General features: G+C 39.7%; 7 protein-coding genes across 30 annotated transcripts in view; 4 read left to right on the top strand and 3 right to left on the bottom strand.

Annotated features, from left to right (window-relative positions):
* Nucleotides 1-769: 769 nt before the first annotated feature.
* On the top strand, nucleotides 770-43179 carry smarcd3b (SWI/SNF related, matrix associated, actin dependent regulator of chromatin, subfamily d, member 3b). Of its 7 annotated transcripts, none has more exons than XM_035613799.2 (14): nucleotides 770-929; nucleotides 24605-24807; nucleotides 27427-27516; nucleotides 30852-30894; nucleotides 33354-33476; nucleotides 34017-34142; nucleotides 34903-34998; nucleotides 36668-36769; nucleotides 37066-37227; nucleotides 37914-38011; nucleotides 38695-38830; nucleotides 39709-39831; nucleotides 40189-40290; nucleotides 40417-43179. In XM_035613799.2, exons 1-14 carry the CDS (start codon nucleotides 918-920, stop codon nucleotides 40468-40470), a joined length of 1470 nt encoding a protein of 489 aa, XP_035469692.1. In that variant the 5' UTR covers nucleotides 770-917; the 3' UTR covers nucleotides 40471-43179. The 7 variants fall into 7 exon arrangements, with proteins under 7 accessions (XP_035469692.1, XP_035469691.1, XP_035469697.1 ...); XM_035613798.2 differs by lacking the exon at nucleotides 770-929 and adding an exon at nucleotides 16602-17001 and having other exon boundaries at nucleotides 34020-34142; XM_035613797.2 differs by lacking the exon at nucleotides 770-929 and adding an exon at nucleotides 16611-17001.
* LOC118288041 (E3 SUMO-protein ligase ZBED1-like) lies at nucleotides 4549-6144 on the bottom strand. The gene is made up of 2 exons (XM_035613805.2): nucleotides 5936-6144; nucleotides 4549-5728 (listed from the first exon to the last, which is right to left on the bottom strand). Exons 1-2 carry the CDS (start codon nucleotides 6061-6063, stop codon nucleotides 5350-5352), a joined length of 507 nt encoding a protein of 168 aa, XP_035469698.2. The 5' UTR covers nucleotides 6064-6144; the 3' UTR covers nucleotides 4549-5349.
* Nucleotides 43180-44456: 1277 nt separating the features above from the next.
* chpf2 (chondroitin polymerizing factor 2) lies at nucleotides 44457-49909 on the bottom strand. 3 transcript variants are annotated; one of them, XM_035613792.2, is made up of 6 exons: nucleotides 49024-49909; nucleotides 48398-48464; nucleotides 47987-48292; nucleotides 47056-47620; nucleotides 46723-46905; nucleotides 44457-46307 (listed from the first exon to the last, which is right to left on the bottom strand). In XM_035613792.2, exons 3-6 carry the CDS (start codon nucleotides 48256-48258, stop codon nucleotides 45033-45035), a joined length of 2295 nt encoding a protein of 764 aa, XP_035469685.1. In that variant the 5' UTR covers nucleotides 48259-48292; nucleotides 48398-48464; nucleotides 49024-49909; the 3' UTR covers nucleotides 44457-45032. The 3 variants fall into 3 exon arrangements, with proteins under 3 accessions (XP_035469685.1, XP_035469686.1, XP_035469684.2); XM_035613793.2 differs by lacking the exon at nucleotides 48398-48464 and having other exon boundaries at nucleotides 47987-48287; XM_035613791.2 differs by lacking the exon at nucleotides 48398-48464.
* A 4165-nt stretch (nucleotides 49910-54074) lies between these two features.
* LOC118288038 (ATP-binding cassette sub-family F member 2) lies at nucleotides 54075-60464 on the top strand. 2 transcript variants are annotated; one of them, XM_035613796.2, is made up of 16 exons: nucleotides 54147-54232; nucleotides 54587-54661; nucleotides 55052-55202; nucleotides 55348-55560; nucleotides 55772-55954; nucleotides 56172-56343; nucleotides 56640-56735; nucleotides 57814-57916; nucleotides 58118-58213; nucleotides 58540-58659; nucleotides 58812-58901; nucleotides 58993-59103; nucleotides 59182-59244; nucleotides 59335-59463; nucleotides 59555-59758; nucleotides 59894-60464. In XM_035613796.2, the coding sequence occupies exons 3-16, from the start codon at nucleotides 55064-55066 to the stop codon at nucleotides 60011-60013; spliced, it is 1839 nt and encodes a 612-aa protein (XP_035469689.1). In that variant the 5' UTR covers nucleotides 54147-54232; nucleotides 54587-54661; nucleotides 55052-55063; the 3' UTR covers nucleotides 60014-60464. The 2 variants fall into 2 exon arrangements, with proteins under 2 accessions (XP_035469688.1, XP_035469689.1); XM_035613795.2 differs by lacking the exon at nucleotides 54587-54661 and having other exon boundaries at nucleotides 54075-54232.
* Nucleotides 60462-69104, bottom strand: si:ch73-173p19.1. 5 transcript variants are annotated; one of them, XM_035613785.2, is made up of 17 exons: nucleotides 68935-69104; nucleotides 68118-68224; nucleotides 67855-67994; nucleotides 67502-67659; nucleotides 67199-67357; nucleotides 66653-67103; nucleotides 65909-66031; nucleotides 65009-65099; nucleotides 64551-64774; nucleotides 63732-63974; nucleotides 63521-63619; nucleotides 63240-63433; nucleotides 62939-63113; nucleotides 62675-62831; nucleotides 62400-62553; nucleotides 61950-62061; nucleotides 60462-61838 (listed from the first exon to the last, which is right to left on the bottom strand). In XM_035613785.2, exons 1-17 carry the CDS (start codon nucleotides 68953-68955, stop codon nucleotides 61663-61665), a joined length of 2784 nt encoding a protein of 927 aa, XP_035469678.1. In that variant the 5' UTR covers nucleotides 68956-69104; the 3' UTR covers nucleotides 60462-61662. The 5 variants fall into 5 exon arrangements, with proteins under 5 accessions (XP_035469678.1, XP_035469680.1, XP_035469679.1 ...); XM_035613787.2 differs by having other exon boundaries at nucleotides 67502-67611; nucleotides 68935-69103; XM_035613786.2 differs by having other exon boundaries at nucleotides 65930-66031; nucleotides 68935-69103.
* Nucleotides 69105-72082: 2978 nt separating this feature from the next.
* slc4a2b (solute carrier family 4 member 2b) lies at nucleotides 72083-123929 on the top strand. 9 transcript variants are annotated; one of them, XM_035612095.2, is made up of 23 exons: nucleotides 79179-79426; nucleotides 84688-84859; nucleotides 92210-92378; nucleotides 92506-92732; nucleotides 95113-95237; nucleotides 96097-96317; nucleotides 98207-98343; nucleotides 99795-99975; nucleotides 100061-100196; nucleotides 101854-102055; nucleotides 102143-102251; nucleotides 102358-102542; nucleotides 102929-103145; nucleotides 103273-103479; nucleotides 104242-104390; nucleotides 104918-105112; nucleotides 105536-105754; nucleotides 119068-119157; nucleotides 119268-119434; nucleotides 119776-120029; nucleotides 120179-120348; nucleotides 120761-120934; nucleotides 121763-123929. In XM_035612095.2, the coding sequence occupies exons 2-23, from the start codon at nucleotides 84800-84802 to the stop codon at nucleotides 121841-121843; spliced, it is 3675 nt and encodes a 1224-aa protein (XP_035467988.1). In that variant the 5' UTR covers nucleotides 79179-79426; nucleotides 84688-84799; the 3' UTR covers nucleotides 121844-123929. The 9 variants fall into 9 exon arrangements, with proteins under 9 accessions (XP_035467983.1, XP_035467984.1, XP_035467988.1 ...); XM_035612096.2 differs by having other exon boundaries at nucleotides 101854-102049; XM_035612090.2 differs by lacking the exon at nucleotides 79179-79426 and adding an exon at nucleotides 72083-72149 and having other exon boundaries at nucleotides 101854-102251.
* A 91566-nt stretch (nucleotides 123930-215495) lies between these two features.
* Nucleotides 215496-288358, top strand: part of rbfox3a (RNA binding fox-1 homolog 3a) — a 529247-nt gene continuing 456384 nt past the window's right edge. For all 3 annotated transcript variants that reach the window (XM_035612518.2, XM_035612516.2, XM_035612519.2), the window contains exon 1: nucleotides 215496-215623. The gene's annotated coding sequence lies outside the window, so the exon portion shown is untranslated. The remainder of the gene's footprint in view (nucleotides 215624-288358) is intronic.

Raw genomic sequence — 288358 nt, forward strand, 5'->3', positions numbered from 1 at the left:
CATCAGAACGCCATTTTCAATTAGATATCGCAACACAAACATGTTAGCTTGACAAATGTGCCCACCGACAATAGCCACGTTCACTGTTTACGTGTATATTATGATAATGTCCGGTGTTTTCTTACTTGTGAATGAGCCACGAGCAGTCAGTTAGCATGTTGTGCTCCGCTTGTGTCTTCCTCCTCCGATGCAGTAAGACTCCGACTGAGGCAACGGTGCGCGTTTATGTGTTGAGGGGGGAGGGGCTTGGGACGGAGGTCTGAAGGAAGCGAGTCGGATTTTGCGGCGATTTTCGAAATCACCAACTCATCCTCTAATGTCTTATAACTTATCTTTAGTATGTTATCAATTCAATTATTAACAGTTGGTGCCTATAAAAACCGCATTAAGGGTGCCTTGTCATAAAGTATTTATTTTGTTTAGGGAGCTGAAGGTAAGCAGGTTTTGTTCTATGCATCATTTTAGCATAATATATAAAAACGTTGTTATTGTTATTAGCTAATGATTCTAAGTTATGTTAAACGACGAATAGCATGTAGTCTAAATTTTAAATCTTTCTGACAGTAGCCCCCCAAAAATCCGCTCCTGTGGATAATTTGATGACACTCCCTGCCTGTGGTAATTTGTCATTTTATCGACTCTCCGGCGGAGACCGCGCCTGCGCCGAGGCTCCCTTCCGAACAAGGCTTCGCCAATCCAGGCTCTGGCTCCATCCCCGGCTCGCCGTCTCACAGGCCAGCCCTAATAAGACGCCTAGCTGCCCAGTAATGGGGAAGTGATAGGGAGACGCTGCTTTCTGAGAAGCCGTGAGGAAGTTGAGGAGTGAAAGGGAAGCTCCGCGCCGCGCCGGACCGGACATCTCGAGAGAGACACATCGCACAGTTGCTGTTATTGAGTAGCCCAAAAAGCGTATAGTGATGGAGAGAAAGGTATGGATGCTTATGCTACCTTGTGATACATTAGCACATTTTTTCCTACACCACTTTGTCTCGTTGAGTCTACGCTGCTCAGTAGACCATCCGTATCCACCATTATAACTATTCTTTATATATTTTTATGCTGCAGGCGTGTGGCCAGCTGGATTGGTAGCCGCCGGAGTTTTTTTTCTCATCCGTCTGTAATTTATTTTGCATCTAAAGAAAGATGCTAGGATTAATTTTCACCTCGTGTGGTATTTTGTCTATTCTGAGGGGAAGGCTACAGTGGCGTTGTTCACATTGTACTGATTGAGCATAAAATGGGGATGTGTTTGGGAATATTTAAGGGGAATCTAGGCTACAGTAGCTCTCTCTCTCTCTCTCTCTCTCTCTCTCTCTCCCCCTCTCTCTCCTCTCAGCCTGTCTGCATCATCACACAGCACACTGTATAGTTGCACCACCTCACCCCGCCACCTCCACCTACCACCCCTCCCCTCCCCGTTTTTCCAGCCGACGCAGACTCCAGCGCGGCTTGTTAACCTTGACTGGTGTGGGAAACAGACAGATTGGTAACAGAGGGGATGCACGGTGAAGCCCTGTCGAGATGAGCGAACCGTCATCTTGCTTCTTCTGTGCGCATGCATTAAACCCCCCCCCCCTCTCTGTCTCTCTCTCTCTCTCTCTCTCTCTCAAACACACACCAATTTTCTATATCCTGTCTTTAGCTTGCATATTCACTATGTTACTGTTTATATTGATAAAGCCCATGTAAATTAAACTCGGTATTATCGAAAAGTCTGACAGTTTGTGAAACAGGCTTTTTTTTTTTTTTTTTTTACTTTTTTTCCTGAAAGTTAGATGAGTAGATGGATACGGCGCCCCGGAAGGGGTATTTTTGCGAGGTATCTTAAACTACATCTCTCTTTTTTTTTTCTCCATTCCCTCTCCAGGGCTCCGTATATTATTACCACCCTGCCCTTTTATTTAAAAAATCTAATCTGGATTCCAATGATACAGACTTCGAAATGCTGTGCTTTGCTATCCACGATCACGTAATTCATTTTACTTTTGTCCCGGTTTTTCAATGTAACACTTGATTGGAACACCCTCATCCAGATACAAATATTTCATTATTAAATCTGGATTACCAGTGGTTTCAATGAAACGACATACTGTATCACACTTAAGGCTACTACAGTAGGTATGTTAACAACAACAGGTAGAATAGCAAGTGGAGTCACTCAAAGTGTATCTATTTAAAACAACAGAAAACAATACAAACAGCCCCTTCCATTTAAATGTCATGACCCCTCATCTGGCCCACAACAAATAAATAAAAAATAAATATACATTATTCAAATACACTGGATGTTTCAAATCCAAATTTTAAATGTCCAGTAGTATTGAAAAATAAAGAATATTTAGAGTTCTTCCCTAGTGCAGAACCTGTGCTCTAAGTTGGATCTGAATTCTTGTTTATTTATTTTTTTGCTGTAGTTGGGTGAGAGTGATTTCTTTTTCTGCCAGATGAATTTGTCTTTCTGTTTATCATTTAAGAAGTTCAGAACGAGGGACTGACTGGACATACAATAGGGGATGAAATTGTTATAAACTATTTTAAAGTGTGCGATTGTAATTCAAATTAAATATTTTTTGTTTGATATTGACAGCTGTTTTGATGATCATTTCAGGGGGACAAAATCCTACCATTTCAAAACGTCCAAAACATTTTGAACAACTCAGATTTAAAACCATTTAAATCCAGAGTCCGTTTTTAGTTATGAACAACCCATTTTCAAGATTAAATCCAATCCATTATCCAAAATCCAGTCAGATAACTTCTGAACAATTGGGCCCTGGTGTCTGTATGCTAAAAATGAAGCTACAGCCAGCAGCCATTTAGCCTAGTTAAGCGTTAAGAAGCGATGGGTAGTTAGCAAGTTCAAAAACAGAGGTGTTAAAAAAATATGTTATGTCATTAAGGGGTAACATGTTGGACTAGTCAGTTCATCTAATAGGCTTGACTATGAAATCAAAGATGCAGAACAACCTGTCCAAGTTTGATAGGCTGGCTTTATGTTTCTGTGCAATTACACCACGGGCGACTGTGGCTCAGGAGGTAGAGTTGTTCGTCCGCCAACCTTCAGTCCTTGGGCAAGAAACTTAACCCTAAATTGCCTCTGACAGCTCTTCAGACAGTGTATGAATGTGACAGAAAAATGTGCTGTAAATAGCAGCGCTGTATGTATTTGTGTGAATGGGTGATTGTGACTTTCCTGTAAAGCTCTTTGAGTGGTCTATATGACTAGAAAAGTGCTATATAAATACAGTCCATTTACCACAAATATACTGTCAACATCAATGATGTATGAAAGGATCTTTACTTGTTAACATTTGCTTGCTAGAAAGAAATAATTTTATTTACTGTGCCGCCCAAAGGCTACTGTTAGACATCAGCAGGTTCTGGCATTGTTTGCCAGTGCGTGAGCTGATATTGTGAGTCCTTCAATACACGTTAAAACCTCTAGTTAAATGTACGGAACTGTTCAGTTATGGAGGACATGGTGACTCATCTGCTTGTTGATTTCAAAGAGCACCATCATGCACTTCAGTTAGATGATCTGTATGAAAAAGAAACAGACATTTGTGTGCAATTAGTCAGCAAAAAATATGGCATAACCCATCTTATTTCAGAAAATTGCTGCTTGTGTGTTGGTTTCCTTGGATTCTGTCAGGAGTGTTTTCAATCCTATTTTTGTGTTTAAAGACGTTTTCCAGAAAGATCCTATATCACATTTCCCTACATTGTTGCAAGATTGTCCCACCGTGTATCCCTTTATCTCTCATCAGTTTTGCTTTGCATTTTAGGCTGTATAGATAGCTCTGAATTTGAGGTAATTTGTAATTTTCATTTAAACTAAATGTTTGCTAAAGAAGTGGTTGATCCTTGTCAGTGATATAGGCTCACTCTCCCTGTAAAGAAATAGGACTAAAGGGGGGCTACATTTCAAACTCCAGTCTTCCCTGACCCAGCTGCTGGCACAAAAGTAATACAGACTCATTAGTATGCAAAGGTGCTGTCACAGCTCCTTAGGTCTGATAGAGGATCAGAGGATCAGCTCAGCTCCTTTTACAGTCTTCTGAATGCTTGACCTGGCTTTTTAAGGAAAGCCACAGTCGATTAGCTACCCTTCACACACACACACACACACACACACACACACACACACACACACACACACACACACACACACACACACACAAACACAAACACGCAAAGTCATGTTTGAAATCTAGTTTGGGAGACCCATTAAGGTCGATCAAAACTTTATTTTTACCAGTAGTAAGATTTGATTGGACAGGAAGCTGCATATTTGGTTTTGTTTCCTAAATAGCAGGTCGCCCAATTAAATGTGCCCAGCTTTGTGTTTTGTGTTATTTGCAGGGATAAACAGACAATGGAGCACTTCCTTTTTTTGATGGTGAGGAATGTGCACGCTCAGTGGCTGTTTGTTATCCTGGAAACAAATGAGCTTAAAGTAAAGGTTTTGAAAACTATCGATTGCACCAAATGTGTTGACCATTGTCAACAGAAGGGTTTGGATAATCAAATCATTGTTTCAATTTAAAAAAAAATGCAGAACAGTTGCTGGGTTCAGCTTCTGAAAGGTGAAGATTTGTCTTAAAGGATATTGAACTGAACATCTTTTAATTGTGGATTGTTTTTCAGACAGAGCAAACAATCTGAAGACATTAATTGGTTCTTATTGTAATTTTTCACAGTTGCTGACCTTTCATAGACCTCATTGATTAATTGGGAAAATAATCTGCAAATTAATTGATAATGATAATAACTAGTGCAGTCAAACGATTAAAATATTTAATCGCGATTAATCGCATTAATGTCATAGATAACTCGCAATTAATCGCACATTTTTATCTATTCTAAATGTCCCTTGATTTCTTTTTGTCCCATTATTTTTTCTCATTTTAATGCTCTTATCATGGAAAAGTGGATTGGCTTGCTTTGTGAAAATGTGTTCAATTTCACACTAATATTCACACTTGGAGCAAATAATCTCACAATGTAACACTGTCCATCAATAAAAGGATGAAAAAAATACTTTGTCACACAAACAGCCCCTTCAACAGCCCTTTCTAAGGGATCGAAACTGGGCGATACAAAATAAAATTACAAAGTGCACATGTAGGTAAACTAAGACTCAGCCTATAGTGCAGTTAAACCATGGCTTAATATTTGTTTTTCTCAAGTTTGCTTTGAACATAGCAGTCAGGCTACTGCTCTTTATTCACCAGAGGCTCATCAACACAGCCTCTTATTTCTCTCCAGAAAGAATGAACAGTAACGGTTACCAATAAAAGGTAAGCTTACTACTTCTTTGCTTTGAGCCAGTTACTCAAACAGACAAGCCTATACAACATGCCCAGACAATGAAAACAGCCTTTCAGGAGGTACTGATGTGGCCGGTGTTGCTAAGTACTTGCGTGCAAGGCGGGCCATTTCACTGTGTGCCCCTTCATGTGTGGACCACCATTCCTGGGGACAGTCATCTATGCCAGTAAGAGGCTCTGCCTTGTAGCGCTCCAGACATTGCTCAGTACTGTCCTCCTCTTTATCAGACGAAGACTCGTGTGCAAGCATGAGATTTGGTTTCTTCGTAGGAGGCGCAGACGTGACTTGGTTATCCGGCTGTGCAGGCCTCTCCATCTCCCTCTCCCGGAGCAAGGCACGGACCGTACCCCACACCTCAGCCCTGTCAGGTTTGCTCAGACACTTGAGGTCCTTAAACCTTGAAATTAAATGAAATGCAACTTTAATACAAGTACAGGTGCAGGTATAACAAAATTGCGATCCCTATCTCTAGAGTGCTAAATTCAAAAATACAAAGTAAAAAAGGAAGTAAAAAGAAGCAAGCAACCTAACAAAACAAACAAACTGAGAGAAACACAATGCTGAGAATGAGGATGAGTGTAAGAATGAAGCATGGCAATCTGACCTTGGGTCAAGTGCTGTCGCAACTCTCAGCCATGTGATGTTGGTCTTCTCCTTGCGACCCTCCATGTCTGCTGCTAAGGTTCCCTTGAACTTGATCATGTAAGCTGGGTCGTCCTCAGTGACCTCCATCACTTGCAACAGATGACACAACGCTGGCAGCACCACTGAGCAAGACACAAACTTCTCTCCTCCCAGAAGTTCAGACACATACCTGCATTAATATAGAGAAGCACTTCAGTGGGGAACTAGTTAGGCCTACTGTAATTCACACAGAGTTCTCTCACTCACTTACTCACTCACTCACTCACCACACTCATACGCACACACACACACTCCAATCTTTCACACATGCATAGCCTACCCGCACGCACATAAACACACACTCAATCGTTAACGTTACTGTTCTGACACAGACCTACTTTGATTATTAAACAAACAGACGACACGGATACACAATAAATTACCTGCAGTGCTCCAGCACAGCCTCGAGCTTCTTCAGTTTCTCCAGCTCAGTAGTTGTTGGCATGGCGACGTTGGTTGTTATTGCAGGGCCAGTGCACAACTTTTTAAAAGTAAACTTTCCATTCAGAATCTTATTGGCATTCAATTTGGTGTCTCGCGCTCGCCTACCCTTTGGCTGCCTCGCAAGCTCAAACAAGTGTGTGCGGCGTGCCTGTTGTTTTGTTTCCGGTCTAGCTAGATACGGTGTGGTGTTGTAGTTTTTCTAACGTTACTAGTTGTTGCAACAGCATGTGAAAAAACTACAAAGTTTGCTAGGCCAAAAAGAACGTTAATCTCGCGATAAAAAAATTTACGCCGTTAAAATGGGTTTGCGTTAACGCCTTTAATAACGCGTTTAACTGACAGCACTAATAATAACCTTTCGTTGCAACCGGAATAAAAATTCAGGCCTTCTGTCAACCATTACTGTTTTGTCTTTATCTGCAATACTGCTGTACAAACAATATAAACTGACCAATATTTGGGGGGCTGATGCCAATATCAATTAGGGAATAAAAAATATCTGCTAACAGCTATCAGAAAAAATACTTTTTAAAAAAGAAATGCAATTGAGGCTTAATATTTTACAGTTTAACCTTGAACTTTATTATAAATAACAATAAATAAGAAAATACAAATACAACCAAATACATATAACTTAAATCAAAAAGTTTATTTTATGTAAATTGTAAACTTAAATGCACACCTTTTTTTTTGCATTGTAAACATCTTTGTTAACATTGTATTGATCATTGAAAACATCTAAAAAATAAATAACAACAACAATAACAATAATACAACCAACTAATCGATTAAGCTCTTATGCAGTGTTAGACTGGTCACAGTGCATCACATGGCAAATCTGAGTTGCAGCTTTGATGATTTTACACATACAGTCCATACAGTATATTTACAGTTTCAGTATTGAGGATGAATTTAATCACTTTTTCACACTTTGTCATTCTCCCAGTAACATTATGAATTTTTATGGTTTTAAGTAGAGTTTCTTTGCAACACAGAGTCCCCTCCAACAGATCATAATTTTTTTTCTTAAATCTCTGCTGTCTTACCTAAAACACTATCTGTGTTTTTGTTTTTTGCAGTTGCATATTACTCCCATGTATAATGTAGAGATAGTTAATAATGAGAGTGTGGACTTGCCTTAGAGACAAACTGTCTGGGTCCCAATGGTGCTACAGTTCACTCAGCGGCTGGTTGACCCATTTTAATGTTAACACGCGATACTGCACCATACTCTGATGTGTGGTGTACACTTTGTCCAATTCATGTCACTATCTATCCTTTTAGTTATTCAGAAAAGGGGATGAAAGCTAAATAATTTCAAAGAGATTAAATATTTCTTTAAACTTTTAATCTATTTTCACGATAAGCTAATTTGCTGATTATTTTTCAATCTATCCCGTTGCCAAAATAGTGAATTGCCTGTTAATTATGGAGAGAAATTATTCTCAAAATGGTCACAATTGTGTATCACAGATCTACAAGTAAAAAATAAAAATTACAAATGCATACAATGATTTGTGCGTAACTTTTGGCACTCACAAATTGTATTTATTTACAGATTGTTAAATGCGTGTCCTCATCTTACATGTGCGTGTGGATTTTTGAGACTCTTTCCGCTGTCCGCTTTGCAAAGATGCACAAATGTAGGCTGCGTTGAAGTGCTGGTGAAAAACTGGGACATCTGGACTTTCGGTGAATTTGTGTTTATGGGAAGGGGGGAAAAATGCTTTTCTAAATAGAAAGAATAACTCATCACCCCGTGATTAGAACACATACAATATAAAAGAAATGTAAATATATATATATATTAATATTTACTCATTCACATTTGTATAAATGTTTTACATGTGCACGAATGGCTTTGTATTTATGTGTGAATTTGAACACACATTTGCCAAAGTAACACACAAATCATTGTAGACATTGTCTTATTTTTTACTTGTAGATCATGCAATACACATTTGTGACATTTTGAGACTAGTTTCTCTCTACAGTTAATCAACAGATTGGTTAACCAGTTTTTTTGTTTTTTGTTTTTTTTAGTACATGGAAATTGTTACAATGAGGTGACATACTGCATCTAGTGTCATGAACATATAAGCATCCAGCTCATATGGAGTTTAGACACATAATTTGGGAAAATGTTGACATTGGTGATAAGAGAATATAACATCACATTGCAAAAAAAAGGTTACCTTACTAAAAATACGGCTCGTGCTTTTATGTAATAATCCGTCACCGGAGGGATTGTGGTCATTTCATTAGATCTAGGCCCATATGTTCTGGACCCTCGGGTGAAGAGAGGTGCAGAGCTGTCAACTGATCTCCACTTGGTGATGAGCTGGATGAGATGACGGGGAAGGCTGCCGGATAGACGTGGCAAATTGGGAACGTCTGGCAGAGGACGCTGTCTGTGAGGTCTTCAACTCACACCTGCAGAAGAATTTCTCGCACATCCTGAGGGAGGCACGGGACAAGGATGAAGAGTTGATCTTGTTCAGGGCCTCCATTGTGTAGGCGGTGAGTGGGAGCTGTGGTCAGAAGGCCTGTTCAATGTCATGTGGAAGAGAGGTGCAGAGCTGTCAACTGATCTCCACTTGGTGATGAGCTGGATGAGATGACGGAGAAGGCTGCCTGACAGACGTGGGAAATTGGGAACGTCTGGCAGAGGACGCTGTCTGTGAGGTCTTCAACTCACACCTACAGAAGAATTTCTTGCACATCCTGAGGGAGGCACGGGACAAGGATGAAGAGTTGATCTTGTTCAGGGCCTCCATTGTGTAGGCGGTGAGTGGGAGCCGATGTTCTGTTTTTACGTGTATCGGCATCGGCCGATGCGCGGCTGCTACGTTCGCCGATAGTTTTTTTTGGAGGCCGGCTTACCGCTGTTTTCCACTGGATGCGAAACGGCGACGGAGCCGATAGGTGTCAATTAAAGTCAATATGTGTATTTCCACTGACTCCGCACGGCTCCGTCACAGATCCGACGCTCCGCAGCCCTCCGGAGCAGATATGCAGGGCTTCTATTTTTGCCAGACGCCGGAGCACACACGCTGCAATTCAGCGCAAAACAGGTCGTGCGGGACAGGAAGTCGAGCACAGAAACAAAAATAAAACATACTTTAACTGTCAAAATAAAATACACCGTGCTCACGGCGGATCATATTTCCCTGTGCTACACCTTGAAAACGTCATAATGGGCGGAGACAGCCCTGAAGTCAACAGGTCAGAGGTTTTCAGCGACCAGTTCACCCCGTTGACACCATGGATGAGAAGATGCTGATTATTCAAGTCCAAAATCACCAAATCATTTATGATGGAAATAACTTGTTGGTTTGTGATTCTCTTTATAGAAACTACACCCTGTTATATTGCGCGATCACACGTGAATTCGCGAGATCTCGTGGGTCCTTGTGACGTCATGGCCGCACAGCAGCGCACCACTGTGGCGGAGGCGGTGGGGATTGGCGGACGGCGAAACCCGACACACTGCGCCGCAGCTCCGCCGCCGTTCCGCATCTAGTGAAAATCCAGCGCCCCCTGTCGGCCCCGCACCGAATCAGGCACGGCAGGTAGAGGGAGACGAGGCTCACGTCGCTCTGGAGCATCTTGAGAGTTCCCACCGCACCGGGACTCGTCCGCCCGCGAACAGGATCCCCTGCGCAAAGCCTGCTGCGCGGTCAGCGCAGAGACTAAAAAAGTCCACCGGCAGTCGCGCCCGATTTGGTGCGTTGCCCGACGGGGGGTGCCGCCAGTCCCAGCCTGCCGAAGCAGAGAGGGGAAAGGCGGGGAAGAGTAGGAGGGTATGGGGGGAGAAGAGCCAGCCGACGAGCAGATAGAGCGCGAGGACGTGGAGGATGCGTAAAACAGCAACCACGAGCCTCGCACCCGTCTGTCGGCGGCGACCGAGATTAAAAAGTCAATTTCCACGAGGCAAAGGGTTTGGAGAAAAAGGAGAAACACACAAACCCACCGGGCGCTCCGTCCACCGCGACCCACGACTAAGCCGGCCAGCGAGAAGTCATCAGAGGAGCGGCAGCAGAGCGGGGTGGGAGACATTGAATCCCCCTCCCACTCTCCGGAGGAGAAAGGAGAGTTGGTACCCGGCGGCCGTGCAGCGTGGCAGCCTAGGGCAGAGGCACCGCGACGGCGCTGGGTAAGTGGTTCCGGAGAGAGCGGGCCGGGCCGGAATTTAATTCTATTTGAGGGAGCAAAAGTAGTATCGGCTCCAAATATCGGCTCAAGAAAATCGGCAGTCCGTATCGGTCATCGGCTAAGCCTGATGGAAAAAAAATCTGTATCGGCATCGGCCCTAAAAAATCTGTATCGGTCGATCCCTACTACAGACCATCCGGTCCTTGTAGGACCAAAGTGAGAGCTGTGTCCGCATTCTTGGCAGAAAGTTGAATTTGTTCCCTGTGGGTGTTGGACTTCGCCAGGGGTGCCCCTTGTCTCCAATCCTGTTTGTAATCTTCATGGAGAGTATTTCAAGGCACAGCAGTGGGGTGGAGAGTGTCCCATTCGGGAATCGCATCACTGCTTTTTGCTGATGATGTGGTTCCGTGGCATCATTGGACTGTGACCTCCAGTGCGCACTGGGGCGGTTTGCAGTGTGAAGTGGTGGGGATGAGGATCAGCACCTCTTAGTCCAAGGCCGTGGTTCTTTTCCAGAAAACTTCGGGTTGGGGGTGAGATCTGCTGCTCCTTTGCTTTGAAAGGGGTCAGTTGAGGTGGTTCCGGCATCTGGTTAGGATGCCTCCTGGGCGCATTCCTGTGGAGGTTTACAGGGAACTTCCAACGGGGAGGAGACCTGGAGATAGACCCAGAATTCGCTGGAGGGACTACATATCCCATTTGGCCTGGGAACGCCCAGGGTGAGCTGGAAAGCGTGGCCAGGGAGAGGGATGTCTGGAACGCCCTGCTTAGCCAGCTGCCTCCGCGACCCAATCCTGGATAAGCGGAAGAAGATAGAGATGGATGAATGGATGGATTATTACATAAAATGGGGTAGTGGAGGAGTTATTCTGAGTTTCATGCCAGTTTTATTTTTTTGGGTTTTGGGTTTGTTCATTGCAAGTGACTGTTTTTCAGTTTATATTTGTGTCAGAGCCGACTCTGGTGAACTTGTTGTTGACAGCCATTTCTGTCTCTTTGATATGAGTTTCTTCTTGGTTTTACGGTTTAAGATCTTGAGTTAGTTCCTCATTCAGTTCATCGTTTTACCAGCTACTGCTCCAGTTTTGAAGTCACTGCAGTCAGCGTTGCTCTCACCCAATTGGTTAAAGGGCCCATATTATGCCCCCTTTTACACAAGTTACATTGGTTTTCAGGTGTGTGAACTACATGTCTTTGCCATTCCATGTCAAAACACCTCAAGGATCTAGCCACACAGCACCCTCCCCTTTCTGTATAAACAGCCCTGTGAGACTACGGTCGATTTCCAGCGCTTTCCTGCTCACTCCTCGCCCCCCTCCCTTCGTGTTCCGCAAAGCTCCGCCTCGCTCCTCCTCGCTCCTCCCCGGGTCTGCTGCCATGACAACAGTCGCACGTGACAAGGCACATACACGACGTAGAGACCCGGGAGGCCCAGAACACGTTCTCCATAATTACACACAGAGCACAAGGGGCTGGGCGATAGAACGTTAACGGCGGGAGGTAGCCGGCCGGTAGCCGCGAGCTCCGCCGCAAGCCCACAGCCGCGACCTCCGCCGCAAGCCGGGAGCCGCGACCGCCGGCAGCCGCGACCGAAAGCCGGGAGCCGCGACCGAACGCCGCAAGCCGGGAGCCGCGACCGAACGCCGGCAGCCGCGACCGAACGCCGCAAGCCGGGAGCCGCGACCGAATGCCGCAAGCCGGGAGCCGCGACCAACCACCGGCAGCCACGAGGTCCGCCGCAAGCCGCGACCGACCGCCGGCAGCCACGACCGACCGCCGGCAGCCGCGAGGTCCGCCGGCAGCAAGCCGGCAGCCGCGACCGGCCGCCGGCAGACGTGACCTCCGCCTCAAGCCGGGAGCCGCGACCGACCGCCGGCAGACGCGATCTGTTTTTCCGCACTTCAATGGGGGAGGTGCTGCTCAGGTTGGGGGCGTGGTCGCCCCAGTAGCAGAGTCAACTTACGTCACTTGATGCCCGGGCTGTGAATGGCTCGTTTACAGACCGTCTGCACGATCAACCCAAACCACGAATCAACGACTCATTGTTTTCTTTTCATTCTCCGTGGGCTGGCAGACACCCCAGATAACCAAATATACGTGGAGGCAGGCTGAAAAGGTGCCTGGAGCATAATATGGCCCCTTTAAAACATAGGGCAGATTATCCCATTGTCATGGCTACAGCAAACAGGATATGCCCCAAAGCAGGTAAGGCTTCAGGCTTTTTGGTGTGACGTCAATGCTTGTGGGTAAACTTGACTCACTACTGTTGCACCGTCTTTCAATCTGCTCCCACAATGCCTCCCTTTTTTAGAGCAATGTGAGCAGCCAAGGAGCTTAACCATAAACGCTGTCTGGATAAAGATGCTTTGTCCCAAACAAGCCTTAAAATCCAAGGTTGACCCTAAACTCTTAATCTGCAGCTTCTTAGGTTAGGCGCTTAACATATATTTGGAATAAAAAACTAAATCCTCAGTAGCACTGTTGCTTTGTGCATTTTTCACGATGTATTGTACCAAATCACTTTGATTACAAAATAACAGCAGATGCCCTATTATTTTCAGCCATCCTGGGAGACTTTTTCTCTCTTTCTATGCAGTTTTCTCTTCATTACATATGCCAAGCTGCCTGAAATTGGCCCTGAATCTCCCCTCTTTAATCCCTATGATAAAGGTGAATGTCTGTGGGGTTTTGTACAGTGCCTTTGATTTTAGCTGATGGCCATTGAGCAGCTTGCTGTGAGCTATGGCCTTCAAGCAGCTTGAGTTGGGTATTGTGTGCAGCTCATAAACTGAAGAAAGAGAAGAAAGGGTGCCCAGCAGTGGGATGGAATCAGACCTTCACTTCCATGCCCTCAGTACAGTCCATATCCACCCCTAGTGCACCTCGTCTTCTGTTATGTTAATGTTGCCACCGGGGAACTGTACGTTACACATCAGCACTGGTTGAAATTTGAATTTTTTGTATAGCTTTTCCCACTCGATTTTCCTTTTCCTCCTGATTAGAAAAGCAGACAATGAGTATGGATTTCTCTTCCTGTTTTTCAGTCCACTGAGCTTATTGCTGGTCAGTTCTGAGTGAACCATGCCCACACAGACCTGATGAAGCAGATTATGAAGTTTTGAGTCTTTAAATCTTTATAAATAACACATATGATTTTTTTCTGAAGTTTAACATAGCTGTTTGTTTATTTAGCCAGGAATATTTAATATTATAAAGAAATATTTTTAAAAGAAAAAGAGTTTCAGGGCCTTTAAAATGCAGCAAAGTCCACATGTGGGCCCTCATTACAGTTTGTGACTGCGGTGTATTTATTATTTCAAATGATGAGTTTATGTTCACAGTAGAGTGGTAGCTATTAGCCAATAAATTGATCAACAGGAAAATAAATAATAATAGAAAAAATACTTTTACTATCAAATAATCATTTAGATCACTTTTATAGCAAAAATGCCAAATATTGCCAAATTATAATATATAATCTGTGAGCATTTTAATGTCATTCTAAAATGAATATCTTTGGGATTTGGACTGTTGGCCAGAAAATAACTAAAGATGTCACTAAAGGTTTCTGTACTGTGATAGGATTTTTTTTTAGTTTTCTGACATTATATTGTGAAGGTGGATTAGTTTATTGATCAAAAAAGAATCAGCAGAAAAATCAATGATGAAACTACCCTTTACACAGGCAGTGATGCAGCCAATATTGCAGCCTAGAAACCCAGCCAGACAGTTTGCATATCATATTGTATGACTTCTAGTGTCCGCTCTGTGTATCCCTCCTGTGGCCAAATAAGGAATTGAAGAAATCTCAGGATAAAAAAAAGAAGATGTTTAGAAAAATCAAATAGGTAATTGGAATTTGGCTCCAAGTAAATTATCCAATCTCCAAATAATATTTTAAGATGCCTCATGCATCTTGTATATTGATCTTGAATGCAGCCTCACTCCATTCAAACAGTTAGCACCTCCCTGCCGAGCTGTATGCTCCCTCTCTTGGTCATTAATAATACTACTGCTGCTCCCTTACCCCCTGTCAGTCCCCCTCCACCCCCTTGTCTGCTACACACTGGGACATTACCATTTGGTGAGACTGACTGGCTTCAGTGAGGAGACGGTGGGGCTCCGGCAGGGGGTACTCCTGAACTTAAGGTTCTCTTTTGCATCATCTGAGCTGCTGGATTTCTTTGTTATCATTGAATGCCCACGTGCCCTTGCTGGAGACATGGGGGATTGGCGCAATCTCTGAATCTGTGTGGACAGGATCAGCTGGTTGAGACCTTTTGACCTTGTGGGAAATTGAGATAGATACCTTGTCTTCCCGTGTGTACTTCAAACCTGTGTCATGTGTTATGTAATGGATGGTTAATCTCATGCATTATGTCAATTTGGACTGATATACATTTTTTGACTGCAGAGAGGACATAAAGAGATTGAGGCAGTAGTAACAAATTTAACAGTTAAGATTCAGGTTCCTTATGTTCTTCAAAACCTCCCAAACAGACTAAATTATGGCAGTAGTACACCCATCTCAACAGTAGGTGTCACCACCAAGCAAACTAATGCTGAAAGTTGTCAGCAGCGCATGGGAGGGTCTATCAATAAGTCGATTTCAATAATCAGGGATGTAAAGAATTTTCTTGCCAGTGCTGGACTTAAGCAACATACCATTTTCTAACAAATATTCCTTGTGCCATTTTGTTGGAACAAGTTTGTCAAAATGTGGCGATAACTGAAGGAAAGATTTAGTCTTTGCCTTTGAAGATCTTTATTAACTGTTAAAACTGTTGAGGGTTAATTGTGTTCTACTTTGACACCTGGTTCAACACTTCCCTGCCGTTTTCCATCCAGGAGAGCAGAGGAAGAGGAAACAATAACAGTGTAAATTTGCCATCATGTCACTAGCCAAGCCCCCTCTGAATCTGCCCCACTTCAATTCCTTTGTCATTTAAATAACCTCATGAATATTTCACTACCCAGATCTGACAACTGGAAGAGGGGAGGTACAGAAGGACTGGCTGGGGAAGAAGGGGCAGAAAGAGTCATCAACTTCAACGTGGCATGCTTGTAGTCATTGTAACGACCTATGTGGCGACAAGCAAAGCTCTGACTTATGTGTAATTGGAGTGTGAGACAGCATGTCACGTCAGAACCTAAAAATCTGAGCCTGAACACAGTGAAATAGCCAGTATGTCTAATTCAATATCTCTTTATTTATTGCATCAAATTCTTCTGTCCTTGTATTTTTTGTATTTGTTTTCACTTTTTGGGGGGTTTTCATTTTCCCGCATTTTGTGGAGATAGCTTTAAGAACGCAGCTTGCAAGAAATGACAACAGAACGTAATTACACGTTTCAATTGACACAGTCACCTTTGCTGTGCAAACCAGCCTGTTTGTTTGCCATTATCGACTAGTGGGTGAAAGGTAAAGCTAATGAGGCAAGGGGAGGAAATACTTGTAACCTATGAATGCACTCTGACAAAGGCCAACACAGAATCATAGGAAATGAAGGTGCTCTTGATGCGTCCTTCTCCTTTTGTGAAGTAGCTTTAGAGCACATTAGCTCGCCTATTGTGAGACATGCTTTGTGGCAAACCGTCAAACATAATTCCCCTGATTCGAGTGACTTTGCTTTCACTTGAAGAGAATAACATCACCCTCCTCCTCATCATCAACACCATGTCATTACTTGATCATATATGGCAGTTTATATGTCTACACATACGTTAATGATATGCAGCATGGCCCCTTTAAGAGCCCAATGTCCTTTTTTGAGAATGAGTCCAAACTCTGAGCTCTGTGTGTGCTGACCGTGGCCTCTGGGTTGGTCATCAGGGGGAAGCTGCAGAAAAGGAATGGCTTACTGATTCTAACCTCCCCAGCCCCCATTCAGACCAAACAGCAGCCTCTCTCCCGCTGCATGCCCTTATCTACCAATGGAATGCAACAGCTGTGCGGGGGAGCAGAAGGGTGGGCTGGTCTGAAACCCCCCTGCCAGACCCCCGCACAGCTCCCCCACCACCTCCACCTCCAAGGGGACGTGCTGGGCTCCTGAAAGGCAGCTCAACTAAAAAGTGAGCTAGACACAGTGAGAGACTCGATATGGCTGCTGCACATTCAAAATAGAGGGAGAGGGAGGGAAGAGAGAGAGAGAGAGAAAAGGAGAGTCAGGGACAGGCAGTGCTGAAAAGGAGAGCACAAAGAGAAGGAAAGTGGAGCAGGGGAGGGGAACAGGAGGCTGGGTGAAGGGAGAGGGAAAGACAAAAGAAGGAGAGGGGAGAATTAGCAGGGTGAACGGAGGGGCTGAGCAAATGGCTACGGAGGAGACTGCGGGGGGAGCCAGGAAAGCCACCAAGAGCAAACTGTTTGAGTTCCTGGTCCATGGAGTGGTGAGTGGTGCTGTCTGTCATTCCTATGAAAGGAGCTGAGCTCTGGCATGCATCTGTTCAGTGTGTGTGTGTGTGTGTGTGTGTGTGTGTGTGTGTGCATGAGTCGGCGCAGCAGCAGCGGTCTGTGTGCAAGACATAGCTGGGTAAGGCTGGCCATGTGAAGGTTATTTCCAGCCCCCTGGATCCCAGCCTGTTAGGAGATGACTTGAGAGAACAAGAAGTGGAGCAGCATGGATGGATGGAGCTGGACGGGAGAAGGATGGGGAGCAGAGGATTTCTAGCACACAAACACACACACTCACACACAAAAATGGATAATATGAGGAAATAGAAGCTAAGCGGCAGCAGCAGCAGCAACAAAAAACAGCCAGCTCCCCCTTTGGCTAACAGAGGAGCTCACTGAGCATGCTTCCCTGAGAGTCATAGACAGAGGGGGGAAATGACGAGTCCACTCATAACGACATAGTCAGAGTAGCCTTCCAGGCAGCGTGTTGTGAGGTGGGGGAAGGATTTGAACCTGTAAGGTCAGGAGACAAACGGATGTAGTATCGTAGACGGAGCCGAGGCAGACTGCCAATCCTGGAAATCTTCCAGAACAATCAGGCTATTCATGTGAAGCTAGCATGAGATGTCAAGTCAAGTGTTGCTCATGGTTAGGGGTTAGGCAACTATTACCATAAGGCCCATACTGCACATGACAAACAGAACATGGAACACAGAAGTGGTTTGTTTTGAGTGTTGAAATGGATGTTTAAGTCTTTGTACGTGACACTGTTTGTTGCGGTGTCAAAAAAACTCAAAAGACACAACTTCACAAAGCTCAATGGGACATTGTCAAATATCTACTTTTTTATCAGCAGAAACATAAAATCCAAAGATATTAATTGAAAATGAATGATACTTGACAATGGATCACAACAAATCCTGAAACTAGAGAAACTGGAAAAGAACGATATGCTTTTAATGTATCATCAGTTGTTGCTGGAAAAATGTCTGGAATAATCAGTTGTTTAGCTAAATCATTAGTGATTGTTGTTCTTTCAGATGGCTTAGGGTTTCAGCTTGACTTATTAAGTTTCTTGTGGGTGGTTTTTAGCCTTTGTTAGAGAACTTATAATAGAGGAATGACCGGAAATGACAGGGGAAAGAGAGATGGGGACTAACATGCAACAAAAGTCAAGGCCAGAGTCGAACTGAGAACATTGCAGTTCATGGCCGAAACGGACACGATAATTTGATGATTTTCAGCATGACACAAAACTATACAGCATGACACATTTCACCATAAATATTATTAAGTCCATCTGACTCCATAACATATACCATGTGGCCTCTAAATTCTAATTAAAAGGAATTTCACCTTTTCACACCTTTCCTGAAACCTGGTGTCGCTTCTTAAACCCTGAAGTATTTGGAGAAGGTATTTGGGGGCATTCTATGCCTTTAATAGAAAAATTGAATGTGAGACAGATAAAAAATGAATGAACTAAATTCGGTAATGTTGCGGTCCATGATCTGTATCTTAAACCTTAGGACACAACGGTCCACCTGATTTTAGTGATTTTTTATTGGTCTGAAGATAGAGAACTGTAAAATCTCAAAAATGACCAAAAGAAATCAACAGAATTTTATGGAACAGAATTGTGTTTTTATGTTTTTTAAATTTATTTTTAACCTAAAAATCATCTTATAACCCTTAGATTAATCTAGTGATGGCCTTTGGGGTTGTGACACCTGGGTAAGAAAAGTATTTCAAGATAAACTTTTAGAGCTAAACCAGTTTGTCAAATTGTTTTGATAGTCTATTTAATGTTTAAGTTATGTTTTTGAATTTAAAGGGTTAAATCTCCCACACAGTTTTTTATATATTGATGCAAATCAACTCAAATTAAAGCTGGGACTTGGCAATTGAATGTAAAACCCATTTTTTATATTTGCAATAGCATGTGCTAAAGCTCAGAGCCTGAAGATCAAGAAACTATGTGTGACTATCCAAATACTCATGGCCTTGACTGTAACTCTTTAGTCATAAATGTTAATTTCATGCTGTTGTTTTTACTTTCTCCAGAACTGAATTTCACCTCTGTACTGATTCTGAAACTTGGCATCACTTCATTCATCCTCAAGTACATTGAAATAGTCCAAAATACTTGGTATTAGCTTGTTAAATCTTTACATGTCTTAAAGTCCCAGAACTTGCTTGACTGAGCCCTGGTTTTAGACATAACTCTATTTTAAGCAGTGCTGATGTTGGGCGTAGTTATATCAGGTAGATTTATACACTGAAACAAGATGAGGTATTGTTTCTCTGACAGGAGCAGTCATTTCCTTTGCACAGAGACAGACTTCAGGATACAACAGACCAGATGATTGATGAGATGGATGAGTATGTCCTCTCAACAGACCAATTAACCTTGATGAGGCTTTGGCTGCTCCAAGCAAAATATTTCCCTCTGCTTATTTTCTCTCATGTGCACCTCTACTCTTTCCTCTGTCGCCCCCCCCACATTTTAAGATGGAAAAGTCTTGTTATGATAGTTGTGGCAGGTTCCCTTACTGTGTATTCTGCAGAATGGAGAAATATTTATAGTATGGGATATGGCGAAGATTTGGCGCAGTTTGTTAGCTTGTGGCGAGGGATGACGTTTCCTTTCCTCTCATTGCTGACTGAAGTTTGCTTCAGTAAGCTTTTCGACATACACAAACCCACATGTAGATGTATTTACACAGACCAACATATATGCAAATTAGGGGTGTTGAAATTAATCGTTTCTACGATGCATCGCGATGCGGGAGTGGACGATGCTGCATCGATGCAGTGACGGACACTAATCGATTATAGATTACTGCCGTTACTTGTTGATTTTCTGACCGCGGATGGACAAAGTTTTACAGTTCAAAATTACTTCCTGGTAGTAGTAGCGCCTGTCAAGGAAATAGCGGACCCAGCTCTGCCAAGAATTGATGCTGTAACCGAGCTTTTATTGTTACGCCTGTACTGTATCATTCATACAAAATAATGACACGGAGACCGTCGTATGAACCAGCGTGATCCAAGAAGGGGCAACAACAACTTTATTTATCACCGTCAAACACTACAGCGCATCCACTCCCTTTTTCCGTTCTGCCCTTGACAATAAAACCTCAACTTAAAATCACTCAGCATTTTGCTGAGACAACCCAAAAACAGATTCCAATTAAAATGTAATGTTACATAAATAAATTAGCTTACACTACGTTGCTGTTTGCTAAGTGTCCTTTTGTAGGTTAGAATAATAAAATAAAAAAGGGAGTTCATTTATATCTGACAGCTTTGATTCATTGATGAAAACGTAGCCATGATGTGCAGTAATATCAAAAATGGAAGATGCTTCGCATTGTGATGCATCCTGATGCATTGTGAAATCGAATTGAATCGTATCGTTGCCAGGAAAATCGTAATCAAATCGAATTGTGAGACCAGTGAAGATTCACACCCCTATTTAAAGCTACCTGTACTTTTGTGTTCCAGATTCATTGTGATGTCAGTCACGATCAGGAAGTGCTCTTGTCCTGTGATGTTTTGTAGAATACAGGTTACAGCAGTACTGTAATTTATTGCACCTTTCCAAAACATAAGGATTTATGCATTATTTTGATGACCATTTTCACACTCATAATGTAGATGGTAAGCTTAGCCTCTATTTATTTTGATTTATAATTAAATTTAATGTTAAGACATTTATTTTAACATTTTCTTTTATGAATAAGTGCACTATATAAACTAACAGGTTGATGCCATTTTAGTATTTACTGTTGTAAATACTCCTGTTGTCTGCTGTGTTCAGACTTAAGTATTGTTGTGGGGTTTTTTCCACATTCAATAAGTGTCCTTTCTTGGCTAAAATAAAAGAAGAGAGGGAGTGCTTAGAGTCTGACTGCTTGTATTAACTGATGAAAATGTAGCCATGTTCAGTAAAATAGAAAATTGAGAGGGCAACGCATTGTTATGCATCGCGATGCATCGGGATATCGAATCGTTGACAGGATAATCGTAATCGAATCGAATCGTGAGACCAGTGAAGATTCACACCCCTAATGCAAATACTGTACATGCAGGCATTGTTGTGGTGGCTACCAAAGGTCGTAGTGTTCCCGCTTCAAAGCAACCAGTGAGACTGTGTGTTGTGTGTGTGTGTGTGTGTGTGTGTGTGTGTGTGTGTGAAACATATAGTCTCTCTTATCTATGATGATGTCTAGCAATGTAGGGATAATCCACAGACCTTGCCATGGTCAGTTATCATTTATTACTTTCCACAAATAAATAGTCCTGATATAAACATGTTCACAGTGAGGTCTCTGCATTAACTAGACATTTTTGAGAGTTCTTCACCTAATAGTTATACTGGGTAGAGGGCAACAACTTTGACATGGATACCTGGTATATTCAGCCCATAAATCCAACACTGTTTGTGTGGTTAGATACCACTCGAGGTTAATGAGAAAAATATGTCCAATATATCCATTAATGACTCATGCTCATTGATTTGCTTTAGAGATAATAATATATAAAGGGATAGATAAATGGTATGAACAAGATTGCATGATTTCTGACAGTGGAAAAATTCATATCGTCACATGGAATATTGTATATATTCTTATGTCCCGGCCTCGGTACATACTACACAGCGACAGTGTTATCTAACAGCTCTACAGTGAAGCAACAGCACAAAACACTGATAAAGAGATCTCTTATGTTGTGTAAAAATTTGTATGTATCATTATGAAACTCTGGCAGGACAAATATAGTATATACAGTATAGTTATATAGTAGCATACTACACTCACAGAATCTCAATTAATTGAGTCATTATTTGGTAAAAACTGAGAAAAAGCATGTGAAACCAGAGAATGATGGGAAGTCAAACGATTATCAAAATAATTCAATTTCAAATTTCGAATTTGAACAAAAGTGTCTGCCAGATGAATAAATGTAAATATAGGCATGAGAAGTATTGGTAGACATTTGCAAAATGAATTGTATAATAATCAAAGATGGCACACCGTGTTCTATTTCTAAACATGTTTTAACAGCCTACAACTATGTTCATTAGTTGCTTGGAAAGTTTGTTAAAACAATTGCACAATATTAACAAATCATCATGGTAAACCTCCACTAAAGGTTAAAAGATTCGATTGCTGGCTGGCAGTGCTCCAGGCTGAGCGTTGGAGTGGAGTACCACTCATTGTGTGCGTGGATTTAGGGGAAATTCATCTTACACATTATCCAGCTATGGCTCTCTGTATCTGTTATGTGAAGAGTTTAAATTCTCTAGACAGCCGGTTGTAACTGTAGCGAAGTCTGTCTGGGTGAGTCTGGCTACTGAAAGTCTATTCTGATCTTTGTTTGGGGGTTGCTGTCCAGCTTAGGCAGGAAGTAGACATAAAAAGAAGGGGTTCTCTTAAGACTCCATAAGGTGACAACAATCAAGCACGAGGCCCCAACCATATGTTGTTTTGTCCTCTCTCATTTGGAGACCCATCTCAGTTGCGTTGGCACTCCCAGCCCCCCACCCCCACCCACCAATGAACTCCCAGCCAGAGTGACAGCACCGCCTGCTCTTATCACAGGATCTGTGCTCAGTCACCATTTCAAAAGGCACAGAATATGTCGGCCTCAGCTTGTCAAATGCTGTCATAATGTGTTCTGAGTTATTAAATCTCCCTGTGAACATTTTTACACAATTCAATATGTAGGTTTTTTTATTGTGTATTATTTGGTTGTTTTTATTATTACCTCGTTCTTTGTTTGTTCTCTGGGCTTTTTTGTGTGTTGTGTGTGTATGTACTGTCAGTATATATCATCAGATACTCTGTGTGTGCAGTATGTTGGTGCAGTAATCCACATTTAGAGGTTACAAACATTATGAGATGTTGGAGAAATGTGAGCGTACACAATGAGCTTTCAGCTGCCCTCCATCATTTACCCATTCTGACACCAAATGTAGCGGGCAGTTTCTGTGCCAGTTTGGAAAGAGACCTATTCTATTTTTGCATGGTGATGGATAAAATTATGTATGGACTTATATTTGTGCCGCATTTTGTGCACACAGAAATTATTTTTTGTAACAGCTATATTTTGTTGATAACAAAAAATATTTTGTGTTCACAATATGTATTTACATGTTTCCTACTGTCCACAAAAGTGCACAGTGTTGATCCCTTACAATCCGTTGTATTGCTCAAAATGCCCCGTCACACTCTCAAGAAAGTCACACAAATATAACACTATTATAGTTTCTCTTTTGAATAAGAAAGGTCATGGAAAAATAGAATCTCATCATATTTATGGTTTCAAATGTCCAATATTGCACAATGTCTGTTCTTTGTAAAACAGTGATATCAATATTTTTTAACAAATTTGTCCACATAATGCATTTTATTGGTACATAAACATAGGTACATCTAATGTACTTAAGTACACTCTTGAGGAGCTTGCTCTCTACTTCAGTACATGCATTTACTTCATATTTCAACTCCACTACATATCAGATTTTTACTCCACTACAGTTATCAGACAGTTGGAGTTTTCAGCTACTTTTCAACGATTTTTAATTAAAAAAAAAAAAAAAATATGAAAAACTAATACAATGTAAAACAAAACCTTTTAAGTTGGAGTTCTTTGTTCTGGATCAATTGAAAAGATGTTTTTCTATCAAACAAACCCCTTCCTGCTTCTCTGACAATAAACTGAGGCGGGAGGCAGCTGTTGCCATGGGAGTGACAAGCACAGGTGAGAGTGTTCTCAGTTGTTCCCAGGCGTCAAGACGAGAGTGTGGGACTGTGGCTTCTGACACTGTTTGCATTGTTTAGGAGGTGTGTGTGTGTGTGTGTGTGTGTGTGTGTGTGTGTTTTTAGACATGGGGAGAGAGGGTTTGCACTTTGCGCAACGACTCAATTTGGTGACAAAATTTTAGTCTATTTTCCAGCCATCAAATCTGATTTTTGTGTAAAGGAGATTTGAAAATACAGAAACACGTTAGTTATGCTTGCTCTTGGCACGGTTACTCTTGTTTTTGTATTTTCTGTGAATTACTGTCGGTATCTTTAAACCAGACAAAATAGGGCTAAATCTCTGCTCTAACACTATCTCTCCTCCTAAATCACATGTTGCATATTCCATGTGCTCTCTAATGTGTCTTAGAGTGACATATGTTGAATTTCGCTCCATTTGAAGCTGTACATTGACGTCACTGAATTGCACAAAGTATATTGCTCTTCAACAACCCAGCTGTTGTTTGATTGCTACATGGTGACCAAAGGTTTCCAAAGGTGGGATATATGTAAAGTGGTTAGTTTTGCCCTTTGTATTTTGGTCCCAAGTTTTAGATTGGCTTGAAATCTAACCAGTTGTAACCTGAATTTTATTTTTAAGAGGAACTATCTGTGAGGTTGGGATAAGGAGCTGATTTGACATTCTTTGTTGAATCTCTTCTTCATGATTTTTAATGTTTCTTTTGTTTTAGTTTTAGAACAGTTTTATGTGATTATAATTTCATCAGAAGATTCAATAGAGAATGTTTACTACAAACGTGATCCCCTCCCCTTTTTGGTGTCTTCCCAGCGTCCTGGCATGCCGTCTGGAGCGAGAATGCCCCACCAGGGAGCTCCCATGGGCCCCCCCGGCCCACCATATGGAGGAAGCCCAGCAGTGCGGCCCGGCCTGCCCTCCCCGGTGATGGAGCCCAGTCGCAAGAGGCCTGCCCCCTCCCAGCAGGTCCAGCAGCAACAGCAGCAGCAGCAGGCAGTCCAGAACCGGGCCAGAAAGTGAGTCTGAATCCAGCTGACCTCCATCCGGCACCCAAATACTGTATGACTTAAATACAGCAGCTCCTCATGTATCTGCTTTTGTGTGATCCCTGATATCACTGAGACAACCAAACTCTCAACTGAATTGAAAGTCTGCATGAACAACAAATCTGACTTTGCCCATTTTTTATTGAAATATGGAATTGGCCTTGAATCATGTGCAAGCAGTGTAAAAAGGTCAGGGAACCAAATCTCAATATTTAATTTTCATAAAAACTGGAACATGTTCAATTTAGCTGATCTGTATCACTTTTGTTTAATCGTTGATTACACATATCCTGATCCTTTAACTCACAATGGGAATACATTTAGAGAAAGCAAAAGTTTTTATTTGGCAGTTTGTGATGAGACAACATCAAACACAAAGCATTTGAGAAGTTTGGCCTATCCTGGATCAGCCCCTTCATTCGAATCCGCACCAAAATTGAATGGCCGAGGACCCGCCCTCCACCAAGTTTGGTCAAAATCAGTGTATACGTTTTTTTGTAAACCTGCTAAAATTATATCAATAAACAAAGGAACAAATCAAAGGTGAAAACATTCTTTTGGACGGAGGTCACAATACACACATGTAGGTTATTTTGCAATAGTGCTAAAGTGATTAATAGGTTCATCAATGAGCCAGGGGACATAACGTTGATTAACAACAGTTTTGATAAATACTCTAATTGATAATCCATCATAAAAGTGATTTCTCAATTACCATGACCAAGAGTCCATGTGTTCTTCGGTACAGCGGTTCTATGAGCTAAATGCTAATGACAGCATGCTATCATGCTCACAGTGACAATGTTAACATGCTGCTTAGTATGTTCACCATCTTCACCATTTCGTAGTTTGTTAGGAGGCTAACATTAGCTAAGTAGAAGTAAATACTACAAAATAAAGAAAAGATTGATCAGAATGTCATTAATTTTACAGGTAGTGGACATAATATTGATCTGATGATGGTGCTAGATGAAACGTTAAGGGATCACCGTTAATTAAAATTCATCCGGAGGAGACCAGCAATCTATTCAGCAGTTGTTGAGCTAAGTGGTGGACATACAGACAGACTGAGATTTCCATCCACCAGCATAACTATTCAAAGGAGTAAAGTATTTGTTGTTTCCAGCTTCTCAGATCTGAGAATTAGCTGCTTTACTCTGCAACTGTAATTGGAACATTTTCTGGTTTTGTACGGGTTTTTGACTATCAGACAAGTCAAGCCATTTAAAGACTTTTCTAAATTGTTTTCACAAATTCTTAAAACAAAAGAATAAATCAAAATAAGTCAATCATAAAATTATTAATTGTTTGGACAGTATGTATCTATGTACAACAACAGTTTCATACTCCATTCCATACTTTCCTAAAATGTCATTTGGAAAATCCAATTAGAAAAGTTTACACTGATGAGAAGTGAAATCATAACTGCTGTGTCTCCTTTCAGTTTTCAGGCTCTCTCACATTGCTCCACTATTTGCTGATGATTCCAGTCACCACAATGACTCACTCTTCACTATACGTGTCCTTAGAGTCTGGTCATCTGTCTTATCTATGTGGTATCCACACAGCTGTCTAAAGACATTCAGAATCTCGTTGTGCTTGGGCGTACTGTTACATAGTCTAGTCAGCTGTACAACTACTCTAAGCCTAAGATCTGAGCATCAGTATACAGGCACACACATGCACATGCAGAGTGGATAGATGTCTTCTGTATAAGGAGACAAGTGCGTGGCAGGTGTGGTCATTAAAAATATGATGGTGTTGAATGCTCTTATGCTTTCTTCTTGAGAAACCAAATTCATCCATCGATCATATCTTTTGGTTTTCAAAACAGGGACTTTCAATTTACTATTTTAACTCCCTGTTAAAACCACATTACTGTTGAAGCTCTGATCTTTTGTCCTGCCCTGTGTAAGTCCTTGAAGTCAAACCTAAAACCTTCTCTCACTGCTCACACATTGTTACTAAGGGCACTAAGGTTTTTTAAGAAAAATTGTGAGATTTATGCAGAAATTAACCAGGTTTATCTGGGTGATAAGCCGGCAGTTGCTGATCAGAGTTGAATGTTCTGGTCTAGAGCTGGTTATGGGAAGTAGAAATGCTCAGAATAATGTGAATAAAAAAAAGGTTGTGAGTCTTCACCTGCACCTGAGAACCCATTGCACATTACTACATCAAAGCAACATCCACATTTGCAATTACCCATCCTGAGCTGAACAAAAAAGCAAAACTGTCACACTGCTTGTTTGCTCCCTTCCCTGTGATCTACAAGTTCACAGTTTGTTCATTATCAATGTATTGTCTGTCTGTGTGTGTGAAGCATGACTGTTTTGGTTCACTGAGAAACTTTGTTGAATGAGCGTGTCCCTCAGATGAGTAGGGCGCCTCCCAGATCCTCGTCTGCTGCACTTTGTGTGTGCATTGACACAGTCACACACCCATCCCGTCTGAGTTTACAGTTTTTCACCTTCTAATAGACTCTTGAACTTAACACACATGCAGACATACAAACAGCCAGAACCTCCAGGTGTTGCTCCTATACTTTCTGCCACTGACCCTCGCAACCTTCAAATCCTCACCAATTCTTAGGAAGCCAGTCGGATTCCCCGGAGCCAATGAGATGCCGGCGAGGCAGATGGACATGAGAGAGCCCCAATCAGATCCCACGCTCGGATCAAAGTAGGAGTTTATTCTGCTGCATGTCCGTTTTCTTACTTTTGATGACTCTGGTCTAGTAAGGCTTTCACCTGAGCCCAGCACCCCCTGAATGAGTTGTTTTGGCCAAATATAGACACAGGCCCAAGAAGATGACTCCTTAATATGTACTGTAGTGGTGCATGCTTTGGACTGGAGCATGGCATGATGGGGAAAGTTTTTTGCAACAAAAAAGTAGAATCCAGCAAAAGAATCTAATCTGAAACACTTTTAAATTAAATGGAGGATTGTTGTGATGCAGGTTTGTGTTTTCCTTTGCACTGCACCCCCTGGATCTTTCAATTCTCCATGCAGCAGGTTTGTTTCAGTATTTGGCATGCTGATATAACATACTGCTTAACAGATCATTACAGTGCTCTGTGATGGACAATTTCTCTTCATTGCCAAAAATCCCCTTTAACAAACAAGCAAAAATATTTCTGGAAATCTAGAAAAATATTGCTACTATTAAAGACATTTGTATGATAACATCTTTTTTTTTACAGTGAGACGATGGAAATGTAGGAAAAAAACTAGAAGGGCACTCAGTAGGGCGCATATTTCTAAGGCTTTCAACAACTAGGATGATGTGATTTAAATTGTATAAAGATAAATGGATCTCAACACAATAAATATGTATGATTTTTTAACATTGAGATTCCAATTATTTTCTGCAAAATTGCAGAAAATGTCAAAAGCCTTGCAACATTGAGGAAAGTAATTAACAATTCCTGGCTCTGCATCAATATTTAATTCCCTGGTTCACAGGTTAACCCTCCACCATGTGTAGTGCAAATTAGTTGAGTACTTTTTTGTTATCCTGCTGACAAATGTAAAACACACCAACAGACTTGAGTGAAACATGACCTCCTTGGTGGAGGTAAAAAATATTTAATTGTCAACCATCAGAGACTTCCGTTGTAAGTTTTTAAAGTGGTAATTATTCTTGTTGTAGCTCTGGTTGTCGTCAGTGTTAATCAGAAAGCTTGTTGATTTTTCAGGGATTGAATTAATTGGATTATCAATAAACTGAAACTTCCATCTGGTCAATTTATCTAGGCATGAGTAAGGATTATTGCTTGCATTATTGTTTCGGCAACTCCCATTTTTGGTCTAGTCTGGCTGTATCCATATTTATCACTCACTTGTTGTAATCAGGGACTTGTTCTGATCCAAGAGTTAAAATTTGGGGTGTGGTTCCTGACATATTTAAAGCTATAATGACATCCAAAAAAGTGAAGACGACAATACAGTATGCCACAGCTATCAATTTTGCAGTTCACATACAGTATCATGAACGCAGGTGGAGATTGTCCGCGTCAGACGCGTTCACAACACCAGGCTAATCTGTGCTGTCTGGGTAGAGCAGCAGGAGGCCGGACATGACGACAATTCCGCTGCGGAAAGCATTGTTTTGTTTTTTACAGTCATCAACACGCCCACTTGCTTGATTTGAATCCGGGGGATTCTCCTGCTCTATTCTCCTAATGGGCTCACTCTGACATTCTCCGGACATTTTACAACGTGTAGAGAAACTCAAGATAATGTCCAGACAGATGAGGAGTGGGATAGGATCCCAAAGGCAAGAATTGCCTGCTCTATTGCTTGTTATGTTGCACATGGAGAGAACATGCGATATTAGTATTGCCAAATCATCAGAAGACAGCGTCCCCCCCACGCGATGGACTGTAAATTATACAGTGACTGATAACCCTAGTGATATGAAACATACACACATGTTCAGTTCAATGTTTGTTGTTTTTTGTTTCAAATTTTTGGTTGTAGTTCAAATAATAAATTACATTTCAGGATCGAAACTGTGCATTTTAATGCCACAGAATGTGATGGAAGATTTTGTCCTTGTCGTCCACCCCTAGTATCAAACAAGATAAGCAACAGTGACAAGAAAGTCTAGCTAGTCCAACCTTGAAATCATCAGTTTGACATTGTGAGTAACTTGCTTGCTAAAGATGATACCACTCTCATGTCTGTATGGTAAATATTAAGTTACATCAGCTACCAGTCAGTTAATTTAGCTTAAAAAACAGGGGAACGCGTAGCTTGGCTGTGTCGAAAAAAATAACTAAATCTGTAAACCATCACCTGTAAAGCTTTATCTTGGTTTGTTTGTTTTTTGTATAAACTGAAGGTAAAAAAAATCATTGAGTTCTGCTCCAAGCCAGCAATTTATTTTTGGATTAAACAAACAAAGTGTAACATGTTAGTGAGTTTTAGAGGTGCTGGTAGGAATTTTTGTTACTTTTGGACAGAGGAAGGCTAATTGTTTCCTTCTGTTTTCATTGTTTAGTTAAGCGACATCCCCCGCTCGCAGCAACCTCCTACTGAGCATAGACATGACAGTGGTATCCATCTTCTCATCTAACTCCTGACAAGAAAGTAAATCGTAATATTTCCAAAATGTATAACGGTTGCTTGGAATCAGTCAAAATAAACTAAACAAAAGCAAGCAACATTTAGAAAATCTAAAAAAAAAATTAATTTAGTGAATTAACATTACTGTGTAGATTTAGTTATCTTAAAACTGAAGTACAGCAAAAGGGCTAAAAACCATGAGATATGAATTCCTTCGCCTATTTACACCTTTCAAAGCTTCATCAGTAGGATGTAACACAAGGCAAGATTATTTCTCTTTGATGCGAAAAACAAGATTGAATTCTATGCCATTTAGGTATTTTTAGTAAGTGTCCTTCTGCAGGCACCACCAACAGCACATTTGCATGAATTAACATGGGTGCTCCACGTACCACAGGTGTCCAAAAATAAACTTTTAAGAAACATGGTCTCAAATGGTAAACAAATGGTCTCACTCAGGGGGAATTCCCCAAGATCCGTGAATGAAAACACACAGATACACGTACGCACACGCACACACACACACACACACACACACACACACACACACACACACACACACACACACACACACACACTACATTCTCCTGTAATACTCTTGAAGACTGTACATACCTAAAAACTCCTCAACATACCTGTCACCATCCAAGTCCTGCTGCAGCGGCCCTATTGAATCTGCAGTGTGTTTTCATGTATGTGTGAAGCAGTGAATACATGTCAGACAAGAGATGTGTGTTGTGACACTTTTTTGGCTGTCAGAGGCTCTCACTCTCCATGTGAACTGCTGAATTTCAGAGAACACATGAAAACACACACACACACACACACACACAGAGCTGTATATGGCCCAGCATTTTAGCAGATGGCCCGGGTGCTACGCTATCAGTCACCATAGTAACATGCTCTCTTTTTCCTTTTTCTCTCTGTCTTTCTCTCCCTGTCTCTAGTGCTAAGAGAAGGAAAATGGCAGACAAGATTCTTCCGCAAAGGGTGAGACTGCATATTTTTTACCTTTGTAGCTGTGTGTCTGTGTGTGTTTGTGTTTTTTAAATCTTTTCTGTGCAGAACAGAGGAATCCTTTTCAGTTTTTGATTTGACGGGTTCTTGGAAGGTGCATAGGGCCAAATGATTATATGCTATTTCAAACTGAAACAAGAATGGATGAGGGGAGTGTTCAAGAGGTTTGGGGGTTTCTTTTTTATGGTTTCATTCTGTGATTTAGATGATGGCTTAATTATTTAAATTGGAATAGTCAGAGGGATACGGCAGTGATGACACCACAAGTAGAACCGTTTGAGGCGGCAGAATCACCATGTTGCCACAGGTGAGTCTGTGCCGACTGAGGTTTGATTTTCAGACCATGCTCTCAGTCTGCTGCCCTGTACCATGCAATAACTTCACCAGATCCTGGCCAGCATATATAGGGCTGAAACTATGGAGGTCTGGAGGCCATGAGCATCTGGGCTCAGGTCTTATCCCCTAACATAACCCAGACAGGGAGCAGTAAGCATGGCTAGGGTGCCACTCCACAGTAATGAGTCAGGGCCAGGGAATGTCTGCCACACTCCTCTGTCTGCTCGGCACCTCAGCCCAGTGAAAGGCATTGAGATTCAGATAGAGGAGGAATGAGAGGCAACAATGAAAGCAGCCATTTAGAAAGGAACATGAAAGGAGTAAGAAGAGGGAGGAGTAGGAGCGAACTGAGTGTGTGTGCACAGTTTGGTAAGCAGCCGCCCTTGAAGCTGTGAGGACTTTCATCTGCATGGTAATGTATGTGTCCTGGTTTGTTGGCTGCACACAACCTCATTTTTATCCCAGTGTCCCCAGGATGATGTGAAACACCATATTAATTATGGACTGGGCAGCAGCAAAGGGATATTTCTACTAATGCGTATTTTCTACTTAGCATAAGAATAACAAGATTTTGGAAATGAATACAGGGCAGAGAAAATATCTGTTAAAGTGAATTTGACCCTACTAAAATAATTACAAAATTGTTATCTCATGAGTTTTTTTTATAAAGATGACATGGTGTAAAACTCTCCTCCTTGGTGCCTTAAATTTAAATGACTGTATTGATATAGCGTTTCTTTAGTCTTATTGACCACCCCAAAGCACTTTACTGTTCAGGTCACATTTGGACTAGGCCAAGAAGGCATCAGACCAACAACTTTCTGGTTGCTGGACAACCCTCCCAACCTTCATAGCTAAACGATTCTAAAGCAAAACACGTTTTGTAAAACAAAAAAATCATGCGGACCACACCACACAACAATGCGAGTGCACACAAACATCACTCGCCGACACTTTAAGAGACGTGCTAGCGAATGGTGTTGTAGAGTATGTCCGTGGTTTTGGCCCGGGGTTCACGGCACGGCCAGAGCAGGAAAATCACAACAACAACTAAGAAAAAAACAAGCTTTCTCCAAAATCACTTAAGCTGATGATGTGCAGCTAAAACTTTGTTTAAACCCTCTGAAATGTATTGCAAAATCTAAACAAGATCCCAAACTTCCAAAAAAAAACCCACAACTTAATCTGCTCTTCCGATGCCTGAATTACATTATCAATGTCATCTGGCTGGCCACAAACAAAAATGATTACTTCATTGCTTCCAGTTCCTTCAATACAACTGACTGTTTTGTCAAACTTATCACTTGGAATGACTGCAGCCTCTACTTTGGCCTCATTAATCATTTGCTTCCCTATTCCCTCTTCTAAGGCATCATTTGCAATTTCTATTGATCCATCCATTTCCTCTTGGGTGACTGCAGCACAGGTCTCTGTCTCAGGCATATTTTTATTTATTTTTAAGTCTACAGTGTGTTTACAATTATTTTTTTAAAGTGTATAAGATGATGCACACAACATCAACATTTCACATTTTAGCTCCAAATCAACATGATTCATAACATTTACTAATGTCAGTTGAACTGTCAGTTTACCTATAAGCCAAATAAGTCAGTGGGTTATTTAGTTATTTTCACATGTTCACCATGTTGGCAGTTGGTTGATTAGGTGGAAAAGCTAATGTAACAAAGTTCATATTGTTTGCTAATGTAATTACTCAACTATTTTAACTTATTGCTCCAAACCAACTGGATCCTTAATCTTAGATGATGTGAGCACTGTCTTCATCTACAATTCAGCCATATCATTCGATAATGTGAGCTACATTAGCTTTATCTCTTTACCATCAAGGCCAATTCTTATCTTTTCCATTGGCTGTGCTACTTTAATTGCAACCTTAAAGCTGCTTAGAGGGAAAATTGCAGGAAACTGGAGCTAAAATTTCCTTGAAACAGAACAGTGGACTCCTTACCAGCACTAAGGCTAATCTGTTTAAGCCCTTTAGAGATATTCAGATTTCTTCTCAATCCCCTGAGAGTAATATTGCAGTTGACCATCTAAAGGTTTTCATATCAGTTTGTCTTCTCCCCCCTGAGCAGATCCGTGAGCTGGTCCCTGAGTCCCAGGCCTATATGGACCTGCTGGCCTTTGAGCGCAAACTGGACCAGACCATCATGCGCAAACGTGTGGACATCCAGGAGGCACTGAAAAGACCAATGAAGGTAAGGAAAAAAAATCATGACCCACATGGAGTCACTGCTGACCTCCAGGTCCAAAATTGCATTTACCCATTTTAGAAAAAAATATTATTGACATTTTTAGTCATTAAAGGGTCAGACATTTTTACCTTTTAGAGCAGGGTTATGTGAAAACACAAAATAAGTCATTTTCAATTCAATTCAATTTTATTTGCATCTCAGGCACTGAGCATTGTATAGCGGGGACATTATAATATTACAGAGAAACCCAACAGTTCCCACAATGAGCAGCACTTGACGACTGTGAAGAAAAAAACTCACTTTTAACAGGAAGACATTTCTAGCAGAACCAGACTCAGTTATGGGCGAAACATCTGCTGCTACCGGTTGGGGTGAGAGGAGAAAAATGGGGGATAGAGGAGAGAGACCAAGAACAGTTGTGTAACCGTTGCTTTACGTAGCTCTTACTATAAGCTTTATCAAAGAGGAAAGATTACCCTTAAATGTAGGGAGTGAATTTCAACTTAAGATTGACGATGGACTTTTGATATGCCCCTGTGTCAGCAGCAAAAGCGTAAACTGAGGCTTTACATATCCAACACCTTTAACCCTGCCAGACCCGACGCTGATGACTCTGATGGCAGCATTGCATCATGGGAGCTGCGTGTAGAGGGGAAGTTGCTCGATGATGTGAGTTTTGTTACACAGTGCACATTTCATTTGTTATTTCACACCTGTATTTGGAAAAAGTATAAATGCACAGTGTGTTACATAGACTTTTTGAACATGAAATAAAAACCCAGTTTCTGTGACACTGATCTGCTGCAGGACACTGGGATATTGTGTCATATCTGACAGATAAATTCAGTGTAAGGCAAATAGCTGCTTACTGAAATAACTGACACCATTATCTTCCCATTTAGTAAAAAAGTCTTACTCTTTAGTTCTCTCTTTGATCCCGAAGCTGCTCTGAGTTGTTTTATGGCCTGGGGTCATGCACAATGATGTGCTCAAGTAACTTCGAGCCAGAAATTGTTGGCTGGCTCTGAATTCCAAATAATTGATCGATGACGTGAGAAGTGTGTGTAGAGAGTGAAGATGCAGCATGAAAAACAGAATTATCTTAAATTTTGTTCTGCGCTGTAAGATTTACTTCAAAAAGCTCTGATGTTCTAAGCAGTCCGGGGCATGGCCATCATTTCACAGCGGTAGGAAGCGTTTAGGTTTCACAAACCACAAATATTTCTGGTGGGAGGAAGTGGACCCTGAGAATGTCTAGTGTCTCACGTTCTGTCGGATCTCATACAGTCTCTTGTGGGTTTTTGATTAGTTATGTTGCCGTAAGCGAATACATGAAGACAAGTGTTTGCATTTGTGAATATAAATATGTCTGTTTGTATCTCATTTTAGGCAATAAATGACCACATCTATCTGTCTCTCTGTTCTGCAGCCGGGGAAGCAGAAGAAGAAGTTCTCTTCATTTTTTAAGAGCCTGGTGATCGAGCTGGACAAAGACCTTTATGGTCCTGACAACCACTTGGTTGAGGTCAGTTCCAACTTGGCTGCTGCCCACTGTGCATTAAGGAAGAGGCTCGTTTTAGAAGTCACACATCCACCATCTGATTAACCTTAAACCTGCTCTTACCACGCGACTGTAGACATTTCAGCTGTCATGATAATCATTGTTTTTGTACAAACTATGGATAATCACTCTCTTTAAATTTCATCAGAGGAGTATCTTTACATGCCATGGCTCTTGTTGCTTTGAATCTAATTTGATACTTTTGGCCTTAATTTAATAGAAATTGCGAAGAGGCAGACAGGAAATAAAGAGAGAGAGAGAAGCGTAACGACATGCAGCTAAGGTCCACAGCTGGACTGAAACCATGGATGCTGCAGTTATATGGCCACCAGAGCATTCCCTAATTTCATATTTAAAGTCACAAGTGACAAAACACATTATTTGGCTAACACAGTTGATATGACATGACGCTATGAGACTAAAATGCTCATAATCACCTGTCCAAAAACGAAACCTTAAACTATATCCTTTGAGTATCAAATACTTGAGCGTGTAAGCTTGTTCAATGACTAAAATAGTTTGTGGTTTGCAGAGGACAGCAGCCACAGTCAGTGGTGGAAGAAGTTTTCAGATCCTTTGCTAAGGGGAGTATGAATATAACTGTAAAAATACTCCATTACAGGTAAATGTTTACAAGTATTCCCTGCAAAATGTAATAAGCCCTTTTGGACAACACTCAATCTGAACAACTTGCTTGTTGGCCACTTGGTACGTCAGTGCTTTCATTTGAAATCACATCCATTAGTAATAAAGAGCTTTTGTATGCTGCAGAAATCAGAGAATCGACCATTCAGCCATGCACTCAGGGTCATTGACAACCTCTTCTTCATGCACCGGAGAGACCTTCACTTTAATATATTGTTTTGGGATGTCTGGTTCAATCTTGATCTACAAATCCAAACTAACATGCTCACTTTTGCATCCCTGTCGGATAAAATCAAATAATAATGAAATAGAAAAAGAGAGAGTGGACTGCCCTCTCTCTTTTTTTAATAAATTGATTTTTCCGTTTAAAAAACAGAAAGGAGAGTTTTTATTTCAGCATTTTAAGGTTGTATTAACATGCAACTGGAGAAAACAAGTGCTTCCTTATTACAAACAACCATAAACTGCCCTTGACTTTGTATCTTCTAACAAAATGTTTTGACTTAAAAAAAAAACCTCACTTAAGCTGTTTCGGAGTGAAAATGATGAATTCTCAAGGTTCCGCCTTCTAAGAGCATATTTGAGTGAGGCACTCAGGTGCTTCACTTTGAATGATTTTCCATCAAAATACATTTTTACTCTGCCTTGTGGTACAATAAGTATTTTATCTGTTATGAGTCAGCTGAAGAGTTGAAGGAAAACAGTGTTCTGTATTGTATGCCAAGTTGCTGCAGTCCACTATACTAATATGGTGTTAAAGTGCTTTGCTTTTCAGTTTAAGAGCAGTTAAGCTTAAATGGAGATGTAAATAAGATCTGTGGTTAGATAGATAGGAGGACCTTAATACAAAGATTCTCAGACTCTTATGGAACTTGTGTTTTGCCAGGCTGTTATTTCAAGTCTTTGACTGTGTTATTCTAATTGTGATAAAAAGTTTGAAAAAAAAACAGTTCAGCTTGAGGTGTGTTGTGTTTGTGTGCTTTTTCAGTGGCACCGCACGGCCACCACCCAGGAGACAGACGGCTTCCAGGTGAAGAGGCCAGGAGACGTGAGTGTGCGCTGCACTCTGCTACTGATGCTGGACTACCAGGTGAGGGCGCCACACTGTATCACAACACTGTCCAGCAATAAACTCCCCTCTGTCACAATTGTGTGACTCATCAATGCACTGAAATCAGCTCTTGTAGTGACAACCTGCAGCCCTCACGTCACTGATAATCACTGCTCTACAGAAACACTGTAGTGCATTTAAGAATCCATTTAGAACCTCAAATTCATTTCCAAGCTGGGGAAATGTAATAAGGATGTCGGATGTGATGGAGTTGATGTGGCTCTGAAGTGGGCAATTGTGAAAAGTGTTGTAATGCAATTATATCATCTCCGCAGCCTCCCCAATTTAAGCTAGACCCTCGTCTGGCGCGGCTGCTTGGCATTCACACTCAGACTCGCTCCTGCATCATCCAGGCCCTCTGGCAGTACGTCAAGACCAACAAGCTGCAGGACTCCCATGACAAGGAGTACATCAACTGTGACAAGTACTTCCAGCAGGTATGGGACTCTCAGTGTCAAATCACACCGTAGTCACATAAATATTAGTGTCAGTGTTGTCGGAAATGCGATTGCGATGGGCAATTTGAAAAATATCTGTCAAATGATATGATATATCTCAACTATATAAACATATTAGACCTCGTCAGATTTCAGCTACATGCAAACAAATGTGCATTAGATTCCTGGATCAGACACATTTTGATTTTATTTTGATATATAATTTTTAGCCTATGTGGTGGAAATCTGAAATAAAAATTGTAGATGCAATTCTTTGTAAGTATTTTAAGTAAGTATTTTATTATAAGTGAACAAACCTTTCAAAGGGATCAGATCATCGAGACAGAGTCTGCAAGTCTGATGGAGAAGCTATGTCCGAGTACGTTCTTATAGTATTACTTATAGTAACAGTGTTAAAAGCAAAACAAAGCCCAAAGATAAACGATGGGAAAGGGCATTTTTCCCTCCTAGGAAGGAAAGGTACTGGTGAGATATGAATGCAGCGGTCCCCCAAATCCCAAGGTTCGCATATGCCACAAAGGTCAGGTCATATATTTGCAGTGAAACACATCTTACAAAGAACAGAGTATATCATGTGTCAGAACATTTAGCAGTCAGAACATTGCATAATAAAATTACCATTACACTTATTTACTCACAGTTTTTATTTCGTAATGTTTCTACAGATTTTTGATTGCCCACGGCTGAAGTTCTCTGAAATCCCTCAACGTCTCACCAACCTCCTCCTGCCCCCAGACCCCATCGTCATCAACCATGTTATCAGGTATATTCCCGTTTTAGCGTATTTTAACCTTATTTTACCAGGAAAGTCATTTGGGATTGAAAATGTCCTTTTCAAGAGTGGTCTTGCTAAGATGAGCAATAATGAGAAAGAGTTATAGACAAATAACATAAGACAGATGACCCAAGTTCTCCAGGGCTGCCCCCAGGATGTGGAACTCCCTCCCTCAGGAGATCCGCGACTCGGACTCCCTCACCATCTTTCAGTCATGTCTTAAAACCCATCTGCCTTTATCATTTTAAGCCTAAAATAAACTTTTATGAGAACAAATATTTCAATATTCTGCCACAAATTGGGTCGTTTGAAATCAAAAACAGTCTGTGCCAGCAGATTACTTTACTGATCAAACCTAGTTGAGTTTTTTGTGAGTTTGTGATAGAAACTTCATATTCAGGACTGTAAATATTTACTACGAAATTGTTTACACTGCAAGAAAAAAACGAAAAAAAAACATCTATAAATAATAAAAAAAAGAATAAAAGGTGTAAGGGTTTCATGGATCAGTAATTCTACAGAGATCAACAGGTGGTACTTTCAAGAACAACTAAAATGTTTCTTTTTCAGCTTCTGTTCAGATTTTCTTTACAGTTCATCTATATGATGTGATCTATTCATCTAATTTTCTTGTTTCCTTTGCATTCTTTTTCATCCTTGCTTTCTGCCAGTGTGGATCCTAATGACCAGAAGAAGACAGCATGCTACGACATTGACGTGGAAGTGGAAGACCCCCTGAAGAGCCAGATGAGCAGCTTCCTCCTTTCCACCGCCAACCAGCAGGAAATCGCCTCACTTGACAACAAGGTGAGATAAGCAGCATCAAAAGATACACACCTCTGAATAGATTTTCTCTTACTTGAATGCTATAAATTACGCTGAGGGTGAAAAGCAGGCTGCCCCATGGGAACAGGCAATTTTATTGCATATATTTTTAACAAGAATCCTAATGTTATTGCAGTAGTTTACTCATAATGAATTCCACACCCTGTTGTTGTAAATGTAGGAGCTATGAACGTTTAACCAAGACACATTTGAACTTTTCAGTTTAAATTTTTCTCTACAGCAGATTGTTGTGGATGAGCAGAAAGGAAGGCCAGGACAAAATTATCGGTTCAGAAATACATTTCCTTAAGATAGAAATTGACCAAACCCATGACACCGTGCTGAGGTGCAAGATACAATAAAAATCAATAATGGAGAAAAGCAGGCCTCGCAGCCTAAGTTCCAATGTGTGTGTTTCATGATAAAGGCAAGCTTTGGGTTAGTAGGGCTTAATCAGGGTTACTGTAGTTTGCATGTGAAATTCAGTGAAAATTTACTCAGGCATTCGAAAAAGTACATGAATGATGTATTTAAAAAAAAAACATTTCTCAAGTTAAGGACTTCCTCCTCAGTCAGTCCTCAGAAAGGTTAGAAGAATCTACATTCACCAGTTTAGTCACCTTTCCTACTTTGGCACAAGTCATGTTTACTTGTAAATGTGCAGGGTTTAAGATTCTGAGAGTTACACAAAAACAGTTTTACTAGATTTTGTCTCATTTGTATATTTTCATCAGGATATATATGATTACACATACAGTTTACATACAAAGGCTTCAGTTGTTCCGATTGTGCCTTTTTTTCTTTTCTTTTTACATCTATCAAAATAAAGGATGTTCAGTATATTACGGTTCCTCTTTCAGATCCATGAGACCATCGAGTCCATTAACCAACTGAAGATCCAGAGGGACTTTATGCTCAGTTTCTCCAGAGATCCTAAGGGTTACATCCAGGACTGGCTCAAATCCCAGAGCAGAGACCTTAAGGTTCGTTGCTACTTTTTCTATTTACATGCACACACACAAACACACACTGTCACTCCTCTCTAAACTTAAATTCCTGTAGAAACAACCCATTGCTGCCATTATTTGAAATATATTCTAGATGTCAGGGTGGGAACTAAAAGGCAAACTGATGATGGGAGGGTTTTTATTCACACCTACCAGGTAAAGAATGACATTATCAATGAAGATACACATAAGAGATGATAGTGCTCCTGAAAAAACTGTATGCACCTGCATTACTGTACAGAGTCAATGTACTCCATGTTTGTCATATACAATATTAATGATGGATATGACTTGGTCTTAACATTAATGCTCGTACCTTCTCACTGGCTGTAGTTAATGACAGACGTAGTGGGGAACCCTGAAGAGGAGAGGAGGGCAGCATTTTACCACGAGCCTTGGTCCCAGGAGGCTGTTAGCCGCTATTTCTACTGCAAGGTGAGGAAACAGCATTCTCAGCATCTTTGGCACTCTCTCTAAATCTAAAGCATACTCTAGTTATACCTGTAGATGCTCAAGACAGGTGTTATAGTCATGTTTTTCTTTCCCCTCTTTCCCCGACAGATCCAGCAGAGGAGACAGGAGCTGGAACAGGCATTAGCTGTTCGCAACACCTAAACCGTGAATCTCTGCATCTGATATCAGAGCTTTGTGTGTGTTTGGATGAGGCCATCAGTATAGTCTGCTGAAACCTAATACCTCTAAAAATGTCAGTAACTTAAAAAACAGTCTTTGTCTTTGTGAAAGCAATGACACAAATGAGGTTTCCACAAGCCGGGAGCAATATTGTGCAGGACTGTGAGGAAACCATCGCTAATCACATGTATTCAGCTGCATGGTCAGCCCTCAGAAGTCACCTTGGACCACTAACATCCTCTGACTCACAGTCTGATAAACAAGTTTTGCTCCTCTTCATCAATCTCTGCTTCGTAAATACATCACTAGCTAACCCCTTTTCTCCTTTTCAAAACAAACTCAACTGACTGCTCACACGGTTTTTGGATACTCGTCTCAAAAGAGTTTGCTGCTTTGTCCGACAAAAATGGACGTGACGTAACCCTGTGTCTTAGTCAGTCCTCACAGTCTTTATACTTCATGTTGTCAAGTGATTTTTTGGATTGGATTTTTTTGGGGAGGTGTGATTGTAAGTGTGACTGTGTGTTTTCAATTGTTCTCATTAGTTTTTGAAAACACTGATTAATTACACCAGCAAAGTCAAGGTTGTGACACATTTAGTGGTTGCAGGGAATCAATGCTATCTATAAACCTGAGATGTTTCATTCATTTTCAGGTTTGAGTAAATCAATTTGACTGCTACCAATGTGTCTCACTTAAGTCTTATTCGCCAGTAAACTGATTTGTTTTCTTTTTACAGTGATACCTACATCAGTATTAGCTGAGTTAACTGTAAGTATTATCACATTAATGGATCCATGTCTGTTTATAGGAAAAATTGTGTTGATCATGGTATTGATCATGATAATAAGAGCTTGTCTTTCATTAATCATAGAAGAATTACAAATGTTCTTATACATGTTGAGACTTGTTGACTGATTTGTTTCGTCAAAGTCAGTCAATGCCTTTTCCTTGTGTAGTATTTTTGCCTGTTATTGGTTTGAAAGTTTTACCAAAGGTTGCAACAAGAAGAAGAGAATATGATCACTGAAAGAAATCACGAAGAAATTTATCAAAAATTAAGATCTGGCTTTAGTAGAAATTGCAAACATTTTCTTTTTGTGTTGGTTGGTCTAGAAATATCCAAACACTTTGAGTCTCAAGTTAAACAAACTCTAAAACTATTATTGCAATTAACAGTTAACAGGGCTTTGTACATTTCTACACTTTAATTTTATTTTTAAATTTCTTTGTTTTGTTTTCTAGAGATGTGAATGTAAATATGTTTTTCGCCTTAAGAGGGCCAACTGTACAGTACTCTATAGATATTTTGTGTGTGTTTGATTTGGGGGATTTGGTGCATGAAGGGGGCTCCATGAGTTTTGAATTAGTAGAGCAGGAATGTTAGTGTTCCTCTGTGTCCTATCTGGGGTTGGGTATTTTATTTTAGGTCCATCTCTTGTGTATCGTGGGGGCTAGAAGCGGCAACAAGAAAAGTGCTCCCTCACTTTCAATCCCATTAGCTGTAACACACGATATAACCTGCACCACCTGATCTTGCTTTACACTACTTTGAAATGACATCTAACTCATATGTATATGATGTAATGTCAGGTGGAGGATTTCTTCTCAGCAGTTTCTAGCTGGAACCTTTCTGGGTTTCTTTGCACTGTGCCGTAACTTTTTGTTGGGACTCCCTTCGTCATGGGTGAAACCCTCCTTTATTATCCCAGCATACACAAAAAGTGATTGGATTATTTCCCAAAGACCTATGCATGCTCCATGGAAATCAATTAATACATCTAATGAGACAGTATGTGTAAATGTATAAAAAGATGGCATAGCATTGTGTGAAGAGCAAAATAATCACATGCATTGAAATGCCTTCTGGAAACTTCTTTGCCAAAAATGATGTGCCCTACCAGTAACTAACTGTAGGTGTGATTTTTCTTGACTGTGTTTTTGTTACTAGGTCTAAGTTATATTAACTGCACTCTTTAGAGGAGAAACAGTAGTCAGTGGTAGTATCTTAGTCCTGTGTCTAATCAAGAGTGTTTTTTCTTTGTAAAGCCAGGGCATTCACATTGTTGTCACTGAATCACAAGCACCCTCTCGTGGAGGAAACTAGAAGCTGTGGCTCATGTGACCTCAGCAGTGAGCAGCACTGTACCATGTTAACAGAATGCTGTCTCCAGTTTCTAAACCCAGGCATACTGTTCACATGTTCGTCCCACCTTGCATGTGTTTCTGAAGAGTAGAGACTGCTTTTTCTCTCAGTTTACACTGTTGTCAGAGGGTCACCGACAGTAAGATAATGGTATACACAATACTGTATATCTGTAAAGAGCAAAACTAGTTTGGTGATGACATTCTATGAAAAGATGAAAAAGGGGAAAACAGCTGTGACATTGCGGGACAGCCTGGATGTAAATAAAGAAGCGCTTGCCAAAGTTTGTAAATGCCATGACATCTGATAGGTGTCTTTGTGTCCTCATCGCCTCTGTGGTAACATGATGTTAAAGCTGCATACAGTGTCAGTAAAATGTTGCTCAACTCAACAGCTCAACTAAGAGTTAGGATGATGTGTGATAAATTTGGGAGAAACTAAAATGGAAATCCTCTCTTAAACTGAATAAATATTCCCACAATGTAACTGGGATGTAAAAGGTGCCATTATCTCACAGTAAAATAATGGGAGTGACATTTTTTCAATCAGCGATTTTTGTTATAAAGTGGTGATTCTGTAAAAAAGTTTGAAATGAGACAAGACACTTCCTTCATACCTATTTTATAATTTCGTAAATAATGATGTGTGTACTTCTGTAACACAAACAGATTTAAATTTGATGAATAATTATCCAAGGAAAATCATTGTTTTCATATTTGTGGTTAAACGTTAGATCCCAAGAGCTGTTATGCCCTATTATGAAAAAAAAACAACCCTTATCATTAAATGGTTTGCCCTAACATGCACCTGTGATTAGGGGAATCCAAGCTACCTGGACTCCTTTCAATATGGGTAAAGCATAATGCTGAAATAGATGATGTCTTCATTAAGTAATACTTTAAAATGACAGTTTTACAACTGCACTATCCAGTTATTCAAATAATTGTGTACTCTGCTATATTACCAATCTTTGAAAGAGCATTCCTACCTTGCCTCAGCAAAGTGCTAATATTGCTGACTGGTGGGTTAAACTTTCTGCATGAGCGCAGTGTTTGTCAGAGGCAGACAGGCATTTTATTCTTCCCTGACCTCACCACAAGGAAGCAGATGGAGGCCTTTCCACTGAGAATTTGCAGCGGTGCTGTAAAACTGACTGCAGTAATGCTCCGCCACAGAAAGAGCCTCATTCACTCGGCTGCTCCACTATTCTCCTGAGCTGACAACCCCTTACCCGGAGAAGTCTGGTGGGTGGGGGAAGTTAAGGGCCCTTAGTGCAATCGCCTTACCCCTTTGGTGAACAGGAGGAGAAGGCTGTGTGAAGTGAGCCATTCAGCCTGTTCAACCATCTCACTGTTAAGGTTAACCAGCCACTCCACAGCAGGGCTTGGCTAGGTAGACCTGACCCTCCCTCTGGGCACTGAGTTCACATCTCTCCCCAAAGACTGTAATGTGTACAGAATACACACCAAAACCCAGGGAGGCCCAGGCAGGGGTGGAGAGTTACTGACTTACTGTGAGAAGAGGTAGAGCAGGCTGCTTCGGAAACAACCACTTCGCTAATTTTGGGCGCCACACTAAAGCTTTTAAGAAAACTGGGAAGAATAATTCTAAAGAAAATACTTAGGAACATGAGCACGCATCACTAGTAATCGCAACATTTTTCTGCCTTTTTCCAGCACTGCCAAGCAAATAAACTTACCTCCAGGACTAACTGTTTAAGTATGCTGCATGCAGATCCTATTAACAGCTGTCTTTTTGTCTAATGACCTTCTTTTATTTTTTTACTAACTTTCTGCAGTATGAATGAAGAAAAAGGAACAACTCACAGCAACAATAACACTTTAATACTTCTTATAAAAAGAACATATGTTAAAGAAAAGGCAGCTAACGGCTTCAGCTTGTTCCCATATTATTTTAAATATCTTCCCAAAGAAATATTTATTGCTCTATTTTTTCTCTCAATTATTTTAACAACTAAAGTCTTTTATCAATGTATTATTTCATGATAGAAGTTCATTTTTTATTTTATTTATTTTTAAATGGCAAGAGCAGGAATACTACTAACAGCTCCTTTGTATTCTTTGAATGTCCACATTTAAGGAGGTGTGAGGAGAAACTTTGATGACTCATAATTTGTCTAGACATGACAGATTCATAGATCTAGACTCAAGAGTCAGAAGAAATTGTAGGTAGTGAGCAGAGAGATTTTCAGTTGGAGGATACACCATTTGCACTGTCAAAGCACCCATGCACATGGCGGCTGTTTTTATCCAATCCTCAGCTCTTTCTGGCAAATACAAGAATTTCAGTGTGTTGATCACTTAAGTACCCTATTACAATTCATTTAGTTCTGTGTGGATATCCTTTAGTCCAGGTGTGTAAGAGGTTCAGGTGGCCTCTAGGTGCTGTTAGCCTGCTCTTGTTCAAAAAGAGCCATGGCTAGATGAGAGCGTGAGCCCAGACCCTCCAGGTTGCTGATTACACAGCGGTGGTAGATGTCCTCACTGAACCGTGGGTTGCACGCTCGCCGAACATATTTCTGGATAAGTGCCGGCTCTACAGCTCTGAACACATGTAAGCCTGAGTAGCGAACAAATATATCGTACACATCCATGCTTTCTAGCAGCTCCTCATTGTCTAAGATGTCAGCAGCCATCTTGGTCCGTGCGCTCATGTAATCCGCATTGTAAAAGCAAGCCTCATCAAAGACATGGCGATCAAAGTGGCCGTCTCTCAGCGACTCAGAGGCAAAGGAAGAGGAGGCAGCAGAGGGCTGTTGGTCGCGGTAGATGACAGCAGGACTGTACTCCTGGAAGTGGATGGGGAAGAAGACTTGCCAGTTGCTGATGGCGTTCATTCTGCAGCGGTTCAGAAAGTCAGCGTTGACTTCTGTCCACACGCTGGCAAGGAAAAACAGCGTGTCCACAGGATGCTTCTTAGAGATGATGTCCATCAGCTTGACCTGTGAAGGCACCTCCGTCTTCACACTTATCCAAGGAATCTTCACGTCTCCGTAGCGTTTCTCCACCTCCCCGATCATGGCTTTGATGCCAGCAAACACGTCTGTCTGGCTGACTCGCTGTGCATCAAATGGATCATATATGAACAAGAACGTGAGCAAAACATTATCATGAGTGTCAAGAGTGTTCATCACATACATGTCGAGGAAGTTGCTAACATAATCCTGATCCTGGGCAGTAACAGGCAGGATGACCTGAACCCGTGTTGCCTCTGTCACATAAGGCATGGGGATAATCTCAACTGCACTGAGAGGTCGCAACAGGTTGACCCTTTTTACAATCACTTGACTGTGGCCTTTCTGGGTAAAGGCCTCCAGAGCGAGGTCCAGCATGTACTCCATACCACGCGTAGGATCAAAGCGCCGGTACCCATTAAGTAGATGCCGTTTACGGAAGCGAAGCTGTGGCTGGTAACGTTCATTTAGACGTTCCACTGCAATCTCCAGAACTGCAGTTACATCTGCACGGTCCGCCCCCCTCATCTCACACTTCGGAGAGCTGTCAATGCATGAGTAAATATGCTCCTCTGTAAAGTACTCCCAGTTTATCACCTCAAAACGGGTTCTTGGTTTGAAGGGAGGGTTGATTCCTATAGGCCATGTGACTCCAGCCCTACCCTCTGGCGTCAAGTCACTCAGGTTGTTGATCTGCATCTGATGAGTACACAAAAACATGTCATATGCATTGTAAAAGCTGAAAAAGATTAAATGAGAAATGCTGTCTATGCTGTGTAAACATTTGCCTTCATGACTTTGTGGTGAAAAGGCATATTTAAAGTCAAGCTAAAACAGCAGCTTCTTAGATTTTGCTTCTTAGGCATATCATATACATGAAAAGATGACACAGGAATTTAACATTTCATGTTTCAGCAAAACACAGTATACTTTGTTTTGGCTTTCTGACACATAAATATGATATCAGTCAGGAATTTCAGCACTGGTTCACAATGGGTGTGGTGGAGAGAAGAAAAAAACATTATACTGTAACTTTTTAGCAGCTCACTGGATGTTGTCACATGACATACGTTGTTTGTAGATGTGAAAAAAGCATGATTGGGAATTAACAAACCTGGAGCTGTTCAATCTGTAGGTAAGTCCATTCCAGCTCGATCTGGCTGAAGCGTTTGTGCAGGCGGTACATGAGATTAGGTTCTGAAACAGGATGCACTGTGAAGGCATTTTTAAACTCAGTGCTGTCTTCACGTTCTGGATCTGCATTTTTCCTGAGTTCAAAGTAGCGATAGGTCATCTCCTGTGAGCCACACAAACATTGAAAATGAAAAAGAAGTGTGAGAATATTCTGTCAATAAATCTGTCAGAGACTGATAATACTACTCTTTTTTTTTATAATTCGCATTCACATTTCTATTGATACCCATGCATTAGTCTGTGTTTTCTTTACCTGGTGCACCTCCAGACAACTGAGACCCAGGTAGTCAATAATGCAGCGGCCCAGCCACTCATCAGGTCTCACGCTGAGGATGTCATTACGGCACGTGTCAAGATGGGGCTGCAGACGGGCCAGCAGACTGCGAGACAGTAGATAGCCATAGCCCCCGTGGCAGTAGCGTGCTTTCTCCTCCCCACCAATGAACTCCTCCGCCCTACCCATATACAGGTCCTGACCTGCACTGAGGTGGCCCACAAGCTCAGACAGACGGTCTGCCTGCATGTAAGTGTCATCCTGGGCTAAGAGGAACCAGTCATAGTCTGAGCCGTAGTGCTGGTGGAGGTGACGCACTGTCTCGTACATCAGCCACACTGGGCGGTCATCACCGTGTGCGACCACAGTCATACCATGAGGCACCTTGGGGCTGCGCAAACCAGTGAAGAAAAAAGTGCGGTGGAAGTGGTGGGCAACTGTGCGGTTCACTGCCACAGCAAGCGTGTTCAGGGTAGCCCGAGAGGTCAGTACACCCACAAGCAGTCGCTCCCTGATGCCGAGTTCTGTGTGGATATATCGGGTTCTGGAGATATGGACAAAGAACCATGGAATGGAAAAAATGAAAATGAAAAGCAAAAAGATGACATGATACCTCCCACCTTGTTTCCATTACTTTTGGACATTTGCAAAAACATGTATTACTAATGTAGCCTCTAATCTATAGGGCAGCTATGCTCTATATCGCAGTCTGTGTATTTAGATTATCGCAGAAGATATTTCAATATAACCCTATTAAAAGTAGAATTGACAAATAAGAATATTGAATCAAATCTCTAGTTCCTTAAAACAAATACAGTAAGATATAAAGTAGTGACAGCCTTTTCACACTTTTTTATCATGGAGAATAAGTACCTGCAAACGAGGACTAGAACATGACTTTCTTACTCACCTGAGAACTTTCTTATGTGGCTTGTTTGGGTCTTTGTGATAGGGCACGATACGTGGATGGAAGTCTTCATCGCCAGCTTCATCCCTTGAGACTCTCTGGGCATCCCCTCTGCCCAGGAAAAGCCTACCATTGCCCAGCTCATCCCTACAGGACTCATCGGTGTCCCCTTGCCTCCAGGACACCATCAAAAGACTCAGACTGCATCCCAGAGAGAGCCCCAGGATAAGGGGTAAGGCAGGCCTGAACAGGGCCAAAAACGAGGAGAGACGCATATCTGGCTGTCTTGAGCTCGGTAGTGACGCTGCTCTGGAAAAAAAATACAGCCTAGAATGTACCGAGCATTTGAAGAAGTTTCAACTTTTCTGCCCGAGCTTAACACGATTAAGACACAAGATGACTTATCTTAGTTACCTTGAATTTACATTGTGTTTCTTTCTTCAGTCAGACTTGGCGAGTCGTTGTGAAGTTTTTAATCAGCCTATCGAGTAGAGTATATTTAAATATGAATTCCCAGGGCACGGAATTAAAAGACGTGCCGTTTTATCTTTAGCTTCATATTTGAAAATACAAAATTGTAAACGTGATGCTAACTTACTGGTATAAACTAGTTTTCCCTTTGAAAAAAACTATTGATTGCAAATCGCTCAACACTATTAGCGGTTAATGCGACTTCTCTGCTGTTTGACAAACCAAACTGGTTATGTTAGTCATCGTTATGTAAACTATGTACCGGTACACTGGACATAACAGGGATTTTTGAGCTAACGCTATGTTAATTGGCTTAACCAAATTTTGCCTAGCATTAATAGCTACTTCTAAAGTGAGCTAACTGATGTAGCTAGAAGCGATATGTCATCTGGTAAGGTTGCCCGTTAGAGTTGATTGTTCTCTACTAAATCAGTAAAAACAAATAGAAAGCGAGATGACTCAAAGGCTTTTGGTCACCTCTTCTGAAATTAAAATCTAGGCAGTACAACAATAACATTACGTTTCGGAGAAAACATCCACAAGCAAGCTAGTATCCTAGCACCGCGTACGTTGTTTCAGTACAGATACGTCGCTTCTCAATCCATGTCCAAAAACATCTCCAAAAACACCGACTTGAAGCCATCGATCTGATTTTTCATTGTTGATAAGCAACCAAGCGGAGCCATACAGAAGTCGTCCATTTTCTTCAGTTTCTTTACTTCCTCAAATACCGAGTTCCACATGCACAGATTAGAAATAGCGTCCCTCTCGACGTGTTCACCCTCCTCACCACAGACTGAGCCTCTGCTGCTGCAGCATCACATCAGAGGAGTGTGGCTGCGCGATTAGAACCTCTTAAAAAAAGACTGTATGACTATAACGGCAAAATACTATATTTATATGAACGTGTATGATGATGATATAAGTGTAGGCCTAAGCCAAAATATGGATATCAATGATCATGGCCCCTGGGGCAGAGAATTACAGTTTCATCATATCCCCAGGCACTCAGAAACCTATTGAAACCCGTTTCCGCAAGTATGATGAAAAAAAAATCATGTAAGTCATTATAATGAGTTAGTATCTCAAAATAATGACTTACTATACCAAAATAATGACTATAAATGATATATTGAGAGCAGTGTGTGTGTGTGTGTGTGTGAGTGAGTGAGCGCGTGTGACAGTGAGAGAATGTGTGTGTGAATGCTTGTGTGGGTGTGTGAGTGTGAGAGAATGTGTGTGTGTGTGTGTGTGTGTGTGTGAGAATGGGTGTGTGAATGCTTGTGTGGGTGTGTAGGAGCGGCTCATCATCTGGACCTAGCTAAGCAGGCAAGGCTGTGCTCAACTCCCCTGGCAGTAAATAGATGTCGGCTCCCCAGGCAGACTGCGCTGGATTGTTGTTGTAGTCCAACTACTAGTAGAATACGGCCGCTTAGATCCTTGTATTTAGTAATTTTTGTGATAGTTTTGGATCAACAAAATGTTGCCCCCATTTTGTACAGACCCTGGATCGGTTCCTGATCACACGCATGTTAACTAGGCGCTCATATGCGTTTGTGTTGCCAGTGTTGTATGAGTGGCGTAACTCCTGTTGTGAATGGGGCAGTGCGTGGAGAATGTGCGTAGTGTGTAGGGGTGTTGAAATTAATCGTTTCTACGATGCATCGCGATGCGGAAGTGGACGATGCTGCATCGATGCAGTGACGGACAATAATCGATTATAGATTACTGCCGTTACTTGTTGATTTTCTGACCGCGGCTGGACAATAAAGTTTCAGAGTTCAAAATTACTTCCTGGTAGTAGAAGCGCCTGTCAAGGAAATAGCGGACAGAGCTCAGCCAAGAATTGATGCTGTAACCAAGCTTTTATTGTTACGCCTGTACTGTATCATTTATACAAAATAATGACACGGAGACCGTCGTATTTACCAACGTAATCCAAGAAGGAGCAACAACAACTGTATTTATCACCGTCAAACACTACAGCGCATCCACTCCCTTCTTCCGTTCTGCCCTTCACAATAAAACCTCAACTTAAAATCACTCAACATTTTGCTGAGGCAACCCAAAAACAGATTCCAATTAAAATGTAATATATTACATAAATAAATTAGCTTACACTACGTTGCTGTTTGCTAAGTGTCCCTTTTTAAGTTAAAATAAAAAAGGGAGTTCATATATATCTGACAGCTTTGATTCATTGATGAAAACGTAGCTATGATGTGCAGTAATATAAAAAATGGAAGATGCTTCGCATTGTGATGCATCCTGATGCATCGTGAAATCGAATTGAATTGTATCGTTCACAGGAAAATCGTAATCGAATCGAATCGTGAGACCAGTGAAGATTCACACCCCTATTCAATGCTACCTGTACTTTTGTGTTCCAGATTCATTGTGATGTTAGTAACAATCAGGCAGTGCTCTTGTCCTGTGATGTTTTGTAGAATACAGGTTACAGCAGTACTGTAATTTATTGCACCTTTCCAAAACATAAAGATTTATGTTTTGTTTTGATGACCATTTCGCGATGCTTAGCGATGCATAACAACGCGTTGTGTAGTGTGTATGTGCGTGGAGCGAGAGAGTGACACAAGAGAGAGAGAGCTAAGGAGCGGAGCAGCTAGAAGTCCGGTGTGCATGAGTGTAGGAGATGTGTATGGTACGGTGGCCCTGTGCAAACCACAACAGCAACTCACACAACATGACAGCAATTCACCACAACACAACAGCAACTCACACAACACGAAAGCAACTCACACAACAAGACAACAATTCATACAATACAACCAATCAGGAAGAGTATCGGTGTCCAATACGTACCTACCCATTCCGTTTCAGTCTCACCAGTGCTGTTGTGTTGTGTGAGTTGCTGTTGTGGCTATTTGCTGTTGTGTTGTGTGATTTGATGTTGTGTTATAGTGATTTGCTGTTGTGTTGTGGCGACTTGCTGTTTTGTTGTAGTGATTTGCTGTTGTGTTTTGGTGATGTGCTGTTGTGTTTTGGTGATTTGCTGTTGTGTTGTGGCGATTTGCTGTTGTGTTTTGGGATTTGCTGTTGTGTTGTGGCCATTTGCTGTCGTGTTGTGTGATTTGCTGTTGTGGTTTGCACTTCATGGCCACCTTAGTATGGAGTTAGAATTGGTTAAATTAATCCAGCGCACAAAAAAATTGACGTGCAGATGTAAATCCCTCGAGGCTCAAGAGGATCTGCTCTTGCTTGCGGGAGAGGCAGCGTCGCTGCTCGAGGTTTATTTCTGCCCTCGCGGTGCACATTATACACTCACACCAGAGGCAGCTTCCACTTGCTCGTGGAGTGCTTTTTACGCTCCTGGGGAAAGTTTTTGACACTTTGTGGCCGCATCAGCAGGACGAGAGTCAACGACCGGTAATGTTGTCCATAGAAAAATTTTAATATTCGCTATTCATACATTTTCAAGTTGGCTGTAGCTGTCAAAAACGTCCAGTGGCCCCGCCCCCAAAGTGTCAAAAACTTTCCCCAGGAGAGTAGAAAGCAATCCACGAGCAAGTGGAAGTTGCCTCTGGTGTGAGTGTTTAATGTGCACTGCGAATGCAGAAATAACCCTCGAGCAGCGACGCTGCCTCTCCCGCAAAAAAGAGCAGGGTTGAGGTCGAATTGTCAAATTGGCTTAGGAAGTTTCCTAAATCTTGACGTGACCCGAAAGTATTTAATCAGCAGCAATAATAAGGGCTGTTCGGATATGACCCAGAAGAGACGCACGTCATCATGTCAATTACTGTTACATATGAATCATTTACATCTGATGTCACACGGTGGTTAAACACACTGAAACATGCTGATGGAGCCGCTGCGTTTTTCATCTTCTGAAATTTGTAGTTTCACCATGGCAGACGCACGTCAATAACACTCGCGTCGCGTGATGACGTTGTATAGTGAAAGTAGAGTCGGATTCTCTAAGCAGCGCTGACGGCTTTTCTTATTTCCTATCAGTCCTCCTTTACACCTTTCGTTGACCTCATGAAGTTTTCCACTGAGGTCAAGGAATAGTAGATAGGAATAGTACATGGGGAAGGACAATTAAACCTCACCCTACATCCTCTTGAGCCTCAAGGGATTTAAATCTTTGCGCTATGGTTAATATCTGTGTATGTGAAATCACATACATCGCTCGTGAGTCATTTTTTTGTGCGCTGGATTAATGAACCAATTCTAACTCCATAAACCTGTTTCTTCTTATCTACCTACGTCTGTGTCTGCACTGCTTGGTACAAACTAAACACCCAGTCGTAACATCAAGTCCATAATCATAGGATTTCGCTTTTGATTGTTTGAAAGGTGTAAGTGTTTATGAAAAGACAGGAAATCACCATGTTCCATAATGAATTCATTACTACCTGAAGAATGAAGTGATTAAATGGAAAACCGTTTACAAAGCCGTGCACATGGATTACTAAACTGTGGGTACGGCTTACACATGGCTCTTTTTTTTCTTCTCACCTGAGCTTAGAAGGGCTCGTACTTTGCAAACGCTGTTGTTTAACATTAATTAATATAAACTATAATAAACAATACATCTATAGGTGAGATACAATATTGCTAAAATAGCATCGATCCAAAATAAATATATAAACAGCTTCACCAAATCAATTTCTTTATATATATTTGTATTCTATCGTTATTAGGCTATGGTAGAGTAGTATACTTATAAATTAATACACCATACCTTTAACACACATTTATGCTTAGCTTGGTGTGTAGAGCGTAATCTACAAGTATAAATGGGCTTCCATACAGCCTGATGTGTTTTGTTAGTTGCAGCATTAGTACTGCCTGATGTGTGCAGTGAACTTTATGCGGGGAAATGTATATAAATATTTTAACATGGGTTACTTCTACATAGGGTTACCTCTACAAAGCCAAGGCCTCAAGATGGACATGAATAAATTACTGATAAGACAGGCCCAAGGGCCCATAATATCAAGGGGCTCCTGGACCTAACCTTTTTAATTGATTGACACACATTCATTGTCATCCTATACTCACCTGGTGTAAATATTTTTTATTTTTTCATATTTGTAACCATGTCCTGCCACTTAACAGTTGTTCATTTCAATTGAATTTGTGGGCACTAACTCCTTTGCACATCTGGTTATCACCTTTGATTTTTTTAATGTTTTAGATATGCTTGGTAAATCGTGTATCGTGTACTGTATTTTTATGTATGGGCCCTTTATGGATCTGTGTACAGCACTTGAACTTATGATGCATTTTAAGATGGGGGGGGGGGGAGTCTGTCTTAGACTTAATATGACCAGGGGCCCATTGTCTCAAAAGGTTCTTGTGAAGATGGATAATTGAAGATGGCCACGCCATAGTTGATCATATACTTCAGTGGTACAAATGTCTAACAAATTAGAGATTTGTTAAATTTGTAGTCATAAATGATGTGGAGTAAACCCTAGCCTTTTTAACAGTGATCTGAAAAAGGTGAATTTAGGAAAGTATGGCTCAGACGACTGTCTATCATTTTATTTTCAGGATTATTAGCTGACAATTTATTTAGTCCCAGACAATCATTACATTGTGTTTCCCCCTTTCATGAATTCGATCTTGTTCTAGTTGTGGAGGAGATATACATTTTACTGCAGCCTCGCGAGAAGGGGAGGGTCCCTATATTTTCTCCGCCCTCCCAGGCCATATATGGCCCGACTGGCGGTTTGGCGTGCGGCCACATCCACCCGGCGAAAAGTGGACACGAGACGCTGGTGTGTTGCGGAGACTAATAACTCAATCCAGGTAAGAGATATATATATATACATATATATATACACACACAGCGTCTGGCTGCTACGGCACACGTACGTAACATACACATGTTGCTGTGGAAAGAAATACAGGCTTGGAAATTATGAAGTATACGCCGAATTAGCTTGTCGGCGCTAGTTGGGCCTTGCTTCAAGATAGCTTTAGCGGCTCGGGCCTAATAATTGTAGTTAGCCGCAGACGTTAGTCTTGCCAGAAGGCTAACTCAGTCAACGGGCAGTTTATCAAAATTGATGTGATTTGCCTCTCGTGTGACACTTATAATCGATGCGTTGACCATGTTGTATTGTCATTGACCAAACTCAAATTATTTCTCGTTAATGTTAGCGGCATCAGCTCCCTGTAGCCGCTAACAGCCGGGCCACCGGGCTTTTCAACGTGACGAGCCCAACGTGCATGCAGGTGGGACTGAAAGGATCTAACACTTAGTTGGCATTACCACTGCCATTATCACATCTCTAAAGACTGTACCATTAACAGTGTTAGGCCTTTAGCTTATGATGTTAGAACTTTTTAAAAATCAGCTCTAAGTTAACACGGCACATTTTTGGACGCTGCTGTACCGTCTAAAACGTTTTCCTTAACACCGGTCTGTCGGCGATTGATCATTTTAATCGTAAATCATATTCTGATAATATTTGACTAGTATAATTAAAGTAATTTAATTACTGTGAAATCATCGAGCACTTGAGAATCTGGGTACAGTATTGTTTTCTATAATTTCTTCATTACAAAAAATGAAGAAAGACACAGACACACAACAACCCCCGTTTATGTTTAACTCTTGAATAGCCTTGAACAACCATGCCATCCGACTTGGCCAAGAAGAAAGCAGCAAAGAAGAAGGAGGCTGCCAAAGCCCGTGGGCGTACCAAGAAATCTGATGAGGGAAATGAGGAGAGTGAAGAACCAGAGACCCAGGGCAACAGAGCAGAGAGCAATGGTGAGAGGACTGATATTTAATTAAGTATTGCCATTATAGGTTTGTCTTAGTTTTTCATCTTTGGAGTTGTAATTGGACTGTACACAATATTTGAACGTGTCATCCTTTCCAGAAGTACAAATGTTATCAAGGTTTTGTTTGTCAGGTATTGCCAGTTTGACCAAGGAGCTAGATGAATTTGAGCTACTGAAGACTGAAGCAAGGGCAGTGACAGGTGTTCTAGCCTCACACCCCAACAGCACTGATGTCCACATTAGCAGTCTCTCACTTACCTTCCATGGGCAAGAGCTGCTAGCAGACACCAGCTTGGAGCTCAACTCAGGCAGACGCTATGGCCTCATTGGACTTAACGGCACAGGTAACTGTTTCCTTATGGCACAGGATGTTTCGATTTGGTGGTATGTCTACTCGGAGATGTGTTTTAGGTACCAAGTCTTCCCTCACAAGCTGGAACCTTTACACTCGCTATGAGACATTATGCACTGCTCATTTTTAATGGACCCCAAAGACATTGGGGTTTTTGATGTCACTAACCACGATGAGCAATATTGATTTTGTTTTTCTTTCAGGAAAATCCATGCTGTTGTCAGCCATCGGGCATCGTGAGATTCCCATTCCAGAGCACATAGATATTTACCACTTGACTCGAGAGATGGCCCCCAGTGACAAATCTGCTCTGCAATGTGTTATGGAGGTTGATGAAGCAAGGATTATGCTGGAGAAGGAGGCAGAGAGACTTGCCCATGAGGACTGTGAGTTACGTGTGATATACCATCAGTTGATAAATGCAAAACAACGACCCAAATTTCACGGTAGCATGGCCGATGCAAACATGCAGCAAAGAAATATCTGCTGTTTGTTTTTTGCTTTAAAAAAAAAAAGTTCCAATGTCAAAGAAACTTGTATTGCATATACTTTATGTAGTTGATTGAAATCAATAGTTTATTTATTTTTTCTTTACCTTCATAGCTGAATGTGAAAAGCTGATGGAGCTGTATGAGCGTCTGGAGGAGCTGGATGCAGACAAGGCAGAGATGCGAGCCTCGCGGATCCTCCACGGTTTGGGTTTCAGCGCTGCTATGCAGCAGAAGAAACTTAAGGACTTCAGTGGAGGATGGAGGATGCGTGTTGCTCTGGCCAGGTAAAGACAAAGACCGTAATTAATCAACTTTGTTCCAAGTGCTGCTATATGTGCTTATGAAAGAGCTGCTTCTTCCACAAACGGAATCTAATTCAGAATGTTCATGTTTTGCTGTCAAAGGTGTCAGTCACATTCATGGTAACATTAATGGAAGAGAAGTAGCCCATATCTGTTCAATTTAGAAATGCAAGGGGACAAATGAGTATGAAATTAAGGAGCTGTTACATATACAGATAGTTATACAATGACAGATTTTCTATGATTGAAACTTCAATAAGTATCCATTGTTTTTGCAGAGCCCTGTTCATCAAACCCTTCATGCTGTTGCTGGATGAGCCCACTAACCACTTGGACCTGGATGCCTGTGTGTGGTTGGAAGAGGAGCTCAAGTCGTATGTTCACATCCGCATTATTTGCTTAAGTAGTTCAAACACCTACATCCTCCCCCTCGGTCAGATACTCCGCCACTTCAAATTGGACTTCCACTGCTATGCCGATGACACCCAGATCTACCTCAGCACCAACCCCCCCCCCCCCCCCCCCCCCCATGTCGACTCCTGCCTGTCAGCAATTAAGACCTGGATGCAAACAACTTCCTGAAACTAAACAGTGACAAAACAGAATTCCTCCTCATCGGTTCCAAATCCACACTCAGCAAAATCAACAACCCCACACTCACCATCGATGGCGCCACTGTCTCCCCATCTCCCCAGTCCCGCAACCTTGGCGTAATCTTCGACTCCACCCTCTCCCTCGAACCCCATATCCGCCACATAGTCAAAACCTCCTTCTTTCAACCCCGTAACATCGCCAAGATCAGACCCTCACTCACACCCCCTGCCGCAGAATGACTCATTCACACCATCTCCTCACGTTTAGATTATTGTAACTCTCTTCTCCTTGGCATCAGCCCCAGCTCCATCAAAAAACACCAACTGGTCCAGAACGCAGCCGCCCGTCTCATCCTGGCACCACGTCACCCCAGTCCTAAAACAACTACACTGGCTCCCTGTCTCCCACCGAATTACCTTCAAGGTCCTGGTCCTCACCTTCAAAGCCCTCCACCATCTTGCTCCCCAATACCTCACTGATCTCCTCTCCCCCTACCAACCCACACGGTCCCTCAGATCCACCTCTGCCGGTCTCCTCTCCACCCCCAAAACCAATTTCCGCAGCTTGGGAGACAGAGCTTTCTCCAGGGCTGCTCCCAGGCTGTGGAACTCCCTCCCCCAAGAGATCCGTGATTCCGACTCCCTCACCACCTTTCAGTCACGCCTAAAAAACCCACCTCTTTTCCTCTGCATACCCCTAGCTCCTCCACGTTCCACTTTTATTTTATTTCCCTTTTTTTTGTACCAGCGCTTTGGGTGCATGAAAAGCGCTTTATAAATCAAATATATTATTATTATAGTTATGTACATATATCATGTATGTGAGATGGGAATTAAACAACTTGATGGTTTTTCCTAGGTTCAAGCGAATCCTTGTGCTCATCTCACACTCTCAAGACTTCCTGAACGGTGTGTGCACCAACATCATTCACCTACACCAGAGAAAACTGAAATACTACACGGTAAGAACACTTGGCTGAAACCACTGCTTGTCTTAAAGCAAATTGTACCGGAAATCAGCCTCAGCATTCCTTGGAAGGTCTTTTGGAAGTATCTTAAATTCAATGCCATGTATGAGCTCATAACATTAAATAAGAAAGCTTGGAATACTAGAGTCTGTGGGAAGGCCTGTTTGATGACCATGCAAATATGTTTATTTTAAGGGTAATTTTGACCAGTATGTGAAGACCAGAGAGGAGCTCGAAGAAAATCAGATGAAGCGCTTCAACTGGGAACAGGACCAGATATCACACATGAAGGTAAAAATATTCCACTACCATGTGGTGGACTGAAATTATAAATGAATCTTCAGAGAGAAAAAAGGACTGGGGTGCTATTTAAAACTACAATAGTTATTTTATCTAGTATGGCCAATGTTTAGGCAGTAATTTACAAACTACATTGATCTCCCAACTACAGGGCTACAGCAACCCCCACCCCTTCAAAAAAAATTGGCTGGGTTGAACCCTAAATGTGATTAATCTTGTCTTCTAAGCAGTCACATGCTTTAAAGTGTATTCAAACAATCATTATGCTGTTAAAGATAATCAAGACATGTTCTCATGTTCTTACATTTCTCCTCCAGAATTACATAGCCAGGTTTGGTCACGGATCTGCAAAACTGGCACGACAGGCACAGAGCAAAGAGAAGACACTGCAGAAGATGGTGGCATCAGGCTTGACTGAAAAAGTAGTGAATGACAAGGTATTGTGATGTCCGTGTTACTGACAGGCTTGTAATGGTGGCTAGGAAACTGACTTCATTTAAGTCAAACAGTGGTTTTGACCCTGTGACACGTACTGGGTGGGGCACTTAAATTTACTTTTGATACCAATTCCTCCCTCCATCTCCCACAGACTCTGTCATTTTATTTTCCTCCCTGTGGGAAGATTCCTCCTCCTGTTATCATGGTTCAGAATGTCAGCTTCAAGTACAGTGATAACACAGTGAGTATACTTTAATGTTGAAGCATTGAAAGAGCCTTTCTTCACTGAAGTACGGGTTTATTTCTCAGTCATCTGTTCATGTTTCCTGTAGCCGCACATATATAAAGACCTGGAGTTTGGTATTGACTTGGATACACGAGTGGCTCTGGTGGGGCCCAATGGAGCAGGGAAGTCTACGCTTCTGAAGCTGCTGATGGGAGAGGTTGGTAGAGTAAATTTCCCTAGGGTCCTGCAACAACCTGCCGTTTTCAGAGTAACTTAAATATTTTTGTCTTTGTAGCTCCTACCCACCGATGGTATGATACGGAAACATTCTCACGTCAAGATTGGCAGATATCACCAGGTAAAACACTGAGCCCAATGATGGAATATAAAAAAACAAAACAAATTTTTGTAAAAAAAAAATTGTCTTTCATGTATCTGTATATTACAGCATCTGACAGAGCAGCTGGAGCTGGACCTGTCTCCTCTGGAGTTCATGATGAAGTGTTTCCCTGAGATCAAAGAAAAGGAAGAGATGAGGAAGATCATTGGTCGCTACGGTCTGACGGGAAAACAGCAGGTGTGAATAAGATTTTCCAGAGAATACTAAATGGAAAAGTGCAAAATTTGTCTCCATCTTTCTCTAAATTGACTCCTGAAATGTCTTCCAGGTCAGTCCAATCAGGAACCTCTCAGATGGTCAGAAGTGTCGGGTGTGTTTTGCCTGGTTGGCCTCACAGACCCCTCACATGTTGTTCCTTGATGAGCCCACCAATCACTTGGATATCGAGACTATTGACGCATTAGCAGAAGCAGTCAATGAGTTTGAGGGCGGCGTGATGCTAGTTAGCCACGACTTCAGGCTAATTCAACAGGTATGTATTTTCATACTATATTCATGTTATATTTAGTTTGAAAAAGCTCTAAAACAAAGGTTTAAGTTAAGCAGTTGTGACTAACGGCAAGTATTCTTATACTTTTTTTTTTTTTTTTTAAATTTCTTCTTTCAGGTGGCTCAGGAGATCTGGGTATGTGAGAGCCAAACCATCACAAAGTGGAATAGGGACATCCTCGCATATAAGGAGCACTTGAAATTAAAGATTGAAAAGCAGCAAACACATGACATCTAAAGGAACATTAACTCTTGAGTCACTCTATTATCTTGCATCATGCATTTGACTGGTAAGCTCTTGAAGGGATGAACAAGGTTTGCATTACAGGAAATGTCCAAATAACTGAAAAGATTTATTATGCATTTTATTGGACACGTCTCTTGAACCTGTTTTAAGTATTTCCATCGGTTTGAAACTGCTACATTGTGCTGAACCCAACACCAATCCCCCCCTCCCCTCCGGTTGCACTCTGATTAGCTGATTCACCTGAAGCATCTCGGTTCCTTTTGGAATGCATTCCATTTTGCTGTGTTCATAGAAGTTTTATTTTTCCAAATGTTTTATCCCAACATGTATGCAGCAGCTTAGGTCATATTTTATGATATTCAAATCTGTGTAAAACCAGTTCTGACTTTAACAATGTAATGCAATAAAGGGTTTGTCTGAATAAATGGAACTTAAACAGTTAGGTTGAGAATTTTTATTCATTTTAAACTTTGTTAATACAGGGCTAATCAAAGGCTTTTAGGGAAAATAAACTCAAATCTCTATATAAGACAAACTTGAAGTGATAAGTGATGTAAGCCCATGGCTGCATAGATTCTTTCATAATACAGCCAGTTTTATTTTCTCACCCAATCCAGGTAACAGAAATTTGCTCAGCTGCCCAAAAAATTGGCATTTCTTGGCAAACTTAACATTAATAAAAAACAATTGGAGGCCAATGCATCTCTAGGATGCAACCATCTCCAAGGAATTCACCTAACATCCACAGCCTTGCCTTATAGGTGTGATTCCAAAAGTTATAAAATTATAATCTTTTTCCTGTTTTCAGCTAAAACTGGTATAGAAATGTGACAATGGGCGTTCATGAGGGAGGTGAATGTAAAGCCACTGACTTAAATGTATCAGACATGCCTTTTTTCAGCAGAACTCATTAACTGAACGTGAAGATTTATCAGTAGACAAACGTTCTTTAGCTGGTAACGTTTTGTAACTCAAACGTCAATATAGGTTTGAACAGCTGACACCAGTGGGTTTGCTGCATGTACCAACATAATCAAGCAAACACAGGAAGAATTAATTGTTATCAACATCAGGTGGATATTTGTTTTCCCTGCTGGCAATTCATTCTGGTAAGTCCAATATGACAACGATTCAAACTCATTAAAACCAAATTTGTTATGTTACGATTTATAACTAGTCTCAGCAATCTATTGATCATTAGTCAGAAAATACATACTGTTATACATTACATTTAAAAGTATATTTCTGCCAGTTCTGTTTGAGTGCAAACCAATCGAAACTCTTATCTCTAACAAATGTGGCTGCACATAAAGCTATAAAGTTTGTCGGGTGGGTGGTCTTATCAAGAGAGTAAGGGCTGCAGTGTATGCAAGTAAATATAGATGGATTCTATGTAGAGCATGTAAATGTTATATTAATGGCCTAATTGTTAAACACAAGGCTCCCAATTTAAGGTTTCAATGTAGCGTGCATGATTGACAGATTAATGGTACTAGCTGCAGTTGAAACAGTGCAAGCTGGAGGAGTGTTTTGGTCATGCTGTTTCCAAGCGATTCTGGAGGCAGCAGAGCTAAAGGATGGTAGCAGCAGTCAGGTGCGCTCAGGTACAATATGCTACGACAGTAGGAAGGCAGTGATGCTCACTGGGCTTCCCACTCCTCCTCTGAAACCTCATCAGGGGGAATGGCGCGAGTGTTGCTGGCCCGAATGCTGCTGATGTTGGTGAAAGAAAGGAGGTTTGCAATACCAATCAGACTCACACCGGTGCCGTCCAAGTTCACTTGAGTCAGGTGCATGCGTTTCAGAAACTTGAGACCTGAGGAAAATACCAAAAACATACAATTACATTTGTCCAAGTGAACAAAGGATGACTTTGTCTAGAGTTTGAGTCGGGTTCAAAGCCAGGGGGTGCAGAGTGTGACTTTACCGTTGTCTGTGATGCGTGTGCGGCTGAGATTTAGCTTAACAAGCTGATTGCAACGGATCACACCTCTCCTCACTACTGTGTCTCCCACCTGAGTGCTGGCTAAACCCAATACCTGAAAAAAACAGAACACCAAATACTGAATATCAACACAATAGCATGCAGAAAAAATTGGATTTGTAGTCACAATGAGAATCGAAAAGACACAGCTTTGAGCCAAGGTTCAACCTTTGATTTTAAGAGCTGATGGTAGGGGGATCTCTAAGCTGTTAGCTCTATACTGACCATTGACCCTATTCAAATCCTGAAGATTAAATGACCAGGGTAACCCAGGGATAAAATAAAACCATTGCCAATGTAATACACGGTGGGTTAACTCGAGGGATATCATCACATACGGTAAAAATGAAGCTCATGCTCTGTCAATTAGACAGAAACCAGCAGTGACATCACCTGAAGGTGTGGGAGACAGACGATGAGTTCAGCCACTCCTCGGCTAGTGACCCCTGTTCGGTCTAAACACAGCTCCTGCAGCTCCTGCAGGCCGCGCAGAGAGGGAAGCCCTGCATCTGTCACCTGAGTGTTGCTGAGTGACAGTCTTTTCAACCTACATACAATATTCTTGTCAACATCCTTGCGGTAATAGTACTTAAAAAAACGAATTTGTCTGTAATATATAAGGCAGAATGGTATAGTACAGTCTAACAGTTCTAAATTATGGGAATCACCTTATCATGGTGGAGAGATGTTTGACTCCCTCGTCTGTGACTTGTGTATAGTCTGTCAGGTCCAGCTCTGAGAGCAGGGACAGATCAGATAGGTATGCCAAACCACTGTCTTTCACAGAATGGCGCCCAGGGAGGGTGAGGTGAGTCAACTTTAGACCTGGGAGCAAAGTAGAAACCTCACTCAAAGTTTGATTTGAAACAGACTTGAAATATTGTGTTTCACATCGTCTGCTCATTATTCAGCGTTCCTTCCCAGTTACAAACCGGAGATGATCTGCAGGGTGTGATTGCCATCAGCAACAGGAATTCCCGCCAAACTGAGGGAAAACAGGGCAGGGTGGGTGGCAAGGAACTTCAGTGACACCTCCGTTACACCTGTCCCATCCAGGTTGAGGGTCTGAAGGCAAGAGAGCTCTGCTAGACCTGAGACATCCTCAACCTGGGAAAATAAGACAAACCACAGAAGGAAACTTTAGGAAAGCACAGTACACTGATAGTCAATAACAAGCTGTAAGTTAGCTAAACACAACACTGTGCATGGACTGTGCCAGTACAGCTGAAGAACCTTTGTCTGCTTGATGCTTAGAAGTCGTAGCTGTGGTACACAGGTAGGAAGGACTACCAGTGTAGCTTCTGTCACTGCCGTCTGGTTCAGGCTGAGTTGAGAGAGGCAGGACGGAGCTGAATGGAGATATAGCACCATCCCTGCATCAGTCACTTTGGTCTGGTCCAGCGACAGGAAACACAGACTCTTCAAACCTTGAGACACAGGAAGAAGAAAAATATATTGATAAGCAAGAAAAATTGTCTGAGCTTTGTTTATATGACTGTTGTTGAAAGCCGGACCTTTGATATGCTGCAGACAGGAGTCAGTCAGTTTGGTGCATGAAGCGAGGTTGAGGTACTGGAGTTTGACCAGGCTGGAAAGGATTGATAGACCAGAGTCTAGACAAAAAAAGTTCATGAGATAAATATGAACCATCACAGACACTGACCAAACCTGTTGCAAAGTTTACAAAAGCAACTCTAGATCTTCATCAAGGGTAAAGCTGTATACCAGTGATAAGAGGTGAGTTGATAAGACTCAGATGCTTGAGAGCTGTAAAGGCCCTTAACTGCCGCAGGAGCTCATTGGTGGAGTAAGGATAGCAGTTAAGAACAAACTTCTGCAATGGGCAGCCGAAGAAGAGCTCCAGGGTGCGTGGACGAAGGAGTCTTTCACGGGACATATGGTTGAGCAAAAGCTCTGCTAGCTCTGGGGTCAGGCATGCCAGACTGCTGCTGTACTGCATACTGGGAGCTGAGAGTAGAGACAGAGCCAAGAATGACCATAGTAAGTAAACAGAGCAACGAGACACAATTTCTTAAAAATCAGCTGTCTTACAGCGGTAGAGAGCTCCAGTGACCATCCACTTTTTGAACGCCTCCGGTTCCAGAAGTGAATTTTCCATTCATTCACTTCATTGACGTTTCATAAAATTGTTATGTCAAAGAGTTTTTAAGCCTGGAACCAAGCCACTAAACCACGAGATGAATCATTACCATAAAACATTTTAGGCTTGAGAGTGAGCAGTAGCAGTAACTCACAAGCCGAAATGAAGCTCCACCAATCACAGACGTCGCTGTTACACTCTAGAATTGTGGGTAGTGTGGTTCCTCTCAATGACATTGCAAATATAACATGTCTTTCTTAAAACAAGGTTGATATCATACAGACTTGTGGCTTCTTCAGGTGCATATACCATCGTTTCACAATCTCATAGCTTGTGGTAAATCTAGCTTGGATGGATGACAATATCAGAATGCTTTATTCAGAATATGAATGGGATTTTCACTTCCAGAACCCTACTGTTGAGCTCTATACATGATCTCTCACCAGTCATGAGGTGCACAGTTGCGCGGGTTGCCAAGGCACATAAAGATGGTACACTAGGTGTCCTGAAGGGTCTTTTAGGTGGTGATGGCTGTCCCTGGGAGGAAGAAGGGTCTTCTTGCTGTGCAGCTCGTTGAAGACGCTCCACTGCAGCCAGACCTGCAGCTACAGGTGCCACCCGACCTCCTGCATCCTCAGGATCTGCATGGTACTCTGCTGGAGCCTCCCTGAAACACAGCTGACTTAAATTACAACTAGCTGTGTCACACTTGAGAATCTCTCCTATGGTAATAATAAAAACATTTAAAAAAATTAAAATTTGACACAGGGATGAACAGTTTTTAGAAGAACCCTTTAAAAAGTAATATGTACTTTTTTTTAAACTGTAATCCGTATAATGTAGTATCACTTAATGGACATTGCAGTTCTTACATGATATAAATGTCTGTCTAGAGACCTACCTGAGACGATTGCCTTGTTCTGGCCAGTGATGCCTGGGCTCAAATCCTCCTCGAATCCTGTTCTCTGGAAAGAAAGGAAGCCTTGGCATTCCTGTGAAAATTACAGTGACAAAAGTAGTCCATAAGGATATTCTAACACCATTTAGTTGAAACACAAAAGAAGTCACTGAAATCCTCAAACCTTTAACTGTCTTACAGTGAAAAACCTCACCTCTAATCAGCATCTTTTGTTCTGGATATTTGATTCTCCAATGGCTTGTTACAACTGTGAATATACTACTTACACCCTTTGTCCTGGCTCACATACTGAATCAAAACATTATTTTCTGAATGCCTTAATGTGATTTGCTGACCAGCTGTAAGCAATTAAAGTACACAGTTCTCATTGGTGGGGCTTGGCACTGTATGTTTGACTGAAAGGGGCATTCATGTACATATATCCTAATCCTAATCTGTTTTACATATGAAATACATTACTTGGGCAGCCAGTCTAAGGGTATGAAGACTGAAAAACGTATGTAATGTACAGTACAAGAGTTATCATGAGATGACAAATCCCACCTGCACACACAAAACATCCTGCACACACTAAACTCACATGAAACCCAAACCAAAACCCAAAAGGCTCCACATTTTTCATGAAAAGATTCCAAATGGTTTTCAAGTCCTGCTCTGGAAACCAAATGATTACAGACGGATATACTGTTGGGAGATAATAATAAAACTGAATGAAACAGCTGGAAGTGAGGGGCCAGGGCCATCTGTTTCTGACATGAGAGAACAAAAAATTGTATGTGACTGAAAACAAGTGTAAACTTAGAAACAGGAAGAGGGGTAAGAGAAAGGGTGGGGGGGAAAGCAAAATGGAGGTAAAGGGAGGAATTAAGTGTCTGTAACAACCTCCGACAAAGGGAGCAGTACCGTCAGGCATGTTAGGTGGTTCTTCATCTCCTTCTTGTTCCTCTTCAACCTCTATGCCAGCAGCTTCCTCACCATTATTAGCAGCCAACTTCTGGCCTCGCCCTGTAGGGCACCAGAAATGCCACCCAATGACAAAACATCCATTTAAATCAGGTGTAAATATTATACAACATTCTAGTTTGTTGTCTAATTAAGCATATAGTTACACACTGGGAAGAGCTATAATGTTCCAGAAGTTAAAAAAGCACTTCAGTGGGCTGGAGGGTGAACAGAAGCTTCAGAAAATGTGTTTTTGATAAAAAAAATTTTTTAAATCAAGCCTGTGTGCATGAAATGTATGAGGTGTTAACAACTCCCAAAGTGCATTTTGGCAAGACATGTCACATCACGAAGCTTAACATTTGATAATTACTTATGAGGGCATTGACACAATTTGCATTGCACCGTGTTATGTTCACAGCTGCAACAATGAAGGGTTTTATATGTCACTCATTATCATTGTGGTATTTAGAGACATCTGCCAAGTTAAACTGATGAACAAAACATTTAAAAAATATATATAATAATTACAATGAGTGATCATAACTTAAACCTAAAGAATATAGAAGAAAAATACTTCCAGAACCAGCAGCTCATCCCATTTTGTAACACAGCAGAAACAACTCAAAATTTGCTTGTAAATTTTGCAAGGTTTTTTGTTCTTCATAAAAATCAAATAATTACCCCAGAAGTGCGATGGTCCAGACAGTAAAGGACCAACTCCAGGGATCCCCGCATAATTCACTGCTTCTTCCCACAGCTGGTTGGGAAGTGGAGGGGGTAGAGCAAGGTCTTGGCCTCCAGCTCCTTCAAGGACAGGGATACAAGGCTGAGGAGGCACAGCACACGGAGATGGGTCATTCTGTCCTCCTAATCTAGGATCTGCAGGACTCAGTGGATCCTGAGGTGTTTCTGGAGGGGTGGTCTGAATACATAGTGCAGCATTGGGAGTAAGACCAAGAGATTCCAGCGAACATGCAAGTTCTGCTTCCCCAAAACGTTTCCGAGGGAAACCCTGAAGGAGGGAAAAGGAATGAAGGGAGCGGTGACGTTCGGAGATGTGCTCCACAACACTGCGCAGGGGGGCATCAGCTGGGAACCGTTCACGGATTGACTCACCAGATGGAAGCCGAATCTGCAAAAGAACACAAAAACTACTATTCCGCAAATTGTCTGCTTATAATTCTCAAACATGTAATCAGAAAAAAGAAAGATTCGTCATAGACTCACCATAAGGATGCAGTTGTTATCAACATTAATCTGAATGTTTCCTCCAAGCTTCTGCCCCTGACCACTGGGTTGAGATGTCTCTGTGACGCCACTGGTCTGGATCTTCTCCTGCAAGCTCCTACGATCCTCAGCTATCCGCTTCAATACCAATTCTCGCTCCTGGCAATACATAACACATTTGATTTTCTCTTCTCCCATCAAGAATTAGACACTGGGCGTGAAAGATTTTTTCTTTATTGCCAGTTTGGCAGAGTTAGTACTGTTTAAAAGAAGTCAGAAGTCCTTCTTTTCTCTACTGCTGACCTGTTTTTTCTGTCTTCTCTCTGCTCTGGCTTCCTGAGCAACACGTTGTCTTTCTTGCTCTTCGAAGTCACTTTTGTCTTGTTTGATGCGTGACTCAACAGGTAGTGGTTCTGCGGACAGGTTGCATGATTGTGACGGTCTCAGCAATGAAGGGCACGCTGTTAAAGCCAATGACTGACTAATGAAATTATTTTCATTTTAAGATTATTTTCAACAGTCCACATTATTCATATTTGTGGGATATTACAATTAAAAAATACAAATGACACTATACCTGAATTCGACATATGGTCTAACTGTTGCACAAAAGTAAGCAAACAACTTTAATAAAAATAACTTCTAGGGTGCCATACCTCTACGTCCAGTGGGGGATGTATTTGACTTTGAAGTGTTTGCTGCTTCTTTGGGTGGGTTGAAAGCAGAAAATGCTGTTTCAGCTGGCTGTGATGACTGCTTGACCAACCTGTGCCGTGGATACTGACCCTGTAAGAGCCTATTATCATATGAGAGAGGGACACAGCATTTACTAAAGGATGTTTTCTTTTAGAAATGGAAGAGGCATAACTGAATGGTGGTAGCCACATAGAATTGAGGAAAAAGTGCAGGGTCAACTCACCACTCAGCTGCCTCTGGCACAGAGAAATGTCCCGCCTGCACAGCTGCCTGGATCTGTTCTTCAGAGAAACCCATCTCACTGAGGATGAGGAATAACTCCCCAATAGTCTGCAAAACAAAATCAAAACACATTCCACTGAACAGCTGTCTACAAACAAGTTAAAAAAAGGCATGTAAGCATGAGTTGATTGTTGGAGTTATCCCTAATCACTGATTGCAGAAAAAAAGGCTACTACAGTACAGTTTGTGGTTCATACGGTCTTCATAACTTCAGTAACATTCAAATGTTAAACATCATGGTTCTGCTTTTAGGCTACTCTAAGCTCTAACCATGTTCAAGTAGTATGTTTTCTGATGAGACCATCAAGTTGCTGTCTTTAATATGTACTTATATTAATATTATCTACCAATGCAGTTAGCTATTTTGGTGAGGACAACAACTTGACACGTAATTTATCATTGTTTGTCTTGTAGCCATGCAATATGACTCAGGATGACAAATGGTTTCGCCTTTAAACACTCCATTTTTAAGTTGGCGTGGGTTCAAGTTTTCAGTAGTTTTCAGGGTGAAAGCATCAAGACAGAGTAAAGTCAGCGAATTCACAGTCTGCCAAAATAACATACTTGCCCACGGCTAACGCCGGGCATGTTGTAATGTCGTTAGTACGCTGTAGGCTGTCAACAAGCAACCGTAGCGTGACGGCTAACAGTTAGCTGTGAGAGAACGAAGGCGAGGATAAAGCTAAAGCAGCTAGCAAGCTAATATGTATGTGCAGTACAGTGTCATATCAAAGGCAGGTAGGTAATTTTCAGCTTACCGAAGAGGCAGCAGAACTCATACCGTTATTCCAACTTTCCAGTCGAAAAAAGCCAAAGTGAAACTGATGTTAATTTGCAACTTTGTTGACTTCCTGGACGGTTCTGCGGCGCAGCCTGCTATGCTAGCCACACTGACCTCTCCCCCACAGAGATTGACAGGATATCAACAACTAACCAGCCTATCAACACTACGGAAAGCCCAGACTTTCTACACTGACGCAGCAGCGTACGAATAGAATCTTCTTGTCAATGACTGACAGGTCCAAACCCCAACTGCAGCCCTGACAATAACCTTAATTATCAATGACCAAGTACATCCAAGTAATCTGTGAATCACTTTTGTTGTAACACACTTTAGCAGAAAATATTGTCTGATGGATGCATTTCCAGACACTAGGGAGATTATTTCAAATTAAATCACTGAAAAAGACAGACAGGCTGCTGTAAATATCATATTAAAAAGATTATAATTTCTTGCTTCAGTTGCAGTAAACAACGGACAGGGGTCAATCTTACTCTATATAGTGTTTTTACCTTTTTTATAATAAAACATGTAAAACTTTATTGGCCTTACCAACTTTGTCAATGTATAGCACAATGCAAAATGTCACATGTTCCGTAATTAGTATTAAAAATCCATTATCATAATATATGAGATTTTAGCACCAACAACTAACTTGGAGAACTTGTGGATATAGTCTGTCTCAGTGTTCTGTCTCTTCATGTAGGCTACTCACAGTGCTTACTACATGAAATATGTAAATAATCTCCACATGTAAAAAGGAAATATTCTATTTGTATCATTATGATTCCATCTGACATTAAAAATAAATCTTTGAAAATATTTGTCAAAATGGAAATGGTTTAATCCACTTTCAGTTTGCCACTGAAATCTTGTGGTCAATCATTTGCAGTGTTGCTTTATAGCAAGCATAGTAGGTGACACCATGAGAAATGGAAATAAAAAACACATTAATAAAATAAATGAAAATAAGTGAAATATGTTGGTGAACAAAGTATGAAAGGTTTCACAAAAGAACAGCTAAATAAGCCATATATTTGTGTAACAGTATTCTCTAATTGGCGATTATTATAGTTGATATCAACCACTATTTCCTGTATTCATACTGTATCGCCAACTAAGCTATATAAGATATATAAATCAGCGAGGGGGGGGGTTATTAAATTGTGAAATTAATCAAATTCACTGTGTTGACTGAGCATGCACCTTAATTAAAGGAGTTGAATTTTTGGATTTATTATTATGTTAAATAATATTACTTTTGTGCACTTGTTACTATCACAGCATGAACATCACAAGTGTTCTTAGTAACATACATGACATCTAAAGTTGGGGACTATTAAGGTAATGATAGGGTTAGAGATGGCATGAATAATGTGAAATAAGAGAAAATAGGAACCCATGACAGTGTGATAATTTGATAACACATATTACTCACAAATATGCAACATATATACCATTTCCACACCCTGTTGCATTTTCAAGATTTGGTAATAAAGCAGGACCCTAACACCAGGGGATGTTGATATTCTAAAACAAATTATTAAACTTTTTTTTTTTTTTAAAGCTGGGGTGTGGTGCCCTGAGACAGCTGCCTGTGGTTAGTAATAAAGGGTCTAAGGCAGAGGTTGTCATATGCCCTTTGATTAAAATCTGTTTAATTTAAATTTGATTTAATCCATCCTTGTTGATTGGTGAATAATTCAAATATACAATGGTGATAAAATGAGTGCAATTTTTAAAAGATCCATATCCCACTTATCTTATTTCCACATTTCATAAGTTTTATGATGATTATGATAATGATGACAAGTAGAGCAACGAATTATTATTTTTATTGTCAGTTTATTAAATGGTTGATTATTTTTTTAGGCTATAACATATAATAAAAACAGTGAAAATTTTTATTTTTAAAGATATTCAATTTACAATCACAAAAATAAAATATCTTTAATATTCAATACAATTGAATATTAAAGATATTCAATTTACAATCACATTAGATTGAAATCAGCACATTCTCACATTAGAAAATGTCAAAACAGGGAATCTTTGTTTTTTTATGAGAATTAATTGTTAGTGGTTAATTTTCTGCTAGTGACTAATAATTTAACCAACACATTATATTTTTAAAAGCTCTAATAAAATTACAATAACAATATGCCTTCTTTAGCTACTGATGTCAATTTGAACAGTAAATTAATCCTAATTTTGCATTTAAATCACTTGTTTTTGAGGTCATGGACATCATAACGGAACGTCGCCTTCCCTCAGGCTTTCATCAGAAATATGAATCATGCTTTACGCAGGCGCAGCAACTTACATCTGAGGAAGACAGCGACAAGCAAAAGAAATGATCAGAGCAATACCGGATTTAGATTAAGTTTACCTTCAAAATAAAGGCACACAATCCACGTCCATATAAATCTGTTGATATACGTGTACTTTAATTGTATTATATTGTATTATAATGTATACATTCATCTGACAGCTGCAGTTGCTTTTCAGATTTACTTTAAGTAAGATTTTGAATAGAAATATAGACAAGAAGTTCCATCCCAAAAAATAATTAATCATTTCAGTAACTTAAATTAATCTTATACTTCACACAAAAAAAATATTGTGAAAAGTGCAAAAACAGAGAGAAGAACAGAAATGTGTGTATCAGTATGTTATTGACTTTTATCCCATTAATCATCTCACAAACCCTCAGGTATCTGGTTACGCTTTGCAGTGGGCAAACTCCTGATTGGTAAACACTGGGCTAAGCTACCTAGCTTTATGTAATGTAGTTAAAACTACATTAAAACTCTATAGCAGTTACATCAGTACAACTCTGCTTACACATCGAGGCAGCAATATTAACAATTCAATAATGTAAGATAGAATCAGATATCAGTCACAGGACATGCTACATTTTACCACAGTACTTTTACTACTTGCTAAGTACTGATAATACTTCTGTACTGTTAAGAAGGATATTAAATCCAAGGCTTTTACTTATACTGAAACAATCTGAAAATGTGGTATTGGTAGTTTTAATTATGTGAAGGATCTTGGTACTTCCTTCACCACCGCCCATGGCTTCTGCTGGTAAGGCTTTTAACTTGATTTTTTTTTTACCGGATGTGAAAACCCTGTTATTTTAGTGCAATGACAACGGTTCAGCAAGTCATTCAGAGAGATTTTGAGGTGAGTACCAGGCACCGGTGTGTAAATAAACCATAATCTGTTTATTGTTGTGAGCCTCATCAGGATTTTGTTCTGAACCCCCCGCGTTGAAGTCCGTTAACTGGCCTTGGCTGGTTGATTTATTTGTCTTTGAGGAGAGGCGGCGGTGACAACCACGTTGACTGCCACACATGCATGGATGTGTCCACTGCTGTCGCTTCTGGACGACGTCGCGGTGTCTTTCGGTTTGTGAACAAAGTTAACAACAGGAACTTGGCTGGATTTGTGATTATACGTTTAATTTAGCTCCTCTGACTCAATGTGCGAGGTTCTCAACCTAGCAGCCTGACGGTTACTGCTTCTGACAGCAGCCACGGTGTAATAAATTGATGGTCATGGATGAGCTCGTCTACATCAAAACATAGTGTGTCGGGGTTTTCCCGTCTTATGTCTTCAGTAAGTAAACGAGGCATTCAGCAAGGCAGTGTGGAGCCTGGGGGTGTGTTCAGCTTAACTTATTCATCCATCACTCATTCATTGCTCCGTGCAATGAATGAGCAGAAAGAAAATGACTGAGGTTTATTGATTTCATTATTGATTTACCTGATGACAATACAAAATGGTTTCAGTAGTAGGTGAAAGCTTCCTTTAAATTCACAGATTCAAAAGTTTCTCAACAAAAATACCAACATGTAGCCATATAATAAATGAATTGCTTCACATAATCATTCTGAGTTATTATTTTTAAACAATATATCTATATATATATATGTATCTTTCTTCAGCTTCCAAAATGTTTGTGTTCTGGTTTTCTTGGTCTCCTTTTGCTGTAAACCGAATGTGTTCTGAATCTGGGTATTTGAAGATTTCTCCTTGGGCACTGGGAATTTGTGAAAATGGACTCAGAACTAATCAATAAAACAATCAACAGATAACCCAATAATCAATAGTTACAGCACCAGGTATTTGTTGTGTACATATATTTTACTGCAGATTTGGTAACATGAGACACTAATGAAGACTAAAAAAGAAATGCAACTTTATCTCATTTATAAAGTTGTGACGAGCAACTTCAGTTGTTCCCAAACTGGGGGGAACACATGCAGTGAAGAATAGTGAACCAAGCTTTTTCAAAGGGGATATTTTGACATAAGTGTAATTATTATGCTCTTGATTGCTGCATAGGAGTAACTGGAAGTGAGCTGCCATTAATGCTTGTAGTTGCACATGTGTTTTTCCTGTTCTGACAAGTCAAATTATCTGCTGTAAAAAAAACGATTATTCAGGTTAGCAGGGGTTTATTCAGACAGCAAATCAACAGATTTGTAAACAGTGATACTCATTCAAGTTATTAAAATCCAAGTTTGGAGAAGTTATTCTCTCAAATAAATTGTCCATATATATATATATAGCAGTACAATCTTGAATAATCTGGGCAAAAGTTGACTTGTATTTTTCCTCTGCACAACAGAAACAAAGGCAAATTCATCTTGGCTCCCTCTTGTTATTGGTTCTCACAAATTTTGCCAAACCACACATTAATCTATCATAAATATTGGATTCATTAATCAACATTAAATCAAGTAATCATTGGATTACTTAAAATGTAGTTGTGGTTTATAGATGTAAGAACATGCCCTCTGGCAGGATGGATGTGTCTCCTCTGCTGACTCACGAAAATCATCTCCAAGTGCAATCCAGGTTATTATAATTTAGAGATAAATAGAAAAGCCGAGATATGGAAAAAATCTATTACCTTTTCCTCAAGAATATCAAATATGAAACAAACCACTGCAATGTTTTTTTTTCACCTCTCAAACCTGAGCTCTGATCTTAAATTTCGGAGCTGTGCTTGAACAAATAGATCAGTCTTTTCTTTGTGATCACACTCTCAGCTTTTATTTGTTTTCCTTCGCCTCAGTGGAATTTGACAGACTTTTGTTAACTAAGAAAAAAAAATGTCAGTTGACCAGAGCGTCTCCACATTCCTGTTGTGAATTGCTTTGTCATGCAGAAGAGCAGGAAGTAAAAGAGGTAGATATTAAGCTTTTTTTTTATCATGGACCCTTGGTCCTTTATGTTTATTTCTACCTTCCCCTCTGCAGATAAACCGACCCACAATTTTGTTTTTAAACACATCAAGCCTAAAAAAATCCATCTTAACTTTAACACCATGATTTTAGGCCTGTTTACTTTTAGAGATTGTGGAGTCACATCATTACCTACAATTTTGTTTCCTTGCTTTGCTGTTGCTAATTTGCATTTAAATACCATTAAGTGCTTCGGCAACATACCCTGCATGGAACATGAATAGTTTGGGCTACTGTTGAGATCTTTTCTACTCCCTCACCTCAGCCTCAGCCCCTTTCACACTGGCCAAAACCCTGTTGAAACCCGCTAACAGCTGGCGTTTTCTGCAGTGTGAAAACGTTTAATTGGCATTCAGCGGCGGGTCAAATGACTCTGCAATAGACCCGGGTAATAATCGGCTTCACCTCCGATCAGCATTGATGTGAACGTCAGACCCGGTTGAACGCGCTAATTTGTGCGATGACGGAGGCAATGAAAGCTCGACTCCTCCGTCGGTAACTGCTGTTACCTCACCAACTGTAGTAAAGAGACCTCTCGCATGTAGCTAGCTCGATTAGCCTAGCTTTGGCTCGTTGGTGGTAACACCTAACACAATCCAGATCATCGATGAGGTTTAGAACGGGGCACTTTATTTCAACCCTTCGGCGGACATACACGGCCTCATCAGGCGATCTCTCACTTCTCACAGTGGCCATAAACTGTCGGTAACATGGATGATGTGCGGAGCCCTTTCTCACTGTGGCTGCAGCTACGTACACAACCACAGCGCCAACCTTCTTCTTCTCTCATACACACACTTCAAAACCCATATGGCCACCTGCTTAAAGGGCCAGGCTTGGCTCGTAACACTGCGCTGAGTTTGTAAACTTTGAAAGACAGACAAGTACAAGATATAAGGTAGCGTTGACCACCGGCTCACTGGCTACCATGGTTTCTGTTGTTTACTACACTGTTCTTCTTCTTTGTTTTATGGCGTGCACCACTCTGCCCGCCAACTGTCACTACACGGCACTTTAACACACGACCCTGGTCTGCTCGCAGTGTTAAAGTGCCGGTGAAAATTGCCGGTTAAACGCTGGTCGACCCGCATTTAAAAAACCTGGGTCAACACGCATTTACAAAACCCGTGTCTACACGGTAATTTGTGTGAAAGAGGTACTACATACACTTTCTTTGTTGTTATCCATTCCCACAGGAGTATGAGGTTCATACATTCTCATGCCTTTTTTCTTATTCTTTACTTGCAGTGGTTGTGTGATCTCTCACACAAATGCACTATATTCACATTATGTTCTTTCCGTGGAAATTGATCAACGTCTTTTTTGTACTTGACCGCAGTGTGAGATGTTAGACCTTCCTTGGGTTCTGAGAGCTCTGGGGTTATTTTATTCCTGTCCCAGTCTGAGTGTTATGAGAGTAAACACAATTATTATAAGCATTTTTAAGCTTCACAATTATCAAGTTTCTGTGAGAATGTGCTTTTAGCTTTTGTGTAGCTCTTGCAACCTGAGCAGCACTGGATGTAGTTTTGAGCAGTGCCACACTTTAAAAACAGCTGGAGCAGTGGGGGTATCAAAAACAAGCCATTACCTTCATGTCTATTTTATACTGTTACATTAATATATAATAAATAACAAGAGGGCCTTGGCCAACTGAAGATTATCAGTCATCCAAGTCATGATTACCCAAGACAAATTGAAACAAGGGCCACTGGACTTGGTCATCAGTACTTGACACAGGTATTTCACTTCTGTGGGGTCATTGTCGAGACCACTGATGTCTAGAGCCCAACTGATAAGGATTTTTGGGGGGCCAATGCTGATACCGATATTATGGAGTAAGAAAGTTTTTGTTATATCCACAATATATACATGCAATGATTCCTAAGATGTCGTTCTGAAACCCCTATGACAAAGAAATGTAATTGAGGCTTGATATTTTACAGTTTAACAATGAACTTTATTATATAAAACAAAAGTAAAGCCAAATTTAAAAGCCCAAAAAGCAGAATTTTTTTGTTGTTGTGAAAATTAAACATAAATGCACATCTTTTCTGCATTGTTTATTGTGTAAAATAAAATGAGTGATGTTTACAAGCTGCACTCGCATTGTTGTTTGGTGCAGTCTGCACCATTTTATTGTTTTCGATTTAAAGAGCCTGGGCTGCGCCGAAAACCCAGATTTTCACAGACGGTGGTGAAATATTCGCTGAATTTTACAAAATGTATCTTGCTTTAGGGCTGCACGGTGATGTAGTGGTTAGTACTGTCGCCTCACAGCAAGAAGGTTTTTAGTTCAAATCCCAGGGCCTTTCTGTGTGGAGTTTGCATGTTCTCCCTGTATATGCGTTAAGTTGATCGAAGACTCTAAATTGACTGAAGGTGTGAGTGTAATTGTCTATCTTTGTATGTTGCCCTGTGATAGGCTGGCAACCTGTTCAGGTTGACATAGGGCGAGAGTGTACCCCGCCTTTCCCGCGACCCTTAAATGGATAAAGCGGTAGATGATGGATGGATGGTGTATTGCTTTAGAATTGCTTACTGCCCCTTTAACTGTACTCTGACAGAGATCTGCTCTTGAGAAGTTAACCAACAAAAGTTTCAGATTTGTTTCTACTTCAAAATGTGTGTTGGCCTGCTTCTCCATACACCGTATCCCTCTTCAAGATATAAAAATACTTACTACTTTTTTTTTCTTTTCTGGAGGAGAGGACAATGGGCAAGCATTATGTTAGCTGCCTGTTGAATCCCTCTTCACCCCATAGACAGGTGCTATATTTGCCCACAGCCCAGTCACTGCTGCCTGAAGCCTGTGACAGAATACAGAGTGAGATAAAGATGGGCGTACATTGACCCGAGTGCAGCTGTTTGCTCTAGTGACTGCATGCACACAGAGTAACAGTCGTGCTTAAGTTCTTGGACCCCCTCAGTGAAGGTTGTGTGGTCACTGGACTGTGAAGATCAGAGCAGGGAGGTTGAGATATCTGCATGTTTAAAGGCTGAGGACGCGGCTGGGTGACTTTTAAACTGCTGAGCTATTTCAGGCTAAAACACTCAGAGGCAACAGAGGCACAGCTATCACGGCCAAATCCCAATAGAGATTCACAAATAGGGCGGTTGTCAGAGGTATACAGCTACTCGAAGTCAGTGTTTGCATTAGCAGCTACACAGGAGGCTTGACTTGGTGAGAGCACCAACCTCGGTTCTGGTGAGTTTGTCTCAATTCAGCTTTTGGAAAATTGATTGCTATATCGCTTTCGCCCCATTCTTATTTCTAGGAATATGGCCTAGTCTTAGACTTAAATGAAGAGAAGAATAATGGGAAGCTGGAGAGTCAATTTTCGAGTTGTGTTAACATTTAAGATAAAAGCTTGAAAATTGAAGGCAGTGTGTTTTTTAAATTTAAAATATCAAAAATCAACCAGAATGAAGACGGTGTCTCTATTCTGTGTCAGTTAAGTGTTGTGAAATAAGCATATTGTCTGTTGGTCAATGTAAAGAGAAGGTTGTCAATCATCCTTGCATGCATGAAGTCACACCTCCTAATAGTTGACCATAGTATATAATGCTATTATCAGAACACAGCTGGGATTGGGGAAAGCCCCAGACTTTGAAGTGGACTTCAATTTTAGCTACTTGTTTCCTTGACTTGTGGCCTTGTGGCCTTGAATTTTCCCTGCAAGAGAGGCATGTGACTTCAGTGAGCCCTCATCCCTGGGGACAAAAAGTAGTCTCGCACACATATCACACACACAGACACACACACACACACACACTTGAACACTCATCCGGGGTTTGGGTATTTCTTTAGCCCTAAGGCTCATGTAAGCTGATGTGGAATGCAGCACTTATTTGGTGAACGGGTAAGCATGTTGTTTAGATCTCTGGACTGTTCTTTGTTCGCTGCAAAACACAATTATTCTGGTGGCTTCCATGAATTTAGGTGGGATTAATTGATTGTTTTTTTGGTGTTGATGATTTCATTACATTACAAGTTTTTTTTCGATCGCTAAATGCCGAACCTGCGGAATCCCTTTGTGTATATTTTCCTAGATTTACACATATATAATATTTTACCAGAACAAGCAGATAATCAGGTGAACTGCAACAGAAAATGTTCAATCTGATGGACATACAATAATTCTGATGTCCAAAAACATGGATCCAAAGTTAGTGTTTTGAGATACATGCAACCCCAGTAACCGCTGGCACTGCTCATTTCATAATATTGATTACGTAGTAAAGATGGTTAAAAGCTTGCTGGCGGCAGGTTGCAATGCCCTTCATGAGAGTTGCCCAATGTTCTGAAGAAGCAAGTTCATAATGACTCGCCCTCTTGTCCTCATTTGATCATTTGCCCTTGTGGTGGTAAACCAGCCTTTTGTGTCAGTCCTTTTCAAATCCTTTTCTTTACCAGGTGTTCACTTATTGTCTGTGTCACAACAGGAATTTATGTCACTTTTGTAGATTGTAATAGGCTGTTTTAGAATAGATACAGTATTTCCACATGGGGAATGCAGTGTGTAATCCTCACGTGATTTAATGGACCATACAGCATTTTTGCATGTTTTAACCAGCAAGAAAAGAATGTATTTTTATCCATTACAACCACATGCCAATTCTACTCTGTAGGCCAAGTAGACACTGATGAGAGAGAGAGAGAGAGAGAGAGATTTGATTTTTAAAACACAATGTTTATTAAGATTTACCAGAGAACATCACGGTCCTCTACAAATGAAATGAAAAAAAAACACACAAAATAACTGAAAAAACAGAATAAATCAGGTCATAAACACAGAGTGAAAGATGAGCTCTCCCTCCTTCACTGAGAGAGAGAGAGAGAGAGAGAGAGAGAGACTGAGTGACTGAGTGACTGAGCAACAGCCTCTGACTCAGTGTTGAATGGTCCTGGAGTCACATGGTTACGTGTCAGCAGGCTGGAGGAGGAAACATAATCCTGAGGAGGAAGGCTGCTGTTATCAGTTGGTGCATGTTGGTCTGAGAGAGCACTCAGGCTGGAGGGCACATGATCGGCCGGAGCGCACACTCCGCATCTCTAACTCTTGCTTCTTTTGTCACCCTATCTCTCTTTCCTCCCTCTATTTGTTTTTGTCCTGCACTCTGACCAGCCCCAAGTCGGTCTTTACAGCAGAATTCAGAATTGTACTAAAATGTCTGCGGTGGCTTCTCTGCAGTAAGCACACAAAGGTAATGTACGATCATGAACATATTTTTTATTCCTTGAACAGTTACCATGTTTCACATTCTTTTTAGTCACTTTGTACTGCTTGTTGATTGTCTGTTAATTTGTGGTCTATTTAATTCATTGTTTATCTTGTTGTTAGGCCTTAATTACAAGACCAGAAAAGCAGTTTGTCTTGTCTAATCAAACTTAACTTAAGACTCTTCTGTTCGTGTTGCACTTGACTGGCTTGGACCGTAATGACCTGTAGCGATAGCAAGGACAGCTGTGAGAAGGTCCTGCATTTTCATAGGTTACAAAGCAGAAAAAATAATTTGAACATGCCACTTGACTTTTTGTAGATGAAACTTGTTTGTCCACTGTTATGAATCCAAAAATAGTTCCTTTAAAGGTCATGTTTAAGCAAGTGATGGCATTCTAAATGCTGTGGTAAATTCTGGTGAGATTGACTGTTTATCATTACATGAAAAAAAACATGTGATAATCAAGTCACTTCTGGGAATATACAACAGTGTTCAGAATGTTCCAGTATGTTGCTGTGCTAGATAAAAAGGCCAGAAATTATCTCCAGGTCACTTGGGACTTTCACAACGACAAGTGATGGTGTCGTTTGTCTGTTTAGGAATACATTGACTGCTAAACAGAAGCAAATTAATCAATTGCTGTCTCATTATTAAACCAAGTTTTCTAATGAAACTTTAAACTGCTCCTTTCCCCTCTGTCATGGTCCTGCTTTTTTTTTAATCTTTTTTTTTAAGTACAGGCTTGTCTTGAGGTTTGGACATGATCAACCTTCCATTTCTGGACAGACATTTTTACTTTCAGTTTATGTTTTTTATCAAACAGTATTTAATAATGCCTTTTTGATAGAATTTGTAGATAAGCATTCCATCTGTGGTCAAACATTCAGATGCCAAGCTGCTGTTTGAAGCAGGGCCCAGCCGAGTGTCCTGGCAGATCACTGGTTTTAGACGCAAACTCTGTCCAGTCGTCTGACTGTCTCACTTTCCATTAATGTCATCATGTGGATTTTTAACCTTTTTTCTATATTCTACCCAAAAGGCCACATGAGATGACAGTAAACAACAGTTAAGAACATAATTTATTTCGTTTATTTTTAATTTTCATGCATACAAGTCTTTTTTAGATAACTGTATCATACTTTTTAATAATTTTTTTTGTAATTCTATCCTCTTACCCCCATTGTGTGTCTTTAATGTGGCTTACATTCTTAGTAAAAGGAGGAAATTGCTATTCTCTGAGACTTTGTCTAGTATAGTTTTTGTGTATATCAAATCTACAATAACGACAAAAAAGCCAAACCCATGTAACAAACGTGTAACAGTATTTGGTGACCTTTGCAATGTTACTTCAGAAGCTATAAACAGCATGTTACACACTGTCAGCTATCTACGCAGTCAAATAGGAAAAGCGATGAATATAAACAGAGTAGCTTTTTCTTAATATCATTATTTCTGGCTTTAGGAGAGTTCGTTTTTTTCCTTATTAGTTATAAATAGAATATGTGACTGACATATCCTCCTGTCTTCTCTGTCTGTAGGAGGGACACATGATGATGGCATCTCAACTCGTTATGCTGTGACAAATTGAGTAAACTTATAAAGTCACAGGGTAGACATACATTTTGTATTAACCCAGATTAGCTCTGAAATAAAGGTCCAGGTCAATGTATATGTATGACTTTCAGTGAACCCTTTCAAATTACATTATAGATACTAGAAAGACCCCCATGTTTTCATTTTTATAAATTTATAGCTGCTTCTTACAAGCGTCGGTCTGTAGCAGTTACCTGCTTCCTGTTTTCATTTTTACTTCCTCCCAGAAGGATAGTTTTCCCAAAGCTTTGTGTGTGCACATTTGAGACTGTGACTAAATCTTAAATGGAAAACTTTTGAAGTTTGGGGAAAATACATTTCACACTTTTAAAAAGAGTTTGCGAGGTGCTGGACTTGGATGACTGCATGACTCTGGGCAGGCATGATGAACTTCTTCCAGGAGAAATACAAAGCATGTTGTCCTGACTTCCTCCTGCAGTTTCAGCACTCAAACATGTCCTTTTGGGCATTTCAGTTATTACTCAAGGAACAATCAGTTCCTCTTTATTCAGTCCTCTGACAAACTGAATGTTCCTGACTCCAGACAAAGCTTTTGGATCATTTGGGTTTTAAATCTGCGTGCCAAGTTGGGTAATTGCAGTTGGTATTATTGTTTTCTTCTGATCATTATTGTTATCCTAACGGTATTATTAGAGGTAGATAAGCTGGTTCCCATGGTTTTTGCCCAGGATCACAGGGTTCTGTAACTTTAGCACTGTGTAGCCAGCCTCTTCCACAGTGATGGTTTACTGAGAAAGTAATCTTAAATCACACCAAACTAATGCCAGTACCTTTATCAAAATGAATGCAGATTTGTATGTCCTCAACCAGTTTAAGTTGCAGTAAAACAGCTGATATAACAATTAGTGCATTTATAGGCAGTGTTGCCAAAACGGTGCAGTCTCGCAACTTCAGGTCTCTTTGGTAATGACTTTGTTTAATCCACATCTGAATACAAGTTCATTCTGTCCAGCTCCTACATTTTTGTCATTGATTGTACTTTGATGAAACATACCTAGAAGCTCCTTGCCGTCATCAAGGTCATTGATATGATTGCGCTTAGGCTTCAGGGAGGCTTATCGTTTCTTTGATAGCTGCTGCCAGGGACTCAGAGAGAATGATTTCTAACTATGACTCTGAAAAGTGGATCAAAAGAGGGCCTTGCTTGTAGACGCTTGTAGAAGGAAAATCATTATTCTATTGTTAATGTTGCTAGTGAGACAATTTGAGTAAGATTTCAGGGCATTTTTACAGGATTAAATATCACAAAAACGGTAAAACTATGGATTTTGTTGTTTTCTTTAATTAGTTTAAATATTTCAAAAATAGCATTGACTGATTGATCTTAGCAGCCTAACAATATACAACTTCATTAGTTCTGTACTTGTTGCCTTGTAGTACATCCTCATTAACATTTCAAACAGTCTCTGTTTTTGTTTTTTGCTTCTCTTTCTGCCTAAATCATGATTATGCATTGCTTCTATCAGTTGTGACGTATAACCGAGATTCAGGAATGACTAAGGTGGAGGTTAGTTGAGGCACGTGCTGCCCTGCTTATCAAAGGGTCCTCTACACAGTAGCATTGTGTTATCTGGCTCTTATCTGACTAATGGTTAATGACCTTGAATGGCGGTGAGGAAGTGCTGTAGGGGTTTTAATCATGAATCATACAAATGAAATAGATGTGTGTGTGTCAGTGTTTCTAAAAGCCTTTTGTTAAGTATGTCCTCTGCTATTATTCTCATTATGTCAATTGTAATTTTTCCACAGCATTACAAATTTGACATTCAGTTAAAGCCATTACTTTTTCTGTAGTGGTCTCCAGGTCTTAAAGGTACTTTGGGGGCTTCCAGGAACCCGGAAACTGTTGAATACTCCTTAAATGACTACATGTCACAATACAGACAGTAAAGTGGGTGGAGAGTGAAACCTGTTGCTTTATGTTTTGTGATAAACTTTGCTCTCCAGCACACTGGCGTTGACATGTAAAAATATGTTAGGGTTTCTACATCCACGTCAAATTAACTGTGTAGGAATCATAACCCTTTTTTAACCATGCCAAAAGTGGAGAAAGCTCTCGGGACACCAATGTTTTGTCATCCACTTTGCTCAAGACATCCATGTTTCTTTGCAGATGAACTTTAATAATGTTGTTCATCCCTTAGTTTTTCTATAGTGCCACCATGGTGTCATTTTTTTAATTTACTGATATAACCCCTTATCTTCTAGTGTACTTTGTGTTTTGTGCAAATTTGCAAATGTTAGCTTTTAGCTCAGTCTTATGGCTGAAAACCCATAATCTTGTTATAATAATAGGGTACAAAAAAATTAGGCAACACAACATAATTAGGGCCCGAGCGCCAACAGCCCTATTGGATCTGCTATGATTATTATTTTCCAAAATGAATCGCGATTTTGAGGGGCTAAACGTGCTCCGATTTGGATGAAATGTTCACCCAAAGTTCTCCCCCGACAAAAATTTACGTCTTTTAAGAGATTGGGCGGGGCAAAATGGCTCGACAGCGCCTCCAAACGTGAGATCTGGAAATGCGATTATCCCACATGTACAGAATTTGGGAGTCAGATGTTTCATGTCCAGACATTAAAAAAAGTCTATTGGAGCCATTCCCTATAACCAACAGGAAGTCGGCTATTAGTATTATTCTTGGCATTTTTGGCCATTTCAATCGTTTAATACTTTAACAAACTCCTCCTTCAGATTTGGCATGAGCAACTTCAAATTTGGTATGTGTCATATAAAGACCTATGGGATGAAAAGTTGCTAAAAGCTTGAGTTTTCGGCAGAGGGTGAGGCCGTGACGGTGCGTAAAAATTTTTGATGTTTCGCCATGAAAAAGGAAGTTGCTCGTAATCAAAGGTTCATAGTCTGATCTGACCCAAACTTCCCATATTTTATACTTTTACGTCCTCTGGCTTGCAGGTTGACCAGGTCCAACTCAAAATTGCTCAGAAAAGCTAAAACACTTCGATGATGTGGTGTAGAGGAATCTGTGACTTTTAGTCAGACACCCTTCTCTGTGGGTTGGTGTGAATGGTTGTTAGTCTCTGTATGTTGGCCCTGTGATGGGTTGGCATCCTGTCCAGGATGAACCCCACCCATCAACTAATGTCAGCAGGGGATGGCTCCTGCCCACCCATTACCCTCCATGGATAAAGCAGTATTGATAATGGAGGGATGGATGTTGATAATTGTTTTTATATCCATTTGCAATCTGATGTCTATGACACATCAACATTAATATACTTTACAGATGATGCTCTAACCTGAACCGCAACGTTTTTGCCTTAAGTCTGACCTCTAACTGTCTAAACAGTCCACTGTCATAAAAACGTATTCATTGGTCTACTTGTAAGTTCATGGTCATACTCTTGCTGCAATGTCCTATAATTGAAGGGTATTGTGAAGTTTTAGACTGTTCAATAAACATGATTGTCCTGAAAATAAGTACATAAACATCATCAACATTTTTTTATTTCAATCCAGTGTGCTGGAATATATCATACTCCTTTTACTTTCTGGTTATACATAATATTCAGAGATTACTTGCCCACAGCTCATTCACTCTGCCTTTTAGTTATATATCTCCAGCTTCATGTGAACTAACTCCTGGATCTGTATCTGTCTCCAGGTTATGCTGCCAAAAAGCTGCCTGAGTCCCAGTGAGAAAGAGAAGGGCTAAAGTCGAACTGATCCAAACCAGCTTTCCAGTTCCTCTCCAGCAGCAACACCACTGCGGAGCCATGAGCAACCCCAATGCTCCCAACCAGATTACAGATGCCATGGCAGCAGTTATTCACAGTGTAAGTCCACAAAGAAAGACCTCGATCTGTCTAGGTAGTTCACCGTCGTCAGCCACGTGATAAAACACATGAGCATGAGTTGGTGACCCTGGTGACAAACCAGGTTAAATGCTGTTCAGGAGGTGATGACACTCACAGTTAAAAGATTATGGTCTTTTCATGAATGAGACGGTAGCAATTCAGCTCCAAACATAGCGCCTTTACTTTAGTTCACTTTCTCCCACATTTATGCTGCATCAGCTCTCTCCGTCCTCTCTGGCATCAGAATGTGTACTTTGGAAGTACTGGTCCTGCCAGAGCTATGTATGTACAAATCTAGTCACAATTTAGAGCCAATGCCCTGATGTACTTAGGACAGCATGAATTAAAAATGTTAGCTCAAAACATTTCAAATCTGCACAGAGAGCAACTCCAGTGTTGGAAACACTTAAGTAACACTGGCACATGATAATGAAAGACATGAATGCAAACATGACTGGCAAAGCCGGTAGATCAGCTGGTCGGCAGCCAAAAAAAGCAGCATTCCTCAACTCAAGAGCTTGTCAACAAGTTCATCTTGGGATCATAATGGGAAAATCCACAAATGAAGAGTTTCATATTGCTAGATATCATCATTTGGCAATGTTAAATGAATTCCAAGAATTATTGTGCTCATTTTATTCCAGGAATCCCACCTTTCTGAACCTCAACATCTCATTTTCTTTGTTAAGCATTTCCTACCTTTCACTACACTGTCAACAATCTTTCTTGATGATCAATGTGCTGTTGGCTAAATGTGAAGGTGAGTGGCAGTAGTGATGTTGGAACCATGGCCAGAGTTAAAAAGAAGAGATTCTACTTAGTAAGAAGTGATGGATGCAACCAGGAGAGACATCTAATCACGTTTGCCTTTTATTGTACTGTTGCGGGATAAAGAGGGGGGGGGGGGTATATTCTTATTAAAGAATACTCCTGCTCATGGTGTTTACATGGCAGCATTAGTGTTGTTCTTTTCTTTACTGTGACACCAATCTATCTGGGAAATGTCAGCTTTCCCTTTGCTTAGCACATTTGTCAGTGTTCTGTCAGCTACTTTGTCGCTGGACACCATACGTGTTTTTAAAAGTTTTAAATCTAATCCTAGAGAGTATTTTGGCGGTGGAAGTGGATCCATGACTCCTGATAGAGGAAGGATACATAATAACAGCCTCTTGTTGCTAAATGTCTCAAAATTATTAATGTGTTTTTGTTCATGGCCATTAGAAATAAAAATAAGAGTTTACATTTCTTACTTAGCTTAACACCATTGACAATTAGATTTATAGAATGCAAATCACTGTTATGTTAACATCTAGATTGGCCTGAATGGATAGCTAAAGCAAACAATTTATAGCTAAAGCAACAAATGTGTCTGATTTAGTAACTTGAGGTATATGTTAGAAAAATATTTTCTTTAAACAAGATGAAAACAGGTGTTCGATGCTTTAAAGATTACCATGCCTATCCTTGTGTAGAATATGGTGCAAAGGCCAACAGTAGGACTCTTTTAAAATTTGAAAACCTTGAACTTTCATTTACATGGTGAAGGTGTTGAATTACGTCCTAAGGTATCTTCTATCAAGCCAGTTCAGAATCTGCATGTCTTCATTGCTAATTATAGCCCGAAAGACAAACAACTGCCATTAAACTTGCAGAGATGTAGTCAACTTGAATATGGCTTTGCTTAATAAGGCATGCCAGCAGGAAGCCTGGTGATCAAGAAGCACAGTAAAGATAAAAATATTTGTTGTAGGAAAGTGGCTTTGCTGTTATTGGCTGTCCTCTTGCCTCCAACTCAACCAAGTTAATAATTATCTCATAAACAATGTGTGTTTTGTGTGTGCGTGCTCAGGGAGAGTTCAAATAACCCTGTCTAGATTTTTAAAGGCTAACATTGTGAAACTGATGACTAATGTCTTCTTCATACCCTGAAGATCTGCCCAGGTCATGTGACGCAGTATAACTGAAATGGGAAAGTTTCCATAAAAGAAACCAGCACTTCTAGCTTTTACTCTTGACACTAGAAAAGCAAATACAGTATAGCTATTTATCTATCTATATTATAAGCTGCAGCAATATTTCTGTGTGTAACTAGATGGATTATCTTCACGCATTTAAGGTGAGTTTAGTTCCAGTATAGAGGACTCAACGTAACATGTGAGTCTAAAGAATGGTTTGCTTTCTGTTTGTGTTCCTGAAATTTATTCTTGCTCTTATCATCCCCAGTCAGTCATTATAAAATAATCCTAAATAGTGCAAAGAAAGATTTTCTTAGCTTATATGTAGCCCAACATTGCTTCTTTGGGAATATTTGACCTCAAACCGAACTCTCTAGCTGGTTAATGTTCAATCTGGTTCTTGAACTTTTGAGATGCACTTTTACTTTGTCAACAGCTGAATGACTTGTCCCAGTTATTAGAAATTCAATGTGATAATTGCAAACAAATGTTAACATTGTGTCACTATTTAGTCACCCCTTTTTGATTGCAAAAGATCTCCGGACAGTGGAGCACAGATCACTTACAGATAAACTTGCATATTTCTTTTTGCATATATAAAAAGACAAAAGCTGCCACTAGTGCTTCAGTTATTGTATGTTTTTACAAACATGAGATAAGATAAAACAAGTCAATTAGTGAGATTTAGTCAGCTTGTGGGCACATTTTACCTTTGGACTGAGCCAGACTTTAGATGGTTCCACCTTTTTCCAGTCTTTATGCTTAGCTAAGATTACCAGCTGCTGGCAGTAGCTTCATCTTTTGTGTAGAGACCTATTCCTTTACAACATGTCTACAGTTGACCCATCATAACAGGTTTAATGTCATGCAGATCGGAGCAGTGTAATCAAAGTCGTTTTCTGTATTCAGATTGTTGAATTAGATTTTTTTTCAGGCCTATCGCAATAGGTTTTTAATTCTGCTTAGTACTGTAGAAGTAACGAGAGAATTAATCTCGTTACTTCTCATTTTCGTTCCCAAGCTGGGAGTGGGAACAGCTGGTCCTGATCATGTTGTGCACCCAAAATACATCATCATCATGTCTCCATCCATAGATAGAACAACTGTATCAGTGACTCAATGAGACAGTTGTTGTCTGAATGTGAGCTTCAGACATCAGATAGGACGATCAGTATAGTACAGTTTACACCACGTCGTCCCTATCACTTCATATACTGTACTACCTATGATGTGCATCTGGCTGCTTCTGCAGAACCTTTCTTATCCAATAAACTCAGCATTTACCAGTTGGGCATTTTAAATTTATATAAAACTAAGGAGAGAAAACACTATCTGAGGCAAATAATAAGTCTTTGTTTGGCTACTAAAAACTGTTTGCTTATCATAAAATGTAACTAGTAATACAACTATAATCAAAGGGTATTACTAGACATTTTTCCTTGTCTCAGATTGAGAAGGTCATGAAATATACTGATAGTTTATGATGTGTAAAATCCTATTTTAATTTATTTTTAGCTAAGCAAACAGTGGAAAGCTTTCCTATTTAAATCATGATGTAATAGGAAGGTTGTGTAAATCTTTGTTTGCGTAATACAAAATGCACATTGCAGAGGTCAGACCTGGAATCCAACTCCCTTCCATAATCATAATCAGAAACCCTGAGCATTTTGTGCACCTGGATATCCTTGCAGACTCATGTTAAGTTATGCAGGAATGGAGTGGCTCATCAGTCACACAGTCCAACATCGTGATCACTACAACATTTCCAGCCTTTCTTACCCTTTCCCCTCCAATGCTGACTGTGTGGGATTTGAGCCTACCTCACAACACAGATAATCTCCCTCTGCAGTCTCTGCTTCCTGTCAAGTGTCCACCCCACGAAACAACACTGCCTCTGCACATGCACGCTACTTTGGTTGCTGTTGTTTGGTTGCTGACTGTATTCCGTGGCTTGAAATTTCAAACGCATGGTGGTAAACTAATGCTAGACATAGCGCTCTTGGGATGCCAATGTCAGTCTGTCAGTCCACCACTTTGGTCCAGATTGAAACACCTCAACCCCGGGAGGTCAGTATGGCGTTCATGATCTTCAGAGGACTGTCTACAGACTCTGTCTTGATCATTGGTATTTCCCTATTTCGCAATTATTTAATTTCAATATATTTAAGCAAAAGGGAAAAACCGTCATTAATTTTGCTCCTTTTTTTCAGCACATTCTGAAGGATTAAAGTTTCAAATGCATGGTGCAATGTAGCCCAATGCTTTTTTTGTTTGTTTTTTATTTATCTTTTGCATCTATTGAATTAGTGTGGTGAATTAGCCTCCTGGCTTGATAAGTGAGCATAAATTAAAAAATGGGAGGTCATGTTACCATCACGCCTGCAATAATTCACTTCAGAATACAGAGTGCATTTGTCTGGCTGAGGATTTAGAAATTTAAAATTTTTGCTCAGCATTCAACTCTATCAACTTCAAATATTTGTTTTAGTCATTTGTCATGTAGAAATTAGTTGTCTCTGGTTTTACCTAACTTAGGCACACAACATTTTAATATGTCTTTGGTCAATATTAGCCAAAAAATGCACCATTTGAAAAGTGTGAATGTTTATATCGTATGCATTTACAGTGCCCTTCAAGGCGTATTGACAAAAAGCACCTCAGTCAATATTAAGGCTTTCATGTGGCAAAGTTGAAACGTGGAGATGAATGTCAATGTTAGGTTTTGTTCATGGCCGTTCAAACATGGCTTGTCCTTTCAGGCAGCATTTGTCCTCAAAGCGAGAATGTCATATTTATTCTGCCCTGGCACAATAAGCAGACTGGTGAAGGTGGTAGGTTGGCCGATAGGGCTCTGATTAAGGTATCACGTGGCTTTGATAAGCAGGGGGATAGGGATATCTCCCCCCTGCAGTTTTTAATAGAGGTGTTGAGTGTCAGAGCTCCATTGTTGTCATGGTGGAGGGCTCCCAAGCTTGTTGCCAGCAAAATCCACTGACGCTGATTAGGTTCTGTTGCCATGAGCGAGGTAAGTCTCTAAAATTCCTTGCTGAAGTCAGAAAATATTACTCAATTACTCTACTATCTCTACTTTTAAAAAGGTTTCTTCATTGCCTGGTCAGTTTTGTTTTCACTAGGATTTCCTCGACTTTTTTTTGCAGATGGTTTTGGTTGTGGAAAATTCACCTCCTTGATAATCCCTCAGACATCTCTCCCACCTCGAGGGATTGACTGTGAAACCATAATATGAATGAGAGCGCTGTAAAAATAAACTGCCGGATTGTGTAGTAGTGCTCAGCGGGCGAGAATGTGTAATTCAGGTTTTTGAATCAATTACCTAATATTGAGATGTAGATGCAGATATTGGGTGATGCCTAATTACAGAAATTAATACAAAAATAAACAGAAAACCTTTTATTTGCAAGTCTGGAATGTCAGTGTTATCCGTGCTATACAGTGCTGCATTGTCTTTGTGGTTGGCTTTGTAGGTCAGTGAGGTATATGTTGGTAGAATTTGCTCACTTCTCTTTTTGAGTATCCTTGTTGGTCTGTCAGAAAGAGGATATATAAGGAATTGAACCTTGGGTCATTATTTAACTAACAGACTGACCTGTCTCTCCTTTTACTCATGAGTGTCTGTGATTCTGCAGCTCAGCGCAGGGTTTTCTACTTCTGTCACCTGTGTGGCATGTAAACACAGGTCAGAGTGAAAAACCATGTGGTTGCATGGGTCATGGGATTCAGTTTTTCACACATTCTTTTTGACATTACCTGATTCAACAACATCTGTTAAGTATTCAGTATTATGAAATATTAGTTTAATGTTGTAAAAGTGGAATATGCAGAACCTTACATGACACAGTAGGAGTTAAAGCATAGAGAATGTGGTGTGAACAACACAAAGCTGGTTTTACAATGTGTGTATGTAGATACCAGTTGTTGTTGGTGGTGTGATTTAAGTGAACGGAAAGAGTTCATTTGAATTCATACAATATAAGCTTGTTATATTACTTTATGTAAAATTAACATTAACCAGCAGTGAAACAAAGTGGGCTAAGAGAACTTGTTCCTATTGAAATGTTGTGGAGTAGAATTATATGAATATATGCTATCTCAAAATTGTAATCAGGAAGGTACTTGAGTGTACAGAATGTATTTAATTACTTTCTGGGTTTGTGAGTACATTCTATTTTATTTGTTTACTTTTGTAGTGGTCTACTCTTCATTAACTGAAGTGTGAGTTTGACACCTAAGCAGGAGCTGCAGGTGGGGGAAGAGTCATCACATTTCATCACATGCTTTTTGTGGCTCCCTGCAGCACAGAAGAAAACCTAATCTGACTGATATGTTGTGTGGTCTGAGAACCAGTATCGGTTGGTGGGTAATTTCACTGAGAAGGCAGACTTTGCAACGTGCTGCAAGCACTCACAAACATCTTCTAGGTTTTAGAAGTGCATCACACTACAATCGAGCTGCAGAGTTTGCTAACCATTCCACTCGCGAGTATGCATCCATTTTGAGGCAGCATGATCTGCCTGCCGACTTCTGAATTATATTTATTGTCAGAATTGGTCTTCTATTCTTATTTTTTATTTGCAGCTGGTGTTGGAATGTTAATCTGCAACATTTATTGACAAGTAGATAATAGTAAATCCCCCTGGCCCTCCATTGCTGGCATTTCTCTTAACTATCTTTAACATTAGCAGACTATACAACATATCATGTCACTATCAGCAGCTATGTGATTGGTCAAAAAGTCAGACTCGACTAGTCTCCCTCCTACATCACATATAACTTTTTTTTTCTTCTACCCTCAAGTTTCTGAGGAGACTGCTGAGAACCATTTGGGGGCGCATCAAATGACTTGTGGCCCCTCAGTTTTGCCACTGGAAGGGTTCACTGCAGAATCTGAGGCATCTGCGCAGTTGCCATTGGAACATTTACTCTACCATGAGGTGTCTACAGTACAATCCTGTTAGCCAGAGTAGATCCACTTGTTGTATCACTCCAGACAAACCTTATCATAACATTCCACCATCAGAGCAAGGCACAGTGGGGCTCTGTGTCCTGCTGCAAGAAAACAGATCTCATCACTCACATGATCCCTGTCACACCACAGCATGGAAAAAAGAGGAACTGATTATCACAACCAAGGGGTTTTGTTTCTGATTTGAAGTTTATTTTCAAGAATACATGCATTCAATGACTCCTCAAATTATGCACTGACTGTGTTGTATTCACAGCACCACAACTCCCTCTAGTGTTGGTTCAAGTGAAAGTCAAACAGGGTGTTCCCCAGATCCATACTGTATACTTATATGCAGATTGGAGTAAGTAGAGTATTTATTTGTTTGTCCTGTCGTTGTTCGTGTTGCAGCCAGAGGCCCTTGCTGCCTCATCACTACATGGGACTCCACAGTCAGAGGAAGAGGATGATGGGGACCTGAACAAAGCTTTGGGTGTCCAGCGCTTCCAGCAGATCCTCAGCCCTGCTGCTGTCGTACCTGATGAGCAGCACCACAACTACCATGAAGAAGACATTGAATGTAAGCACACTGAAGCCTCGTAGTTGGTGTAAACATTTCCAACAACCAGCCATAAGAATATGTCGAGTGGAAAAACAAAAGATTTGAATTAAATTACGTAACTCTAATAATTCTATTTCCTCTGCAGACCACCGTCACTCCTCTCACCACATCCACAGACCTCTGTCCAAACTGCCCTCAGAGGGACGCAAGAAGAAGTGCAGCAAGAAAAGGAAGAAGGACAAAGATCACAAAAGCAGCCACGTTCCCAGTAGTGGGCCCATTGAGGAAGGAGAGGATGAAGAGGAAGAGGAGGAGGAGGGGATGGGGGCAACTTCTGCTCCATCTGACTCAGAGAGAGTCAGAGATGTGGAGGTAATAATTTGGCTACGTATGACTTTAACAGTGACTGTTGTAGTCATTTGACACTGTATTTACCCTCTATTTTATAGTATAGCAAAAATATATTATATAACATAGATACATTGGAAATTATAATTTTCTCATTTTCCTTGATTCATATGTTTTTCTTTTTTGATCAACAATCAATAACCTAAAGCTATCTAGTTTACTTTAATGTGTATAACAAGAAAAGCTGCAAATCCTCACATTCTGTCAGATGACTAATTGACTCAAAGTTACAGCTCAAACAAAAACATTAAATTTTAACTAGGATAATTTATTCTTTTTCAAGGTGTTATGACTGAAATACATACTGTATGTCTATATACCTAATATATGTCTGTATAACAAAACAATCTCAACCATTTTTGTTGCATTATGTGCAGTCATTCTGTTCAGTTGCATTGTAATTAGAGGATAAAGAGGATATTAATCACTCTAGTCTTTCTTGTGTTAATATCTTGGATTTACGTATTCTTATTCTGTCTTATTCTGTCAAGTCAAAATGTTAATCATAACAATTATAAACTTTATAAACAAGAACTAAAAGGACAGATCCACATTAGAGATAAAACAGTAAAAATGAATAAAACTTAATTGAAGCTACTAGAAATCAGAGAGGAAGTGTGTCGGAGTTCAGTAGGCAGAGAGTTTCTGAGTGTGGGAGCTCTGGTAGCAAAGGCTCGATCTCCCTTTGTCAAAGACTGCAAGCAGCAGTTTGTATTTAGGGGCTAAGCCATTTGAGACCTTAATATCAATTTGAAAGTTAATCCGTTGTTAATGGTAGCGAGATGAGCAGCAGCATTTTGGACCAACTGGAGATGGTGGATGGAGCCCTGACTGATACCCGAGTGCATTGCAGTAACCAAGCGAGAATAGTATGAGCAACTTTTTAAAGGTCAGAGACTGATAAAGCTGACCTGATTTTAGAATTGAAATCATCTTTAGCTGGAAGAAGCAGGAGTGTAAAAAAAAAGGCCTGAGCAAAAATGTTGTGTCCTGATCAGACTCCCTAAAGCGATTGTTGCCACACCTATTATTTCACAATGCACACTATCACACATGACTGAACAACATTTTTGACTTTGTCATCAAAGGATAGACTGGTATTGAATATCATTCTTAGATTCCTAGCAGTCGGCTCAACATTCGTAGACAGATCACCAAAATTACTACCATTAATATCGGAGAGGCAAGATGTGAGATTGGTTAGACAGCTAAAATCTGTAGGTTTCATATGTACAACTGGGTGTCATCACCGGGCCAAGAGGCAGCATGTAAATGGAAATTAAAGAGGGCCAAGAACAAAGCCTTGAGGGGGCACCACAATGCAACTGAGCTGATGAGCAAGTCAAACAAGGGTAACAGAAAAAAGTTCTGTTACAAAGCCTTGAGGGGGCACCACAATGCAACTGAGCTGATGAGCAAGTCAAACAAGGGTAACAGAAAAAAGTTCTGTTTGAGAGGTAGGAGTGTGGTAGGCTGAGTGTCCAGACTACCAGACTGTTTCTAGACCACTATGAATATTTGAGTATAGTCTTAATTATTCATCAGTGGGTTTCATGTTTGCCTGTTATTATGAAACATCACAAAATGGAACCAAATTTAACCAGATCGAAGTGCAGCTAAATAATATTGACTGTTGCAGGATTTATAGGATCATATTTTAGATCCGTCCACCAACCCTTGGGCAAGACACTTACCTCTGGCGGCTCTTCCGGCAGTGTATGAATGTGTATGAATGTGATAGAAAAAAGCCATATGACAAGAAAAGCGCAATATAAATACAGTCCATTTACGAACACTATGATAATATGTAGGTCTTAAGGTCAGTCTTTAAATTACATTAAGAAATTTGGACGGTGATTTTGTGGCTACAGGGTTGATACATTCTCAAATTGTTTAATGATAATTATAACATTTAATGTGATGTGTGATTAAAAAAAAAAGTTACTTTTTACAACCAAATTGCCTCCTTTCCTCGAATTTGTAGGTGTGTGTTGTGTTACCCACATAGAATCGTCCTTTGAAATTTCTTGGACTGTAATTCGCATTTTAGTGATATATACAAAACTGCTTTCTTTTTGTATCTGTAACGCCTGATACTGTCCCAAAATTATCCTTGAATTTGTCTCTTTATACACATTGACCAGTGCATAAGTCACTGGAGCGCTCATCAGATGGATATTTTTTTTCAATATCAAATTCTCCAGTTTATAAAATCTGATCCTCCTAAAATCTGTACTTTAGATTAATGTTCATAGGGCTGCTAAACATTTGTTTGTCCACTGTTTGATATCATATTTTGTTCTGACTGTAAGCAGTGCTCTCACAGTCTGTGTTCCTTCCACAGTTCTTTGTTTCGGATGAAGACCATGTGGCCAAATGTGGCAAAGAGAGCCCTCACTCAGCCCGAGAGCTTGATATTGTCCCACAGTCAGGGGTAGGAGCAGATGCTGACGATGTAACTTCCACAGAGTAAGTCAAGCCCGGTTCTTGGAATCAATAAATAAACCAAAATGATGTGTGAGGGACTTTGAGTTTTATAATCATGCTTTACCTGCTGCAATGCTTGCATTATGTACACCATGTTGCTTAAATATTCTCACAGCTGTTCTGATTGGGTTAGACCGCTCAGGCGCATATTGTCTAATTGGTCAGCAAAGTACACACTGTACGTTACCATGTCTCAGGCATCCAGAGGGCCTGCTGGGCATGATCTGATGGCCCTGATTAATCCTCTCTTTAGAGACCCATATATCAACCCGCCTTAGAAGAAGCAACACACCTCAGCTACCCCAGGCTCCACCTATGACATTTACTTTTCCACTTCATGAGGGTTTAATCTGGGGTAAAGCTGCATTTACACAGGCATGCTACTTGTTTTCAGTCTATCAGAGAGTGACATACTCAGAGGATTTGTATTTTTTTTAAAGAGGAGGAAATTTGGAGGAAAGAGCATTTTGAAAGATAATTGATACTGAAAGGACGGTGAGTTCATTATGTTTATTTTAAAAGTGCGTTGAAGGACTTTTTTTGAGTATTTGAATTGATGTATTCTAGAAGCAGCATCAATAGAAGGGTCAAATACCTGAATGGAATTGCAGTAATTAGCCAATTAGTGTAAATAAAACTGCTCACTTCCAATTTGTGTCACATTAAAATGATTAGAAAAAAATGATATGCAAAGAATAGTGGTAAAGGGTGTGTTTGCGGTTTATAAGCCATGTATTACTTTGTTAAAAGTCATATTTTGCCTGTAAAATCAACTACACCAAACAAACATGAAAATGAACTCTGAGCTACAGCTTAGCCTTGTTTCTCTGCTTTTATCTAGTAAGCTGGACATATCTGTCACTTCCAGCCCCTCTCCTCAGCCAGTGCCACCCGAACACATACCACTGACCCGGGTGTCGTCCGCCAGTCGCAGCTACGATCTGCAAGAACGCCGGCGTACGGGCAATATGACGGGTGCTGAGCAGGCCAAGTACCAGCGTATCCCTACTGATGAGAGTGAGGCTCAAACACTGGCCTCTGCTGATCTGGACGGCATCAAGAGTGAGTATAAATGTCACTTGGCAGATTATTATTATTTGATTAAATGAACTACATTGTTGGTAGGGCATTTGATAAATTGCCTCCATTCAAAATTGACAGCCAATTGCATTATTAGGCCAGTGTTTACTCTTGGGGGATAATTATTGTTATTACGTTGTATTATGTTTTATGACCCACAACTTTACTGTATACTCACTGCTAGCTGCCAAAAATGCAGTAGTGTTTTGGATGTGTTTGGATGAATTTTTAATGTATTTTACAATATTGTTGTGATGTGATGAGACAGCAACACTTATGAAGTCTCGGCTTTCTTGATGCCTGTATTTCTCCAGAAACATCAGTGTGAGTGCGGGGGCCACCTCAAGTCCCTTCTACATTGCAGTCTGCTCCCCACAGCACTGTGGTGTTCCTGGGCCCCCGGCCCAGCATGGTGTTGTGTTCAGGGCTGGGGAGATTTACGTCAGGCAGGTGACCCCTCAGCAGAGAGCAGCAGCTTATCAGAGAGTGTGGCAAACAGGATTGCATAATTAAATTAGCCGTTCCTGCTGTCAGCTGAGGGGCCCTGGACTCAGTCCCGAGCCATCATGGTAGCGAATTGTGAAACCTGGATTTAAGTTCAAAAACTTTAATTATTATTGGAGTAAATCAAGCAGTTAAACTCCATCAGAAGTAGAATACAGAGGCTGTGGTTTGAGCTATTGGCTTGATATTGTCCTGATACAGGTCATTATGAGGCTTGGTGACAAAGAGTCAAGCAGGTTCATCATTAATTATTTTCTGTCTTCTTTTATCTGCTTCCCGCCACCGTAAATCATCCTGGGAAAGTCTGTATCTCTGGCTGCTGCTCAACAATAGGAATTATTTGATCACTGTCCCTCCCCTTTTGTTCGACCTGTGAATTAACACCTTTGCTCACTGATGTATTCTGATAGTTTTAGTCCCTACGGGGTCAGATGCCGGTCAAGAAATTGCAGCTTTTTTCATCTAGTCAAAACTTAAGCGCAAGTCACACAGTCCAGTTTGAGTAGCGAGGGGGTCACGTATTCAGATGGCCCTGCCAGCACTTACCCAACGCCCACCACAAACCCTCCTCCCCTCCTTCAAGAGCTACATGCCAGTCAGGTCCCATTTTACTCCAGAGGCTGCACCATACTTGACTAATACACCAGTGAACACATCATGGAGTAACTTGAGAATGCACCTTCTCAGTGAGAGTTGAAGAGATTGTGCATGTAAAGCGAGAATGAAGAGAGGATAGCAGCTGAAAGGATCATCTGGGTTTCAGATAATGAGTTACATTGATGAAGACCCTCAAAAGCTTCACTGTTTGTTACATAGACTTTCCAAGCTGTGATAAAGGTAAGACAATTGGTATTTATGACGAGATTTTCTCTTACTCTGCGCTTGACTCTAAGCTTTGGATCCTTTTGATATTGTAAAATAATATTTGTATAATCATTTACAGCATACAGACATAATCTTTTTCAGGTTAATGATCAGTGCCACTGGGTTCATTGATGTTTGAAACTATGACACCTGATTGAAAGCATTGGTGCTCACACTGTTGCCTCGTATCTGTGTCACCCAGTGTCTCTCAGCATCTTTTTCGATGTCTGCTGCGCTGCCAACATGAGTAACCCAACTCTCTGCTTTGGGACCATGGAAACAAAAGCAAAGTGGCCTCACCATCTGTGACTTGGTCGGATGAGATTTTAACTCAGGGTGAAAGGTCAACATGTTGCATGCTGCAGAAGAAAACTAACAAAACTATGCAAAATATCTGCAGTATTTAAGCTTTTGTTTGTTAGGGGGTTAAAAGTAATATCTCCTCGAAAACTGTTCTTCAACACATCTCATCCCTTTTTTTCTTCTCTTCTGTGCTCCACCAGGCCATCGTTTTGAAGATGTGCCCGGCATGCGCAGGCACCTGGTCAGAAAGAGCACCAAGGGGCAAGTGGTACACATTGGTAAAGACCACAAAGAGCCGACCACTCGCAGCCGCAAACAGGACCGAACCCCACATGAGGTGAAACTTGTCATTCTCTAGCATTTAAGATATGCATTACTTAATGTAAGCCGATGTTGACAGCATTGTCAAAAAAATCGTACCGTTTTCGTGCACCAGAGGTGAGATCAATTAAACTCTTCTATAAGTGTAACTGTTCAAAATCCAATTTACAATGAAATAAACCGGACAAATTTGAATTTATTTTATTGATCAAACATTAAAAAACATATTAAGTAAGATATTTTTATCTCTAAAAAACAAGATAAAACAAAAAAAAATAAAATAAATTACTTAACATTACTTAAAATATTTGGGGATAAAATTTCGTTGGATAGAATTCATAAAACTGACGAAGCTTGGTAGAAAAATATACTATATTTGAAACTCTCTAATTCATACATTTATCATTTCTTCAAACTGGAAGAAAAATCATGGTTAGTCCTTGGGAATGTTTCCCCTCTTTTCCTCTGTCAAATTTAGTGCAGCCCCCTCCCTTTTCTGGATGGGAAAAGCAGGGAAGGAGACGATTAAAAATTAATGAAGGAGTTCTTTTCTTTCACACATGGAAAGGCAAAAACAGAGAGAGGTAACGGGACACTGAGAGCACCTGAGAGAGGGAGAGCCATGTTTTATTAACACACATACACACTTCGCTCTGAGCCCCCAGCAGCCTGGGTAAGCAGGTACCTGTCTGGTGTGTGTGATGTGGAACAATTACCTATGGTTATATGTGTAAACCTTAGGGTCCCTTCTTTTGTGCCGCTGCCTATTGTGTCAGTGTTTGAATCCTCTCCTGCTCCTCCAGTCGTTACCTGTGATTCTGTTCCGCTCTGCCTCACGGCCAGAAGGCTTCCTGCCGGACATACACTCCATTCAAATGGCTCGGTACCAGAAGGTGAGGCTGGGTGACCGGCCAGAGTCAGGTCTGACTCGTGTGAGCGTGATTTCACAGGCATGCAGCAGGTGTATTATGGAACATAATGGCAAATTAGGGGATTTTCCAGCCTTTTTTGGACTCTCATTTCACACAGGACTGTGACTGACCTGCATGGTGTTCAATTACTAACCTTGTTAACAAACATTTGATGCTGTGAGACCTGTTAGATGTACAGCAGATCTCATCTGCATTTTTCAGTCCTAACTTTTTAAGATGTTATTGGTTTTATGGAAGTTTTTCTAAGTTGAACATCAAGTGGAATAACCTGGAGAATATCTGTTTTATGTTTTGTGAATTTAAATAAATCACTTGGTAAGCCCAGTAAGCATGAGTTCTGTTTTCTGATGTTGACATGCAAAATGCTTCTCTGAAGTAATTTGCGCTAAAGTTTAATTGTATTCACTGGTAAAGGTGATTTCGTGATTATGTGGAATATTAGGCGCCGACTGATGCATTTTGTTTGATATGGATAGAGAATAGATGTTCTCTGCCGTATCTTACCCAGACCTATGTTCCTGCGTGATGTTTCTAGGTGTTTGTGGAGCTGAACGAACTAACAATGGACAAGAACCAGGAGATGCAGTGGAAGGAAACGGCTCGTTGGATCAAGTTTGAGGAAGATGTGGAGGAGGAGACGGACCGCTGGGGGAAACCTCATGTGGCCTCTCTGTCTTTCCGCAGTTTACTGGAGCTAAGAAAGACCATCTCACATGGTAAGAAAGATAAACTGAGATAAGTGTCTACTCTGCACATATAATTGCATAGAGTCCAGTGCTCAGTGTGTGTGTCTGCTTGCAGGGGCAGTGCTGCTGGACCTGGACCAAAAGACCCTGCCTGGCATCGCACACCAGGTGGTGGAACAGATGATCATCTCGGATCAGATCAAAGCTGAAGACCGAGCAAATGTCCTGAGGGCCCTGCTGCTTAAACACAGGTGACCTGATTTTTCTATCAGTCTGCAGCTGAATCGATCAGCTAATTAAGTGATTAGTAAAAAAAAAAATAGAATCTGCATTTATTTTGGTAACTGATTAAGTGGTCAAAAATGTGGTTTAAAAAACGAATCCATTAACCAAAAGATTGAATCGGTAGATTAGTCAATAATAAAAAAAAATAATCTTAAAGGGCCCATATTATGCCCCCTTTTACACGTTACATTGGTTTTCAGGTGTGTGAACTACATGTCTTTGCCATTCCATGTCAAAACACCTCAAGGATCAAGCCACACAGCACCCTCCCCTTTCTGTATAAACAGCCCTGTGAGACTACGGTCGATTCCAGCGCTTTCCTGCTCACTCCTCGCCCCCTCCCTTCGTGTTCCGCAAAGCTCCGCCTCGCTCCTCCTCGCTCCTCCCCGGGTCTGCTGCCATGACAACAGTCGCACGTGACAAGGCACATACACGACGTAGAGACCCGGGAGGCCCAGAACACGTTCTCCATAATTACACACAGAGTACAAGGGGCTGGGCGATAGAACGTTAACGGCGGGAGTCTAGGTAGCCGGCCGGCAGCCGCGACCTCCGCCGCAAGCCGGGAGCCGCGACCGAACGCCGGGAGCCGGCAGCCGCGACCTCCGCCGCAAGCCGACAGCCGCGACCTCCGCCGACAGCCGCGACCTCCGCCGCAAGCCGGGAGCCGCGACCGACCGCCGGCAGCGGCGACCGAACGCCGCAAGTCGGGAGCCGCGACCGAACGCCGCAAGCCGACAGCCGCGACCGAACGCCGCAAGCCGACAGCCGCGACCGCCAGCCGCGACCGCCGGCAGCCGCGACCTCCGCCGCAAGCCGGGAGCCGCGACCGAACGGCGGGAGCCGGGAGCCGCGACCGAACGCCGGGAGCCGCGACCGAACGCCGCAAGCCGGGAGCCGCGACCGGCGACCGAACGCCGCAAGCCGGGAGCCGCGACCGAACGCCGCAAGCCGGGAGCCGCGACCGAACGCCGCAAGCCGGGAGCCGCGACCGACCGCCGGCAACAAGCCGGCAGCCGCGACCGACCGCCAGCAGACGCGATCTGTTTTTCCGCACTTCAAGGGGGGAGGTGCTGCTCAGGTTGGGGCCGTGGTCGCCCCAGTAGCAGAGTCAACTTATGTCACTTGACGCCCGGGCTGTGAATGGCTCGTTTACAGACCGTCTGCACGATCAACCCAAACCACGAATCAACGACTCATTGTTTTCTTTTCATTCTCCTTGGGCTGGCAGACACCCCAGATAACCAAATATACGTGGAGGCAGGCTGAAAGGTGCCTGGAGCATAATATGGCCCCTTTAAGTTTCATTTGAAATTATTGATATAATATAGACAGTGTTATTTCAAAGGCAGACAGGAAATGTGGGAGGTGGGATTACATGCAACTGAAGTGGGTGGATTCAAACCAGGGGGTTGGTTGTTAATGTGGTATGTGTCTTGTGCCCTTGGCCACTATTATGCCCCATTTAATAAGAACAGTGTGCAAACTACCTCATACTACTGATTACTACCAATTAAATGTTAACAGCTGCTGCACACTTCTTGCTACTAGGTGGCTTCATGTCTGGTCACTGCCTCTCTTCCTCCTGCTCACCCTCTCTCTGCCTCTCCCTGCCTCCCCTAGTCACCCAAGCGATGAGAAAGAGCACACTACCCCTTTCCCCAGGAACATCTCTGCAGCCAGCCTTGGCAGTTTGATAACACACCATCACAGTGCCAACCACAGCCATCAGCCAGAGCCGTCGGTCACCGACCCGCTCATGAGCACCGTCCACACTGCAGGGGACACAGACACACGCATTGACATGGAGAAGAATGAGGCACAAGCAAGTCTAGTGCTCAAGTGTTATACAAAAATCTTAATTACAGGTATTTTTCCTTATGATTTCACTTCCTGTGTTACTTGCTTTCAGCAAAAGGAGCCAACCTTGGTGCCCAATATGCATCGGTCCAAGTCAAAACATGAGCTGAAGCTGCTGGAGAAAATTCCTGAAAATGCAGAGGCCACAGTTGTCCTTGTGGGTGAGTGCCTTAAAATCCATTAAACACCAGGTTGGACACCTGCACAACTTACAATCTCTTGCATTCTATCACCTTTCGCTGACTATTATGGCTCACTGTCTTCTAGGAAGTGTGGACTTCCTTGAGCAGCCCACCATGGCATTTGTGCGGCTGCAAGAGGCAGTTGAGCTTGAATCCGTCCTAGAGGTCCCTGTGCCTGTCAGGTTCCTCTTTGTTCTGCTGGGACCCTCCACCACTAGCATGGACTACCACCAGATTGGACGCTCCATCTCCACGCTAATGTCTGACAAGGTGAATGAGAGATACTTTATTTGTGTTTTAAAATGTATAGTTCAAATACAATCACAGTAACTTAGACTATATAGATTGATTGAATTAAATGTGTTTCTTTCAGAAGTAAAATTATTCCTTATTCCTTTATCATTTTAATAGAATTATCTTATATGATGTCAGTATAATTAACAAATGTTACCAGTTTTCAACCAGTTGCCATAACTGGACTCTTTCATTATGTTAGAAATGTCACACAACAAGACAACTAATATATTGCCTTAATTTGTACATTAGATAAATCACACAATACACTTTCCGAACCTTCTTATAAGAGGCAACAATAGTTCAGAAGAGAAATATATAGGAAGTTCATTACTTTCATTTGTGGTTAAATTTCCATCCAGCAATTCCACGAGGCAGCCTATCTGGCAGACGATAGGCAGGACCTGCTGAATGCCATCAACAGCTTCCTAGATTGCAGCATTGTGTTGCCACCATCAGAGATGGGAGGCGATGAGCTGCTACGCTCTGTTGCACGCTTCCAGCGGGAGATGCTGCGCAAGAGGGAGGAGCAGGGAGTCAAACTGTTAGCCAAAGAGCCTAAAAGCCTTGAAGAAAAGGGTAAATATCTCTTCATTGATCTGTGGTCTTATCAAAGGAAATTTTAACTTTTGTTACATGACTGTCTGTCCTTTTTGATGTAATGTATGTTTTGATATAATTAATAATGGTCTTTCCTGTCACCTAGAGGCCCTCCTCACACCTTTGAAAAAGACAGACGACCCTTTAGAGCGCACAGGAAGGCCGTTTGGTGGAATGATACGTGATGTGCGCCGACGTTACCCAAAGTATGTCAGCGACTTTAAGGATGCCCTCAACAGTCAGTGCATGGCTGCTGTGATCTTTATCTACTTTGCTGCCCTCTCTCCAGCCATAACATTCGGAGGCCTGCTGGGTGAGTTGCACAGGGGAAACTAAAGGCCGAGACACACCAAACCAAAGGTCGGCTGTCTGAACTCGTCTGAATGTCGATGAGTGTCCATTTTCCAAGTTGTGGCGGTTTGTTCAACACCATCGAAATTGTTGGCCATCTATAATCATTGATACGTTACATGTTGAATTGGCGTCAGAGTCAGTTGATGAAAGACATCACTCTGATTGGCTGTTCAGATTTAGGGAATCAGAGCATGAGAAGACGAGACAAAGTATGAAAGAAAGCAAACAAGGAAAATCAAGATGGTGTGTACCCTCTTGATCCTCCTAATCTTCGTCAATCTGTCAATCTGGGTTGGCTGTGTGGAACAAAGACGTGGAGGATCAACTGATAAACATGATCCAAGACAGGTTGCCTCTGAACGACTTTACAGAGAAAAATGATTTTTTGGTTTCCCTTTCTGAATTACGTATACAAACCACCGTCGCCTGCTGGAATGGAGTCATTTCCTCTCACACAGGGGCAGAATGTACAAGCTAGTTGGCCATCTTGGCTGTGTGTTCCGGGTACAATTTGTTTGCCTGACGCAGCCAGATGTATGAGACAAGAGCAGACACAGCAGGGGGTCTTAGTCGATGTGAGTAGTTTGACATCATGTTGGTGTTTCCCTACCTGTAAGAGTTGAAACACTATGTAAACTTTTAGTTAAAAGCATATCAGTGAAACTTAAAACCCTGTTTGTGTTTATTATGGTGTTAATAAGTTGTGTGTGTCTGTTGCTAGGTGAGAAGACGGATGGTTTGATTGGTGTATCTGAGCTGATCGTGTCAACAGCTGTGCAGGGTGTGATCTTCTGCTTGCTTGGAGCTCAGCCACTGCTGGTTGTGGGCTTCTCCGGACCCCTGCTAGTTTTTGAGGAAGCCTTTTACAGTGTAAGTTGATAAATAGTAAATCAATTTACAGGCAATGAGGTTCTCTAGGTAACAACAATAATCTGCAGTTAAAAAAATTTGGTTGAGATACTATCACGGTTTTGTGTAAATTTTCTTTAAATATATATATAAAGATATAGATATATATCTATATCTATATAGATATATTTATAGGGGAATATATATTTATATATTTTTGCCTAAACAAGTTAAAAACATGAGTAAATAAGCAACTATCAATACAGTTACATTTTAGGAAAAAAAACATTCATATCTTTACAAACTACAGTAAAAAACATTAGCTTAGCATTAGGACTGGAAACAGTGGGAAAACAACTAGCCTGGCTACTAAAATGGTCAATCTGTAAGTATGTCTCTTTAGTCCAGCTTCTGGCTGTATGTTCCCATTCAGTATACAGATATTACAATTCAATTAGTGTTTTCATCTCACTGCTACTAACTATTCCCCTGAAATCTCAAAAACCTAAATAATGCATAAATAATGTTTAATGGCTCCGTGTTTACAGTTCTGCAAAGCGAATGAGATAGAGTACCTAACTGGTCGTGTCTGGATCGGGTTTTGGCTCATCATCATCGTGATTGTGACAGTGGCATTCGAAGGCAGTTTTCTGGTCCGCTTCATCTCCCGGTTTACCCAAGAGATCTTCTCCTTCCTCATCTCCCTCATCTTCATCTGCGAGACCTTCATAAAGCTCGGCAGGGTACACTTTAGACTTGAAATAACAACTCTTGAATAAAAAACTTTTTGTTGGCACGCTGGGGGATTATGTCACTGATACTAAAATGAACAGACATATCTTTGGAAGATATTCAAAACTTGGGGTCGAAATTAGTATGTTTTTCTAACAAGTACACCTGTAATCATCTGTGATTTATTGGCCTTGAAAGTTATACGGATTTAGAGTTTAACTATTATCTGAGCTTTGGGTTTTGGAAGGTGCACTTAATGGTAGTTTTATGGCAGACTTGAAAGCTGTTTGGCTATGGGCTTCTTTTATTTTCCAGAAAATGTGGTTGTTATACCTTTAAGTGTGATTCATGATAATCACAGTAGATTTACATAAATATAAGTATTCTGTAGTAAAATATGTTCACTGATTTCAACTCTCTGTGTGATTGGCCAGATTTTCAAGGAGCACCCACTCAAACGCTGCTCCCTTGACAACAGCACAGAAGCTGGCAACTCAACAGAAAATATCACCCTCAACAGCACCCTGCCTGTGACAGTGAAGGTCCTAGGCGAGCCCAACACTGCACTGCTCTCTCTGGTCCTCATGGCTGGGACATTTTTCATTGCTTTCTACCTGCGCAAGTTCAAGAACAGTGCATTCTTCCCTGGAAGGGTAAGGAGTTTAAATCAATTCAAAACATTGGTCCTGCAATATTAGTTGAAATATAAAATTTTCACTTAAATTTTTGTTGTATAGCGCCTAATGACAACATACATCGTTTCAAGGCACTTTACATAGTAAGGTTGGGACCTCACAATATTACAGTGAAAACCCAACAGTTCCCACAATGAGCAAGCAGTTGGTGACTGTGGAGGAGAAAAAAAATCCCTTTTAACAGGAAGAGATCTCTAGTAGAAATGGACTCAGTTGTGGGCGGCTGTCTGCCGCAACCGGTTGGGGTGAGAGGAGAAAATGGGGTAGAGAGGAGAGGTTGGCAGGAAGAGGGGGAGAGAAGAGGAAGGGGGAGAGAGAACAGTTGTAAATAATACTGACACTTTTGTGACATAAATGATGTAAACCTGCCATGCGCAGGACTCAAAAGTATCATTTGGGTGAACCTGCCATGCACAGGACTTAAAAGTGTAAAGCGTACTACTTCCTGTTTCCAGCAGGTGGCGTTGTGACGTGTGGTCAATATTGACATGTAGCTGTGTTGAGGCCGGGCCTATTATGATGCTTGAGAATTTTGGGACAGATCGGACCTAGTAGTGTAGAGCATGCCACTTCCTGTTTCCAGCAGGTGGCGCTGTGACGTGTGGTCAATATTGACATGTAGCTGTGTTAAGGCCGGGCCTATTATGATGCTTGAGAAATTTGGGAGGGATCGCACCATGCATGTGTAATTACGAGCAACTTCCTGTTGGCAGCAGGTGGCGCTGTGGCTTGTGGTCAATATTGACATGTAGCTGTGTTGAGGCTGGGCCTATTATGATGCTTGAGAATTTTGGGACAGATCGGACCTAGTAGTGTAGAGCGTGCCACTTCCTGTTTCCAGCAGGTGGCGCTGTGGCGTGTGGTCAATATTGACATGTAGCTCTGTTGAGGCCGGGCCTATTATGATGCTTGAGAATTTTGGGACAGATCGGACATAGTATTGTACAGCATGCTACTTCCTGTTGCCAGCAGGTGGCGCTGTGACGTGTGGTCAATAATGAAATGTAGATGGGGTGAGGGCGACATGCTACTTCCTATTGGTAGCAGGTGTTGCTGGAGTAATTCGTTATAGTAAAATGTGAAAAAATACCCCAAAGTGGTACTCGCTGGATCCAAAATGGCCGCTTTGCCTCAAAGAGCACTACATTTGTAGAAACTGGATCCAAAATGTCGCCCGTCGGTCGTCAGAGATGAACGTGGAAGTTTGCGGCGAGCCCACGGCCACACCGTTGCAGTGAATGAAATTCTTTTGATATCGTTTGATCACCAAAGTCTGTAGATGATACTGAGCAAATATGGAGTTACTGCGATTAATCGTCTAGGAGGAGTTCGATCAAATAGGACGTCTGAAAATGGCCCGTAAAGCAAGAATTTGGCCCACGTAATTGCAAATGGTAGACTTCCTGTTGGTTTGACGTCATGGTGCCCGTGGGGTATTTTGTAGGTCCCGGGAGGATACACGTCCACAAATATTTTCCTAATTTTGGATCAAAGTGAAAGGTGGTGAAATTGACATTGAAGGCACTTTGAAGGTCTGTAGGTGGCGCTATCGAGCCATTTTGACACAGAGCGGCCTAAAAAAATATGACACAGACGGGCTCCCGGCTCTGGACATGGTAGCCAAGTTTCGTGAGATTCCGAGCATCCCAAGTCCTTCAAACACACCATTTTTAGGTAAAAGTTCAGAAAGCGTCGCTACGGCAACGACCTTTGCTCAAGAGGTCAAATTTGGCACATTCAATGCCAATTTCCCGTGTTTGTGTACGTCTGAGGTCATGGCTCCAAGAGGCTTTTTTGTAGGTCCTCCCATGCTGCAGGTGCTCACCAAATTTGGTTCAGGTAACTCAATGTTTAAAGTGGGGGCTTTTAGTTTTAAGGGTTTTAGGGGGCGTTATGGCGCCCTGTGGAGCCATTTTGACACAATTACGCCTAAAAAACATTTCTGATCCCAGAATTGGGCCCTGTCAACGTGTGTGTGAATTTTCAAGAAGCTCCAAGAATTTTGAGTCCCTCAACCATCTATTCGTATTTTCGTGGCGATTACAGAGCCGCCACAGGAACAGCGTTTGAGATGTGGTGCCGAGGCCCTAAACCTGACAAGACCAATTTGTCAGAAGCACGCTGACCGAATTTGAGGCCGGTGTGGTCATCCTGGCACGTACGGGACTCAAAAGTGTAGAGCGTGCTACTTCTTTTTCCCAGCAGGTGGCGCTGTAGCGTGTGGTCAATATTGACATGAGGATGTGTTGAGCGTCCCCCCAGTATCATGCTTGAGAATTTTGGGGCAATTCAGACCAATGCATGTGAAATGAAGAGCCACTTCCTGTTTACTTCCTGGGAAGGGTTCGGCGGAGGTTAAAACTTTATCAAGGAATAACGTCCAGGCCCTCTGGTGAAAAGTCAGGATTTTCTCTTGATTTGATCCCACGGATGTGGAGATGACGCGCACCAACTTTGAAGTCGCTGGTGTGAAATGTTTCCGAGCCGTTGGCCAAAGAATGATGACGGAAAAGGTGGGGAAATGGCAAGATTTTGGTGATGGAATCCAAAATGGCGGAGGTCCTGTAGGTCAGAGGTCATGGGTGCAAATGTGTTTTTTGTAGGTCCTGGGATGATACACGTGCTCCCCAATTTTCGTACATTTTGGTGAAAGTGATTGTTGACGAGGTTTGTTTGAAACTTGTAGGTGAGTCATTTTGCGGCGCTTATTTCCGGGACCCCTAAAATACGAAAATTTTCACCAGTCCTGATGTGTGTGCAAATTTATACAACTTTTTGAGTATGTTAAGGCCCTCTAATTAGCGATTCACTGGAGAATATAATAATAATTAAAGCTGCAAGCAGCAGTGGACGGGCCCGAGTACTCGCAGGGCGCTCGGGAAGGCGGGGCATGTCTCGGTCAAAGCGGCGCATCATTTGGGTAAACCTGCCATACACAGGACTCAAAAGTATCATTTGGGTGAACCTGCCATGCACAGGACTTAAAAGTTCAGAGCGGGGTGTGTCGCGGTCGAAGCAGCGCATCATTTGGGTGAACCTGCCATGCACAGGACTTAAAAGTTTAGAGCGTACTACTTCCTGTTGCCAGCAGGTGGCGCTGTGACGTGTGTCAATATTGATACTTAGCTGTGTTTAGGCTGGGCTTATTATGATGCTTGAGAAATTTGGGACAGATCGGACCATGCATGTGTAATTACGAGCAACTTCCTGTTGGCAGCAGGTGGTGCTGTGGTTTGTGGTCAATATTGACATGTAGCTGTGTTGAGGCTGGGCCTATTATTATGCTTGAGAATTTTGGGACAGAAATCGGACCTAGTACTGTAGAGCATGCCACTTCCTGTTTCCAGCAGGTGGCGCTGTGACGTGTGGTCAATATTGACATGTAGCTGTGTTGAGGCTGGGCCTATTATGATGCTTGAGAAATTTGGGACAGATCGGACCATGCATGTGTAATTACGAGCCACTTCCTGTTGGCAGCAGGTGGCGCTGTGACGTGTGGTCAATATTGATATGTAGCTGTGTTGACACAGGGCCTATTACGATGCTTGAGAATTTTGGGACAGATCGGACCATGCATGTGTGATTACGAACCACTTCCTGTTGGCAGCAGGTGGCGCTGTGACGTGTGGTCAATAATGAAATGTAGGTGGGGTGAGGGCAACATGCTACTTCCTGTTGTTACCAGGTGTTGCTGGAGTAATTGGTTATAGTAAGATGTGAAAAAATGCCCCAAAGTCCTACTCGCTGGATCCAAAATGGCGGCTTTTCCTCAAAGAGCACTACATTTGTGGACACTGGACCCAAAATGTCGCCCGTCGGTCGTTGGAGATGAACGTGGAAGTTTGCGGCGAGCCCACGGCCACACCGTTGCAGTGACTGAAATTCTTTTGATATCGTTTGATCACCAAAGTCTGTAGATGATACTGAGCGAATATGGAGTTACTGCGTTTAATCGTCTAGGAGGAGTTCGATCAAATAGGACGTCTGAAAATGGCCCGTAAAGCAAGAATTTGGCACATGTAATTGCAAATGGTGGACTTCCGTTTGGTTTGACGTCCTGGTCCCCCGGGGTTTTTTGTAGGTCCTGGGAGGATACATGTCCACAAATATTTTCATAATTTTGGATCAAAGTGAAAGGTGGTGAAGTGGTCTTTGAAGGGACTGTGAAGGTCTGTAGGGGGTGCTATGGAGCCTTTTTGACACAGAGCGACTTAAAAAAAATATGATACAGAAGGGCTCCCCGCTCTGCACATGGTATTCAAGTTTCGTGAGATTCCGAGCATCGAGTCCTTCAAACACATAATTTTTAGGTAAAAGTTCAGAAAGCGTCGCTACGGCAACGACCTTTGCTCAAGAGGTCAAATTTGGCACATTCAGCCAATTTCCCGTGTTTGTGTACGTCTGAGGCAATGGCTCCAAGAGGCTTTTTTGTAGGTCCTCCCATGCTGCATGTGCTCACCAAATTTTACGCCTAAAAACCATTTCTGATCCCAGAATTGGGCCCTGTCAACGTGTGTGAATTTTCAAGAAGCTCCAAGAATTTTGAGTCCCTCAACCATCTATTCGTATTTTCGTGGCGATTACAGAGCCGCCACAGGAACAGCGTTTAAGATGTGGCCCCGAGGCCCTAAACGTGACAAGACCAATTCGTCAGAAGCACGCTGACCGAATTTGAGGCCGGTGTGGTCATCCTGGCATGTACGGGACTCAAAAGTGTAGAGCATGCTACTTGTTTTTCCCAGCAGGTGGCGCTGTAGGCGCTGTAGCGTGTGTGCAAAATTAATCAAGTTTCCAAGTATGTTTAGGGGCTCAAATTAGCCGTTGTTTTGCCTAATAATAATAATAATAATCATTACGATTACAATAGGGCTCTCGCCAGCTTAGCTGGCTCGGGCCCTAATAATCATCGTAATGAAGGATTTGGATCCTGCAGCTCTGGAGTCAGAGATATACTTGGAGAGAGAGAAAACACAGAATTTGTGACATGAAATGTAAGCATATGGGGGAAGAGAGAGAGAGAGCAAGAAAGAGAGTTGCTAATGATAGTTCCCCGAGCAGTCTAGGCCTATAGCAGCATAACTAAGAAATGGTTCACTTAACACCTGAGCAGTTTTAACTATAAGCTTTATCAAAGAGGAAAGTTTTAAGTCTATCTTAAATGTGGAGAGGGTGTCATTCTCCCTGACATAAACTTGGAGCTTGTTTAAGAGGAGAGGAGTCTAGTGGCTAAAGGCTGAATGCTCTGCCTCCCATTCTACTTTTACAGACTCTAGGAACCACAAGTAATCCTGAGTTTGCAGAGCGAAGTGATCTATTGGGATAATATAAAACTATGAGATCTATAAGATATGATGGAGCCTGATTATTAAGGGCTTGCAGGTGAGGAGCAGGATTTTGAATTCTGTTCAGAATTTTACAGGAAGCCAATGGAGAGATGCTAACACTGGAGAAATATGATCTCTTTTTCTATTTCCTGTCAGAACTCGTGCTGCATCATTTTGGATTAACTGGAGGCTTTTCACAGACTTGTTTGGGCATTCTAACAGTAATGAATTAGTGTAGTCCGGTCTAGAAGTGACAAATGCATGAACTAGTTTTTCAGCATCCTTTTAAGATAGGATGTTTAATGTTCTTGATATTGCGCAGGTGAAAAAAGGCTGTCCTAAAGACTTGTTTTATGTGTGAGTCAAAGGACATAAATAGTCAAAAATAGCTCCAAGGTTCCTCACAGTAGAGCTAGAGGGCAACTTTATGCCATCCAAGGTAACTATATGCTCAGATAATGTTTCTCTGAGGTCATCCAGGCCTTTATGTCTGAAAGACAATCCTGAAGTTTGTCTACCTGATCTGTTTCATCTGGCTTTATAGATTTACCCAGCTGTATTTTTCTAGATACAGCTGGGTATCATCTGCATAACAATGGAAATGTATATGGTGCTTTCTTATAATATTGCCTAAAGGAAGCATTTAAAGTGAAAAGAATTGGTCCCAGCACAGAACCTTGTGGAACTCCATTACTAACTTTTGTTTGAATGGAAGATTTGTTGTTAACGTTAACAAACTGAAATCTATCTGATAAGTAAGACTCAAACCATTCTAGTGCTGTTCATTTAATCCCAATAATGTGTTCAAGTCTCTGTAATAGAATGTGAGATCTAATAGGACGAGAATAGAAACATGTCCACTATCTGAGGCCATGAGAAGGTTGATGGTAACCTTCAGCAGTGCTGTTTTTGTACTATGATGTTTTCTAAACCCTGACTTAAAATCTTCAAGCAAACTATTCCTGTGCAAATAGTCACATAATTTGTTAGCAGCAGATTTTTTGAGGATTTTAGAAATTAAGGGGAGGTTGATATGGGTCAATCGTTAGCTAAGCTGATTGGGTGTAGAGTCGGCATTTTAAGCAGATGTTTGACTACTGCTACCTTAAAGGCCTTTGGTACGTAGCCTGTTAATAGAGATACATTGATCTGATCTAATATGGAACTGTTGATTAAAGGTAATACATCCTTAAACAGCCTTGATGGAATAGGATCTAAAAGAAGGGTTGATGGCTTTGATGAAGTGACCAGTGAAGTCAGCTCAGCCATATCTATAAGGGGGAAAATAAATTAGGCCATACTGTTGGTTCTGAGGCTACTGTGTTGGACAGTGTATCTGTGCTATTAGTGGGATTAATATTTTTCTCTGATGGTCATAATCTTATTAGTAAAGAATGTCATGAAATCATTACTACTAATAGTTGGAGGAATAGACTCTTCAATAGAGCTACTCTCTGTCAGCCTGGCTTCAGTGCTGAACCTGGGGTTGTTTTTATTTTCCTCAATTAGTGAAGAATAATATTTGGTTTTGGCATTTTGAATGGGTTTCTTATATGGAAATAAACTATTTTTACAGTCTAGTTGGGAATGATCTAGATTAGTGGAACGCCACTTCCTTTCTAACCTACGTGATGTCTGTTTTAAAGCATATGATTATGCATTGTCCCATGGAGCTATCCTCCTCTGTTTAACTGTCTTCTTTTCAGAAGGGCAGCACTATCCTGCACTGTACCGACACATGGCAGTGGAGTAAATAAAGATGGAATTTTTTTCTTGAATTTACTAGACACCTGCTGTTAGATTACTTTTTTCCCAAATTCTGTGTAGTTCATAATTGAGAATTCAAATGTGATTAAAAAATTGGTCTGACAGAGGATTTTGGAGAGGATATTACAAATTCATCATAAATGATATGAACAACAAAACACAACAAATCTATAAAATTTTTTAAAAAGAATGGGGGAGCTATTTACCATTGCTTACAATATTTTCAACCAACAAAAGAAAAAAAACAAATCACTTCATTTAAATATTCAACCAAGATCATCAGCTTGGATTAACAATATTTTAGGCCATCCTGAGTGCTATCATTGTTAATCAGAATGTGGTGAAGTCATTAATGTTCTGATTAGAGACTGGTGGCCTTCAAGTCCATTGTTCAACCTCTGTAGAATCGTGGCTGCCTGCTCCATTGAAACCAAGTCCAAATACTCTTTGAGCCAGTTGTCCAGTCTAAAAAAGTTGGGCTTCCTCACTTTCCAGTGGATAAGTATACTCCTCTTCACAGACAAACATGCCAGTCCAATCAGTCGCTGTAATGCTTTAGAGCCAACTCTATCTACCTGACCGCCCAATAAGCACACTATAGGGCATATTGGGATATTTACACATAATACAAAATTTAAGAAATGTACAACTTCAACCAAAAATCTTTTCACTGCTGGGCAATGCCACAGCTGATGCATTAAAGTGCCTGTTTCGCCACATCCATGCCAACATGATGCATTTTCCTTAATCTTTGTGGAGTTAAATATGATCTAAATAGGATTTTTAGCTGTATAACTTCATACCTCACACAGTTTGATAAATAGTTGGAGCACATTAAGATCTTTCTCCATTGTTCTGTGGTGAGAGATACCTCTAGGTCTTTTCCCCACTGTAGCTTAATATTTGTGAAAGAGTTGAGAGAGGTATCAGATAGAAATTTAAACATTGAGTGCCTCTCTTAATCTTTTATCAACAGCATCTTCATTACTCAGGCTAATGCCCTTAGATATATAGTTCTTTAACATAATCTTAAACTGTATATATTGAAAAAAATCTGAATTTTTTTAGTTTGTATTGCCTTTTCAGTTCATCAAAATCCACAATTTTTCCATCAGTGGCTCAAAGTAGAATATTATTTTCCTGCCACACCTTGTTGATGAAAATTTCCTTCAAACAGTAAATAAAGCATTCTTCCAGATTGGATTTGAGGGAAGGGATAAACCAGAGATATTCAAACGGTTGTGTAGCTCTTTGGCTATCTTACGTGAATGGAGGATCAATGGGTTGTTAATATTTTTTTTACATTTAGGGTGATACCAGAGAGGTGCTAGAGAGATATATTTACTACTCTCAGCTATGAGATTTTGTTCTGGCCACTTCCAACTTCCCTTCTCAGATAGTTCTGTGTATGCCCATGACAGTGGGTACCTGCCGTTGAAAGAAAGATAATATCAATACACATCGGGAACCCCTAAACCTCCCTTCATTCGGGGGATGGTGAGTTTTTTTAGGGCTTTTTCTGGTTTTACCATCTCCTCACAAAAATTGCTAAATAATGTTTTCATTTCTTTAAACCACTGTTCTGGAAACCTAAGGAGGATTGCAGACATGAAAAAGGCTAGTTTGAAATATATTCATTTTAATTACTTCTGCTATTCTATTATTAGATTTTCAATTTCTATGCCATATGTCGAGGGTGTGATTAAAACAGTGAGTGAGTTTATTCACATGTTGAATAAAATCAATTGTGTCTATTAGTGAAATAAAAGCAGAACTAAGGCTTTCGTTGGCAACATCTACATAAATGTTGAAATCACCCACTATAATGCCTTTATCTGTGCCAAGCACTAACTCAGGTAAAAAGTCGGAAAATTCAGATAAAAATTTGAGTAGGGGCCAGATGGATGATACAACTAGAATAACAGGGTTTTTTTTAGATTTCTAGCTTGAGTGTATGAGGCTAAATGTTAGGCTTTCAAAGGAGTTAAAACTATGTTTATGTCAAGGGTTGAGCAATAAGTCTGATTGGAAATTGCTGCTACCCCTCCTCCTCGGCCTGTGGTCCGAGGAGTATTATTATAAGAGGGAGTAGTTGATTCATTTAAACCAACTTTCTTCTGGCTGTAACCAGGTTTTAGTCATATTGAATGAATCAATGTTATGATCAGTTATGAGATCATTCACTAACAAAGATTTTGATGGAAGTGACCTAATATTTAATGATCCACATAATATTTTTAAATTTTTATGTTAATTTATAGGATTTGTGTTGATCTTTATAAGGTTTGTATGAATCACACCTCTATTATTTACTTTTGGTTTAAATTGTTGAAGTGGTTGGGGGGCAGCCACAGTTTCTATGGGGTTTTGGAGGGGTACTGCTCTAATATAAGCGCAGAGAAGCGTGTAAGACTGCAGCTCTGCTTCCTGGTCCCAACTCTGGACTGTCACGGTTTTGACCGTCTAGCTAACTGAGTCAGGTTTCTAGAAAGTAGAGCTGCACCATCCAAAGTAGGATTTATGCCGTCTTTCCACATCAGACCAGGAATTCTCCAAAAGGTGCGCCAGTTGCCTATGAAGCTCTCATTGTTATCTGGACACCACCTCGACAACCAGCGGTTTAATGATGACGTGCGGCTATACATGTCATCCCTGTTCAAGTTAGGCAGGGGTCCAGAGAAAACTACACCAGCCTCCATATTTATTTACCATCCGATCATCATACATCAAGGATACATGTATGTTTTTAGAATCAGGTTTATTAAGACTTTATTAAGGGGCAATTCATTTCCACAGCCTAGAAAATTTGTTTAAATAAAAATCATCAATAAGGAATAATGAATAGAGAACACAGACTAGTAGCAGCATTCAGACGTCAACATGCCAGGGACAAGGGCAACAGATTAACAGAAGCAGCGAACACACGCTCATTCAGGAGGCCCTGTAAATGCAGGCTTAAATGAGGAGCCAGGTGATAAAAACAACACTGAAAAAACAGTCTACATGAGTATAAAGAAGCTTACATTTGAATGATCACTAACACTATATATGTAGTATGCTGATTGCAGAAGGAAAGCTTTTGTAGCTCTTTGTTTCTCGTGGGGGAATATATATCCTCCGGCCTTAGGGCATTAATGACAATTCCCCTGAAATTAAGACTGGGTGATAAAAAGATAAAGATAATTATCGCGAAATAACTTTTTCTTGCTATGAATAAAAGACAAGGTCGATAGAAATCATTCCATCCATGTTTTCACAAAAAACACGATCAGCCATTCATAATGAGAATAGCTCTGCGCCAAACCTATCACGTGGTTGAAACAGAGTTACCGCAACGCCATGTTTTGACACCATTCTATGGTCAAACCAGCCGCCCCAAATTTGCAGTGGGCACGTATTCTGATATTTACGGGAGACCTGATATTGAAACGGCTCAGAGCGTTGCTGAAATTGCTCAGGTTTCTCCCACACCAAAGACAAGTGTTGCAGCATCAGATGCAATCTGCACTGTCGCAGAACACACACGATTTTTCAAATTCAGTCAGATTTAACAGACCCAGCGTTAACAAAAAAGCGACTACTTTCAGTTTTAAAAATAAGATGTCCCTTCCTTTGAACAAAATTCAAAAAAATAAGACAAATTTTCAAGAGGAATAAAAAAAAAATCCCCCATAAATAGTCCTGGATACTGATACAGTTGGACTAAATACCACTTAGACTACTAGCACAAATACTATGAGGTACTTTTACCTACAAAATTCAGCAAATTCTTCCATCTTTGATGAGGAATAAAAACTATTTCTTCCATTAGTAGACCCACATATATTGCTGGAATTGGTACTTCTTAGACTACTAGCAGAAATACTATGGAGTACTTCTATAGTATACTTTAGGAGTAATCCGGTGTTGCTGTTGTAGTAAATATATAATTTGGATTCAGTCATACAAAATGATAAAATATATGATAGATGGATTGAAAATAATGTAGTGTCACACACACAGAGGCACACACAGACACATGTCATACTGGATAGGTCAGCTAAAAAAATACAGTAACACTGATCAATCTCAGCATAATGTTAAGTTTTTAGTTTTTTATACTTTACTCCTAAAGTATACTATAGAAGTACTCCATAGTATTTCTGCTAGTAGTCTAAGAAGTACCAAGTCCAACAGTATCAGTGTGTGGGTCTTATGGAAGAAATAGTTTTTATTCCTCATCAAACAAGAAATAATTTAAAGAATTTCGTTCAAAGGAAGGGACTTTGACATTGGATTACCACAAAAGTACACAGTAAAAGTACTTCATAACATTTGTGCTAGTAGTGTCAGAAGTCCAACTGTATCAGTATCCAGGACTACTTATGGAAGAAATGTTTTTTATTCCTCAAACTTAGTTGAATTTTCTAAATTTATTTCAAAGGAAGGGACTTTGACAGTGGATTACTCCAAAAGTACAGAGTAAATGTACTTGATAGTATTTGTGGTAGTAGTCTTAGAAGTAATCAGTACAACAGTATCTGTGTCCAGGACTACTTATGGATAAAATGTTTTTTATTCCTCATCAAAATTAGTGTGATTTGCTGAATTTTGTTCAAAGGAAGGGACATCTTATTTTTAAAACTGTAAATAGTCGCTTATTTTTGATAACGCTGGGTCTGTTAAATCCGACTGAATTTGAAGAAAAAAAAAAGAGTGTGTTCTGCAACAATACAAATTGCCTCTTTTCAGGTAAATTTCTCATGCTGCAACACTTGTCATTGGTGTGTGAGAAACCTGAGCGCTGAAGTTGCTCATTTCAGCCTACTCTGAGCCTTCCAATAACAAGTCTACCATAAAGATCAGAATATGAGCGCAAATTTGGGACCAGCTGGGTTAACAACGGAACAACGAATGACGGCTGGCTTGACCGCAGTATGTTGATGCACACAGCGTAGCAGAAGACAGCTGCTCACGTGTGAATGTTTGGGCAATTTAGAATTAACATTCAATTTGGAAATGACCAACAAATTAAGTTTGTTCTCCTGTAACACTTGAAGCTTCCGACTGTTCAGAATTAAGATTTTAGTTCATTATATATATCCATTTTATTTATTGAAATACGTTGTATAATGTTCTACAGTACTATTTGTCGTGTTCAAATTCTGACAGAAAATAATATTTAAACCTAAATTAACCTTATGATATCTTCACTCGGCTGTGGCTCAGAAGATAGAGTCGCTGGGTTAGATCCCAGCTTCCGCCAGTCCACATGCCGATGTGTCCTTGGGCAAAACACTTAAAACTAAATTGCCTCTGGCGACTCTTCGGCAGTGTATGAATGTGTATGAATGATAGAAAAAAAGCGGGGTGAATAGCGGCGCTGTGTGAATGTGTGTTAATGTGACTTTCCTGTAAAGTGCTCTGAATGGTCTATATGACAAGAAAAGCGCTATATAAATACAGTCCATTAACATTTACATCTCACTTAGAAGTAAAAAGGAACCTTCAAGCTTGACAGAAATAGTGATTGGATTTATATGATGATATATATTGACCAATTTGAAAAAAATAATTGTAATAAGATTTTTTTCCATATCGCCCAGGCCTACTTCAAAGTTCATTAACAGATAGACTAATAAATCCATTTGCTTTCTGGACCACTCCATTCTTCCAGGGACAGCACAAGACTTTTTGCCAGACTCGAATGAGCAGACTTATACTGTCATTCAGACATTTTTTCTATCAAAGACAACTATTGAACCAGCATATGAATGAGAATGTTACTGGGCTTTCAATGAAAGATTTATAAAAGTTACATAAAATGTTCTCACACACACCAAAAAAGTGCATTATGTGTTGACCCCGCTTGGCAATAACCTGTGTTTGCATCAAATTTAGGTTGCGAGTCAAACAGTGTTCCTACTTCCTACATCTTCATGATGCTAGCTTTAAGTTGGACACTACTTTTTCTGAAATCAATGATTAGCTCTTTAGTTTTTGTTACATTAAGGTCAAAGAAGTTATCATTGCACCATTTAGGGCGGCTGTGGTTCTGGAGGTAAAATCATTATATATAATGTAAGCTGTTGCTAATTTAGTGCAGTCGCCCGTGGTACAGATTTGTGAACCCTTCTTACTTTTTTTGGTATAATACTTAAAGCTACTTCTGCTCAAACTGTCCCATCTTGTGGTGTTTAGTTACGCAGGATTATTGGAGATTTTGGGGTGCCAATCGCCATCCTCATCATGGTCCTGATAGATTACTGCATAGATGACACGTACACACAAGTAAGTCTTAAATACAGCCACTGAATCTTTGTCAAAATGTAACCTTTGACTTCAATTTTGCATTAATACCAAAGATTCACAATACAGACATCTTTTCATCCTCTTTCTAGAAACTGAGTGTTCCCAGAGGTTTCTCTGTGACGAGTCCCGACAAACGTGACTGGATCATCAAACCTCTGGGTACAGATGGGAAATTCCCCATCTGGATGATGTTTGCATGCTGTTTGCCCGCTCTGCTGGTTTTCATCCTCATCTTCATGGAGACACAGATCACCACGTGAGTAACCCTACAGTCACGTGAAACTGGAATATGTCATCAGAACAACACATTATTGCAGTGTGTCATAATGTGACATTTTAAGAGTCAAACTTTACAACCTTAAACTTAATGTAATGGACTTTAAAATTGGATTTTTAGTTGTCTTCTAATTCTCATTAGTGAAGATTGTCCCAAATACGTTATTTTTACCACCACCACTCCAAAACACCAAAACTTAATTACACAGATTGTAATTTTCAGTTTTTTTAGCAGTACTTGTTATAATGCAATAATTAATGTAATAACCAATTATGTCATAAACGAAAAGTATAAAATGATCCCCCCCCCGTTTCCTGCAGCCTGATAGTGAGTAAGAAAGATCGGATGCTGGTGAAGGGCTCTGGGTTCCATCTGGACCTGCTGCTGATCGTGGTGCTTGGCGGAAGCTCGGCTCTGTTTGGCCTGCCATGGATGGCCGCTGCCACCGTCCGCTCAGTGACCCACGTCAACGCCCTCACTGTTATGAGCAAGGCCGTTGCCCCCGGAGACAAGCCTCGCATCCAGGAGGTGAAGGAGCAGAGGGTCACTGGGTTCCTGGTGGCCATCATGGTTGGTGAGTGGCAGACACTGAAATCTCATTACTGCTCTTTTCTTTACAACCAGTCTCCTTTTTGCATTTTTAACCTTTAACCTCCTTTGAAATGGCATTCTCTTGCATTTTATGCTCATTTTGTTTTTTACCTTCCTTTCCTATCTCTCCAGGCTTATCCATTGTAATAGGTGACCTGTTGCGTCAGATCCCCCTGGCTGTGCTGTTTGGTATCTTCCTCTACATGGGTGTGATGTCTCTCAATGGCATCCAGTTAACAGAGCGAATGATGCTGCTACTTATGCCACCAAAGTACCACCCTGACCACACCTACGTACGGAAGGTGAGGTGCACATGGTGATTTTGCATTTTCAGGCTGATCAGATGTGTTTTTACATTAAATGTTATAGATTATATTATTATATAATTTGTATTATTAATTATTGATAATTATAAAATGATTATACTCATTTAATGGTTGAATAGTAAAGTGCTGATTAAATTACACCTGTTTTCTTTTCTTAGTTAATTTATATTATCAGCCTTCACATATTTTTTTCCTTGCAACAACAACCAAGCACCATCTGCAGGATTTAAAAAAGATCTATCTCTGAGGACTACAAGTTATATAAGACTTATAGTAAGACATGGTTTTGGTGTGAAGTTATTTGTTTTTAGACCCCTGCATGAATTATTTTTATCTGGTGGCTTGGATGCTGGTTTTAGTTTTTATAAATGATCTCTGTTTCCTGCAGGTCCGTACACTGCGCATGCATCTGTTCACCTGCATCCAGATGGTGTGTTTGGCGGTTCTATGGGCTGTTATGTCGACACAAGCGTCTTTAGCTTTCCCCTTCGTCCTCATACTCACCGTTCCAGTCAAGATGTTTGTACTGCGCCGCATCTTCACTGTCAGAGAGATGGCATGTGTAAGTTAACCACAGGGGTGCGCAATATGCTACCTAATACATCCTCACCCCTGCCCCAGCTGCACCAATGTGCTGTAATTTTAGCACTGTGGTTACACAAGACAAAAGTATTATTAGATAGTGATTCATGAAATTATCCAAAAATCATTCCCTGGAACTGATGACTGGCAGATTTATTCACACGATGCAAAAACAGAACAGTCACGAATACGCTCATGTATAATATACACATGAATTTTCAAAGAAGATTGGGACAGATTTCTAGTATTTAAACCAGTTTGCAGCATGCATCTGAGGAATATAACATCAATGCTTACATGCTTACTTTGATCATAATTTCTCTCTCTCCAAAACATGATGCGATTTTCCATATTTTTTGTTTGTTTAGCTGTGATGCCAGATTGTTTCACAGTAGTTTTGTTGATAAGAGTTTTAAAGAAATCATCAACGTCCAACAAAAAAAATCAAGCACTGTGAAAAGTTTGTAATTTACTTCCTATATACTGTAGTTATGTTTAACTGTGCACATTCTGGTGTCAATCAGGTATTTCTAATGCAGCTAACATGATGAGCTAATTCTTAAGGCTTTTTGAAATGTAGGAAATTGCTTCAGTAGACTAAATATTAGAAAGATATAGAGAATTGACAAGAAACTACACCAAATCACACATTACAAAATTTAACATAATATATTCATAATCACTGGAATTTTGAGTGAGTAAAATGTGTACTTTTTACAGTGTATTTTGTAAAGGTGAAATTGGGGGGGAAAACTGAAGATGGAGTATGTTCAATAATATAATTCTGATGTCTCTCTCCCTCATCTAGTTGGATGCAGATGACGCAGAGCCAAAGTTTGATGAGCGTGAGTGTCACGATGAGTACTCTGAGATGCACATGCCTGTGTAACCCTACAAGCAAGCTGCAAGCCTGCATATAACCATTTAACTCCTTTTAGTTAACACCCAAATTTGTCAATCACAACCACTGACATCTAGGATGCAGCAATGGAGTGCCTCCAACTTGAAACCCTCACAGAGAAACTCTTTACCATCAAGACATCAACACACAGTATGTCAGTACATCAGAGGTGTGTTTGGTTGTTACTTGGCTCAAACTTGTCACTATTGACGTAGTTTTTATCAGATTGTGAGAGGCTTTTTTTGATGATTAACAGCACATTCATTGGTGTGTTCACTCATGATGTACTTTTTCAAACATGTATTTCGTGGGGGGGGGGATCCAAATCAAACGATCTGATCTGAATCTTATAATTGAATGTGATAACAGTATAGTTTTGCAATTTTTAGCCCTGAAAGGTTGCTCTCATTCACATTGAATATGAGGAGGATATGTGGTATACATTCCTTTATATTGTCATGCTATAGTTTTTGCTTATCTAGTTTATTGCTTTTTTGTGTTTTAGACTCACCAAGCGCCTTATGAAGGAACTAAACAGTATACTGAGAGGAGTTTTTTTTTCCTCATTTTGTCTTACTGTTGACAGCTGATCACTTTACCCGTATCCTGAACCCTCGTAGCACTTTTTTAAGACACCAAAGTATCTGAAAAATGACTTTATTTTATGTTAACATTTTATTTCCTTAAATTCATTCATTAGTATCAGTGTTGCTTGTTTGCTTCTTAAATAACTATCTTTCATTGATTATAAGCCTGTCCTTCTTAAACATTTGTCTGCACTCAAATGCAGCAGTTTAGTTGGGCTTTAAAGTAAATTTCTGTACCTGTAGTGAATTAGGGAGATCTTGCATGACTGTGATGATGATATACCAAAAATATCAAAAGTATATGAAAAAGCAATTTCTCATTACACTAATGCCATGACATCATTCTCATCATAACATATTTTTGTAATAGAAAGAAAATACAGTGGCATAACAATATTTTTCTCTAAATTTCTCCACGCACATGTTTAGGCCTCTAATGTTCTGATGTAGAGTTTGTTTTGAGGTCTCACTTGGTTTTGTAAGTTTATGAGAATCACTGTAATTATTGGTTTATTCGTCAAATGTCAGAAGTGCCAAATTGTGGCTTGTGTAAATAGTTTTGTGATCAGAACAATAAGCTGCAGTTCAGTCATCTCAAATCTTCTAACTGTATTGTTGTTGTTGTTTATCATGTTTTGTCTAATTAACACCTTTTTCATAGTATGACATTCCTTATTTTATAATTTTTTTCTTATTTTTTGAAATGGAGGAGTGTGGCATTGGCTAATGGTTTAAACAATTTTATTCATTCATGAACTTTGTCGACCAAATTTCCATGCAAGCTGTGTAGACAATCTAAATCTTCATGCATTTACAAGAAAGAGGGCTTTTTGAAGAAAAAAAAGGATATATACTATATATGTAATTATTTCTCAAGATTTATAAGTGTGACATGGAATGGTTATGGTTAAATTGTTCAATCATCTGTTACTCTCAAAAGTGTATTTGAAACACTACTTTTCCTGCAGAACTGTCTAATCTCAGCCTGACTGTCACTGTGATCTTGTGCCTGTTTGGTGTCACAAAGTTAGACAAAATCTCAAGTGCCTGTGGGACCATGAAGGGATCAGCTACAAGTGTCTGTTGCGTTTGTAAGGGCGACACACGTTACAATAGTTTGCACTTTTGAGACGCGGATAAATCAAACATCTCTCCATATTTATCTGTTGCATAATGAGGCATTATTGCTATTTAAAAAAAAGATTTATCTGGAGTCTGTCACAAAACCTTTTTTAGCTGCATCATGACCATGCCATTGAATATTTATGAGGAAAAGGTAGTGGAGTACATTGTCAGTTTTATGTCTGCTCATTTTTCTTGTGGATGGAGCGAAGGTAGTCTTTGTACGTCAAGGTGTTTGTCAAAGTAGTGAAATGTGATGTTGATCCATTTCAGAAGCAATACAAAGTCTGAGATAATATTGCTGATGCTCCCTTGTACATTAATGGTTCAAATATTGATGACAAATAAAAGTTGTTTTCTATTTATCCTGGTGATTGTTCTGTCATGTTTTCAATATATTCCACATTCTTTATTGTCATTGTACACAGTCAATGAAATTGCAATGGCACTAGACAGCACTATACAAATAAAGAAACATACAAATGTAAAAGTATAGAAATTCAAAGGTAAAAAACGAAATGTATATACATATATGAAAATAAGACATTTGGTGACATACAAGGTGTAATGGAAAATTGATTAAGTTGATGCTGAATCAGGAACAAGGAGATTGTGGCTGTTTTAAGCAGAGGTATTTATTGATTTCTGGTTTGTTACACAGATCAACAAGTGGTCATTGCCATCGCAAAAACCTCTAACCCAGTCAGAGTGATGTATTTAACTCATAGAATCACGTGTTGTTATCTTGCAGACATAATGGTTGTCTCCATAAAAATGCTCTGTCTCAGTAAATTTAGGACAAAGGGCAACCAAACTTCAACTAGACTAGTCACGACAAACATTTCCTCAACACAATGCAAATGGACAATATCTAAATAAACTTGGTAGAAGGCAAGGGACCGTGTACAGTAATGCTTATCAGTCAAATTTCCAATTAAAAAGAGATAAAATTTAAAATTTTAAATTAATTTTACTTTCTAAAATTAAAACTAAAACTTTTTTGTTTATTAGATCAATGTACAACTGAGATTTTGAAGTCATTGCATCTATAAGTGAAAGTATTATTATATTGTCATTATAAGAATCAATCATATACATTTTGCCCACCTCTCCTCTCTCCCTTATTTTTCACCTTTCACTCTTACACTCTGCCGCGACCGGTTGGAAGATGGCCACCCACAACTAAGTCTGGTTCTGCTAGGAATTTCTTCCTGTTAAAAGGGTCGCCATGCTTGCTCATTGTGGGAACTTGGTTTTCTCTGAAACATTGTAAGGTACCTTACTATGTAAAGTGCGTTGGGATAATGTATGTTGTGATTTGGTGCTATACAAATAAAATTGAATTAAATTGTATTGATGGATGAAAATGTGTTTGGTATCATGTAAATTGTGTAACTGTTTAAGTATCTGAACGAATAGAAAAAATTGATTTGAAGACTTGTTTTAAAGCTATACAACCACCATACATGATGTCAAGTCTGCACCGAGCCCTCCAGAGCTCCAAGGGGGAGAATCAGCGGCTGGCAGCAGCCAACGCTGATTTGAGAGAGCAGCTGGCCAGACCGACCAGAAGCTGGAAGGAGGAAAAAAATTAATTGTTGGACGACATGGTATGTAGTGTTTTATGTGCCAGAGATGAGTTGGACAACAGACAGAGATGGAGAACATGACCCTGAACATTGAAGCAAAGAATTGGTAATTGGTAATTTAAATGCACGTTTTCGGAAGCAGGAGGCTTGAAGCTCAGATCCTCAGGAAGCTTGAAGCTCAGATCCTCCACAGTGACACAGTGTGGCAGGACAGAGTCATGGCTCTGCAGGCGAGACTCAGGAGTGAGCAGTAGGCTAACTCCAAGAAAGAATAGGAGCTTCTTCTTCAGCTCAGAGTTGCTGAAGAGAGGTGGCACACCATGCAGCTGGACTCACAGACCCAAGTGAGGAGGTGGAGGAAATCAATCTCTTAATCCCTACAAACAAGTGCAACACATCCGAAGGAGAAAAAAGAGAGGAAAGCAATGAAGGAGAGAGAGAGGAAAGAATGATAAGAGAAACAACTAAACCCCCTTTTCCTTTAATGCCCAACTCCACACTCCCACCCCCTTTACCCTTTTTTACCCCTTCCCAACTCCCCCCTTTACCCTCTTTTACCCCCAAATCCCCTTCCCCCTTTACCCACTGTCATAGAATTTTCACCTCTCCTGTGTAAGAGACTGTGCTTGGTGCACTGTGAAAGTCATCTTATCTTTGGCAGGTCAGGTCACTGTCTCTGGATGTCATAGATAGTATAAACATTCTCATTCTAAGGAACCATTCCATCTGTTTAATGACGACATGATTCTGAGAGTTAAATACACCATGCTGACTGGGAACGAGAGGGTTTTTGGGACATCATGCACTGACACTTTTTAATCTTTGTACGAACCAGAAATCCCCTCAATATTGAGCTCCTGTAGTAAATACTTCTGCTTAAGACATCTACAGTCTCCGTCTTTCTGATTCAACTGCATCAATTTTTCCATCACAACTGATGGAACAGGAACAGGATTCCAACACGACAAACACTGGTAAGTGCAAATTTAAAGTTTTATTCATTAATTGCCTTGCCTAGTCTGTGTCTGACATGTAACATGACAGAAGAGATTGGCAAAAGACCACAATTGATGTTGTACAAAAAATATATCTTTATTATGTAGTTTCTAATCATAAAATGGAGCTAAAAACAAGGCTGAAGCTGGGGGAGAGTCAATTAATTAAAAGGGCCGGAGAGTCAATTAGAAAGAGGGAAATGGGGTACTTGTGGTGGGGTGTGCCAAGCTTCTTTCCCTGTGTGTGGCGAAGCCAAATGGTCACAGCAAGGACTGCTGCACTGTTGCTGTTCACCGGTTCAGGGCTGGGTGACTCTGATCCAGCTACTGCTCTGGATCATGCTGCTCCCCAGAAATTCTCAGCCGTCTCAAGTGGTAGGCAGCAGCTCCAGTTCACCCACACTACACACTGCACACATGAGGACAGGCAAAATGACTGATCTTTTACAAACATTTCACCAGAATTTGTACCAGATCATAGACACCTACCCACATAAGTTTATAAAATTGAACATGCAAACAAGGTCTGTACCTTCATGAGGAGGACAAGCTAAATGACTGATCTCAGTGAGTTTTTGGCTGGTAAAGTACTGCAAATTAGAGGTCACACCCATGCACACCTGTATACCATCCAAGTAAAGAAAGAAAGAAATACGAAGAAAAGAGAAAAAAAAACATCGATAGTGATATCGACCAGGACTCAAACCAACAGTCTTCTAGCTGGGAGGCAACAGCACAGATCACTGCACCAAGGTCGTTAGACAAGTCATTTTGTTAAAGAAAAAAAGAATCAGCATTCATACAGCATGCCTCACACAAAAATATATATATAAAATCCCTGAAATATGATGAAATGTGACCAGATCCCAACAAACCAAATGTGGGGCAAATCATATTTTTGTGTGGGACAATGTGGGACACATTAACAAAGATGATAGTCAAATGTTGCGCCTTTGAAACATCATACATTTATTCAGACTTTTGTAGTATCAAAATCTACTGAACCAAGGCATCATTCACTTTACTCCTTTTAATCCTCCTGATCAAATCACTGAATTTCAATAGAAATTAGACACAACAAATTTAGATATAATTAAAATGTATTAATACGAATCAATATCGACCAGGAGGTAACAACAAAATTAAATTCAAATAAGTCTTTTCAGTTTTGTCCATCAATGCAACAACTGCAAGCAGGCCCAAGTGCTCCATGGGGCACTTTCAGCCCCATGGAGAGCACCTAGCTGAAATACAAGAACAGCACCAACCTCTAAAACAAAACAGGAGGCCCAGAATATTCTAATCTACATTCTGAACAAAGTTCAGATATCCTTAGACGTTCCTTTTGACTCTATATTTTTTTGTTTGAACATGCAGTCCAATAAGGCCTTCTCCTTCAGTGCATTCAGTTACAACTGTATGCAAAGTTGCTCTTGACTTGCATTTCACACTTGATAAGGTCCACAGAGCACCGGTTCCGTTGGTCAGTCCACGCCATTGTCATGAGGGAAAACACTCTCTCTACATATGCATTAGTAACAGGGATGCTACAGAGAAAGGATGCAACAGCAGACATATTTGGTGTACTTGTGCCTTGGAGCAATGTTGACCACTTCTCAATAACAGGAGTGCTTCTTGCCACAATTTCATCCTGGCATGGCAAGGTTACACAGTATTCTTCATACAGTTCATCCAAGTCAAGTTTCTCCTTTATCTGGAGGACCTCCACTGCATCACAGAGATGTTGGAATGTGAACTTGCTCTTCAGGGCCAAGCTTGCAACATTCTTCTTGTAGTAGTTGTCTGAGAAGTCATACCACTTTTCAAGGTAGTTGATTGCAGCCGCGTAGAAGTTGGAAAGATCATGTTTGATTGCTGCTGGCTTTGGCTGTGGAAACTGTTGAAGTAGAGCACTCGTTTCCATTCCAAAGAAGGAATCCATCTGTCACTGTTGGAGTTTTGTCTTGAGAGTGGACATAATGTCATGCAAGCTCACAGACTGGCACATCATCTTCCAACAGCAGCACAACATCATGGAAGATCTTCAACACATTATCGAGGAACGACAGGTAGACATATAGCTCAAAGGGTTGCCCATCACCATCCTGATCCTTTTTAAATAGCTGCCACAGTGACTTTGGGCATTGATCTTCTCCCAGTGAGAAGAAATAGCTTTTGATAGAGACCCAGAGGGCCTCTGAAAATTACACGCGTGGCAAGCGGGAGGGGTATGCTGAAATCAAATCCAGTTGCAGTCCATTTTCTCTCAACTTGTTAGTTATCTTGCGATGTATTGCAGCAGATGACTCATCACTGTCCTCATAAAAGTCAAGGATGTTGCTTTACAAACCCAAATCTGGTGTCCAATATCTAACAGACAATGGAAAAAGTTTTGTACTGCCATGATTTGAGGCATCTGAAGCCACTGCAAGAAATGGTGTGTGTGCTGTTTTGTCACTTTAGAGTTGAGCTATTGGTGTATTTAACTCTCTCAAACAAGTCTCCATGGAGGCAGGTGCAAGCACATCAGTAACTATGGCCGCTGCTTTCTTACGACTACAGGACTTTTCTTTTTGTGCAAAATCCGATTCTGGAAACATGACCGGCGCTAGCTTACTACCACAGTCTGCTGACCTGTATGATTGGGAGTGCTGCATAGTGTGTTAAACGGTAGTTATTTCAGCTGCTATTACCTTATCTGTCTGACAATCATCTCTGGGTTTCAATAGGAATGCATCCATAGATTGGGACATCTCTTTTTGAGCGACACGTTTCTTGTGCGCTTCACATGCAACTGTGTCGCTTCACATCATACTCTCCTCTGTGAGTAACTAAAAAACTAATTTGGCATAAAAGGCAAAAAAACTCTTTGAGAGTCCCCTTCCACTGGCTTAACCCAGTTGTAATGACTTTCCCAGTGTTTGTTGTGGCTGCAAAGACGGTGACGTGAGGCGCTAACCTGAGCTTCAAGTGGGCATGTTACGTGTGTGCGATTTGATTGACATCAATACACGGTCCCCTGAATGATAGCTTTCCCTGCTTTCTCTACAGCCATTGGGTACAAGCCGAATTTAGACAAGCGTCTGTGAGAAGCGTCTGCTAATCAAAATGCGGGACATGGTCTCAGTTTGAGGGACGTGGGAAAAGGAATAAAAATGCTGTGCAGTCCCACATCAAACTGACATATTTCGCTGGGAAAACACTGGTTTTGACACAATACGTTAAAGCTATGATAGTGTGTCAAAACTGTCGTCTTTCGCTGAGAAAACATTTGTTTTGACACAAAACGTTAAAAACTATGATACTGTGTCAAAACTGACGTATTTTGCTAGGAAAAAAGCTGTTTGGTGCCAGAATGAGTTAAACACTGAAATTGTGTCAAAACTCAAGTATTTCGCTGATAAAACGCTGGTTTTGACACATAGCTTAAAAAATTCTGATACTGTGTCACACATATATTTTGCTGAGAAAACAGCTGTTGTGTGCCTAAATGAGTTAAATACACAGATATTGTGTCAAACCTGATGTATTTCATTGAGAAAACGCTGGTTTTGACATAATACGTTCAAAACTATGATACTGTGTCAAAACTGACGTATTTCAATAGGATCAAAAATATGATACTGTGTCAAAACTGACGTATTTCATTGAGAAAACGCTGGTATTGACACAATAGGATAAACGATGATGATGTGTCAAAACTGACGCATTTCGCTTAGAAAACGTTGGTTTTGACATAATACATTAAAAACTATGGTACTGTGTCAAAACTGATGTATTTCGCTGAAAAAAACTGTTGTTTGGTGCAAAAATTAGTTAAACTTACCGATATTAGGTCACAATTGACGTATTTCATTGAGGAAACGCTGGTTTGGTGCCACAATGAGTTGAACCAACTGATACTGTGTCAAACTAACGTATTTCAATGAGAAAACGCTGGTTCTGACACAATAAGTTCAAAACTATGATACTGTGTTGAAACTGAGGTATTTCAATGAGAAAACTCTGGTTTTGACACAATAAGTTCAAAACTATGATACTGTGTCTAAACTGACGTATTTCAAAAAGAAAACGCTGGTTTTGACATAATAAGTTCAAAGCTATGATACTTTGTCAAAACTGACGTATTTCAATAAGAAAACAGCTTTTTGGTGCCAAAATGAGTTCAACCATCTGATACTGTGTCAAAACTGACGTATTTCAAAAAGAAAACGCTGGTTTTGACATAAGTTCAAAGCTATGATACTCTGTCAAAACTGACGTATTTCAATGAGAAAACAGCAGTTTGGTGCCCAATGAGTTGAACCAACTGATACCGTGTCAAAACTGACGTATTTTTAATGAGAAAACGCTTGTTTTGACAAAAGAAGTTGAAAACTATGATACTGTGTCAACACAGATGCATTTCGCTTGGAAAACGCAGGTTTTTACATAATTCGTTGAAAACTATGATACTTTGTCAAAACTGATGTAACTAAATGAGAAAACGCTGGTTTTGACACAATAGGTCAAGAACTATGATACTGTCAAAACGGACGTATTTTAATGAGAAAACAGCAGTTTGGTGGTAGAATGAGTTGAACCAACTGATACTGTGTCAAAACTGACGTATTTCGCTTGGTTTTTGCACTATTCGTTGAAAACTATGATAACCGATTGTGTCAAAACCAGCGTTTTCTCATAGAAATACGTCAGTTTAGACACAGTATCATAGTTCTTACCCAATTATGTAAAAACCTGCGTTTTCTCATAGGAATACGTCAGTTTTGACACAGTATCATAGTTTTGAACTCATTGTGTCAAAACCAGCGTTTTCTCATAGAAATACGTCAGTTTCGACTCAGTATCATAGTTTTGAACTCATTGTGTCAAAACCAGCGTTTTCTCATAGAAATATGTCAGTTTTGACACAGTATCATAGTTCGGACGGACTAATTGGGTAACAATTAGGTCAAAACCAGCGTTGTCTCATAGAAATACGTCAGTTTTGACACAGTATCATAGGTCGGACGGACTAATTGGGTAACAATTAGGTCAAAACCTGCGTTTTCTCATTGAAATACGTCAGTTTTGAATCAGTATCATAGTTCTTGACCAATTGTGTCAAAACCAGCATTGTCTAATAGAAACACGTCAGTTTTGACAAAGTATCATAGTTTTGAACTCATTTTGTCAAAACCAGCGTTTTCTCATAGAAATACGTCGGTTTTGAACTCATTGTGTCAAAACCAGCGTTTTCTCATAGAAATACGTCAGTTTTGACACAGTATCATAGTTTTGAATTCATTGTGTCAAAACCAGCGTTTTCTCATTGAAATACGTCAGTTTTGACACAGTATCATAGTTCTTACCCAATTATGTAAAAACCTGCGTTTTCTCATAGAAATACGTCAGTTTTGACACGGTATCATAGTTTTGACGGACTAATTGGGTAACAATTAGGTCAAAACCTGCATTTTCTCATTGAAATACGTCAGTTATGAACGTATTGTGTCAAAACCAGCGTTTTCTCATAGAAATACGTCAGTTTGACACAGTATCATACTTTTGAACTCATTGTGTCAAAACCAGCGTTTTCTCATTGAAATACGTCAGTCTTGACACAGTATCATAGTTCGGACGGACTAATTGGGTAAAAATTAGGTCAAAACCTGCGTTTTCTCATTGAAATACATCAGTTTTGTACGTATTGTGTCAAAACCAGCGTTGTCTCATAGAAATACGTCACTTTTGACACAGTATCATACTTTTGAACTCATTGTGTCAAAACCAGCGTTTTCTCATTGAAATACGTCAGTTTTGACACAGTATAATAGTTCTTACCCAATAATGTAAAAACCTGCGTTTTCTCATTGAAATACGACAGTTTTGACACTGTATCATAGTTTTGAACGTTTTGTGTCAAAAGCAGCATTGTCTCAGAAATACGTCAGTTTTGACACAGTATCATACTTTTGAACTCATTGTGTCAAAACCAGCTTTTTCTCATTGAAATATGTCAGTTTTGAACGTATTGTGTCAAAACCAGCGTTTTCTCATAGAAATACGTCAGTTTTGACACAGTATCATAGGTCGGACGGACTAATTGGGTAACAATTAGGTCAAACCTGCGTTTTCTCATTGAAATACATCAGTTTTGAACATGTGTCAAAACCAGCGTTTTCTCATTGAAATATGTCAGTTTTGACACAGTATCATAGTTTTGAACTCATTTTGTCAAAACCAGCGTTTTCTCATAGAAATACATCAGTTTTGAACATATGTCAAAACCAGCGTTTTCTCATTGAAATACGTCCGATTTGTGCGTATTTTGTCAAAAACCAGCATTTTACAGTATCAAAGTTCTTGACCAATTGTGTGAAAACCAGCGTTTTCTTGTTGAAGTACGTCAGTTTTGAATCAGTATCATAGTTCTTGACCAATTGTGTCAAAACCAGCGTTTTCTAATAGAAATACGTCTCTTTAGCCCCAGTATCATAGTTTTGAACGTATTGTGTCAAAACCACAATCGATTAAGAACTATGATACTTTGTCAAAACTGACGTATTTCAATGAGAAAACGCTGGTTTTGACACAAAACGTTAAAAATTATGATACTGATTCAAAACTGACGTATTTCAACAAGAAAACGCTGGTTTTGACACAATGAGTTCAAAACTATGATACTGTGTCAAAACTGATGTATTTCTATTAGAAAACGCTGGTTTTGACACAAAAAGTTCAAAACTATGATACAGTGTCAAAACTGACGTATTTCAATGATAAAACGCTTGTTTTGACACAATGAGTTCAAAACTATGATATTGTGTCAAAACTGACGTATTTCAATGAGAAAACGCTGGTTTTGACACAAAACGTTAAAAAATTATGATACTGATTCAAAACTGACGTATTTCAACAAGAAAACGCTGGTTTTGACACAATGAGTTCAAAACTATGGTACAGTGTCAAAATTGACGTATTTCAATGAGAAAACGCTGGTTTTGACCCAATTGGTCAAGAACTATGATACTGTGTCAAAACTGACGTATTTCTATGAGAAAACGCTGGTTTTCACACAATTGGTCAAGAACTATGATACTGTGTCAAAACTGAAGTATTTCTATGAGACAATGCTGCTTTTGACACAAAACGTTCAAAACTATGATACAGTGTCAAAACTGAGATATTTCAACAAGAAAACGCTGGTTTTGACACAATGAGTTCAAAATTATGATACTGTGTCAAAACTGACGTATTTCAATGAGAAAACGCTGATTTTGACACAATTGGTCAAGAACTATGATACTGTGTCAAAACTGACGTATTTCTATGAGACAATGCTGGTTTTGACAAAAAACGTTCAAAACTATGATACAGTGTCAAAACTGACGTATTTCAATGAGAAAACGCTTGTTTTAACAAAATGAGTTCAAAACTATGATAGAGTGTCAAAATTGACGTATTTCAATGAGAAAACGCTGGTTTTGACACAATTGGTCAAGAACTATGATACTGTGTCAAAACTGACGTATTTCTATGAGACAATGCTGGTTTTGACACAAAAAGTTCAAAACTATGATACAGTGTCAGAACTGACGTATTTCAATGAGAAAACGCTTGTTTTGACACAATGAGTTCAAAACTATGATACTGTGTCAAAATTGACGTATTTCAATGAGAAAACGCTGGTTTTGACACAAAACGTTAAAAATTATGATACTGATTCAAAACTGATGTATTTCAACAAGAAAACGCTGGTTTTGACACAATGAGTTCAAAATTATGATACTGTGTCAAAACTGACGTATTTCTATGAGAAAACGCTTGTTTTGACACAATGAGTTCAAAACTATGATATTGTGTCAAAATTGACATATTTCAATGAAAAAACGCTGGTTTTGACACAAGATGTTAAAAATTATGATACTGATTCAAAACTGACGTATTTCAACAAGAAAACGCTGGTTTTGACACAATGAGTTCAAAATTATGATACTGTGTCAAAACTGACGTATTTCTATGAGACAATGCTGCTTTTGACACAAATAGTTGAAAACTATGATACAGTGTCAAAAACTGACGTATTTCAATGAGAAAACGCTTGTTTTGACACAATGAGTTCAAAACTATGATACTGTGTCAAAATTGACGTATTTCAATGAGAAAACGCTGGTTTTGACACAATGAGTTCAAAACTATGGTACAGTGTCAAAATTGACGTATTTCAATGAGAAAACGCTGGTTTTGACCCAATTGGTCAAGAACTATGATACTGTGTCAAAACTGACGTATTTCTATGAGACAATGCTGCTTTTGACACAAATCGTTCAAAACTATGATACAGTGTCAAAAACTGACGTATTTCAATGAGAAAACGCTTGTTTTGACACAATGAGTTCAAAACTATGATATTGTGTCAAAATTGACAAATTTCAATGAAAAAACGCTGTTTTTGACACAAGATGTTAAAAATTATGATACTGATTCAAAACTGACGTATTTCAACAAGAAAACGCTGGTTTTGACACAATGAGTTCAAAATTATGATACTGTGTCAAAACTGACGTATTTCTATGAGACAATGCTGCTTTTGACACAAATCGTTGAAAACTATGATACAGTGTCAAAAACTGACGTATTTCAATGAGAAAACGCTGGTTTTGACACAAAACGTTCAAAACTATGATACAGTGTCAAAACTGACGTATTTCAAAGAGAAAAAGCTTGTTGTGACACAATGAGTTCAAAACTATGATATTGTGTAAAAATTTACGTATTTCTATGAGACAATGCTGGTTTTGACACAAAACGTTCAAAACTATGGTACAGTGTTAAAATTGACGTATTTCAATGAGAAAACGCTGGTTTTGACCCAATTGGTCAAGAACTATGATACTGTGTCAAAACTGACGTATTTCTATGAGACAATGCTGCTTTTGACACAAATCGTTCAAAACTATGATACAGTGTCAAAAACTGACGTATTTCAATGAGAAAATGCTGGTTTTGACACAAAACGTTAAAAACTATGATACAGTGTCAAAACTGACGTATTTCAATGAGAAAACGCTTGTTTTGACACAATTGGTCAAGAACTAGGATACTGTGTCAAAACTGACGTATTTCTATGAGACAATGCTGGTTTTGACACAATGAGTTCAAAACTATGGTACAGTGTCAAAATTGACGTATTTCAATGAGAAAACGCTGGTTTTGACCCAATTGGTCAAGAACTATGATACTGTGTCAAAACTGACGTATTTCTATGAGACAATGCTGCTTTTGACACAAATCGTTGAAAACTATGCTACAGTGTCAAAAACTGACGTATTTCAATGAGAAAACGCTTGTTTTGACACAATGAGTTCAAAACTATGATATTGTGTCAAAATTGACGTATTTCAATGAGAAAATGCTGGTTTTGACACAAAACGTTAAAAACTATGATACAGTGTCAAAACTGACGTATTTCTATGAGAAAACGCTGGTTTTGACACAAAACGATGAAAATTATGATTCTGATTCAAAACTGACGTATTTCAACAAGAAAACGCTGGTTTTGACACAATGAGTTCAAAATTATGATACTGTGTCAAAACTGACGTATTTCTGTGAGAAAACGCTGGTTTTGACACAGTTGGTCAAGAACTACGATACTGTGTCAAAACTGACGTATTTCAATGAGAAAACGCTTGTTTTGACACAATGAGTTCAAAACCATGATACTGTGTCAAAATTGACGTATTTCAATGAGAAAACGCTGGTTTTGACACAAAACGTTAAAAACTATGATACTGTGTCAAAATTGACGTATTTCAATGAGAAAACACTGGTTTTAACAAAATGAGTTCAAAACTATGATACTGTGTCAAAATATATGTATTTCAATGAGAAAACGCTGGTTTTGACACAAAACGTTAAAAACTATGATACTGTGTCAAAATTGACGTATTTCAATGAGAAAACGCTGGTTTTGACCCAATTGGTCAAGAACTATGATACTGTGTCAAAACAGACGTATTTCTGTGAGACAATGCTGCTTTTGACACAAAACGTTCAAAATTATGATACAGTGTCAGAACTGACGTATTTCAATGAGAAAACGCTTGTTTTGACACAATGAGTTCAAAACTATGATACTCTGTCAAAATTGATGTATTTCAATGAGAAAACGCTGGTTTTGACAGAAAAAGTTAAAAACTATGATACTGTGTCAAAATTGACGTATTTCAATGAGAAAACGCTGGTTTTAATAAAATGAGTTCAAAACTATGATACTGTGTCAAAACTGACGTATTTCAATGAGAAAACGCTGGTTTTGACACAAAACGTTCAAAACTATGATACAGTGTCAAAATTGACGTATTTCAATGAGAAAACGCTGGTTTTGACACAGTTGGTCAAGAACTACGATACTGTGTCAAAACTGACGTATTTCAATGAGAAAACGCTTGTTTTGACACGATGAGTTCAAAACTATGATACTGTGTCAAAACTTACGTATTTCTATGAGAAAACGCTTGTTTTGACACAATGAGTTCAAAACTATGATACATCGTCAAAACTGACGTATTTCAATGAGAAAACGCTGGTTTTGACACAAAACGTTCAAAACTATGATACAGTGTCAAAACTGACGTATTTCAATGAGAAAAAGCTGGTTTTGACACAAAACGATAAAAATTATGATTCTGATTCAAAACTGACGTATTTCAATGAGAAAACACTTGTTTTAACAAAATGAGTTCAAAACTATGATACTGTGTCAAAACTGACGTATTTCTATGAGACAATGCTGCTTTTGACACAAAACGTTCAAAACTATGATACAGTGTCAAAACTAACGTATTTCAACAAGAAAACGCTGGTTTTGACACAATGAGTTCAAAATTATGATACTGTGTCAAAACTGACGTATTTCAATGAGAAAACGCTTGTTTTAACAAAATGAGTTCAAAACTATGATACTGTGTCAAAACCAATGTATTTCTGAGACAATGCTGGTTTTGACACAAAATGTTCAAAACTATGATACAGTGTCAAAACTAACGTATTTTAACAAGAAAACGCTGGTTTTGACACAATGAGTTCAAAATTATGATACTGTGTCCAAACTGACGTATTTCAATGAGAAAACGCTTGTTTTAACAAAATGAGTTCAAAACTATGATACTGTGTCAAAACTGATGTATTTCTATGAGACAATGCTGGTTTTGACACAAAACGTTCAAAATGATGATACAGTGTCAAAACTGACGTATTTCAATGAGAAAACACTTATTTTAACAAAATGAGTTCAAAACTATGATACTGTGTCAAAACTGACGTATTTCTGAGACAATGCTGGTTTTGACACAAAACGTTCAAAACTATGATACAGTGTCAAAACTGACGTATTTCAATGAGAAAACGCTTGTTTTAACAAAATGAATTCAAAACTATGATACTGTGTCAAAACTGACGTATTTCTATGAGACAATGCTGCTTTTGACACAAAACGTTCAAAACTATGATACAGTGTCAAAACTAATGTATTTCAACAAGAAAACGCTGGTTTTGACACAATGAGTTCAAAATTATGATACTGTGTCAAAACTGACGTATTTCAATGAGAAAACGCTTGTTTTAACAAAATGAGTTCAAAACTATGATACTGTGTCAAAACCAATGTATTTCTGAGACAATGCTGGTTTTGACACAAAATGTTCAAAACTATGATACAGTGTCAAAACTAACGTATTTTAACAAGAAAACGCTGGTTTTGACACAATGAGTTCAAAATTATGATACTGTGTCCAAACTGACGTATTTCAATGAGAAAACGCTTGTTTTAACAAAATGAGTTCAAAACTATGATACTGTGTCAAAACTGATGTATTTCTATGAGACAATGCTGGTTTTGACACAAAACGTTCAAAATGATGATACAGTGTCAAAACTGACGTATTTCAATGAGAAAACACTTATTTTAACAAAATGAGTTCAAAACTATGATACTGTGTCAAAACTGACGTATTTCTGAGACAATGCTGGTTTTGACACAAAACGTTCAAAACTATGATACAGTGTCAAAACTGACGTATTTCAATTAGAAAACGCTTGTTTTAACAAAATGAATTCAAAACTATGATACTGTGTCAAAACTGACGTATTTCTATGAGACAATGCTGGTTTTGACACAAAACGTTCAAAACTATGATACAGTGTCAAAACTGACGTATTTCAATGAGAAAACACTGGTTTTGACACGAAACGTTAAAAATTATGATTCTGATTCAAAACTGATGTATTTCAACAAGAAAACGCTGGTTTTGACACATTGAGTTCAAAATTATGATACTGTGTCAAAACTGACGTATTTCTATGAGACAATGCTGGTTTTGACACAAAACGTTCAAAACTATGATACAGTGTCAAAACTGACGTATTTCAATGAGAAAACACTGGTTTTGACACAAAATGTTAAAAATTATGATTCTGATTCAAAACTGATGTATTTCAAAAAGAAAACGCTGGTTTTGACACAATGAGTTCAAAATTATGATACTGTGTCAAAACTGACGTATTTCTATGAGAAAACGCTGGTTTTGACACAAAACGATAAAAATTATGATTCTGTGTCAAAATTGACGTATTTCAATGAGAAAACGCTGGTTTTGACACAAAACGATAAAAATTATGATTCTGTGTCAAAATTGACGTATTTCAATGAGAAAACGCTGGTTTTGACACAATGAGTTCAAAACTATGATACTGTGTCAAAATTGACGTACTGCAATGAGAAAACGCTGGTTTTAACAAAATGAGTTCAAAATTATGATACTGTGTCAAAATTGACGTATTTCAATGAGAAAATGCTGGTTTTGACACAAAACGTTAAAAACTATGATACTGTGTCAAAAATGACGTATTTCAATGAGAAAACGCTGGTTTTGACCCAATTGGTCAAGAACTATGATACTGTGTCAAAACTGACGTATTTCTATGAGACAATGCTGCTTTTGACACAAATCGTTGAAAACTATGATACAGTGTCAAAAACTGACGTATTTCAATGAGAAAACGCTTGTTTTAACAAAATGAGTTCAAAACTATGATACTGTGTCAAAACTGACGTATTTCTATGAGACAATGCTGCTTTTGACACAAAACGTTCAAAACTATGATACAGTGTCAAAACTAACGTATTTCAACAAGAAAACGCTGGTTTTGACACAATGAGTTCAAAATTATGATACTGTGTCAAAACTGACGTATTTCAATGAGAAAACGCTTGTTTTAACAAAATGAGTTCAAAACTATGATACTGTGTCAAAACCAATGTATTTCTGAGACAATGCTGGTTTTGACACAAAATGTTCAAAACTATGATACAGTGTCAAAACTAACGTATTTTAACAAGAAAACGCTGGTTTTGACACAATGAGTTCAAAATTATGATACTGTGTCCAAACTGACGTATTTCAATGAGAAAACGCTTGTTTTAACAAAATGAGTTCAAAACTATGATACTGTGTCAAAACTGATGTATTTCTATGAGACAATGCTGGTTTTGACACAAAACGTTCAAAATGATGATACAGTATCAAAACTGACGTATTTCAATGAGAAAACACTTATTTTAACAAAATGAGTTCAAAACTATGATACTGTGTCAAAACTGACGTATTTCTGAGACAATGCTGGTTTTGACACAAAACGTTCAAAACTATGATACAGTGTCAAAACTAACGTATTTTAACAAGAAAACGCTGGTTTTGACACAATGAGTTCAAAATTATGATACTGTGTCCAAACTGACGTATTTCAATGAGAAAACGCTTGTTTTAACAAAATGAGTTCAAAACTATGATACTGTGTCAAAACTGATGTATTTCTATGAGACAATGCTGGTTTTGACACAAAACGTTCAAAATGATGATACAGTGTCAAAACTGACGTATTTCAATGAGAAAACACTTATTTTAACAAAATGAGTTCAAAACTATGATACTGTGTCAAAACTGACGTATTTCTGAGACAATGCTGGTTTTGACACAAAACGTTCAAAACTATGATACAGTGTCAAAACTGACGTATTTCAATGAGAAAACGCTTGTTTTAACAAAATGAATTCAAAACTATGATACTGTGTCAAAACTGACGTATTTCTATGAGACAATGCTGCTTTTGACACAAAACGTTCAAAACTATGATACAGTGTCAAAACTAATGTATTTCAACAAGAAAACGCTGGTTTTGACACAATGAGTTCAAAATTATGATACTGTGTCAAAACTGACGTATTTCAATGAGAAAACGCTTGTTTTAACAAAATGAGTTCAAAACTATGATACTGTGTCAAAACCAATGTATTTCTGAGACAATGCTGGTTTTGACACAAAATGTTCAAAACTATGATACAGTGTCAAAACTAACGTATTTTAACAAGAAAACGCTGGTTTTGACACAATGAGTTCAAAATTATGATACTGTGTCCAAACTGACGTATTTCAATGAGAAAACGCTTGTTTTAACAAAATGAGTTCAAAACTATGATACTGTGTCAAAACTGATGTATTTCTATGAGACAATGCTGGTTTTGACACAAAACGTTCAAAATGATGATACAGTGTCAAAACTGACGTATTTCAATGAGAAAACACTTATTTTAACAAAATGAGTTCAAAACTATGATACTGTGTCAAAACTGACGTATTTCTGAGACAATGCTGGTTTTGACACAAAACGTTCAAAACTATGATACAGTGTCAAAACTGACGTATTTCAATTAGAAAACGCTTGTTTTAACAAAATGAATTCAAAACTATGATACTGTGTCAAAACTGACGTATTTCTATGAGACAATGCTGGTTTTGACACAAAACGTTCAAAACTATGATACAGTGTCAAAACTGACGTATTTCAATGAGAAAACACTGGTTTTGACACGAAACGTTAAAAATTATGATTCTGATTCAAAACTGATGTATTTCAACAAGAAAACGCTGGTTTTGACACATTGAGTTCAAAATTATGATACTGTGTCAAAACTGACGTATTTCTATGAGACAATGCTGGTTTTGACACAAAACGTTCAAAACTATGATACAGTGTCAAAACTGACGTATTTCAATGAGAAAACACTGGTTTTGACACAAAATGTTAAAAATTATGATTCTGATTCAAAACTGATGTATTTCAAAAAGAAAACGCTGGTTTTGACACAATGAGTTCAAAATTATGATACTGTGTCAAAACTGACGTATTTCTATGAGAAAACGCTGGTTTTGACACAAAACGATAAAAATTATGATTCTGTGTCAAAATTGACGTATTTCAATGAGAAAACGCTGGTTTTGACACAAAACGATAAAAATTATGATTCTGTGTCAAAATTGACGTATTTCAATGAGAAAACGCTGGTTTTGACACAATGAGTTCAAAACTATGATACTGTGTCAAAATTGACGTACTGCAATGAGAAAACGCTGGTTTTAACAAAATGAGTTCAAAATTATGATACTGTGTCAAAATTGACGTATTTCAATGAGAAAATGCTGGTTTTGACACAAAACGTTAAAAACTATGATACTGTGTCAAAAATGACGTATTTCAATGAGAAAACGCTGGTTTTGACCCAATTGGTCAAGAACTATGATACTGTGTCAAAACTGACGTATTTCTATGAGACAATGCTGCTTTTGACACAAATCGTTGAAAACTATGATACAGTGTCAAAAACTGACGTATTTCAATGAGAAAACGCTTGTTTTAACAAAATGAGTTCAAAACTATGATACTGTGTCAAAACTGACGTATTTCTATGAGACAATGCTGCTTTTGACACAAAACGTTCAAAACTATGATACAGTGTCAAAACTAACGTATTTCAACAAGAAAACGCTGGTTTTGACACAATGAGTTCAAAATTATGATACTGTGTCAAAACTGACGTATTTCAATGAGAAAACGCTTGTTTTAACAAAATGAGTTCAAAACTATGATACTGTGTCAAAACCAATGTATTTCTGAGACAATGCTGGTTTTGACACAAAATGTTCAAAACTATGATACAGTGTCAAAACTAACGTATTTTAACAAGAAAACGCTGGTTTTGACACAATGAGTTCAAAATTATGATACTGTGTCCAAACTGACGTATTTCAATGAGAAAACGCTTGTTTTAACAAAATGAGTTCAAATCTATGATACTGTGTCAAAACTGATGTATTTCTATGAGACAATGCTGGTTTTGACACAAAACGTTCAAAATGATGATACAGTGTCAAAACTGACGTATTTCAATGAGAAAACACTTATTTTAACAAAATGAGTTCAAAACTATGATACTGTGTCAAAACTGACGTATTTCTGAGACAATGCTGGTTTTGACACAAAACGTTCAAAACTATGATACAGTGTCAAAACTGACGTATTTCAATGAAAAAACGCTTGTTTTAACAAAATGAATTCAAAACTATGATACTGTGTCAAAACTGACGTATTTCTATGAGACAATGCTGGTTTTGACACAAAGCGTTCAAAACTAAGATACAGTGTCAAAACTGACGTATTTCAATGAGAAAACACTGGATTTGACACGAAACGTTAAAAATTATGATTCTGATTCAAAACTGATGTATTTCAACAAGAAAACGCTGGTTGTTGCACACATTGAGTTCAAAACTATGATACTGTGTCAAAACTGACGTATTTCTGAGACAATGCTGGTTTTGACACAAAACGTTCAAAACTATGATACAGTGTCAAAACTGACGTATTTCAATGAGAAAACGCTTGTTTTAACAAAATGAATTCAAAACTATGATACTGTGTCAAAACTGACGTATTTCTATGAGACAATGCTGCTTTTGACACAAAACGTTCAAAACTATGATACAGTGTCAAAACTAATGTATTTCAACAAGAAAACGCTGGTTTTGACACAATGAGTTCAAAATTATGATACTGTGTCAAAACTGACGTATTTCAATGAGAAAACGCTTGTTTTAACAAAATGAGTTCAAAACTATGATACTGTGTCAAAACCAATGTATTTCTGAGACAATGCTGGTTTTGACACAAAATGTTCAAAACTATGATACAGTGTCAAAACTAACGTATTTTAACAAGAAAACGCTGGTTTTGACACAATGAGTTCAAAATTATGATACTGTGTCCAAACTGACGTATTTCAATGAGAAAACGCTTGTTTTAACAAAATGAGTTCAAAACTATGATACTGTGTCAAAACTGATGTATTTCTATGAGACAATGCTGGTTTTGACACAAAACGTTCAAAATGATGATACAGTGTCAAAACTGACGTATTTCAATGAGAAAACACTTATTTTAACAAAATGAGTTCAAAACTATGATACTGTGTCAAAACTGACGTATTTCTGAGACAATGCTGGTTTTGACACAAAACGTTCAAAACTATGATACAGTGTCAAAACTGACGTATTTCAATTAGAAAACGCTTGTTTTAACAAAATGAATTCAAAACTATGATACTGTGTCAAAACTGACGTATTTCTATGAGACAATGCTGGTTTTGACACAAAACGTTCAAAACTATGATACAGTGTCAAAACTGACGTATTTCAATGAGAAAACACTGGTTTTGACACGAAACGTTAAAAATTATGATTCTGATTCAAAACTGATGTATTTCAACAAGAAAACGCTGGTTTTGACACATTGAGTTCAAAATTATGATACTGTGTCAAAACTGACGTATTTCTATGAGACAATGCTGGTTTTGACACAAAACGTTCAAAACTATGATACAGTGTCAAAACTGACGTATTTCAATGAGAAAACACTGGTTTTGACACAAAATGTTAAAAATTATGATTCTGATTCAAAACTGATGTATTTCAAAAAGAAAACGCTGGTTTTGACACAATGAGTTCAAAATTATGATACTGTGTCAAAACTGACGTATTTCTATGAGAAAACGCTGGTTTTGACACAAAACGATAAAAATTATGATTCTGTGTCAAAATTGACGTATTTCAATGAGAAAACGCTGGTTTTGACACAAAACGATAAAAATTATGATTCTGTGTCAAAATTGACGTATTTCAATGAGAAAACGCTGGTTTTGACACAATGAGTTCAAAACTATGATACTGTGTCAAAATTGACGTACTGCAATGAGAAAACGCTGGTTTTAACAAAATGAGTTCAAAATTATGATACTGTGTCAAAATTGACGTATTTCAATGAGAAAATGCTGGTTTTGACACAAAACGTTAAAAACTATGATACTGTGTCAAAAATGACGTATTTCAATGAGAAAACGCTGGTTTTGACCCAATTGGTCAAGAACTATGATACTGTGTCAAAACTGACGTATTTCTATGAGACAATGCTGCTTTTGACACAAATCGTTGAAAACTATGATACAGTGTCAAAAACTGACGTATTTCAATGAGAAAACGCTTGTTTTAACAAAATGAGTTCAAAACTATGATACTGTGTCAAAACTGACGTATTTCTATGAGACAATGCTGCTTTTGACACAAAACGTTCAAAACTATGATACAGTGTCAAAACTAACGTATTTCAACAAGAAAACGCTGGTTTTGACACAATGAGTTCAAAATTATGATACTGTGTCAAAACTGACGTATTTCAATGAGAAAACGCTTGTTTTAACAAAATGAGTTCAAAACTATGATACTGTGTCAAAACCAATGTATTTCTGAGACAATGCTGGTTTTGACACAAAATGTTCAAAACTATGATACAGTGTCAAAACTAACGTATTTTAACAAGAAAACGCTGGTTTTGACACAATGAGTTCAAAATTATGATACTGTGTCCAAACTGACGTATTTCAATGAGAAAACGCTTGTTTTAACAAAATGAGTTCAAAACTATGATACTGTGTCAAAACTGATGTATTTCTATGAGACAATGCTGGTTTTGACACAAAACGTTCAAAATGATGATACAGTATCAAAACTGACGTATTTCAATGAGAAAACACTTATTTTAACAAAATGAGTTCAAAACTATGATACTGTGTCAAAACTGACGTATTTCTGAGACAATGCTGGTTTTGACACAAAACGTTCAAAACTATGATACAGTGTCAAAACTGACGTATTTCAATGAAAAAACGCTTGTTTTAACAAAATGAATTCAAAACTATGATACTGTGTCAAAACTGACGTATTTCTATGAGACAATGCTGGTTTTGACACAAAGCGTTCAAAACTAAGATACAGTGTCAAAACTGACGTATTTCAATGAGAAAACACTGGATTTGACACGAAACGTTAAAAATTATGATTCTGATTCAAAACTGATGTATTTCAACAAGAAAACGCTGGTTTTGACACATTGAGTTCAAAATTATGATACTGTGTCAAAACTGACGTATTTCTGAGACAATGCTGGTTTTGACACAAAACGTTCAAAACTATGATACAGTGTCAAAACTGACGTATTTCAATGAAAAAACGCTTGTTTTAACAAAATGAATTCAAAACTATGATACTGTGTCAAAACTGACGTATTTCTATGAGACAATGCTGGTTTTGACACAAAGCGTTCAAAACTAAGATACAGTGTCAAAACTGACGTATTTCAATGAGAAAACACTGGATTTGACACGAAACGTTAAAAATTATGATTCTGATTCAAAACTGATGTATTTCAACAAGAAAACGCTGGTTTTGACACAATGAGTTCAAAATTATGATACTGTGTCAAAACTGACGTATTTCTATGAGACAATGCTGGTTTTGACACAAAACGTTCAAAACTATGATACAGTGTCAAAACTGACGTATTTCAATGAGAAAACGCTGGTTTTGACACAAAAGTTAAAAATTATGATACTGATGTCAAAACTGATGTATTTCAACGAGAAAACGCTGGTTTTGACACAATGAGTTCAAAATTATGATACTGTGTCAAAACTGACGTATTTCTATGAGAAAACGCTGGTTTTGACACAAAACGATAAAAATTATGATTCTGTGTCAAAACTGACGTATTTCAATGAGAAAACGCTGGTTTTGACACAATGAGTTCAAAACTATGATACTGTGTCAAAATTGACGTACTGCAATGAGAAAACGCTGGTTTTAACAAAATGAGTTCAAAATTATGATACTGTGTCAAAATTGACGTATTTCAATGAGAAAATGCTGGTTTTGACACAAAACGTTAAAAACTATGATACTGTGTCAAAAATGACGTATTTCAATGAGAAAACGCTGGTTTTGACCCAATTGGTCAAGAACTATGATACTGTGTCAAAACTGACGTATTTCTATGAGACAATGCTGCTTTTGACACAAATCGTTGAAAACTATGATACAGTGTCAAAAACTGACGTATTTCAATGAGAAAACGCTTGTTTTGACACAATGAGTTCAAAACCATGATACTGTGTCAAAATTGACGTATTTCAATGAGAAAACGCTGGTTTTGACACAATGAGTTCAAAATTATGATACTGTGTCAAAATTGACGTATTTCAATGAGAAAACGCTGGTTTTGACACAAAACGTTAAAAACTATGATACTGTGTCAAAATTGACGTATTTCAATGAGAAAACGCTGGTTTTGACACAATGAGTTCAAAATTATGATACTGTGTCAAAACTTACGTATTTCTATGAGACAATGCTGGTTTTGACACAAAACGTTCAAAACTATGATACAGTGTCAAAAATGACGTATTTCAATGAGAAAACGCTGGTTTTGACCCAATTGGTCAAGAACTATGATACTGTGTCAAAACTGACGTATTTCAATGAGAAAACGCTAGTTTTGACACAATAGTTGAAAACTATGATACTGTGTCAAAACTGACGTATTTCAATGAGAAAACGCTTGTTTTGACACAATGAGGTCAAAACCATGATACTGTGTCAAAATTGACGTATTTCAATGAGAAAACGCTGGTTTTGACACAAAACGTTAAAAACTATGATACTGTGTCAAAATTGACGTATTTCAATGAGAAAACGCTGGTTTTGACAAAATGAGTTCAAAACTATGATACTGTGTCAAAACTGATGTATTTCAATGAGAAAACGCTGGTTTTGACACAATGAGTTCAAAATTATGATACAGTGTCAAAACTGACGTATTTCAATGACAAAACGCTTCTTTTAACAAAATGGGGTTCAAAATTATGATACAGTGTCAAAACTGACGTATTTCAATGAGAAAACGCTTGTTTTAACAAAATGAGTTCAAAACTATGATAGTGTCAAAACTGACGTATTTCTATGAGACAATGCTGGTTTTGACACAAAATGTTCAAAACTATGATACAGTGTCAAAACTGACGTATTTCAATGAGAAAACGCTGGTTTTGACACAAAACGTTAAAAATTATGATACTGTGTCAAAACTGACGTATTTCAATGAGAAAACGCTGGTTTTGACACAATAGGTTCAAAATATGATACTGTGTCAAAACTGACGTATTTCAATGAGAAAACGCTGGTTTTGACACAATACGTGAAAATATGATACTGTGTCAAAACTGACGTATTTCAATGAGAAAACGCTGGTTTTGACACAATAGTTCAAAATTATGATACTGTGTCAAAACTGACGTATTTCAATGAGAAAACGCTAGTTTTGACACAATAGTTCAAACTGTGATACTGTGTCAAAACTATCGTATTTCAATGAGAAAACGCTGGTTTTGACACAATAGGTTAAAACTATGATACTGTGTCAAAACTGACGTATTTCAATGAGAAAACGCTAGTTTTGACACAATAGTTAAAACTATGATACTGTGTCAAAACTGACGTATTTCAATGAGAAAACGCTGGTTTTGACACAATAGGTTAAAACTATGATACTGTGTCAAAACTGACGTATTTCAATGAGAAAACGCTAGTTTTGACACAATGAGTTCAAAATGTGATACTGTGTCAAAACTGACGTATTTCAATGAGAAAACGCTAGTTTTGACACAATAGGTTCAAAACTATGATACTGTGTCAAAACTGACGTATTTCAATGAGAAAACGCTAGTTTTGACACAATGGTCAGAACTGTGATACTGTGTCAAAACAGACGTATTTCAATGAGAAAACGCTAGTTTTGACACAATAGTTCAAACTGTGATACTGTGTCAAAACTGACGTATTTCAATGAGAAAACGCTAGTTTTGACACAATAGGTAGATACTGTGTCAAAACTGACGTATTTCAATGAGAAAACGCTAGTTTTGACACAATAGGTTAAAACTTGATACTGTGTCAAAACTGACGTATTTCAATGAGAAAACGCTGGTTTTGACACAATAGGTCAAACTTGATACTGTGTCAAAACAGACGTATTTCAATGAGAAAACGCTAGTTTTGACACAATAGGTTCAAACTTGATACTGTGTCAAAACTGACGTATTTCAATGAGAAAACGCTGGTTTTGACACAATAGTTAAACTGTGATACTGTGTCAAAACTGACGTATTTCAATGAGAAAACGCTAGTTTTGACACAATGAGTTCAAAACTGTGATACTGTGTCAAAACTGACGTATTTCAATGAGAAAACGCTAGTTTTGACACAATAGGTCAAACTTGATACTGTGTCAAAACTGACGTATTTCAATGAGAAAACGCTAGTTTTGACACAATAGTTAAACTGTGATACTGTGTCAAAACTGACGTATTTCAATGAGAAAACGCTAGTTTTGACACAATAGGTGATACTGTGTCAAAACGACGTAACTCAATGAGAAAACGCTAGTTTTGACACAATAGGTCAAACTTGATACTGTGTCAAAACTGACGTATTTCAATGAGAAAACGCTAGTTTTGACACAATAGTTCAAAACTGTGATACTGTGTCAAAACTGACGTATTTCAATGAGAAAACGCTAGTTTTGACACAATAGGTCAAATTGATACTGTGTCAAAACTGACGTATTTCAATGAGAAAACGCTAGTTTTGACACAATAGGTTAAATTGATACTGTGTCAAAACTGACGTATTTCAATGAGAAAACGCTAGTTTTGACACAATAGTTCAAATGTGATACTGTGTCAAAACTGACGTATTTCAATGAGAAAACGCTAGTTTTGACACAATAGGTCAATTGATACTGTGTCAAAACTGACGTATTTCAATGAGAAAACGCTAGTTTTGACACAAGGTTCAAACTGTGATACTGTGTCAAAACTGACGTATTTCAATGAGAAAACGCTAGTTTTGACACAATAGGTTCAAATTGATACTGTGTCAAAACTGACGTAACTCAATGAGAAAACGCTAGTTTTGACACAATAGGTTAAATTGATACTGTGTCAAAACTGACGTATTTCAATGAGAAAACGCTAGTTTTGACACAATAGGTGATACTGTGTCAAAACAAACGTAACTCAATGAGAAAACGCTAGTTTTGACACAATAGGTTCAAACCTGTGATACTGTGTCAAAACTGACGTATTTCAATGAGAAAACGCTAGTTTTGACACAATAGTTCAAACCTGTGATACTGTGTCAAAACTGACGTATTTCAATGAGAAAACGCTAGTTTTGACACAAGTTCAAATGTGATACTGTGTCAAAACTGACGTAATTCAATGAGAAAACGCTAGTTTTGACACAATAGGTTCAAAACTTGATACTGTGTCAAAACTGATCGTATTTCAATGAGAAAACGCTAGTTTTGACACAATAGTTAAACTGTGATACTGTGTCAAAACTGACGTATTTCAATGAGAAAACGCTAGTTTTGACACAATAGTTCAAAACTGTGATACTGTGTCAAAACTGACGTATTTCAATGAGAAAACGCTAGTTTTGACACAATAGGTTCAAACCTGTGATACTGTGTCAAAACTGACGTATTTCAATGAGAAAACGCTAGTTTTGACACAATAGTTCAAACTGTGATACTGTGTCAAAACTGACGTATTTCAATGAGAAAACGCTAGTTTTGACACAATAGGTGATACTGTGTCAAAACTGTCGTATTTCAATGAGAAAACGCTAGTTTTGACACAATAGTTCAAACTGTGATACTGTGTCAAAACTGACGTATTTCAATGAGAAAACGCTAGTTTTGACACAATAGGTAAAATTTGATACTGTGTCAAAACTGACGTATTTCAATGAGAAAACGCTAGTTTTGACACAATAGTTCAATGTGATACTGTGTCAAAACTGACGTAACTCAATGAGAAAACGCTAGTTTTGACACAATAGGTTCAAACTTGATACTGTGTCAAAACTGACGTAACTCAATGAGAAAACGCTAGTTTTGACACAATAGGTTCAAACCTGTGATACTGTGTCAAAACTGACGTATTTCAATGAGAAAACGCTAGTTTTGACACAATAGGTGATACTGTGTCAAAACTGTCGTATTTCAATGAGAAAACGCTAGTTTTGACACAATAGGTGATACTGTGTCAAAACAAGCGTAACTCAATGAGAAAACGCTAGTTTTGACACAATAGGTTCAAAATTTTGATACTGTGTCAAAACGAGCGTAACTCAATGAGAAAACGCTAGTTTTGACACAATAGGTGATACTGTGTCAAAACGAACGTAACTCAATGAGAAAACGCTAGTTTTGACACCATAGGTTCAAACCTGTGATACTGTGTCAAAACTGACGTATTTCAATGAGAAAACGCTAGTTTTGACACAATAGGTTCAAAATTGTGATACTGTGTCAAAACGAGCGTATTTCAATGAGAAAACGCTAGTTTTGACACAATAGGTGATACTGTGTCAAAACAAGCGTAACTCAATGAGAAAACGCTAGTTTTGTCACAATAGGTTCAAAATTTTGATACTGTGTCAAAACGAGCGTAACTCAATGAGAAAACGCTAGTTTTGACACAATAGGTGATACTGTGTCAAAACGAGCGTAACTCAATGAGAAAACGCTAGTTTTGACACAATAGGTTCAAAATTGTGATACTGTGTCAAAACGAGCGTAACTCAATGAGAAAACGCTAGTTTTGACACAATAGGTTCAAATTGATACTGTGTCAAAACTGACGTATTTCAATGAGAAAACGCTAGTTTTGACACAATAGGTGATACTGTGTCAAAACTGACGTAACTCAATGAGAAAACGCTAGTTTTGACACAATAGGTTCAAACCTGTGATACTGTGTCAAAACTGACGTATTTCAATGAGAAAACGCTAGTTTTGACACAATAGGTTCAAACCTGTGATACTGTGTCAAAACTGACGTATTTCAATGAGAAAACGCTAGTTTTGACACAATAGGTGATACTGTGTCAAAACTGACGTATTTCAATGAGAAAACGCTAGTTTTGACACAATAGGTGATACTGTGTCAAAACTGACGTAACTCAATGAGAAAACGCTAGTTTTGACACCATAGGTTCAAACCTGTGATACTGTGTCAAAACTGACGTATTTCAATGAGAAAACGCTAGTTTTGACACAATAGGTTCAAAATTTTGATACTGTGTCAAAACTGTCGTATTTCAATGAGAAAACGCTAGTTTTGACACAATAGGTGATACTGTGTCAAAACAAGCGTAACTCAATGAGAAAACGCTAGTTTTGACACAATAGGTTCAAACCTGTGATACTGTGTCAAAACGAGCGTAACTCAATGAGAAAACGCTAGTTTTGACACAATAGGTGATACTGTGTCAAAACGAGCGTAACTCAATGAGAAAACGCTAGTTTTGACACAATAGGTTCAAACCTGTGATACTGTGTCAAAACTGACGTATTTCAATGAGAAAACGCTGGTTTTGACACAATAGGTTCAAAATTGTGATACTGTGTCAAAACGAGCGTATTTCAATGAGAAAACGCTAGTTTTGACACAATAGGTGATACTGTGTCAAAACAAGCGTAACTCAATGAGAAAACGCTAGTTTTGACACAATAGGTCCAAACCTTTGATACTGTGTCAAAACGAGCGTAACTCAATGAGAAAACGCTAGTTTTGACACAATAGGTTCAAAATTGTGATACTGTGTCAAAACGAGCGTAACTCAATGAGAAAACGCTGGTTTTGACACAATAGGTTCAAAATTGTGATACTGTGTCAAAACGAGCGTAACTCAATGAGAAAACGCTAGTTTTGACACAATAATTGATACTGTGTCAAAACGAGCGTAACTCAATGAGAAAACGCTAGTTTTGACACAATAGGTTCAAAATTGTGATACTGTGTCAAAACGAGCGTATTTCAATGAGAAAACGCTAGTTTTGACACAATAGGTGATACTGTGTCAAAACGAGCGTAACTCAATGAGAAAACGCTAGTTTTGACACAATAGGTGATACTGTGTCAAAACCAACGTAACTCAATGAGAAAACGCTAGTTTTGACACAATAGGTTCAAAATTGTGATACTGTGTCAAAACGAGCGTAACTCAATGAGAAAACGCTAGTTTTGACACAATAGGTGATACTGTGTCAAAACCAACGTAACTCAATGAGAAAACGCTAGTTTTGACACCATAGGTTCAAACCTGTGATACTGTGTCAAAACTGACGTATTTCAATGAGAAAACGCTGGTTTTGACACAATAGGTTCAAAATTGTGATACTGTGTCAAAACGAGCGTAACTCAATGAGAAAACGCTAGTTTTGACACAATAGGTGATACTGTGTCAAAACAGCGTAACTCAATGAGAAAACGCTAGTTTTGACACAATAGGTCAATGTGATACTGTGTCAAAACGAGCGTAACTCAATGAGAAAACGCTAGTTTTGACACAATAGGTGATACTGTGTCAAAACAGCGTAACTCAATGAGAAAACGCTAGTTTTGACACAATAGGTTCAAATGTGATACTGTGTCAAAACTGAGCGTAACTCAATGAGAAAACGCTAGTTTTGACACAATAGGTCAAGTGATACTGTGTCAAAACGAGCGTAACTCAATGAGAAAACGCTAGTTTTGACACAATAGGTGATACTGTGTCAAAACTGACGTAACTCAATGAGAAAACGCTAGTTTTGACACAATAGGTGATACTGTGTCAAAACTGACGTATTTCAATGAGAAAACGCTAGTTTTGACACAATAGGTGATACTGTGTCAAAACTGACGTAACTCAATGAGAAAACGCTAGTTTTGACACAATAGGTGATACTGTGTCAAAACCAACGTAACTCAATGAGAAAACGCTAGTTTTGACACAATAGGTCAAAAACTTTGATACTGTGTCAAAACTGACGTATTTCAATGAGAAAACGCTAGTTTTGACACAATAGGTCAAATTGATACTGTGTCAAAACTGTCGTATTTCAATGAGAAAACGCTAGTTTTGACACAATAGGTGATACTGTGTCAAAACAAGCGTAACTCAATGAGAAAACGCTAGTTTTGACACAATAGGTTCAAACTTGATACTGTGTCAAAACGAGCGTAACTCAATGAGAAAACGCTAGTTTTGACACAATAGGTGATACTGTGTCAAAACCAACGTAACTCAATGAGAAAACGCTAGTTTTGACACAATAGGTTCAAACCTGTGATACTGTGTCAAAACTGACGTATTTCAATGAGAAAACGCTAGTTTTGACACAATAGGTTCAAAATGTGATACTGTGTCAAAACGAGCGTAACTCAATGAGAAAACGCTAGTTTTGACACAATAGGTGATACTGTGTCAAAACAAGCGTAACTCAATGAGAAAACGCTAGTTTTGTCACAATAGGTTCAAAATTTTGATACTGTGTCAAAACGAGCGTAACTCAATGAGAAAACGCTAGTTTTGACACAATAGGTTCAAAATTGTGATACTGTGTCAAAACGAGCGTAACTCAATGAGAAAACGCTAGTTTTGACACAATAGGTGATACTGTGTCAAAACGAGCGTAACTCAATGAGAAAACGCTAGTTTTGACACAATAGGTCAAAACCTGTAATACTGTGTCAAAACTGACGTAACTCAATGAGAAAACGCTAGTTTTGACACAATAGGTTCAAATGTGATACTGTGTCAAAACGAGCGTAACTCAATGAGAAAACGCTAGTTTTGACACAATAGGTTCAAAATTTTGATACTGTGTCAAAACGAGCGTAACTCAATGAGAAAACGCTAGTTTTGACACAATAGGTGATACTGTGTCAAAACAACGTAACTCAATGAGAAAACGCTAGTTTTGACACAATAGGTTCAAAATTGTGATACTGTGTCAAAACGAGCGTAACTCAATGAGAAAACGCTAGTTTTGACACAATAGGTGATACTGTGTCAAAACGAACGTAACTCAATGAGAAAACGCTAGTTTTGACACAATAGGTTCAAACCTGTGATACTGTGTCAAAACTGACGTATTTCAATGAGAAAACGCTAGTTTTGACACAATACGTGATACTGTGTCAAAACGAGCTTAACTCAATGAGAAAAAACGCTAATTTTGACACAATAGGTGATACTGTGTCAAAACAAGCGTAACTCAATGAGAAAACGCTAGTTTTGACACAATAGGTTCAAATGTGATACTGTGTCAAAACTGAGCGTAACTCAATGAGAAAACGCTAGTTTTGACACAATAGGTTCAAATGATACTGTGTCAAAACGAGCGTAACTCAATGAGAAAACGCTAGTTTTGACACAATAGGTGATACTGTGTCAAAACAGACGTAACTCAATGAGAAAACGCTAGTTTTGACACAATAGGTTCAAATGTGATACTGTGTCAAAACGAGCGTAACTCAATGAGAAAACGCTAGTTTTGACACAATAGGTGATACTGTGTCAAAACCAACGTAACTCAATGAGAAAACGCTAGTTTTGACACAATAGGTGATACTGTGTCAAAACTGACGTATTTCAATGAGAAAACGCTAGTTTTGACACAATAGGTCAAAGATACTGTGTCAAAACGAGCGTAACTCAATGAGAAAACGCTAGTTTTGACACAATAGGTGATACTGTGTCAAAACGAGCGTAACTCAATGAGAAAACGCTAGTTTTGACACAATAGGTTCAAACCTGTGATACTGTGTCAAAACGAGCGTAACTCAATGAGAAAACGCTAGTTTTGACACAATAGGTGATACTGTGTCAAAACAAGCGTAACTCAATGAGAAAACGCTAGTTTTGTCACAATAGGTTCAAAATTTTGATACTGTGTCAAAACGAGCGTAACTCAATGAGAAAACGCTAGTTTTGACACAATAGGTGATACTGTGTCAAAACGAGCGTAACTCAATGAGAAAACGCTAGTTTTGACACAATAGGTGATACTGTGTCAAAACGAGCGTAACTCAATGAGAAAACGCTAGTTTTGACACAATAGGTTCAAATGTGATACTGTGTCAAAACGAGCGTAACTCAATGAGAAAACGCTAGTTTTGACACAATAGGTGATACTGTGTCAAAACGACGTAACTCAATGAGAAAACGCTAGTTTTGACACAATAGGTTCAAATGTGATACTGTGTCAAAACGAGCGTAACTCAATGAGAAAACGCTAGTTTTGACACAATAGGTGATACTGTGTCAAAACAGCGTAACTCAATGAGAAAACGCTAGTTTTGACACAATAGGTTCAAAACTGTGATACTGTGTCAAAACGAGCGTAACTCAATGAGAAAACGCTAGTTTTGACACAATAGGTGATACTGTGTCAAAACAGCGTAACTCAATGAGAAAACGCTAGTTTTGACACAATAGGTGATACTGTGTCAAAACAACGTAACTCAATGAGAAAACGCTAGTTTTGACACAATAGGTTCAAATGTGATACTGTGTCAAAACGAGCGTAACTCAATGAGAAAACGCTAGTTTTGACACAATAGGTGATACTGTGTCAAAACGACGTAACTCAATGAGAAAACGCTAGTTTTGACACAATAGGTTCAAACTGTGATACTGTGTCAAAACTGACGTAACTCAATGAGAAAACGCTAGTTTTGACACAATAGGTGATACTGTGTCAAAACAGCGTAACTCAATGAGAAAACGCTAGTTTTGACACAATAGGTGATACTGTGTCAAAACAGCGTAACTCAATGAGAAAACGCTAGTTTTGACACAATAGGTCAAAGTGATACTGTGTCAAAACGAGCGTAACTCAATGAGAAAACGCTAGTTTTGACACAATAGGTGATACTGTGTCAAAACAGCGTAACTCAATGAGAAAACGCTAGTTTTGACACAATAGGTGATACTGTGTCAAAACGAGCGTAACTCAATGAGAAAACGCTAGTTTTGACACAATAGGTGATACTGTGTCAAAACGAGCGTAACTCAATGAGAAAACGCTAGTTTTGACACAATAGGTGATACTGTGTCAAAACGAGCGTAACTCAATGAGAAAACGCTAGTTTTGACACAATAGGTTCAAAATGTGATACTGTGTCAAAACGAGCGTAACTCAATGAGAAAACGCTAGTTTTGACACAATAGGTGATACTGTGTCAAAACAAGCGTAACTCAATGAGAAAACGCTAGTTTTGACACAATAGGTGATACTGTGTCAAAACGAGCGTAACTCAATGAGAAAACGCTAGTTTTGACACAATAGGTCAAGTGATACTGTGTCAAAACGACGTAACTCAATGAGAAAACGCTAGTTTTGACACAATAGGTTCAAATGTGATACTGTGTCAAAACGAGCGTAACTCAATGAGAAAACGCTAGTTTTGACACAATAGGTGATACTGTGTCAAAACAGCGTAACTCAATGAGAAAACGCTAGTTTTGACACAATAGGTAATGTGATACTGTGTCAAAACTGACGTAACTCAATGAGAAAACGCTAGTTTTGACACAATAGGTTCAAAATTGTGATACTGTGTCAAAACGAGCGTAACTCAATGAGAAAACGCTAGTTTTGACACAATAGGTGATACTGTGTCAAAACAGCGTAACTCAATGAGAAAACGCTAGTTTTGACACAATAGGTCAAATGTGATACTGTGTCAAAACGAGCGTAACTCAATGAGAAAACGCTAGTTTTGACACAATAGGTGATACTGTGTCAAAACAAGCGTAACTCAATGAGAAAACGCTAGTTTTGACACAATAGGTTCAAACCTGTGATACTGTGTCAAAAAGAGCGTAACTCAATGAGAAAACGCTAGTTTTGACACAATAGGTCAAATGTGATACTGTGTCAAAACTAGCGTAACTCAATGAGAAAACGCTAGTTTTGACACAATAGGTGATACTGTGTCAAAACGAGCGTAACTCAATGAGAAAACGCTAGTTTTGACACAATAGGTTCAAATGATACTGTGTCAAAACGAGCGTAACTCAATGAGAAAACGCTAGTTTTGACACAATAGGTGATACTGTGTCAAAACAAGCGTAACTCAATGAGAAAACGCTAGTTTTGTCACAATAGGTTCAAAATTGTGATACTGTGTCAAAACGAGCGTAACTCAATGAGAAAACGCTAGTTTTGACACAATAGGTGATACTGTGTCAAAACAGCGTAACTCAATGAGAAAACGCTAGTTTTGACACAATAGGTTCAAATGATACTGTGTCAAAACGAGCGTAACTCAATGAGAAAACGCTAGTTTTGACACAATAGGTTCAAATGTGATACTGTGTCAAAACGAGCGTAACTCAATGAGAAAACGCTAGTTTTGACACAATAGGTGATACTGTGTCAAAACGACGTAACTCAATGAGAAAACGCTAGTTTTGACACAATAGGTTCAAATGTGATACTGTGTCAAAACGAGCGTAACTCAATGAGAAAACGCTAGTTTTGACACAATAGGTGATACTGTGTCAAAACAACGTAACTCAATGAGAAAACGCTAGTTTTGACACAATAGGTTCAAATGTGATACTGTGTCAAAACGAGCGTAACTCAATGAGAAAACGCTAGTTTTGACACAATAGGTGATACTGTGTCAAAACAGCGTAACTCAATGAGAAAACGCTAGTTTTGACACAATAGGTGATACTGTGTCAAAACAAGCGTAACTCAATGAGAAAACGCTAGTTTTGACACAATAGGTTCAAATGTGATACTGTGTCAAAACGAGCGTAACTCAATGAGAAAACGCTAGTTTTGACACAATAGGTGATACTGTGTCAAAACAGCGTAACTCAATGAGAAAACGCTAGTTTTGACACAATAGGTTCAAATTGATACTGTGTCAAAACAGCGTAACTCAATGAGAAAACGCTAGTTTTGACACAATAGGTCAAATTGATACTGTGTCAAAACGAGCGTAACTCAATGAGAAAACGCTAGTTTTGACACAATAGGTTCAAATGTGATACTGTGTCAAAACGACGTAACTCAATGAGAAAACGCTAGTTTTGACACAATAGGTTCAAAATGTGATACTGTGTCAAAACGAGCGTAACTCAATGAGAAAACGCTAGTTTTGACACAATAGGTGATACTGTGTCAAAACAAGCGTAACTCAATGAGAAAACGCTAGTTTTGACACAATAGGTTCAAAATTGTGATACTGTGTCAAAACGAGCGTAACTCAATGAGAAAACGCTAGTTTTGACACAATAGGTGATACTGTGTCAAAACCAACGTAACTCAATGAGAAAACGCTAGTTTTGTCACAATAGGTTCAAAATTTTGATACTGTGTCAAAAAGAGCGTAACTCAATGAGAAAACGCTAGTTTTGACACAATAGGTGATACTGTGTCAAAACAACGTAACTCAATGAGAAAACGCTAGTTTTGACACAATAGGTCAAATGTGATACTGTGTCAAAACGACGTAACTCAATGAGAAAACGCTAGTTTTGACACAATAGGTCAAATGTGATACTGTGTCAAAACGAGCGTAACTCAATGAGAAAACGCTAGTTTTGACACAATAGGTGATACTGTGTCAAAACAAGCGTAACTCAATGAGAAAACGCTAGTTTTGACACAATAGGTTCAAACCTGTGATACTGTGTCAAAACGAGCGTAACTCAATGAGAAAACGCTAGTTTTGACACAATAGGTGATACTGTGTCAAAACAAGCGTAACTCAATGAGAAAACGCTAGTTTTGACACAATAGGTGATACTGTGTCAAAACGAGCGTAACTCAATGAGAAAACGCTAGTTTTGACACAATAGGTTCAAATGTGATACTGTGTCAAAACGAGCGTAACTCAATGAGAAAACGCTAGTTTTGACACAATAGGTGATACTGTGTCAAAACAGCGTAACTCAATGAGAAAACGCTAGTTTTGACACAATAGGTTCAAATGTGATACTGTGTCAAAACGAGCGTAACTCAATGAGAAAACGCTAGTTTTGACACAATAGGTGATACTGTGTCAAAACAGCGTAACTCAATGAGAAAACGCTAGTTTTGACACAATAGGTGATACTGTGTCAAAACGAGCGTAACTCAATGAGAAAACGCTAGTTTTGACACAATAGGTCAATGTGATACTGTGTCAAAACGACGTAACTCAATGAGAAAACGCTAGTTTTGACACAATAGGTGATACTGTGTCAAAACGAGCGTAACTCAATGAGAAAACGCTAGTTTTGACACAATAGGTGATACTGTGTCAAAACAGCGTAACTCAATGAGAAAACGCTAGTTTTGACACAATAGGTGATACTGTGTCAAAACAAGCGTAACTCAATGAGAAAACGCTAGTTTTGTCACAATAGGTTCAAAATTGTGATACTGTGTCAAAACGAGCGTAACTCAATGAGAAAACGCTAGTTTTGACACAATAGGTCAAAAACTTTGATACTGTGTCAAAACTGACGTATTTCAATGAGAAAACGCTAGTTTTGACACAATAGGTACAAACCTTTGATACTGTGTCAAAACGAGCGTAACTCAATGAGAAAACGCTAGTTTTGACACAATAGGTGATACTGTGTCAAAACGAGCGTAACTCAATGAGAAAACGCTAGTTTTGACACAATAGGTTCAAATCTGTGATACTGTGTCAAAACGAGCGTAACTCAATGAGAAAACGCTAGTTTTGACACAATAGGTTCAAATGTGATACTGTGTCAAAACGAGCGTAACTCAATGAGAAAACGCTAGTTTTGACACAATAGGTGATACTGTGTCAAAACAAGCGTAACTCAATGAGAAAACGCTAGTTTTGACACAATAGGTGATACTGTGTCAAAACTAGCGTAACTCAATGAGAAAACGCTAGTTTTGACACAATAGGTGATACTGTGTCAAAACGAGCGTAACTCAATGAGAAAACGCTAGTTTTGACACAATAGGTGATACTGTGTCAAAACAAGCGTAACTCAATGAGAAAACGCTAGTTTTGACACAATAGGTTCAAACCTGTGATACTGTGTCAAAACGAGCGTAACTCAATGAGAAAACGCTAGTTTTGACACAATAGGTGATACTGTGTCAAAACAAGCGTAACTCAATGAGAAAACGCTAGTTTTGACACAATAGGTCAAACCTGTGATACTGTGTCAAAACGAGCGTAACTCAATGAGAAAACGCTAGTTTTGACACAATAGGTGATACTGTGTCAAAACGAGCGTAACTCAATGAGAAAACGCTAGTTTTGACACAATAGGTCAATGTGATACTGTGTCAAAACGAGCGTAACTCAATGAGAAAACGCTAGTTTTGACACAATAGGTGATACTGTGTCAAAACAGCGTAACTCAATGAGAAAACGCTAGTTTTGACACAATAGGTTGTGATACTGTGTCAAAACGAGCGTAACTCAATGAGAAAACGCTAGTTTTGACACAATAGGTGATACTGTGTCAAAACGACGTAACTCAATGAGAAAACGCTAGTTTTGACACAATAGGTGATACTGTGTCAAAACGAGCGTAACTCAATGAGAAAACGCTAGTTTTGACACAATAGGTCAAATTGATACTGTGTCAAAACGAGCGTAACTCAATGAGAAAACGCTAGTTTTGACACAATAGGTGATACTGTGTCAAAACAGCGTAACTCAATGAGAAAACGCTAGTTTTGACACAATAGGTTCAAAATTGTGATACTGTGTCAAAACGAGCGTAACTCAATGAGAAAACGCTAGTTTTGACACAATAGGTGATACTGTGTCAAAACAAGCGTAACTCAATGAGAAAACGCTAGTTTTGACACAATAGGTTCAAACCTGTGATACTGTGTCAAAACGAGCGTAACTCAATGAGAAAACGCTAGTTTTGACACAATAGGTGATACTGTGTCAAAACCGACGTAACTCAATGAGAAAACGCTAGTTTTGACACAATAGGTCAAATTGATACTGTGTCAAAACGAGCGTAACTCAATGAGAAAACGCTAGTTTTGACACAATAGGTGATACTGTGTCAAAACAGCGTAACTCAATGAGAAAACGCTAGTTTTGACACAATAGGTCAAATGTGATACTGTGTCAAAACGAGCGTAACTCAATGAGAAAACGCTAGTTTTGACACAATAGGTGATACTGTGTCAAAACAAGCGTAACTCAATGAGAAAACGCTAGTTTTGACACAATAGGTGATACTGTGTCAAAACTGACGTAACTCAATGAGAAAACGCTAGTTTTGACACAATAGGTGATACTGTGTCAAAACAAGCGTAACTCAATGAGAAAACGCTAGTTTTGACACAATAGATGTGATACTGTGTCAAAACGAGCGTAACTCAATGAGAAAACGCTAGTTTTGACACAATAGGTCAAATGTGATACTGTGTCAAAACGAGCGTAACTCAATGAGAAAACGCTAGTTTTGACACAATAGGTGATACTGTGTCAAAACAAGCGTAACTCAATGAGAAAACGCTAGTTTTGACACAATAGGTTCAAATGTGATACTGTGTCAAAACGAGCGTAACTCAATGAGAAAACGCTAGTTTTGACACAATAGGTGATACTGTGTCAAAACGACATAACTCAATGAGAAAACGCTAGTTTTGACACAATAGGTGATACTGTGTCAAAACGAGCGTAACTCAATGAGAAAACGCTAGTTTTGACACAATAGGTTCAAATGTGATACTGTGTCAAAACGAGCGTAACTCAATGAGAAAACGCTAGTTTTGACACAATAGGTGATACTGTGTCAAAACAGACGTAACTCAATGAGAAAACGCTAGTTTTGACACAATAGGTTCAAAATTGTGATACTGTGTCAAAACGAGCGTAACTCAATGAGAAAACGCTAGTTTTGACACAATAGGTGATACTGTGTCAAAACGAGCGTAACTCAATGAGAAAACGCTAGTTTTGACACAATAGGTGATACTGTGTCAAAACGAGCGTAACTCAATGAGAAAACGCTAGTTTTGACACAATAGGTTCAAATGTGATACTGTGTCAAAACGAGCGTAACTCAATGAGAAAACGCTAGTTTTGACACAATAGGTGATACTGTGTCAAAACGAGCGTAACTCAATGAGAAAACGCTAGTTTTGACACAATAGGTGATACTGTGTCAAAACGAGCGTAACTCAATGAGAAAACGCTAGTTTTGACACAATAGGTGATACTGTGTCAAAACAGCGTAACTCAATGAGAAAACGCTAGTTTTGACACAATAGGTTCAAATGTGATACTGTGTCAAAACGAGCGTAACTCAATGAGAAAACGCTAGTTTTGACACAATAGGTGATACTGTGTCAAAACAGCGTAACTCAATGAGAAAACGCTAGTTTTGACACAATAGGTGATACTGTGTCAAAACGAGCGTAACTCAATGAGAAAACGCTAGTTTTGACACAATAGGTGATACTGTGTCAAAACAGCGTAACTCAATGAGAAAACGCTAGTTTTGACACAATAGGTGATACTGTGTCAAAACAAGCGTAACTCAATGAGAAAACGCTAGTTTTGACACAATAGGTTCAAACCTGTGATACTGTGTCAAAACGAGCGTAACTCAATGAGAAAACGCTAGTTTTGACACAATAGGTGATACTGTGTCAAAACGAGCGTAACTCAATGAGAAAACGCTAGTTTTGACACAATAGGTGATACTGTGTCAAAACAGACGTAACTCAATGAGAAAACGCTAGTTTTGACACAATAGGTTCAAATGTGATACTGTGTCAAAACGACGTAACTCAATGAGAAAACGCTAGTTTTGACACAATAGGTCAAAGTGATACTGTGTCAAAACGAGCGTAACTCAATGAGAAAACGCTAGTTTTGACACAATAGGTGATACTGTGTCAAAACAAGCGTAACTCAATGAGAAAACGCTAGTTTTGACACAATAGGTTCAAATGTGATACTGTGTCAAAACTGACGTAACTCAATGAGAAAACGCTAGTTTTGACACAATAGGTGATACTGTGTCAAAACGAGCGTAACTCAATGAGAAAACGCTAGTTTTGACACAATAGGTGATACTGTGTCAAAACGAGCGTAACTCAATGAGAAAACGCTAGTTTTGACACAATAGGTGATACTGTGTCAAAACGAGCGTAACTCAATGAGAAAACGCTAGTTTTGACACAATAGGTGATACTGTGTCAAAACAGCGTAACTCAATGAGAAAACGCTAGTTTTGACACAATAGGTTCAAGATACTGTGTCAAAACGAGCGTAACTCAATGAGAAAACGCTAGTTTTGACACAATAGGTTCAAATGTGATACTGTGTCAAAACGAGCGTAACTCAATGAGAAAACGCTAGTTTTGACACAATAGGTCAAATGTGATACTGTGTCAAAACGAGCGTAACTCAATGAGAAAACGCTAGTTTTGACACAATAGGTGATACTGTGTCAAAACGAGCGTAACTCAATGAGAAAACGCTAGTTTTGACACAATAGGTGATACTGTGTCAAAACAAGCGTAACTCAATGAGAAAACGCTAGTTTTGACACAATAGGTTCAAACCTGTGATACTGTGTCAAAACGAGCGTAACTCAATGAGAAAACGCTAGTTTTGACACAATAGGTCAAATGTGATACTGTGTCAAAACTGACGTAACTCAATGAGAAAACGCTAGTTTTGACACAATAGGTCAAAGATACTGTGTCAAAACGAGCGTAACTCAATGAGAAAACGCTAGTTTTGACACAATAGGTGATACTGTGTCAAAACAGCGTAACTCAATGAGAAAACGCTAGTTTTGACACAATAGGTAAATGTGATACTGTGTCAAAACGAGCGTAACTCAATGAGAAAACGCTAGTTTTGACACAATAGGTGATACTGTGTCAAAACAGCGTAACTCAATGAGAAAACGCTAGTTTTGACACAATAGGTGATACTGTGTCAAAACGAGCGTAACTCAATGAGAAAACGCTAGTTTTGACACAATAGGTGATACTGTGTCAAAACGAGCGTAACTCAATGAGAAAACGCTAGTTTTGACACAATAGGTTCAAAGTGATACTGTGTCAAAACAGCGTAACTCAATGAGAAAACGCTAGTTTTGACACAATAGGTTCAAATGTGATACTGTGTCAAAACGAGCGTAACTCAATGAGAAAACGCTAGTTTTGACACAATAGGTGATACTGTGTCAAAACAAGCGTAACTCAATGAGAAAACGCTAGTTTTGACACAATAGGTTCAAACCTGTGATACTGTGTCAAAACGAGCGTAACTCAATGAGAAAACGCTAGTTTTGACACAATAGGTGATACTGTGTCAAAACCAACGTAACTCAATGAGAAAACGCTAGTTTTGACACAATAGGTGATACTGTGTCAAAACTGACGTAACTCAATGAGAAAACGCTAGTTTTGACACAATAGGTGATACTGTGTCAAAACGAGCGTAACTCAATGAGAAAACGCTAGTTTTGACACAATAGGTGATACTGTGTCAAAACTGACGTAACTCAATGAGAAAACGCTAGTTTTGACACAATAGGTGATACTGTGTCAAAACGAGCGTAACTCAATGAGAAAACGCTAGTTTTGACACAATAGGTGATACTGTGTCAAAACGAGCGTAACTCAATGAGAAAACGCTAGTTTTGACACAATAGGTCAATGTGATACTGTGTCAAAACGAGCGTAACTCAATGAGAAAACGCTAGTTTTGACACAATAGGTGATACTGTGTCAAAACGAGCGTAACTCAATGAGAAAACGCTAGTTTTGACACAATAGGTGATACTGTGTCAAAACAAACGTAACTCAATGAGAAAACGCTAGTTTTGACACAATAGGTTCAAAATTGTGATACTGTGTCAAAACGAGCGTAACTCAATGAGAAAACGCTAGTTTTGACACAATAGGTGATACTGTGTCAAAACAAGCGTAACTCAATGAGAAAACGCTAGTTTTGACACAATAGGTTCAAATTGATACTGTGTCAAAACGACGTAACTCAATGAGAAAACGCTAGTTTTGACACAATAGGTTCAAATGTGATACTGTGTCAAAACGAGCGTAACTCAATGAGAAAACGCTAGTTTTGACACAATAGGTGATACTGTGTCAAAACGAGCGTAACTCAATGAGAAAACGCTAGTTTTGACACAATAGGTCAAATGTGATACTGTGTCAAAACGAGCGTAACTCAATGAGAAAACGCTAGTTTTGACACAATAGGTGATACTGTGTCAAAACAGCGTAACTCAATGAGAAAACGCTAGTTTTGACACAATAGGTTCAAAATTGTGATACTGTGTCAAAACGAGCGTAACTCAATGAGAAAACGCTAGTTTTGACACAATAGGTGATACTGTGTCAAAACGAGCGTAACTCAATGAGAAAACGCTAGTTTTGACACAATAGGTGATACTGTGTCAAAACAAGCGTAACTCAATGAGAAAACGCTAGTTTTGACACAATAGGTGATACTGTGTCAAAACGAGCGTAACTCAATGAGAAAACGCTAGTTTTGACACAATAGGTTCAAACTGTGATACTGTGTCAAAACGACGTAACTCAATGAGAAAACGCTAGTTTTGACACAATAGGTCAAAGTGATACTGTGTCAAAACGAGCGTAACTCAATGAGAAAACGCTAGTTTTGACACAATAGGTGATACTGTGTCAAAACGAGCGTAACTCAATGAGAAAACGCTAGTTTTGACACAATAGGTTCAAAATTGTGATACTGTGTCAAAACGAGCGTAACTCAATGAGAAAACGCTAGTTTTGACACAATAGGTGATACTGTGTCAAAACGAGCGTAACTCAATGAGAAAACGCTAGTTTTGACACAATACGTTCAAACCTGTGATACTGTGTCAAAACTGACGTAACTCAAAGAGAAAATACTAGTTTTGACACCATAGGTTCAAACCTGTGATACTGTGTCAAAACGAGCGTAACTCAATGAGAAAACGCTAGTTTTGACACAATAGGTGATACTGTGTCAAAACAAGCGTAACTCAATGAGAAAACGCTAGTTTTGACACAATAGGTTCAAACCTGTGATACTGTGTCAAAACGAGCGTAACTCAATGAGAAAACGCTAGTTTTGACACAATAGGTGATACTGTGTCAAAACGACGTAACTCAATGAGAAAACGCTAGTTTTGACACAATAGGTCAAGTGATACTGTGTCAAAACTGACGTAACTCAATGAGAAAACGCTAGTTTTGACACAATAGGTAAATGATACTGTGTCAAAACGAGCGTAACTCAATGAGAAAACGCTAGTTTTGACACAATAGGTGATACTGTGTCAAAACGAGCGTAACTCAATGAGAAAACGCTAGTTTTGACACAATAGGTTCAAAATTGTGATACTGTGTCAAAACGAGCGTAACTCAATGAGAAAACGCTAGTTTTGACACAATAGGTGATACTGTGTCAAAACAAGCGTAACTCAATGAGAAAACGCTAGTTTTGACACAATAGGTGATACTGTGTCAAAACCAGCGTAACTCAATGAGAAAACGCTAGTTTTGACACAATAGGTTCAAAATTGTGATACTGTGTCAAAACGAGCGTAACTCAATGAGAAAACGCTAGTTTTGACACAATAGGTGATACTGTGTCAAAACGAGCGTAACTCAATGAGAAAACGCTAGTTTTGACACAATAGGTGATACTGTGTCAAAACAAGCTTAACTCAATGAGAAAAAGCTAGTTTTGTCACAATAGGTTCAAACCTGTGATATTGTGTCAAAAGAGCGTAATTCAATGAGAAAACGCTAGTTTTGACACAATAGGTGATACTGTGTCAAAACAAGCGTAACTCAATGAGAAAACGCTAGTTTTGACACAATAGGTTCAAACCTGTGATACTGTGTCAAAACTGACGTATATCAATGAGAAAACGCTAGTTTTGACACAATAGGTCAAATGTGATACTGTGTCAAAACGAGCGTAACTCAATGAGAAAACGCTAGTTTTGACACAATAGGTGATACTGTGTCAAAACAAGCGTAACTCAATGAGAAAACGCTAGTTTTGACACAAGTTCAAGGTGATACTGTGTCAAAACGAGCGTAACTCAATGAGAAAACGCTAGTTTTGACACAATAGGTTCAAATGATACTGTGTCAAAACGAGCGTAACTCAATGAGAAAACGCTAGTTTTGACACAATAGGTCAAATGTGATACTGTGTCAAAACGAGCGTAACTCAATGAGAAAACGCTAGTTTTGACACAATAGGTGATACTGTGTCAAAACCGACGTAACTCAATGAGAAAACGCTAGTTTTGACACAATAGGTGATACTGTGTCAAAACAAGCGTAACTCAATGAGAAAACGCTAGTTTTGTCACAATAGGTTCAAACCTGTGATACTGTGTCAAAACGAGCGTAACTCAATGAGAAAACGCTAGTTTTGACACAATAGGTGATACTGTGTCAAAACAGCGTAACTCAATGAGAAAACGCTAGTTTTGACACAATAGGTCAAGTGATACTGTGTCAAAACTGACGTAACTCAATGAGAAAACGCTAGTTTTGACACAATAGGTCAAATGTGATACTGTGTCAAAACGAGCGTAACTCAATGAGAAAACGCTAGTTTTGACACAATAGGTGATACTGTGTCAAAACAGCGTAACTCAATGAGAAAACGCTAGTTTTGACACAATAGGTTCAAATGTGATACTGTGTCAAAACGAGCGTAACTCAATGAGAAAACGCTAGTTTTGACACAATAGGTTCAAAATTGTGATACTGTGTCAAAACGAGCGTAACTCAATGAGAAAACGCTAGTTTTGACACAATAGGTGATACTGTGTCAAAACAAGCGTAACTCAATGAGAAAACGCTAGTTTTGACACAATAGGTTCAAACTGTGATACTGTGTCAAAACGAGCGTAACTCAATGAGAAAACGCTAGTTTTGACACAATAGGTGATACTGTGTCAAAACGACGTAACTCAATGAGAAAACGCTAGTTTTGACACAATAGGTTCAAAATTGTGATACTGTGTCAAAACGAGCGTAACTCAATGAGAAAACGCTAGTTTTGACACAATAGGTTCAAACCTGTGATACTGTGTCAAAACGAGCGTAACTCAATGAGAAAACGCTAGTTTTGACACAATAGGTGATACTGTGTCAAAACAAGCGTAACTCAATGAGAAAACGCTAGTTTTGACACAATAGGTTCAAAATTGTGATACTGTGTCAAAACGAGCGTAACTCAATGAGAAAACGCTAGTTTTGACACAATAGGTGATACTGTGTCAAAACAGCGTAACTCAATGAGAAAACGCTAGTTTTGACACAATAGGTCAAATGTGATACTGTGTCAAAACGAGCGTAACTCAATGAGAAAACGCTAGTTTTGACACAATAGGTGATACTGTGTCAAAACGAGCGTAACTCAATGAGAAAACGCTAGTTTTGACACAATAGGTCAAGTGATACTGTGTCAAAACGAGCGTAACTCAATGAGAAAACGCTAGTTTTGACACAATAGGTGATACTGTGTCAAAACGAGCGTAACTCAATGAGAAAACGCTAGTTTTGACACAATAGGTGATACTGTGTCAAAACGAGCGTAACTCAATGAGAAAACGCTAGTTTTGACACAATAGGTCAAATTGATACTGTGTCAAAACGAGCGTAACTCAATGAGAAAACGCTAGTTTTGACACCATAGGTGATACTGTGTCAAAACAAGCGTAACTCAATGAGAAAACGCTAGTTTTGTCACAATAAATCAAACCTGTGATACTGTGTCAAAAAGAGCGTAACTCAATGAGAAAACGCTAGTTTTGACACAATAGGTGATACTGTGTCAAAACAGCGTAACTCAATGAGAAAACGCTAGTTTTGACACAATAGGTTCAAACCTGTGATACTGTGTCAAAACGAGCGTAACTCAATGAGAAAACGCTAGTTTTGACACAATAGGTTCAAATGTGATACTGTGTCAAAACGAGCGTAACTCAATGAGAAAACGCTAGTTTTGACACAATAGGTGATACTGTGTCAAAACTGTCATATTTCAATGAGAAAACGCTAGTTTTGACACAATAGGTGATACTGTGTCAAAACGAGCGTAACTCAATGAGAAAACGCTAGTTTTGACACAATAGGTTCAAAATTGTGATACTGTGTCAAAACGAGCGTAACTCAATGAGAAAACGCTAGTTTTGACACAATAGGTTCAAACCTGTGATACTGTGTCAAAACGAGCGTAACTCAATGAGAAAACGCTAGTTTTGACACAATAGGTGATACTGTGTCAAAACTGCGTAACTCAATGAGAAAACGCTAGTTTTGACACAATAGGTGATACTGTGTCAAAACAGCGTAACTCAATGAGAAAACGCTAGTTTTGACACAATAGGTGATACTGTGTCAAAACGACGTAACTCAATGAGAAAACGCTAGTTTTGACACAATAGGTTCAAACCTGTGATACTGTGTCAAAACGAGCGTAACTCAATGAGAAAACGCTAGTTTTGACACAATAGGTGATACTGTGTCAAAACAAACGTAACTCAATGAGAAAACGCTAGTTTTGACACAATAGGTCAAATGTGATACTGTGTCAAAACGACGTAACTCAATGAGAAAACGCTAGTTTTGACACAATAGGTGATACTGTGTCAAAACGAGCGTAACTCAATGAGAAAACGCTAGTTTTGACACAATAGGTCAAATTGATACTGTGTCAAAACAGCGTAACTCAATGAGAAAACGCTAGTTTTGACACAATAGGTGATACTGTGTCAAAACGAGCGTAACTCAATGAGAAAACGCTAGTTTTGACACAATAGGTCAAACCTGTGATACTGTGTCAAAACGAGCGTAACTCAATGAGAAAACGCTAGTTTTGACACAATAGGTGATACTGTGTCAAAACAGCGTAACTCAATGAGAAAACGCTAGTTTTGACACAATAGGTTCAAATGTGATACTGTGTCAAAACGACGTAACTCAATGAGAAAACGCTAGTTTTGACACAATAGGTTCAAACCTGTGATACTGTGTCAAAACGACGTAACTCAATGAGAAAACGCTAGTTTTGACACAATAGGTGATACTGTGTCAAAACAAGCGTAACTCAATGAGAAAACGCTAGTTTTGACACAATAGGTGATACTGTGTCAAAACGACGTAACTCAATGAGAAAACGCTAGTTTTGACACAATAGGTTCAAAATTGTGATACTGTGTCAAAAAAGAGCGTAAATCAATGAGAAAAGCTTAGTGTTTTGACACAATAGGTTCAAAAATTGTGTACTGTGTCAAAACCAGCTAACTCAAAGAAGGAAAAGCTACTTTTGACACAATAGGTGATACTGTTGTCAAAACGAGAGTTAACTCAATGAGAAAACGCTATAGTTTTGACATATAGGTGATACTGTGTCAAACAAGCGTAACTCAATGAGAAAAACGCAAGTTTTGACACAATAGGTGATACTGTGTCAAAAAAGCGTAACTCAATGGAGAAAACGCTAGTTTTGTAACACTAGGCTCAAATTGTTTATACTGTGTTCAAAAAGAGCGTATCAAAACTGACGTATTTCAATGAGAAAACGCTGGTTTTGACACAAAAGTTCAAAACTATGATACTGTGTCAAAACTGACGTATTTCAATGAGACAACGCTGGTTTTGACACAAAACGTTCAAAACTATGATACTGTGTCAAAACTGACGTATTTCAATGAGAAAACGCTGGTTTTGACACAAAAGTTCAAAACTATGATACTGTGTCAAAACTGACGTATTTCAATGAGAAAACGCTGGTTTTGACACAAAACGTTCAAAACTATGATACTGTGTCAAAACTGACGTATTTCAATGAGAAAACGCTGGTTTTGACACAAAAGTTCAAAACTATGATACTGTGTCAAAACTGACGTATTTCTATGAGAAAACGCTGGTTTTGACACAAAAGTTCAAAACTATGATACTGTGTCAAAACTGACGTATTTCAATGAGAAAACGCTGGTTTTGACACAATGAGTTCAAAACTATGATACTGTGTCAAAACTGACGTATTTCAATGAGAAAACGCTGGTTTTGACACAAAACGTTCAAAACTATGATACAGTGTCAAAACTGATGTATTTCAATGAGAAAACGCTTGTTTTGACACAAAGAGTTCAAAACTATGATATTGTGTCAAAACTGACGTATTTCAATGAGAAAACGCTGGTTTTGACACAAAACGTTAAAAACTATGATACTGATGTCAAAACTGACGTATTTCAACAGAAAACGCTTGTTTTGACACAAATGAGTTCAAAACTATGATACTGTGTCAAAACTGACGTATTTCAATGAGAAAACGCTGGTTTTGACACAAAACGTTCAAAACTATGATACTGTGTCAAAACTGACGTATTTCAATGAGAAAACGCTTGTTTTGACACAATGAGTTCAAAACTATGATACTGTGTCAAAACTGACGTATTTCTATGAGACAACGCTGGTTTTGACACAAAACGTTCAAAACTATGATACTGTGTCAAAACTGACGTATTTCAATGAGAAAACGCTTGTTTTGACACAAATGAGTTCAAAACTATGATACTGTGTCAAAACTGACGTATTTCAATGAGAAAACGCTGGTTTTGACACAAAACGTTAAAAATTATGATACTGATTCAAAACTGACGTATTTCAACAAGAAAACGCTGGTTTTGACACAATAGTTCAAAACTATGATACTGTGTCAAAACTGACGTATTTCTATGAGACAACGCTGGTTTTGACACAAAACGTTAAAAACTATGATACAGTGTCAAAACTGACGTATTTCAATGAGAAAACGCTTGTTTTAACAAAATGAGTTCAAAACTATGATACTGTGTCAAAACTGACGTATTTCTATGAGACAATGCTGGTTTTGACACAAAACGTTCAAAACTATGATACTGTGTCAAAACTGACGTATTTCAATGAGAAAACGCTGGTTTTGACACAATGAGTTCAAAACTATGATACTGTGTCAAAACTGACGTATTTCAATGAGAAAACGCTGGTTTTGACACAAAACGTTAAAAATTATGATACTGATTCAAAACTGACGTATTTCAACAAGAAAACGCTGGTTTTGACACAAATAGTTCAAAACTATGATACTGTGTCAAAACTGACGTATTTCAATGAGAAAACGCTGGTTTTGACACAAAAGTTCAAAACTATGATACTGTGTCAAAACTGACGTATTTCAATGAGAAAACGCTGGTTTTGACACAAAATGTTCAAAACTATGATACTGTGTCAAAACTGACGTATTTCAATGAGAAAACGCTTGTTTTGACACAATGAGTTCAAAACTATGATACTGTGTCAAAACTGACGTATTTCAATGAGAAAACGCTGGTTTTGACACAATTGGTCAAGAACTATGATACTGTGTCAAAATTAACATATTTCAATGAGAAAACGCTGGTTTTGACACAATTGGTCAAGAACTATGATACTGTGTCAAAACTGACGTATTTCAATGAGACAACGCTGGTTTTGACACAAAACGTTCAAAACTATGATACTGTGTCAAAACTGACGTATTTCAATGAGAAAACGCTGGTTTTGACACAAAAGTTCAAAACTATGATACTGTGTCAAAACTGACGTATTTCAATGAGAAAACGCTGGTTTTGACACAAAACGTTCAAAACTATGATACTGTGTCAAAACTGACGTATTTCAATGAGAAAACGCTGGTTTTGACACAAATGAGTTCAAAACTATGATACTGTGTCAAAACTGACGTATTTCAATGAGAAAACGCTGGTTTTGACACAAAGTTCAAAACTATGATACTGTGTCAAAACTGACGTATTTCATGAGACAACGCTGGTTTTGACACAAAACGTTCAAAACTATGATACAGTGTCAAAACTGACGTATTTCAATGAGAAAACGCTGGTTTTGACACAAAACGTTCAAAACTATGATACTGTGTCAAAACTGACGTATTTCTATGAGACAATGCTGGTTTTGACACAAAACGTTCAAAACTATGATACAGTGTCAAAACTGACGTATTTCAATGAGAAAACGCTGGTTTTGACACAATGGTCAAAACTATGATACTGTGTCAAAACTGACGTATTTCAATGAGAAAACGCTGGTTTTGACACAAAACGTTCAAAACTATGATACTGTGTCAAAACTGACGTATTTCAATGAGAAAACGCTGGTTTTGACACAAAACGTTAAAAACTATGATACTGTGTCAAAACTGACGTATTTCAATGAGAAAACGCTGGTTTTGACACAATGAGTTCAAAACTATGATACTGTGTCAAAACTGACGTATTTCTATGAGACAATGCTGGTTTTGACACAAAACGTTCAAAACTATGATACAGTGTCAAAACTGACGTATTTCAATGAGAAAACGCTGGTTTTGACACAAAGAGTTCAAAACTATGATACTGTGTCAAAACTGACGTATTTCAATGAGACAACGCTGGTTTTGACACAAAACGTTAAAAACTATGATACTGTGTCAAAACTGACGTATTTCAATGAGACAACGCTGGTTTTGACACAAAACGTTCAAAACTATGATACTGTGTCAAAACTGACGTATTTCAATGAGAAAACGCTGGTTTTGACACAATAGTTCAAAACTATGATACTGTGTCAAAACTGACGTATTTCAATGAGAAAACGCTGGTTTTGACACAAAACGTTCAAAACTATGATACTGTGTCAAAACTGACGTATTTCAATGAGAAAACGCTGGTTTTGACACAATGAGTTCAAAACTATGATACTGTGTCAAAACTGACGTATTTCAATGAGAAAACGCTGGTTTTGACACAAAACGTTAAAAACTATGATACTGATTCAAAACTGACGTATTTCAACAAGAAAACGCTGGTTTTGACACAATGAGTTCAAAATTATGATACTGTGTCAAAACTGACATATTTCTATGAGACAATGCTGGTTTTGACACAAAAATTCAAAACTATGATACAGTGTCAAAACTGACATACTTCAATGAGAAAACACTGGTTTTGACACAAAAGTTCAAAACTATGATACTGTGTCAAAACTGACGTATTTCAATGAGAAAACGCTGGTTTTGACACAAAAGTTCAAAACTATGATACTGTGTCAAAACTGACGTATTTCAATGAGAAAACGCTGGTTTTGACACAAAACGTTCAAAACTATGATACTGTGTCAAAACTGACGTATTTCAATGAGAAAACGCTGGTTTTGACACAAAACGTTAAAAACTATGATACTGTGTCAAAACTGACGTATTTCAATGAGAAAACGCTGGTTTTGACACAAATGGTTCAAAACTATGATACAGTGTCAAAACTGACGTATTTCAATGAGAAAACGCTGGTTTTGACACAAAACGTTCAAAACTATGATACTGTGTCAAAACTGACGTATTTCAATGAGAAAACGCTGGTTTTGACACAAAACGTTCAAAACTATGATACTGTGTCAAAACTGACGTATTTCAATGAGAAAACGCTGGTTTTGACACAATAGTTCAAAACTATGATACTGTGTCAAAACTGACGTATTTCAATGAGAAAACGCTGGTTTTGACACAAAACGTTAAAAATTATGATACTGTGTCAAAACTGACGTATTTCAACAAGAAAACGCTGGTTTTGACACAATGAGTTCAAAACTATGATACTGTGTCAAAACTGACGTATTTCTATTAGACAACGCTGGTTTTGACACAATTGGTCAAGAACTATGATACTGATTCAAAACTGACGTATTTCAATGAGAAAACGCTGGTTTTGACACAAAACGTTCAAAACTATGATACTGTGTCAAAACTGACGTATTTCAATGAGAAAACGCTGGTTTTGACACAATAGTTCAAAACTATGATACTGTGTCAAAACTGACGTATTTCTATGAGACAACGCTGGTTTTGACACAAAACGTTCAAAACTATGATACAGTGTCAAAACTGACGTATTTCAATGAGAAAACGCTGGTTTTGACACAAAACGTTAAAAACTATGATACTGTGTCAAAACTGACGTATTTCTATGAGACAATGCTGGTTTTGACACAAAACGTTCAAAACTATGATACAGTGTCAAAACTGACGTATTTCTATGAGACAATGCTGGTTTTGACACAAAAAGTTCAAAACTATGATACAGTGTCAAAACTGACATACTTCAATGAGAAAACACTGGTTTTGACACAAAACATAAAAAATTATGATTCTGATTCAAAACTTATGTATTTCAATGAGAAAACGCTGGTTTTGACACAAAACGTTAACAATTATGATACTGTTCAAAACTGACGTATTTCAATGAGAAAACGCTGGTTTTGACACAAAAGTTCAAAACTATGATACTGTGTCAAAACTGACGTATTTCAATGAGAAAACGCTGGTTTTGACACAAAAGTTCAAAACTATGATACTGTGTCAAAACTGACGTATTTCAATGAGAAAACGCTGGTTTTGACACAAAACCTTAAAAATTATGATACTGTGTCAAAACTGACGTATTTCTATGAGACAACGCTTGTTTTGACACAATGAGTTCAAAACTATGATACTGTGTCAAAACTGACGTATTTCAATGAGAAAACGCTGGTTTTGACACAAAACGTTAAAAACTATGATACTGTGTCAAAACTGACGTATTTCAATGAGAAAACGCTGGTTTTGACACAAAACGTTCAAAACTATGATACTGTGTCAAAACTGACGTATTTCAATGAGAAAACGCTGGTTTTGACACAAAACGTTCAAAACTATGATACTGTGTCAAAACTGACGTATTTCAATGAGAAAACGCTGGTTTTGACACAAAACGTTAAAAACTATGATACTGTGTCAAAACTGACGTATTTCAATGAGAAAACGCTGGTTTTGACACAAAACGTTCAAAACTATGATACTGTGTCAAAACTGACGTATTTCAATGAGAAAACGCTGGTTTTGACACAAAAGTTCAAAACTATGATACTGTGTCAAAACTGACGTATTTCAATGAGAAAACGCTGGTTTTGACACAAAACGTTCAAAACTATGATACTGTGTCAAAACTGACGTATTTCAATGAGAAAACGCTGGTTTTGACACAATGAGTTCAAAACTATGATACTGTGTCAAAACTGACGTATTTCAATGAGACAACGCTGGTTTTGACACAAAGAGATCAAAACTATGATACTGTGTCAAAACTGACGTATTTCAATGAGAAAACGCTGGTTTTGACACAAAAGTTCAAAACTATGATACTGTATCAAAACTGACGTATTTCAACAAGAAAACGCTGGTTTTGACACAATGAGTTCAAAACTATGATACTGTGTCAAAACTGACGTATTTCAATGAGAAAACGCTGGTTTTGACACAATGAGTTCAAAACTATGATACTGTGTCAAAACTGACGTATTTCAATGAGAAAACGCTGGTTTTGACACAAAACGTTCAAAACTATGATACTGTGTCAAAACTGACGTATTTCAATGAGAAAACGCTGGTTTTGACACAATGAGTTCAAAACTATGATACTGTGTCAAAACTGACGTATTTCAATGAGAAAACGCTGGTTTTGACACAAAACGTTAAAAATTATGATACTGATTCAAAACTGACGTATTTCAACAAGAAAACGCTGGTTTTGACACAATGAGTTCAAAACTATGATACTGTGTCAAAACTGACGTATTTCTATGAGACAACGCTGGTTTTGACACAAAACGTTCAAAACTATGATACAGTGTCAAAACTGACGTATTTCAATGAGAAAACGCTGGTTTTGACACAATGAGTTCAAAACTATGATACTGTGTCAAAACTGACGTATTTCTATGAGAAAACGCTGGTTTTGACACAAAACGTTCAAAACTATGATACTGTGTCAAAACTGACGTATTTCAATGAGAAAACGCTGGTTTTGACACAATTGGTCAAGAACTATGATACTGTGTCAAAACTGACGTATTTCAATGAGAAAACGCTGGTTTTGACACAAAACGTTCAAAACTATGATACTGTGTCAAAACTGACGTATTTCAATGAGAAAACGCTGGTTTTGACACAAAACGTTAAAAACTATGATACTGTGTCAAAACTGACGTATTTCAATGAGAAAACGCTGGTTTTGACACAAAACGTTCAAAACTATGATACTGTGTCAAAACTGACGTATTTCAATGAGAAAACGCTGGTTTTGACACAAAACGTTCAAAACTATGATACTGTGTCAAAACTGACGTATTTCAATAAGAAAACGCTGGTTTTGACACAAATAGTTCAAAACTATGATATTGTGTCAAAATTGACGAATTTCAATGAGAAAACGCTGGTTTTGACACAAAATGTTAAAAATTATGGTACTGATTCAAAACTGACGTATTTGAATGAGAAAACGCTGGTTTTGACACAATGAGTTCAAAACTATGATACTGTGTCAAAACTGACGTATTTCAATGAGAAAACGCTGGTTTTGACACAAAACGTTCAAAACTATGATACTGTGTCAAAACTGACGTATTTCAATGAGAAAACGCTGGTTTTGACACAATGAGTTCAAAACTATGATACTGTGTCAAAACTGACGTATTTCAATGAGAAAACGCTGGTTTTGACACAAAACGTTCAAAACTATGATACTGTGTCAAAACTGACGTATTTCAACAAGAAAACGCTGGTTTTGACACAATGAGTTCAAAACTATGATACTGTGTCAAAACTGACGTATTTCAATGAGAAAACGCTGGTTTTGACACAAAACGTTCAAAACTATGATACTGTGTCAAAACTGACGTATTTCAATGAGACAATGCTGGTTTTGACACAAAACGTTCAAAACTATGATACAGTGTCAAAACTGACGTATTTCAATGAGAAAACGCTGGTTTTGACACAAAACGTTCAAAACTATGATACTGTGTCAAAACTGACGTATTTCAATGAGAAAACGCTGGTTTTGACACAAAACGTTCAAAACTATGATACTGTGTCAAAATTGACGTATTTCAATGAGAAAACGCTGGTTTTGACACAATTGGTCAAGAACTATGATACTGTGTCAAAACTGACGTATTTCAATGAGAAAACGCTTGTTTTGACACAAAGAGTTCAAAACTATGATACTGTGTCAAAACTGACGTATTTCAATGAGAAAACGCTGGTTTTGACACAAAACGTTAAAAATTATGATACTGATTCAAAACTGACGTATTTCAACAAGAAAACGCTGGTTTTGACACAAATAGTTCAAAACTATGATACTGTGTCAAAACTGACGTATTTCTATGAGACAATGCTGGTTTTGACACAAAACGTTCAAAACTATGATACAGTGTCAAAACTGACGTATTTCAATGAGAAAACGCTGGTTTTGACACAATGAGTTCAAAACTATGATACTGTGTCAAAACTGACGTATTTCAATGAGAAAACGCTGGTTTTGACACAAAACGTTAAAAATTATGATACTGTGTCAAAACTGACGTATTTCAATGAGAAAACGCTGGTTTTGACACAAAACGTTCAAAACTATGATACAGTGTCAAAACTGACGTATTTCAATGAGAAAACGCTTGTTTTAACAAAATGAGTTCAAAACTATGATAGTGTCAAAACTGACGTATTTCTATGAGACAATGCTGGTTTTGACACAAAACGTTCAAAACTATGATACAGTGTCAAAACTGACGTATTTCAATGAGAAAACGCTTGTTTTGACACAATGAGTTCAAAACTATGATACTGTGTCAAAACTGACGTATTTCAATGAGAAAACGCTGGTTTTGACACAAAACGTTAAAAATTATGATACTGATTCAAAACTGACGTATTTCAACAAGAAAACGCTGGTTTTGACACAATGAGTTCAAAACTATGATACTGTGTCAAAACTGACGTATTTCTATGAGACAATGCTGGTTTTGACACAAAACGTTCAAAACTATGATACAGTGTCAAAACTGACGTATTTCAATGAGAAAACGCTGGTTTTGACACAAAAGTTCAAAACTATGATACTGTGTCAAAACTGACGTATTTCAATGAGAAAACGCTGGTTTTGACACAATGAGTTCAAAACTATGATACTGTGTCAAAACTGACGTATTTCAATGAGAAAACGCTGGTTTTGACACAAAACGTTCAAAACTATGATACTGTGTCAAAACTGACGTATTTCAATGAGAAAACGCTGGTTTTGACACAAAACGTTAAAAACTATGATACTGTGTCAAAACTGACGTATTTCAATGAGAAAACGCTGGTTTTGACACAATAGTTCAAAACTATGATACGTGTCAAAACTGACGTATTTCAATGAGACAACGCTGGTTTTGACACAAAACGTTCAAAACTATGATACTGTGTCAAAACTGACGTATTTCAATGAGAAAACGCTGGTTTTGACACAAAACGTTCAAAACTATGATACTGTGTCAAAACTGACGTATTTCAATGAGAAAACGCTGGTTTTGACACAAAACGTTCAAAACTATGATACTGTGTCAAAACTGACGTATTTCAATGAGAAAACGCTGGTTTTGACACAAAACGTTCAAAACTATGATACTGTGTCAAAACTGACGTATTTCAATGAGAAAACGCTTGTTTTGACACAATGAGTTCAAAACTATGATACTGTGTCAAAACTGACGTATTTCAATGAGACAATGCTGGTTTTGACACAAAACGTTCAAAACTATGATACAGTGTCAAAACTGACGTATTTCAATGAGAAAACGCTTGTTTTGACACAATGAGTTCAAAACTATGATACTGTGTCAAAACTGACGTATTTCTATGAGACAATGCTGGTTTTGACACAAAACGTTCAAAACTATGATACAGTGTCAAAACTGACGTATTTCAATGAGAAAACGCTGGTTTTGACACAAAACGTTCAAAACTATGATACAGTGTCAAAACTGATGTATTTCAATGAGAAAACGCTTGTTTTGACACAAAGAGTTCAAAACTATGATATTGTGTCAAAATTGACGTATTTCAATGAGAAAACGCTGGTTTTGACACAAAACGTTCAAAACTATGATACTGTGTCAAAACTGACGTATTTCAATGAGAAAACGCTGGTTTTGACACAAAACGTTAAAAACTATGATACTGTGTCAAAACTGACGTATTTCAATGAGAAAACGCTGGTTTTGACACAAAACGTTCAAAACTATGATACTGTGTCAAAACTGACGTATTTCAATGAGAAAACGCTGGTTTTGACACAATTGGTCAAGAACTATGATACTGTGTCAAAACTGACGTATTTCAATGAGAAAACGCTGGTTTTGACACAAAACGTTCAAAACTATGATACTGTGTCAAAACTGACGTATTTCAATGAGAAAAAGCTGGTTTTGACACAAAACGTTCAAAACTATGATACTGTGTCAAAACTGACGTATTTCAATGAGAAAACGCTGGTTTTGACACAATGAGTTCAAAACTATGATACTGTGTCAAAACTGACGTATTTCTATGAGACAACGCTGGTTTTGACACAAAAGTTCAAAACTATGATACTGTGTCAAAACTGACGTATTTCAATGAGAAAACGCTGGTTTTGACACAAAACGTTAAAAACTATGATACTGTGTCAAAACTGACGTATTTCAATGAGAAAACGCTGGTTTTGACACAATGAGTTCAAAACTATGATACTGTGTCAAAACTGACGTATTTCAATGAGAAAACGCTGGTTTTGACACAAAACGTTCAAACCTGTGATACTGTGTCAAAACTGACGTATTTCAATGAGAAAACGCTGGTTTTGACACAAAACGTTCAAAACTATGATACTGTGTCAAAACTGACGTATTTCAATGAGAAAACGCTGGTTTTGACACAAAACGTTCAAAACTATGATACTGTGTCAAAACTGACGTATTTCAATGAGAAAACGCTGGTTTTGACACAAAACGTTCAAAACTATGATACTGTGTCAAAACTGACGTATTTCAATGAGAAAACGCTGGTTTTGACACAAAACGTTAAAAACTATGATACTGTGTCAAAACTGACGTATTTCAATGAGAAAACGCTGGTTTTGACACAAAACGTTCAAAACTATGATACTGTGTCAAAACTGACGTATTTCAATGAGACAACGCTGGTTTTGACACAAAACGTTCAAAACTATGATACTGTGTCAAAACTGACGTATTTCAATGAGAAAACGCTGGTTTTGACACAAAAGTTCAAAACTATGATACTGTGTCAAAACTGACGTATTTCAATGAGAAAACGCTGGTTTTGACACAAAACGTTAAAAATTATGATACTGATTCAAAACTGACGTATTTCAATGAGAAAACGCTGGTTTTGACACAATGAGTTCAAAACTATGATACTGTGTCAAAACTGACGTATTTCTATGAGACAATGCTGGTTTTGACACAAAAAGTTCAAAACTATGATACAGTGTCAAAACTGACGTATTTCAATGAGAAAACGCTGGTTTTGACACAAAACGTTCAAAACTATGATACTGTTCAAAACTGACGTATTTCAATGAGAAAACGCTGGTTTTGACACAATGAGTTCAAAACTATGATACTGTGTCAAAACTGACGTATTTCTATGAGAAAACGCTGGTTTTGACACAAAACGTTAAAAACTATGATACTGTGTCAAAACTGACGTATTTCAATGAGAAAACGCTGGTTTTGACAAAATGAGTTCAAAACTATGATACTGTGTCAAAACTGACGTATTTCAATGAGAAAACGCTGGTTTTGACACAATGAGTTCAAAACTATGATACTGTGTCAAAACTGACGTATTTCAATGAGAAAACGCTGGTTTTGACACAAAACGTTAAAAATTATGATACTGATTCAAAACTGACGTATTTCAACAAGAAAACGCTGGTTTTGACACAATGAGTTCAAAACTATGATACTGTGTCAAAACTGACGTATTTCTATGAGACAACGCTGGTTTTGACACAAAATGTTAAAAACTATGATAGTGTCAAAACTGACGTATTTCAATGAGAAAACGCTTGTTTTAACAAAATGAGTTCAAAACTATGATACTGTGTCAAAACTGACGTATTTCTATGAGACAATGCTGGTTTTGACACAAAACGTTCAAAACTATGATACTGTGTCAAAACTGACGTATTTCAATGAGAAAACGCTGGTTTTGACACAATGAGTTCAAAACTATGATACTGTGTCAAAACTGACGTATTTCAATGAGAAAACGCTGGTTTTGACACAAATAGTTCAAAACTATGATACTGTGTCAAAACTGACGTATTTCTATGAGACAACGCTGGTTTTGACACAAAACGTTCAAAACTATGATACTGTGTCAAAACTGACGTATTTCAATGAGAAAACGCTGGTTTTGACACAAAACGTTAAAAACTATGATACTGTGTCAAAACTGACGTATTTCAATGAGAAAACGCTGGTTTTGACACAAAACGTTAAAAATTATGATACTGTGTCAAAACTGACGTATTTCTATGAGACAATGCTGGTTTTGACACAAAACGTTCAAAACTATGATACAGTGTCAAAACTGACGTATTTCAATGAGAAAACGCTGGTTTTGACACAAAAGTTCAAAACTATGATACTGTGTCAAAACTGACGTATTTCAATGAGAAAACGCTGGTTTTGACACAAAACGTTCAAAACTATGATACTGTGTCAAAACTGACGTATTTCAATGAGAAAACGCTGGTTTTGACACAAAAGTTCAAAACTATGATACTGTGTCAAAACTGACGTATTTCAATGAGAAAACGCTGGTTTTGACACAAAACGTTCAAAACTATGATACTGTGTCAAAACTGACGTATTTCAATGAGAAAACGCTGGTTTTGACACAAAACGTTCAAAACTATGATACTGTGTCAAAACTGACGTATTTCAACAAGAAAACGCTGGTTTTGACACAATGAGTTCAAAACTATGATACTGTGTCAAAACTGACGTATTTCTATGAGACAACGCTGGTTTTGACACAAAACGTTCAAAACTATGATACTGTGTCAAAACTGACGTATTTCAATGAGAAAACGCTGGTTTTGACACAAAAGTTCAAAACTATGATACTGTGTCAAAACTGACGTATTTCTATGAGACAACGCTGGTTTTGACACAAAACGTTCAAAACTATGATACTGTGTCAAAACTGACGTATTTCAATGAGAAAACGCTGGTTTTGACACAAAACGTTAAAAATTATGATACAGTGTCAAAACTGACGTATTTCAACAAGAAAACGCTGGTTTTGACACAATGAGTTCAAAACTATGATACTGTGTCAAAACTGACGTATTTCAATGAGAAAACGCTGGTTTTGACACAAAACGTTCAAAACTATGATACTGTGTCAAAACTGACGTATTTCAACGAGAAAACGCTGGTTTTGACACAAAAGTTCAAAACTATGATACTGTGTCAAAACTGACGTATTTCAATGAGAAAACGCTGGTTTTGACACAAAACGTTCAAAACTATGATACTGTGTCAAAACTGACGTATTTCAATGAGAAAACGCTGGTTTTGACACAAAACGTTCAAAACTATGATACTGTGTCAAAACTGACGTATTTCAATGAGAAAACGCTGGTTTTGACACAATAGTTCAAAACTATGATACTGTCAAAACTGACGTATTTCATGAGACAACGCTGGTTTTGACACAAAACGTTCAAAACTATGATACGTGTCAAAACTGACGTATTTCAATGAGAAAACGCTGGTTTTGACACAAAACGTTCAAAACTATGATACTGTGTCAAAACTGACGTATTTCAATGAGAAAACGCTGGTTTTGACACAAAACGTTCAAAACTATGATACTGTGTCAAAACTGACGTATTTCTATGAGACAACGCTGGTTTTGACACAAAACGTTCAAAACTATGATACAGTGTCAAAACTGACGTATTTCAATGAGAAAACGCTGGTTTTGACACAAAACGTTCAAAACTATGATACTGTGTCAAAACTGACGTATTTCAATGAGAAAACGCTGGTTTTGACACAAAACGTTCAAAACTATGATACTGTGTCAAAACTGACGTATTTCAATGAGACAACGCTGGTTTTGACACAAAACGTTCAAAACTATGATACTGTGTCAAAACTGACGTATTTCAATGAGAAAACGCTGGTTTTGACACAAAAGTTCAAAACTATGATACTGTGTCAAAACTGACGTATTTCTATGAGACAACGCTGGTTTTGACACAAAACGTTCAAAACTATGATACAGTGTCAAAACTGACGTATTTCAATGAGAAAACGCTGGTTTTGACACAATAGGTTCAAAACTATGATACTGTGTCAAAACTGACGTATTTCAATGAGAAAACGCTGGTTTTGACACAATACGTTCAAAATTATGATACTGTGTCAAAACTGACGTATTTCAATGAGAAAACGCTGGTTTTGACACAAAACGTTCAAAACTATGATACTGTGTCAAAACTGACGTATTTCAACAAGAAAACGCTGGTTTTGACACAATGAGTTCAAAACTATGATACTGTGTCAAAACTGACGTATTTCTATGAGACAATGCTGGTTTTGACACAAAACGTTCAAAACTATGATACAGTGTCAAAACTGACGTATTTCAATGAGAAAACGCTTGTTTTGACACAAAGAGTTCAAAACTATGATACTGTGTCAAAACTGACGTATTTCAATGAGAAAACGCTGGTTTTGACACAAAACGTTAAAAACTATGATACTGTGTCAAAACTGACGTATTTCAATGAGAAAACGCTGGTTTTGACACAAATAGTTCAAAACTATGATACTGTGTCAAAACTGACGTATTTCTATGAGACAATGCTGGTTTTGACACAAAACGTTCAAAACTATGATACAGTGTCAAAACTGACGTATTTCAATGAGAAAACGCTGGTTTTGACACAATGAGTTCAAAACTATGATACTGTGTCAAAACTGACGTATTTCTATGAGACAATGCTGGTTTTGACACAAAACGTTCAAAACTATGATACAGTGTCAAAACTGACGTATTTCAATGAGAAAACGCTGGTTTTGACACAATGAGTTCAAAACTATGATACTGTGTCAAAACTGACGTATTTCAATGAGAAAACGCTGGTTTTGACACAAAACGTTCAAAACTATGATACTGTATCAAAACTGACGTATTTCAACAAGAAAACGCTGGTTTTGACACAATGAGTTCAAAACTATGATACTGTGTCAAAACTGACGTATTTCTATTAGACAACGCTGGTTTTGACACAATTGGTCAAGAACTATGATACTGTATCAAAACTGACGTATTTCAATGAGAAAACGCTGGTTTTGACACAAAACGTTCAAAACTATGATACAGTGTCAAAACTGATGTATTTCAATGAGAAAACGCTTGTTTTGACACAAAGAGTTCAAAACTATGATACTGTGTCAAAACTGACGTATTTCTATGAGAAAACGCTGGTTTTGACACAAAACGTTCAAAACTATGATACTGTGTCAAAACTGACGTATTTCAATGAGAAAACGCTGGTTTTGACACAAAACGTTAAAAACTATGATACTGATTCAAAACTGACGTATTTCAACAAGAAAACGCTGGTTTTGACACAATTGGTCAAGAACTATGATACTGTGTCAAAACTGACGTATTTCTATGAGACAATGCTGGTTTTGACACAAAACGTTCAAAACTATGATACAGTGTCAAAACTGACGTATTTCAATGAGAAAACGCTGGTTTTGACACAAAACGTTCAAAACTATGATACTGTGTCAAAACTGACGTATTTCAATGAGAAAACGCTGGTTTTGACACAAAACGTTCAAAACTATGATACTGTGTCAAAACTGACGTATTTCAATGAGACAACGCTGGTTTTGACACAAAACGTTCAAAACTATGATACTGTGTCAAAACTGACGTATTTCAATGAGAAAACGCTGGTTTTGACACAATGAGTTCAAAACTATGATACTGTGTCAAAACTGACGTATTTCTATGAGACAACGCTGGTTTTGACACAAAACGTTCAAAACTATGATACTGTGTCAAAACTGACGTATTTCAATGAGAAAACGCTTGTTTTGACACAATGAGTTCAAAACTATGATACTGTGTCAAAACTGACGTATTTCTATGAGACAATGCTGGTTTTGACACAAAACGTTCAAAACTATGATACAGTGTCAAAACTGACGTATTTCAATGAGAAAACGCTGGTTTTGACACAAAAGTTCAAAACTATGATACTGTGTCAAAACTGACGTATTTCATGAGACAACGCTGGTTTTGACACAAAACGTTCAAAACTATGATACTGTGTCAAAACTGACGTATTTCAATGAGAAAACGCTGGTTTTGACACAAAAGTTCAAAACTATGATACTGTGTCAAAACTGACGTATTTCAATGAGAAAACGCTGGTTTTGACACAAAACGTTAAAAACTATGATACTGTGTCAAAACTGACGTATTTCAATGAGAAAACGCTGGTTTTGACACAAAACGTTAAAAACTATGATACTGTGTCAAAACTGACGTATTTCAACAAGAAAACGCTGGTTTTGACACAATGAGTTCAAAACTATGATACTGTGTCAAAACTGACGTATTTCAATGAGAAAACGCTGGTTTTGACACAAAACGTTCAAAACTATGATACTGTGTCAAAACTGACGTATTTCAATGAGAAAACGCTGGTTTTGACACAAAACGTTCAAAACTATGATACTGTGTCAAAACTGACGTATTTCAATGAGAAAACGCTGGTTTTGACACAATGAGTTCAAAACTATGATACTGTGTCAAAACTGACGTATTTCAATGAGAAAACGCTGGTTTTGACACAAAACGTTCAAAACTATGATACTGTGTCAAAACTGACGTATTTCAATGAGAAAACGCTGGTTTTGACACAAAACGTTCAAAACTATGATACAGTGTCAAAACTGACGTATTTCAATGAGAAAACGCTGGTTTTGACACAAAACGTTAAAAACTATGATACTGTGTCAAAACTGACGTATTTCAATGAGAAAACGCTGGTTTTGACACAAAACGTTCAAAAATATGATACTGTGTCAAAACTGACGTATTTCAATGAGAAAACGCTGGTTTTGACACAAAACGTTCAAAACTATGATACTGTGTCAAAACTGACGTATTTCAATGAGAAAACGCTGGTTTTGACACAAAACGTTCAAAACTATGATACTGTGTCAAAACTGACGTATTTCTATGAGACAATGCTGGTTTTGACACAAAACGTTCAAAACTATGATACTGTGTCAAAACTGACGTATTTCAATGAGAAAACGCTGGTTTTGACACAAAAGTTCAAAACTATGATACTGTGTCAAAACTGACGTATTTCAATGAGAAAACGCTGGTTTTGACACAAAACGTTAAAAACTATGATACTGTGTCAAAACTGACGTATTTCAATGAGAAAACGCTGGTTTTGACACAATGAGTTCAAAACTATGATACTGTGTCAAAACTGACGTATTTCTATGAGACAATGCTGGTTTTGACACAAAACGTTCAAAACTATGATACAGTGTCAAAACTGACGTATTTCAATGAGAAAACGCTGGTTTTGACACAAAACGTTAAAAATTATGATACTGATTCAAAACTGACGTATTTCAACAAGAAAACGCTGGTTTTGACACAATGAGTTCAAAACTATGATACTGTGTCAAAACTGACGTATTTCAATGAGAAAACGCTGGTTTTGACACAAAACGTTAAAAACTATGATACTGTGTCAAAACTGACGTATTTCAATGAGAAAACGCTGGTTTTGACACAAAACGTTAAAAATTATGATACTGTGTCAAAACTGACGTATTTCAATGAGAAAACGCTGGTTTTGACACAATGAGTTCAAAACTATGATACTGTGTCAAAACTGACGTATTTCTATGAGACAATGCTGGTTTTGACACAAAACGTTCAAAACTATGATACAGTGTCAAAACTGACGTATTTCAATGAGAAAACGCTGGTTTTGACACAATGAGTTCAAAACTATGATACTGTGTCAAAACTGACGTATTTCTATGAGACAATGCTGGTTTTGACACAAAACGTTCAAAACTATGATACTGTGTCAAAACTGACGTATTTCAATGAGAAAACGCTGGTTTTGACACAAAACGTTCAAAACTATGATACTGTGTCAAAACTGACGTATTTCAATGAGACAACGCTGGTTTTGACACAAAACGTTCAAAACTATGATACTGTGTCAAAACTGACGTATTTCTATGAGAAAACGCTGGTTTTGACACAAAACGTTCAAAACTATGATACAGTGTCAAAACTGACGTATTTCAATGAGAAAACGCTGGTTTTGACACAAAGAGTTCAAAACTATGATACTGTGTCAAAACTGACGTATTTCTATGAGACAATGCTGGTTTTGACACAAAACGTTCAAAACTATGATACTGTGTCAAAACTGACGTATTTCAATGAGAAAACGCTGGTTTTGACACAAAACGTTAAAAATTATGATACTGATTCAAAACTGACGTATTTCAACAAGAAAACGCTGGTTTTGACACAATGAGTTCAAAACTATGATACTGTGTCAAAACTGACGTATTTCTATGAGACAACGCTGGTTTTGACACAAAACGTTCAAAACTATGATACAGTGTCAAAACTGACGTATTTCAACAAGAAAACGCTGGTTTTGACACAATGAGTTCAAAACTATGATACTGTGTCAAAACTGACGTATTTCTATGAGACAATGCTGGTTTTGACACAAAACGTTCAAAACTATGATACAGTGTCAAAACTGACGTATTTCAATGAGAAAACGCTGGTTTTGACACAATGAGTTCAAAACTATGATACTGTGTCAAAACTGACGTATTTCAATGAGAAAACGCTGGTTTTGACACAAAACGTTCAAAACTATGATACAGTGTCAAAACTGACGTATTTCAATGAGAAAACGCTGGTTTTGACACAAAGAGTTCAAAACTATGATACTGTGTCAAAACTGACGTATTTCAATGAGAAAACGCTGGTTTTGACACAAAACGTTCAAAACTATGATACTGTGTCAAAACTGACGTATTTCAATGAGACAACGCTGGTTTTGACACAAAACGTTCAAAACTATGATACTGTGTCAAAACTGACGTATTTCTATGAGACAACGCTGGTTTTGACACAAAACGTTCAAAACTATGATACAGTGTCAAAACTGACGTATTTCAATGAGAAAACGCTGGTTTTGACACAAAACGTTCAAAACTATGATACTGTGTCAAAACTGACGTATTTCAATGAGAAAACGCTGGTTTTGACACAATGAGTTCAAAATTATGATACTGTGTCAAAACTGACGTATTTCTAATAGACAATGCTGGTTTTGACACAAAACGTTCAAAACTATGATACAGTGTCAAAACTGACGTATTTCAACAAGAAAACGCTGGTTTTGACACAATGAGTTCAAAATTATGATACTGTGTCAAAACTGACGTATTTCTATGAGTCAACGCTGGTTTTGACACAAAACGTTCAAAACTATGATACTGTGTCAAAACTGACGTATTTCAATGAGAAAACGCTGGTTTTGACACAAAACGTTAAAAATTATGATACTGATTCAAAACTGACGTATTTCAACAAGAAAACGCTGGTTTTGACACAATGAGTTCAAAATTATGATACTGTGTCAAAACTGACGTATTTCTATGAGACAATGCTGGTTTTGACACAAAACGTTCAAACTATGATACAGTGTCAAAACTGACGTATTTCAACAAGAAAACGCTGTTTTGACACAATGAGTTCAAAATTATGATACTGTGTCAAAACTGACGTATTTCTAATAGACAATGCTGGTTTTGACACAAAACATTCAAAACTATGATACTGTGTCAAAACTGACGTATTTTAATGAGAAAACGCTGGTTTTGACACAAAAAGTAAAAAATTATGATTCTGATTCAAAACTGACATATTTCAACAAGAAAACGCTGGTTTTGACACAATGAGTTCAAAACTATGATACAGTGTCAAAACTGACGTATTTTAATGAGAAAACGCTGGTTTTGACACAAAACGTTCAAAACTATGATACTGTGTCAAAACTGACGTATTTCTGAGACAACGCTGGTTTGACACAAAACGTTCAAAACTATGATACAGTGTCAAAACTGACGTATTTCTATGAGATATTGCTGGTTTTGACACAAAACGTTCAAAACTATGATACAGTGTCAAAACTGACGTATTTCAACAAGAAAACGCTGGTTTTGACACAATGAGTTCAAAATTATGATACTGTGTCAAAACTAACTGACGTATTTCTATGAGTCAACGCTGGTTTTGACACAAAACGTTCAAAACTATGATACTGTGTCCAAAACTGACGTATTTCAATGAGAAAACGCTGGGTTTTGACAAAAACGTTAAAAATTATGATACTGATTCAAAACTGACGTATTTCAACAAGAAACGCTGGTTTTGACACAATGAGTTCAAAATTATGATACTGTGTCAAAACTGACGTATTTCTATGAGACAATGCTGGTTTTGACACAAAACGTTCAAAACTATGATACAGTGTCAAAACTGACGTATTTCAACAAGAAAACGCTGGTTTTGACACAATGAGTTCAAAATTATGATACTGTGTCAAAACTGACGTATTTCTAATAGACAATGCTGGTTTTGACACAAAATGTTCAAAACTATGATACAGTGTCAAAACTGACGTATTTCTATGAGTCAACGCTGGTTTTGACAAAAAAAGTTCAAAACTATGATACTGTGTCAAAACTGACGTATTTCTGAGACAACGCTGGTTTTGACACAAAACGTTCAAAACTGTGATACAGTGTCAAAACTGACGTATTTCAACAAGAAAACGCTGGTTTTGACACAATGAGTTCAAAATTATGATACTGTGTCAAAACTGACGTATTTCTAATAGACAATGCTGGTTTTGACACAAAACATTCAAAACTATGATACAGTGTCAAAACTGACGTATTTCTATGAGTCAACGCTGGTTTTGACAAAAAACGTTCAAAACTATGATACAGTGTCAAAACTGACGTATTTCAACAAGAAAACGCTGGTTTTGACACAAAACGTTCAAAACTATGATACAGTGTCAAAACTGACGTATTTCTATGAGATATTGCTGGTTTTGACACAAAACGTTCAAAACTATGATACAGTGTCAAAACTGACGTATTTCAACAAGAAAACGCTGGTTTTGACACAATGAGTTCAAAATTATGATACTGTGTCAAAACTGACGTATTTCTATGAGTCAACGCTGGTTTTGACACAAAACGTTCAAAACTATGATACTGTGTCAAAACTGACGTATTTCAATGAGAAAACGCTGGTTTTGACACAAAACGTTAAAAATTATGATACTGATTCAAAACTGACGTATTTCAACAAGAAAACGCTGGTTTTGACACAATGAGTTCAAAATTATGATACTGTGTCAAAACTGACGTATTTCTATGAGACAATGCTGGTTTTGACACAAAACGTTCAAAACTATGATACAGTGTCAAAACTGACGTATTTCAACAAGAAAACGCTGGTTTTGACACAATGAGTTCAAAATTATGATACTGTGTCAAAACTGACGTATTTCTAATAGACAATGCTGGTTTTGACACAAAACATTCAAAACTATGATACAGTGTCAAAACTGACGTATTTCAATGAGAAAACGCTTGTTTTGACACAATGAGTTCAAAACTATGATACTGTGTCAAAACTGACGTATTTTAATGAGAAAACGCTGGTTTTGACACAAAAAGTAAAAAATTATGATTCTGATTCAAAACTGACGTATTTCAACAAGAAAACGCTGGTTTTGACACAATGAGTTCAAAACTATGATACAGTGTCAAAACTGACGTATTTTAATGAGAAAACGCTGGTTTTGACACAAAACGTTCAAAACTATGATACTGTGTCAAAACTGACGTATTTCTGAGACAACGCTGGTTTTGACACAAAACGTTCAAAACTATGATACAGTGTCAAAACTGACGTATTTCTATGAGAAATTGCTGGTTTTGACACAAAACGTTCAAAACTATGATACAGTGTCAAAACTGACGTATTTCAACAAGAAAACGCTGGTTTTGACACAATGAGTTCAAAATTATGATACTGTGTCAAAACTGACGTATTTCTATGAGTCAACGCTGGTTTTGACACAAAACGTTCAAAACTATGATACTGTGTCAAAACTGACGTATTTCAATGAGAAAACGCTGGTTTTGACACAAAACGTTAAAAATTATGATACTGATTCAAAACTGACGTATTTCAACAAGAAAACGCTGGTTTTGACACAATGAGTTCAAAATTATGATACTGTGTCAAAACTGACGTATTTCTATGAGACAATGCTGGTTTTGACACAAAACGTTCAAAACTATGATACAGTGTCAAAACTGACGTATTTCAACAAGAAAACGCTGGTTTTGACACAATGAGTTCAAAATTATGATACTGTGTCAAAACTGACGTATTTCTAATAGACAATGCTGGTTTTGACACAAAATGTTCAAAACTATGATACAGTGTCAAAACTGACGTATTTCTATGAGTCAACGCTGGTTTTGACAAAAAAAGTTCAAAACTATGATACTGTGTCAAAACTGACGTATTTCTGAGACAACGCTGGTTTTGACACAAAACGTTCAAAACTGTGATACAGTGTCAAAACTGACGTATTTCAACAAGAAAACGCTGGTTTTGACACAATGAGTTCAAAATTATGATACTGTGTCAAAACTGACGTATTTCTAATAGATAATGCTGGTTTTGACACAAAACGTTCAAAACTATGATACAGTGTCAAAACTGACGTATTTCTATGAGTCAACGCTGGTTTTGACAAAAAACGTTCAAAACTATGATACAGTGTCAAAACTGACGTATTTCAACAAGAAAACGCTGGTTTTGACACAAAACGTTCAAAACTATGATACAGTGTCAAAACTGACGTATTTCAACAAGAAAACGCTGGTTTTGACACAATGAGTTCAAAATTATGATACTGTGTCAAAACTGACGTATTTCTATGAGTCAACGCTGGTTTTGACACAAAACGTTCAAAACTATGATACTGTGTCAAAACTGACGTATTTCAATGAGAAAACGCTGGTTTTGACACAAAACGTTAAAAATTATGATACTGATTCAAAACTGACGTATTTCAACAAGAAAACGCTGGTTTTGACACAATGAGTTCAAAATTATGATACTGTGTCAAAACTGACGTATTTCTATGAGACAATGCTGGTTTTGACACAAAGCGTTCAAAACTATGATACAGTGTCAAAACTGACGTATTTCAACAAGAAAACGCTGGTTTTGACACAATGAGTTCAAAATTATGATACTGTGTCAAAACTGACGTATTTCAATGAGAAAACGCTTGTTTTGACACAATGAGTTCAAAACTATGATACTGTGTCAAAACTGACGTATTTTAATGAGAAAACGCTGGTTTTGACACAAAACGTTCAAAACTATGATACTGTGTCAAAACTGACGTATTTCTGAGACAACGCTGGTTTTGACACAAAACGTTCAAAACTATGATACAGTGTCAAAACTGACGTATTTCTATGAGATATTGCTGGTTTTGACACAAAACGTTCAAAACTATGATACAGTGTCAAAACTGACGTATTTCAACAAGAAAACGCTGGTTTTGACACAATGAGTTCAAAATTATGATACTGTGTCAAAACTGACGTATTTCTATGAGTCAACGCTGGTTTTGACACAAAACGTTCAAAACTATGATACTGTGTCAAAACTGACGTATTTCAATGAGAAAACGCTGGTTTTGACACAAAACGTTAAAAATTATGATACTGATTCAAAACTGACGTATTTCAACAAGAAAACGCTGGTTTTGACACAATGAGTTCAAAATTATGATACTGTGTCAAAACTGACGTATTTCTATGAGACAATGCTGGTTTTGACACAAAACGTTCAAAACTATGATACAGTGTCAAAACTGACGTATTTCAACAAGAAAACGCTGGTTTTGACACAATGAGTTCAAAATTATGATACTGTGTCAAAACTGACGTATTTCTAATAGACAATGCTGGTTTTGACACAAAATGTTCAAAACTATGATACAGTGTCAAAACTGACGTATTTCTATGAGTCAACGCTGGTTTTGACAAAAAAAGTTCAAACTATGATACTGTGTCAAAACTGACGTATTTCTGAGACAACGCTGGTTTTGACACAAAACGTTCAAAACTGTGATACAGTGTCAAAACTCTGACGTATTTCAACAAGAAAACGCTGGTTTTGACACAAAACCTTCAAAACTATGATACTGTGTCAAAACTGACGTATTTCTATGAGACAATGCTGGTTTTGACACAAAACGTTCAAAACTGTGATACAGTGTCAAAACTGACGTATTTCAACAAGAAAACGCTGGTTTTGACACAATTGGTCAAGAACTATGATACTGATTCAAAACTGACGTATTTCAATGAGAAAATGCTGGTTTTGACACAATTGGTCAAGAACTATGATACTGATTCAAAACTGACGTATTTCAATGAGAAAACGCTGGTTTTGACACAAAACGTTAAAAATTATGATACTGATTCAAAACTGACGTATTTCAATGAGAAAACGCTGGATTTGACACAAAACGTTAAAAATTATGATACTGATTCAAAACTGACGTATTTCAACAAGAAAACGCTGGTTTTGACACAATGAGTTCAAAATTATGATACTGTGTCAAAACTGACGTATTTCTATGAGACAATGATGGTTTTGACACAAAACATTCAAAACTATGATACAGTGTCAAAACTGACGTATTTCAATGAGAAAACGCTTGTTTTAACAAAATGAGTTCAAAACTATGATACTGTGTCAAAACTGACGTATTTCCATTAGACAACGCTGGTTTTGGCACAAAACATTAAAAAATTATGATACTGATTCAAAACTGACGTATTTCAATGAGAAAACGCTTGTTTTGACACAAAACCTTCAAAACTATGATACTGTGTCAAAACTGACGTATTTCTATGAGAGAATGCTGGTTTTGACACAAAACGTTCAAAACTATGATACAGTGTCAAAACTGACGTATTTCAATGAGAAAACGCTTGTTTTGACACAATTGGTCAAGAACTATGATACTGTGTCAAAACTGACGTATTTCTATGAGACAATGCTGGTTTTGACAGAAAACGTTCAAAACTATGATACAGTGTCAAAACTGACGTATTTCAATGAGAAAACGCTTGTTTTGACACAATGAGTTCAAAACTATGATACTGTGTCAAAACTGACGTATTTCTATTAGACAACGCTGGTTTTGACACAAAACATTAAAAAATTATGATACTGATTCAAAACTGACGTATTTCAATGAGAAAACGCTTGTTTTGACACAAAACCTTCAAAACTATGATACAGTGTCGAAACTGACGTATTTCAATGAGAAAACGCTTGTTTTGACACAATTGGTCAAGAACTATGATACTGTGTCAAAACTGACGTATTTCTATGAGACAATGCTGGTTTTGACACAAAACGTTCAAAACTGTGATACAGTGTCAAAACTGACGTATTTCTGAGACAACGCTGGTTTTGACACAAAAAGTTCAAAATTATGAAACAGTGTCAAAACTGACGTATTTCAATGAGAAAACGCTGGTTTTGACACAAAACGTAAGAAATTATGATTCTGATTCAAAACTGACGTATTTCAATGAGAAAACGCTGGTTTTGACACAATGAGTTCAAAACTATGATACTGTGTCAAAACTGACGTATTTCTATGAGACAATGCTGGTTTTGACACAAAAAGTTCAAAACTATGATACAGTGTCAAAACTGTTGTATTTTAATGAGAAAACGCTGGTTTTGACACAAAAAGTAAAAAATTATGATTCTGATTCAAAACTGACGTATTTCAACAAGAAAACGCTGGTTTTGACACAATGAGTTCAAAATTATGATACTGTGTCAAAACTGACGTATTTCTATGAGTCAACGCTGGTTTTGACACAAAACGTTCAAAACTATGATACTGTGTCAAAACTGACGTATTTCTATGAGTCAACGCTGGTTTTGACACAAAACGTTCAAAACTATGATACTGTGTCAAAACTGACGTATTTCTGAGACAACGCTGGTTTTGACACAAAACGTTCAAAACTATGATACAGTGTCAAAACTGACGTATTTCTATGAGATATTGCTGGTTTTGACACAAAACGTTCAAAACTATGATAGTGTCAAAACTGACGTATTTCAACAAGAAAACGCTGGTTTTGACACAATGAGTTCAAAATTATGATACTGTGTCAAAACTGACGTATTTCTATGAGTCAACGCTGGTTTTGACACAAAACGTTCAAAACTATGATACTGTGTCAAAACTGACGTATTTCAATGAGAAAACGCTGGTTTTGACACAAAACGTTAAAAATTATGATACTGATTCAAAACTGACGTATTTCAACAAGAAAACGCTGGTTTTGACACAATGAGTTCAAAATTATGATACTGTGTCAAAACTGACGTATTTCTATGAGACAATGCTGGTTTTGACACAAAACGTTCAAAACTATGATACAGTGTCAAAACTGACGTATTTCAACAAGAAAACGCTGGTTTTGACACAATGAGTTCAAAATTATGATACTGTGTCAAAACTGACGTATTTCTAATAGACAATGCTGGTTTTGACACAAAACGTTCAAAACTATGATACAGTGTCAAAACTGACGTATTTCTATGAGTCAACGCTGGTTTTGACAAAAAACGTTCAAAACTATGATACAGTGTCAAAACTGACGTATTTCAACAAGAAAACGCTGGTTTTGACACAAAACCTTCAAAACTATGATACTGTGTCAAAACTGACGTATTTCTATGAGACAATGCTGGTTTTGACACAAAACATTCAAAACTATGATACAGTGTCAAAACTGACGTATTTCAATGAGAAAACGCTTGTTTTGACACAATGAGTTCAAAACTATGATACTGTGTCAAAACTGACGTATTTTAATGAGAAAACGCTGGTTTTGACACAAAAAGTAAAAAATTATGATTCTGATTCAAAACTGACGTATTTCAACAAGAAAACGCTGGTTTTGACACAATGAGTTCAAAACTATGATACAGTGTCAAAACTGACGTATTTTAATGAGAAAACGCTGGTTTTGACACAAAACGTTCAAAACTATGATACTGTGTCAAAACTGACGTATTTCTGAGACAACGCTGGTTTTGACACAAAACGTTCAAAACTATGATACAGTGTCAAAACTGACGTATTTCTATGAGATATTGCTGGTTTTGACACAAAACGTTCAAAACTATGATACAGTGTCAAAACTGACGTATTTCAACAAGAAAACGCTGGTTTTGACACAATGAGTTCAAAATTATGATACTGTGTCAAAACTGACGTATTTCTATTAGTCAACGCTGGTTTTGACACAAAACGTTCAAAACTATGATACTGTGTCAAAACTGACGTATTTCAATGAGAAAACGCTGGTTTTGACACAAAACGTTAAAAATTATGATACTGATTCAAAACTGACGTATTTCAACAAGAAAACGCTGGTTTTGACACAATGAGTTCAAAATTATGATACTGTGTCAAAACTGACGTATTTCTATGAGACAATGCTGGTTTTGACACAAAACGTTCAAAACTATGATACAGTGTCAAAACTGACGTATTTCAACAAGAAAACGCTGGTTTTGACACAATGAGTTCAAAATTATGATACTGTGTCAAAACTGACGTATTTCTAATAGACAATGCTGGTTTTGACACAAAATGTTAAAAACTATGATACAGTGTCAAAACTGACGTATTTCTATGAGTCAACGCTGGTTTTGACACAAAACGTTCAAAACTATGATACAGTGTCAAAACTGACGTATTTCAACAAGAAAACGCTGGTTTTGACACAATGAGTTCAAAATTATGATACTGTGTCAAAACTGACGTATTTCTAATAGACAATGCTGGTTTTGACACAAAATGTTAAAAACTATGATACAGTGTCAAAACTGACGTATTTCTATGAGTCAACGCTGGTTTTGACAAAAAAAGTTCAAAACTATGATACTGTGTCAAAACTGACGTATTTCTGAGACAACGCTGGTTTTGACACAAAACGTTCAAAACTGTGATACAGTGTCAAAACTGACGTATTTCAACAAGAAAACGCTGGTTTTGACACAATGAGTTCAAAATTATGATACTGTGTCAAAACTGACGTATTTCTAATAGACAATGCTGGTTTTGACACAAAACGTTCAAAACTATGATACAGTGTCAAAACTGACGTATTTCTATGAGTCAACGCTGGTTTTGACAAAAAACGTTCAAAACTATGATACAGTGTCAAAACTGACGTATTTCAACAAGAAAACGCTGGTTTTGACACAAAACCTTCAAAACTATGATACTGTGTCAAAACTGACGTATTTCTATGAGACAATGCTGGTTTTGACACAAAACGTTCAAAACTGTGATACAGTGTCAAAACTGACGTATTTCAACAAGAAAACGCTGGTTTTGACACAATTGGTCAAGAACTATGATACTGATTCAAAACTGACGTATTTCAATGAGAAAACGCTGGTTTTGACACAAAACGTTAAAAATTATGATACTGATTCAAAACTGACGTATTTCAATGAGAAAACGCTGGATTTGACACAAAACGTTAAAAATTATGATACTGATTCAAAACTGACGTATTTCAACAAGAAAACGCTGGTTTTGACACAATGAGTTCAAAATTATGATACTGTGTCAAAACTGACGTATTTCTATGAGACAATGCTGGTTTTGACACAAAACGTTCAAAACTATGATACAGTGTCAAAACTGACGTATTTCAACAAGAAAACGCTGGTTTTGACACAATGAGTTCAAAATTATGATACTGTGTCAAAACTGACGTATTTCTAATAGACAATGCTGGTTTTGACACAAAATGTTCAAAACTATGATACAGTGTCAAAACTGACGTATTTCTATGAGTCAACGCTGGTTTTGACAAAAAAAGTTCAAAACTATGATACTGTGTCAAAACTGACGTATTTCTGAGACAACGCTGGTTTTGACACAAAACGTTCAAAACTGTGATACAGTGTCAAAACTGACGTATTTCAACAAGAAAACGCTGGTTTTGACACAAAACCTTCAAAACTATGATACTGTGTCAAAACTGACGTATTTCTATGAGACAATGCTGGTTTTGACACAAAACGTTCAAAACTGTGATACAGTGTCAAAACTGACGTATTTCAACAAGAAAACGCTGGTTTTGACACAATTGGTCAAGAACTATGATACTGATTCAAAACTGACGTATTTCAATGAGAAAACGCTGGTTTTGACACAATTGGTCAAGAACTATGATACTGATTCAAAACTGACGTATTTCAATGAGAAAACGCTGGTTTTGACACAAAACGTTAAAAATTATGATACTGATTCAAAACTGACGTATTTCAATGAGAAAACGCTGGATTTGACACAAAACGTTAAAAATTATGATACTGATTCAAAACTGACGTATTTCAACAAGAAAACGCTGGTTTTGACACAATGAGTTCAAAATTATGATACTGTGTCAAAACTGACGTATTTCTATGAGACAATGATGGTTTTGACACAAAACATTCAAAACTATGATACAGTGTCAAAACTGACGTATTTCAATGAGAAAACGCTTGTTTTAACAAAATGAGTTCAAAACTATGATACTGTGTCAAAACTGACGTATTTCCATTAGACAACGCTGGTTTTGGCACAAAACATTAAAAAATTATGATACTGATTCAAAACTGACGTATTTCAATGAGAAAACGCTTGTTTTGACACAAAACCTTCAAAACTATGATACTGTGTCAAAACTGACGTATTTCTATGAGAGAATGCTGGTTTTGACACAAAACGTTCAAAACTATGATACAGTGTCAAAACTGACGTATTTCAATGAGAAAACGCTTGTTTTGACACAATTGGTCAAGAACTACGATACTGTGTCAAAACTGACGTATTTCTATGAGACAATGCTGGTTTTGACAGAAAACGTTCAAAACTATGATACAGTGTCAAAACTGACGTATTTCAATGAGAAAACGCTTGTTTTGACACAATGAGTTCAAAACTATGATACTGTGTCAAAACTGACGTATTTCTATTAGACAACGCTGGTTTTGACACAAAACATTAAAAAATTATGATACTGATTCAAAACTGACGTATTTCAATGAGAAAACGCTTGTTTTGACACAAAACCTTCAAAACTATGATACAGTGTCGAAACTGACGTATTTCAATGAGAAAACGCTTGTTTTGACACAATTGGTCAAGAACTATGATACTGTGTCAAAACTGACGTATTTCTATGAGACAATGCTGGTTTTGACAGAAAACGTTCAAAACTATGATACAGTGTCAAAACTGACGTATTTCAATGAGAAAACGCTTGTTTTGACACAATGAGTTCAAAACTATGATACTGTGTCAAAAATGACGTATTTCAATGAGAAAACGCTGGTTTTGACACAAAACGTTCAAAACTATGATACAGTGTCAAAACTGACGTATTTTAATGAGAAAACGCTGGTTTTGACACAAAAAGTAAAAAATTATGATTCTGATTCAAAACTGACGTATTTCAACAAGAAAACGCTGGTTTTGACACAATGAGTTCAAAATTATGATACTGTGTCAAAACTGACGTATTTCTATGAGACAATGCTGGTTTTGACACAAAACGTTCAAAACTATGATACAGTGTCAAAACTGACGTATTTCAACAAGAAAACGCTGGTTTTGACACAATGAGTTCAAAATTATGATACTGTGTCAAAACTGACGTATTTCTATGAGACAATGCTGGTTTTGACACAAAACGTTCAAAACTATGATACTGTGTCAAAACTGACGTATTTCTGAGACAACGCTGGTTTTGACACAAAACGTTCAAAACTATGATACAGTGTCAAAACTGACGTATTTCAACAAGAAAACGCTGGTTTTGACACAAAACCTTCAAAACTATGATACTGTGTCAAAACTGACGTATTTCTATGAGACAATGCTGGTTTTGACACAAAACGTTCAAAACTGTGATACAGTGTCAAAACTGACGTATTTCAACAAGAAAACGCTGGTTTTGACACAATTGGTCAAGAACTATGATACTGATTCAAAACTGACGTATTTCAATGAGAAAACGCTGGATTTGACACAAAACGTTAAAAGTTATGATACTGATTCAAAACTTACGTATTTCAACAAGAAAACGCTGGTTTTGACACAATGAGTTCAAAATTATGATACTGTGTCAAAACTGACGTATTTCTATGAGACAATGATGGTTTTGACACAAAACATTCAAAACTATGATACAGTGTCAAAACTGACGTATTTCAATGAGAAAACGCTTGTTTTAACAAAATGAGTTCAAAACTATGATACTGTGTCAAAACTGACGTATTTCTATTAGACAACGCTGGTTTTGATACAAAACATTAAAAATTATGATACTGATTCAAAACTGACGTATTTCAATGAGAAAACGCTTGTTTTGACACAAAACCTTCAAAACTATGATACTGTGTCAAAACTGACGTATTTCTATGAGACAATGCTGGTTTTGACACAAAACGTTCAAAACTATGATACAGTGTCAAAACTGACGTATTTCAATGAGAAAACGCTTGTTTTGACACAATTGGTCAAGAACTATGATACTGTGTCAAAACTGACGTATTTCTATGAGACAATGCTGGTTTTGACAGAAAACGTTCAAAACTATGATACAGTGTCAAACTGACGTATTTCAACAAGAAAACGCTGGTTTTGACACAAAACGTTCAAAACTATGATACTGTGTCAAAACTGACGTATTTCTATGAGACAATGCTGGTTTTGACACAAAACATTCAAAACTATGATACAGTGTCAAAACTGACGTATTTCAATGAGAAAACGCTTGTTTTGACACAATGAGTTCAAAACTATGATACTGTGTCAAAACTGACGTATTTTAATGAGAAAACGCTGGTTTTGACACAAAAAGTAAAAAATTATGATTCTGATTCAAAACTGACGTATTTCAACAAGAAAACGCTGGTTTTGACACAATGAGTTCAAAACTATGATACAGTGTCAAAACTGACGTATTTTAATGAGAAAACGCTGGTTTTGACACAAAACGTTCAAAACTATGATACTGTGTCAAAACTGACGTATTTCTGAGACAACGCTGGTTTTGACACAAAACGTTCAAAACTATGATACAGTGTCAAAACTGACGTATTTCTATGAGATATTGCTGGTTTTGACACAAAACGTTCAAAACTATGATACAGTGTCAAAACTGACGTATTTCAACAAGAAAACGCTGGTTTTGACACAATGAGTTCAAAATTATGATACTGTGTCAAAACTGACGTATTTCTATGAGTCAACGCTGGTTTTGACACAAAACGTTCAAAACTATGATACTGTGTCAAAACTGACGTATTTCAATGAGAAAACGCTGGTTTTGACACAAAACGTTAAAAATTATGATACTGATTCAAAACTGACGTATTTCAACAAGAAAACGCTGGTTTTGACACAATGAGTTCAAAATTATGATACTGTGTCAAAACTGACGTATTTCTATGAGACAATGCTGGTTTTGACACAAAACGTTCAAAACTATGATACAGTGTCAAAACTGACGTATTTCAACAAGAAAACGCTGGTTTTGACACAATGAGTTCAAAATTATGATACTGTGTCAAAACTGACGTATTTCTAATAGACAATGCTGGTTTTGACACAAAATGTTCAAAACTATGATACAGTGTCAAAACTGACGTATTTCTATGAGTCAACGCTGGTTTTGACAAAAAAAGTTCAAAACTATGATACTGTGTCAAAACTGACGTATTTCTGAGACAACGCTGGTTTTGACACAAAACGTTCAAAACTGTGATACAGTGTCAAAACTGACGTATTTCAACAAGAAAACGCTGGTTTTGACACAAAACCTTCAAAACTATGATACTGTGTCAAAACTGACGTATTTCTATGAGACAATGCTGGTTTTGACACAAAACGTTCAAAACTGTGATACAGTGTCAAAACTGACGTATTTCAACAAGAAAACGCTGGTTTTGACACAATTGGTCAAGAACTATGATACTGATTCAAAACTGACGTATTTCAATGAGAAAACGCTGGTTTTGACACAATTGGTCAAGAACTATGATACTGATTCAAAACTGACGTATTTCAATGAGAAAACGCTGGTTTTGACACAAAACGTTAAAAATTATGATACTGATTCAAAACTGACGTATTACAATGAGAAAACGCTGGATTTGACACAAAACGTTAAAAATTATGATACTGATTCAAAACTGACGTATTTCAACAAGAAAACGCTGGTTTTGACACAATGAGTTCAAAATTATGATACTGTGTCAAAACTGACGTATTTCTATGAGACAATGATGGTTTTGACACAAAACATTCAAAACTATGATACAGTGTCAAAACTGACGTATTTCAATGAGAAAACGCTTGTTTTAACAAAATGAGTTCAAAACTATGATACTGTGTCAAAACTGACGTATTTCCATTAGACAACGCTGGTTTTGGCACAAAACATTAAAAAATTATGATACTGATTCAAAACTGACGTATTTCAATGAGAAAACGCTTGTTTTGACACAAAACCTTCAAAACTATGATACTGTGTCAAAACTGACGTATTTCTATGAGAGAATGCTGGTTTTGACACAAAACCTTCAAAACTATGATACTGTGTCAAAACTGACGTATTTCTATGAGAGAATGCTGGTTTTGACACAAAACGTTCAAAACTATGATACAGTGTCAAAACTGACGTATTTCAATGAGAAAACGCTTGTTTTGACACAATTGGTCAAGAACTATGATACTGTGTCAAAACTGACGTATTTCTATGAGACAATGCTGGTTTTGACAGAAAACGTTCAAAACTATGATACAGTGTCAAAACTGACGTATTTCAATGAGAAAACGCTTGTTTTGACACAATGAGTTCAAAACTATGATACTGTGTCAAAACTGACGTATTTCTATTAGACAACGCTGGTTTTGACACAAAACATTAAAAAATTATGATACTGATTCAAAACTGACGTATTTCAATGAGAAAACGCTTGTTTTGACACAAAACCTTCAAAACTATGATACAGTGTCGAAACTGACGTATTTCAATGAGAAAACGCTTGTTTTGACACAATTGGTCAAGAACTATGATACTGTGTCAAAACTGACGTATTTCTATGAGACAATGCTGGTTTTGACAGAAAACGTTCAAAACTATGATACAGTGTCAAAACTGACGTATTTCAATGAGAAAACGCTTGTTTTGACACAATGAGTTCAAAACTATGATACTGTGTCAAAAATGACGTATTTCAATGAGAAAACGCTGGTTTTGACACAAAACGTTCAAAACTATGATACAGTGTCAAAACTGACGTATTTTAATGAGAAAACGCTGGTTTTGACACAAAAAGTAAAAAATTATGATTCTGATTCAAAACTGACGTATTTCAACAAGAAAACGCTGGTTTTGACACAATGAGTTCAAAATTATGATACTGTGTCAAAACTGACGTATTTCTATGAGACAATGCTGGTTTTGACACAAAACGTTCAAAACTATGATACAGTGTCAAAACTGACGTATTTCAACAAGAAAACGCTGGTTTTGACACAATGAGTTCAAAATTATGATACTGTGTCAAAACTGACGTATTTCTATGAGACAATGCTGGTTTTGACACAAAACGTTCAAAACTATGATACTGTGTCAAAACTGACGTATTTCTGAGACAACGCTGGTTTTGACACAAAACGTTCAAAACTATGATACAGTGTCAAAACTGACGTATTTCAACAAGAAAACGCTGGTTTTGACACAATGAGTTCAAAATTATGATACTGTGTCAAAACTGACGTATTTCTAATAGACAATGCTGGTTTTGACACAAAATGTTCAAAACTATGATACAGTGTCAAAACTGACGTATTTCTATGAGTCAACGCTGGTTTTGACAAAAAAAGTTCAAAACTATGATACTGTGTCAAAACTGACGTATTTCTGAGACAACGCTGGTTTTGACACAAAACGTTCAAAACTGTGATACAGTGTCAAAACTGACGTATTTCAACAAGAAAACGCTGGTTTTGACACAAAACCTTCAAAACTATGATACTGTGTCAAAACTGACGTATTTCTATGAGACAATGCTGGTTTTGACACAAAACGTTCAAAACTGTGATACAGTGTCAAAACTGACGTATTTCAACAAGAAAACGCTGGTTTTGACACAATTGGTCAAGAACTATGATACTGATTCAAAACTGACGTATTTCAATGAGAAAACGCTGGTTTTGACACAATTGGTCAAGAACTATGATACTGATTCAAAACTGACGTATTTCAATGAGAAAACGCTGGTTTTGACACAAAACGTTAAAAATTATGATACTGATTCAAAACTGACGTATTACAATGAGAAAACGCTGGATTTGACACAAAACGTTAAAAATTATGATACTGATTCAAAACTGACGTATTTCAACAAGAAAACGCTGGTTTTGACACAATGAGTTCAAAATTATGATACTGTGTCAAAACTGACGTATTTCTATGAGACAATGATGGTTTTGACACAAAACATTCAAAACTATGATACAGTGTCAAAACTGACGTATTTCAATGAGAAAACGCTTGTTTTAACAAAATGAGTTCAAAACTATGATACTGTGTCAAAACTGACGTATTTCCATTAGACAACGCTGGTTTTGGCACAAAACATTAAAAAATTATGATACTGATTCAAAACTGACGTATTTCAATGAGAAAACGCTTGTTTTGACACAAAACCTTCAAAACTATGATACAGTGTCAAAACTGACGTATTTCAACAAGAAAACGCTGGTTTTGACACAATGAGTTCAAAATTATGATACTGTGTCAAAACTGACGTATTTCTATGAGACAATGCTGGTTTTGACACAAAACGTTCAAAACTATGATACTGTGTCAAAACTGACGTATTTCTGAGACAACGCTGGTTTTGACACAAAACGTTCAAAACTATGATACAGTGTCAAAACTGACGTATTTCAACAAGAAAACGCTGGTTTTGACACAATGAGTTCAAAATTATGATACTGTGTCAAAACTGACGTATTTCTAATAGACAATGCTGGTTTTGACACAAAATGTTCAAAACTATGATACAGTGTCAAAACTGACGTATTTCTATGAGTCAACGCTGGTTTTGACAAAAAAAGTTCAAAACTATGATACTGTGTCAAAACTGACGTATTTCTGAGACAACGCTGGTTTTGACACAAAACGTTCAAAACTGTGATACAGTGTCAAAACTGACGTATTTCAACAAGAAAACGCTGGTTTTGACACAAAACCTTCAAAACTATGATACTGTGTCAAAACTGACGTATTTCTATGAGACAATGCTGGTTTTGACACAAAACGTTCAAAACTGTGATACAGTGTCAAAACTGACGTATTTCAACAAGAAAACGCTGGTTTTGACACAATTGGTCAAGAACTATGATACTGATTCAAAACTGACGTATTTCAATGAGAAAACGCTGGTTTTGACACAATTGGTCAAGAACTATGATACTGATTCAAAACTGACGTATTTCAATGAGAAAACGCTGGTTTTGACACAAAACGTTAAAAATTATGATACTGATTCAAAACTGACGTATTACAATGAGAAAACGCTGGATTTGACACAAAACGTTAAAAATTATGATACTGATTCAAAACTGACGTATTTCAACAAGAAAACGCTGGTTTTGACACAATGAGTTCAAAATTATGATACTGTGTCAAAACTGACGTATTTCTATGAGACAATGATGGTTTTGACACAAAACATTCAAAACTATGATACAGTGTCAAAACTGACGTATTTCAATGAGAAAACGCTTGTTTTAACAAAATGAGTTCAAAACTATGATACTGTGTCAAAACTGACGTATTTCCATTAGACAACGCTGGTTTTGGCACAAAACATTAAAAAATTATGATACTGATTCAAAACTGACGTATTTCAATGAGAAAACGCTTGTTTTGACACAAAACCTTCAAAACTATGATACTGTGTCAAAACTGACGTATTTCTATGAGAGAATGCTGGTTTTGACACAAAACCTTCAAAACTATGATACTGTGTCAAAACTGACGTATTTCTATGAGACAATGCTGGTTTTGACACAAAACGTTCAAAACTATGATACAGTGTCAAAACTGACGTATTTCAATGAGAAAACGCTTGTTTTGACACAATTGGTCAAGAACTATGATACTGTGTCAAAACTGACGTATTTCTATGAGACAATGCTGGTTTTGACAGAAAACGTTCAAAACTATGATACAGTGTCAAAACTGACGTATTTCAATGAGAAAACGCTTGTTTTGACACAATGAGTTCAAAACTATGATACTGTGTCAAAACTGACGTATTTCTATTAGACAACGCTGGTTTTGACACAAAACATTAAAAAATTATGATACTGATTCAAAACTGACGTATTTCAATGAGAAAACGCTTGTTTTGACACAAAACCTTCAAAACTATGATACAGTGTCGAAACTGACGTATTTCAATGAGAAAACGCTTGTTTTGACACAATTGGTCAAGAACTATGATACTGTGTCAAAACTGACGTATTTCTATGAGACAATGCTGGTTTTGACACAAAACGTTCAAAACTATGATACAGTGTCAAAACTGACGTATTTCAATGAGAAAACGCTTGTTTTGACACAATGAGTTCAAAACTATGATACTGTGTCAAAACTGACGTATTTCAATGAGAAAACGCTGGTTTTGACACAAAACGTTCAAAACTATGATACAGTGTCAAAACTGACGTATTTTAATGAGAAAACGCTGGTTTTGACACAAAAAGTAAAAAATTATGATTCTGATTCAAAACTGACGTATTTCAACAAGAAAACGCTGGTTTTGACACAATGAGTTCAAAATTATGATACTGTGTCAAAACTGACGTATTTCTATGAGACAATGCTGGTTTTGACACAAAACGTTCAAAACTATGATACAGTGTCAAAACTGACGTATTTCAACAAGAAAACGCTGGTTTTGACACAATGAGTTCAAAATTATGATACTGTGTCAAAACTGACGTATTTCTATGAGACAATGCTGGTTTTGACACAAAACGTTCAAAACTATGATACTGTGTCAAAACTGACGTATTTCTGAGACAACGCTGGTTTTGACACAAAACGTTCAAAACTATGATACAGTGTCAAAACTGACGTATTTCAACAAGAAAACGCTGGTTTTGACACAAAACCTTCAAAACTATGATACTGTGTCAAAACTGACGTATTTCTATGAGACAATGCTGGTTTTGACACAAAACGTTCAAAACTATGATACAGTGTCAAAACTGACGTATTTCAATGAGAAAACGCTTGTTTTGACACAATTGGTCAAGAACTATGATACTGTGTCAAAACTGACGTATTTCTATGAGACAATGCTGGTTTTGACAGAAAACGTTCAAAACTATGATACAGTGTCAAAACTGACGTATTTCAATGAGAAAACTCTTGTTTTGACACAATGAGTTCAAAACTATGATACTGTGTCAAAAATGACGTATTTCAATGAGAAAACGCTGGTTTTGACACAAAAAGTAAAAAATTATGATTCTGATTCAAAACTGACGTATTTCAACAAGAAAACGCTGGTTTTGACACAATGAGTTCAAAATTATGATACTAATTCAAAACTGACGTATTTTAACAAAAAAAACACTTGTTTTGACACAATTGGTCAAGAACTATGATACTGTCGTATTTCTATGAGTCAACGCTGGTTTTGACACAAAACGTTCAAGACTATGATACAGTGTCAAAACTGACGTATTTCAATGAGAAAACGCTGGTTTTGACAAAAAACGTTAAAAACTATGATATTGTGTCAAAATTGACGTATTTCAATGAGAAAACGCTGGTTTTGACACAAAACCTTCAAAACGATGATACTGTGTCAAAACTGACGTATTTCTATGAGACAATGCTGGTTTTGACACAAAACGTTCAAAACTATGATACAGTGTCAAAACTGACGTATTTCAACAAGAAAACGCTGGTTTTGACACAATGAGTTCAAAATTATGATACTGTGTCAAAACTGACGTATTTCTATGAGACAATGCTGGTTTTGACACAAAACGTTCAAAATTATGATACTGTGTCAAAACTGACGTATTTCAATGAGAAAACGCTGGTTTTGACACAAAACGTTAAAAATTATGATACTGATTCAAAACTGACGTATTTCAACAAGAAAACGCTGGTTTTGACACAATGAGTTCAAAATTATGATACTGTGTCAAAACTGACGTATTTCTATGAGACAATGCTGGTTTTGACACAAAAAGTTCAAAATTATGAAACAGTGTCAAAACTGACGTATTTCAATGAGAAAACGCTGGTTTTGACACAAAAGATAAAAAATTATGATTCTGATTCAAAACTGACGTATTTCAATGAGAAAACGCTGGTTTTGACACAAAACGTTAACAATTATGATACTGGGTCAAAACTGATGTATTTCAATGAGAAAACGTTGGTTTTGACACAAAACGTTAAAAATTATGATACCGATTCAAAACTGACGTATTTCAACAAAAAAAACACTTGTTTTGACACAATTGGTCAAGAACTATGATACTGTCGTATTTCTATGAGTCAACGCTGGTTTTGACACAAAACGTTCAAAACTATGATACAGTGTCAAAACTGACGTATTTCATTGAGAAAACGCTTGTTTTGACACAATTGGTCAAGAACTATGATACTGTGTCAAAACTGACGTATTTCTATGAGACAACGCTGGTTTTGACATAAAACGTTAAAAACTATGATATTGTGTCAAAATTGACCTATTTCAATGAGAAAACGCTGGTTTTGACACAAAACCTTCAAAACTATGATACTGTGTCAAAACTGACGTATTTCTATGAGACAACGCTGGTTTTGACCAATGAGATCAAAACTATGATATTGTGTCAAAACTGACGTATTTCAATGAGAAAACGCTTCTTTTGACACAATCGGCTAACCCTTCCGCTTGCCACGCGTGTAATTTTCAGAGGCCCTCTGGGTCTCTCGGACCCCCGTACACCCCCCGGAGCCTCTGGGCTTCTCTGACCCCAACCCGCGAGTCGGAAAAACCGCCCCGGAGCCTCGGGATCGGGGCTTCTCTGAGTATGCAAAAGGGTAGCACAAGGGATAATTTTGTTTCCCTATCAATAGCTTTGTTGTTCTTGTTTTCTGCTGTTTGTGTTAAGATGGGAAGGAGCCGGACCCAAATGCAGAGAGCAACAGGATTTTAATTAAACAAAAAGACAGGCGAAAGAAACGCTGGAATCCAAACAGAAAAATCAAAATCAGGAAAAACAGGAACCGAGCTGAAAACTGAGTGGGACATACGGGCTGGAAACGGGTACAAACTGGAATGAACTGATCCGGACAAAGGGAAGCACAGAGACTAAATAGACAAGCCAAGCCCCGGGGAGTTCGCTCAGCCTTGAAGCAAAAAAGACATGCTGGCCATTTGTGGTACTGCAGCGAAAAATCCAATGCGGCCTCGGTGCAAGCTGGGTCACGCGCGGTCACATAGCGTCTCCTGAACGAGGTTTCTTGCTTGGTGAACGTAGAATGAGTATGTGGAGTCAGTCTGGTACTGAAGACCGATGTCAGGTGGAACGGAGGTAAATACACGTGGGTCGGATGGTTGTGATCCGCTCGTGGCTGCGTCGAGATGTTTAAAAGACCAAAGCAGAAGATAAACGAGGAGCAGGTTGCGGTGTTGACGTGTTGCTCCAAGCTAACAGACTAAGCTAACAACAACAAGCTGATCTGCTCAGGCAGGCGGCGTATGACATCCGGTATCTAGGTTTTTAATTAGTAAATCTATGACACAAGCAGCCCCAGGTTAATGACACACAGGTGAGACACATTAGGAACAGGTGTGGACACTCACAGGGGCAGGAGATACAAGACACAGGAAAAGGAAGTGAATCAATCAGCGGGAAGGGACTTCAGAATAAAACAGGAAACAGCACACAACTTAACAAAACTATTTTAAGAGCAATAATCACCTTGTAAGGCCGCTCGGTTTATTAAACGTATGTACCTTTAGCTAGCTAAACATCATCCTTCTTTTGTTGATGCACTGACCTAATTCACCCACATGGCTGAATGACATGTGTTTAGGCAAAATGTAAGCATGAACACCTCTGTAAAGACTAGGCTGGTCTTTATCACAAGTTGTGGGAAACAAAAAAGAGGGAGAGGGAACAAGGAGGAAGAGGAGATAAAGGGGAAGCCGGAGCACTTCAAACAGCTCACAGCTTGTGCCATGTGCAGTAATAATAAATGGGGCTTCATTATTCAGTTGTGTATGTCTGTAGTGCTGCTGCTGCCTACCCCCTGCCTACTTATCACTCTGTTATTCTCCTATTTACTAATCCAGTAGAGAGACAGACCCTGTTTGTGTATGTGTGGGGGCATAGACACTCCTGCCTGGTGCATGTGAGGATAATTAAGTTTGTGTGTGTGTGTGTGTGTGTGTGTGTGTGTGTGTGTGTGTGTGTGTGTGTGTGTGTGTGTGTGTGTGTTGCCAAGTGAGATGATTATCTATTTACAGATGCCACCCATAAACTCCCATGGTCCTTTATTATGGTAACTGGATGAGAGAGAGGTAGCGAGACAGACAGAGATATTTCAGTATTAGAATTATTCCCAATGCTAGTCCTTCATCAAGACCTGTCCTTCAACATATCACCTTGCTCTGAACCTTTGGCAGGCTCAGGAGCTACTGCCGGCCCCATTAGCAGGTATCATACCTGTGTGGAGGTGTCAGCGACAGCTTCTAACCTCCAGGGTGGTGAGGGTGTGAGGTGGGATTGGCAGCCTGGAGGAGGACTGTTCAGATGGGCACAGAGTGTCTCACCACTGCCTGTGTGGAGTTAAGGTGCTAAATGGCTATGATGGGAAGCCTCCAGGGCCCTACTCCATTGAAGACTTTACTATGTGAGGGGAGAGTGTGTACGCGCGCCAGTGTGTCTGATATTTAACCCAAATGGTAATTTCCTTCTCAGTCCATTATCCAATCTTACTTTGGCTTTCTGGCTAAGGGTTAATAATTCTATTATACATGACCAATCACTTTTTGATTTGACATCATACTGCACTGCATTCTGGGAACTTATGGGTGTACGTTGGAAATTCGTTAAGCCACATGGAGATAGCTAGGGAATCTGCATTTTTTTCTAACTTTTATATTAATACTAGCAGTCATGGCAGGTTTGATAAACCACACCTTGTTTTTTTTTCAGGCACATGTCAGATATGTCGCCCAATAATTCTAGTCAGGCAGCGCCATAGCACCCTCAATCGGACCCTCACATCATTCGTGTCACAAGATAAGGGGTTAAAGGAGAAATCAGGTTTTCCCCCAAATAGTTTTTTGTATGCCCATGCTCCCTCGGAAGAAAACTTTGTACATTTTGTTAAATCCATCAATCTGGTGTAATTTACATTTTATATGCCAAATGGTTAAATATCTTATCTCAAGGCACTTTACCTATTGAGGTCACAAACTCACAATATTAAAGTAACCCAACAGTTCCCACAATGAGCAGCACTTGAAAAGACTGTCTTTTAACAGGAAGAGATCTCTAACAGAACCAGAACATCTGCTGTGACCGGTTGGGAAGAGGAGAGAGAGTGGGATACAAACCTTGGTTGGGGTTAGGGTGTGTCAGTCAGTCAGTGTGTTGTCAGTCTGTTGTCTGTCTGTTTGTCTGTCTGTCTGTGATACCTGGAGAACCGTTCATCTACTCAGGTTCACACTTAGCATGTGTGTTGTTTATAGGGACAAAGAAAGTGCTGAAGTGTTGAATTTGGACATTTTGAATCGTCAGCTTATCAGCGTTCCGAAGCAGCGGCAGCAGGAACTCATCAACGTAAGAGACGTTGTCCACCATGACAACACACAACAGCACGTTCATGACAACACTGATGAAAGCTGATGTTCTGAGTCAAGCTTCACAGAAACAGTTTGTTATTCACGCATGTGTACAACGTGAGGGAGCCGTGCGGGGCTGAGAGACAGACTGAGGGCCAAGTTAATGTCCCTTTAGATGTGCTTTGAAAGATTCAATTATTATTAATTAAATACCAATAAGAATCAGTCTGACAGAGATTAAAGCAACGGTTATACAACTGTTCCTGGTCTCTCTCTCCTCTCTCTTACCCCAACCGGTCCAGGGAGATGCTTTGAAATGTCTTCTGTTACTTTTTCTCCGCAGTCACCAACTGCTGCTCATTGTGGGAACTGTTGGGTTTCTCTGTCACTATGTCAGGTGTTGACCTCACTAGGTTAAGGCCCTTGAGATAATGTATGTTGCGATTTCGTGCTATACAAAAGAATTTCATTGAATACATCAACTTATCATCATATGATATTTCTTGATAGCAATCTGTTCATTTTACAGTCTGCATTGAACCAAGATTCAAACCAACAACCTTCTTGCTGTCAATACGGTTTGCATTTGAGTTATTCACCACTTTCCAAAGAAAAAAATATTTGTATGTCTGTGTTGATTTCAATCAACTCGATAGCACTGACCAATGAATGAATAAGCTCCACAAATACATCACTTGTAGGGACAACGCTAACAATAATTTGCATGACTTAGTCCACAGAAATATTAGATAAAAAGGTTTAGTGTACCCTTCACTAAACCTCATTTACTTTTTAAATGTTTAATCAAACATATCCGTAAACATACGGAGTGATGGTTTTCACTCCGTACCAGCAAGTGCCATGGAACAGGTGAAGACGTTAAGTGAGGACACATGGCCATGTTCAATACATTCACATGTGCACTAACTGCTGACGTCTTTTTCCTGTAAAGGTGATGATTGGCTCAACTGTGTGTGTACCGGACAACTCTAAGCGGGGAGATGGCCATTGGGGTGGGAGTCGAGCAGTTCAATGTTATGCATTGTTTTTAGAAAGGCAATGATTACTTGAAATGCCAGCGCAGGTAGTGTCAGAGCTGAACACACACACACACACACACACACACAAACCTTCTCCAGGCCAAATCATCGCCTCCTTCTCCCCATGGGGCGGTGCTGTGGAGCATCGGTCCATCGGACCAGTGGAGCTGCATAATGCCAGTCTAATAGCTCATTTCACCTTTAATAAATGTGCTCGGGATCAGCAGAGGCTGTGTATGGCTTGACTGTAAGAGGCAGGACAATGACGCCGATAAATTGACAAAATGACAGGGACAAAACCCCGGAGACAACTCTGAATGACTGTGGTGCTTTCATTTTGGTAAAAGGAAGAAGGTATAGGATATTTATCAACTTTAACAGCACAATACCGTTTGTTATAGTACCATGACAACGTCATTTGGAGGGATGGATTGTTGTAATGCAAAAAAATGTGCGTGAGTGTGATGTTTTTAAATATGAATGTGTCAGGATTGGAGAAAGAAGGAACGGAATAAGTAGAAGAAACTAATTGCAGGAGGAAGAGACGAGGCGTGTCAGAGATGAAGACCAGATGATGGAGAGGAGGAGGAGGAGTGAGCAGGGAGGCTTGTTTCATATGAGATTCACTACTTATCATGGTGAAACACACACACACACAAGCTATGCCCATTTCATGATTTTACTCCCTCATTTTATCATGAAGCCCTGCTTGCACTGTAATGTGTTCATGTGTGTGTGTGTGTGTGTATGTGTGTGTGTGTGTGTTTGTGTGTGTGTGTGTGTGTACGCTCACTCAGTGGCTTACACTACGCACCATGCTGTACCCACACTCAACACATCTATTCACACACACACACACACACACACACACACACACACACACACACACACATCCCTTGCCTTCCTCGCTCTAATGCCCCCCCTACTCTTTCTCCACCTCTCTTACTCACTCTCTCCATCTCCGTCTCTTGCTCAGAGCAGTTGGTTGAGCAGAGCCGTGTATCAGAGTGGAGTCTGTGTCCGTGTGACGGGATTGTGTCCAGAACAGAGAGAGGCAGAGAGAGAAAGACACCCACAGGGCAGAGCTGAGCGGACGGAGAGAAAGACACACTCCTGACCACCGTGAGTACTGGACTGTGTAGACATGCTTCTCTCCACTCGCCTCACTATTGAGCGAGCTGTTTCCCAGCTGACTGATCTGGTGTGTGTGTGTGTGTGTGTGTGTGTGTGTGACACAGGAGACAGGTGCAAACTGCTCATACTGTAGTAGACAGGAGAAGTACAGTAGGGATGTGAGGGGAGATGCACAGGTGATGGCTGGAGTCAGGTTGTGTTCCTCGCTGTGAAGCTGCAGAGTGTGTATGTGTGAGATTGTGTGTGTACACAAAGTGCAGGTATCAAACTGAAGAATTAGAAGACAGGAGAGATGATGATGCAGCGTGGTACACGTGTGCTTACACAACTTGCACCTAACTCTTGTAATGCAAATGTCATGTTCATGTATTTGAGATTTTTCTTTTCTTACTTTCTTTCTTTTTTTGCAACTTAAGCAGTTCTGGTTCATTCATTCCTGGTCACGTGTTTTCTACACTTGTGGTCTTTCTTCAGCAAGGCAATTCACATATTTCTTTTCTCGTTTTTGAAATATATTGCATTTTGACAACTCATATCATACAATGTGGGCTTTTCCGATATATGTTTGCAGATGTGTCACACTGCGGATTGGACAGTCCCACAGTTTGTTTGACTTGTGTTTGACTTTTATGTCCTTTTACCATCTGGTCTTGTCCTGAGGAGATTTTCCTTCACGTCTTTTTGGTCATTTTCGCTCGTATTGGTGTGATTGAATGTGAAAATCATGAAAAAACTGAGGGGAAGCTAACTGTCTCTCTACAGTAAGATGAGATTTGATCTCAGAGAATATAACACAGGAATGTTGTAAATTGCAGTTTTGATGTTGTGGACAGCAGAGAGGAGAGTTTAGTGTAGAGGTGAGGAGAGACCTGAAAAATGAGGGATTATGATAACTGCTGCCTCCCCCACACACACTTCCTCACACAGTGATTATTTCTGGAAAGACACTTTTCTTTCTGTGGCTCCTCCGTGGCTTTTGTCTGCTCTATTTTACTTTGTCAGATGCCACAAAGTCCAAACCCGGCAGACTCAAATGTCTCGGCAAGATGTGTGAAATGTCTTTGGGAACAACAACTTTTTTAAACATTTTATCATGTAGCCTTAGTGTAAAAAGTGGCACATTATATTATTATATAAAATGACTCGCAGTCCGTTAAAAATATGTGTTGAAGCTTTATTGTCAGAGGTCCTGCTCAGACCTAGTGTTAACATCCATCTCAGGTTCACTCCACGTGTCTCAGGTGAGCACTCATGACCAGATGTCACTTTACTCCTCTATATGCAAATACACACACATACATCACTTCATGTTGATTATGATCATGATCCATCTGACTACGACGGAGGGGTCAATCTTCAAATCTTCTCTTTGTGAGAGACTGAGTGAAAGGCGAAAGCAGGGGCTGGGTTAGTTTACTTATTTGAAAAATGTAAAATATTTAGAAAATCAATTTGTGTCAGTCAATGTTGATATGGTGGCGGCGGCTACAAATAAGTCAATGTATCTACAAATACACAGTAGAAAATATGTTGACTTCATTATAACTGCGCAGGCCAGAGGACATCAACTGAGTGGGTGTGTTCACAAGATGTTCACACTGTGAAGAGAACGTGGTCACATGCGTCCCAGGACGCAATCGGACCGATCCGATTCCAATTGAATCCTCAATGCGTAATGGTTACATTCACATCTGTGATCTGATCACCTGAGTGGCATATTAATACAGGGTCGTGATCTGTACACATGTTGAGAAACCAAAACATCATGAGAGAAAATATTTTGTTTATTTTCGTCATGTTAAAAAAAAGAAATCAGACATTTCTCAGATGCAAAGAAGTGTGTGCATTCATCAAGTGTGTATATCAAATACAGAGCAGGTAGGCGGTAAGACATCCAGGAGTATCTGCACATGTATAAGTAATGTGTGTTTTCCTGGAGGATCAAGGGGTGTTAGCTTGGGGCCGATGGGCTCTGCAGGAAAGTGTTGAGGGGAGGATAGCTCTGGCTCTTCGTGGGATTTACTCACAATAAGGATTTAGTGGGTGACACTTGGACAGGGTGTCTCTACATCAAAGGGGCTTCTCAGCATGGGGCCGCGGCAGAGGCATTGGGAAACATTGCTGCTGCTGCTGCTGCTGTGTGGAGGCAGAGCTGCTTTCTTTCCTTTTGGAAATGTGTGTGATGAGTGAGGGCAAACGAGTGCTGGCTCCTTGGCCTTTATGGTGCTTGTGTGCTGCTATAAGGTCTTTTTATGGTATAATGTGACAGTGCAAACAGCAGCATGTAGATCCCTCTTGTTTCATACAGATAAATGACATTTAAGGAGGTGTGTAGTGATACGTGTGTATGTGTGGGCAGAGACGTTCTCCAACATCTACAACCCTCGCCACAACTGATGGAAAATGTCAAGAATAGAGGAAACTGTTTGATGCTAAACAAACTATCTGGCTGTCTACTCAGAATGAAAACTGAAGGAGAATGAATATTCAGTCTGATCTCTGTCTGATTTCTGAATGACGTATTCCATCTACATTTTTTTCTACCCTTTACCCTCCAAGTGATTTATCACAAGCACAAGTCAGACGCCGTTCAGAGCTCCCCTCGTGTGAGTGAAAGACACATCATTTAGAGATCCCTTCAAAATGCCTCGGCACCTTTTTGGTTGGGTTGGTGCAGTAATCCCTTAAAGCAGAGGTGTTATCCAAGCCCACAACAGACTGTATCACTAGTATAGCTTGTTGCACCTACAAGCTGTTTTCAGTGAACATATTTTTTGGTTTACAAGTGAATGTGTGTGTGTGCGTGCGCGTGTGTTTTGCTGGTATTGTCTGGTATGCTGTATCCTGACAATACAGATAAGTCCTTTATCCTGTGGTCTAATCCTCCCTCTACACAAGAATGAGACAGAGAGACATTGTGTGTGTTGGTGAAGACGGCTCAGCAGCAGAGGCTGTCAGAACTGAGCAAGAGCGGGATCTGCATGTGAACAAGCCTTGAACGGAGCAGTGAACCGTTAATACACATTCAGATTCAGGTTTGTAGTGAGGGGCGGGAGTTGTTCACAAACAGGTGTTCTGCAAATCACAGCAAACACCCACTACTTTCTTCAGCAGCCTGATTGTCTCCATGTTTGCTCCGCCAGCGCTCTCCACAGGAGTTGGGTTCTTGTTTCGGAAACATCGAAAAATTATTTGGGTAATGGAGAGAAAAAGACAGCCATGTTATTTGATGTCTTTTTTACCCATTTTGACAGAATAGTAAACAGAATAATTTTTTTGAATACATACTATAGCCCGACTGATAAAATCAGACTTATCTGCATTTATGTTTGCTAACCCAATACGCGAAACTTATGAAAACTTTTATTTTACAGAATGCAGAAAAGATGCATTTATTTTTTACATTTAAAGTGATAAAAAAATCAACATCTTTATGTTTGATTGTATCCATGCTCTTATGGTTTATAGTTATTATTGAAATATAAACTATCATGCCACAATTACAGTATCAGCATACAATACTTGATTATAAAGGTTAACATGTTCTTCTAGTGATGTTATTGAATGTTGTGATTATAGATGCAGGTGCATTAAAACACCAGCATAAACAACAAGGCCAGCACATGACGGAGTGCTCCAGTCCTTTGGGAAATGCTCCACTTCAGAGATTGTTGGTGTCGTAACACAAACCATTGGAACAAAGCGGCTGTTGTGGAGTACTGAACTGTTCCAGTAGTGATGGGAACTTGGCAATGAATTGTCAGATGAACATTTTGGTTTCAAGACGATGTAGTGACAGTGACTTTTGGTAAAGGAGGGAGGGCTCAGAGGGACAGTAGGGAATCCCTGTACACTATTTTAAATCTCCTCTATCTATTCCCTTTGTCTGAGCTTGTTCAGTCAAAGAAAAAAAAAATGTCCGAGCAGGTCCTGCACTGTGGCACAGAATAAAGGAATAGTCAGTGCAGTATTTTAGAAAGAATGGCTGTAAAGTCTCGGTATGAGGGAGAGCCTCCATATTACATGTTTTTAAGAGTTTACATTTACTGAAGTCATAATTCCAGTTTAAAATTTTTCAGAATGTAACTCAATGTTTCATATAATGTCATACAAGACACTAAAAGGACCACTGTGGTCAGGGGCTGGAACAAGGGGAGGAATCGCCACCAGTATCCAAATATCTGACAACGCACCTGGGGACATCCACCCACGCAAATGTTTAATTTCTACCTTGACTAGTACCCCAGTTACACAAAGACTGCACAGGTTCGCTGAAATTAAATCAATGATGACTGGAAATAACTGTGAAGAGGATAGTTAGAAATGAAGCTAGTTAATCAAATTACGACAGAAAATGTAGAAAAGGTTTATAACAATATTTTAGCCTTCAAAGGTAAATTCTTTTTAACAAATACACTTCCAGTTGTTAAATTATCAAAGGGAAAAGGGGGGAGGTGGGTAGAAGCCAGCTGTGGACCCCGGATCTCCGACCCTGGAAATCAGGGTCGTAATTCTAAATTCCGAGATTATACCGGAACGGTAGACCCGACATCCCAGTTCCAAGGTATAATGGAACGCAGGGTAACTAAGGGTGTGATCCAGGGTTTTGTGTTCCAGGGGTGCACCAACTTATCCAACGCATGTGCCCACTGCAATTGATAGTCACTGCAAATCGTATCCCAGTGCCATTATCACTACAATCTCTGAAGCCTCCACCACAAGCTGACTGCGGGCACTTGAACAAAGTTGTACTAAAATGATTCAAGTCCTAACAACTGAACTTAGGCAAAAGAGCAGCTGACAGGGGGGAGTACATGTCGCCATTCCAGGCAGGGGAACTTGGAATCCCTGTCAGCCAAGGCAGGCAGCAGACTGCTGCGAAATATGCAACTCAGTCATTTGGAAACACCTTGAAAGCATAAAACAGATTTTTAACTCACCTAAAAGTCAGAGCGAGGGTCCCATGCTTTAAATAAGCTCAGCTAATGACGGGGTGTGGTCTGGGTGGAGCTCATTTGATGCGTTCAAGAGCCAACACCAAGTAAGGCTTTACCTTTTTTCAACACTTTTAAATAATCATTCCATCATTATTCAATTTTTTAACAAAGCCTGTGTTACTCGATAATCCATAAATTCACACTCCATCTCGTGTGTCAGGATAGAGTGAAACATCAGTGATTAGTTTGTTTACAGACCTGCAAAGTGAATAATATAATGTCTATGTGTGTCCTCCACAGTCGCCAAGTGCTGCTCATTGTGGGAACTATTGTGTTTCTCTGTAATATTGTGAGGTCTCGACCTCACGATGTAAAGAGCCTTGAGACGATATGCGTTGTGATTTGGCGCAATACAAATACAATTTAATTTAATCTAATTTAATATGTCCTGTTCACTAAATTACACTCAGTGTATTTGTCCACCAAATCTGATTTTGAGACTTTATTTGCCAGCAAAATCATGAAAAGTGAAAGAAAAATACGACCCAGAGTTAGATGAATTTAGCCTGTGAATGCATGAATGGACACGCAGTATGTGTGGATGGTAGAGTGATTATGTACGTGAGGTGAGTTGGGTTCTGCAGGTTGAAGCACAAGCTGCAGGCCTATCTCAACTATAGTGAACCCCTCTGGGTCCTGTGTGGACATAAATACATGTGAAGATTAAAGGAACATTGATTGGATTTATCACGTGTCACACGTGTGTGTGTGTGTGTGTGTGTTTGTGTTGTGTGTGTGTGTGTGTGTGTTTGTGTTGTGTGTGTGTGTTTGTGATGCCGGGGTAAGAGATTAGGCTGCCTCACATTCTGCTCTGTTTTTAAATTTTTGTGTGTGTGTGTGTGTGTGTGTGTGTGTGTGTGTGTGTGTGTGTGTGTGAGAGAGAGAGAGATAGAGATGAATGGAGCTCTAAAGGAAAACCACTTGATTATGCTCAAAAGAGAGCTTTCCCTCCTCAGCCTTATTTATGTCTGCACACTGCAGTCTGGACATACACCTATAAATCTGCTACTGCTGCAGACCACACACACACACACACACACACACACCCCTCTCTCCATCTGTTTAACGGTATCACTGAATTTTGCCTGACACGTCCAAAGGCTCATCTTCTTTCAAACCAGACGCTCCATCCTCAGGGGTTTCAGCACCTCAATGGATTTCTTCGGCCCACCTTTTGCATGGCCAAACTGTTGCCCTCATGGCCACTGCAGGGCTTTGTAACTTGTACCCTCTAAATATTTCACCTCTAGACGTTGAAAGGTTCTTGTCAAAGAGGGACTCTTGAGGAGAAGGGCGGGTTTCTGACAGATTCAAGATCAATAATTTAGACTGAAAAGAGAAGAGAAAACTATAGAGCAAGTGGAAAGAGACATTTTCCAGTGAGCAGCTTCATGCGTGAAGCTGAGGAGAAACGGATGGCAGCTGACTTTAGTCATGCAGCCATAGACAGTGAACACCATCAAAAAGAATAGCCTTCTTTAATCAGAGGATTGTGCTGTATATACAAACTGTATAGTAGAATGAGATTGAACAGGAATGAAGGACCAGGGTGGGCCTTTAAAAAAGAGTAAAGCATTCAATTAAAAGTTTAACAGTGCTATAGAGGCCCCTTGAGAATCATGAACTGCAGAGCATGGATTTGGGATAGAAGTGGTGTAATGAGTAGTTTTACTTTTGATCATTTCAATGGACTTTTACGTAAGCAGCATTTTGAGTGCAGGGGACGGCAGTTTGCAGGGCTGTGAGCTCACAGTGGGGCTGGACGAGTGGCCAGTGGGCAGGGGGAGGAGCCCAGTGGAGACCAGTTGGTCATGAGATGTGTTGTGCGGTGAGTGTGGCAGGCACAGAGCCGAGGAGACAAGTCGGTAATATTACATATTAATCTGCAAGATCAGCTATTTTGGTGGAAAACAAATTCGTTGTCTCTGAACTTTTTTCTTATATATTCTGCATCAACACTGCAGTGAATAATAATAATAATAATAATTACAATAGGTTCTCGCTCTGACTTTGTCAGTGGAGCTCGGGCCTTATGGTAATGATAATAACAATCAGGGCCGGTTCCCTCCTACCTGACTCATGAGCCACACAGTTACATCTGACACCCCACTGCTCCACTATAATCCTCCTTCCTTTACAACTGTTTGCTTCATCTGTCAGTCTAAGATTAAATAGATCTATACAGAACAAATTAGTCTACTAACAAATCTAACCATAGCAACTGTAAGTTATATATGACAATATTTATTAATAATGTAATCAGCTCCATCAGGCCCATTCAAACTGGCTCCCCCAGATTTCCTTAAATACATTTCAAATGTGAAATACTATTTATACTATGGCTTGTCTGAATACTTGATGGTTATTATTTACTGAGATGTTCATCCATATCTCCCTGCAGTATGTCCTGCTCATCAACACTTTGAATTCAATGTTTGATCATTAGTCACTCTCAATAAATAGCTTTTCATCCTGCATTAGTCCATTTTAATATGATGTGCACCAATGGGGAGTGACATCATCACATCCATATATGTCTGGACTGGTCCTCACTGGTTGCTGCTTGAAACCGCGAGTTTCATTCCGAGCACACAAATGTGAACGCACATTTACACATGGCGCTGTTATCTTTTTCGAGCTACAATTCTATAAACTGTATCACATGTCGTTACCTCGGTGAGCACCCACACAGAAGGAATCACAGGACATTATATATTTGAGTTAAGTGTGTGTCAAAGAATAAAGTGCTCATCCTGCTCAGATCTCTCTCCTACGGCCGACGGTGGTTATCAAACCTAATAAATAATTGTATTCCACTCAAACTTGCCGTGCCGTATGCAACCTGCATAGTGAGCGTATAGGGAAGTCCGACTCTGATAATACAGAAGTTAATACCAGGTCTGAACAGGGCCAGAGAGATGCTCAGTGCATGATATAAGTTCCCCCAGCAATCTAGGCCTATAGCAGCATAATAAAGAAATGGTTTATTAAACACCTGAGCAGCTCTAACTATAAGCTTTATCAAAGAGGAAGGTTTTAAGTCTAACCTTATATGAAGAGAGGGTGTCTGCCTCCCTGGTTCCAGAGGAGAGGAGCCTGGTGGCTGAAGGCTCTGCCTCCCATTCTACTCTTACATATTCTGGAACCACAAGTAGTCCTGAGTTTACAGAGATAAGTGATCTATTGGGATAATATAGAACTATGAGCTCTGTGAGATATGATGGAACTTGATTATTAAGGGCTTTGTAGGTTAGGAGTAGGATTTTGAATTAAATTTTACAGGAAACCAATGCAGAGATGCTAACACTGTTAATTCCCGTCATTGTATAGATACTTTTGACAACCCTAGTTGGTATAAAGTTTAGTTATAAATACTTAAAAATAACAAAAATTTTAGTTTCTGATTGTGATGATGATGGAGGCTATTTTTTGACAATGTAGGAGATATTAACACCTGAACATCCTGTTCAAACATTGGGAGAGACGCTTTCTTGATATTTGTTTGAGTTTGAAATGGAGACATGTTTAAGGTAAACTGACACTTAATGGCTCATAAATATCTATTATTACCAGCAGTGCACGATTATAATGATACTTAAAAATGCATCATTTAAATACTGTGTGGGGGAAACAGCCGAAAAGGACGGGCTGGCCTCAGATGTGTCAAAAATTAGACTTTACCACTGGCGACGGCACGTTCATTGATCTGTCGCCTGTAGCACTCTTGGGTCGCTGGACTTATGATAACAGGCCAATAGCCCTCAAGGGGGAAATGGGAAAGAATTAATAATCATTGATAATAATAGTAATTAAAGCTGCAAGCAGCAGTGGACGGGCTCGAGTACTCGCGGGGCACGCGGGACAGCGGGGCGTGTCGCGGTCAAAGCGGCGCATCATTTGGGTAAACCTGCCATGCGCAGGACTAAAAAGTGTCATTTGGCTGAACATGCCATGCACAAGACTCAAAAGTGTAGAGTGTGCTACTTCCTGTTTCCAGCAGGTGGCGCTGTGACGTGTGGTCAATATTGACATGTAGCTGTGTTGAGACCGGGCCTATTACAATGCTTGAGAATTTTGGGACAGATCGGACATAGTATTGTACAGCATGCTACTTCCTGTTTCCAGCAGGTGGCGCTGTGACGTGTGGTCAATATTGACATGTAGCTGTGTTGAGGCCGGGCCTATTATGATGCTTGAGAAATTTGGGACATATTGGACCCTGCATGTGTGATTACGAGCAACTTCCTTTTGGCAGCAGGTGGCGCTGTGACGTGTGGTCAATATTGAGATGTAGCTGTGTTGAGGCCGGGCCTATTATGATGCTTGAGAAATTTGGGACCGATCGGACCTAGTAGTGTAGAGCGTGCTACTTCCTGTTGCCAGCAGGTGTTGCTGGAGTAATTCGTTATAGTAAAATGTGAAAAAATACCCCAAAGTGGTACTCGCTGGATCCAAAATGGCCACTTTTCCTCAAAGAGCACTACATTTGTAGAAACTGGATCCAAAATGTCGCCCGTCGGTCGTCAGAGATGAACGTGGAAGTTTGCGGCGAGCCCACAGCCACACCGTTGCATTGAATGAAATTCTTTTGATATTGTTTGATCACCAAAGTCTGTAGATAATACCGAGCGAATATGGAGTTACTGCGATTAATCGCCTAGGAGGAGTTCGATCAAATAGGACGTCTGAAAATGGCCCGTAAAGCAAGAATTTGGCCCATGTAATTGCAAATGGTTGACTTCCTGTTGGTTTGACGTCATGGTGCCCACGGGGTATTTTCTAGATCCCGGGAGGATACACGTCCACAAATATTTTCATAATTTTGGATCAAAGTGAAAGGTGGTGAAATTGACATTGAAGGCACTTTGAAGGTCTGTAGGTGGCGCTATCGAGCCATTTTGACACAGAGCGACTTAAAAAAAATATGATACAGAAGGGCTCCCCGCTCTGCACATGGTATTCAAGTTTCGTGAGATTCCGAGCATCCCAAGTCCTTGAAACACATAATTTTTAGGTAAAAGTTCAGAAAGCGTCGCTACGGCAACGACCTTTGCTCAAGAGGTCAAATTTGGCACATTCAATGCCAATTTCCCGTGTTTGTGTACGTCTGAGGTCATGGCTCCAAGAGGCTTTTTTGTAAGTCCTCCCATGCTGCAGGGGCTCACCAAATTTGGTTCAGGTAGCTCAATGCTGAAGGTGGGGGCTTTTAGTTTTAAGGGTTTTAGGGGGCGTTATGGCGCCCTGTGGAGCCATTTTGACACAATTACGCCTAAAAACCATTTCTGATCCCAGAATTGGGCCCTGTCAACGTGTGTGTGAATTTTCAAGAAGCTTCAAGAATTTTGAGTCCCTCAACCATCTATTCGTATTTTCATGGCGATTACAGAGCCGCCACGGGAACAGCGTTTAAGATATGGCGCCGAGGCCCTAAACGTGACAAGACCAATTTGTCATAAGCACGCTGACCGAATTTGAGGTCGGTTCGGTGAACATGGCACGTACAGGACTCAAAAGTGTAGAGCATGCTACTTCTTTTTCCCAGCAGGTGGCGCTGTAGCATGTGGCTAATATTGACATGAGGATGTGTTGAGGGTCCCCCCAGTATCATGCTTGAGAATTTTGGGGCAATTCGGACCAATGCATGTGAAATGAAGAGCCACTTCCTGTTTACTTCCTGGTTGGCGGCGAGGGTTCGGCGGAGGTTAAAACTTTATCAAGGAATAACGTCCAGGCCCTCTGGTAAAAACTCAGGATTTTCTCTTGATTTGATCCCACGGATGTGGAGTTGACGCGCACCAACTTTGAAGTCGCTGGTGTGAAATGTTTCCGAGCAGTTGGCCAAAGAATGATGACGGAAAAGGTCCGGATATGCCGAAATTTTGCTGATGGAATCCAAAATGGCGGAAGCCCTGGAGGTCAAAGGTCATGGCTGCAAGAGGTTTTTTCGTGTGTCTTGGGATAATACACGTGCTCACCGATTTTCGTAAATTTTGGCGAAACTATTTGATTTATGAGGGTATTTTGCAACTTTGTAGGGGGCCCTAGTGAGGCATTTTGCGACGCTATTTTCCGGGACCCCTAAAATATCAAATTTTTCACCAGTTCTGATGTGTGTGCAAATTTTAAAACTTTTTGAATATGTTTAGGGGCTCTAATTAGCGATTCATTTGCCTGAAAAATAATAATAATAATTAAAGCTGCAAGCAGCAGTGGACGGGCCCGAGTACTCGTGGGGCGCGCGGGACGGCGGGGCGTGTCGCGGTCAAAGCGGCGCATCATTTGGGTAAACCTGCCATGCACAGGACTCAAAAGTATCATTTGGGTGAACCTGCCATGCATAGGACTTAAAAGTGTAGAGCATGCTACTTCCTGTTGGCAGCAGGTGGCGCTGTGACGTGTGGTCAATATTGACATGTAGCTGTGTTGAGGCCCGTTCTATTATGATGCTTGAGAATTTTGGGACAGATCGGACCTAGTAGTGTAGAGCATGCCACTTCCTGTTTCCAGCAGGTGGCGCTGTGACGTGTGGTCAATATTGACATGTAGCTGTGTTGAGGCAGGGCCTATTATGGTGGTTGAGAAATTTGGGATGGATCGGACCATGCATGTGTGATTACGAGCTACTTCCTGTTGGCAGCAGGTGGCGCTGTGACGTGTGGTCAATTTTGACATGTAGCTGTGTTGAGGCCGGGCCTAATACGATGCTTGAGAATTTTGGGACAGATCGGACCTAGTAGTGTAGAGCATGCCACTTCCTGTTTCCAGCAGGTGGCGCTGTGATGTGTGGTCAATAATGAAATGTAGGTGGGGTGAGGGCAACATGCTACTTTCTGTTGTTACCAGGTGTTGCTGGAGTAATTGGTTATGGTAAGATGTGAAAAAATGCCCCAAAGTCCTACTCGCTGGATCCAAAATGGCCGCTTTTCCTCAAAGAGCACTACATTTGTAGAAACTGGATCCAAAATGTCGCCCGTCGGTCTTCAGAGATGAACGTGGAAGTTTGTGGCGAGCCCACGGCCACACCGTTGCAGTGAATGAAATTCTTTTGATATCGTTTGATCACCAAAGTCTGTAGATAATACCGAGCGAATATGGAGTTACTGCGATTAATCGCCTAGGAGGAGTTCGATCAAATAGGACGTCTGAAAATGGCCCGTAAAGCAAGAATTTGGCCCATGTAATTGCAAATGGTTGACTTCCTGTTGGTTTGACGTCATGGTGCCCAGGGGTATTTTGTAGGTCCCGGGAGGATACACGTCCACAAATATTTTCATAATTTTTGATCAAAGTGAAAGGTGGTTAAATTGACATTGAAGGCACTTTGAAGGTCTGTAGGTGGCGCTATCGAGCCATTTTGACACAGAGCGACTTAAAAAAAATATGATACAGAAGGGCTCCCCGCTCTGCACACGGTATTCAAATTTCGTGACATTCCGAGCATCCCAAGTCCTTCAAACACATCATTTTAAGTAAAAGTTCAGAAAGCGTTGCTACGGCAACGACCTTTGCTCAAGAGGTCAAATTTGGCACATTCAATGTCAATTTCCCGTGTCTGTGTACGTCTGAAGTCATGGCTCCAAGAGGCTTTTTTGTAGGTCCTCCCATGCTGCAGGTGCTCACCAAATTTGGTTCAGGTAGCTCAATGTTTAAGGTGGGGGCTTTTAGTTTTAAGGGTCTTAGGGGGTGTTATGGCGCCCTGTGGAGCCATTTTGACACAATTGCACCTAAAAACCATTTCTGATCCCAGAATTGGGCCCTGTCAACGTGTGTGGAAATTTTCAAGAAGCTCCAAGAATTTTGAGTCCCTCAACCATCTATTCGTATTTTCGTGGCGATTACAGATCCGCCACAGGAACAGCGTTTTAAGATATGGCGCCGAGGCCCTAAACGTGACAAGACCAATTTGTCATAAGCACGCTGACCGAATTTGAGGTCGGTTCGGTGAACATGGCACGTACAGGACTCAATAGTGTAGAGCGTGCTACTTCTTTTTCCCAGCAGGTGGCGCTGTAGTGTGTGGCTAATATTGACATGAGGATGTGTTGAGGGTCCCCCCAGTATCATGTTTGAGAATTTTGGGGCAATTCGGACCAATGCATGTGAAATGAAGGGCCACTTCCTGTTTACTTCCTGGTCGGCAGCGAGGGTTCGGCGGAGGTTAAAACTTTATCAAGGAATAACGTCCAGGCCCTCTGGTGAAAAGTCAGGATTTTCTCTTGATTTGATCCCACGGATGTGGAGTTGACGCGCACCAACTTTGAAGTTGCTGGTGTGAAATGTTTCCGAGCCGTTGGCCAAAGAATGATGACGGAAAAGGTCCTGATATGCCGAAATTTTGATGATGGAATCCAAAATGGCGGAAGCCCTGGAGGTTAAAGGTCATGGCTGCAAGAGGTTTTTTCGTGTGTCTTGGGATAATACACGTGCTCACCGATTTTCGTAAATTTTGGCGAAACTATTTGATTTATGAGGGTATTTTGCAACTTTGCAGGGGGCCCTAGTGAGTCATTTTGCGACGCTATTTTCCGGGACCCTTAAAATATAAAATTTTTCACCAGTTCTGATGTGTGTGCAAATTTTTACAACTTTTTGAGTATGTTTAGGGGCTCTGATTAGCGATTCATTTGCCTGAAAAATAATAATAAGAAGAAGAATCATTACGATTACAATAGGGCTCTCGCCAGCTTAGCTGGCTCGGGCCCTAATTAAAGCTGCAAGCAGCAGTGGACGGGCCCGAGGACTCGCGGGGCGTGCGGGACGGCGGGGCGTGTCGCGGTCAAAGCGGCGCATCATTTAGGTGAACCTGCCATGCACAGGACTCAAAACTATCATTTGGGTGAACATGCCATGCACAGGACTCAAAAGTGTAGAGCGTGCTACTTCCTATTTCCAGCAGGTGGCGCTGTGACGTGTGGTCAATATTGACATTTAGCTGTGTTGAGGCGGGGCCTATTATGATGCTCAAGAATTTTGTGACAGATCGGACCATGCTTGTGTGATTACGAACCACTTCCTGTTTCCAGCAGGTGGCGCTGTGACGTATGGTCAATATTGACATGTAGCTGTGTTGACACCGGGCCTATTACGATGCTTGAGAATTTTGGGACAGATCGGACCATGCATGTGTGATTACGAGCCATTCCTGTTGGCAGCAAGTGGCGCTGTGACGTGTGGTCAATATTGACATGTAGCTGTGTTGAGGCCGGGCCTATTATGATGCTTGAGAATTTTGGGACAGATCGGACCTAGTAGTGTAGAGCATGCCACTTCCTGTTTCCAGCAGGTGGCGCTGTGACGTCTGGTCAATAATGAAATGTAGGTGGGGTGAGGGCAACATGCTACTTCCTGTTGTTACCAGGTGTTGCTGGAGTAATTGGTTATAGTAAGATGTGAAAAAATACCCCAAAGTGGTACTCGCTGGATCCAAAATGGCCGCTTTTTCTCAAAGAGCACTACATTTGTAGAAACTGGATCCAAAATGTCGCCCGTCGGTCGTCAGAGATGAACGTGGAAGTTTGTGGCGAGCCCACGGCCACACCGTTGCAGTGAATGAAAGTCTTTTGATATCGTTTGATCACCAAAGTCTGTAGATAATACCGAGCGAATATGGAGTTACTGCGATTAATCGCCTAGGAGGAGTTTGATCAAATAGGACGTCTGAAAATGGCCCGTAAAGCAAGAATTTGGCCCATGTAATTGCAAATGGTTGACTTCCTGTTGGTTTGACGTTATGGTGCCCATGGGGTATTTTCTAGGTCCCGGGAGGATACACGTCCACAAATATTTTCATAATTTTTCAAAGTGAAAGGTGGTGAAATTGACATTGAAGGCACTTTGAAGGTCTGTAGGTGGAGCTATCGAGCCATTTTGACACAGAGCGGCCTAAAAAACACAGACGGGCTCCCGGCTCTGAACATGGTAGCTAAGTTTCGTGAGATTCCGAGCATCCCAAGTCCTTGAAACACACCATTTTTAGGTAAAAGTTCAGAAAGCGTCGCTACGGCAACGACCTTTGCTCAAGAGGTCAAATTTGGCACATTCAATGCCAATTTCCCGTATTTGTGTACGTCTGAGGTCATGGCTCTAAGAGGCTTTTTTGTAGGTACTCCCAAGCTGCAGGTGCTCACCAAATTTGGTTCAGGTAGCTCAATGTTTAAGGTGGGGGCTTTTAGTTTTAAGGGTTTTAGGAGGCGTTATGGCGCCCTGTGGAGCCATTTTGACACAATTACGCCTAAAAACCATTTCTGATCCCAGAATTGGGCCCTGTCAACGTGTGTGTGAATTTTCAAGAAGCTCCAAGAATTTTGAATCCCTCAACCATGTATTCGTATTTTAGTGGCGATTACAGAGCCGCCACGGGAACAGCTTTTGAGATATGGCGCCGAGGCCCTAAACGTGAAAAGACCAATATGTCAGAAGTACGCTGACCGAATTTGAGGTCGGTGTGGTCATCCTGGCACGTACGGGACTCAAAAGTGTAGAGCATGCTACTTCTTGTTCCCAGCAGGTGGCGCTGTAGCCTGTGGTCAATATTGACATGAGGATGTCTTAAGGGTCCCACCGGTATGATGCTTGAGAATTTTTGGGCAATTCAGACCAATGCATGTGAAATGAAGAGCCACTTCCTGTTTACTTCCTGGTTGGCGGCGAGGGTTCGGCAGAGGTTAAAACTTTATCAAGGAATAACGTCCGGGCCCTCTGGTGAAAAGTCAGGATTTTCTCTTGATTGATCCCACGGATGTGGAGATGACGCACACCAACTTTGAAGTCGCTGGTGTGAAATGTTTCCGAGCCTATGGCCAAAGAATGATAACGGAAAAGGTCCGGAAATGGCAAGATTTTGGTGATGGAATCCAAAATGGCGGAGGTCCTGTAGGTCAGAGTTCATGGCTGCAAGAGGTTTTTTTGTAGGTCCTGCCATGATACACGTGTTCCCCAATTTTCGTAAATTTTTGGCGAAACGAATTGATTTACGACGCTTGTTTGCAATTTGTAGGTGGCGCTAGTGAGTCATTTTGCGCCACTTTTTCCTCTAAAATATCAAAATTTTCAGCAGTTCTGATGTGTGTGCAAAATTTATCAACTTTCCGAGTATGTTTAGGGCCTCTAATAAGCGATTCACTGGAGGTACAAATAATAATCATTGCGATTACAATAGGGCTCTCGCCAGCTTAGCTGTCGCGGGCCCTAATAATAATCCTAACGGATTCAATAGGGCTCTCTTCAGCCTAGCTGGCTCGGGCCCTAATAATAATAATCCTAACGGATTCAATAGGGCTCTCGCCAGCCTAGCTGGTTTCGGGCCCTAATAATAATCCTAATGGATTCAATAGGGCTCTCGCCAGCCTAGCTGGCTCGGGCCCTAATAATCCTAACTGATTCAATAGGGCTCTCGCCAGTTTAGCTGGCTCAGGCCCTAATAATAATCCTAACGGATTCAATAGGGCTCTGGCCAGCCTAGCTGGCTCGGGCCCTAATAATCGATAATTGATTTACGACGCTTGTTTGCAATTTGTAGGTGGCGCTAGTGAGTCATTTTGCGCCACTTTTTCCCGGGACCTCTAAAATATCAAAATTTTCAGCAGTTCTGATGTGTGTGCAAAATTTATCAACTTTCCGAGTATGTTTAGGGCCTCTAATAAGCGATTCACTGGAGGTACAAATAATAATAATAATCATTGCGATTACAATAGGGCTCTCGCCAGCCTAGCTGGCTCGGGCCCTAATAATAATAATAATCCTAACGGATTCAATAGGGCTCTCGCCAGTTTAGCTGGCTCGGGCCCTAATAATCATTACGATAACAATAGGGCTCTCGCCAGCTTAGCTGGCTCGGGCCCTAATAATAATCATTACGATTACAATAGGGCTCTCGCCAGCTTGGCTGGCTCCGGCCCTAATTACGATTTCAATAGGGCTCTCGTCAGCTTAGCTGGCTCGGGCCCTAATAATAATCCTAACGGATTCAATAGGGCTCTCGCCAGCCTAGCTGGCTCGGGCCCTAATAATAATAATCATTACGATTACAATAGGGCTCTCGCCAGCTTAGCTGGGTCGGGCCCTAATTATTAAGCTGCTACGTCTTTCCAATTTTTTTTACCCGGTTAGTTCACTCATGTCCTTGCCTGGTTGCTACCCTGGGCCCCTATGCGCTCGCCCTCGCTCACTGGCCTCCTCCCTTAACTTAAGACAACTTATGAGCACTGAGGCGTGCGGACGTGGGCAGGGGACAGGGGCAGAGGAGCGCCCTCTAATGTGATTCCACCCACTGGCCTCTGTTGGTTGTAATAAGCTCCCGAAGGAAAACACACGGTTAGTTTTAATGCCCCGTCTGCCTGGGCCCATTATTAAAGCCTTCCTGAAATCAGGGAAGGGTCCCATAGAGCTTCTGTACCCATGTGAGGTGTGTGTCTGTGCCCTAAGGTCATCACTAATGTTGCCGTAGTATGGATGCGCTGGGACTTACCTCTCGAAGCAGTGTTGTTCTGTGTCAAAAACTCTTGTGTGTGACCTAACAGAGAAAAAAAAGTCCAACCAGAAGTTTTTAGAAAAGTTGATGTGATTTTGATGCCAGTTTTAATGGAAAAAATGATGCAGCTGAATCAGGAAGACAGACACCTTAGATGTCATGAGCAGAAGTATTTATTACGAGAGCTCAATATTGAGGTGATTTTCTGGTTTGTACACAGATCAAAAAGTGGTCAAGTGCATGACGTCCCAAAAAGCTGCCTTCTCGTTCTCTGCGGGTGTATTCAGCTCTCAGAATCATATCGTCATTAAACAGACAGAATGGCTCCATAGTATCTCAGACTACCTCAGCAGATCCAGGGCAAAGTATCACACATTTGTGTCACCCAAAGCAGGTCTCATGTTGTAGGTCATGCATGGAAGGAAATAGCTTTGGAGGTTCAGTGAGAGACTCACATTTAATAGACAACTTGTATTTACCCATACCATACAGGACCAGAGACCAGGGGATGAACTGATCATTCTTGGGGTGAATGATGTATGAATCCTGATTGTGACATCTTACTTTCCTCAGCTCCCCCTCGACCTCTCTATATATACACTCATTCATCGAGCCTTTGGTCTCATCCCTGCTTCCCTTGAATTCTCCACCTTGTCCACCTCCTCTCTCTGTTCCTATTGTTGCCGTCTTACCCTCCCTCCCTCTTCTGTTATACAATCCATCGCTGTCTCTGTCTTTCCTCATCGTGCTCACCCTCCCCTACCCCTTTTCAGGCTGATTTGCCTCACTCAGCGGCGGGGTGTTTGACAGGCCTGCTTTGGGAAGATAGTGCTATTGAATGCAAGTGGGAGGAGGACAAGGGTGAAGTGGTATTAGTTGGTGAAAAGGGGTTGGCACCATGCTGCGATGAGGAGAGCAGGCAATAGGATGGGTGGGTGGGATCTAGGCCGAAGGAGAGAGAGAGCCAGACATGGGGCTTAGGGCGAGCCAGGCAGACTGATATTACTACACCAGAGAGAGAGAGAGAGAGAGAATTGGTGCAGAGATAAATATAGAAAAGCTTGTATCTCCAAAATGTCAAGAAACTTCAGCATGATATTGTTTTCAGCTACATTTTGAAGGCCCTACAGAGTTTTGACAGGGTCTGATAGATATAAAGAGATTTGTTCTTCACAGAAGGACTCGTATTCAAGAGCAGATGAAGGACTTTCATGAGCAAAAGATATGATGTAGTAAGAGTTGTGAGCTCTTCAGCTTGGTAAACTTAACTCTTAAATTTTTGTGATATACTTTTGAGTACAGTTGGTTTTGTACATCATGTTGTGAAGTAACAACGCAAAATTGAATCCTTAAATATACCAAGTGACTTATCAACTATGGACAGATGTATTAAGGAGTTATTAATTGTCATATGTTCACTCACACACCGTGTACTGCTTTGGATAATACATCCCCCCAAAAAAGGACAACAATCGGATTGTTTATTGAACCATTCATTGAAAACACGCTTCACATCATGTTCTCTGTGGTAATGCTTTCAGCCAGGCTGGGACACAGTGTGGGTGTGAAATCTGCACCTTTTGTTGTTGCTGAATTTGTGTGTAACCAGTTCATTTATAGTAGTGGACAGCATGAAACTGCTCCTCACTAGGAGGATCCTGGTCGGCAGACAGAAGCTGACATGATGTCTTCGCTCTCTTCAGGCCATGTCAGTGACATACAGTATTTCAGTGCTCTTGTAATCCTAAATGACTGGCCTCTGTGCCTGCCAATCATGCCCCCTGGTTCGGTCAATAGTGTGCCACAGTGACAGCTTTGGACAAGGACATTTCCGTTCTGACATGAAACGCTGACCTTAAATCGCCAGAGACGGAGAGAATCATCGAACCGTTGTACAAGACCTCTCAGAATAACAAGGAGGAGGCTGGAGACACAATGATTTCTATTTTCTGCCCTTCTTTCTGCCTTCCTCCATATCTTTCCCATTCCTCTATCTCCCCCTGGTATCACGCCTGTATTTTCTCTCTCCTCTCAGTGTAATAGTACAGGTTTTTAACATGCCCTGGCCAGTCTGTGTCTATGAAGCATGATATGGTATCACTGCTCATCCATGTTTCTCCTTTCTTTAACTCCATCATCTTCACCTCCTTCTCCTCCTCTTTTCTTTTCTTTCCACCAGGTCACCTTCAATCCTTCTCGGTGCATGTGACAGCTGAGTGAGACACTGAGAGAAATGTCGAAGGAGAAAGATAGACAGAGTGGAGGAAAGTGTGTGTGTGTGTATGGGGGGGGGGGGGGGGGGGTCGTCAGTTTGCTGTAAAGAGCCTCTGAGTTGACAGCTATACGAAAGGACAGCTGACCCCTCTTATATAGAGAAAGAGAGTGGCGTGGTGGAGGGGTTGAGAGGAGAGGGAGAGGAGGAGCGAAGGATAAGAGAAAGGGCAAGAGAGGATGGTCTCAGATGGAACAGCATTATATAAGTCCTATAAAAATTCTATTTTCAAGTCTCCACTCCAATCTTCTCTTTTGCTGTTTGTGTGTGGACACTGGCACAGGTAGGATTTGTATTGGTCATCTTTGTCCTGTGTCAGTGACGTTATGCATTATGAGTACAATTCCAAGCAGCCACTGGATGGGAGTAATTAGCATAGTTCAGCTTTAGATTTATAGTTCACATTCCCTGCGGTGGAATTGTCAAATTTGTTTTCTACAAAGTTTCCTACAAAATGACATATAAAGTCAATGCAAAGACGCAACTAGAAGCAATTTCGCGGCACTGACTCGGGCGACGGGAATGGTGTGATATGCGTGATGCAAATCAGGCAAAATTTGCGGCGCGTCCATCGGTCGAGTTTAAATATTTTGAACTTGGTTGATATATTTGTGAGTTGTGTTGACGCGATAGCCAATGATCGTGGAGATCCTCCCTCCGTCCCTGTTGTCAGATGTCCTGTCACTGTATCATGAATGGAGAATCACTGTGTGTGAAGCCAGACCGGGTTGATATTTGCACGTCCCTGTCCTCACTGCTGTCAGATGCCCTGGTCTGTCTGTCTTCTCTCGTGCTCACATTCTGGTCCACTATCAACAACTGCTGTCAAATATAGCATAAGACAACATAAAATATTAAAAAAACAACATCAAAAATAAATGGATATTAAATTACTAATCTGTGATTTTCGGAAATAGAGTTTATGAGACAAAATTCCTGGGGGTTATGATTCATCATGAAATTATATGGAAACAACATATTGCTTACATTAAATTAAAAAAATCTCAAAATCAATAGCAATCCTGTATAAATCTAGGGACAAATCAATTCTAAGGCCTTGCATATAATATACTGCTCACTTATACTGCCCTACATAACTTACTTTGTGGAATTGTGGGGATCGACCTTGAAAACAACGATAAATTTAATAGTTTTGCTACAAAAACGAGCCATACGTACTGATTTCCAAAGCTATTTTTGACGGTTACAAGTGTAAATAATTTTTTCCTTTTCTTTCTTCTCTTTGATTATTTCTGGAAGGTTGCTTAAATTGCAAAGAAAGTAGGCAGGCATCTGAGACCGTTCAGTCATGATTTCAGAAGATGACTGTTTAGACTTTGTTTACACTGTCTATATCGTTTACACATTCTGTACTATGTGTGATGATGACTGAATAAAAATCAATTCAATCAATCAATCAAAGTTTCAGTGTGATAACTGCTTCCGTTCAAGCCAAAGGATGAAATGGTCTTAAACCCAAAATGAAGTTTGAGTATTTAAATGGATTTGCTTAAATAATCGTGCTGATTCTCTGCCATGTCGCCCTGATCCTAACCATCACCCCGACCTCAACAAGCTCATCAACCATGCCTTAAAAAAGGCCCATGATACCCGCGCTATTTTTGGAAACGTTTGATATGGACGCTTCTAATACATCATTTCTATGAGGTCTGGTAACATTGCACTTGCTCGGGTTCATTTTCAAAGATCTGTGGCAACACTACAACAATGTGCAAAAGTTTTAAAACCATAATCAGTCCACAAGCAAGAGGTTTATCCAAATGATCTCAACCGACCGCATTACCTGGAGGTGAGAGTTAAGCGTATACAACTTTCATCTCCAGCTTAATATTCTTATCATTTCAAAAGAAACCAGTGTGCACCACAACTGCAGTAAGTTCAGTAGGCTGAAGCTTAATTTGGGATCTCACCCTTTACCTGTGCTACCTGTACCTTTACTAAAAATCTTCGAGGCTTTGTTTAATCAATGTAACTTTACATTGTAATTCTCACTGTGTTTCCGCACAAATGATTATTACCATCGCACGGCGGGCTTCTGCTGTGGATGCTGCAGTGAAGATTTACGAGCCGGCGCGGATTATAAAATTAATGAAGAGAGTGAAAACTGTTTAGCAGGCAGAAGAAAAACAACAAAGTGTCCAAATTTTGGGATCATTTTGAGCTGATAAAGAACGAAAGCCCGGTCCGTCGTTGCCCTCGGAGCAGGCCGGCTGGGAGGTGCGACGCTTTGATTGGAGGTGACTATTGCTCCTGAGTGGAATAACTCCTGTTGTGAACGGGGCAGTGCGAGGAGTATGTGCGTAGTGTATGTGTACGTGCATGCAGCGAGAGTGACTTGAGAGAGAGAAAAAGAAGTCTGGTGTGCATGCTAGTAGCAGATGTGTAGTGAATGTTACGGCTGATGTTCAATAATAAATGCAGCAACACCTCGGTTAAACACAAAAGTCTCTGTGTGTACCTTAGGGAAAATAAGGGGTTGGTCAGCCCTGGAAAAACTATCTCCATGCTCCCTGAGTATGATCGGACAACAGGCAGGATAAAAGATCAACTCTCCTCTGAATTAAGCAAAGGCATTTCTTATCCGATTACTCGATTAATCAGTGGAATAATCTGTAGAATATTCGATTACTAATATAATCGATAGCTGAAGCCCTACTGCACGGGGGGGATTTTTTATTAATTAGAAAAAAATGACCAACACACAACTGATGCTCACACTGTTTTTAATGTGTGCATATGAGGAAAATCAAATTATTTTCCCGTTTGTTGTTGCCTATGTGTTTGTGCAGAAGTACTGCGTGGGTGTATCAGTGTGTGCTCTAAGTGCTGTGAAAAGTGATACTATAACAACATGCAGGCTGATTCTGCTGTCAGCTATGGGTTTTATATATTTCACATCTAGTGTGCATGTGAGACAGAGACATAGAGAGATGTGTATTTTTTTTAATGTTAGGATGCCTGTACTCTTGGGTTTATGTGAGTTTGTGTTCCACACGACTGCTGTGTGTATTCTACAGCTCTGGCAGTAAATGAGATAATCAAATGTTTATGGTGCGTAAAACAGCAGTTGGCAGCAGTGGTGACCATGTGTTTGTGTGTGTGTCATTGTCAATTTGAGTGCATGCCCTACTGTCAGATATTAACAACTGTACACAGGAAAATGGAGAAGAGGCAATACAGGGGCTGACAGCCAGCAGAGAGTAGGGATTAGACAAAGCAATACAATTGAGAAAAGAAAACACACACTCACTCACTCACTTGTGCAAACTAATGTAGAACATTGTTGGATTATATCCTCGAGTCAACCAATCTAGAGCAACAAAGAGAGACACAGACAAGTCGTATTTTGTTAAAAACTTTGCAAAGGGGAAGCACTGCCACTCGATCATCACCGAGCCGTCTTCCAAAGAGCTCTTCCCCCTGCATGACTCTTTATTGAGCAGTCCCCGCCTTTCGGGGTTGCATAACATTTTTACTACTCGCACAATCAAAGAAAAAGGAGTGCAGGCCGTGGTGTGCCGTTCCGCCTCATGTGCTGTTTCTTCCCTGACCTTGAGTAGCACACGATATCATATTACAGGCTTCATTCAGTTTGCCTTGAAGTAGCACACAATATCATATTACAGGCTTCATTCAGTTTGCCTTGAGTACAACTTATCAATATAGCGATTTATCCTAACAAACATTATTTCAGAAAACTCAGTTCAGTTGAAGGTCAGCAGCAAGAAGCTACGCCGAAAATAAAAAAAGTTTGATTTCCACCAGAGACTAATAATTTCTCAATCAATCTACTGTGGATGACATGAATGAGTCACCAAACCTCTTAGCTGTGGCATGAATTTGAGTAATCAGAGAACACACTTAAAAGGGATGTCGCTCCAGTTCCATCTAATAAGTGGCGACTAAATTAGCATCTGTTTACATCTACACTCTCTCTATTCTTTTTTAAATGAATTGTAGAGTTAACGAGCAGAGTTAATAAGATCCCGTACAGTAGACAGGTTCAGCCTCTAGATGTTGGAGCAGAAAAACATGCAAGTAAGAAATTATAATTTGGTCTGTCTTCTTAGTCTGGCAGCTGAGAAACATTTTATTTGTTCTAACATCATATATGCTCTTAAGTTTTGCCAATTATGGAGCGATTCACTGAAAACAACGTCATTAGAAACCATGTTTTTCATCACCAACGTCAACGTTTAATATGAAATCAAACACATTATGAGGATATCTCCAATGTTATCCATTACATAAATTATATATATATGTGTATATATATTTATTTCTTATTTTTGCTTACTATATTTATTATCTCTGAAGATTTGATTTGATTGACAATGACATTATAAAATATATTATAGTTACAATATTTCTAAAGAGAGAATGAGGCATCTGTTGAGCTCCCTTTTTGCCTGGATTGCTACTGTGGTTGGCTGACATGGACAAAATTATATCACAAGAATTACTATACCTTACACCTCAATACAATAAGCTGTGATACTTACTCATACAAATAATTGATTTTGCATTGTGATATATAAGATTTGTAAAATTAAAACTGAGTGAAAATGATGTTATGAGTTTCAATAATATGCAATTATTAAAAACTGTTTTTTTTTGTATTTATGACTAAACCAGTTAAGTCCTATTAAGCAAAGCTATATATGACTAAACTGGTTTCTGTTATCAGATCTAACCACAGCACAAAAAAAAGCCCTAATCAGAGTAAGTTCTTGACGACGCATTATGTGTCCGTCATGACACCTGAATTTAAATAACATTCAGTTGATCAAACAGGTGCTGTTTCGTCCCGTCACACTTTCATCGGAACATGTCTCTCGTGTCCCTCGACCTAAATTCAAATCAACACATACATCTAGACTAGTGTTCGACCGATGTTTGCGTTTTTTACGTGTATCGGCATCGGCCAATGCGCGGCTGCTACGTTCGCCGATAGTTTTTTTGGGGAGGGTAGATCCGGTCGCCTATTCAATGTCTCCCACCCCGCTCTGCCGGCGCCGCCGCTCCGATGACTTCTCGCTGGCTCCGGCCGGCTTAGTCGCGCCACAGGCTTTGCGCAGGGGATCCCGTTCGCGGGCGGGTGGGAACTCCTGAGATGCTCCAGAGCGACGTGAGCCTTGTCTCCCTCTACCCAGGGAGGCGAGCCACGGCCTTGGCCATAACCCCACTTTGACTAAGACCTCATATCAGACGAGACAACCCGCTGAATTTAATTCTATTTAACTATTGAATTGAGGGAGCAAGTAGTCTCGGCTCCAAATATCGGCTCAAGAAAATCGGCAGTCCGTATCGGTCATCGGCTAAGGCTGATGAAAAATAAATCTGTATCGGCATTGGCCCTAAAAAATCTGTATCGGTCGATCCCTAATCTAGACCAAATGATGCGTCAGATCTTAATGGTGAATTTATGTCATATAGCAGCCTACATGTGTAGTCTGAGTGTGGAGGGATGTGTGATAGTTGTTGGTTACTCTAAAGGCAAGGCAAGACAACTTTATTTATATAGCACTTTTTTATACACCAGTATACAAGTGCTTCGCAGAACGATTAAAGAATACAGTAAATGCATAACAACATTCAATTGTGCTAAAATAAAATCAGACAAGAGGTTCACGAGGTTAAAATAGAAGAAAAAAGAGAAAAAAGTTAATCTTTGCGTTAATTGTGAAATTTGTAATGCTTTAAAAATGTAACGGCAATAATCACAATGTTTCTGTATGTCATTTCTATTGTTGTATAGTTATTTCCCAACAACCCCGCCACACACTGACATGTAAGGTAATCGTATCACCTGAACTTGAAAATCTAATTTGTAGTGGCTAAAATAATGATTCAGTAAAATTGGGCCTTACTTAGGCTTGTAAATAACAAAAGAAAATACAGAATTTTGTAAAATGTGGAGGGCCTCATCGTCGTTTCAAGCATTGAGATCACTTTTTTAATCAAACTTGTCTCAGAAATTTTCTCTTCACTTGGTTCTCTCTCCAGACCCAGTAGTCAGCTGTTACATCAATCCATTTCTGTATCCTAGAGGGTCTTCTCACTCACAAATCCCCATCATTCTCTTTAGATTAGGTTCTAAATTACTAGCCTCTCTACAGTGATCTATGTAGTGCTATCTTAGATTTATAGCCATAAATGCTACACCATCAGCTGAAGAAGCAAAGCATATCCATCATGGCGCCATTGTTAATTATCCTGCTAATATACCACCTGCTTTGGAAATTAAATTCAGGCACCAGTTCAACTAATATTCAGATTGGATATAATAAAAAAACATATATTTTTGGGACTTTTGGAGAAAGTGTCATGAGCAAAAAAGTTTTCAGCATTTTGATAAGGTCATTATTAATGATAACTGTTGAGTCAATACACTGTGGTGCTGGTGAGATGTTACCAAGATTCAATTTCTCGCTGATACCATCTCTGCTATAAGCATTGATAAGTATCAACATGACAGGACTTATAGCAGGGCTGCTGTATTAGACTGAACATGTAGCTGGGTGTAACTGAAATAAAAGAAAAGTCACAGTACTGCATTTGTCTTGTTTTGCAATCACGTTAGAGCAGGTGGCTGGAATCAGCCAGTTAAAGGTGACTAGAAGCAAATATCTGCACCAAGAAGATGGCCTTTTAATCCTCTAATCTACACAAAGATAGAAAAAAAACTATCTCAAAATATTAGAATATTTCCAAAATTCAATTAGAAAAGGATTTACACAACAGAAATGTCCAACTTCAGAAGAGTATGTATATTTATGCACTCAATACTTGGTTGGGGCTCCTTTGGCATGAATTACTGCATCGATGCAGCGTGGCTTGCAGGCCATCAGCCTGTGGCACTGTTGAGGCTTAATGAACCCCAGGTTGCTTTGATAGTGGCCGTCAGGTCTTCTGTATTGTTGAAGTCTTGTGTTTCAGCCACCAAGCTCCTCTCCTCTGGAACCAACTCCCAGTTTGTGTCAGGGAGGCAGACACCCTCTCTATTTCAAAAGTTACACTTAAAACTTTCCTCTTTGAGAAATCTTATAGTTAGAGTAATGTCGACCATCGGAAGATCCTCACTTCTCCATCTCTCACTACTCCTCTCGGAGTAGTGATCAGGGAGCCAGAGTAAGGCTAGACAGGTGGATGTCGCCCTAGACCGGGCACGCCACCTTACACTCTGCTTATCTCCTCTCTCTCACCTTTCTGTCCCCCTCTTTTCTTCTCCCCCCACTCTCTTCGCTACCCATTTTCCTGCCCACCTCTTCTCTCTCCCCCCCATTTTTCTCTCACCCTAACCAGTACTATTTTTGTAATTTTAAGTATCAGTCTGGTAGGGATTAAAGCAACTGTTGTACAGAAATACTCAGAGTGTATCTCTGACTCCAGAGCTGCAGGACCCAAATCAGTCATTATTAATATTATAATTAATAACAACAACATAATTGCATCTATGTGTCAGTATTATTTTTGTAATTATAAGTATCAGTCTGGTAGAGATTAAAGTGGAGGTTGTACAACTGTCCTCTCTCTCTCTTCTCTCCTACTGTCTCTCGTCTCACCCTCTTTCTGCCCACCTCTCCTGTCTCCCCCATTTCTCTCCTCACCCCAACCGGTCGAGACAGATGACCGCCCACAACTGAGTCCGGTTCTGTCAGAGATTTCTTCCTGTTAAAGGGAAGTTTTTTCTCTCCACAGTCGCCAAATTGCCAAGTGCTTGCTCATTGTGGGATTTGTTTGTTGGGTTTTTCTCTGTAATATTGACCTTACTATGTAAAGTGCCTTGAGACTTGTGATTTGGCGCTGTACAAATAAAATAAAATTTAATGGAATTTTTTCTCATTTTACTCTTGAGAATACCCTGTAGATTCTGCTGTTAGACGGCTGGGTTGACTTTGGACTTGATAAAACACAATGGACCAACACCAGTAGATGACATGACAAACCCAAATCATCAATGACTTCACACAAAACTTATCTACTACAGACTGACTATAACAAGATTCTGAAATTAAAATCTGAATATAGCTCTGTTCTTGGTGGGGAAATAAGTAATCTAATACTAAAGACAAGACAAAAAACATTTTGAATTAAGTGATAAACCTCAAAAATTGCTCTCAAGACGACGGGCAAGGACGGCTTTCCATAAAATACAGTCCAAAACTGGACAAAAACTGACGGATCAACAAGATATAAACAATTATTTTAAAGAATTTTACTCTGATCTTTATGCCTCTGCTTCCACAGCAACAGAGACAGATTACTCAATTTTTTTTAGTAGTTCTTTGACTCCATATATCAACAATTATCCACCCGGATGAAGCTGGCTTTATCCCAGGCAGGCTTTCATTTTCCAATGTGCGTCATTTGTTGAACATTTGAAGCTTCGCATTAGTTCATGCAGGACACGGTAGTCATATGCCTCAGCCATAATCGGTTGACAGCCCGCAAATTGAACAATTGCCAGAAATTTTAGAAGGTATTGATAAACTTAAACGCAGCATAGAATATTGGAGAACCTTTCCCCTATCTATGATTGGCAGAGTAAACGCCATTAAGATGGTATCTCTATCAAAATCGTTGTATCTCTTTCAAAATTTGCCGATATTTATCTGGGCTGATTTTTTTAAGAGGCTGGAGACAATCATTATAGATTTTGTTTGAGGTTAATAAAATCACAGACTATCAAAAAAACATTTATCTAGCCCCATCCGGGATGGAAGACTGGGTCTTCCTCTATTTAAAGATTACTATTGAACAGCTAATGCCAGGGCACTGGCATCCTGGCAATGGGGTTGGACCATGAATCATTCAATTCGGCCCCTCTCTTGCTAAAACTAGAGTTTATGTCTTTAATAAAACCATATGCCTCACTGTCGTCATTACTTTTTACCAGTCCTACATCTGCTACCAAATTAGAAGTCAAAGCTTTGTTGTCAGAGATTCACTGAAGATTCTTATCCAAATCAAACGCATGTTCAAGGTCCCTAAGGTCTCTATATATACACAATTGTGTCACAACCATGCATTTACCCCAGCATTACTGGACAACACATTTGCCACATGGTTAACTCAAGTGTATTTAAGATTTTTATTTGGACAACAAGTTTGCATCCTTTGGTCCATTAAGCTTAAGGTTCAATCTACCTCACTCAAATTTTTTTCGTTATATGCAATTTAGGCATTTTGTCAGGGAACATATCCCCCATTTTGAGTCCACTTGTGAGAGACACACTCTTTTGGAACTGCTTTCTGTTTCCCCAGAGAGTAAGAAGCTTATCACCAAACAATATCTGGACGCAACTTGATTCTATTTTTATTTATACAGTACTCTCTGGTTCAGGGGAGGCTAGAAAGTCCATTTCCTGAAAACGTCTGTGTGTTGTGGATCTTGATGTACTGACTATGGGGTGAGGTTGAATTCTCCTTCCTATCTACTATTCCCATCGACTATCCCTTGGCCTCAGTGGAAAATGTCATGAGGTCAAGGAAAGGTGTAAAGAAGGACTCAAAGGACTTAGGAAAAGCCGACAGCGCTGCTCAGAGAATCTGACTCGACTTTCACCATACTACGTCATCAAGCGACGGTGGATGTTATTGACGTGAGTCTTCCGTGGTGAAATTACAAATTTCAGAAGATGAACTACAAAAAACACAGTGGCTCCATCAGCATATTTCAGTGTGTTTTACCACCGTGTGACATCACTTCTTAATGATTCATATGTTACTGTAATTTACATGATTACGTGCGTCACTTCTGGGTCATATTCATACTCTTCTACTGAATGGCGTGTTAGGTTAAATATCACTGACGCAATGAATTGTGGGGCGTCTATATCTCCTTATTCTCACATAAGAAGCTCCAGTGTACCCTATGTTAAAGGAGATAGGAAAGGAAGCATTGAAGCTCCTTTCCTATGTATTTAGAGAATTCGAACAGCTCTTATCATGGCTGCTGTTGTGCACGAGCACCATGATTATATGACAACTTCGGCCTACATGTTATCTCAGAAGCCTGCCAGGGGGCTGTGTCCAAGACCATGCCCTTTGGACACAGCCCAACTCGGATCCCTCATTGGCAGAGACCCGCACGGCACCGCGAGGGGTCGTGTGACGTCACAGACTCTGTAAAACAATGCGATGCCCACCGTTCATCGCTCTCCAGGAAGGAAACCCGCTTTGGTCAGGTGGGTTCCTCTGACCTACAAAGGAGGCAACCACTTCTAACTTAGACTTCGTCCACGGCAAAGATTACTGTAGAGACCAGAAGAAGTGACCATGCACCCAGCTGTACCAGGCCCCAGGATTCACAACTTCACTGGACGAACCGGAATCCACCCCCCCCCCCCCCCCTTCTTCCTTGTGAGCATTTGGAAACGCCCACAGCACCGGTACCGAGACAAGAGCCGTCGAGACGGAACACTCTGTCTATTGATGCCTGCAGGAGGAAAGACCTGAACCCACAGTCTTTCAACCGAGTCGATCGCCGGTTCGATCTGAACCCGGAAGACCGCGCACCACCACCAGACGCAAGGAAGTGGTGCGGCTCCCGCCTCGCGCATCCGACGGACCACACACGCTTGTTCCCCCGCAAAGGAGTACAGTAAGAGGCTTTAACTCTGGGCAGAATGTAGGCTATTTATGTGTGTTTCAGTAAGTTAACTTACTGTGTATTGTTGTGAAGTTTGTACCGGACCGCCGTGTCCCGTTTATTGTTGCTATAATAACGTACATAATAATCGTTATTATCAGTGTTGCTTGACTGTGATTTGTGTCCGAACACGTCGGACTATTGTGTGTTCCTCTGCCATCGTGTCCAAACTCAGCACGCTGTTGTCTGTTTAAAGACCAGAGACGTGCCGGCTCACCAGCTGAGCCGCTAGGCCCCTGCGTCACAGACCAGGTGCTGGACCTCAGTCACCATCGCATGAGCCTTACTGCTGCTTGGATTGCTTTCCCTTTGCTTTCGTGCTAACAAACATTTACACACACTTGTGGGTGCTGGAGAGATTCTGGTCCAAAGTTAACTTCGTCCCCGATCTCTCCTTTGTTAGAGTCACATGTTTAAAGATAGCCGCCGTTTAACTTGAGGTCTCACGCCCCACCTTTCTCTGGCGCCACTTGACATCCCCGGTCACGTCCGCCATTTTGTTCCTCCTCCCCTTTTCACGGGCACACGCCTGTGCACACACACACTTGCTTGTTGTTGTCTATGATATGATATATGATTGGTAGCTTAGCTTATGATAGACATTTGTTGATAAAAAGTAGTATTGATTGTACATTGATATTGCTAAAGTTAATAAATGCTGTTATACTTTAAAGAGAAGTTGTTTTGTGTTATTTGCATGTACATTGTGATGACGGCTGGTTGGCAGAGTCAGTGCTCGAATTCACACCTTCAATTCATTCCATAAATGCTCGTATCTAACAGATAAGGACATTTTGAGTGAACACCTTTAATTCTTGAGACTGAATTAACGATTTGGTTATTGGTCCCTGTTTTCGGGTGGTGCCCCCTTGCTATTAACATTGATTAATAAGTTCCATAGATTTTCATAATTCATAATTATCTTTGATAATTATGAATTATGAATTTACAGGAAAGTCACATTCACCCATTCACACACATTCACCGTGCATTTTCTGTCACATTCATACACTGTCGGAAGAGCCGTCAGGCAGTTAGGCCGTTAGGACACAACGGCATGTGGAATGGTGGAAGCTGAGATCGAACCGCCAACCTTCGGGTTGGTGGACGAACGACTCTACGTCCTGAGCCACAGCCGCCCTAATCAGGACCACACCCACAGTATAAAACACCTGCGTGACCTGATATCTGCTCCCAACAACAAAGGTTTTTCTTCAGCTGACATAGTCAGGGGCATTGGGGCCTGCAGCTTAGAGGGCTACGCCTATACTCAGGATCTAAGGTTACAATACTTAACCAACGTTCCATTTCGTATAGGCCTTGCCCTCTAAGAGCTGTCGCTATTGGGATAAGGGCGAAGCTGGATGTAGTCCATGCCACACTGACCTAAAGCATAACAGTTCACAAAAGCATGGTGAAGCCGTTCATCTCTCCTGCAGCAAAAACTATGTAAGACACAGGGCGACATGACAGGGAGGAAGGTCAAACAGACACAGGGCTGGTTGCATCAGAAATAATACGGACAGAATTCGATCCCAGGTCCGCACTGTCAGCTCACATCGCAACCAAGTGAGCGAACAAGTTTGATTCATAAATCAGCGAGCTGTTTCATATGGAGACGATGGACGATCGTTGCGCACTGTAACAGTCCTTAAGCTCGACAGATAAAACAGTGAGGGAACACGATGTGGCAGCTGCAGCGCTCCGCACTAACGGGTGAGGGTGCATGTATACTGCTGAGACAGCAGACTGTTACCTGGCACTACGCACATTCAACTCAGAAGTGAGTTAGGGAAAACCCTGATGTGTCCCGTAAATAGAAGCGGATAAAGGGGCATGTTGAGGACCACGATGCAACTGCACAGATATCCTCCACTGACACCCCATTGAAGAGAGCAGTGGAGGAGGACACACCCCTCGTAGAGTGAGCACGAATGTTGTGCGGGGGATCTTTCCCTGCCGCAACATATGCCTGAACAATGGCATCGCTCAACCAGTGAGAAAGGCGTTGTTTAGTCAGAGGCTTCCCCTGAGAATGTTCTCTGTAATGTACAAACAGCTGCTGAGTCTGTCTGACGGCCGCAGTGCGCGCTACATAATGAGACCGCACCAGACAGACGATAAGACGATGAGCTTCATCCGTCTCTCTCCTGTGAGGAGGAGGAAAAAATCCCTCCAGGGAAATCACTCTGGATCTGAAGGAGGAGGTTATGATCTTGGGCACGAATGCAGGGTTTGGCCTCAGTGTTGCTGCGCCCCTGTCTTCTCTGATAACGAGGCAGGCTCGCGAGACAGAGAGCGTGCACAGATCGCTCACTATCTTAGCTGACTTTAAGGCTAAAAGAAGCGCTGTCTTATAAGACAGGAATTTAAGAGAGATCTGAGCTATTGGCTCGAATCGAGGCTGTCCCAAAGCATGTCACACCAGGGGTAAATCCCACTGGGGTGCCAAAGTGCGTGCCACGGGCCGCTATCTCCTTTCAGGAAGCGATCAGGATAAATTCCTGTCTACCAGAAGCTGGAGGAAAGTCAACACCTTAGCCACGGGGCAGGATGTTGGATCCGCGCCCCTCTCCACACACCAGCGCTGAAAAGGAGACTGTTTCGACACGTATGAGGCGGTCGTTGATGGAGCCCTCGCGCCCTGGATAGTGTGTATAACAGCGGGAGGTAAAAAATAGGCTCTCTAACCGCTCCCGCTCAGAAGCCAAGCCCACAGGCACTGACCAATCACAGGGAACTGTTTAATCGAATTGTCAACCTGTGATCCTGGGGAACCATGACACGCTTGTGCGCTCTGGAGCAACCAGAATCACCGAGAGCTGTTCCTCCTGGACACGAGCCAAGAGGTGAGGTATCAGGGGAATGGGAGGGAAAGCTCTGGGCCACGGGGATGAGAGAAAGCGTCCACTCCCAGTGGAGGCTTCTCTCCGTGCTCAGGGAAAACCACAGTGGGCACTGTGCGTTTTCGTATGACGCGAACAGATCCACCTCTGCCTCTCCGAACTGGGCCCACAGTCTCTAAAGGAGAGCTGGATTCCGCTTCCACTAGCTCTGATGTGAACCCCCCATGACATCAAGTCTGCAGCTTGATTTTTGTTGGAATGGGATGCAGACGGCTCTGAGAGAACGCAAGTTCGCATGAGCACACAGCAAGGGGCTCCCAGCTGTTGGAGACAGCGTTGATGTAGGCGTCTGCTGTCCTGTTGTCTGTCCTCACTAACAAATGCTGTTCTCTCTGCAGTGGAGGGAAGTGCACCTTCAGCACCGTGGACAGCTCCAGATGATTTATGTGTTGAGATGGAGGCTCTGGCTATTTTCCTCCTATGACCTGAATCTGACACATTCCTCCCCATACGAACAGGGATGCGTATGTGAACACCGATACGTGTGACGTCACCCTGCCAAGGGGAACTCTGCTGACAGAACCCGGGGGTTCCACAATGTGTCAGATCCGACTGAAGGAAATGGACTCCTCTGAATGAGAAACGCACAAATTTCCTGTGCCTGGGGATGATTGGGACATGTAAATATCCTTCTTTCAGATCGATAAATGTGAACCAGTCGCCAGAGCACATACATCCCAAGAGCATACAACCTCATAATCGATCTGTTGAAGAGAGACAGGTCGGAATGGGTCTCATTCTGCCTGTCTTCTTCGGAACCAGGAAGTACCATGAGTAATAATCCTCGCACTACTGGCCTGGCGAAACTCTGGAGATGGCTTCTTTCTCCAAGAGCTTCAACAACTCTGTCATCAGGGCCTCTGCCCCAGCCTGAAACAACATCACAGTCTCCAGCACCCTGTTCCTGCCCTGTATCACCCTCAGCCTGCCATCAGGGATCGAAGATCTCCAGAGCTTCTTTGACACTGAAGCTAGCACGCTCGCCCAGCTAGCGGCATCATCATTGTCATCGACCTCCTGCATCGCCGGGCGTAAGGAAAGCGCTCTGGAGCAGGTTTTCATCAAGGATGTCTCTGTACATCACTGCATTCTTCTTTCCCTGACTAGTCTCCCAGTTCCTGTCACTGAAAACATCCCCACAGCATGATGCTGCCACCACCATGCTTCATTGTAGGGATGGTATTGGCCAGGTGATGAGCGGTGCCTGGTTTCCTCCAGACATGACACTTGGCATTCAGGCCAAAGAGTTGAATCTTTGTTTCATCAGACCAGAGAATTTTGTTTCTCATGATCTGATAGTCCTTCAGGTGCCTTTTGGCAAACTCCAGGCGGGCTGTCATGTGCCTCTTACTGAGGAGTGGCTTCTGTCTGGCCACTCTACCATACAGGCCTGAGTGCTGCATAGATGGTTGTACTTCTGGTAGGTTCTCCTCTCTCCACGAAAAAACGCTGGAGCTCTGTCAGAGTGACCATTGGGTTCTTGGTCATCTCCCTGACTAAGGCCCTTCTCCCATGATCGCTCAGTTTGGCCGGGGGGCCAGCTCTAGGAAGAGTCTTGGTGGTTCCAAACTTCTTCCATTTACAGATGATGGAGGCCACTGTGTTCATTGGGACCTTCAATGCTGCAGAATTTTTTCTGTTCCCTTCCCCAGATCTGTGCCTCGATACAAGCCTGTCTCAGAGGTCTACAGACAATTCTTTGGACTTCATGGCTTGGTTTGTGCTCTGACATGCACTGTCAACTATGGGACCTTATATAGACAGGTGTGTGCCTTTCCAAATCATGTCCAATCAACTGAATTTACCACAGGTGGACTCCAAAGCTAGTTGTAGAAACCTCTCAAGGATGATCAGTGGAAACAGGATGCACCTGACCTCAAAGGCTGTGAATACTTATGTACATGTTATATTTCCGTTTTTTCTTTATAATAAACTTGCCAAAATTTCAAACAAACTTTTTTCACTTTGTCATTATGGAGGTATTGTGTGTAGAATTTTGATGGAAAAATGAATTCAATATGTTTTGGAATAAGGCTGAAAAAGTGAAGCGCTGTGAAGACTTTCAGGATGCACTGTATATCCTTAAGAGGAGAGCATGGCTAAAATAAACTGGTTAATCTTTATGGTTTATTAATGGATGGTTAATTTAATTTCACTTGTAATATTTAACTACAAATTCAAGGTACTTGTACTTTTACATTAGTATTTTACATTTAATGCAAAGTTATACTTCTATTCCACTACATATCTGAGGCAAATATACTCAGATTACAATTTTTCTTACCTTTCATGTCCACTGAAAGCCACATTTGTCAAACTGTATTGATCTTAATATGATGATTTTATAGAATATGTTACATTGCTGTAGGATTAAGAACCAACAGAGTAGAAAGTAGTTAAAATCAGCTAAATTTCTAAACACCACACAGAGTAAATTGCAACATTCTCATGAATGTATAAATAATATTATTTAAAAAAAACATATAATAATAATATAATATTTAAACACTGACTGGGACCATTGGGACAAGATGAGACCAGGGAAATCCACTTTTTACAGCAGCAGCAAGGGTCAAAGGCATCATGGAAGAGGTGGATAATAAAACATAGAAACAAATTTAAAAAAAATACAAGGACATCAAAGACAAAGTGTCTTTGATATCTGTTAGTTCCGCCATGAAAAGAAAAAATGGTTGTTGTGCAGAAGTAGTTTCATTTCTTTGAATTAAAAAAAAATTCTAAGAAATCCTCAATGGGTTTTTCTCCACACCTTGTTAAAGGCAGATTAAGACATTTGAAGAGTCTCTCTTGATGCTTTCGCAACAGTCACATTGCCCATTTGTGTCCAGAGATTTCAGCAATGTTGGAAATCTTCACTGCCGTTTGTGGGAATTCTTCCAGTATAGACTTATAACAAAGTAACAAGAGGATGTGGTTTCCTTGGCAGTACATCACAGCCTTTGTTATAGCTATTATTTTTGAACCTGTGTCTATCTGCTTGTTAGTCTGCCTGAGCTGTCATAGTGGCAGGAGTATTGTAGCTGATCTGCCTAATCATGGCTAAGTTTTTTCCCAGGTAATGCTCGCCGCTTTGTTCGCTGAGCGACGAGAAAACTTTTGGGCGGTTTTAATCTTGGTACCCAAGCAAGTCGAGCAAATGAGTCTAATCTCCAGTCAGATGGGAGGAGGGATCCCCATCTTAAACCGAGATCATGCTGTTTATTGTTTTGCTGCACTTATCAGCTTAACATGTAAGGATTTCATAAGGAACAGCTCAGTGGTTTTAAAGAGATAAGCACGGCTTAGTGTCAACGTGTGTGTTTTCCTCAGATAGTCTGGTGCCTTCAGGAAAAACGAAAAAACACAGTGACAGGACGGAGGAACACCAGATGTATGGTCTGTTAGATAAACTGTGGATGGAGGTGGTTTTAGTTTTTTCTTTAGTTTGGAGACATGGATAAAAAAACCAGGTGTGTCTGTATTATTTTAGTTTTAAGGCAGCAACTAATGAAATACACAAACAGTCTCATCAGTTATCAGAGCCCATTATATTTTATTGATGGGCCAGTGATCCAGAGTTAGAAATAAAAAAATTATACTGCATCATTTTTTGTTAGTGGACTCTTTGTAGATTCAATGTTTAATCTAATAACAATGTAATGAGTACACTGTGCTCCAGGTCATTCTTGATAATCCGACTGAAATTTACTGAGATAAAAAAAAAATTTGCTAATTAATATATGAATTAGGCAAATAAGCATCCTTATTTAGAGTACAATATTGTTGTGATTATGGATGGACAATAGGCTGCCAGCACAGTATGTTTTCACATTCTCTCCCCTTGTCCACTGGAAGTGTGTGAAAAAGGGGGATGACAACATTGATAAGTCAGACTTCTGTTTTTGTTTAGTCATTTTGAATTAGTTCAGCAATCAGGCCATGTGACCCTGAGGAAGGCACACCAGGTGATCGAGGACCTGGCATCATTTCGAATTTTAATCAGCACATGTGGTGTTCAATCATTCAGACATGAAAACAACCATATCTGAAGTCTCCCTGTATGCCGCACCGTCTAACTGGCTGTTTATGATAATCACTGTTGCAAATGGTGTTATTACCCACACAACCTGAACTCAGTCTGTCAGTCCTCTGCTAACTGTGTCTTTATGGCAGGGTACCCCAACTAGTTTTCTCCAAGGGCCAAATTATGTCAAGCATGCCAAGCCAAGGGCCAAAATATTCGGGGTAAAACACGTACCCACACAACTATACATATCTGACTCAAACCAAAAACATTTCATTTACTGCACCTCTTATATAAAAAAACAATGACAGCAGCATTACACCAAGTGGCATGACAGCAGGATAGGACTGAATAGCAAAGATAACTGTCAACTTTTCTACATACTGACATAAGTCTGCATCACAAGATTGTTAAACAGCTTTCCACATCAGCAGCACCTCCACAACCACCTCAAGAAGACACACACACAGAGAGGGAGAGAGAGAGACATTTTCAGTTTTTCACTTTTAAAATGCAATGTTTAATTCCACAATATCGCACCAGCACATTATTATTAGTTTAGATTATAATTATTTGCTTTTCTTGAGGCAAAGGTCATTTGCTTTTATTTTTATATTTTTTAAATTTATATTTATATTATTTATATTATTGAATTGTTGTATTAAATTTTTTGTTTTGTAATTCAAGTTTTCATTGCTTTTCCCTTTGGTGCATGAGCACATGACATACATAGACATATTTTGTTACAGTACAAATTAAGTCTTTACCACAAACAAAAATAAATGAAGAAATCATTTACCCTCTAATGTAAACCTTAGATGCCTCCCATTCCGTAGTTCTTGTATCAGTGCTGCTAGCATTAATTTTCGAGGAAAGATTTAATATCCTTTTTCAACAGGAGATTAAAGTTCTCATCTTGTATAAAGGACGTTTTCATTCTCCATCTACCTTTTTTCTCTACATCAGTATTTATATCAATGCCAAGCTCTACTGGGGCATGATCCAAGAGGGCCATTGCATTTATTCTACACTTCACAACTTGTTTTATAATGGTGTTTGAAATCAAAAACATTGATCCTAGAGTAAGGCAATTTTTTCCCTTCCAGTAGGATTTATCAAACACTATTTGTATGTACCATTTGTCAAACACTATTTGTATGCACACCATTGTGCCTTCTTTATCCTTGATCTCTTTGAGTAAAATAAAAGAAAACATTTATGTTTATCAATATGATTACTCCATTCTGCTTACTGGAGAAGGAGCTGTGAAAAACATGTCCAACCAAATCTGTTCAATTTCAGTGCTTCTCCTTCTTTAAACTGCGTTTCCTGGAGGAAAGCTATGTGTGTCTTATTATGCTTCAGATAGGTCAACACATTCCCTCTCTTAACAGGATGCCCACATCCTTTGATATCCCAATTTATGCATTGAGCATGATACCTAGCCATATTTTACTAATGAGTAGTAGGCTACACCTATTAAAACTAACTTTTTGAACAATATTAGTTGTGCCCCCCCTCAGCGCTTCTTGGGATGCCATGTCTTGTTTATGTTGTGCATCAGTTCGGGCTAATTTGGGGCTAATAATTCATAATTATCAAAGATAAGGAGGGAGACCCTTTATTTAATTCTGAGTGGAGCCAGTGAAGAGATTTCAGGATGGGGTTGATGTGATCATGCTTGCGCACCCTCATCAGGATCTTGGCACCCAAGTTGGTGACAGATGTGGAAAGGGAGATGTTTTGGCCAGAGAAAGTGATACTGGTGATGGTGGAAAGGCAGACCTGATGTGGTTTGACAACTAAGATGGCTTCCGTTTTGGAACTGTTCAGCTGAAAGAAGTTGAGCTTCATCCACGCCTCTATCTCCTCCAGGTAGGTGGTCAGTGTGGATGTTGGCAGGGAAGCAGAAGAAGTGGGGAGTGTCCTGAGGTAAAGCTGTGTGTCATCAGCATAACAATGGAATGATATACCATGTCTGCTAATGACTTTGCCAAGGGGGAGCATGTAGATGGAGAAGAGAGTTGGGCCCTGCACAGAGCCCTGAGGGACACCGCAGGTGACGTTGTGGGTGTGTGATTTGGCTTTGCCCAGTGCGACGTGCTCGGTTCTGCTGGTCAGGCATGAGATAAACCAGTTTTGAACATTTTCTGAGAGTCCAATGGTGTATTGCAGGCAGTGGAGGAGGGTGTTGTGGTACTGTATCAAAAGCAGCTGTTAGGTATATAACCAGTATCTGCTGCCATCAGGAGGTCGTTAGTGACCCTGACCAAGGCTGTTTGTGCTATGGCCAGGGCGGAAACCAGACTGAAACTTTTCGAACAGGTTATTGTGTTTGAGCTGATCATGAAGTTGTGATGCAACTGTTTTTTCCAAAACCTTTGATAGAAATGGAAGATTTGAAATTGGCCTGTAGTTGGAGAGAACTTCTGGATCCAGAGTGGGTTTTTTCAGTAGAGGTCTGATGACAGCAGTTTTTAACGCAGATGGGATATGGCCAACCAGGAGGGAGTGGTTTAAGATCTTGGTGATGAATGGAGAGACGGCAGAGATGTTGGCCTTCAGCAGGGCTGAAGGGAAAGGGTCCAGGGCACAAGTAGACGGCTTAATTGTTTTGATGATGTCCTCCTCTTCTTCCTGTGTGGCATCGGAGAAAGAGCAGAGGGGTTGCACAATCTCAAACGGTGGGTCGGCAGTTGGGAGGGGCAGGACAGCAGTGGCAGAGAGGTGTGAGCGGATGTTATTAACTTTTTGTGTGAAAAAAGTGATGTGCATGTTGCACCTCTCCTCGGTGGTCTCACAGTAGGAGAGTGAGAAGGTGGTTTATTGTTGAAAAAAGTTGTTTGGAGTTACTGGGCCTGTTGTTGATGATGGTGGAATAAAACCTGGACTGTGCATCCCTCAGAGCTTCTGCATATGCCCTCTTGTGTTCCCTGTATGCCTGTTGGTGAACAGCCAGTCCAGAGGCCTTGAGCCGCTGCCCAAGGAAACGCCCAGCCGCCTTCATCTTTCGCAGCTCGCAGGTGTACCAGGGTGCTGAGCACGTGAATGAGATTGATCTGGATGTTCAGGGGGGCGTGGAGGTCCAGGAGTCTGCTAAGGGACTGGTTGTAGAGTCAGCAAAAGAAAGGAAGTAAGTAGAGCCGGAGGAGAGAAGTTGAAGGTCCAGGGCCAGGGCATCCGCATTTATGTTTTTCAACTTTCTGAAGTGCATCTGTCGCTTTGGTTTGGTGTGGAGGGAAGGAAAGGGCAGCTCCATTGGCAAAACCTTGTGATCTGAAACACCAAGATAATAAACCTGTAGGTTGCTGATGGGGGTGGAGTTAGAGATGACCAAATCGAGTGTGTGTCCCCTGGAATGTGTGGGGACATCAACATGTTGTTGTAAGTTGAGGGAGTCTAGCAGCTGAAGGAAATCGGCAGCGGGATGACATGAGGGGGTGTCGAAATGAATATTTATATCTCCCAGGATTATGGTATTGGCAGAGGTAGTACAGAGTATTGTGAGGAGATCAGACATTTCCGGGATGAAAGCAGAGTTGGGTTTAGAGGGCCGGTAGAAAAGGAGAACAGTCATGGGAAAGGGGGGCTGACATTTAAATGCAAGACACTCGCAGGAAGATGTTGCAGGCAGCGAGATGGGGGACAACTCCAGGTCCTGTCGGTGACAGCTAGGCCACCACCGCAGCCAGTGCTGCGAGCTGCCTCCAGGTAACTGTAGCCGGGGGGACAGGCTGGTGCCAGGTTTCCGTCAGACACATGAAGTCAAGTCCTTTCTCTCTGATGTGTTCTTCAATCAGTGTGGATTTATTGTTGATGGATTTAGTGTTAAAAAGTTCAAATTGGCCAATGACTGTGGGGTGAATCACTGTACAGGTCGCAAAACATTAAAATCCACTCCGCGCAGACTGTAATCCACTCCACGAAATGTATCCAGCCGAGAGAGCGGGGATCCCATGCTGGAGTGCCGAGGTCTGGCGATATTTCCAGTGTTGATTGTAACTGGAGCGACGGTACTCTGATGATGCGTCAGACATGCGACGGATGACCAGAGAGATGTGATGTTTGTAGCAGAGCAGTTTGGCTGGTTATGGAAGATGAATTTTCGACCGGAGCCTCTATGAATGTAACGAGGGTGGCGATGAAGTCCTAGTTCTTTAATGATGGGGATTTTAAATCCAGGTGTGGTTGCGGGATTAAGTCGTCGGAGTTGCAAGCTGGAATAGCTGAACGGCATACTGACCAAGGAGGGATGATAGCCAGACAGCATTAGCAGATAACATTAGCACCAAGTACTGGAACGGTGGTGGAAGGGAGAAAAGTTGTCCGACAAGGCGATATGATGGTTGGATCCAGAGAGCCCTTTTCCTGCTGGAACAAGGTTGACATCTGGAAGTCGTCTGTAGCAGGTAGGTACCTAGCTACCTAGCTTCCCCACCGGTATTAAAAACGTAGTGGCTGAAACGTAGGATACGAGTCCAGAAAAACTAGTGCACAAGGGCGAGTGCAAAATGTCGCAAAAACACGAAATACCACAGGAAAACTAGAAGAGCAATCAAACTATATAAGCGCAATTAAAGATCACGGGCGTGAGCATTTGTGGAGTGAGCTGAAGTTGTGAATCCGATCGATGACGATCTCAATGTGCATGCAAATAACACAAAACAACTTATCTTTAAAGTATAACAGCATTTACTAATGTTAGCAATATCAATGTACAATCAATACTACTTTATCAATAAGTGTCTATCATATGCTAAGCTACCAATCATATATCATATGAACATCAAATGAAAAGACAACAACAAGCAAGAGTGTGTGTGTGTATGTGTGTTTGTGTGCATGTGTGTGTGCACCGGTATTTGAATGCAAAAAGGATAGGAGGAACAAGATGGCGTACGTGACCTGGAAAGTCACGTGGCGCCATAGAAAGGTGGGGCGTGAGACCTCAAGTTAAATGAGGTTGATGTGTGAGGCGGGAGCCTTGGCGCTAAAAAAGGAAACATAAAGAGAAAAAAAGAAGAAAAAACACCTATTTTAGGAAGAGCCCACAAAACAATTGAGGCCTCTGGTTTTCCTCCAGCCGTACAAAACGAACAGAAAATTAAAAAAAATAAAATATCAAAGAACCTAGCGTTTTGGTCTGTGGGGTATGTACACCCAGCCAGGAGAATCTCACTCTCTGGCTTTGTTGCTCAGGCAGCACAAAATCATACTCAAACACTTACCCACCTCATTAAAGCATTGTCCACTCTTAAATCAGCCTCTTTTTTTAATAGTCCAAGTCAGTTTTTGACTAATTTCACTGTTTACTGGTGTGCCTAAGGGCCCACAATGGGATAATCTGGAATCGACCCCTGACCTTATGTAGCAAAGTCAGTGGTGTAACCCACCAAGCCAGTAGTTCCCAAACTTTTTGCAGGGCCCCCCCTTTGGAAAGTAACAAAATGTTGCCCCCCCACTCACATAAACAGGCTGTCAGGCATGTCCATTGCTTGCAAACTCCAGTAGAATTTATTTAAAACATTTTCTGTAATAATAAATACAGAGGTGCAACTACAGTTCATGTGTGACTTACTGAAGAAACTCACGAACGGGTTAGGGTTAGAAGTCACTCAAGAATGGGAGCATTAAAGTGACTATATGCAGCATGCATCTTACAAATTTGTTTTTCGCCTTGAATGAGGTAACTTCAACTTCTTGAAGCTTGTCTCATACCCTCTGCACAGAAAAATTTACCACTATTGCTAGCACGCCTTCTAATGTGTCGGCGAGTGAGGTTTACACACTGGCAGCACAGCACTCGACTTGCGTACCAACCAGCAAGAATGTCTTTCATCTGTTGTGAAATGTGTTGTCTCAAAGTGGTGTCTTAACTTGTTTGGCTTTGGTGGCTCAAATCCTGGTTCCCCTTCAGTCCTTGGGTCTTGGGCAAGACACTGATTCCTAAATTGCCCCTGACAGCTGTGCTGTTTCTGGATGATGTGTGAGTAAAGATACCTATTTATGAATGGTATGAACCCAACGTTCAAGATAATACGTACCAAGCAACACATCTTGGGGGGTTAGATTAACCTATCCGTTGGTCCAATGGTCCCCCAGTGATGTAGTTGAAAACTACCCAAATTGGGAAGTTTGCAAATAAGCATTTTTAAGAAAGTTCCATTGCTCAATGTTTTCTGGCTCCCTGATCCTGTCTGTGGTTGTCAAAAAAACAGATACATAAAATACAATACCTGGGCACAGTGCTCCATGGGAAATAAAACCCGCCAGCTTCCAGTCGGACAAACATTGGTCCGAGTGTGCAGATATTTACTGTAAGCTAGAACAACACGGGGACAACACGGGGAGAGCAAATAGTGAAACGTAGCCCACAATCAGTTTTAGAGATAGTTAGTTAACAATATGACAGACAGCTGAGGATTTGATTGAAAAGGTTGTCGAGAGATTACGTTGCAGCTAGTGCCCCAGTGTAAAACAAGGAGAGGGTGGCATCTTGTCTGTCGAGGTCAGTGGGAATTGTAGCATCATAGGTCCACTGTCCCATCAGCAGCAGTTGCAGTCTCGCAGACAGGAAATAAAGAAAAGGGGAAGGAGGGGGAGGAAAGATTATCATTTCTTTCTTTCGCTACTTTGTTTCTAGCCATGATAGAGAAAGTGAGATGAAATGCGTGTGTGGGAGGAAGGGAATGAGGGAAAGACAGAGGGTAACGGATACACAGAGAAACTGCAAAAAGCTACGTGGAAGAAACAAGAGGAGTGTTTGGTGATTATGAAGGTTGTCTGCTGTGTCTGTGGAGACACACTGGCAGAAACAGGTGTGTGTGTGTGTAAACTCAGTAGTTTTTACACTGTTCTGTCACACCCCTGTTAATTACAGCCTGATTAAAAATCCTTTCAGAGGAGCAGGATTAGGGGAAGTCCCATTAGACCTAAGGCCTGCAGGAATGTATGCGTGTGTGTGTGTGTGCGTGTCACTCTGAAGTTAGCTGTTATTCGACTTTTGCTCCTTAATTAAAAGAAAATCCAAATTAGTGAGTCAGTGTTTTCTGACACGATGGATAAGAAGCATTTTGATTTAAATTTGTGTCTGATAATGATACCCTCCAATTTCAGAGCAGATGATGACCACAGATAAATTTCTCGGCTGACACTAAGAGTGGAATCCGAGAATGGATCAATGGATAAGGAGGTAAAGAAAGAGTAGTGCCCCCCTTTTTTATTTATATCTTCCTTTTGTTTGTGTTTTTTTATGTATATTGTGTTCAATGAAAAACTGAAAACCTTGTAAACCTTTATTTAAAGATTCACATTGCTAAGGATGTACAAACTAGTAATTAGAAAGTCAGAGTCGGCCCTGGCAATGTTGACCCCCAAGGTGTTCACAGAACATGAGAACCCCCCACCCCCACCCCATTATTTGTCCAACACTAATCACCACTTGCAATGCACAAACATTGTGCAATATCTAACATGTGCAATATACAATAATATTTATTAATCAAAATACTAATGATGTATTTTACACATAAAAATAAATAATTCAAGAAACTTTTGAAAACTGTTTAGAATAATTACATCCTTTTTTGACTAATTTTGCAGCTGTTGTGCCATTGAATGTTTTGATTGGTGGGTGATTTAGGTCTGCAGTGGATGAGGAGAGAACCATGAACTTTGCTTTTTCAGTATTTAAAACTAGTCTGAGATAAACAATGGCTGACTGGAAAGTATCAAAGGCTGATTACAGATTGGTGCTGGCTTGAGCGGGAGTCGTCTGCGAAGAAATGAAAATAAAATGGGTGAAACTCTACGAGTAATGTAAAGATGAAATTAGGAAGACAAAATACATTGTATTAAATTATTTTAAAGATAGACAGTAAAAAACATCATTACTTTCACCTGAATCTTCTTAAGACGCATTGAATTCCTACTTTAATTGTTTTAAAAAGCTATACTGGATGTTGTATATGTAAATGTTGTGACTGACTGTATATACACACACACCCACACACACACACACACACCTAGTTGCTTGTTTCTCTCGCGAGATCTGACAGGCGTTACCGACAGGATGGAGTTACGGGGGGTGCCTGATTTTGGGGGATGGAGAGCAGACCCTTATCCGTGGACTGCAGATTCCGGGATGGGGTGTAAGGATGTAGAAGGTCCAGTAGGTACTTGGGGGAAAGGGCATGGAGAGATTTATATGTGAGGAAGAGGATTTTGTAAGTGATGCAGTGCTTGGGCGGGAGCCAGTGAAGGTGAGTTAGGGTGGCAGCTGAGTTCTGTCCAGGGGCAATCTCCTGGAGTTGCAGGACCTGGTTCCACGTACGTCTGCATCCTCCTTTGCTTGTCAAAAGTGGAGACAGAGCATTTTGTTCACCGGCTTCATCCAATCCTGTACGATCCAGAACTTGCGTGAGGTCCAATGAGAGAGTATCTCTCAGATGCATTCGGGGACTTGGAGTCTCTTCGGCTCCATTTGGTGCTGTTTTCCTGTAGTTCTGTAGTTTATCTTACGCCCCGTGGAGACACAACACACCAGCTGGATGTAAACTATAATTCACATTGGGTGTGAACTCACCGTTATACTGGTGGGGTGGTGGTTACTGATTGGGCAGCTTCAGGTGCACATTACGAGGCCCAAGACACAAACACACACACACACACACACACACACACACACACACGTAGAGGAACAAGGGAGGAGGCAAGGGGACAGAAAAACTATAGTCACAGCCGGGGATGTGACAGTTGCAGTGTTAAGTATTGATATCTTGAAACTTTCTCCAGGTAAAATTGTTTTATAATTATTATTATTGACACCAAATATTGGCTTCAGTCCAGTAATAAAAAGTATGTCGTGCCTGATTCAGGTGGTTAGAGTTGTCCCAGAAGCATGAATTAGTGTCATTAGGTGACAGGCTTCAGATGAAGTCAGCATTAAATCTAATGAACACAAAACCAATGTGATGGACTTGACCAGTCCAGAATGTGTCTGGCTAATTGTTAGTGGCAGCGTGTTTCTGGATCCAGGATTTGTCGGCATGCGCAAAATCAGGCTTCATATCGTGTAGTGTCTGTGTCCGTCAAAAAATAAAATGCTTTAAACAGACCATAAAACTTATTTCTAGATTCTGTTTCAGAAGTTTTAAAATTCAATTGCATTTTGTTATGACAATGCTATAACATATCGATGTCCTGAGGAAGTGGCCAGTCGTATCAGTCAAAGCCTACCTCATGCTCAGTATTGGGTTGTGCAGGGGCCTCTGTGCTGTCGGGCCTCGGGGACACAGCTGCTGAATAGGCTGCGGTAAGACATGTGAAGGTGACAAAAGAATGGAATGAGCCCCGAGTCTGTGCTGAGTTGGCCCTTTGGCACGGAGATCTGTATTGAACCCCCTTGGGGACCAGGGCAAAAGCATTGGACCAGGTCCTCTGGTGTAATAATCTATCAAATGTGAGAGCATTTTTCTCCTCGCACAGGTACGTAGATATTTATATTTGTGTATAGAAACATTGGTGTATGTGTGTGTGTGTGTGTGTTTGATGTGGCTGATATCAACTTAGACGTGTTAGCCCTCTGCACCTCTGCAATCAATAACTGCACCAACAACACCCTAAACAAAATAAATAAATATAGCAAACTTTTCCCAGATCAGAAAAGTACTGGAAATCTTTCTTTGTCAATACAGACCGTTCCATCAAACGGAGGCAGAACATGGTACGAAGAGGTGCTGAATGAGAGCCTCAGGAGTAAGCCTGGTCCTAACGGGCACAAAAGGAAGGACAAGCCAGCAGAAGCCCTGTGTTGTATAAGACTTAATGTACTGTGAAATTAAAACTTAAAAACCGCATGGTCGCCACTCAAAAAAAAGAAAAAAAAAGAAAAATGAACCCCATCCATTCCGGAGAGCAGAAACAGCTGCTGACATGACATGAGTGTGGAGAGAGGGGGGGTTTAGTGGCGGGATAGAGGAAAGAGCAGGCCGGCGTCAGAATCCTTGGCACGAGGAGAACGTGAATTGGCGCGGTGACGGAGCAACTCTGCATAGATGTTGTGAGGACCCATGAGCACAAAAACCTGTGAGTCAGTCTTCCACAGAGTGAGCTGAACAACCCACCAGTGGAGGATTAATGATCGCCTACACGCTTTTAACTACACAAACACACACACACACACAAGAAAAGGAAGAGGTTCCGGCCAACAGCGGCGTCACAGCTGAGCCATGACACCGTGCATTGTGGAGGTTGGTATACAGTCGGGAGACTTTATTGGAAAAATAGAAACTTAATTTGATTAAAGTAACTTTTGTTCAAAGTCGGTCCTCAATATCAACAGCTATTTTTCCGCGTCTGGAAAGTGAAGCCAATGCAGAAGTACATGAAAACTGTATTCTCTGTAATGACCAGCAGGGAGATATAAGGCTTTAAATTTATAACTTCAAGAAACATTTTCCTGCGGAGATTATAGTCTCAAAATCTAGTCACCCCTCCAAATACTAGCCTGGCCGAGGGCATACGGCCGCTCTGGACCAGTCTGCCCCTGGTCGCAAGCCTCAGGATTAGCAAGCCTGTGTATATTTGACGCTGCACAGCAGCTTGTCCCTTGAAATATACAAATACATGTGATGATCTTTTTTCTTTTTCCCCCCCAAAAAACCTAGATATAGAGATCCTCTCCTGGTAGTAAAGAACACTGACATGTTGGTTACGTGGGGTTGTAAGTTTGTGTCAAGGGATTGGTCAGCCTCCTATACAAGCTCTCACACCGGGTCAGGAAAATGAGTGCAGATCTGCTGTGACCTCTGGGTCATCCATCTATGCATCTGTCCCTCCTCCTCCATCATTCTGTGCTGTAGGATGGAGGGACGATACCCGGCACGGTCTCTTATCTTCCTCATTTCTAGAACCACCCCTCAACTTCTGTGGTCCTCATCCCTCCCTCCTACTACTTCCTCCTCTATTAGTCTTTCATCATACACACTCTGCAATGTATTAAGCATCTTTTTGCGTCACAGTTATCCATCTTCCACTGTCTCACAAACACACAGCCACCATGCACTTTGACAGAGTGACACAAAGTTATACACTTGACTTTCAGTTGAGCATATCAATCAGGAGAGACGAGTGGATGAAGATAATTATTTATGTCAGATTAAACAAATGATATGTGAAGAGAGTCTTGAAAGAGTCTTTGGCACTTAGACTCCATGGGGAGATATTTTAGTAGAGAGCAGAGGCAGAATAAATCCCCCCCGTGGAGTCCAGAGTTGGTGGTGATGACTTGGAGAGACTGATGAAGAGATGAATCTGTATGAGTGATGAGATAGGCTAACCAGGCAGGTGACCAACCTCATTTGATAGAAGATGAGGTGATGAAAGCTGATCGCCACGGTGATGGCCCAAGGAGATGACAGCATGAAACTGTGAGAGGAGGAAAGGCAGAAGGAATGAGAATTAAACTTTGACTGAAGCAAGCAGGAGAGTCGTCTTCCTGACCAAACTGACCCTAGAACTACGTGTGTGTGTGTGTTTGACTGTCAGGACACTGCTCAGCTTGGCCTTTGCCTCAAATCAACTTAAATGCAGCCATGCAGAACCATCTGACAGCTCCCTTTCCTCTCCCCTCCTTCCCCCTCCCTTCTGCCTTGTCCCCCGGCTCCAACCTCTGTATAGATTCAACAGATCCGAGTGTGCGGTGACATTGCACTGTGTGTGTGTGTGTGTGTGTGTGTGTGTGTGTGTGTGTGTGTGTGTGGGGGGTAAGTATTTCTTTGAAGTATAACATCATATGTGCTGCATTATTTCCCCCTCACCCTTCTGATGCTCGCTTCTCTTCAACAAGGTGTAAATATCTTCTCTGAGTCAGGTCTGTGCTGATTTCCTCCACATTATAGAAACAACACAGAACGAACTATGAAAATGACACATGACTCTGCCTATAAAGACCACATGCAATAAAAAGAAAAATACACTCACTTTTTCTTCCTCCTCTGTATTTTGACCCTCAACTTCATCTGTTCAAAGACTAAAATCTACAGTATGTTCAAATGTAAATCTGTAACAATGACTCAAATATAGCTAAGTTATTATTTCAATAGAGAATACCCACTGTGTCCTTCATTCAGGCGAGACCACGGCCAAACGTGAATGAAAGATTATTTTTCAAACAAGCTGGCTCACCAAATTTGTTGAAGCAGATTGTATCAGGAAGTAGAGTCTAAGAGCTCCGAGATGCAGTTACAACAGTTTAATCTCAACAGAAGTCACAGATCAAATCCGATTACATTCATTCAGTTCTCATTTTTATACCCTTTTCATCCAGGATTATGCATGATTTGATATATATTTATTATATCATTATTATATTTATTATTCTTATTCTGAATATTTTTTGCAATTCGTTTATTTTACATTTATTTATGTATATATTGTATATATTTTTTAAGTGTGCTGTGTGAAACGTGCTGCTGTTACACCAGACTTTTCCAGCTTTTCCAGATAGTAACTATGTATCTATCTCTACCTGGTAAACATCTGATTTCCATCAACATGGAAAAGAGAGATTTGGTGATGTCGACACAAAGTCTGACCAGGAGTCTAATACACACACATTAGGTTGTAGCAGTATACATTCTGTGTTGGTTACAGGATTTGTTGATAGTGAAAAATTATTTCCAGAACCTTTGATGATAAAATCAAATGCACTGCTTGAACAACACATCACACTTTACAACTAGAGCAGAGGTAAAACAAACTGTGGCTCCTCCCACTGACTCTCCCGCTGAGCAGGTGCAACTAAGAGCCGAGAGAATTAATAGGCAATTAAAGTTGCACAGTTACAAGTAAGCCACAAAAGTACTAAAGTACTGCCAAATAATACACATATGTGACTTAAGTTTAGTTTTGTTCGATCACATAGATACACATCAAATACACAACACAAAAAAACAACAGGAAAACAAAGTGTCATCTAAACTCTTTTATACTCAATACTGCTGGAAAGGGTGTAGGTTGAAGCATTTGCCTATTACACCTACCACTTTTACATTATATAGTATTTATATATTCAATTACAGGTGTTAGTTTCTTTCGATTTCTAACATTGCACTGGTCAAAACTGAAGTCACATGTAAAAACTCTTCACACAGTCAGTGAAACAGAAGTCTCTGTGGACCAAACTGTGAATCCGTTTTCATTGCTTTCACACAAAATGCATTCAATTACCACATTTTCAAAAGTCCATATACTCTTTTCTCATTCATACTCGACCAACTGCAAAACACTATATATTTGCAGCACATTTTTCAAAATGGTTAAAAAGACACTCAAAACAAAATGATGGAATATTTCGGGCATTTCTGCAGAAACCATATTAACATATATAGAAAGTCTAAGCAGAATATTTACGATAAAAAGAAATAATAATCATTCTGAACACAGCTGACTGCAATTTCAGCTGAGAGCCTACCAATGTGTTTCCAGTCTCGTTACCAAACAGACAAGTGGACGACCAAGGGAGGAAGGAGAGGAAGACCAACACCAGTGATGATGACGAGAACTTATGGCCAAATGCAATTCAACTCAATATTATTTGTATAGCGCCAAATCACAACATATATTATCTCAAGGCACTTTACATAGTGAGGTTCGAGACCTGACAATATTACAGATAAGGTAATATGGATTGGGATTGTCCTTCCTCTCATCTTTTCCTATCTGCTATCCCTTGACCTCAATTGAAAACGTCATGAGGTCAAGGAAAGGTGTAAAGGAGGACTCATAGGACTTAGGAAAAGCTGACAGCGCTGCTCAGTGAATCCGACTCAAATGACACTATACTACATCATTATGTGACAGCGGATGTTGTTGACGTGCGTCTGCCGTGGTGAAAATACAAATTTCCGAAGATGGACTAATATAAAAACGCAGCTGCTCCATCCAGCATGTTTCAGTGTGTTTTACCACCATGTGACATCAGATGTAAATGATTCACATGTAACTGTAACTTACATGATGATGTGTGTCTCTTCTGGGTCATATTCATACTCTTCTCTTCAGATTATATTGTTTACATCCGTGCATGGCGCGTCACGTTAAATATCGCTGCCTCAGTGAATTGTGGGGCGTCTATATCTCTTTACTCTCACATAGGAACTTCCAGTGTACCCTATGCTAAAGGAGATAGGAAAGGAAGCATTGAAGCACCTTTCCTATGCATTTAGAGAATCTGAACAGATCTTATCATGGCTGCTGATTAAATACTTCCGGGTCACATCAAGATTTAGGAAACTTCCTAAGCCAATTTTACGATTCGACCGCACCCACAGACTGGAAAACCTAAGTGGAGACTAACAGGATGGAACTAGGCTGGACCTAAGCTGGAAACAGGTACCAACTGGAATCATCACAGGAACAGATTGGACGATCACCACAGACGAACTGGGAGCACAAAGACTAAATACACCAGGAAGATTGGACTCAGGTGAGACACATCAGGAACAGGTTTGGACAATGACAGGGAAACGCAAGAAAACATAGTCACAGACAAGCGACAGGGGAACAGGAAGTGCAGAGACACGAAGAACATTACTTCAAAATAAAACAGGAAACAACAAGGGATCAAGAAACTAATATACCAGACACACAACGAATAGTACATCAAGGGAATAATTAAACAAAACAGAGTCCGAAAGAACTAAAGACTTCAAGAGTTCATAGGGCCGAATCATGACGGGAGAGAGGGAGAACTAGAACCCTCACAGTGTGTACAGTATGAGTGATGATACTATACATCTTGTCGTGGTTTTTTAATCATTATGCAGTAGAGTAAATGACTATATGCAAGGATATAGAAAAAGGGTATTCTTCTCACAAAAACTTTAGTACAGTCAATAAAGTAAAATGTGTTTTTCTAATTATAAATAAAATACTGATTTATTTGAACAATCATTAAAACTTAATTTATGTGAAGTGCCCTGTTGTTGGTGTCAGTGTGTTGTGACTGACAGTGTTTGCTGTCTGAGTGAGAATTGTCACCAGTGTTCTAGTACAAAGTGTTATGGTGATTCAAGTGAGAAGTGGAGGTGAGATTCATTGTTTGGTCCAGATGCATGTTGGTGATGCAGACTGTGTGAAGAGTTTTGAAAAAGTGGCTCCAGTACTGAAGGATGCTTTTAGCATTTGAAAAAGAAAAATGTAAACAAGTATCTATATTGTTTATTGTTCACTGTAAATATGCCAATCTGTAAATACTGTCCCATAAGTCCAAAGAATCCCCAAACATCTCCTGCAGTGTGAATGTCATCAGGGTGTCGCCTCTCTCAGTGGAGAGGAAATAATAAAAACAACATCCTCTGCTCTTCTGGCCTGGCAGTAGTCTGGGAGGGGCTCCATGCCATATGATCACTCAGCGGTTTACTAAACCCCAACTCTGTGCAACTCATACCATTTACCACCGCTCACTAGGGGTTTCACGACTACCAATTTTAACTCATTGACAATTTTTCAATATAGTAGTCGACTAGTCGTAAAGTAACAAAGACACACAAATAGGGGTTCTTCTCAACAATGAAATATGTTTAAGCATTCCACTGTTACATGTAAAACTATGCAGGATTGCATTTGATGAAATTGAAAATGAAATAAATAGCCTAGTGATGTGGCTCTTATAAACAATAGAACATCAAAATAAAAGTGTCGGCTGGCACCAGGTTTCCATGACAACGGACGTAAACACAAACAATAGCCTATATAATATTACGCTAAATGCTGTAACACAGCATTTTGCTCTACATTACATCCTGTTGTTGCTGATTAAATAAAAAAAGTAACTGGACTCAACAAATTACAGCCAAAACTCCATTGTGGTAACATAAAGAAATTAAATCCAGTCCTGCTCGCTTATAATGACCACCTTTCCATCCGTTTGGTTCGCGTTGAGAAAAACAAAGGCACTAACGTGGGAGGGAAGGAGGCCCGACTGCTGCCGAGTGACAGTAAAGAAATCTATTCGCTTGGGGTGCTGGTGGCTGGAAAAGACAGGTAGCTAATGGCCAGCTTGGATAAACGGGGGAAGCGGTCCTCTCGTTATTTGCCCACCACTCCAGTGGGTTTTCCATCATGGGGATATGGGGTGTCTGACAATAATCCCATTGTTTTGTTGGCCCTTCTTTTTCTTGGTGCTCTGAGTTTGTTGAGCTGACAACTTGATACTCAGATAACTGGACGGGACACTAGGAAAATTTCAGAGGTTATGCAATAGTGTGGAGATGGCAACCACAAGTGTGTGTGTGTGTGTGTGTGTGTGTGTGTGTGTGTGTACACTTGTAATTATACCTTGACAAGTATGCATGAATATATGGTATTATTATACCACTACTGCACTGGATGGGATTATCCTCACAATGCAGACATTTTTCCAACAGAATGAATAGTTGAATAAAAAAAGAGGATGAAACGTCACTGTGGCTATCTCTGAAGAGTATATGCATAGTCGTTGTTATTGAGCATTTCCCCCCCCCCAAAAAATTATTTCACAAACATACAGTGTCTGTATCATACTGAGCTCCAAACTCTGCTGAAAAAAAGTGGAACAATTTGGAAATAGCCCTGAATTCTGTCTGGGACCAGGGATAAACGAGAGAGCGGGGACAGAGAGAGGAACAAAAAAGGGGGGTGGGTAGTGGTAGTCCTCACCGGAGAGAAATGAAACAAATGGATATGAAATGATATTGGATGCTATGAGCTTCTTTAGTGGAGACAGAGAACGTGGATCTTTTCAGTGTGTTGGGCTTCTCCCTCCCCAAAGGCTGGCCAGGGGCTCTCGCTTTCAACACAGTCCTCTCAAGCTGTACAACACAACAGCAGTTCAAACGGGAGCCGCATCCGAACCAGCAGCTCCCACTCGTCCCCCGGCTAATTACCTGCAGGGTGACCGTATGCTTATTAAAATTCCCCTAAAAACGTTGGAGTTGTTTTCAATCCTTACAAGGCAACAAGGAAATAAGGGAGCTCAAAGCAGAGGAACAAACATCCATGAAAGTCCCCCTTTTTTTGTTAGCATTTTGGAGAGAGAGGAAATTATGAAAAAGTCCTGAGGGAGAAAAGTGGCAGCCTGACATTGCAGAAATCTGTTGTAAAATTGGCTGCAATCGTGAATTCAGAAACAAAAAGGGCAAGTGTGAGAAGTGATGATGCTGCGGTCTGTTTCTCATTCTGTTAAGTGAGTCAGTGGACAGTCTCCCTGTCGTCATAACTGACCGTTGTAATTCAGCCCTTGTCTCCAGACCAATGGCAAGTCACATTTGTGCTGTTTAAATTGTCTTTTCAGTGTTGTTTTCTCTACCATGGCTATAATTGTTCCTGTCACACCAAAACTGCAAATGACATTAAATAAAAACCCCCGTCCTTCTCTGTGCAGGCCACACTCTAAAGTCCATGACAAGGTTTATTTATACTAATGAAAAAACCCCTCGGCACAAAGCTCCTTTCAGCGGGACCCACCAACCTCACCAAATGTCTGACAACGGTGTTAAACCTATCTATTCCAAGCTCTTTAGGAAAGAACCATTGATTTATTACGTGACTCAAAGAAACTGTGGTTTACAATTAATTTGTGTAATAATTTTTCCTTAATACCGTGGTTAAAACATGTGCCTTTAGTGAAATGAGGCTGCATGAATTAGAACGAATTCCTGTTTAATTGTGCTCATATTTCAGTGGCTGTGATGGTGGTTGCTTATAGGCTGAGGTAATTTATTTCCTACTTATGATGAGAGATAGTCTGTGGCCCAGGCTGCCGAGGGAGGAGTGGTTAATTGCAGTAGATAGCCTTATCTCCTTGTAATTACGCCCGTCTCTTTGGAGTTCTCTTGCTCCAAATGACCAATCGATACTATCAGACTGCAGACAAGGAGGACGAGGTAGAGACAAAGACAGAGATGTGGGTCCCAGACCAGACTTTCAGTTTATGCAAGGCTGTGAGTTTACTCTTTAATTAACTCCACCTAACACCCACACAGCACCCAAGAGAAACCAACTTCTGCCTCCCATACACTAGACGACTTTGAGAAGACACTGACAAGACTTTTAAAAGACTTCAGTCTGACACCCTCTCACATCTAAAGACAATGTGTAATTAGTCACAGAGCTTTTAGTCGCAGTCTAGCCACCAGCAGCTTTTAGCCACTAGGTGTCCTAGTGTGTGTGTGCAATGGTCTGTACAGAAAATATAAGCCAACAAGAAAAAGAGAAGAAGCCGCAGAATGTGGAGACGACAGGAATACATGCTGCAACATCGCATGGAGACTCCAGTGAAGCCTTGAACGCCGTGGTTTCAAAACTACCTGGTTGCTCTGTCCCCTCTCACGCAACCAGGTAGTTTTGGAACTACAGCATTCGGCACACATCTATTAACTGTGCAATTTGATTAAAACAGTTCAGGAGTGGGAACATTTTTTCATATCAAGGGCTCTTATTTTTTTATAACATCCTTTAAAGCCCCAGTGTGTAATTTTTATACTTTTCTGGCAGCATCTGGTGGTAAAGTTACAAACCGCAACCAACTGTGTGTAGGACGGGGGACATTTTATGGTGGCACACCGCTGATTCCATTTCCAGGGAAGGGCTGGAAATTCAATGCAAATACGACGTATTCTGGACCGTTTTCTGCAACTGTATTTAATGCTGCATGCCATTATACCTCAGACCCGCTCGGAACTCGGACCCTGGAAGTCGGGGTGGTGATTTTTTTCTGACCTCCCAAGTCGCGGTGAAACCGGATTGCAGCACAACACGACGTAGCAAACATAGCGATTTAAACATGTAGGTTGGGTTGCCCTAATTTTATTATATTTAACTCATTCAAAGTTGACAAAAAAACATCAGTTCTTTGTTGCAGGTGATTATACATATATGAACACACGATTACAGACAATATATTCAATTTCTGTGAATACATTCATCTAAATATTACACGCTGTAGCTTTAAGGAACATACTAAATTATTGAACATATATGTCAACTAACCTCACTAATGCAATGGCTGTAACAGCTTCTCTTTAAGTGATTATGATGATGATGATGCTACTGGCAGCTGGTTTTTCAGATTTGGTAAGTGGAACCGGAGTCTTTGCAAGAGTCAGTTTTGAAAACAAGTCAGTTTTCCTGAGTCTCCCCAGAAAAGAGAAAATCCTCGGGACATACAGACCATTTATAGTTATGTATATCATTTATAATTTCAGATCCTGGATCTTTTCACCAAATGAAGGGGTTTTGCAATCTCACCAGCACATTCAGAGTTATAGCAGGCTTTTATGTTTGGTACAACGGCGCCACAGCAGCAATGAGGCTCCTTCACGAAATCTCCTTCTGAATGATATTTCAGCTTCTTAGGTATTAGCCGGTTCACTAGCTGCATATTGTCAGTCGTAATGATGTTTGGTGAGCCTTCTCCATCACCGTGATCGCATCCTAAAAAATCTATAGACACTCGTTGGACTGTTTTCTTCAAGTGTCTTGGAAAGTGAAACATTCCACATTTACTTTTCTTTACAGTTGCCAAGATGCTTGTCAGCAACGACATGCGATAGTTACGTGTGTTGTGTTTGACAGGCACACAGGGCTGAATACGGCCCCGGGCCCCTCCCCGACAATAGTTCACTTACAGTATCTGCCTTGTTCTGTTATTTTTGGTGCATTTTCTGAATGCAGTTTGCTCTCGTTGATAAAATTGCCCCACTGTTAGTGACAGTGGAGGGATGACGATGTTGTTGTTGACACAGACGATGTCATTAGGACACATCTTTGCACTGCGTCACCAGAATAAACCTCCCTCCGATTGGTCCTCTCCTTCCACATCGGCTCTCATCATAATAATCATTAACAACACATGTTGTCTCAACAGTTCTCGACCTCACTATGTAAGGTAACGTTAGTCTACTATTTCATGTTGTGCACAACAAGTCTTTTCTGTCATAGAAATTCTGCATTATGGAGTGGCTTTTGATGTATGTATTTATTTCTTTCTCTTGGGTTCCCCTCCCCTACAATAGTTCACTTTTACCACTTTCCCAACAAAATTACTGTGTAGACCCGGGTTTTTTAAACACGGGTTGACCCGCGTTTAATCGGCAATTGGCCACTTTCACACTGCGAGCAGACCAGGGTCTGATGATCGTGTAGTGACAGGTGGCTGCCATAGATGGCGGTAGAGAGCGGCGCACACCATTATACAAAAAAGAAGAACAGTGTAGTAAACAAGAGAAAGCATGGTAGCCAGTTAGCCGGTGGTCAACGATACCTTATATCTTGTACTTGTCACTCTTTCAAAGTTTACAAACTCAGCTCAGTGTTACGAGCCAAGCCTGGTCCTTTAAGCAGGCGGCCATATGGGTTTTGAAGTGTGTGTGTATGAAAGAAGAAGAAAGTTGGCGCTGTACGCTGTCATTGTGTACGTAGCTGCAGCCACAAGGAAAATGAGCTCCGCACATCATCCATGTTACCGACAGTTTATGGCCACTGTGTAATGAGAGACCGCCTGATGAGGCCGTGTATCCGCCAAAGGCTTAAAATAAAGGTCCCTGTTCTAATCCTCATCGATGATCTGGATTGTGTTAGCTGTTACCACCAACAAGCCAAAGCTAGGCTAAGCGAGCTAGGTACATGCGAGAGGTCTCTTTACTACAGCTGGTGAGGTAACAGCAGTTACCGACGGAGGAGACGAGCCTTCGTTGCCTCTGTCATCGTGCAAATTAGCGCGTTCACCCGGGTGTGACGTTCACATCACTGCCGATCGTGGGTGAAGCCGATTATTACCCGGGTCTATTGCAGAGTCATTTGACCCGGGGCTGAATGCCAATTAAACGTTTTCACACTGCAGAAAACACCGGGTGTCAGCGGGTTTTTTGGCCAGTGTGAAAGGGGCTTCACAGTATCTGCCTTGTTCTGTTATTTCTGGTGCATTTGCTGAATGCAGTTTGGTCTCATTGAAAAAATTGCCCCACTGTAAGTGACAGTGGAGGGATGATGATGTTGTTGTTGACACAATGTAATCAGGACACCAACAGCAATTACTCGCTTTGCACTGCGTCACCAGAATAAACCTCCCACCTGATTGGTCCTCTCGTTCAACATCGGCTCTCATCATAATAATCATTAACAACACATGTTGTCTCAACAGTCGCCAAGTGCTGCTCATTTTGGGAACTGTTGGTGTTTCTCTGTAATATTTTGAGTTCTCTACCTCACCATCCTTGAGAGGATGTATTTTGCGATTTGGCGCTATACAGGTGAATTCAATTGGATTAACAAGAAGCTTAGGTGTCTGCCGCAAAGTCTCTCTTGAAACACTCTCACCAAAATGACCTGTAAACTATTACCAACCATCATGTCAAGCAATTCACAAAAGGCTGGATTGGATTCGAAATTATTATTATTATTGCGTTTGAACTTCTTTAAATACATATTTTGGGGGATTTTGTCGGCTTAAAAGCTTAAGATCACTTGGACTGGCTGTGATTGTAAGGTTGGCTCATTAGTGATGATTCTTAATTCATTTCTCATAATAGCAAAGCTGTCATCATACTGCTTCTCCCTGATTATGGCTGCCCCCACTTTTCTTTTGCACCTGTATCATCACTGTTGATTGCTCTCTGCTACATAAAAGGAATTTTTGACTTCTTTTCATTTAGTTCCGCAATCGGAATAGACAAGGAAAAAACACCTGGCCTTTATAATAGTGTAACCCTCTTCAGTACTCAACCCATTTATGTTTCCACAATCATACCCATTACCGCTCTTCAGTAGGTAATTGATTTTTAGACACATTTGTTTCAGAGTGAATGCAACATTAGCTCTTCTCGAAAGAAGAGGGTTATGGGTACTTTGACGTTGATTTGGGTTTAACAGTCTTCAACTTCTCCACTGCTAATCGAGAGTCAGTGTCTGTCAGTGTCAGAGCGCGAGGTGGAGGCAGGAGTTGCATCGGGAGCTGCCACCACCTCAATCAGTCGGCCTCCTTCAAAGAGCAGATTGGGTTTTGTGATAATGAGAGGGAGAAGAGCCAGAGGTGTCACAGAGCAGTGTAATTGTGATAGGAGTGGTCGCCTTCACTCCCGAGGTTCAGGGAGTCAGCGATGCCGTCATGCAAACTGAAATTTTCAAGAACGTTCTCTATGTCTGAGGTAACACACAGGGGCTGAAGGCAGAGAGAGAGAGAGAGAGAGAGAGAGAGAGAGAGAGAAAGAGAGAGAGAGAGAGAGATACTTGGAGCAATCAAAGACCTATTGGACCCCATGCTGGGTCCATGGTGACAGTTAGAGTGCATGGCAGTTCAGATGAATTAAGTAAGTGTGTGTGTGCGTGTGTGTGTGTGTGAGATTTGATTTACTCAGCACTGTCAGTAGCAAGGAAGAAATGTGGCGTGTGTTTTTTTAATGAGTATATTAGTTTATATTAGTATTTCTTTATTCGGTATTTGACAGTACATGATAACTGCAGTATGTTAAAAAAGGAATTTCTGGCTCCATACAACCTAGATTTTATTTGAATCTGATTTCAGGTCAGTTTCAACTTTCATTTATCAGTTAGAAAAGCTCTGTACTGAATTACTGAGATCTGGTGGGTAAGGGTAGAAAGGAAGGGTGAAATTGCTGTAAAATAACAACAAGATAAGAAGGGACTTTTCTCCATTTTCTGAGTCATATGAAGAAATATTAAAATGTCCTCTAGGGCATCTCTGATGCCTTTGACACAGTATCCCACACTGCGAGTGGCTCTGTTTTTTCAGGACCATCCTCAGAGGACAAACAAACAAATCCATAACACCACAAAATTTACTTATTTGAGCTTGCATAACAACACAAGCAGGGAACACAGGAGACAGACAGAAACACACACAATAATCAAAATCTAATTTGGAGACAGAGAAAACCAGAACATAAAGGCTGGTGCTGTCAAGTCTTTCTGGAGAAGGTGAAGAGTTTTGGAATTGAAGGAAATGGTGATGGAACCAATCTACATCTACAGGAACATGAACTGACAGCTCCCAAGGCCAAGCCCACAATCCTGGACCTTTGGGAGGAGATTGAGTGGTGCAGTAGAAGATCCTCTGCTGCAGACAGAGAATCTACTTGCACAGGAAAACAGACACACAAACTCACACAGGAAAACTAAATAATGGCCAGGGCCTATCTGATTACCTTGGCCTCACCAGTACTGCTCTCTCCTGGTTCCATTCATATTTCTCCAACAGTAAACAGCTACAGCTCCGCCCCATCCCCAGTCAACCAAGGCGTACCCCAGGGCTTTGTGCTTGAACCCCTCCTGTTCTTCATCTACATCTACAGGAACATGAACTCTTACGTCTGGAGTGAGAGCTCTCTGTACAACGCCACCACACATTTCTGTCACGTTCAGTACAAGATGCATTACCTCGCTTTATGGCACTGGCTGTTGGCTCTGGGTGTAAATCATGTGTAGCTGAATCATCAAATATGAATATATTTCCTTGGGATACAGTGCCAGTGTGAGCACTAAATGTGTTTATGCATACGTGCATGTGTGTTTGTGTACCTGTACCGCTCACCAGCTCTTCAGCAGGTCCAGGGGTAGGCCAACTCCCAATGTGAGCTCTCACAGGGGGTCAGGGTGGTGTGGTGGGTGTCTCTGCGGCCTCGGCCTCCGAGGAGCAGTAATGGATGTCAACAGGCTGGCCTCTTCTCACTGTGTCAACATCAATCACCAGGCACTGCTCTGCTTAATATTCACAGAATAAACTCGGTACAAACCGCATGTTAAAAAATCACTACACGTGTGTACAGATAAACCTCTACGTGAAAAACAGAACTGTTATATTGCCATGGATACAGTGACATAGCAACTTCAGTTTGAAATTAACTTACATTTTGGACAATGAGACTCCTTTCTGCTTTGCACCATTGTGTGTACGGACAGTGAATTACTTTGGTACTGAAGAAATATTTGGAGCCGGAGGATTGTCTGATGCTCTGATATATTTCCATTGTAGTCTCAATATATGCACACAGTGTGCTGCAAATTAGGCCAGCAATCAAGTTTAGTGTCAGCAGCCAGCATTCACACCACAATTTCTTAAGGTTAGGTTATGAGGTTAGTTCCACTGCCTGTGTACTTCACAGCAGTGCAGCACATTTTGCAAACTGCATCAGACTTGTCGATGTTCCCATCTCTCTTGTGAAACCTGTAGGAGTTTACATCTGCGCACGTTATCGTAACGCAGGTCCACTTTAGGAGGAATAAAAGTATGAAAATAACAAATTATTGGGTTGGTAACATTTCTAAACAAATGAATAAAATAATAATAGTCCAATGGATCAGATTTTACCAGTCAGGTCCCTGCTCCTATGGTATACTTTTGTTGCACTTTCCTACACGGCTTTTTCTCTGCATTTCCCTCAGCCGTTTTACTCAAGTTGTGTGTCATGAACAAGGTCGAGAGAATTATAAATCAATTCTAAAACACAAAAAGTATCCCCAACCCAGTGATGTGCTAATGCTTTTCCTTTGTTACGTCTAAATTGTTATCACCCTCAAAGGACAATTTATTCTCCATGCTACAAAGACACAGAGCGAGACAGTTGGCTTTACAGACTTCTTTTAACAGAAAATTTGCCTTTCAGTGGAATTATCTGCATAGTTTATTCACCATAATCAGCAAGCAATGGCTTTTCTTCCAACTGTTTTATGGCGTCATTGAAAGCACATTACCACGATGTTTTGGAGCCTGCGAATGAAAAGGCACATCGCGGCTCATTGTATATACACGCTCATTTGCCAGCCAGAGCCATTCAATATTGTGTGGTGATTCATTGGCTGTATGTTTGACGAGAATGTTTAGTTTGGACCATCACCCTTTTCTGCTCCTCAACATAGTTCACCCGGCACTGAGCACCTCCTCTTGTTTGCCCATCATTGACTACATGGGCATATCCTGTCACTCCTGAATTGTATTTGGCATCACGACACACTCTCTAACTGATCATCCATTATGTCCCTAATAATGACATAAAGGTTTAGGGTTAAACACAAACCCTTATTGATGTGTCCCTGTGTTTGACACTTTCTTCATGGTACAATGATTTGTGCATAATTTTGGGTACTCACAAATGCGTGTTCACTGTATTTGTCAAACTGATTTACAAATGCACAAACCACATAGGGTTAATCTTTTATGTTTATGTACGGATTCTTGACTTCAACTTCACAGATGTCAGATGCCCGTACCCTCACCTGTCTAATATTGAGTTACAGTACATTCATATATACGAAACATATTAAAAGGCACTTTCAGAAACACAAAATTTCAGCGCCACATATACCGTAACAAATGTATCTTTTCAACTTTCTTGTTAGATGACCAATGAATTCTTACATGTATTTTAATCTACTAACTTATTATGGAGCGCACTTCCGGAGCCCGAGGCATTACCAAGCAATCATAGAGCAATCAATCCAGTATCAAGCCAGTCATACCAGGATCCACCCTCTGTGTTCCTCTCGCTACACACACAACAATAACAAGCAATCAAGGAAATCCGATGTCATAAACAGAAAACACAATGGCATTTAAATCCTCTAACAAATATACCTGTTACATGTTCACCTGGGTGAGAGACGGAACATTTAGATCACAGCCACAGCAGGAGCTCTCAGCACTCCCAGGCCCCCTGCTATTCAGCTCCAAGATGTGGGCTTCTTCGTTCCAATTCTTCCTGGAGGTGCGTGAGAGCCTCATTACGGAGAGTCCCAACGATGGTGTGCCGGCTGTGGAGGGAGCTGAATCAGAGGACCCATGCCATGTATAGCCCTCATCCTCCATAGCCTATTCCAAGGCCCAGCTAGCATTGTCATCATAGTTGTCGGGTCGTCCTGTAGCGCCGCAAAAGTTCTGGCTCACTGCTGATTCTAGACCAAGGTTAAATTGCACAGTACGGACAAAAGGCCTAGCTCCGGCTTCTTCAGCCCAAGTGTGTGAAGGAGCTGATCACAGGTCCTTTCTTCCTGCTGCTTTGAGACTTTACAACCATCACTGCTCTCAGTAGAACACACACACACACACACACACACACACACACACACACACACACTCCCCAGGACTAAACCACTGTAATAATTAACTGGAACACTTAAAAGTGGAACATTCATTTCATTTCAAATGATTGCAATTACTAACTTTGCAATACTTAGTCTCCATGTGCAATTATTGTTACTTCTCTGTATATAGTATTCATACTTTTTACATTTTGTACATATCTGTTTCTAGTTTATAGTCTGCTATCCACTTTGCTGCTATAACACCCAATTTCCCCTGGTTGGTGACGAATAAAGGATTATCTTATCTCATCTTTCAGCCAACTTGGTGCACAATGATCTATAAAGAGCTGTACGATGTCTTCTTCGTCAAATCTTTCAGACATTATCGCATCATTTTGTACAGTGGTGTAGTGGTGCCTTGAGAGGTGGGCATACTCTTAACTTATGCCCTGTTTTTTTAAAGCGGCCCCTCCTGTCTCAAACAGTGAACTGTGGTTCAACTTTTGCATTTTTAGTTCACCCGATAAGGGCCAGTAATATTTGCAGTAATATAAACTCCTCTGAGCCTGACCAGCCCATTTCTTCAGCAGGATTGGTGGAGGGGGTCTGGAGGAGGGATCCCTCGCCGTCAGATGATGCTCCTTCCCCCTCCGAGGATGGTTCCTCTTCGTTCAGGGTTTCAGGAGAAGGAGCAGGGGGAGCCTCACATCAGGGATTTACAGGGACAGCCAAGGTCCTAGTGGGTTGGTCAGGGTGTTGGTGATGAAAATCCCTGATGAGGCGGGAGTCCAGGATGTGTCAAGCCGGAACCCAGGATCTCTCTTCAGGCCCATACCCCTCCCAGTCGACAAGGTACTGGAGGCCCCTTCCTCAACATCGGGGTCGGATGAGGCAACGGACGGAGTAGGTGAGACCCCTGTCGATGAACCACGGAGGCGGTGGAGGTGGGGCAGCAGGGACCAGTGGGCTCTCTCGGAGCGGCTTGACCTTAGAGACGTGGAACATCTGATGAACCTGCATGGACTGGGGGAGCTCCACTGCCACAGGATTGATGATCTTCTCGATGGTGAAAAGGCCGATGAACCTTGGTGCCAATTTCTTGGATTCAACCCGTAGAGGAAGGTCTAGGGTTGACAGCCACACCGTCTGCCCAACCTGGTATGTGGGCGCCTGAGAACGACGACGGTTGGAATAGGTGGCATAATGTTCAATCGAACGAAGGAGAGAAACCCGTGCTTGGGTCCAGGTGTGGTGACAACGGCGAATGAAGGTCTGGACAGCCAGGGAGGAAACTTCTTTCTCCAAGGCCGGGAAGAGTGGAGGTTGGTACCCCTGTGCACATTGAAAAGGAGAAAGACCCGTGGCGGAGCTGGTCAGAGTGTTGTGAGCATATTTGACCCACAATAGCTGTTGGGACCAGGATGATGGATTCTGTGAGACCATGCAGCGAAGCGCCATCTCCATCTCCTGGTTCTTACGTTCCGTCAGGCCATTGGACTGGGGGTGGAACCCGGAGGACAGACTGACCTTGGCTCCAAGCAGGGGCACAAAATGGGCCATCTTGCTGAACTGGTCTACCACAGTGAGGATGGTCGTGTTGCCGTCAGATGGGAGTAGACCGGTGACGAAATCTAGTGATATGTGGGACCAAGGGCGATGTGGCACTGGGAGAGTCTGTCGGAAGCCAGCTGGAGCCTGGCGAGATAGCTTGTGCTGGTTACAGACTGGGCAGGCGTTTACAAACTCCTTTGTGTCCTCCTCTAGGGTAGACCACCAGAACCGCTGAAGGAGGACGTCACGGGTTCTTTGGATCCCTGGGTGACAGGTGAGCATGGAGGCATGGGCCCACTGGAGAACGTCAGACCTCAGGGTCCAGGTTGACCCTTGGTGGCAGACCTCACCCTTTCGTCAACCTCCCAGATCAAGGTGGCAATCCTGCAGGAGCCCGGGAGGATGGAATCACACCCATTGACAGCATTCTTCTCCCCTTGGAACTGGCGAGACAGAGCATCAGGTTTGATGTTGCGGGAACCAGGACGGTAGGAAAGGGAGAAGTGGAAGCGGGTGAAAAACAGAGACCAACATGCCTGGCGAGAATCAGTCTCTTGGCTGTCCTGATGTACTTAAGGTTCTTGTGGTCAGTCCATACCAAAAAGGGTTGTTTAGTCCCCTCGAGCCAGTATCGCCACTCCTCCAAGGCCAACTTGACGGCCAGCACTCCCTTCCTCCCATAATTTCTCTCTGCAGGTGACAGGCGTCGAGAGAAAAAGGCACAGGGGTGGAGTATCTCATCCGTGGTAAAACGTTGAGATAAGACCGCCCCCACTCCCACGTCGGAGGCATCCACTTCTACCACAAACTGACGAGACCTGGGTACTTGGAGGATGGGAGCGGAGGTGAACTAGGACTTGAGGGTCAGAAAGGCCTTTACCCACTCATCGCCCTTCCGGATCCGAACCAGATGGTCGGCGTTGCGTTGGTCGAGCTTTGTGAAAATGGTTGATCCCTGGAGCAGCTTGAATGCAGAGGAGATGAGAGGAAGGGGGTAGCAGTTCTTGATAGTGATGTCGTTGAGTCCCCGGTAGTCAATGCCGGGCCTCAAAGTTTTATCTTTCTTCTCCACAAAGAAAAACCTTGCCTCTGCCGGAGATGACGAAGGGCAAATGATGCCTGCAGCTAAAGATTCATTGATATAGGTGTCCATGGCCTCCCTCTCAGGGGTGGACAGGGAGTATAGACGCCCCTTGGGAGGGGATGTGCCGGGCTGCAGGTCGATGGCACAGTCATAAGGGTGACGAGGGGGTAAGGTCATTGCCTTGGCCTTACTAAAGACCTCCCTGAAATCCTGGTACACAGGAGGCACCCCTGTCACATCTGGAGTTGACTTGGGCAAAGGCGTGTGCAGAGGTTTCAGTCTGTGAAGTTTATTTTTCCTAATGACGCAGCGCTACAGCGGTTGATTCAAGAGACACAAGGAAACAAAAAGTGATTATGAAAGCGACGAAGACATGCCATTCACTGTGGACGTAGGAGGATACCTTTATGAACCAGAAGAAGAACTGCGGAGTGATATGCTGTTGCTCTGCACTGGCGTGAGTTGGTCCAGTAATACATGGCCACAGTACGCTTGAAAAAAGGTGCAAAAATAAACGGCTGTGAAAAAATACATCCTTTAGCGTACAATTGAGCCAATATTATTTTTTTAGGTAAGCATTTAAAAATGTGGCGAAAAAGACGTTTTACGTTGGTCCCCTTTGCAACACTGGGACTCTGACTTACGCTACATCCACTTCTCATCCAAACTCCGTTAAATGACATCACTGATCCCCATCTCCATAAGGTAACATATTAACCATGCATAAGTTACTCATACAACCCAACTTCAAAATCCCTGAACTATCCCTTTAACCCTTAAACAGCCCTCTCTCCTTAAGGTCTTAAGTTTGGTCCTCACAAAGATAGAAATACATGTTACACACACACATACACACACTAACTGGCTGTCAAAGAGTGGAGGTATATGGAACAAAGATGTGTTGTTGTGAGCGTGACGATCGGCTCCCTGTGCCTGACCATCTGCAGCAGGCCGGACACAGCAGGAGGACAGGGAAATGAGGTCAGCTCAGCTTTTGAAGCCGGCGAGCTGCAGGCAGACGAGGCACCATGCCGGGACTGGAAGCTCACATGAAAGGCAATCAACCAAAATAGCCAAATATTGATATGACGAGAAATTCAAGCTAGAATGAGTTGCTCTGTCCCCAGTCGGCTCTGCTCTGTCCCCTGAGTACTATTCCCAGTTAAATACATGTCAATGAACAGAAGCCATCTTAAAATATGTGGAAGGTTCTGTGCATCAGCACATGTAGCTGTTCTGTGTATCGTTGTCACAATTAGGAAAGAGCCAAAATCTCTTACCAAACCTCAGACGTCCAGGGCTTCTGACCGAACAGATGGTGAATTATACACATTATGCATACAGAAAAAAAAAGTAAAAACTAACATATAAATGAAACAACAACTTGTGCATCTCTGTTATGTATGTTTGTGATACATTTTCATATTTAATGTCACTCTCTCTTTGTAACTTACACATTTGAAGAAGAGGTGAGGAGCAGAAAATGTTAACCAGGAACGGTTGTTATAATGACACTTATAGATGTAATGATGTCGTTAATGATAAAAATGATAGCACCAGTTAATAATAGTAGTAATTATAATATTAATGCTGATAATTAATAACATGGCAATAATATTAATTGTGGAGTTAGTCACAGAATGAGGATTGAGAGAGAGGGGAAAAGCACAAAGTTCATGAAATGTAGGAAAGTGACGTAAAAAACTTGGGGGAAGAGGTAGACCGAGGGAGAGACATGTAAAATTGATTAAGATTTTGATAATTATTGATGATTGATTTATCAGAAAGAAATGTTTTCGCTTGTTTGTGTTTTTCACGTTTTTTTCACTGAAAAAGTGAAGTGTACTTAAAAAAAAAAAAGATAATTATAGCTACCTTCCATTGTGAATTGGCATTTTATTGATATGGCAAAATGAAGTTACAAAGTAACCAACTATAATGACATAGAGGTCATCAACAATTCAATACTGAGATAACTTTAATGTCGTATACCTTCAATTATCTTTATTTGAACAGCCGATTGATTTTTTAATTTCATTTCTACCCTTGTGCTAAAGTTAGTCAATAATCATGTAAAGTTTATTCATACAGTATATCACTTTTCACATAAAAAGTTAAAAACGAAGCTACAGTACAAAAACAAACCCCAAACAGTCACACAATGTCTTTATTTTTAAAAGATTCCACAAAACAGCTAACTTTAGGCTTAAGTAGGCATTCCACAACGTTGGTGCTATTGCCTCAAAAGTTCGATTACCACCATTTTTCAGATGGGTGCATAGGATATGTAATAGATTTAAAATGTTGGTTTTGAGAGCCTGAGCGGAGGAGTAGAGGTGGAGTAGATTGGTGAGATATGTAGGGCCTGGATGGTGCAGTTGAAGTGAGTTCTGTATGTAATAGGCAGTCAACGAAGAGAACTAAGTATGGATGTAATATGGGATCTTATGTTTAACCTTGTGAGAAGTCTGGCGGCGGCATTCTGGATCGTTTGTAGAAGACGAACCGATTAATTGAGGGAGAAGAATAGTGCATTGTAGTTGATACGGGAAGAAATGAACGCATGTAAGATCATCTCTAATTCGGCGTATGAAACTACAGGTCTCAGTTTACTGATGTTTATCAGGTGGAAGAAACATAGATCTAGACACCTGCTTAATGTGTTCACAAAATGATATGGATTGAATGTTTGATTGAACAAAACCCCTAGAATACGTCAACTAGAGTAGGAGGATGAGTACAGAAACCTGAACTGTGTTTTATAACAGCGACAACTTTATCTGGGGCTATAATAAAACATCTCCATCTTATCAGTGTTGAGCTGTAAAGAGTTTACAGCGGTCCAATCTCTGATCGCGGTCTAGTCTAGGAGTCTAGATAACCTCAATATCTCAGGAGGCTTGAATGATAATTGCAATTGTTGATGATGTTGTCTGCAAATAGATGATATGCAATATTGGAACTACTTGTGACCTCATGACAGTGGAGAGGAGACAGTGAAGCCCCCGCCAGTAAGAGAAGAGGAAGAGCAGTCTAATGCAGTGCCTTAAATGCCCACACAGTCCTGTAACCTCTAAATTAGAACATGGTGATCTGCTGTGTCAAATGCAGAGCTCAGAGTAATCACCTTTAGACAGTAGTGTAGTGGAGGGCATACCCACTTATGTTTCATCAGCATAGCGTATATATCCACTTCTAAATCGCTTTTGATGCGCATCATTCAGCAGCTGCAAGACAACTTTTTTCCTAGCGGAAGAATGACCCACCTTACTCTGTCCCTGATTTGCTAGTACACGTTGCATTTGTCGTTAGGTTGGTTAGATGAGAAGTGGTGATTGGTCAAAGTTAGTATAAGAATATCAGAGTCCACCAATCAGAGGCAGGGTAGGGCGGGTCATGCCTTTGTTTATCTTCTTGGGGGGAAAAAAAATGCCTGACTTTTTTTTGTGACTTGACAATACCCTGCCACGGCAAAGTGCACAAACAAAGATCTCACGGGCAATTTTTTCCCCCTTATTAAAAATAATCAGGTGGTGTGTTCACACCGGACGCGAGTAGATTACATACAGAGTCAATCCAAATTCGCGACTAGTCGCGAATTTCACATAGTAGAGTCGGGCGACGCCAATGGCGCGAAAGTCAATTCAGCAAAGCCGCTTCAGTCACAAAATATTCGCGTGAAGCGTTGACGCGATAGCAAATTAGCGTTGAGATCCTCCCTCCGTCACTGTCATCAGACGTCCTGTCATTGTATCAGGAATGGAGAATCACTATCATCGCTGTGTGTGTGTAGGACGGTCGGGTTGCTATTTGAAAGTGAACGAGGAAGTTGGACGCTAGCTAGCTAGTTAACCCTAGTTAGCACAACCTCTTTGTGTAGCTTTGCCATCGGCATTTTCGTCTGCTTTTTTTCATTCAACAGTTCATGTGTACATGCCCGTGTGTGTCTGTCTTTGTGTGTTTGTTCAGTGGAGTTTTGTCTGAGAGAGTAAAAGGAGGCAAACATTTGCGTGAATGACGCAAATAAGCTTAAATGTTCCTGCGACCAAACTCATGCGGGCAAAGCATCCAATGTGAATGCACCATTATTGGCTGATTGGCTGAAGATATTGCAGAACAGTGGGAGTCTTATGCCTGCCTTACACCGAACGACTTTCAAGCGATTTCACTGTCGTAGACAAATATCCATTGTTGGTATAAAAACATGAGAGTTTAGCTGGAGTTGAGGCACGCTCCCGTTATCTCGATCGTTTGGTGTAGGGTGGCGATCTGAGATGTTTTAAGTCAGTCTTTTCCTCATCTTGACGTTCCGATAAAATCAACCCTGAGGCCACAATCTGATTGGCCTGAGATGCTTCTTCCAGACGCAGACGGGAAGATTCTGTGTAACTAGACCTCTGTCGTTTCCACCCCTCCATCCATCCGTCCGTTCATCCACCACCTTCACCTTCACCACAGACGCCCTCATCAGCCCGCCCAGAGGAGGAGGGCTTGGTTTCATGTGAGCCTGAAAATGCTGACATGCACAGGCTGGCATCCCCTCACTTGGCACATCTATCCCCTCTGTAGTCATCTCTCTCCTCTTCTTCCTTCTCTCTTTTCCCTCACGTTGCCTTTGCTGTCCAAACTACACATCTATGAAGGTAAATATGTTGCAAAATGCAAGCGCTTGTAGACTGGATTTGTGAACCTGTAGAATACAATGTGAGAACTTGTAGAAAAAATTTGAACCTGTATGTTGAAATTTTCACTCAGAAAAAAAGTTCAAACCTGTATTCTGAATCTGAAGTTACAAACAAAATATTCACAAACGTGTAGATTGATATTTACATTAATACAATGGCGGCTGCAAACTTGTAATCTAACATTAACCAATTCATTTTTTGTAACAGCCACAACTCACTCATTACAAACTCTCGAATCTGTCACTGCAACTTTACAAGTGACGAATCTGCACCTTGAGTTTTGTAACATTTCTTGCAGTCAGCGTGTTGCAAAACTCTGCACTTGTAGCTGAGAGCTTGGGTATCATGTCTACCGCGGCAAACATGGTTTTAAAAGTAAGCATTCATTCACAGCCACCTAGGAACAAATGCATTTCAGAAAATATAAATCTTGCAAGATCGCATGGAGCTGGACTCCAGAGAAAGTCTCCCCTTATCACCGTGAGCCCCGCCCACTTAACGTGCCGGTGTCGGTAACATATTGATACATGATGTCATCATCCAGGTAACGTTGCGATCTTACAAGAATTATATTTTCTAAAATGCATTTGTTCCTAGGTGTCTGTGAATGAGTGCTTACTTTTTGCAACACGCTGTCAAGGCACAAATTCGTGGCAGATTCGAGAGGTTGCAATGAGTGAGTTGTGGCTGTTACAAAAATTGTATTGGTTAATGTTAGATTACAAGTTTGCAGCTGCCATTATATTTATATAAATATCAATCTACACATTTGTGAATATTTTTTGTGTGACTTCAAATTCAGAACACAGGTGTGAACTTTTTTTCTGAGTGAAAATTTCAACATACAGGTTCAAATTTTTTCTACAAGTTCTCACATTGTATTCTACAGGTTCACAAATCCAGTCTACAAGCGCTTGCATTTTGCAACATATTTACCTTCATACACATCCAGCCAAAGCAGTAAATAGAGCTGAATATTTATAGAATAATAACATAAAGAGGGATTGCGTCTCACGGGGGATATGTTTTTATTATTTATGTCTCTCCTTTCTTTCTCCCCCCTTCCAGCTCCCATATCTTCCTTTTTTTCTGCTTTTCTCCCATTTCCCTTTGTATCGCCTTGTGCCAGTCCCTGTCCCCTAATTGCTGTTCCTTTATGGATGGCTGTTCTCTTTCAAGCTACCGAGGGTTAAAACCAATCGGCGGAGAGGAACAACACATTCGAGGAAGGATACGGAAGTGTGGAAATAGGTCTGAGATGTTACAGAAAAGAAATGATTAATGGGTATGTTGATTATGACAGCTAGATGCTAGGAAACATATATGAAGTGGGGAATGCTGGGAGTGAACATGCTGCCTAATGACACTAAGCATTTGTAATGAAAAAAGTTAATTTATTCACCATGCAGAAACTCATTCATACAGAAAATGTGTGTTTGGCATCGCTCCCTCTCAGGGGATTTAATAAATACTTAGACATATGGACCATGATGTGGTGTGTGGGGCTCAATTAAGACATCATGATATAATCATTATACAGAGTTTGCAGTGGTGTCTTTTGCGTCAATTTCAGAAATGGATTAAACAGTGTGATCTACCATCATTTCCAAGGTCAAGAGTTAGCATATCAATAGCTAGCCATAGCTAACTCATGGAAGGAAACATACAACTTGAAAAGTAAAGTGTATGAGATTTATTTTGGAGATTTAGTTTGGATGCTGGAACATTTGTGCTTATTTGCGCAATTTGCCCATTCTTCCTTCCACTTTCACAAAACACAATGCCACACTCACAAACCTCCTCTAAACAAATGCGCACAGACACACACGTAAACATGGACTGTTGAATGAGTGTTATGCCGATGGCAAAGCCACACAAAGCGGTTGTGCTAACTGGGGCTCGGGCTAGTTTCCGACTTCCTCCATCCCTTTCTGCCGAACACTTCCCTTCTTCACCCGGACACGATGCAAATAGCAACCCTGTC

This window comes from Scophthalmus maximus, chromosome 16 (assembly GCF_022379125.1).
Source record: "Scophthalmus maximus strain ysfricsl-2021 chromosome 16, ASM2237912v1, whole genome shotgun sequence".
Lineage (NCBI taxonomy): Eukaryota > Metazoa > Chordata > Actinopteri > Pleuronectiformes > Scophthalmidae > Scophthalmus > Scophthalmus maximus.

Excerpts from the sequence above, each read along its gene's own strand:
- si:ch73-173p19.1 (XM_035613785.2), bottom strand. The coding sequence starts at position 68,955 with ATGAGTTCTGCTGCCTCTTCG. Across the intron at positions 62,062-62,399 it reads TCTGTCTCCCACACCTTCAG|GTATTGGGTTTAGCCAGCAC; the intron begins GTGATGTCACTG and ends TGTTTTTTTCAG. Across the intron at positions 61,839-61,949 it reads CACACGCATCACAGACAACG|GTCTCAAGTTTCTGAAACGC; the intron begins GTAAAGTCACAC and ends TATTTTCCTCAG.
- slc4a2b (XM_035612090.2), top strand. The coding sequence starts at position 84,800 with ATGAGCAACCCCAATGCTCCCAACCAGATTACAGATGCCATGGCAGCA. Across the intron at positions 104,391-104,917 it reads TTGAGGAAGCCTTTTACAGT|TTCTGCAAAGCGAATGAGAT; the intron begins GTAAGTTGATAA and ends CCGTGTTTACAG. Across the intron at positions 120,935-121,762 it reads CTGTCAGAGAGATGGCATGT|TTGGATGCAGATGACGCAGA; the intron begins GTAAGTTAACCA and ends TCCCTCATCTAG.
- chpf2 (XM_035613791.2), bottom strand. The coding sequence starts at position 49,097 with ATGGCTTCAAGTCGGTGTTTTTGGAGATGTTTTTGGACATGGATTGAG. Across the intron at positions 47,621-47,986 it reads CCACATAAGAAAGTTCTCAG|AACCCGATATATCCACACAG; the intron begins GTGAGTAAGAAA and ends CCATATCTCCAG. Across the intron at positions 46,308-46,722 it reads TACAGATTGAACAGCTCCAG|ATGCAGATCAACAACCTGAG; the intron begins GTTTGTTAATTC and ends TGTACTCATCAG.
- LOC118288038 (XM_035613795.2), top strand. The coding sequence starts at position 55,064 with ATGCCATCCGACTTGGCCAAGAAGAAAGCAGCAAAGAAGAAGGAGGCT. Across the intron at positions 56,736-57,813 it reads TTGGAAGAGGAGCTCAAGTC|GTTCAAGCGAATCCTTGTGC; the intron begins GTATGTTCACAT and ends GGTTTTTCCTAG. Across the intron at positions 59,245-59,334 it reads AGATTGGCAGATATCACCAG|CATCTGACAGAGCAGCTGGA; the intron begins GTAAAACACTGA and ends TGTATATTACAG.
- LOC118288041 (XM_035613805.2), bottom strand. The coding sequence starts at position 6,063 with ATGGAGGTCACTGAGGACGACCCAGCTTACATGATCAAGTTCAAGGGA. Across the intron at positions 5,729-5,935 it reads GCGACAGCACTTGACCCAAG|GTTTAAGGACCTCAAGTGTC; the intron begins GTCAGATTGCCA and ends TTTAATTTCAAG.
- smarcd3b (XM_035613797.2), top strand. The coding sequence starts at position 16,924 with ATGGCTACGGAGGAGACTGCGGGGGGAGCCAGGAAAGCCACCAAGAGC. Across the intron at positions 38,012-38,694 it reads GTCATCAACCATGTTATCAG|TGTGGATCCTAATGACCAGA; the intron begins GTATATTCCCGT and ends GCTTTCTGCCAG. Across the intron at positions 38,831-39,708 it reads TCGCCTCACTTGACAACAAG|ATCCATGAGACCATCGAGTC; the intron begins GTGAGATAAGCA and ends TTCCTCTTTCAG.